Here is a 231,255-nt window from a genome sequence, read left to right as displayed (position 1 = left end):
GAATAGGAAACCTGGATTTTAAAAAGAAAATATGAGTTAAAAGCAACTGGGGTCTATTCAATTAATCTAAATGGCGGCGGATCTAAATACTGCCATTGTTTAAATCATTAAAATAAGGGACTGCTAGTTTACTTCTGTCTTTAAAGTAAAATGTCTGAATTGTTAATAATACTTAAACAGTTTAAACCCACTGTTAATAGACCCAACTGTGTACAAATATATACGTAGTATAGCACATATAAAACAGAGCAGTGGATTAAACCAGATCATGTAAACACTGCATCACACAAAAATAAGAACAATATCAAGTCTTGCTCTTGAAAAGTATTTATTTTCCAGGTTCCAACAAGAGACATGCTGTCGTGAAATTATACTGATACACTCATATTACTAAATTGTTCATCCAGCTAAATATAAACATTATGAATTATGTACAGCTTTTTCAATGCAAAGATTGAACAGTATAAACAGGAGAGTATAAACTTTATGGGGGGGGGGGGGAAGAAAAACAAAGAAAGAAATGACAAAGAAAACAATAAATTAACATTTTCATTTACAGTATTTCTTAAATATACTTGATTTGAAAGTAACATGTATATGTGTCTCAGAATGCAGCCCCTTGTGTAAATACAGGTTTGAAACTTTCTGTTGCATTTTAGTGAACAGAAATACTGGGGTTAAGGCAGCAGCGCTGAAGCGTTTGGAGCATGAAAAGTATGTACGCACATAATAAAGCTATAGTTAGAAATGGCTAACAGTGTGTAACGAGTATTTACAATCAGTATGTTGAACTCGTCAAACTTTCTGTCGCTATTTTATGGCAGATAATAATTATGAATCCATATCAGTTACGGGCCCCTACAGGCCAGGTGCCGAGTGAGCTTGGGGGCGTGGTTTTGCTGGTCTGGTCTTTGTCCTCCAGAGGCCGGTAGTCTGCAGATATCCGCTCTCGAGTTCCTAGGTGTAAAAAGACTCCGATTGGCCACTGAGCCTCGGGTCCCTGAGCTGTGTGGGCAATCGCCGCGGTGAGGGAGAAACAATAATAATAATTGGGCATTCCAAATTGGGAGAAAATTGGGGGTAAAAATAATTGGAGATTCTAAAATGTCAGTACATTAGTGAAATTGCTGCATAAGAATTACAAATTAGTCTAAGGAATAGATGTTTAATTAATTTATCTCATGCCTTCTGAAAAAAGATGCTAAACTAGAATCAAGAAATAATATTAAAAAAAAACAACACTCAACAGACCCCGATTACCACTAATCTTGGACTACCTTACCCAAAGTAACATTAGGTAGCCCAAGATAAGTGCCGATCAGGGGTCTGTGTATACAGCAGAATGACAAGAAAAATGTTTAAGAAAAATATTCATATTTGGTATATGAAGGACAGACCTGCAAATAAATGACCTAAAAACGTAAGGTCATTTCATAACCATGGTTTTCCGAGATGGGGGAAAATAGCCATTACTCATGGATTTAGCTTTGTGTGGTCCCTCTCACTGAGCTGTATACCAAAGCTGCTCGAATGAGCCTCCTGGGCCACCATTGCCACTCCGCCTGTGCATGCCCTTAATAAGATGACGTGCGTCAAGGAGAATCTGCATGATTTTTACCTCAGGTTCGCTGGGAGTACAGAAACACAGCAACCTGAAATAGTAATGGCTATTTTCCTCTATTAACGAGGACCACGGTTATGATAAATAAAGTACAGGGAAAATAGCCATTACTCACAGGAATGTATACCCCAAGCTGTCGCATGTGAATAACTCACAGCACTGGCATGATAGCCCTACAAAGCCAGGGTTTGCAAGGTCTACGACATTGAGTCAATATAACCTAGTAATATTGTGAGGTGTTGATCATACAGAAGCATTACAGATATCAACTACTGGAACAAGGCCCATGATGTTACAAGGCCTCTGGTTGAGTAACCGGTCAGTTTCTCTGGTGGGGGCATACCAGTCAGGTCATAAGCGTGGATAGGCACAGCTTCAAGAGGGGCTGTCCCAGGCTCTTGGCGTCCTAGCATACAAACAATTGATCAGACTGCCTCCACTGTTTGGACTTATTCAGGTAAAATGCTAGGGCCCTGACCGGTCACAGCATTTGGAGTTTCCTCTACAAATCAGTCTTGAAGGGTGGGGGCTGAAAAGCTTTTTGCTTTACCACTTGATTGACGTGAAAGGCAGATACCATTCTGGGAATAAAGGCCAGGTTAGGGCTGATCGTAACCTTTGATCTGCCCTCTGCAAAGAAAAGGCAAGCCTTACCTGCAGAGAAAGTCTGTAACTCACTCATGCTTAGTGGAGGAAATTGCCATGAGAAAGGCCGTTTTGAGGGACAGAGATTTCAGTTCTGCACTAAGCATAGGTTCGAACGGCGGCTTAGTGAGGGCTTCTAACACCACATTTATTATTTGTTTATTTAGCAGACGCCTGTAGAAACTGCAGGATTACTGGCATGGGGCAGAAGGTTGGGTCTTGCCCTTGTGACAGACACCAGGTCTGGCAAATACCCCAGCTGTAGTCATACTGGGCATGCGTGAAAGCTGCTTTAGTATCCTGCAACATTGCTATAATGTTCGAAAGCAGCACTAACTGGTCAATTGAGCAATGCCTTGGTCTTCTGCTATTGACCTGTTCATGATGGTATCCACGGCCCTTGTGCGAAGAAGCACATGCTGACGCTCTAGAGGCCAAGTGTCCTGTGAGAACACAGCACAGTAAGGGCACGAAGACGGGTCACACTTGAATTGCCAAGCGTGCTCTGCACCCAAGCAAACGACACAAGGGTCGTGCTTGTCCTCTAGTGGGACAGCTATTTTGCAGCGCCGGCAAGGGTGAAAACCCAGCATAGCTGACCTAAGCAGTGAACTGTGTGAAGGCAGAGAGTCATCATTTAAAAAAGGGTGTTATTCCTCTAAAGGGTGGATGTTCACCTTTGGAAGTTGTTGGTCACCACTATACACAGTGTTGCCACTATTGTGAATGCTGCTTTCACTGCTGAAAACAGAAAGCACTGTGCTGAGCGGAGCTAGACCTGCTCAGTATACTTGACAGTTCAACCACCCTGGATAACCTGAGGTCTGCAGCACTGTGTTGCCACCACTATGAACGGTTTGTTACCATTACAATTATGAGTGTTGTGTTCTTTGCTCAGTCTTGATCTCCCTGTAGCCCGGAGCCTATAACTTCGACCATTTAAAGTTATTATTTTCTGAGCTATACAAATAAACATATATTTGACTTGAATATTATTGTTTATCAGTTTTATTTTCCCTACAACACGTTGCTGAACGGAGCAGAATGCTGAACGGTGCTATATGCATACCGATAGCCGTGTATGCAGTGCAGACATTAACACAATGACCTGTTCCCGTATCGGGTCACAGACTCAGCATGAACAGCGCAAGACTTGTCCGTGTAGTGCTGTAGTGAGCGGAGTGAGTCCTTCTCAATGCAGGGGAGAGTTCAACACCACGGGGTAACCAGAGGTCTACTGTGCCTGAGTGACAGATAACCACAAGGCTTGGTTTCAGAGCAGAAGAGCAAGGTTGTGATTGTGGTAGATGTGTAATATGCTTTACAAATGTATTGTGGTTTGATTTTCTATTAGGTACTGTACAGTGCTTTGAGATACGACTGTATAAAAAGCGCTATAAAAATGCAAATAAAAAGGCAAAATCTGTGAGTAATGGCTATTTTCCCCACACCTGAAGGAGAACAGCTGTTGTTTTTTTATCTATGATCTTAACAGCGGCAGATGTTAAGATGTTTAGCTACAATGTAGTTTCTCCAGTGCCACTGTGTGAATTTGATTTTGTTTTGAGTTCTGTTGAAGCCTGGGCTTTGTTCCTATTTTTAAGGTTGGAAATACTGACCTTTTAAACTACCAATATTATCTTGATTAAAAATATAATACATCCAAATCTAGTATGGCAGCCATGGACAACAGTGTATGCTGTATTGTATTCAGCACATGTGAATTATTTATAGAAGATACATACATTGTAATATTTTAAAAATGGTTCTCGCCTTAAAATACACATTTAAGAAAATGCTGTTTACACGAAAGTAAGCTGTATTTCAAACAAGATTGACACATCAATAAAATTTATATTTTACCACATTATTAACACACACTAGAGATTTAAGCCTGATTTTAAAAAATCTTTACAAAAATGATTCATTTTTCACACTATACTTTCTTCACAGCATTTTAGTGATCACAGCGACACATTATAAACTCATTCCTCGTCTGTACCAGCCTGCATTGTTGCGCATGATCAGGATACTGCTCCACCCTTTGTTTCACAATGTATATTTGGTACAGAAAAGAACAGATCAGCAGAACGGTAACAATGCAGCACAATACACAACTTAGCAAAAACTATTCAAATATAATTAAAAACTATCTTGAAAAAATTGGAATTACAAATCCAAGATGATCAAATTCAATTCAGCAACATGATGTATAAATCCATAAATAAATCCATTCCATAAATCTTACCATAAATCCACAGGTCTCAATTGTGCAGTTTTCAAAGGAGCGCATGTTACAGTAAACAGATACCTTCACAATATCAGGTACAACATTAGTTTAATTAAACTTCTCAGTTTCCATGCCTTACTCTCAAGAAAGCTTTTACACTTGCACTTTCTAGGTAATTTCACCTCACCAGTGTCTTCTGGGTCAAAGCAGGTTACTGGCTGAAAGCATGTCAGTCAATAGGGACACAGCTCATTGCTTAATGACAGGAAAGAAGCCGTTTAAGGGTGTGTGTGGAGTCTTTAACCTAGTGAAGTACCAGATGATACAGTATGTTTTCAAATAAATATGCTACAGTGTGTTTCTTTCAAAACTGCACATTGGAGTCCTTAATAACAGCTCAGATTTATGAGGTTATTTTGTTAATCCCATCACTTTTAAGATAGGGCTAGTTTGTCTTTTCTATATAAAATATTGTCGTGAAAGTAGAAAAAAAATGTCTTCCTTAAAACCTAGCAGAAATTGAACACTGAACAGATATATAACACATGGGGTATAACGTGTGGAACTCCTCAAAGCTATTGAGCACTGAACAGGCAATTTCAGGAAAGTCATTTCATTTGAGAAATCATCCATAACTTTAACCCTCACTTACACAATTTGAGTACACAACGAAAAGGGATGTTTTACAAGACAAAATGACTAATTTTACGTAATACCACTATGCTGTTCAAAATATTCTTTAAAATGGGACGATAAATACAGCAATATTTCCCTTTTTAATCGCCTTTAAAAACATGCTTCTTTAAAACCTGAACCAGACTGATATAGTGGATGGCAATGCAAAACAGGTCAGCTCTATTAAGTTATTATTTTGGCTTTACAAGTTTTGATGTACTCAGTAAGGAAAGACTTGTCATTGAAACAACTCTAATTTTATAACTAACATATTTCTTTTAGTATAGAATATCTTTTTTTAGCATTATTTTTTATTTTATTTTTAACTTTAACTATTTAAAATACCCATTTCAAATGTTACTTCATTGTGGCAACAAACTAACTAGTTAAGAGGAACTGAAGATCAAGGGTCAAGGCCATCCACTATTTTCACTAAACTAAGGCAACAGGTGTTACTAAGCTACTAAAGCCTGGAGGTGAATTTATGGATGACGAACTGTGTCCGAATTCATTAAATCAACAGAGGTTTAAAATATAATCTTCCCAGCCTACAATTATCTGGTATTTGATTAACATTTATTCCCTCAAGCTCATCCCATACATGTAAGACTCATCAAAGCACCTTCACAGAGTACAGGGGTGTGTACAGTATTGTAGTACAGTATCTCATTTAAATGTGCAGTGATGTTATCCCCTTGTACTCTTTATTTAGCAACTAATGCCTGCCAGACGTCAGTAGTTTGTTAATTGAACCAAAATGGCTTCAATCTGAAATTAAATTGCACCAGAACATGGTATCAAATACTGCAATTAAATACAGTTGTGATTCAATGCAGTTTTGTATTATTCTGAGCTGCTTTGATGATGTCATCATATACATTTTCGAGTTTGCTCATGAAAAGCCCTGCATTTAGTTGATTTGATGACTGAAATGCCGTTCCAATGTCAGTAGTACATTACCGCACATCAATAATTCCTGGCCTGATAACATTATACCAATTTAAACTAAGTGTACTAGCAACAATTTTAACATGTTTTTATTATCCTAACTGGGATTCTACAGTTGCTGATAAGTTGATGGAGAAAGAAGCTTCTCATTGAAAAAGATTGGTCTATGTTTATAAACACGCTTTTAGTTTTACTAGAAAGCAGTTATAATCACAGAAATTGCCACATGGTTTCCTTAGCATTGATTATTTGTGCTAATATATACTGTTAATACTTAAATATGTACATACTGTTTAAGTTTATTCTGCATTAAAAAAACAAATAAAAAAAAACATAGGATTAAAAAAACACACACAAAAAACACACACTTACAGTTCAATTGTAGCAGCATTACTATAGCCAAGCAGACATCGATCATCCTCATCAATGCTATGCAGGACAGGTTCTGGGGTGTGTAAACGGTACTCTGTGATGAGGGGGTTTCTTTGACAGGCAGACAGAGGAATGTAAACAGACTGAAGGCACACAGGAGGTCCAGTGCTCCCTTCTCACCTTCTCACAGCTCTGTCATCAGAAGCCTTTTCAGCAACTTCTCTCTCTCCATCTCTCGTCTCAAAGCCTCAGCACTGCCAGTATCAGGGATTCACACAAAAGGGACAGAGAAGTTCTTGTGAAAAATGAATACCACTGTGACAAATTATTTCAGCTGCCAGTTACAGCACCAAATCAAATGTGCAAATGAGTTACATCATGAGGCAACTAAGATATCAGAGTAAAAAAAGGTGTTTATCTCTGCAGTATATATACAGTTAAACTGTGATTTCTATCTATCTATATACACACACATACATACATACATACATAACAAAATTAATTCTTATAATAGGCTCTCTATTGCATAAATCATGTTGATCCTAGTATTTATACTATGTATGGAAGCGTACAGATATTGTGCTCTCTGCTACTTAATAAAGTGATTTTTGAAAAACAGAATCAAAAGTTTAAACAGTACCATGTTATATAAAAAAAAACAAAAACAAAAAAACAACAAAAAAAAAACAATGGCAGATGTCAGGAAGTGTTTAATGCTGTAATTCCATCTCAGAGATCTGATAGGGAGTGTCACTGATGTGCTTTATTCTCTACAGAACCCCCCTACAGCACTGGGTGCCAGGCCGGGAGGAAGCTCTTAAAGCCCACCTCCCACATTCCTTGACAGCCTACACAAGGCTACAGGCCAGAAGGGGTAAGCCATGTGCACTGAAATGAAAATGGGAACACAAATGTATGATACAGTCCACACTTGTTTACACTAAACCAAAAAAACACTGCAGGCATTAATAGACATATTATTACCAATATGAAGGTGAGTGCTAAGGTAAACTGGAGTCTGTGAAACCAGCTTTCAGATTCCTTGTTTAACAGAACCCCATGCAAATGATTACCTGTCCATCAGGGCTGCATTTCTCTGCACTGCCTGCGGGGATGGCAGTGGGTCCGTCTGCAGTCGTCCTGAATGTCCATGGGAACGCAGCTGCAGCTGGACTGGAGATGAGGGACGATTGCAGCATGTCAACCGCTTGTCCAAGACCGGCAAATCTACCTGCAAACAAACACGGTTCCCTGTGAGCTGAGGTATTATTGTGTACTCTGCAGGCGCAGACGTTTATTTTACAGGCCATTCCTCGTAAATGTATTGTTTGTTACATCAGGTATCAATATCAGACTACTGGCAAGCACAAGAATTTCTGAACAACTGTCTGATTTAAGAATACATTTCTATAGGTATGTTTTCTTGCTTTGACTATTAGGCTGTTCTTTCTTTCATGGTTGTTTCCTTCACTATTCATATTCACAGATTCCTAGTTGGATAGATCAGATTCTTCAAGAGATTTTACATTTTGTTTTAAAATCGAGATTCAGCCACTCATGTTCAAAACCTCTTGAATAGCTCAAAACATTTACAAATCATAACGTCAGGAAGACCACTCACTGCAGGTACACATGCCCTTTAAATTAGAATCCAAACTGCAGTTATAAATACCAAAGTGCACCAGTTATTTCCTTCATGCATGCGTTCACCTTTCCCATTTTAATGTAAAGTGCTTTGTTATAAAATGAACAATATATACATTGTTCATAAGAGAACAATACCAGATCCAGGGCTTTCAAAGGCTGCATAGTTTATGGCATATTATATACTCTTGGTATATACTGGCCCCTTTGGTTCTGATTAATGCCTATATAGCAAGGCTGGCGGTATATTGAATTCAGTTTAAAATGTTTTCCCACACATACTACACTATGGATACACTTGGGCTTTCTGACTGTAGGTTTAAAGAGATAAACACTGAAAACACACTGAAACAGAAAAACAATTAAAAAAAGAAAGAAAATGGCTTATGGTTTATTTTGTGTTTCCTGTATTTTGTCCCAATAAAGGTATGGTTCACACAGTGATTCCTATCTGTTATTTGATTTGAGCAGTTCAAGGGACACCACAACACTTGAAAACATCAGAACGGGACTTCTCGGCAATAGCAGAAAGATTTAAAAAAAAAAATATATATATATATATGCAACAATAAAAAAAACACATTTTATATAGATCCTGATATAATATAATATGATATCCTGCTGGGCTGTCCTGCTTCTCGATGTTCAGAATCCAAAGAGTTGTTTGCTGGTTACTTCTACAGTACTGTGTTCAAGTTTTTAAAAACAGGCACCATATAGAGGTTATGTTTTTGAAGTTACTGTCACCAAATCCTTGTTTACAGTAAAAGCAAGCTGATGGCCAAGCAGTTAAATCCAGTGAATGGCATTTTTAAAAATGTAGACAGTTATTTGAGAGCCAGTGTATAAGTATATATAAGTTATAACAATACCTATATAGATGTATTGGTGGTATTGTTTATATTTTTGGCTGCAGTCCCAAAATTAGGGTCTTCATTCTTTGTGGTCAAAGTAAGTAGATGCACCTATCCATTATTCTCACTCATGAGTTCTCCAGAGCTTTTACAGACAGGTTGCTAGGACACGGTCTGCCTGGTATCACATGTAGCAGTGTCAGCTGGGATGAATGAACTCCATGGCCTATCGGGTTTAGATGCATATTATTTTTGTATTTTTAGACACTACCGAAACATAATTTTTTTAATATTTGTAAGTTGGGGAAACAAGACAACGGCGATAAAACAGAAGACACTCTTCAAGGGCTTATTACAGAGCATATGTGCATATTTCATGAAGATCCCAAGTGCCTGGGTGCAAGACAGTCTAAGGAATTCACCACATATTTAGCTTTCGCGAGAAAGGAATAGAAAAAATGTGTCTACTGACTGCCGAGTGACATCAGTGTATTAGCCAATGTCAACCTCTGTATAACGCCTGACATTTTAAATAATATATTTATAATATATGGTGTTGTTTTCGAAAGAAGAACTGGTTTAAGTTTTCATACTCATATTTTAAGTTAAATAGTTTTAATGACATTTGGTAATGGCAGATTAGGGAGCAAGAGCGAAAACGTGTTCAAAGCCATTCTCGAACAGTAGAATAATTGATTTTGAACACATTATAAAGAAATAATATGAGGTGGCTAACATGGGGAATCAGTGGTCAGTAGGTATTATAACCAAAGTCATTTCCTTGAATTGCTACATCTTGAAACCTTTGGCTTGGGAACACTAATCCGTCGCCCCAATCAATTTGGGTTCTATTCCCTTTGATTACTTTTACTGCTAGCACCCAGAAAGAGAGAAACGCTAAGCGGTCACTGAGTATACTCATTACCTTGCTGAATGGGAATTGTGGCACAGATGAAAATGGATCAAAAAAGGATTCTGCTGGGTCAGAAGGTACTGTTTTTATCTATAGGGATTGAAGACAAAAGAATACATCATTCAGTAACCTTCTGGCGTCTTTGCAGTACAAATGCTTTTATGATGTCCTTGGCTGCTGCAAACATATTAAAGCATTATTTGGTAGGGCTGCAAGCTTAAAGAAACAAACAAACAAACAAATAAAAGACAGGTTTCTAAAAGTGGTCCCTTATTCAGATGTATTTCTTTAGGTGTCTGATCTCAATTCTAGGAGCAAAATGTTGTTGATTGGGCCTAGCAGGATACAATAAAACTCATAGGTACTCCCTCATGCTCAATATAAAAACATGAAATAATGGAAACAAAATACATTATGAATGTTTTGAATAGAAGGATTTCTCAATTCTTAAATTAAGAAATACTACAACAAAACATTGATAAATACTTCTGGTTGTTTACTTTGAAATGCTTTATGGAGTATTAGGGCGACAGTCCAGATTTTCAGTTGCCAAGCAGTTAAATGCCTGTAGGCAGTTTTTTGTATCCTGACAGGAGGGTAATCAGAAAACAACATTGTAAGATTTGTGTTTTAACTGAACTTTTTTTTTAAAATACCGTACAGATTTTGTAAAGCTCTGGAGTTCTTCACCACAGACACGTGTAACTAAGGCTAGATAAGCCAAGTGTACCTTTTGTATTGCTGGCTCTTAGAACTGAATATACACTTTGTCGGTTAGTCACAATACATATTCTACTTTATGTTGTAATGGCACATACTGCCAATATATTTAAAATGCTGTACGTGTATATTACACTGAATGAAATTTGAATTGTTTGAATAGAGCTTTGTATCACTGTTTCTTTAAGGTTTAGTGGTAGATTTCTAAACCATCGTTGTGTACTGTACACATTCTAATATATAAAAAAGATACAATAAGACATTTTAGTACTACAGAATATGCAATATATTTACCATTATATTCTCAACAATTTGAGATATATTGAAAATATAAGGATGATATATAATTGTACTTTATTCTGGATGTATCGGAAAGTAATGTGAAATATAATCAATGAAATACATTGTTATATGCTGTGACTTTCATTGTATAGATCAGTATATTTCATTCATGATATTACATATTACATTTTCCAATGTACTGTATTTCACGTATACCTTAAATAACCAGTTAGAATGCATTTTACAATATATTATCTCACTTATTCAACATTTTTTTCCCCCGTAAGGTTAATTAATTACTCTTCTGTCAGCCACTACAGAAGAGACTGATACAAAGACGGTCACACTAACATTTGTGAGTCTGTCTGGAACATTTGTACTGTTCTGTAGCTAATAAATGATAATTAGCTATCTCCTCACTGCTAAAATTACTCTCTCCTATCATCTATCATGAAAAGATTAGGCTATTATCATAACCCTGGTTCCCTGAAATAGAAATGCAGCCATTACCGTATGGGTATTACCTCTTTAAGACCCAAAACCTGAAGATATAACAAAACTGCTCGCATAGCCTGTGATGTAGTCATGTCCCACCCCCGAGGACATAAATGAACTGTACGTATAGATTTCCTAATTTTTCCTTCAAGCCTGCTGCAATCATGGGCACAGTGACCTTGAAGGTTAATGGTTACATTTCTATTTCAGGGAACCAGGGTTATGATAATAACCTAACGTTCCCTTTCAAGTACGAAATGTAACAATTACCGAATGGGTCAGTATACCCAAGCCATTGCAAGGGCATTATTGCTGCACGACCGGAATGCTACAAGGTTAAGATGAGGCTGTGTTACAATTTGGAACCCCAGTAACAAGCAGCTAGGAATAAAAAACCTGTGTTGTAAGGGTCAACTCAGAAGCTGCCCTTAACACTCTAATTCCAAAGCCAGGGTTTTGAGGATCCAAGACATTTAGTCTATAGAACCTAGCGAAGGTGTGGGGAGTAGCCCACACCACTGCATTGTAAATGTCTTTGACAGATACACCCTGGAGTAGAGCCCATGAAGTTGCCATGCCACTGGTGGAATGGGAAGTGAGCCTCTCTGGAGGGGGCAAGTTGGCTCGCTCACAGGCAGTCCTGACTGTGTCTGCTATCCATTTGGACAGCCTCTGTTTAGACAGGGCTTGACCAGAGGACTTTGCCCCATAGGAGACAAAACATAGTTTGGACTGCCTCCAACTTTTCGTCTTGTCAACATAATACGCTAGTGCCCGCACTGGACAGAGTGTATGGAGCTGTCGCTCCCTGTCAGACTGTAAAAGAGATGGATGAAAAGCCTCCAATTCCACAGACTGGTTGACATGAAATGCTGTGAGATTCTTGAGCAAAAAAGCCCTGCCAGGAAATGAGCTCCTGGGGAGACCGATTCAATTTTAACATGGCAAGCTGAAATAGCTGCCAGATAGACCTTCAATGTAGAGGGGGATTTCGCCTCATCAAACAGTTCCTGCATTGCTGTATAACTGCCATGGGACAGGTCATGGGGTATAAAACCCCGAAGCAGGTACCACATGTCTGAAAGACGCCCCACTTGTACCCATACTGGGAACGCGTGGCCGTTGCTCTGGCATTTTGCAGGGTGTCAATTACCCCATTGGACAGACCCAGATGGCTCAAATGCAGCTGTTAAGCTTCCCTGCGCCTGGCTGAGCAGGTAATATGCAGTTGCCTCGGCCACTGGTGTGCCAAGACATCTATCGCCAGCGGGTCTCCGTTTCCTTTTATAGAGAACCAGAGGGGACAGTGGGTTGGTCCCTGGGAGGCAAAGAGATCCATCTCTCCCAAATGATGCTCACCACCTTGGGATGAAGCCTCCATTCTGAGGTACTGGGAACTCCCCTTGAGAGGAGGTCCGCGGCCCAGTTTGTCACTCTGTGTAGTGAGAGGAGGTTCTTGAGTGCCCAGAGCAAAAGCTTGCAGGCCATGTGATGGAGATTGGGAGACCGTCCTGATGGTTTATATAAGCCACTACACTGTTGTGTTGTGTCTCCCTCGAACCTGCAAAAAATTCTGCAAGGCCAGGTAAACTGCCTGTAGTTCCAAAACATTGATGTGGAGACCCTGCCATGGGGGGTTCCACACACCTTGCACACCACAAGTTCAGTGTGAGCGTCTGCCTGAGCTGGAGACTGGGCACAGATGAGGCAGTCGTCCAAATAATTGAGAACTCTGATGCTTTTGAGTCTCAATGAGGCCAGGATAGCTTCCATACACTTCGAAAAGAGAGGCCAAATGGCAAGACCTGGAACTCGTACGCTGTTCCCTGAAAGGCGAACCACAGGTACTTCCTGTGCACTGGTTTTATGGGGATGTGGAAATAGGTGTCTTTGAGGTCCACTGTGGTGAGCTGGTTGTCTGGCCTGATTGACTGCAACAGCTGTTGCATCGGCAACATTTTGAACCTCCTTCGGCTCAGATACAGGTTGACCTGTCTGAGGTTGAGGAAGTACCTGGAGTAGAACCCTTCCTCCACCTGGAGGGGGTGTATCATACGAATAGTGCACTTTTGCAGCAGAGCTGCTACCTCCTGACGTCTTGCAGGTCAGTGACTGATGTTGGAGTCACCACCAGAAAGGGAGGGGGACCGTGCTTGAACTGCAGACAGTAGCTGGTCTGAATGGTATTAAGCACCAAGATGTTAGTGGTGCACTGACACCAATACTCCAGATAGCTCCCTGAGAAGGGGCCCTGGGCCTGTAGCAGCAAACCCCTAGGGCAGATGCTCATCTTGTGGCTTGGCCTGAGGCTTTTGCCTCTGTGCCGGTTGGCAGAACTTATTATAGCCTCCATGGCGAACAGCTGCAGGCCGGTTCTGAATACAACCTCTGGCAGCAGGCACAGCCAGCTGTGCCAGTTCCTGAGGCTGCTGGGGCCAGAGGCACACTGGGTGTGGCCGCTTTTTTGGAAGCAAGCGCACCTGCTCCTTTGTGGATTCCCACACGTGGTGACAGCAGTGCAGCATCTCATCCACCGCGGGACCAAAGGTATGCTCTGGTGTAAAAGGGGCATCCAACAGCAGTGCTTTGTCCCCATCAGACACGCGTGCCTGGGAAAGCCAAAGCTGCCTGCGTGCAGCTACCTGCGCAGCCAGGTTTCTACCCACTGCCACAGACAGAGCAGGTTTTTATTAACCAGGTACAGCTCATCCAGCTGTAGTGGTGATGGCCTGTGGTTGTCAGAAAGGGACCGCAGCAAATGTGACTGGTACCCTACCAGAATGCTGTTAAAATTACCAACGCAGCAATAGCAGCCTCCATTCTGCATTGTGCATCCTATATAGGGTGTCCGTAGACTGAGAAACAGCCAGAGCTGTAGCTGGATGACCCCCCAGGACGATGGGATCTGAAAGAGAAAATCTGGGTACACTGGGGGTGGGGACACGGGAGAGGTGGCAGGCTCATCATCAAAGATTGACTGCCTTACCCCAGCTGCTGTAGACCAGGGCACCTCCAAGACTGTAGTGGCACTCTTGATCAGTGGCATAAGCTCTGCTGACAGGGAGGGCTTAACAGCAACGGAAGTGCTGTCTAACTCCATGTCCTCATCCTGCTGCCAATCTGCATTCGTAGCTCCCTGGGACCCCAAAGGGACAGGTAGGGCAGGCGGTGCCGAACGTTCACACAGCAACTCTGCAAGGACAGTTCCTTGGTGGGAAACTACTGCCCAGAGCTTCTCCATTTTCTCCGAGTCCACCAATCGCTTAGACCAGTGACTCTTCTTCCTCTTCCTCAGAGGAGTAGAAGGAGGGCAGAGGAGGATGAGGAAGACCGTGAGGACAGCTTTCTGCATAGAGCCATGGGGGAGGACGAAACCACCTCTGTAACAGAGAGTGATGGGGAAGAGTGCTGTGCAGGAGTGAGGGATGCAGAGCGCTCTGTATCTCTCTCTGCAGGAGAGACGGTTCTCCAGAGTATGCTTGGAGAAATGTGCACAAAACTCGCAGAAACTGCGGTTCATCAGTGCCTCCTTTGCGTGCTCTGGCCCCAGGCAGGAAGAGCATTGCTTGTCCTCCACAGGCAGGCTGGCCTTGCATGTGTCACAGGGATAAAACCCAGGCCTTATGTAAATAGCAAGTAATGTGCAATAAGATCTGCTTGGTACCAGACTGGGGATGTAAGTCAGTAGCACGTCAGAACCGGGACGGTACGGTACACCGCGGTACAATATGGAACTGGGATTGTACTGGGACAGTACTGTACCGGTTCGGTGCGTGTAGATCCGGGTTGGGTCCCGGTTCGGTATGGCACGGTACCGGGTGGGGAACGGAGCGGGTCGGTAATCTCGGTACCAGAGTATGGGTTCACTCGGTTCGCAGTTACCGTGGGTAGCAATGTACAAGGATGCCTACCTGTGCAAGCTACCGGCAAAACCACTCAGTCAGTAGCCACACTACTTATACTTAAATTATACAAACCGTCTCATAATTTTGGCTGAAACCAAAACTAGAATAAAATAACTCCAGCCGAAGCTACTGCAGCATGGGGGGAGAGCACAAAGTCAACTGACTTACTTTGCTTTATCCCTGGGAATCCCCCAAAGCCACAGCGGGATGTAACAAACAGGCTGTAGTGCACAAATACGTGTAATTAGTAAAAAATAATACTACTAAACATTTGTGTAAAACACAATAACTATGCACATGTATAATAGAAAAACTAACAAGTACTTATCTGAATAGACTCTCCTGTTCAGGTGGTTCTTGAAAAGAAAAATGATGTGGAGATCTGTGTGTTCAGTTCATGTATGTCCTTGGGGGCGAGGCATGACTGCATCACAGGCTCTGCGAGCATCTTTGTTGTATCTTATTCAGGTTTTGGTTCTTAAAGAGGTTAATACCCATTCAGTAATGGTTACATTTTGTACTTGAAAGTTAGGGCAATAATGTGAATAGTAAGCTAAATTTAATGAAGACAATCCTTCACCTAATAATTTCACAACATTTTCCAGTAGTGACACCTGAACAAAATAAATAATTACTGTAATAGTGTGTATATATATATATATATATATATATATATATATATATATATATATATATATATATATATATATATATATCTTGCCACCCCTCTGAAGAGTATATAATACATTTCTATACAAAATACATCTATAAGCTCCGGGGAACGCACAAGAACACACACACACACACACATATATATATATATATATATGAACATTTGGGGGGAGATGTACATAAAAAGGTTTAAATGATTGAAAAAATATATATATTTCAGGATGTTAGTCAAAAGAACTTCTTCAGCTGTGTACTTTCTTTAGACACAGCCGAAGAAGGGCTTTAGTCTATTTGAATTATTTAAACCTTTTGCATACATCCCAAAAATAGTAAATATGGACTGGAGAGGAGGCTTATAGAGGGAAACTGTGGTGCCGAGGGAAGAACTATAGGGCATTGTCAGGCTGAGGGTTTTGTCCCCTGGAGGTAGCTATAATTTTCCCTGAGGGGCCTTTAGTTTCATACTATGAGCCGAGGTCTGCAGTCCATATTTGTTCTATGAAATCAGTCAAGAAAGTATGTGAGGCAAGGCTGTGTACTAAATATGCTTTATATATTTGGTTTAAATACAGCTGTTAAAGAACAAATAAATAAATAACTTTCTCATTGCGGAACAGAATTCTCGGAGGAGTCCGTTGAGTTTGTGAAGGTTGTAGTTATTTACATCATCGAGTTGGATTTGTCTGAATTTTAGGAAGTCAGAAAACACTGAAAGTTGGGATCCCGAGTGGCACATCCAGTAAATGCACTCCGCGTGGAGTGCAGGATATGCCCTTTAGCCTGGAGATTGCAGGTCTGGGTCCAGGCTATTCCACTGCCAGCCTTGGACAGCACAAATTGGCCGATCGCCTCCCGGGGTGGGGAGGGCTTCGGTCGGCCAGGGTGTCCTGCAAGCAGCCCAGAGCTGCGTGGTCCTCCGACGCTGTAGCTCTGAAGGTAGCTGCATGGCGGGCCTGCAGAGTGAAAAGAAGCAGACGGCTGACGGCACACGTTTCGGAGGATGCGTGTGCTCGTCTTCATCTCTCCAGAGTCAGCACAGGGCAAATGCAAATTAAAAAAAAAAAAAAACACACACAAAATTGAGTTTTGTAGTATATTTCGGAATTCATTTTCTGTAACGTCAAAAAATTGCTGTCCAGCATTTTGCTTTGTTGTGTGGAGAGAGGAAGGATGTTCAGTGTGATGACATAATTTGAGTTTGTAAAAAAAACAAACTATTGGTCGAAAGCAACGTCACGGGGGCAATAGCTGGGCAGCAGTGTGGAGTAGTGGTTAGGGCTCTGGACTTTTGACCGGAGGGTCGTGGGTTCAATCCCAGGTGGGGGACACTGCTGCTGTAACCTTGAGCAAGGTACTTTACCTAGATTGCTCCAGTAAAAACCCAACAGTATAAATGGATAATTGTATGTAAAAATAATGTAACTGTATGTAAAAATAATGTGATATCTTGTAACAATTGTAAGTCGCCCTGGATAAGGGCGTCTGCTAAGAAAGAAATAAATAAATAAATAAATAAATAAATAATCTATTTTGGTCATGTGATGAGATTTTAACCAATCACATGCCAGAATTTCTAAGGACTGATTCATATATATATATATATACACACACACACACATACACATATATACACTTTTTATATATTTATACATTAATTAACATACATGTACAAACAATATATGTACTGTATATTTATACATACATTAATAGAAAGAGAGAGGATAAACAATACAGAACATATACAACACACAACTGCATGCTGGTTAATGAAAGTATGAAAGAGTGAAAGAGATGACAAGTTCCGACTGACTATTGAAGCAGATTTCAATTTACCAGAGGTATTGCCTCCGTGAAGTCCATTAACAGATCACCGGGTTCCAAGGCCATTTTACCAGCTCCCTCTGGGGGATTCTTAAAGTATATATATAAAAAAGACAAACATGTATTGATATTCACCCTCTGCTCGGTCTGCTGGGGGTGGGTTACACCTATTGGAAAAAGGCACAACTGTGCCAAGCAGTATTTCTGCACAATATACGTACAATGCCTGCAGATTTCATTAACTTCTATAGGATTGCTTACCAACCGAAGCAGATGAGCCACTTGTGAGTTGTTGTTTTTTCAGAATTAATGTTATGGTAACTGAATGTATCATGAGGATTATATACTGTAATCCTAGAACTACAGAGAATTACCGCACAAAGGAGCCAGAGTGTTACGCATTCCATGATGTGTCATTTTATAGAATATTTGATAGAATATTATTATTATTATCATTATTATTATTATTATTACCCCTGTGGTGGTGGTGACTCATGATATTGATGCAAAAAGAAATACAAATTAAGAAAGTGATGATTAAATTACTGTACTGTATTGAAATAATTAAAATACAAAAAAAAATTTCAACGTTGACATTGACTTTTATTCAAAACTTTTGTCAAATTCAACATTATTGTGTGTTTAACAGTTATGGATGTAATGGAACAACACAGTTAAAAGTGTTACATGTATAGTATTATAAAAGTGTTACATGTATAGCATTAGTGTTCATTGGACTATGTAGCTTGACTATATAGATTATATAAAGAAATATTGTTTATGAGGTACCTGGTCAGACAACTTTTTTAAATCATTGCTATTGAAACCTGCACAAACAGTGTAACAACCTAAAACATGACTAAATAGTATATTTGCTATTTATTATAAATCCTATTATTGTATTGTTCCCAATTGACCCCTTGATTTTCAAGATGCATTATTTTATTATTATTTATTTATCTGGCAGACACCTTCATCCAAGGCGACTTACAAATGTTAATAGAGCTGGACATGAACTAGTACCCTTTCCCAAGACAGCCTGAAAATGAAATCACTTAAAACCTGCCTTTCTCACTTATCGCTGTGATTCTAGAGAACAACAAAGGAGCAGATGTAATCACTGGCAGTTAATCTGTCGCTGGCAAGAAGAGAACAACTACATCGTTAAAACAAGAGCTCAGTACTTTAATAACATTTCGTAATTTGTGAGCTCATTATTTTATTTTTCATAGGCTGTTGATAAGTATCTTCAAAGCAACTTGGAGTGATTTCATTGTTCAAGCAAACTTGCAGTATGATGACAAGGAAAATGGAATTCGCTTTAAGTACTAAAAGCTGTTGCTAATATATTTGCATTTCTTTGAAACAAATAACTCACTTTACTAATCACTGTGTTAGATTGATCTGTGTTAGATTTGTGCTGGAAAGCTTTTGAAAGCAATGTATGTGTTACCAGTACCTCTTTACTGCTGACTACTGTGTATAATGTGCTATAACAGATAGAATATTCACAAATCCAAATTGTGAATCTGCACTGTACAGATGAAGAAGTAGTAGAAGAGTTATTTTAGTAAATGTAATTGTAATTCCATCTGACATATCCCACTGAAATGGAGGAAATGAAAAAACAACAAACAGACAGCAAAATCTGTACTTTTTTCTTTCTATCCCAGATGACACTCCTCACTTCATTCTTTTCATCGTATCTGTCCAGTTTTCAATCGCTAGTGATGTAAAGCGTTACCAAAATAAAACATATACTATAACCCTTCAAATATAACCCTGTAGCTCTTTTAGTTTCCAGCAACGGCCTGTCTTTGAGCAGGCTGCCATTGATTTTCAACAGCAATGAAAAAAGGAAAAGTTCTGAAGAGAATGTTCTAAAGAAGAATTTTGAATTCCACACACCTCCGTACATTCGTGTATCAAAAGAAAAAGCATATCCGAATAAAGCACTTACTGGGACAGGTTGTCATGAATTAAAATCCTTGGACGTGTGCTGTCTGTTATCTGGAAACCTTTAAACCATGGCTTTTCTATCACGATCAAAAAATGACCATGCATACAAACTGCAAAACAGCTTAATAATTCAAGCCCCAGGGTTTTTTTCTTTCTTTCTATGCTACATTTACAGAGATGTTTGATGTGAAGCAGCACAGAAACTCTTTAGACAAAAAGAAACCCTTCTCCATTACCAATTCGGAGGCTCCTTACAGAAAGCACAGCTGCAGCCTCTACTGAGGCAGACATGAACAGTCTCATGCATTCATTTACATGTTATTGCAGCCTTGCTTATCTCAGCCTACATGGGCGCATGTGTAGGTGTGTGCGTTTGGTGGCTGGTGGTTCCAGACTCCTTCACCAAGATGGCCACCCTTTGCACAGCCACATGGCATGGTTTGATTGTTGTGCAAGAAGTATACAAGAAGCACTTTAAACTGCAGTTAGTGCCTCAGACTTTGATAATTTTTGCCTGTTTCCTGAGTCTGTGTCTCGCTCTCTCTCTCTGACTGTGGGAGGAGCCACGTGGTGAGTGGAGTGCGGGAGTTTCAGGAGAGTGTAAGCTTTTGCAATTAAGAACATAAGAAAGTTTACAAACAAGAGGAGGCCATTTGGCCCATCCTGCTCGTTTGGTTATTAGTAGCTTAATGATACCAGAATCTCATTAAGCAGCTTCTTGAAGGATCCAAAGGTGTCAGCTTCAACAACATTACTGGGGAGTTGGTTCCAGACCCCCACAATTCTCTGTGTAAAAAAAAATATTATAATTTTTGTTTTGTGTGTGTATTTTCTGTAAAATTTGTTTGTTCATTTATACTAATAGTGTGTACCTGATATCAGGGTGTCGATGGAAGAATGCCTGGTGGCGGTAGGAGAGGCTGTGGGCTTTAACAAAATAAAATCATCTTCTAGGATGAATAAAGCTCTAGTCATGTTTTTTTAACTGATATGGGTTTGGTAAACAAGCTAGTGGAGGAGGGGTTTAGTGTGCAGGGGTCTTTTATTGAAGTTTCACCTTTAGTGACACCCGTAACCAAAGTAATACTGTACAATGTCTAAGAAAGGGATCGGTCTGAAGCAAAGCAGGATAAGGGAGCTCCTGGAGGGGAGGTTGGGGGTGATCGGGGAGAGCGGGAGGACGAGCAGCCCCGGGAGGAAGAAAGCAGAAGTACAGAACTGCCTCAGTCTCACTACGAGACAGGGAGTAAGACAGGAGGCACCGAGGCTCAAGCTGTGGCTGTGGAGAGAGGTGAGGCCGCTGAAGAGGATGGGGCAGACAGCGAGATGAGGGCAAGTACGAGTCGGATGACGGGGGGCTCTCTGATTCCTCGTTAATCTCAGACGTCCCTGGCAGCCAACCCGTCAGGAAAAAACTATATACAGTGCAGTATATTAACAATTTTCTTGACAATACCAAGGGTAAGAGGGGAGTGGACAATATTTTTTTTTAAAAAAATAATAATAATTTCCCGATTTAAAATTATTTTTACATTCTGCGCATGTAGTCTTCAGGAAGTCATTGCTTGAGGAGCTACTGAGATACTGTTTAAAAAAAGTATTACAGACTGTAAGAAAATGATGATCTGATCAAAAACATTATTTTTAAGATGGATTTATTTAATACAACATTTTTTTTTTTTTGTTTGTTTTAACTTGATGGTCTTAAATATTTTAGCCGCCATGGAAAAGTATTTATATTTCTTTTAACGTTAATGGTTGTAGACAGTCTTTCAAAAGAGCACAGTTATTTGATTTTTTAAAGCAGAAAAGGGCTGGGGTTGTGTTGCTGCAGGAGACGCACATTGAGCAGGAGAATGAGGCGGTCTGGCTGTCAGAGTGGGGAGGTCAGTGTGTGTTCAGTCACGGCTCCAGCACCAGCACGGGAGTAGCGGTGCTTTTTAAATCAGACATGGCTGTCAGTGTAAAGCAAGTAGAAAAAATTGAGAAAGGGCAGCTTTTAAAAGTTCAGATTACTTTTATAAATATTTATGCACCAAATACAGGAAGAGAAAGAACTGTATTGTTTAACAAGTTGAATCAAACCATTTTAAAATGTAGTAATAATGACATATTAGTGGTTGCAGGTGATTTTAATTGCACTATAGATTTTACAAAGGATAGGAATACTGAAGAACCACACCCTCAATCCTCCAGAGAGCTGACTGCAGTTTTACAGTCCAGGTGACCTGGTTGACGTATGGAGGTGTCTGCATCCTCATGCCCGACAGTACACCTGGTCCCAGTCTCGTAATAATTACACATCTAGAGCACGACTGGACCAGTTTTATTCATTCCGTTGTCACCTCAATTTTTTTGTAGGGGCAAGTATCATTCCTAATAGTCTGTCAGACCACCACTGCCTGTTAGTTAATGTACTTATTCCAACCGAAGGGCACAAATCTTCTTACTGGCATTTTAACATTCAATTATTAAAAAACTGCAAATTTGGAAATATTTTCAAAGAGTTTTGGAAAGTCTGGCAAAATCAAAAGAACAATTATCAAGATTTAAGGCAGTGGTGGGACATTGGGGAAAAAACAATTTTTTTTTTTTTGTCAGCAGTACACCCTGGAGGCCTCCAGGTCACTGGACAAAGCAGTCAAGGAGTTAGAAAGAGCCATTCTAAATATAGAAAATAAAGAAGATCACTCTAATGAGCAAACCTTCCAAAAAATAAAAGAAAAAAGATATGTGCTGGGCAGCTTGCTGGAGGAGAAGGTGAAGGGGACGTAGGTGCGTTCTCGCTTCGTGGAGCTGAGGGACGTGGAAGCACCCACTTCCTTCTTCTTTGGCTTGGAGAAAAAGAGAGCATGCAGCCAGCAGCTGAGGTGTGTGCGGACGCCCTGAGGCAGAGAACTACACAGTGGAGAGGAGATCAATGAGGCGGCTGTGCAGTTCTACAAGCAACTATTCACAAAAGAACAGTGTGAACCTGATGACAGAGACCCTGCTCCAGGAGTGAGGAGGAGCCGAGTGGACTGGATAAAGATCAGACCTTCGCAATGACACAGCTCTCCAGTGGGATGCCGCATGGGATAGATGGCCTCCCCGTTGAGTTTTTCAAACATTTCTGGGTGGTGATCGGGGAGGACTTCTTCCAGGTGCTGAAAGAGAGTCTGGAGAGAAAAGAACTGCCTCTCAGCTGCCGCAGGGCAGTGATCACACTGCTGCCCAAGAAAGGGGACCTCTGCCTTTTAAAGAACTGGAGACCTGTTTTGCTTTTATGTGTCGATTCTAAATTAATTTCCAAATAGCTTGCAAATAGGGTTAAAAAATGTGCAAGTACTGTAATACACAAAGATCAAAGTTATTGCATCCCAGGAAGATGTATTTTTGATAACCTGTTTTTAATTAGAGATTTTTTAACTTTGAGTGAAACATGTCATTTTAATATGGGATTGGTCTCCCTTGATCAAGAGAAGGCTTTCGAGAGTCCTTGAAAAGTCCTGAGATCCTTTGGGTTTGGCCCTGTTTTTATTTCTTACATAGAGCTTTTATACTGTTTTTAGAGTTTAAAGATTAATAATGGGCTGAGCAAACCTTTTTCTGGCATGCTGTACTCGTTGTCTATAGAGCCACTGTTGCATCTTCTGAGGGGCAGGTTGCCTGGCTGGGCAGTGCCTGCCTCACCCGTCCATCTCTGTGAAAGTATCGGCCTACGCTGATGATGTGAACGTGTTTGTGTGCAGTGATGGGGACATCCGGGCCCTGAAGGAGAGCTTGGCAGTGTTTCAGAGAGCATCGTCAGCACCGGTAAACTGGGCAAAATGCAACACTCCTGTCAGGTGGTTGGCAGGAGGGGCCCCCCCCACGCTGCCTCAGGCCCTGCAGTTGGATAGGAGTGGGATTAAGGTGCTGGGAGTGTTCTTTGGGACAGAGCTAATACAGAGGAACTGGGAGGGCCTGGTGGATAAGGTGAGGGGACAGCTGCACAGCTGGCAGGGGCTGCTGGCTCAGCTGTCATTCAAGGGGATGGTCCTGGTCATCAATAATTTGGTGGCTTCCATGTTACGGCACAAGCTGGAGTGTCTGGACCCCCTCCACGGGGAATGGTAGAGGAGAAAATATTGCTGGATTTCTTCTGGAGCGGGAGACACTGGCTGAGTCCGGCAGTTCTGTACCTCCCCACTGATAAAGGGGGGCAAGGCCTGGTCAGCATTGCCAGCAGGGTGGCAACCTTCAGACTGCTGGCAGTGAGAAGGTGCTCACTGGAGAGAGATAGCCTTTTATTTTCTAAGAATAGTAGGAGGAATGGGGTTAGATTGGAACTTGTTTGTAATTGATTTTTTCAGGTTAGATAAGACAGATCTCCCCTCTTTTTATGTTAAAGTGTGGCAGACAGTGAGAGTGGAGAGGGAGGAGGGGTCAGTGACAGGGAGGTCTTAACTAGAGGAGCCCCTCTTCTTTAATCCCCTTTTTCTCCATTCAGTTTTTTCAGTCAGGGGTGCTGTGTGCCAGTTTTGTCAGGGCCGGTGTAACCCGACTGGCTCACCTGTTTGAGTCAGGCCACCCGTTGGATCTCAGCGGCTCAGTTGGCCGGGCGGCTGGGCTGGCGCTCGGAGAGGCTGGCTGAGAGAATGATTAATTAGCTGAAGAACTCTCTCTCCCCAAAGCTCAAGGAGGCATGGGGGACTGGAGACTGCCTTGGTGATTTATATCTTTGAAGCCTACCGAGAAAATTCTGCAGGGCCAGGTGAACTTTCTGCAGTTCCAAAAGGTTGGTTTCCACAGTCCCCGCCCGTTCCATATACCGCCCCAGCCCTAGATGGCTATCTGGGAAGGTGTTAAACTTTTTAGGCACTTCACGGAGAGCCCCTGTCGTTGCTGGTGACCAGCTCCACGTATAACGCTGCATGTGAGGGTGACGGCATATATCAGCCAGTTGTGCAGATATTTGAGAATGATCCCTTTGAGTCTCAGTTGGAAAATGTGTGAGGTGCCAGGGACATGGAACTCATAAGAGGCTCCCTGAAAAGTGAACTGCAAGTATTTCCCGTGGCCAGGTCTGTGGAGATGTGGAAATAGGTGTGCTTGAGGTCCAGGGTGTACGATGGAGATGGCCTTTTTGTAACAGAGCTGACACCTCTTGAGACACTAAGATAGCATCCTGTGGATTCATGACCATTGTTGTGGTCATGCCCCGAAAAGGGGAGTGGGCCATATCGGAACCATATTGAGTTACAGGTGTCCGTGGTGCATGATCGCTTCAGTGGCTCTGGGGGCCCAGGTTGTCTGTGGAGGCTTATAAGCTGGGGTCTGATGAGAATGCTGCAGCATCTCATTCACCATTCACAGCGGTCTCGAATGTGTACTCTGGTGTAATTGGGGCATCAAGCAAAGATGCTTTGTCCCCATCGGGGTCTGAGAGAGCTACAGCTGCCTCCAGGCAGCCACCAATGCTGAGATGTTCCTGCCAAAAGCTTGCCCGCTGTACTTTGACAGCTGAAGCAGTTGATCATTAACCAGGCGCAGCTTGTCCAACTACTTGGGTGAGTGCCTGTGGTCCCTTACAATGACTGCAGCAGAACAGACTGGTAAGCTACCAGTATGCAGCTGTAGCTGCCCAGACATGTGTCAAACGCAGTAGCTGCATAGCCTTTCTTAAGCAGCACTTCAGTGACACGACATTGCTTGTTAGGGCAAGAAACATCCTCAGAAAGCAATGCCAGCAAGGAAGCCTCTACAGATGAGAAGTGGGCAAGGCCCAGTTTCTCTGCATTGTGCACCCATTAAAGGTTGTCAATAGCTTGAGAGACAATAGGGCCGGTGGCCGGGATGTCAAGATGTCCTCATAAGCCAGCTCAAACCTGTACCCTCGGGGCCTCTTATAAGAGAGTCTGCTGGTGAGCATAACCATACAGAGCTTATTCATTTGGCTAAGAACTTGGTTTATATCCACAGAGGACTTGGAGTGCCGGCGTTTGCTCCTCTTCCGACACTGAGGAAGAATTGGAGGATTGCGATAAAGACGGGCTCCTAGTTTGGCTACTACCCCATGAGCGTCGCTTCTGCCCTCTTGAAGAGGATCTAGCGGAAGGGTACGCTGCTGCCTGCTTTGCAGGGGGCGATGAGGGGTAGACGAGGCTGCTGTGCCAGTGTAAGGTACGCAGAACGCTCCTTAGACAGGCGGACAAGCCTGCTTTCCAGCGTCCGCATGGAAAACAGGGCACATGAGCCTCAAACCCTCTTGCGTGTTCTGTACCCAGGCATGGAGTAAAGCTGTATACAGAACAGCAGTTCAGTAAATGTGGTAAAATTTGAAGTGCATGTATATTTAGGTATATACAGTAACTAAAATTTGAAGTGAGTGCATATGTAGGTACATACTGTAACTTGCCACACTGTGTGCAGTAAATACAGTACAGCAGAGCTGTCCCCATGCTGAATAATGCACTGAAGTGCACGCAGAGATGCACTAGAATAAAGAGCAATATATGTCTTTTTAATATACTGGTACCAGCTTGGAGACGGTTGCAATTACCCAATGTCCGTGCAGGACTCAGCAGCAACTAGTGGGCTCAACACCGACCAGTATGGAGTTAAAAAGTGAACTACACCTGTTTAATATTTTCCATTTACTCTCAAATTACATTAATCTCTTATGCTGGGATATTTAACATAATAAACATTTTTTTAAAACCACTTAATCAGAGGAGCGGAAACTACAGCCCATCTTGCCGTGGACTTCCTGCATTCTTAAGGGCCACTGACAGCTTAGTGTTAAAGGTTGAGGAAGGTTTTACAGAGTGAAAAAAAAACATCTATAAAAACAGAGGCTGACAATCCTAACGGAGATCTGGATCTAGATCCTCTGGTGTACCTTGGTTCCACTGGCTGCTGGCCCCTCAGAGGAGGGGGATGTCTGGGACACTGTCTGGGATGCTGTCTTCTCTGTGCTGCTCTCACCAGAAATCATAGCCAGGGCAGCAGGGAGGTCGTCCTCATCGCTGTGACTGCTGCACGACACAAGAGACAAGAAACAGCCCCGGAAATGACCTCAAAGGGTTACTGTTACGTTATTAATTTAAATCGTGCAGCTGCACTATTTAACATTGTTGATAAACTCTTAAATCCAAAAACAACTACACCAGTGCATGTAGAGACATTATAAAGAAAATGCACTGATAAAATTGAAGTGATTAGGGCCCAGTTGTCCAGTTGCGATCTCACGTTTTCAGACCATTCCAGTGTTCTTTTTGAAATATTACTACCTGGTTCTATCAAGCACCCAATGCATCAACTCCTGTTCCTGTAATCCATCAACTACTGAAATGTTCTTGGAAGCTGTGTCTGCACCAGCTCTTATTCATTCAGGATCGGTTGAAGAATTTTAGATAATTATAACACCAATCTAATTAATATTAGACTCTCCCCTTGGTTCAATCAGACAACATGTATACTTAAAGGAGCATGTCGTAAACTAGAACGTAGAAATACACCAAACTGCAGGTACATTACCTTGCCTTGAAACAAAATCTTTTAAAATACAGGACTGCACGGTCTTCTGCGAGATCAGTCTACTATTCAAATCATAGAAACAAATAAAGATAATCCTCAATTTCTTTTTTGAGAATATAGCTAAATGACCAAATCTGCACAGGGAGCCTGCTTTAAATCATGGTCGTGGAATTCATATTGCTGGCGCCCGGAAGTTTTTCCATTGGGCAATCTATATCTATATATATATATATATATATATATATATATATACACACACATATATATATATACACACAGTGCCTATATAAAGTCTACACCTCCTTGAACTTTTGTCACATTTTGTTGTGTCAGTGCCTCAGAGTTTCATGCATTTAAATGATGATTTTTTTCCACTTATCTACACACCATACTCCACACTGTTAAAGGGAAAAAAGCTTATATTGAGAAAAAAGATTATATATTAAAAATACAAAACTGAAAGATCATAATTGGATAAGTCTCCACCCCCCTGAGTTAATACTTGGTGGAGGCACCTTTGGCAGCAATTACAGCTGTGAGTCTGTTGGGATAGGGCTCTACCAACTTTGTACACCTAGATTTGGCAATATTTGACCAGTCTTCTTTGCAAAACTGTTCAAGCTCTGTCAAGTTCCTTGGGGAGCGTTGATGGACATCAATCTTCAAGTCATGCCACAAATTTTCGATTGGATTTAGGTCAGGGCTCTGACTGGGCAACTCAAGGACATTCACCTTTTTGTTCCTTAGCCACTCCAGTGTAGCTTTGGCTGTGTGCTTTGGGTCGTTGTCATGCTGAAAGGTGAACTTCCGTCCCAGTTTCAGCTTTCTTGCAGAGGGCAGCAGGTTTTCCTCAAGGACTTCTCTGTACTTTGCTCCATTCATTTTCCCTTCTATCCTGACAAGTGCCCCAGTCCCTGTCTGGGTCGGGATGGTGTTCTTTGGGTGATGCGCTGTGTTGGGTTTGCGGCAAACATAACGCTTTGCATTTAGGCCAAAAAGTTCCATTTTAGTTTTGTCAGACCACAAAACTTTTTGCCACACGGCTACAGAATCTCCTGAGTGTTTTATTGCATACTTCAAAACGGGATTCAAGGTGGGCTTTCTTGAGTAATGACTTCCTTCTTGCCACCCTACCATACAGACCAGATTTGTGGAGTGCTTGGGATATTGTTGTCACATGCACACTTTGACCAGTCTTGGCCATAAAAGCCTGTAGCTCTTGCAAAGTTGCCATTGGCCTCTTGATAGCCTCTCTGATCAGTCTCCTTGCTCGGTCATCCAGGTTGGAGGGACGGCCTGATCTAGGCAGGGTCTTGGTGGTGCCATACACCTTCCACTTCTTAATAATCGTCTTGACCGTGCTCCAAGGGATATTCAAGGCCTTTGATATTTTTTTATACCCATCCCCTGATCTGTGCCTGTCAACAACTTTGTCCCGGAGTTTTTTTGAAAGCGCCTTGGTGCTCATGGTTGAGTCTTTGCTTTGAAATGCACTACCCAGCAGGGGAACCTACAGGAACTGTAGAATTTATTCTGAAATCATGTGAATCACTACAATTTAACACAGGTGGAGGCCACTTAACTTGGTGTGTGATTTTGAAGGCTATTGGTTACACCTCAGCTAATTTAGGATTGCGATTACAAGGGGGGTGGACACTTATCCAATGAATGCAATGATAGTATTACTAATTTACATTGCTTTTGTCTACAGTAAAAGCCCAGTAAAGTTTGACTGCCAGCTTTAGGAAGCACACATAGCATAATTAAAATTACAAAAAGGCGTTGTTTTTATTTTTAAACAAAAATAAATAAAGTTTTAAACAAACCAAAATCACGAACACTAAAACAACACAGACCTAAGGTCAGCCAGGGCAATTGCCTTCACTGATCCTTATTGTTACTTTCGTTTTAGTTTAGTTTTGTTTCGTTTTTTCGTTTTCATTTTCCTCTTTCTCTTTCTGTCTCTCTGTCTGTCTCTATCTCCTCCGAACACCCACACTGAAGGCAGAAAGCTGTAGGCTTTTATATATGTGACCATCTCCAAATTAGCAATACATTAATTAATCTGGAGAAGGTCACATTCTACACGAGTTTAGTATGATGGGGCTTTTAAACCCATCCATGCTGCCAAACAATAACAAAACACAGCTTTTTTGCCGTCACATTTATACATAAACAAATCATAATAATATACTGTATGTAATTAACTAGCTCTAACGAATCTAATTATGAAGATGAAATCCACAACATGTGTTTTAGACCCTATTCTTACTAAATTGTTAAAAGAAGTATTCTCTAGTCTTAAGTATTATCATAGTTCCCTTTCATCTGTTATTGTTCCTGACTCCTTTAAGGTTGCTGTAGTAAAACCACTGCTTAAAAAAACCTACTTTGCATAACCTACTATGGATCCTAAAGTTCGTAACAATTTTTGGCCTATTTCTAATCTCCCCTTTCTATCCAAAATTCTAGAGTCGTAGTAGTTAACAAACATTTCTTGCAGTACACAGAACTTGAAGTATAAGAACTGAAGGTGATCCCATATCAGAAGAAAAAGAAACTGCACATAATTCACTTCTCTGTAGCAAGTGCAGTTTCAGTGCTCTAGACCATATATATAGAATCAACTAAATAATATAAATCTATCATTTCACATTTGGTAGTTTCTCCTCAGAGTTGAAGGCTAAAATGAGAAATGTGGGTGTCATTTTTTAACCAGATCTTTCATTAGAGCCACACATTAGTGATGTTACTAAAGTGCCTTTTTTCATTAAAGAAATATTGCCAAACTAAGACGTTCTTTTTCGCTCCCACATGCTGAGAGACTGAGGCGTGCTTTTATAACATCTAGGATTGATTATTGCAGTGCTCTTTTCTCTGCTGTTTCCAGCCATGTTTTATCTTGATTGCAGCTTGTGCAAAATGCTGCTGCCAGAGTTTTAACAAGAACAAAAAAGCTTTAACACATGACTCCTGTGTTACCATTACATTGGCTTAGTGTACAGTTCAGGATTGATTTTACATTTTTTTTTTCAATTGCTAAAGCAAAATTCCTGAAACTATTAGCACAATTCTCAAAACAGTTCACACAAACACCGAACCTGAGTCCTCATAGGCAAAACTATTCACACATTTCATGTGTTTACTTACAAAATGCAAAATTCCAAATCATGTATACGGTTCCCTTAATGCAATTCAATCACTTTAATACAAGTTTCACACCGGAATGTCTTGTTTGCAAAACACATATATCTTATTGCGGTTGCTAAATCAATGCTCATTATTTTAAATAACATTCATTTACATGGAACTTTTATTAAATGTTAATGTTGTGCATAAAAGATTGTGATCCCCGAAGGAAATAACAAATTGCAATGTGATTGGAGCCATGGAGCAGGCAGAAGAAGGTGGTCGTTGCCTCACTGAGAGCTAAGAGCACAAGACTTAGCAATTGTAGAGATGGTCCTTGCCAAAAATGACATGCGCCTTTGTGAGATAGAGCAAGATTGATGAAGCTGATGATCTAAGCCTACCTTCTGATGAACAACACACCTGAAAGTATCTTTCTACTGATGAAGCAGGCTGCACTTTAGCAAAAAGAAGCAGACGTGGCCGAAACATCATCGGACAGGGTGCCACTGTGGATGTGCCTGGCCATCGTGAAGGGAATATCACTATGTGTGCTGCCATCTCGCATAAACTCAGTTGTTTTCCACAGCCCGATGATTGGCTCATACTTTACAGAATGGCTGCTAGTCTTCCTTGGTGAATTACACGATCGTCTTGTCCAACCCGATGAAGCAATCCTGGAATGCAGGGAAGGAAGAGAGCCCACAACTTTTGCCACTGTTTGGGACAATGTGAGTTTTCATCATGCTGTGGTGGTGCAGGAGTGGTTTGCTGCATATCCCCGCTTCTCTGTGATGTACCTTCTACCCTATTCCTCTTTTCTGAATCTAAATCGAGGACTTTTTCTCCTCTTGGAGGTGGAAGGTGTATGATCACAATCGCCATGAACAAGCCACACTTCTCCAGGCCATGGATGAGGCTTGTAATGACATTACAGCAGAAGAATACCAAGGCTGGATCCGTCACGCCAGGCGATTCTTTCCTCGGTGCATTGCCAGAGAGAATATCCACTGCGATGTGGATGCAAATATGTGGCCAGAAAGGAACGAGAGACTTAGTCTTCCTGAATGAGTATAAATATGTATAATTTAAATTGCTTACTGTAAGTAGCCTACTGTTAAATCACTGCTTATAATTATCTATAGTTCATATTCATTATAGTGTCAATCAAATATGACAAACATCTTAAGTTTAGTATACATTTGTTTAATGTTTGATTTTGTGAGATTTGCGTGAAATATTTGAAAAAGAGAGCAGTATTTCATTTTGGTTGCAAACTTAAATACAACTGTAATAGGGGAGATCTGTACTGACTTCTCTGGTGTATCCATGGTTCTGCAGGAAGAGGGCAGCAGTCTCGCAGGATCCGCCTGACAGTCATGGCGATGACACGGAGAGGTGGGGAAGAGGGTGTGTTGGCTTTCCCTCTATCTGAATGGCTGAGAGGCGGGCCTTGGGGGATTGCTCGACCCATAAGAACTGCGCTTGGCTGTGCATTGGGGTGGCTGTGTTTGGGAATACACCGAGAGGTTTAAAGTGCAGACTGTTTCTGTACAGCGGAGCGTGGAAACTGGATACATTCCGAGCAACCAAAACAGGCAAGACAGCCAGCTTTATATAAACCATTTATTAAAATCAAAAAAGTGTTTAGTGTCAGGGGAACCTTGGCCACCCCAGTGTATAGTGCACAGCGAGGCGTAGGACGGAGACCCGAGCTGACCGGCATAGCGGCAGTGGGGGCACTGTGTAAGCAGCACTTTTGCTTTGTAGTTTTATTACTGTGTTTTATTTCCTTTTTCATTTCATCTTGGTTTTCATTTTGGTTTTCATTATTATTTTTGAGCACCTGTGAGTGCGCCTGCCTATACCTGTGGTCCTGATTACCGTTGCGGGCTAAAATAAATACAAAAGAAAAGAAATAAAACTGGGCACCTGTGCAGTGTTTACAAATACAATCTTCTGTCTCCCGTGTCAGTGAATACCCCCACCCTTCCACAACAACATATCTGTGTATTTCATAATTTGGTGCAAGTATTTGGTTTTGCAAGATATATAATAACATTCGAAATGGGTACTTAATTTTGCAAATTCATGAACAGTTGTTTAAATGAGAGGATGGTTTTGCTTTTTCCGTTAACTGTTTGAGCGACTGTGGTAAAAGTTTCAGTAGTTGTGCTTTAGCAATTAAGAAAAACTCTAAGGTCCTGCTTCTAACTTATAAAGCTTGCTCTCCTATATCTAACAGAGATAACAGGATGACGGTTTGCTCAGTATTCCACAGATACAGAGAAAGAAGGCAGGCGGAAGAGTGTTCAGCTTTAGAGTCCCTAAGTTGTGGAATGACCTGCCACGATTTGTAGGGAATGCACTATGTCTTGCTGCTTTTAAAGTAAGATAAAACATGTATCATCCTATATTACACTATTTCTTTTTATAAATGATGTACATTTTTTTTCACTGCCTTTTAATGTAAGATTCCTCAATTGTTTTGTATATTATACATTTTATTTGTTATTTTTATGTGTAAAGTGCTTTGAGGCTATTTATCGCGAAAGGCACTATATAAGAAATAAAGATTGATTGACTGATTGGTTGATTGATTAAGATAGAATACATTCACTTTCCCCTATATACACATTAGTCTATCTAATATTGTACATAAGATACAAAGTATCTTTTCCCAGTTGTAATTTATAGACGGTTCATAATAGAGATTGTAACTGTTACTTTCATTGGAGTTTCATATGGTACTGACGTCTCCAGATGTCAAATATTTTAAATTGTTGAAAAGAAAAAAACAACAAAAAAAAACAACAACAACAACAGCAACAACATCATCCCCCCCCCCCCCCCCCCCCTGAAATTCCACAATACAGTAGGGTGAATAACTGGTAATACAATTATGTAATTGCAAGCTTTGAAAAAATAAAATAAAGAAAGAAAAAAGATACTGATATCATCAGACAGAACCAAGCTGGTATTCTACTGTTTCTAAACGTGTCATGGCACTAGATGGCAGAGTGGTTTAACTTTAGTGGGAGCTGCAGCTTTCGCAAAGTAAAATCTCACACATGGCTGTTTGCTGCAAGAGTAATTTCACACGCCCCACATTGATCTGCTGTAATAGTAGCAGGCTGCACCTCTGCATACCTGCGTGTTCAAGAGACTAAAGATGGAAAACACCTGGGAGAGGAGGTTCTGGGACCTGCACTGTACACTGGCCAATGCCTATATAACCCTATATATACCATTTACATATACTTTAGTTTTCCATATACTTAACAAAAAACTGACAAAAATGAAACAAATGTGACATTTCAAAATCTAACATGAAATACTATTCTACAATTCTGGCTTTCAGTAGAGATATCATTTTGTAGTTTCTTTGATTACATGATGTTAAATAAAATATCTAAATTATATTTTTTTAAATTATGTCTCAATCCTAAAATTCTAGGTGATGCAAAACTTTTGGCCATAGCTGTACAGCAGCTGAACATATCGACTTAATTAAGTATCACAAACTCTGTATGGCTGTGAGTTTTCTGTAAATCTGTTAGGTTACAAATGTTGCATGCCATAGAGGGTTGCTTTGCAATTCTTGTTTAAATACCCCGTTCTTTTTTACAAAGTGCAAACTGAATGGTGCAGCAGCATTGTGAATTTAGGGGGCTGACCCACTTTCTTGTATCCTGGGAGTTGTAGTGCTGTCCTGTTTCCTGCTATTTCTAGCAACCTGAGCGCACCAGGGCCACATGTGCAGCCCTCAAACTGGACCTTGTTACGAAACGGCTTGAAAACAATCTGGGGGGATTTTGATAGGAACTTTTATATTATAGATGCTGAGCCTATTTTTTTTCTTAATCTTTTCAAGACCAAAATACGTTTAATTATATCAATGTTGTTTTTACACAATCGTTCTGACCTGATTGGCTCACTTTTTCTTTAGAGATTCATAGTATTATGCTATTTAAGGTGTGATTTCAAAGAATCAAACAATTACTGCTTTCTTACACTAATTAACTAATTAAGAATTACTGTATGGTGGGCATATATGCAGTTACAGGTCAGTCATTTTGCAGTTTTCTCATTTTATTCCATGCATTTACCATGCTTTACCATCCCTCTTACAATGCTAACCTATGGTACTCCATGCTTTCACTATGCTTTATTACACTTACTTTGGGAGCATGTTATATGGGAGGTTACACAGCCATGTTCTACAGCGCTACTCTTAAGATCCAGGGTTTTATTTGCTTTTTCTTCCAATGAAGCTGAAGGCTGCGATATCTTTGGGGGAACCCCAGCCATTCATGTCAGTAACTCCTAACAGCACACATTTCTTTTTTACATTCTGGATGAAGAGCAATGAAAAAATGAACTCACAAGCTGTACTGCCTGACCAGCTTCTTGAGACGGGGAGGTTTGGTCTCACGTTTTTCCGGTGCTGCGGATGATGCCCATTTATCCTGCAAAGATGCTGGACCCCTGTCAAAAAAAATTACAAACATGGAAATGCAAATGTTTTCACATTTTTCAATCTCACACAATTTTAATCAAAACGTCTACGTTAAGTGAGCCTGGTACATACCTTTAACTAAGCAAATGTAGGTGGGGTGGGAGAAATAGCACTGATGCCCAAAAAATTCTGGTGGTACTCCGGCATGTAACCATGAACCTGTCCCTGCTGAACATAATAACTACAGCATTCACTATGGGCAGAGCGTTGCAGGAGAACACGTTGATTATACAGATAAGATTCTGAGAGCAATATTTAGGCCACAGGGTGTTTTTAAAAAGTCACCAGTCTGTGATGACTGAAACAGAAAATGATACAAAGTGAATCTGAACAACAAGAATACTTAGGTTAAAGAGTAAGTAGCGAGGGTCTGAAAAATATAGCATTACACGTCCCCACGTGTTGCTACAACTGTTTTAATAATGTAGCTGTCATTTTTTCTTTTCATTATTAACATCCTGACAAGCTTTAATGTCTGTTTCAAAGCTCTTTTCAAAATGATAGTGTAAGGATTATTGCCCACATTGTCAAACGGGTAACACAGCAATAACGATCTGTAACAGGGCGAGGAGTCCTGTACATATTATTTGTTTATTTATCTTTAAAACGGGGTCTCACCCTCCGCCCCTGTGTTATTTTATATTTTTGTTCGGATTTATTATTATATTTATATTTATATGACGGCGAAGCGCCGCAGGTTTTGTTTTTGTTTTGTTATTTATAAATGTGACGACGTAGCCGTGTGTTTTTGTTTTAAAATGTGGGAATTCGTGACTGTCAGCTGGTGATTATTGAATTAGCTGACAGTCACGCATAATAATTCTACCTGTGCAGATTGTGGCCGAGGGGTAATATTATTATTATTATTATTATTATTTATTTCTTAGCAGACGCCCTTATCCAGGGCGACTTACAATTGTTACATTATTTTTACATACAGTTAGGTTTTTACTGGAGCAATCTAGGTAAAGTACCTTGCGCTCAAGGGTACAACAGCTGTGTCCCCCACTGGGGATTGAACCCACAACCCTCCGGTCAAGAGTCCAGAGCCCTAACCACTACTCCACACTGCTGCCCTAGCCCATAATAGAATAATTGCCAGCTAGTTCAACCCCTCGGCCACGGTATAAAAAGCCTGCAGCTCTCCATGTTCTGGGTGGGGTGTTAGGAGCGAGAGCGAGAGCGAGAAACGAAATGAAATGAAATGAAACAAAACTTAAAAAAAACCAAAGGATCAGTGAAGGCTCTTGTCCAGCCTGATCGTGTTGTTTGTGTTCGAGATTTTGTTTTGGTTTGAACTTTTATTTTGCTCTGCGAGCACTGTGTTTTGTGTTTAAACTTTTTATTTATTTTTGTATTATTTAAATAAACGGCATGCAGCGTCTCTTTTGAACTGCAGTACTGTTTGGTGTCAGAGTTTTTTTCCCTTCCTGCTTCTGACCTGACGTCACCGCACAGCCACCCTGTCACATGATCCATGATGTGGTACGGAAAAGAAAAGCCAGCCACTTATGTCATATTATTATTTTTTTTTTTGTTGCTCTTCCTGTAGTGATTTACAGATCTCAAACCCCAGTGCACTAGAGCTGCCATTTTGAAAAGAGCTTTGAAACAGTCTTTAAAGTTATAAGTGTACAAAGTTGACAGGATGTTAACAATGACAAGAAAAATTACAGGTACATTATTTAAACAGTTGATATGTAATAACTAAGTTCCTCTTCTTATGTCAGTGTGGTCTTCCTTTCATTATGCCTTACAGAAATTGCTTTCACTGGCACGCTGAATAATGACAGGGAGGTTCACACGTTTTGATTAACTAGCCCTTGGCTGCTGCAAAGAAATGAAAGCTTCCCTTCACATTTTTACAGCGCATCATTTCTTTAAACATAATTTCTTTGCAGCTCCTGAGTGTAGTGGCTAGACATAATCAAAATATGCTGTGTCCTTTCCAGATCAAAGCTCAGGGTTTGAAATGGCTCCCTTTACACCTAACAGCTGACTAATGACTTTGTTGTAACTTCCAAGGGTATATAATGGAAAGAAGTGTTGTTTCAGAAAAACACACATTCCTCTCTGAAGTTTGGAAAAGTGGATTGAGGTTTATTTTCAATTTATAACAGGTCATTTTTATGTCATTTTTTTCAAACAAGGATTCATGCAATTATATTCAGATATAGCAGCAAATTGGATTTTACAGGCTTCAGCTAAACATGGTTTTGCTTCACTTTGGATAAGTACAAGTACAAACTTTGGTGCCTCCCCAAGATTTGGTTCACTCTTTCTGGAATGACTATAGCCTGACTGAATTTAGCAAAGAAACTACACCTCTTCAGCACACAAAAGAGGGAACAGTGAAAATGAGGTCTACACACTCACGACTTGGGTAGTGTGGGATAATCAGTATAGAGGTATGAATATGCACATGCATGCATACATACATACATGCATTCATAAGAATGCTACACACATGGAGTAGAAAGATTCAAAAGGCCACAAACAGCTGACACCCTTAAAAGCTGTATCCAACTCAATCAGATTCCTCCGCCACTGTCTCCATGGTAACAAATAAGCTAGCTTCCCCAGACATTTGTTAAACCAATTTTTTTAATTGCCAGTACAACACTCAAAAAACACTCAGCCAATATCGAACAAAATTATCGTTTTCTTTTTATTTTAAGCTTTGTAGTAAAACCTTTTTTTGTTCCCCATACCCACTTTCAGATTAAACAATTCTTATTTTGTTTCTTTTTTTTGGCAGATATGTAAGTTCTAATATGAACAGACAAGTTCCCCACCCAGCCATGACATACCTGGGTCCAGAGTGACCACCAAATTTTTAGCCTTTGAGTAGATGCTTCCCAGATTGAATGAGGGTTAGTGGTTTGAACACTGGGAACTGGACTGAAACTGGTGGAGCCCCCAAAAGAATCAGCTCTATAACCAAATTATTAATCAACAATCTAGATGAGCAGTTATTGTTAGCCCATTGTTTAAATGTTTAACTGCATTTGAATAAACTGACAAGCTTTCAAGGCCAGATTCTTTCAATCACATTAACATTTCTTTATAATGAATACAAAATGAAAAGCTTGACAGACCTCCCATCGTGTTCCTGCGCACTGTGGTCCGACATGGCTCCCTCCTCTTTCGGAACCTGTGAAGATTAGAATGCAACCACAGGCATCAGCAGAGCTTTTCAGGGAACATGCTAATGTGTCAAGCTGCTTTCAGAGCCATACTGCTAAACTGAAAACTTGCAAGCAAATTACTTAGTAATTAAGAACATATGCAGGGGGAAGGGGAATCAACATGGAAGTGAGAACTGTGTCAATAAGGAGGCAACAACAGAGGTACCAAAAGAACAGTAACCTCAGTAACTACAGCACATCTTTCATTATTCTGCACCATAGTAAATAATAGGTTCTGGATTGAACTGTGAGGTACCTCCCTAATTATACATTGTGCTACTGGTATTGGTCATCCCTCACTTCACAGTATGCACAAGCAATGCTTTTCCCATATTGTGTGCTGCAGCCATTATAAGTATCTTGCCTCAACATGAATGACTTCACATTATGTGTTTTTTTTTCATATTTTGTCAATTTAAATAATTAATAAACTAACCCACTGTAAAATTAAAATTTTGAAAAAAAAACAAAACAAAACAAAACAAAAAAACCCTCAGTGTCGTGGTAACTTCAACTTCTATCAGTATGAATACAAGCTGTTAACGTATTAGGAACTTCCTGTACTAGAACACTGATTACATCAAACTTTCAGCAATCTCTACGACCCTTTTAGGATCACATGGTCTTTCTCACTAGAGTGGCAGGGCAATTCTGCATCTTCTGATTAAACAAAGACATTTTTTTGTGGGATTGATCATAACAGGGAAATCTTTTCGCTTTTAAAACATGACATCCATGCTCACATTCCTCACTGGCCATCTTAGAAGCTTTTTCAAAAAACATTACACAATGTAGTCTGCTAATACTGAAACTCATCCAAAAAAAGCTTGTCTTGTAAAATGGTCACTTAGTTTACTACATTTTCATATGAGATTACCTGTTCTTTGTTTCATTGATTGACTCCTCTCTTTTACAGTTATCAAAATAATGAGAAATGTCAAGGAAATTACCACATAATTGTCACTCAATTCTAAAGAGCCTCACTGTTCACCCATCACAGTTTAGTGCGTAACCTCCAAAAAAGGCGGTATATCTGTAACTTAGTAATTTCTGTATGGAGGGCGTGCTGTTTTTGTAAATTGATGTGCATAAAGGTAATACAAAAAATGTAATCTACCAAATCCTTTATGACCCCCTTCAGACCCCCAGTTTGAGAACCCCTGGTTTAGATCAATTGAACAGACCCCATTGTGTTTGCCACCCTGCCTCTAAAGAACACACTCATTTCAATCACATTCCCACTTAGCAGAGTTTGTACTGTATTTGCCTACATCTACCATCTTGGTGCTCAAACAGTACAGTGAATCCACTTTTAAACAAACACAGTTCCTCACACTTAAAGGCCCACACTAGTGGACTGCTAGTTATCTGCTTGAATACCAGTCAATCTGTGCAGTATATTTTATTTTCAGTAATGTCCAGCTGTTTTGAATGAGCTTCAGATCAATACAAAAAACTGGGGCAAACAACGAACAAACATCAGATCCGTATTGGAATAATCCAGTGTCGTTGTGCCTAATAGGGCTTTACTGTACCACAAATTCCACACTTCTCAATGTTTACTTTGTCTTGCCTTACAGCTTTGAAGTAAGATTGTTTTAGTAGCACATAAATAACTTTTTAAAGTAGCATCAAATTACAATGTATTACATAAACTTACAAATACTGTGTTTAAAAGAAAACCCTCTAGTGGAATGTGCAGCCCTCTAGTGGAATGTGCAGCTACCCTCCCAGGCGGTGGAAAGTCAGCACCATCATACGCATTCGAGATGTGTCCAAAAATGCTGACGCGGAGAAATTGCTGCTAAAAACACCTTCAATGTGGAAGGTGACCAACCAGCATAAAGCAGTTCTTGTAGGGCAGCAGTGTGGAGTAGTGGTTAGGGCTCTGGACTCTTGACCGGAGGGTCGTGGGTTCAATCCCCGGTGGGGACACTGCTGCTGTACCCTTGAGCAAGGTACTTTACCTGGATTGCTCCAGTAAAAACCCAACTTTATAAATGGGTAATTGTATGTAAAAATAATGTGATATCTTGTAACAATTGTAAGTCGCCCTGGATAAGGGGGTCAGCTAAGAAATAAATAATAATAATAATAGAAACTGTAAGATAACTCGCATGGGGCAAGAGACTGGGTCATGACTCTTAGTCAGACACCAATTCTAGAAATACTTCCACTTGTAGGCGTACAACGACCTAGTGGAATCTGCCCTAGTGTTCTGCAATGTACCCACAACCTGAGGGTGGAGTCGCCACTCTCACGGATGCACCAGTGTAAGTCGACTCTTTGCATCGTTGAATGGCTGCACAGCGAACTCGTAAACGCTCCCCTGAATGGCGAAGCGGAGATACTTCCTGTGCTCTGGACGAATGAGAACGTGAAAATACGCGTCCCGTAAGTCCACAGTGGTGAACAAGTCGCCCGGCCGGACTGACTGGAGAATGTGACGGTGAGTCAGCATCTGGAACCTCCTTTCTTTTAAGAACCCGTTGAGAAGCCTCAGGTCTAGGATGGGGTGAAAGCCGCCATCTTTTTTGGGCACCAGAAAATACCTTGAGTAGTACCCCTCTCCATGGGAGGTGGGGTCTACGAGACGAATGGCTCGCTTGCACAGCAAGGCGGCCACTTCCTTCTGAAGTACCGAGGTCAGGAGGGTCTGTCACGAAAGTATTCGTGATTCCTCGAAAGGGAGGAGGTCCCAAGCGGAACTGAGCCCTTAACCATTGCGCATGGTGACGAGCACCCAGGTGTCCGAGGTGCAAACGCGCCAGTAATGCAGCTGGTGTGCCGAAAACAGGGTCTGAGACCGCAAGCCTTCAGGCACCCTGCTGGGGCTGCTGAGGCTGTGGAGGGTCAGTTTGGGGCGGATGCCTAGGGCGGTGGCCCTGGAACCACTTCCTGGGACGCTGGATTGTGGACTGGCTACTTCCTGCGTTCCCCTCTCCCTTTTGGGAGTGCTCGGTTGCTCGCCGCTGCTGTGCCCTGTAGGCGGTGCCTCAGGTAACCCAGTGGAGTCGTGGGAACCGGAACTGTTCTGGTGATAGTCAGAGTCGGAGGGGTTTGCCAGTGGTTCGACCTACCCCACGCCGGAGTGTGGGGAGGGAGTAACGCGGCCACCTGCCGAGACGCCTCACATTCTCAGTGGGATCGCTGCAGGATCTCCTCCACGCCTGGCCCAAAAGTATGTCCTGGGGATATGGTAGCATCTAGCAGCGCAGCCTTATCTGCATCGGGAATCTTCGGGACCGCACTGCAGCTAATGCACAGCACGGCCCAGTCACCCTGGACCCCTTGGAGTCACCCTGGACCCCTGCCTCTCTTATTCCCAGCACATCTCCACTCTGGCACGCACTTGCCGATTCTTCCTGAGCAACATCCGAAGAATCCGACCCTTCCTCACCAACTACGCTACCCAGCTCCTGGTCCAGGCCCTGGTACTCTCCCGCCTAGACTACTGCAACTCCCTCCTGGCTGGCCTCCCTGTGTCCGCCACCCGTCCGCTCCAGCTCATCCAGAACTCTGCTGCCCGCCTGGTGTTCTCTCTGCCTCGCTTCGCCCATGCTACTCCACTACTCCACTCGCTCCACTGGCTCCCGATCACCGCTCGCATTTGGTTCAAGACTCTTGTACTAGCCTACAGATGCCTTGACCAGACTGCACCCAGCTACCTCCAGACCCTCATCTCTCCCTACACCCCCACTCGACCTCTCCGCTCCGCCTACACTAGAAGACTGGCTCTACCTCCGCTACGCTCCCCTGCCTCCAGAGCCCGCTCCTTCTCCACCCTTGCTCCGCAGTGGTGGAATGACCTTCCTACAGATGTCAGGACTGCCCAGTCCCTGACCACATTCCGGCACCTCCTTAAGACTCACCTCTTCAAACAGCACCTGTAGAGCTCCTCTGTTTTCCTGGGACACTATCACACTTCATTTAAATGTGCTTTATTTTGCTCTTATCTGCCCCCTATTTTACTGCATTTAATCCTGTACTTCAGAATACTGTAATCTGCCAAGTGTTTAACCTGTAGTATTTTGTATTTAATCATATCCTGATGTAACTATCACTATTTAATCATATCCTGATGTAACCATCACTATTATCTGCTGTATTATTGAATTGTGGTTTGTCACACTTGAACAAAAGTTATTGTATTTCTTGCTCTTATTGTATTACTTGTATTGTAACACTTGAAATGTATTTGCTTACGATTGTAAGTCGCCCTGGATAAGGGCATCTGCTATGAAATAAATAATAATAACCTTGCGACAGCCACTGCTGTCTGTGAGCCACAACCAGACTAGCCAGGCTCCGGCCTAGGGTTTGCCCTTGAAGACCGGAGATCTGGAGCAGCGTACTCGACAGAAGGCGCAATTCGGTGGCCATCGGCTCTGGGAGCGGGGTCTCACACAGTACACCGTCCATATAGGTCGTCAGCATACCTGCCGTGTTTGCCAGGCGGGTTACCTGTGCCTCTGTTGTATACGCCCTCTTGAAGTGTGTCTCCGTAACCCTGCACTGCAGGTTCGGGCACACAGGGTCTTTGGCCAATCCTCCCACTAGCAGAGCCTTGACCAAGGCCGCAATGGTGGAGTCTACTGGTGGAAAACCAGTTTCTCCGCACCTTCCAAGGAGGCAAGCTGCGCAGCTTGCTTCAGCACGCTTGGGGCTGAGGCTGGATGATCCCAGGAGGAGTGTACCTCCTCCATGAAGTCTGGGAAGACCGGGAATTTTTGTAGGCGAGAAGCCATCGCATGTGTCCGAAACACGGACTGATGTGTTTCTGCCGCTGGTGTCCAGGGGACTTGCAAAAAAGTTGCAGCGCGTCCCATCAGTGCCGACGTCGAGCTTGATAGCGGTGTCACACTGGCTTCCGAGGATACATGGCTGGTTGGCTGTTGTTGTTAACGACCACACTGCAGCTAATCCACAGCACGACCCAGACAAGCAGGGTTCAGCAGTCTATTATACAGACGGGGGACGCGCAGCGGCAGCCAAACAAACAAGGCCCAATCCAGCTGCCAGACGACGGCTGATGGAATCACTCGACAGCGGGGATGCGGCAAGGCCTAGCCCCGTGGAGGAACTGTATTCTCCCAAGAGTGTAGTTTTTAGAGAGAAAAAACACACACGCACACTTCTTATAATACTGCACAGGCTTACCGTACCGTCTTGAGAAGCTTCCTCAGTATGATGGTTTTAATCCTTCGGTGGGCAGGACCTCGGCAGCTCTGATATAAAGATCTCACCTACCCAACAGGCAGGCATATCCCATAAGTAATGTTGGTGGTCGTCTTCGAATTGAAAGGAAACTTTTATTTATTTGATCGTGTACTCAAAGAAACTACAATTATATTGCAAAAGTGTACCGGAAGCCATAATAGTAGTACAGTATTTCATGTTAGATTTTGAAATGTCACATTTTTCAATTTTTCATTAAGTATATGGAAAACTACAAAGCAGTATGTAATTCAATATGTTAACGTAACATTATTCAGCAGGTTTCATTCGACTTTTTGAAGCAAAATGTGTTAATTCTATAAGGTGATGCAAAACTCTTGGCCATAGCTTTATACTGTATATTATGCAATACATCATACACATTGTATAATAGACAAGATTCTGACTGCCAGCTCTAGGAAGCACATATATGTCTAGATGACACACACAGACACCATTACCAGGCATTATGGGCCGTTTGGTTTACAGCACAATTATTATTTATTTTAACTGTATTTATTTATTTATTTTGTTATTCATCTTTCCATATAAGCACTCTAAAATTAGCATTCTACAAAACATAGTGCTCCATTATAACTACATTGCTTTTGAGCTTCTTTGCTGAGGAGACATTTTTAAAATTAATTTACCTGCAAGTACACCAGATATTTTTCTTGTTGACATTGGTCAGATCTAGTCCAGCTGGTGGATAAAAATAGTACGCTGGCAGATTTTTCAGACATTTCATTATATATATCTCATGTGGGGTAGTTTGGATCCTCAGGGCACATACATTTAAATGACCATATGTTGATATGTTGTAAATAAAACATTACCCTTTCAAATGACCCGTCCTACGTGTTTTATTGCAGTACAGTCTCAGTTGGGCCGCTGCTCAATTTGTTCCTTCCACTTTTGACAGGTGGTTTAAAGTGAGAGATGGTGTTTTTAGAGGCACACATTATACAACCAAGTCAGCAATTTTCTATTTTAACAAAACAATGCAGCACACGTTTGATTTTTTATTTGAATTGTTATGTTATATTAATATAGTCATTTTTTTTTTTTTTATGTATTGAAGTTCAGTGTGCACAGTAAATCCACGATGGACTTCCAGTTAAATAATTTTGTGCATTAAAAGGCTTTTTTTAATTTGTCAAAAAAGTTTTTTTTTTTATTTCAGACATCTTATGTTGGGTTAAAGCTGATTAACAAAATCCATATATATATATATATATATATATATATATATATATATATATATATATATATATATATACACACATACACAGCCAATACTTAATACACATGGACTTCATCTGCTTCTAAAGTGAATATAAAATATGGATAGCTAAAAGTGCAGAAGAAGAATAGAAGAAAGTTGTTATGTCAAGGAAGTAAGAAAAGTGATTTAGCCTGCAGAATTAGGGACACCGTTTACATGAGAACCTGGAAGTGTACAACCCAGATGCCTTGTCATACAATGTGCAGAGAAACATTAATAAAAAGGTGGGGGCTGAGATACTGTATTTGGACTCTCATTTATTTTCGAATTGCTTGAGAAAGAATTTGGAGTTCCTCTGTGATTACATTGCGGTTCATTTTGCACAGCTGGAGCAGCCCTGCGGGGAGAAAGTGAGCCAAACCCAGCCAAACCTCTCTGATCACATTCACAGTGTATACTGTATACAAGCCCTGCATAAAGATCCACTACTGTTGTGTACAATAAGACACATCATTCAAGTAAAAGTTATCAGCTCTCAATGTGCCACTGTCAAGACCCCCTTCGAGGAGCGTCGTTGTCCATTCTTCTGTACTTCCTCAGGAGGTAGTCTCTTGAGTCTGGTTCTAATTAGATCGCATTACATAGTGCAGTTTATCAGATGTGTGGACGCTGTAATATCGTACTATGTTTTTTGTGTATCCTCCAATATCCCAAAATGCTTTGTGGTATGTTTGGCGAAGTACTGGCGCCTGAAGAACTTGCTATCAGTGTACAACCCGCAATGGGTATTCATTTTTATGCTTAAAAACAAAAGTTGTCGGGACATCACTGTTAAACTAGTGGGAGAAAAAACAAATGCACAACGTTAAAATTAGGAGTAATGAAGCATAACACATTATCTTAAAATAAAATACAGTGCATGGTGGGATACTATCGTATTAAATTCCGCTGTTCATTGCGCTGCTAGGAACTGTAACCGAACTATTCTAGTGTGTGACTAAGGTCGTCTCAAATGCCTCTCGTTTAATTGGGATTTTTACTTCTCCTGAGGTGTCCCGATAAATCCACGATGACTGTTTTTCCTTCTTTTAATGTATTATTTTCTTTATGATCTTGAAAAATGATCTGCCAAATGGGCAATATAATCATCTTGGCAGCATGCTATTTATAAGGGTAGTGGCATATGGGGTTTTACTATACTGACTATATTAACTAATAACATAGATATAAAAACATATACCACGGCAGAACAGCAGTCAGCGAACAGTTTACTAATAGCAGCATTTGTGGCACCTCATTTTCCTAAGGCCAGGGAAACATTATCCATTACAGGAATGCTAATCAAGGTTCTAAATCCATTTTCTTACTTACGAACATTATGAGCAACCCGTGGTTCTTTGCTAAACCATAAGCAATAAACACTAAAGATCTTCAACAAAAGAAAAGGAAAGACCAGAAAGAATATTGTTTGAGCAAACAGGAGTTAAGAAAATTGATTTTAAAATCTTGGTTAGCAGTTCTCCTTGCAAGTGTACATTAGATAGTATTAAAAAAAATATAAAAAACCTTACCTTTTTATAGTATTTTGTGATCATTTTGAAATGTCCAACTCCAGCCCTCGAGGGCCGCAGGGTCTTCTGGTTTTCATTCCAATTAAAGATCTCAATTAACTTAATTTAGCTACTTATTTGTTCAATTGGACATGTTTAATATTTTTTCAAGGTCTTTTACAGTTGATGATTTAGAAAATGCACTTGATTTAAGGTACACTACCTATAAAACCTTGTGAGGCCTGGAGAGAAGTGTTAAATTTGTCCAATTAATCAAATAATTAGACCAATTAAGTAACTGAGAGCTTGGGTGGAACGAAAGCCAGAAGACACTGCGGCCCTCCAGGAACTGAGTTTGACACCTCTGTTCTAATTGCAATTAGTGAAATATTTTTTGATCAGCCTGTTTGTGACAGGGCAGAAGCCCTGCATATGTAACTAGTGATTTATTGTGTTACCTATTTTATAACAGAACTTATTTTCACTCACCCCTGTATTCTGTGTGTGTTGACTGGGCCCAGCAAAGGGGTAAGTTTGGGCCTTGATGTACACTTAATCTCCATGTGAAAATGTGGCAGGAATTGAAGAAACTGTGAACCTTGATTGGTAGTCCAATTAATTAATAATTAAATTTGGTTTAAATGATGCAGGTGTATAAAAGACTGCACCTGGCCTATATGTTCAGTCCTGTAGACTGGGGTTTAGACAGGAGCTCCTGTGGTTTGCTCCAAAAGCATCCAATAGCGATGACTGTACACTGTTATTATTTGTTTGAAAATCATTTGTTTTTCTTTATTTATTATTATTATTATTATTATTATTATTATTATTATTATTATTATTTATTTCTTAACAGACGCCCTTATCCAGGGCGACTTACAATTGTTACAAGATATCACATTATTTCACATTATACAGATATCACATTATTTTACATACAATTACCCATTTATACAGTTTTTTTTTTTTTTTTTTTTTTTTTTTTTTACTGGAGCAATCTAGGTAAAGTACCTTGCTCAAGGGTACAACAGCAGTGTCCCCCACTGGGGATTGAACCCACAACCCTCCGGTCAAGAGTCCAGAGCCCTAACCACTACTCCACACTGCTGCCCTATTTCAGTAAATAAATCCTGCACGCCTGCGTGGCGTGTCGATGACAACCTCCAGTCTCTCTCATATCTATCAGCGGATACTAACACCCTATTACACTGTTTTAAGATGCTTTCACCCGAGTTTAGGATTTCTAATCTAATTGCCTGTTATACAGTGCTCATTAAAATCCTTAGCATATTTTTAAAGAGGAGACCATTATCTATTTAGAGGTACCAAGCTATTTATTGAGCAAATAGCAAAGAGTGAAGTTATCTGGCAAGAAGCTCCCCATATCCAGCTGTACTGCTTTCCTAGAAAAATAACATTTCGGGGTACCATTTTATTTGCGAGTCTTATTTATAAAAATATTTAGCACATTTTTAAAGAGGACATGATTATCTATTAAGGGTTACTAAGATATTTTGTAAGTAAAGGGTCCGATTGAGGAAAGATAGGCAATACAATTCCCACCCCTAATCTTACTGTAAATCATTTGTTGCCATAATGTGTGCCGGTACTGTATATAAACTAGGCTAGATGAGCCTAAGTGTCATTATAGACTTAAGAGCCATCTCTTTGAAGCACCTATAACATAGGCTTACAAAAAAATGAATACACAAAGTATTTGGGTAAGTATAATAAGAACCACTAAGAATGAATGTAGGTGCCCTGCTCTGGGTGTGAGAGTCCTAGTGCTTTACCTGTGTCCCCACCCTGAAGGCTGCGTCCATCTGTGCTTTGAGAATGTTACACTTCATGTGGTCAGGGACTGCCGAAGGAGCGGCAGGGGAATGCAGGCTCTTATCAGACAGCCGCTTCTCCTCACCCTGTGGGCGACACAGAGCAAGAACCATTACTACTGGGAGTTGACAAACATTAAGCAATATTATAAACCTCACAGATCATCTCTGTTAATCAGGTTCTCAGTAGAGGGTGTCACTATCCTACAGGCAGGGGTAAAATTCTCCTGGTGCTCACTGGTACTCGGTACCAGGATTTATTTTGATGCCGGTACTGGGTACCGGGGCTTATTTGATCTGCTTTTCATTTAACGCACATGCATTCCATGAACTCTTACTCAGCCCACTAGTTCCGTTGGAACTTGGAAAGCAGTCTCGTCACAGCAACTAAACTCATTAAAATATTCTTGAAATGAACCAATGGATGACCTATTGACATTAGTTCTTGGTAGCAAGATCATGAGAAGTTATTTGTCAGCCTTGGTGCCAATCATTATTAAACCTATCGGGCAGTTTAATTTTGGCATGCGTCACAAATCTCTGCCCATTTTGCTTTGTGTCGTGCTCATTGGTTGATCAAGGAGCGAAGCGACATCAAAATAGCAGTATGGCGTAATATTTTCTTTAGGAGAAACTATCTGTGAACGAACATTGCTGCACATGAATTCTAATTTATAGATATTAGAAATACGTATCACAACATGTTTTTCCTTGCACCGATTTACCACCTTTCCAGAACTTGTGTGTCAGTTTCTAAACTGGCAAGCGATGCATGGGATTAACATAAAACACATCAAACACAAGTGCTACTTCAGATTTGGCAAGCTAATCAGATATCGGGCCCAACTTGCAAGGTAAATGCAGACCTGTCAACTCTCCCTTACTTTCCGGGACTCTGCCGTTTTTTGGACACTTCTGTCCACTCCTGGGACGAATGCAGATTATTATTAGAAGGGCCTGGGAATTAAGAACCAGTATAGAGTTAAGAAGGGGCTGCTGTATGTTTAAATCATAAATACTTTGGTTTTATTTTAAAAAATAAATGCCAAAAAAAGTGCATATATCTATATTTTCTTTATTTTTCTTATGATATACTTAGTATTTTTACTAAATAATTTGCAGTGTGGCTACCAGTACTGGGGGCCTCACTCTGGGGCCACCAAAATGTTTTGTTTGAGAACCAACGGTCAACAGCTATATTAAAAGCATATTTTATTAGATTGAAAACATCTGAAAATAGCATTAAACTGGAACTTTCAGTTTTATAAATAATTTAAGTACTTGCCGTGTTGCCTAGCAAATCTGTTTAAAAAAATTATCCTGAAAAGACTTCTCAAAGCTGATTGCCAGAAAGTGTGCGGGGGAAGATGATCACGCCATGATGAAGAATCAATTGAAGAAGGTGTACAGCATGTGTAACACTTACATAATTCCATCACATTTCCTTTTGTTCAGCTTTGAGAAGTCTTTTCATTAACACATTTTTTTATGTTAATTAAACTAAACAGAAACACAACAGAAAAACAGATATCATTTATTATTGTAGAATAAGTAATAGATAAAAAGGGATATATGTTCTAATCCAAGGCTATCAAAGTGGCATGGCCCTGTCTTGTTATAGGTGAGTATTTAGGGTCTGGAAAGTATGGAGATGATCAGAGAATGCTATGGAAATTAAAATGGCCAAGTCAAGTAGCATTAAAAAATAGAGGGGTATTTCCACTCCTACTGTGCATTGTTGAACTTTGACCTTTTTTTAACAATTATTTTTATTCATTTTCCAATTTTCTCCCAATTTGTAATGTCCAATTATTGTTCAACTTGGCTCACTGCTGCAACCCCCAAACAAACTCGGGAGAGACGAAGACGAGCACTCGCGTCCTCCGAAACGCCAGCCATATCCAGAACTGACAGCGTCGGAGGTCCACGCGTTCTGAATTGCATACAGGCCGGCCTGCAGGTGCCCGGCCAGCCACATGTGTCACTGGTGTGTGGTGAGCCAAGGACTCCCCAGCCGACCTAACTCCTACCCCGTCTGGGCAGTGCTTGGCCAATTGTGCGCTGTCCCCTGGGAATTCCCATCCATGGTCAGCAGTGGCATAGCTTGGATTTGAACCGGTGATCTCCAGGCTATAGGGCGCAACCTTCACTCCATGCGTAGTGCCTTTTACTGGATGCGCTATTCGGGAGCCCAGCTTGGACCTTTTTGTATAATTTGTTCATAGTATAGTTGTTTTTTTAATACCATTTTTAGGACATCGTGAAACAAAACAAAACTCCCTTTCTATATCAGTTACTGCATAGTATAATATTTCTTAATGCTTGTCATTTTAAGGTTTAACTTAAGTGTTATGACAGTTATCACAGTACATGACAGTGATACATGCAGAGGGTACAAAGCTTTCAGTATTGTCAGCTTCTTTGTTTGTGGTGAATTGGTTATAATTTATTATTTTTTAAGGCTTATTTTGTATTAAAAAAATTATCGTGCACTGATATCTATACATTTTAGAAGTATTTATTCATCGGCACTCAAATTGTCTCAATTTTTTTATATGTTTACCTGCAGAAAGAATATAAATAAAACCACAGGTCTACTCCACCCGGCTGCTTATATGAGTACCTGCACTTTTTTGTTGAGAATTTCACCCCTGCCTACAGGTATTGTAGATGTCCTCTAAAGGCTAACAGCTAGAATCCTGAAGCTTGCTTTAAACAGCGACATCAATTTCAAGCAGTCTAAGCGGAGATCCAGTCCACAACTTACCTAAAAACACATTTAAAATATGTTTTATAATAACATTAATACCCTCTGCAGTGGTCTGTAGATTTAGATTGTGACACATAACTATATATACCAAATAATGACCTCTATGTCAGATGTTCATTTTTAAATTATGCCTGTCCTAATATTTGTTTTAAATTTGTACCGTAAATAAAGCATGATTCGCATGGGACTAAAAAGCAGGTGTCCTCAGAGTTGGTCAAAAGCAGAGGACGTCTAGTAACCTCCCAGGCGTTGATTAGTTTTTATCAAGGAACGTTGGTAAATTCAAAATGAAATGCCATGTTGTGGCCCGAGAGGGCGCTTTTGTGCATGATTTGTAAACAGTGAACCAGTGTAAATAACTCATCTTGTTGTACCTTCTTTTCCAAAGGCTAGAATAAGAGGCATGCACTTGCAGTTCAGCGCTGTTGCGCACTTTAAACAACAAACACAAATAACAAAATAATAGATACAAGGGCCAAAACAAAAAGTTCAAACAAAACACAACAAAAACTGTCCAACCTTCCCTGAACTTTGCAAACTAACCAGCAACACACAGATCAAAAACCACTCACCTACTCCCTCTCCCAGACAAAGGATTTCTGGTTGCTTTTTATACAGGTGGCCACTCCCCAATTAGCACTAACTAGAGAATGGCCACACCTGTGATTGCAGGCAGAGATACAAATTAAACCCATCCCTGCCAAATTTATATTCCCAACCCCCACACACTTTGTACATTTAAGGCTTTCGCCCTGCAACCCACCATTAAAAGCATCGTTATGTTATGTTTTGTATTTTCGCCGGTCCCCAATTTGGTTATGCCCAATAGTAGTGCTTTGCTGAAGTGTAGAATCTCAGGACAGATCTTACCAATTTTAATATTATATTATGGTTTATTGTGAAGGCTGGTATTGCTTTGAGGCGAATACCCTGGAAATCCTATATCAATTCTAACATAACATAGACATTTGCGACAGTCGATTTGCACTGGAGTAAAAAGAGACATGGAAACATGAAATGGACGGTTCGCATGGGACTAAATTTCACAGATGTTGGTGATTTATGTGGTGATTTTCAGTCTGTGCAAATCGGGCTAAAGGATCGTTTTAAATACCACTATTCAAATCAGTCAATCTCTTCAATATACATTAGCCTCTGCCACTGCTGTTCCATTATATTTAAAGAAAGTTCACAACTGAATCTAATTGTCAACCTGTATACATGCCATATTTCCTTGGTAACTACCATAAAAAACATTGTTTTTTTAATTGATGCAAGCAGCACTGTTTAAATTTGAATTAATACAACAAATTTGTAAAAGCCAGTACAGCGGGAACTATTGTCTAAATATGGTTTTGGAAAGAAAAAGTTCAGTAAAGCAAAGAAGATATGTTCTTGAACTTGTTTGGGTACTTGATAAGCTAAAATAAAATACTGGCAGGTTAATACAGATGTGATGTGGGATGTAGAACTTGATTTTATGCCCTGTTAATTATTACTTTTTAGAAATTTTGAAAAACTGAATAGTTTCTAGCAGTTTAACTAAAAACAAAAAACAATACTAAAATTATTAATGGAATAAAACAAGGGTTATTTCGGTACTAAACCTGTGTATCTTTCTTTATTTATCGGTGTTGAGCATGTAGGAAAAAAATCAATTGTAAAAAAGTATTTTAAACACAAAAAAAGGTGTTTTCCTAAAACTGAAGTTTCAAAAAGGAGGAGCGACAATTTTTACGGCAATAGCTGGCCATTGATGTTGCAAGTTGTGTTGTAGCTGTGAAGCTTTCAAGCATTAGAGGCACCAAACCCTTGCCTTTAATAACATCCTTCAGATTTGTATTGTTCTGGGTCATTGGTAAACTGGGGTATTGCTCCTGAATGATGAATACCTGCAGCATTAACCCTGCCTCAGTCACTGCTGTTGCTGAAACAGAGGGAACTGCAATGTGGTTGAGAGGGATGGAAGTGTACTGTATGATGTTCAGTAAGCAATATTGAAGTGTTTTATGAAGGTGGTTCATGGGTAGTAAAATTACTTTGGAAGCAGCCCCCATTGGACCCGGATGTGTATAAAAAAATGTGAACACTATGGAAACATTAAGTAGTAAGAATGGCTTCCTCACTGATACATTTCCTTAAAAGGTACTACATTCAGAAAAATCTGTTTAATTGTTTTTAGAATTTTAAACTTCATTGCTATGATGAATGGTAATGTATTCTAGAATGATGATGGGGATCTTGAACTTCAAACATGCTTCAATTAATGCAAATTACGTTTTGATGAGCGAACTGGCCCTGGGAAATAATCAATGCTCATAATTCACTCTACCTCTTAAAAAGTCCTTGACGCCCACTGTGACAGGGAGGACTCTGTCGCTGGTTCAGCTGTGCTGCTGCTTAGTAAACAGGAAAGCTTGCCAAGACCTGAGGTGATCGGGAGGTCCTGATTGGCTGCAGAGGCATGTCAGTGTCTGATTCAGTATTATTCAGTGACAACCCACGTAAGGAACATCTCCGTTACACCCACATTAACCACTACTCAACTTACTGTTCATTAAGGCTGACACAATCCCAATCGATTCATTGTGGATATTGCTATTTAAAAAGGATATGGTTCAAAGACTAACTTGTTTTTTTTCTGATCTGTGTTTGACATTAGTAGCTATACAGTACCCTTCATATTTCTAACTTCTGGAAATGTTTGAGTTATTCTATCTATCTACCTAGCTAGCGCTCAACATATTTACATATCTATTAACCCTATCTATCTAATGTATCAATCGAAACCTTAATTCTGAGTACTATCTACTGTACCTCCAGGTATCTTGGCATAAAAATATCTATTTATAATTGAGTTGTTCTGAGAAAACCTGACAAAATGTAGGGGGAAAGAATTCTCCTCCTGGTTGTCACCAATACCTCCCCATAGTTACTGTACCCAGAACTTTTCCATCATCAATTAAGCTAGGAGTTCCCCAAACCTTCTTGGCTCTAGGCCCCCCATGACATTAGGCAACCTGAGGACCCCCACTCGAAATTTAGATTTTGGTAGCTTTAGCGAAAGAAGTTGCTTGTTTGTATCATTTGTAACTGCTCCCTAATTCCTGTACTCCGTTGTACACTGTCTGACTGCAAACGTAATATAAACCTGCCTGCAAAGGTAAGCCGGAGCGGAATGGTTTATTTTATTTATGTTTATTTTATAAATTATATCAAGAACTTCAGAAAAAACACATATTTGGGAGAAATTTTTGGCTGTATTAGCTACAGCCCCCTGAAACCATCTTGTGGCCCTCAGTATAGTAACCCCTGAATTAAGCAATCAGCTGAAGACCTCCTGACCCAGACTGTTGTCAGATTTCTTATTCTAGGTTGGATTATAACTCCTGCAATGACTCTTTTGTCAATTCAGAGCAGATTTAGCAAGGCCCTGATCTCACATATTGCTGCTGGCACTATAATCCTGGTCACTTTATTAACACCTCAGGAAAATAGTTATTAAATGTCTGAGTTGTTTATTTGTGGTTTGTTAATTTTATTGTATGCCATTTTCCTTTCTGGGAAAAAATGGGCTAATGACGATTTCTTGGCTGGACGCATGAAGGAGCAAGGGTTGTCCCCAATAACCACTAAGAGATCAGATCTCTCCAGGAGAAGCTAAATAATGTAATGCACTTATGGGAGGGGATGGGGTAATCCACTAAATCAACGTGAAGAACTGCAAGTAAAAACAAAAGTTTTATTTAAAGGTGTTATTCAGAAGGCGCAAGACGATCTCAATGCAACTCTGCAAATATGACAGTCAATGAAAACATGAAGGAAATAATACGGTCTCAGTAAAACAGAGTACTGTACTGCTCACTAGCTCTCCTCCTCCTTATCAGCTACTTGGGCGGAGATATGCAAATTAGAATGAACTACAGGTGTATTTGAAGGCTGTACCAGTTGAAAAAGTAAATGGAAATGTTTGCATCTTCATACACTGTAAATCACTGTGACTGAAAACTGTGAAAGTTATTTTTCAAAATGGGTTTTCTACATTTCATTGCATTATTTATAAACGTCATACACTATATGTTGTACAATATACAATCTATGCAAATTTCATTTGAATCGTTGTGTACTGTAACTTAACTGTTAAGACTCTAGTACTCGCCTACAGATGCCTTGACCAGACTGCACCCAGCTACCTCCAGACCCTCATCTCTCCCTACACACCCACTCAGCCTCTCTGCTCCTCCTGCACTAGAAGACTGGCTGTATCTCCTCTATGCTCCCCTGCTTCCAGAGCCCGCTCCTTCTCCACCCTCGCCCCGCAGTGGTGGAATGACCTTCCTACAGATGTCAGGACTGCCCAGTCCCTGACCACCTTCCGGCACCTCCTCAAGACTCACCTCTTCAGACAGCACCTGTAGAACTCATCTTTTCCCTCTGGACACTTTATCACTTTTCCTTAATGCGCTTTACTTGCTCTTATCTGCTCCCTATTTACTGCATTTAATCCTGTACTTTAGAGTACTGTAATCTGTCACAAGTGTTATTTAATCTCTAGTATTTTGTATTTAATTACCTGATGTAACTATCACTGACACTGTTATCTGCTCCGATATTGAATCGTATTTTGTCATATACTTGTACTTACTAGAACTGAAGTCATTTTTTTTTTATCTTGCTCTTAATTGTATTAATACTTGTACTGTGATTCTTGAAATGTATTTTTTGTTTACCACTGTAAGTTGCTCTGGGTAAGGGCGTCTGCTAAGAAATAAATAATAATAAAATAATAACTGTAAATATAAAATTATAAATAATAAATTAATAAAACAAAGGCCTGTATTAGTTGATTATCAAGTTGCTTATTTATTTAGATAATTAATTCAAACTGTATGCTGAATACATTTATATAATTAAAGAAGAGGATTATGAATTCCAGAGAAAATTAAGATAATTATTTAAGGTATTTTATATATTTAATTATGGTTAAAGCTTTATTTTTTTCATGGTTATCATGGATTTCATGCACTCGGATATACGACACTCAGATACACGTCAGTTGTGTTTTACCTCCCTTGTATTAAGAATACAATCAACCCCCATTATATATATATATATATACACTGTATATATATATATATATATATATATATATATATATATATATATATATATATATATATGTAACAAATTAATGAACATACCCGTCACACGTGATTTCCGACTCCGTCACCAGTTTTATGATACAAAGCCCATCTCTTCAATGTTACAATTTATTTGATTATCCATTACAGCCTGCTTTTTTTTTTCTTGCATGCGCAAATCAGTCTGTCTTTAATGTGCAGTTACACAGCACTTCCTCCAGTTTCACCTGACGAAAATGCACAAAAACAAAGCGAACAAGACCAGCTACTGTAATTAAACAGTTTTAGATAATGTGATGTATTTTTTTAAAAAAAATCTGTGATCTTTAGTTGCTTTTGTGCATTTTCATTTGCAAGTGAACTGAGATATTAGGGCCTTATCGTGCACTATATTCTGCAATTTTGAATACTGACTCGGGATACTGTTTTAATTTTGGAAACCGTGTTGTTGTTTTTTTATTTTATTTTTTATCTTTTGCAATATTGCATTACCTTTTACGTTGTACGCAGCATTTTGATTCCATTTTACCTTTTACGTTGCTGTTGGGTCGTTAATGGGGAATTTTACATACTGCTACAATACGTACCGGATTTAAAAGTATGTACTGTATTACAGTCCATGTGTCCAGTTGTCTCTTTTGGCAAGTGATATTTTCAGAATCATATTGTTCTGAATTAAAATACTTCTGTTGAAAATATAGTACTGTACCAACAAAAATCTAAATGGAAGCCTACTTATTTTAAAACACAATCTATTTTTGACATTGTATTGTTCCCTGAAAATCGGACTAGGGTTGGAACAGGCCAAAATGAAATAATCAGACATGTGTCACACTGGTTTAACCATCACTGAAGTCAAAATTGTATAGGGTTGGATATGTGAGTGCCGACTGTATGTAGTTCAAAGTGAAAATTCCCATTTCTGAAAGATAAGTGTACATATACATATTTTTTATCACTTAAATACAGCACTAAATATTGATGCACCATGTAATACACATTTAAGAACCTGGCAGCCGGTTTAGATTGCATAGAGCTGCATGATTTCTTTAAAATGTCTTCAATGAAAAAGTCACCGGCTACATCAAAAATTGGAAATATTTCTGCTAAAGATCACTCTGTTCAGTACAAGAAGGGAACATTTCATGTGTCTTGTTATTTTTACAGTTATTTGTTTTTATTTTGTTTGATAATTCACGGATATCTTTAAAAGGTGGGCATTAAAAACTAGGGGGTAGATGTACTAAAGTGTTGCATCTGTTGCAATCGTTGCAAACCACATGCAAACCAGTCGGAAGTGTAGCGTGAAATGTACTAAACAAACGCAAAGCTGTTAGCATCATTTTAACAAATGCTTTGTAGCCACAGCTCTTATTTGCACTTTAGCCTTAAATGAATATGTAATTCTGTGCGTTCTGCAGAAATTCACAAAAACAGGGTGGAGATCAAAACTATTGTAATGAGATGTACTAAAGCTGCAGGCAATTGTGACACTTACAATTGCATCAATTTGTTCAGAACTTTTGAAAGCATGTTTTAAACAGTTGCAATTGTTGCTGGGATTTCCCAGTCCGCTTTTTCTCATGTTTTGCCAGTTCTGCTTAATGTACCCAAGTACCTAATTTTCACTAAATTCAGGGTGTACTTACAAGCCTTGAAAACAAATTTCTATGATATTTCTGGTTTTCCCAGCGTGTTGCCATCTGTATAGGACCATGATCTATTGTGTGTTAATTGTCTAGGCTACTAAGTAGACCGACTTAAAACTAATAATAATTAAAATAAAATAAAAAACCCTAAAATCATTTAGTTTCAATTTAAAATAATATTTTACTCGCATTGTACACCAATGTGTACAATGTGTGTTACCAGTAGGCTAAAGTACAAAAGAAGTGCTCTAGGTATTAATTTGATTTTACTACTTACTGTACTGTATACTGTATAGGCCTACTGTACAAATTTATATTTTTACATAATGTAATGTGTAGCCTACCCAAAACACGAGTGTTATTTCAGCGCAATGATTTATATTTAAAATACATTGAGAACTGCAAATGTATGTGTGTGCGATTTTATTGTACTGCTTTTAAACCCGACACCTCCTTATGTCAGATAAATATGTCCGGTTTAGCGAGGGGCTACTGCATGATTATGAAATGCTTTTTGGGGGTGAAGGTTGGGGCCCCACTATAGAATCTGATGGATTAAACTGCCTTTCATTTTTTACATATATAACAGTATTAAAATAGGTACAATGAAGACGGAACAGAATGCATTGTATAGATGACGTTTACATTTAACAAAAACAATGTTATTTTGATTCTTGCACCCTTGCATGTATAGACGTTATTCTTCGGGCATCCTCTGCTGCACCAAACCACAACTCAACTGCCGCTATTTTATTTGAAAAAATGTCGCACAACTCTATTTAAATTAGTATATTGCGGCCCTCTTCATTAACATATTTTTTCTTCGTACATACAACAAAATGTGCACTTTGCGGATTGTCGTAACGAAAATGCAAATTGCGGTATGTTTGCACTGCGACTGGCCCATCTTAGTACATCTACCTCTAAATATTCTACAATTTAGCATTTAAATATTTAGGAAAAAATGTTGTATAATAACTCTAGGGAAAATTCTGAATGTGACGTTTACTGGGTTCACATAAAACATTACAATATAATAATACTACTAATAAATACGACTACGACTAATAATAATAATAATAAAAAAAACCCATAAAAAGTGCATCTGTTCACGACTGATGACTAATACATGATTAATTTTATTAATAAAGTCCACGATCACGTAAATGTCTGAATATATTTAAATATGAAGTTTCTATTTAGCAGCAATGCATTGCACTGTTTATTGATACAGAGAGATCCTGCATTAGTGTACCGGTTTAATTTCAGATTGCCATTGAACAAGATGAACAAAAAGCTTGAATGGAGGATAGATTTTCTATTATACACATGATCAGCTCTTGAGGTCTGCAAAGCGAAGCTGAACTCAGCTGTGTAAAATGTTTTGTTATAATAAGAGCCATCCTACACATGACCTATTAACTTACTGTAAATCACAAAAGAATTGCACTCAGGAACTACTATTAAATGCTAAAATGTGTTGCTCTTTTCTTAACTATACAAATATGCTGTATGTTGCATGAAAATGACAGCTATCTGACAAATCCTAAAAGTGATTGATTTCTCATATGTGATTAATAATAATAATAATAATAATAATAATAATAATAATAATAATAATAATAATATATCTAGTAACAATGCCCCATGAATCTAGCATTGTATCTATTTTATTTAAATCATCTCTCATTCAGAATTAATGAACTATGATCAGTCACTGAATGATGGATCGGTGCAGACGGTTAAGGATTTATGAAAGGTATAGCAAAGTGATCCAGCCAGATACTCAGGTGATTAAACAAACTGTCAACACTGGCTGCATAGAAGCAAAGAGACAACATGTAATCCATTATTCAAAGCTGCTGATTCCAGCACGGTTAATGACCTTGTTATTGATATTGATGTGCAGAGCTGGCCAGGGTCCAGACACCTTGTTCGCCTCCACCTCGACCTGCTTCAGACGGGCCGCCGTCTCTTCGTAGCTGCACGCAATCCCACAGTTCAGCTCTGACAGAGAATTAAACAAGAAAATAAATAATGTGTACACTTTGTTGTTTATTTATTTGTTCAAGGGGTTTTGCTGTTGAAATGCTCAAGAACAAACCTGTATCAACCTCTTCGGGTCATTCCGTGGGAAATCACAAGGTTTTGTAATTTTTTTGCCCAGTTGTCTGCATCATTATTAAAATATGTGTTCTTCAGGTGCTACCCATTAAGAGTCAAAGTCAAACAATAACTGTTTAAAAAAGGGGAGGGGGAGTGTTGATTTCATAGACAATATTCCCACTTCTGCAAATTGATTCCAAAATAGCAATGCATATGAATGCGGCTGTCTAATACCCTGTTATGTTTGCATTGAGGGTATATTACATCAGAATTAAACCATCTTGGAAATGCCATTTAGGGATTAGTACACCGCCATCTCGCCAGGGACTGACCTCCCATTATAATAATAATAATAATAATAATAATAATAATCTTTATTTTTATATAGCGCATTTCATAGTGGACCACCATCACAAAGCGCTTTACAAGATACGAGACTAGGGTGTGTGAACTGTGCATCAGCTGCAGAGTCACTTACAACAACGCCTCACCCAAAAGACGGAGCACAAGGAGGTTAAGTGACTTGCTCAGGGTCACACAATGAGTCAGTGGCTGAGCTGGGATTTGAACCGGGGATCTCCTGGTTACAAGCCCTTTTCTTTAACCAGCGGACCACACTGCCTCCTGTTAAATACTGAATCAATTAGACAATGATACACAATAGTCTTGCAATGCACATACTTAAACTGGTCACTACATACTCCGATTCATTATTGATGTATCATCTATATTTAGAAATGATTCGACGATGAAGCCAGAGTTTCAAACCATCAGCCCGTTTCTTTAACCACTGGACCACACAGCCTCCTTATTATCTCATCACATAATGGCTGTAATGTTTTTAAAGTGATTAAAAGAACATTGACTCCAATCGTATGCTTACGGATCTGCCCCCAGCATTAAGAAAATGTGTCCAGGTTCTGTAATTTAAAATCAGTAGATTACACCAGTTACCAAGATTAAGGGAAGAAGCAGTAAATAAAGCTGCAGACGGCGTGACATACTGTACTGACACTGAACCGTCACTATAGAAAAGCCTCCACCCATAGAAAATGAACCGCAAGGCTCTCTGCACCTCATAAAACCCACATTATGTAACATACCTACTTACACCATTAAAGGAAAGCTAAGCATATTTTAAACTTTATTTACATAGTTACTGGACCCTCTTTTATTGTGAAAATAATCTTTTACCTCTTCATTTTAATGTGTTTTACATTAATTCAGGATGTGCAAATATTTCAAATACGAAGGCATGTGATTATTTCAAATGAAAAACGTTACCCTGTGAAGAGCCATATCCAGGGTGTAGGTTACAGCATAGCTTTAGCAATCTATTTTTTTTTTTAAGTTAGGTTAACATTTCCAAATTAAGTTATTTATTTTAGTTTTATTTAAATTGAAATGTTATCCAGAAGATGACAAGTGGATAACTTGTGAACCTCTGTGAAAAGCTAATGGCTCGAATTAACCAGGTCGTCTCTCCCATGCACCAGCGCTACTGTTTCCGAAACGTGAGGATTCAAAAACAAGTACTACTGGAAATGCTGCTGCCGCTACCTCAGATGCACCCCCATTCAAAACTCCAAAAAAAGATGCTACGATGGGAAAAATACGTTTGAGAGGAATGGATTAAAACAGACGGGCTCATCTTTGATGAAGGGAAAAATAAAGTTATTTGTAAAGTCTGTTCTTTGTGTGAGAAGCAGAATATGTTACATTTTCAATGAAGAAAGAAAAAGCCTTAATCTCAGTAGGTTTTGATAACTGGAGAAAGGAAACTGAGCAATTTCAAAAATCACGAAAAAAACATGTGCTACAGGGAAGCAACATAAAAAATGAGCAGCAGCTGTGATGCATAGATAGGGAAAGTTGGAAGAAAGCCATCCAGAAAGGGGGCGGAGTCACAATACCAGAAGTCATCGCCTTAATGCAGTCGGCGATGTGGCAATCGCGGATTGGAGGAAAAGTGATTGCACTCACTACCGAAGGGGGCGTGACTGAGGGTATATCAGGGGAGGTGGAAAAGCAATCTGTTCCTTTGTTATGGTTACGAAAGGACCTGTAAAGGAGAATCGTAAAATAACTGTGAGTGTTTTGTGTTGTCTTGTCTGCCTCGATAACTGTTACGTTTGTAGACAGCTAAAATATCCTGGAAATGTCGCTAAAAGCCAGCACCAACCCTGAACCACACTGCACTACTTTTTTCATCATTGTTGTATAATTCACCACTTTCACTAGGAGCACTCACTTTGGGAACTGTGATCGTGTAGGTGTTTAAAGTGCGTGTTATAATTATAAAGTATTACTTAGAGACTGAACCCCGTGGTTTTTGACAGGGCTTTACACATTGCTGTGTATAGCCAGTCGTATTATTTAAGCCAAACTAAAGCTTCTTTTCAATGTTGAACTGTGTTGGGTCGTTACTCTATTGATTCTGCAAACCACTTTGCCAAAGTAGGCCAGTATACTCAAATATACTAATCTAAACACATTACCCCCACTGTATGCAGGCACAATTTCAATCAATTAATCAACATATTATTTAATGTATTTTATAGTACAGAAATAGGCAGATATAACTAAAAGCAGCTTTCCTAGAGCAGCTTTCCTAAAAGCAGCTTTCCTAGAACTGTGATTCTTGAAATGTATTTTTGTTTACGACTGTAAGTCGCCCTGGATAAGGGTGTCTGCTAAGAAATTAATAATAATAATAATAATAATAATAATAAAAGAAAAATCAATATCACAAATGTAATATAATGGGAAATAGAAGAGTATTTTATTTCAATGAAAACACTATGTAACACAATTTTTGTTCCTGGGTAGTAGTGTTATTTCCTAATTGCTTATGCCTCAAAAGTATAGAAAATGGCTATTATTCCCCACAAACTTTGCTTTTGTGACCAGGACAGTGATATTTTGAAATGTACCTACTTCCAATGAGAAAACGGGCGAATTTGTGTCTTTTCGTTCACATAAAGTCAGAAAAAAACAACATATGAATCCAAATTAACATGTATTTATACTAAAGTAATACAAAAATGACTACAAAAGATTTAGAAGTGAGTAGTTTTTCGAGATTTACAATTATACTGTAAATCACTTTCACGAATCAGCCCCCAAATGTAGTCTCCCATCATGTTCTCGTTATACTGTCCTTGGTAGCGGCGTTCAAAGTCCAGTATATCCTGGTGGAAGCACTCGCCTTGCTCCTCCGAGAACGCTCCCATGTTCTCCTTGAATTTATCAAGATGAGCATCAAGGATATGGACTTTGAGGGACATCCTACAGCCCATTGTGCTGTAGTTCTTCACCAGAGTCTCAACCAGCTCCACATAGTTTTCGGCCTTGTGATTGCCCAGGAAGCCCCGAACCACTGCGACAAAGCTGTTCCAAGCCGCTTTCTCCTTACTAGTGAGCTTCTTGGGGAATTCATTGCACTCCAGGATCTTCTTTATCTGTGGTCCGACGAAGACACCGGCTTTGACCTTTGCCTCAGACAGCTGAGGGAAGAAGTCTTGAAGGTACTTGAAGGCTGCCGACTCCTTAGCAAGAGCTCTGACAAATTGTTTCATAAGGCCCAATTTGATGTGCAGTGGTGGCATCAGCACCTTCCGGGGGTCCACCAGTGGCTTCCACTTGACGTTCCTCCCCACAGAAAATTCGGTCCGCTGTGGCCAGTCCCGCCTGTGGTAGTGCGCCTTGGTGTCCCTGCTGTCCCAAAGGCAAAGATAGCAGGGAAACTTGGTAAAACAGCCTTGGAGACCCATCAGGAATGCCACCATTTTGAAGTCTCCTATGATCTCCCAGCCATACTCATCATACTTCAAGGTGTCCAGCAAGGTCTTGATGCTGTTGTAATCCTCTTTGAGGTGCACCGAGTGAGCCAGGGGAAGAGACGGGTACTTGTTACCATTATGGAGCAGCACGGCTTTGAGGCTCCTGGATGAGCTGTCAATGAAGAGGCACCACTCATTCTGGTTACAGGCGATTCCGATTGCCTCGAACAGACTGGTCACATTGTGGCAGAAGCAGAGCCCATCTTGACGGGTGAAGAAGCTGGAAAAAGGTTGGTGACGCTTCCTCTGATCTGCGACTTGCATACTTTCATCCAACAAGTTCCACTGCTTGAGCCTAGACGTCAAAAGCTCGGCATTGGACTTGGTGAGACCAAGATCTCTAATCAAGTCGTTGAGGTCTTTATGGTTGGGGTAGTATGGGTTTCTCTCCTCAGCTCCACCTCTGAAACTGTCATCTGGATCTACAACGTCTTCCTCGCTCTCTGACTTGCTGCTCTCTTCTAAAGACGGCTGCCCTCTCTCCGGAGGAGTGGGTACGGGGAGCTCATGGCAGTGTGGCACCGGGGCGATGGATGAAGGAAGGTCCGGATACGTGATAGCAGGTGCATTCTTGCCAGTCCGACGTTTGGAAGGGTCCACCATGCAGAAGTAGCAGTTGCTTGAGTGGTCAGTGGGTTCCCGCCAAATTCTTGGGATAGCGAACTTCATGGCTCTCTTTTCCCCTCTGTACCATCCTACAAAATACATTTATTTCACCCATGACTAATGTGTAAGAGATTCTCGCAACATTTTTCATATATGATATATTTTTTCAATAACACTGAAAATTGTAAAACATTTTAAAATTAAAAACTTTTACAATTTTAAAAAGGTTAACAAATTTTATAACATAAAATTCCGAGCAACAATTGTCTATCTTACCTTCCAGAGTTTTTTTGCAGTGCTCGCAGGTGAAATGAGGTGCCCAGGGTTTGTCTTGATCCCCGACAGGCATGCCGAAATATGCCTTGTAGGCCTCACACATCTTAGCAGATGCTTCCACGGAGTACTTTTTCGCTCTTGTCTTGATAAATTGGCCGCAGACATAGCAAAATGCGTCTGCCGGATGCTTGCAGCCTCTTGATGCCATCTCAGAAAAATGCAGATATGTATCCACTTAGGCAGCTGGAACTAAACTGAACTGGTGGGCTTAAGGCCCCTGTATTTATACTACTATTTATATTACTGGAAAGTTCTAGAAGTTACTCCAAGTTTACGCAGCACTGAATCTATCTGGAATGTTCTGGAAAATAGGTAAATTTCAAAATATCACTGTCCTGGTCACAAAAGCAAAGTTTGTGGGGAATAATAGCCATTTTCTATACTTTTGAGGCATAAGCAATTAGGAAATAACACTTACTACCCAGGAAAAAAAAAAAAGTTACACGGTGAAATCTCAAACAGTAAAAAAAAAAAGAAAGTATAAAGTCTCAATATTTAGCTTGTATTACAAAATATAATATTTATTACTTCTGCACTAGCCAGTCCACTCTTTTGTCCAGTCATATGTTGTAATCCAAGTTAGTTTCTTTCAAGGTATATCTGCACTTTCTTTGGCTACTCAAAGTTAAAAAAAGAAAAAAAAGGGATTCGAACCGGATTCTTTTCCGTTCCGGTTCGGCTCTGAACTGAACCAGAATTTTCGGCTCTGGTTCCGAAAGTTCCCAAAGGCTAATTTTGTTCCATTCCGATTCTAACGAAATGAAATACCGGTTAATACCGGTTCAATTTTTTTCTAGCCAAGTAGGTCATACAAAAAAAGCATGAAATACAGTAAACTCAAAAGGAAAACGGTGTGACAAGATATCCGTTTGTATCAAGAAATGCAATTACTTCCTGTCTGTAGAAACAACAATGCCTACGTTGCAGCCTTTAAAAGAAAATGACAGCAGTCCGCTGATTATTTCTTTTTTGTTTCAACTTTCTTTTGCCTGAGTTTGAATTTACAACTTGTTTGTTTTTTTAAACAATTCAAAACAGTGACATTTCCCAAAAACCTCAATGGGTTTGCGCCCTTACATTCAACATAATAACTTAATGCAATGTTTATCTGAAATAAACTCTGCAGCTAATCAAGATCGTGACTCCTTCAAATATGCCACTGCTTTTTTTCTCTGTTCTGTTCCACCTTAGGGAGCTGATATTACATATCTTTCCCACTGCTGATAAGGCAGCGGGGTAGGGGCAGCGTATCTTCCTCAGCTGGGGGCCAACCTAGGTCTCCATGGTGGAGAGGTAAGGTTGCCCATTGGGGGTCTGTGATCTTGGAGGTCTCGGTCCGGTCACGGGTAAGGTGGAGTGGGGAGGGGAGCCAGTCCTCTGCTGCTTCGTGGTGAGGGAGCGGTGAGTAGGCCGGTCTTGGAGGTGATCAGGGAGTCCTCGAAATCCTCCGCCAGTTTCACTGCAGCTTCCAGGGTGTCGGGATTGAGGCGCCGTATCCAGGCCTGGGTTTCGGCACCGACCACATGGCAGAACTGCTTGGATGACGATGGCCTCGCCCATCTGTACTCCCGATTTCTGGGCAGGGCAAAGCCAGTGTACCATGTGGCGCAAAGCCAACACTGCTCATCACCCTGAGAACACCATCCCCACGGTGAAGCATGGTGGTGGCAGCATCATGTCATGGGGATGCTTTTCATCGGCAGGGACTGGGAAACTGGTCAGGATTGAGGGCAAGATGGATGGAGCCAAATCCAGGGAAATTCTAGAGGAAAACCTGTTTCAGTCTGCAAGAGACCTGGGACTGGGGCGGAGGTTCACCTTCCAGCAGGACCATGACCCTAAATGCACAGCCAAAGCTACACTGGAGTGGTTTAAAAACAAGAACCTGAATGTCTTAGAATGGCCCAGTCAAAGCCCAGACCTCAATCCGATTGAGAATCTGTGGCAAGACTTGAAAATTGCTGTTCACCAACGGTCCCCATCCAACTTGACAGAGCTTGAGCAATTTTGCCAAGAAGAATGGGCAAAAATTGCAGGATCCAGATGTGCAAAGCTGGTAGAGACTTACCCAAAAAGACTCACAGCTGTAATTGCTGCCAAGTATTGACTCGGGGGTGAATACTTATGCAACCAACAAATGTCTTTTTTTTTTGTTTAATTAACTTTTGTGTTACAATAAAAAATATTTTGCACCTTCAAAGTGTTAAGTATGTTGTGTAAATCAAATGGTAAAAATCCCAATTAAATCCATTTTAATTCCAGGTTGTAACACTACAAAATGTGGAAAAGTCCAAGGGGGGTGAATACTTATGGAAGGCACTGTACAATAATAAATCACACGGCGTTTCGTCATATAAGCTGCTACAGATTTATATTAGCCAATTCCATGTCTTCTGAAACAAAATTATGTATAAATTAGACAAACAATGCATAATTAAGATTCAGGGTATGTGAAAATGTAAGTGAACCCCTGATTTTATCAGCTCAATTAAGGGGATAATTAGAATCAGGTGTTTAAATAATTAGGTAGATTTTCAGGGGTGAGTTTGGGAGGCCCCACCCTATATAAAGATCAGAAACTCTGTGAGTTTGGTCTTCACCACACAGGTGTGTGGAAACACCTCATGCCATGATCAAAAGAAATCTCTGAGGATCTCAGAAAAAACAGTTTTTGATGCTCATCAGTCTAAAAAGGGTTACAAAACCATTTCTAAGGATTTGGGGCTCCACCAATCCACTGTCAGACAGTTTACAAATGGAGAAAGTTCAAGACCACAGCCACTCTACCCAGGAGTGGTCGTCCACCCAAAATCTCTCCAAGAACAAACCGGAAAATCATCAAGGAAGTCACAAACAACCCCAGAGTAACATCCAAGGATCTGCAGGCCTACTCTCGCCTCTCGAGTGTTCATGACTCAATATCAAAAAAAGACAGAACAAGAATGGTGTTCATGGAAGGAAAGCCAGGGAACCACTGCTCTCTAAAAAGAACATTGCTGCCCGTCTGAAGTTCGCCAAAGAGCACATAGATGATCCACAAGACTTCTGGAACAATGTTCTCTGGACAGACGAGTCAAAAGGTAGAACTTTTTGGCCTCAATGAAAAACGTTATGTCTGACGTAAACCAAACACTGCGTTCGAACAGAAGAACCTCATCCCAACCATCAAGCATGGTGGTGGGAGTGTGATGATTTGGGGCTGCTTTGCTGCCTCAGGACCTTGACGGCTTGCCATCATTGACACAACTATGAATTCTGCATTGTATCAGAAGATTCTAGAGGAGAATGTCAGGCCATCCATCTGTGAGCTGAAGCTGAACCGAAAGTGGGTCATGTAGCAAGACAATGATCCTAAACATACAAGCAGATCTACAAAAGAATGGCTGCAGAAGAAGAAATTTTGCGTTTTAGAATGGCCTAGTCAAAGTCTGGTTCTAAAACCTATTGAAATGTTGTGGCAGGACCTGAAGCGAGCTGTCCATGCAAGGAAGCCCTCAAATGTCACCGAGTTGAAGCAGTTCTGTAAGGAGGAATGTGCCAAAATTCCTCAAAAACGATGTGAGAGACCAACAGTTAGAGGAAATGCTTAGTTGAAATCATTGCTGCTCAAGGGGGTGTCACCAGTTACTGAATCTAAAGGTTCACATACTTTTTCACACATGGATATTGAATGTTGAATAATTTGTGGATAAATAAATGTTGAAAAAATATCATGTTTTTGTGTCATTTGTTTAATCAGGTTATCTTTATCTATTATTAGGACTTAGATTATGATCTAATAACATTTTAGGTTTGAAATATGTGAAATATGTGAAAATCCTAAGGGGTTCACAAACCTTTTCTCGGCACTGTATCTGTTTACAGGTGTAAATGGGTATATGTGCCTACAAAACTGTAAAACCGAAATCATTGTTTCTAATACTACATAGAAAATAAATATAACACTACTTCCGGTATGATGGCTGCATTGTACTCTATGGAGCGTATGTGTCTGCCTACTGGCTCTGTGCCTGCATCCAGGAGCTGTGTTGTAAACACAGACACAGTTCCATTGAACACTATTGTGTAAACTGGTACATACAAACCTGTAAAACTTAAATATTTTTTTTCTAAAAGTAATATAAAAAAAAATAATAATATACAGCACACATTTCATATTAGGCACGTAAGTTGTTATCCTACCTGTCATTTCAGTTTGCTGTGTGCATCTGAGTGCAGCTTGCTGTATTCCAATCAAAGTGACAACTTTCAAGATTAAATATTTCCTTTTGATATATTCCCAGTTGCATTTCTGGAACAAAACGAAGGACTGCTGTCTCCCAGGTACATTGAAAAATAAGCAACTAGGCTTTCACTGAGTTTGCATCTTGACAAATCCACAATCATAGCAATTTCTGTCTCGTAGTCAGTCTACAAACAAAGAAAGGCTTGAAATAAAAAAAAAAAAAACATGTGTGCTAGGATGAGGAGACGTGGCTTGTTTGCTACATTTACAAAAAAAAACAGAATATCTTACATTATATTAAAAAAAAGACATGTATTGCAATGCATGGGTCACATTGACCCACGTGGCGGTTCTACGTAGAACTGTTTATAACTTCATCATCTTTGCGACTCTGGCTATCAAACCGCGTCATGACATTTAATTCATATATTTAGGAAAAGTCAAAAACGGACACACACATACAATTTACAACGGAAAAGTAATTAACATTTTAAATCCAAAATGGGTCAAATTGAACCGCATGGCGGTTTAGTGTTAAAGCCCCCCGTTTCATTCACTTTTTTTTCAAAAGCACAACAATTGCATTTACGAGATACACAAACTAAAGACGTGCATACAATTAACAAGACATGCTCCGAGGTGGAAAATAAATCCAATTTGAACCTGCATACTTTTTAGCTGGTGACTAGTTTTCTACCGCCTAAGAAACTGCTTCCATTATTTCTTAAAACTGTTTACTCCAAATTATACTTAGTTCATATGTTGTCTGATCGTAAAAACTAAACAAAACAAAAAAAACAAACACCAATTACAACTCTTAACTTAATAAGAAACAATTTTCGACTACTCACAAACCGCTATATTAAATGCCTGAGTTGTTTATTTCTGCTTTGGTAACTTGATTGTGTTGTTCTTACTATCTGAAAAAAAAGTACCAATGACAAGTTCAAGTAACCAGCTCTGAGAATCTAGCCCTGTGGATCCTATGCATTTCAACTTTAGAGAATACACATCAGCCATACTCCAATGGTCCAATCACTACAATCAGACCACATGACCTCAAGCACTGGGAGTGAGTATGCATTTTAAACTTGTGTTCTGAAGCTAATGAAAACAGTAGATACATTTTCTGAGTCTGTGAAGAAGAGGCTTTTGTGGTCTTATATTATTCAAATATGTGTGTACCTACATTACCTTTTTCTTTTTGATTTCTATCCTTTTGGTAAACAGTAGTTTTCCTTTTTCACATTTTATATATACATACCATTTTGTTTTAGCTAATCCTATTAAAAAAGGTATCATTGAAAAACCCTTGTTTATAAGCCTTGGTTTAAATAACTGAACTACTTACTGTTCACATTCTGGACGGTTGCTAGGGCATCTCTGCAGTCCATGGTGATGAGTCCGTAGCTGGGGTGGTGGTGATGGTGATGATGTTGGCATCTTCCTAAAACTTTGCTGGTATAGGGAGTTCCTCCGTTCTCCTCTATACTGAACTGATCCAGATGCGTGTTCTTCAGGGCTGGCACTGCTTTCAGGGGGTAGCTGGAATCAGTCAATTGAAATTCGAGTCAAACCAGCTCACAAATCAAGCTCAAGTCTGTATTCTCAGTGCACATGGGGTAGAATGTCTACGTCAGCATGGAAATGATGTAATAAACTCTCGAGAACACCACAGCCTTTTCTCTCTGAAGAAGGAGGCAAAAAAACACACAGCTGTACTTCAGCTGTACAGTGCAAATGAGAGATCCTCCTGGTCTGCAAGTGTAGGGTTGGCTAGATGCTCCCAACATTTTTATGATAGCGGGCCATAGTCAGTAAGCAATAGCACACAGATCAATTCTTTCCTTTTGGATAGAAATATATAAACCCTTAAATAGATCCGTACATCTGCCAGTCAGGAAAGCTTATACTTACCTATATCTCAAGATCAGAACCTGTAGAGCAGGTTCTCAGACTTTTTTCATTAAAAACTAGTCTAGTGTGACTACTGCTTCAGCGTCTTGGAGAGTGACCTTCATTTTAAAACATGATGGCCCATATGCATAAAACTTAGTGTCCTTTATCATGTCAGTAATAGTGTTTAACATGACAGTACTTGATGTGTCTGAACGGTATCATTTCCTAGCATAATTTCTGTGTTTAGGAACATGTATTTAAGCCAATAGTAATAATAAAAAAGTCTATGTTTAATTATCCAATAATTAGGTCATTTAAGTATTTTGTTATTTGTAACGCATACATTAAATTGCATTGTTAACTCGTTTGAACAGGATAGGCAACATACCTGTTGGAAAACATATAAATCAGGTTTGTAGCCTATTCATTGCTCTAACTGGAGAAAATGGCAGGCTGCACACCAAGAGGAGGGAGATACCTTGGAAGATGATTCTGCCAGAACAGTGAGAAGACTCAGCAGATTTGACCCTCTGGATTACTCTGATGATGTGATTCGTAACAGGTATTCCCTAACAGGAGCACAGTTATTCACCCTTGCGGATAACTGAAGTTAGACTGCTAGAAACAAGGCTGTTCCTGTATTAGTGAAAGTTACAAACTCACTGCATGATTTGGATTCTGATGTGAGCGAGTTTTTGCAGGTTAAAAAAAGAAAACCAACTACAGTAATCCATCGTGTATCCGCCCGTCACATATCCACTATTTATTTAGCAGACACCTTTATCCAAGGCAACTTACAGAGACTAGGGTGTGTGAACTATGCATCAGCTGCAGAGTCACTTACAACTACGTCTCACCCGAAAGTTGGAAAAAAATGTAATTAAGTAAAAGTCAAAGTATCCTTCTAGAAAACTACTTGAGTAAAAGTACAAAAAATATCATATCTTAAAAGTATTCAAGTATCAGAAGTAAAAAGTAGCCACCCTTAAATTCTACCCACGGAAATCTGCTGTTACCCTGAGTTACACACCAAGTATATTTATCAGGAGGCACTACTATTTTACACACACCTATACCAATATACATTGAAATCTCAAATCAGGAATTTAAATTTTAGTCACAACATTTATCCATAAACAAAACACAATTCTTGAAACAATTCTTGGATCAAATGTTAAAAATGTGAAATCCTGTTTTGAAACTGCTTGTTACTCTTCTAAACTACTAAATGCATCCTCTGCAGCTAAACAAGCGGGACCACAATAAACACAGATGAGTCAACTTACTCAGAAGCAGTATCTTCTTCTTCGTTAAGGGTTTCGTTGTGTTTGTTGATTGGTTATTTTAAAAATCAAAACGGTCTCTGGTTGGGCATCAACATACTATGTCAGGGAATGGCGAACATTTTTTTTAGCTGGAGTGCCCAAAGTCAGATTTTTCACTAAGTTCCAAAGGTTCCAATGATTAAGGGGATGTAAAACGTTATACAGGGCAAACAGTAACTTTTTAAAACAATATTTACATTCCTGTTTTTTTTTTTTGTAATTAAGTTTTTATTGAGCACATATCAACAAAACAAAAAGTTTTACTATTGCAGTACTGCTACACTACAGTGAAATGCACGAATCACATGTCATCACGTTTGAGAATTTTAATGCTAAACTACATTAAAAGAAACAATCACGTATAAAACGTTGGCTCATTTGGCGCGCTGCATCGGTAACCCTGGCCATAGTGTTAGTTTTTTTGTTTGCAGTTGCACACAACCATTACCCGTGTACCTTCATTTTTTTCAACAGTGACATATTTACTTCCTTAAACATATCTACTGCTTTTACATTTTGTAAAATTAACTGGCAGTAGATAATATACTTTGTGGCATTGTGCTTTTTTTTGGAAAAAGATAGCTGCGGTTGTCTTCATACAGTGGGGGAAAAAGGAGGTTGTAAACAATTCTCAAAAAAAAATGTCTCAAAATAAATTATGCCATTACATTAAAAAAAACAGCATAAAACATCGAGATACAAGCATTGTATGTGACAGTGAATATACTTTCGCTCAGATTTTGTCATTAAGGATTTTTTTACGCTCCCCGACTCTGACAATTTTAAATTGTGTCAGAGAGTGAAGTACGAATAGTACAGGAGATAACGGTAACCACGGTAACCAATATTCTTCCTACCCGGACCCCACGAGTCTCACTGATACATACATAGCTGGCCACAATTAAATATGGACAGATTTGCTATGAAAAATATTTTTCATAGCATTCTATCTGTATTTATTTAAATCTAGCTGTATTTATTTCTTTTAGTTTAAAAAAGCTTTTTGAGGGCTCCCGAGTGGCACATCCAGTAAAGGCGCTCCGTGTGGAGTGCAGGATGCGCCCTATAGCCTGGAGATTGCTGGTTTGAGTTCAGGTTATGCCATCGGCGATCATGGCCGGGATTTTCCAGGGAGCGGGGCACAACTGGCCGAGCGCAGCCTGGGTGGGGAGGGCTCAGGTTGGCAGGGTAATCCGCGGTTCACTGGCAACCAGCGACTCCTGTGGCTGACAGGGCGCCTGCGGGTCTGCTGTAGAAGCCACTCAGATCTGGGTTGTCCTCCGGCACTATGGGTCTGGTGGCTTCGCTGTAGACCTGGAGTGTGAAAAAAGACGGCTTGGTGGAACATGTTTCGGAGGATGCGTGTGTCTGCTGCCGTTTCCCGAGTCGCAGCAGTGAAAAAAAAAAAAAAAAAGCTTTTTGAATGAGAAAAAGATTTTAGATGTATTATTATTATTATTTTTTATTATAAATATTGTATTTGAATTAATTGTGTAGGTATTTGCAAACTGAGGGAATACTGTAACAAACAAAAACATATTTTTGTTCGCCATTTAACAAGTAATTGTATTTTATTATAATCCTGGGCTGGCAATGCAATGTGATTGGTCAAGCAAGTTCCACCTGTCCGTATATTGCACAGATATGGACAGTTGGAGTCACATAAATTCACTGCACTGCCTCACAGAATTTAAAGTAATGGCAGCCATCTTGTTTACAGTTACAGATGTACAGTACAACTATAGAGTGACCAATTAACAGCAAAACAATACCAAAAGTAGTAAGTAGACATGCTGATTTGGATGAAGAACAATTGAATGAACTGGAAGATAACACAACCAAAAAAAAAAAGAACTCAGTGCCGTCTCAACTCCGGCCCTTGGTGCATCTTTTGAATGACAATGTATAAAATAAAGATGTACTTGCAGGCCTTGCTTCTGATAGTCTTGTACTTGTATGGTCCCTTCACCTGGAGAGTCAATTTGGAAGCATACAGCCTTTTCCCATGTGGCCTCCTTGACAAGCTGCATTGCTCTGCAACACACACACCCCTCCCCCCCCCCCAGCTCCTTGAATAAAGTGACTTCTGTGCCACCATGACTTACCTAATATTACTGCTAAACAAGTGTCAATGTTGGAATAATGCAGCTCTGTGCTTAAAAACATTAGGTTATTATCATAACCCTAGTTCCCTGAAATAGAAGTGTAACCATTACTGTATGGGTATTTACCTCTTAAAGGTGCGGAAACCTGAATGAGATATACCAAAGCTGCTCGTAGAGCTTGACGTAGTCATGGCCCGCCCCCAACGGCACAAGAATATAGCGCTCACATTTTTCCTTCAAACCTGCTGCAATCATGGACGCAGCGACCTTGAAGGTTAAAGGTTACATTTCTATTTTAAGTACAAAATGTAACCATTACTGTATGGGTGACTGTACCAAAGCTGTCGCAAGGGCAATATTTCAGAATGACTGGAATACTACAAGGCTAAGCCGAGAGGATGTCTTGTGCATTACCATATGGAATCCCAGTAACAAGTAGCACTGTGCAGAGTGTATGGAGTGGTCACTCTCTGTCAGACTGGAAAGGAGGTGAATGGAAAGCCTCCATTTCCACAGACTGGTTGACACGGAATGCTTAATGGGTATTTATCCTAAAGACCCGGATAACCTGAATAAGATATATCAAAGCTGCACATAAGAGCCTGAGATGCAGTCGAGCTCGCGGCCGCACCCCCCACCTCCTTCAAGGCTGCTGCAATCATGGATTAATGGTTACATTTCTATTTCAGGGAACCACGGTTATGACAATAACCTAACATTCCCTATCAAGTACAAAATGTAACCATTACCTAATGGGTAGAAATACCAAAGCTGTCGCAAGGCAAAATTGCAGACCAACCTGAATGCCACGAGGCTAAGCCAAAGCTATCTTTTGCATTACCATTCGGAATCCCAGTACAAGTAGTTAGGACCAAAAAATTGAGGGAAAACACACCTCTATGTTTATGATGTAAGGGTCGACCCTGAAGCCGCCTTTAACACTCTTGTTCCAAAGCCAGGGTTTGGTGGATCTATGACATTCAGTTGATAGAACCGTGTAAAAGTATGGGGTGTGGCCCACACTGCTGTCCCTTGACAGATGCACCATAGAACAAAGCCCACGAAGTTGCTATGCGCCTGGTGGAATGGGCAGTGAGCTTTTCTGGAGGGGGCAAGTTGGCTCGCTCATAGGCAGTCTTGACTGTGTCTGTTATCCATTTGGACAGCCTCTGCTTAGACAGGGCTTGACCATGAGACTTAGCCCCATAACAGACAAAAAATTGTTCAGACTGCCTCCAACTCTGTGTTCTGTCCACATAATATGCTGGTGCCTGCACAGGGCAGCGTATGGAGCTGTCGCTCCCTGTCAGACTGGAAAGGAGGTGGATGGAAAGCCTCCAATTCCAGTCTGGTTGATGTGGAATGCTGAGATGGATTTTGGCAAAAAAGCAGGATTGTTATGAAGCGTAACCTTTGTCCTGGCTTCTGCAAAAATTAAGCAGGCTTTCACAATTGAAAATGCTTGCATCTCACCCACCCGCTTAGCAGATATGATTGCAAGTAAGAAAGCCGCTTTCAGCAATAAGTATTTCAACTCAGCTAAATGCAAGGGCTCAAAGGAAAAAAAAATCCCATTTAAATGAATCAAGATTTCAGGTTATAACACAACAAACTGTGAAAACGTCCAAGGGGGGGGGGGTGAATACTTACTATAGGCACTGCAGATCAAAACTCTTATCTGCCAGACCACAAGAAAATGTCACTCTCTCCAAGCTTCAAAGGGACTTAATTTATTATACGGGAAAGAGACTTCCTGGAACCAGGAATTTGAAAGGACTGGCATGTTAAGGGTTAATGGGCAACAGCGACATCTAGTGGATAAAATGGACAGTACACTTTCATAACAGTCAATGCCAGAGATGTTACAGATATTGGACAACAGTCATATAAGTGTTTTATACAGTTATTTTACTACAAACACTCAAATGGTTAGTATGTACCTGTGACAGAGATTGAATGATTCTTGGAGTTAGATCTCCCTCCTGACCTGTGAGGGCGCTGTGTAAAGGGTACAGAGTACCCTGGACTAAATGGCATGACATATTTATTCCCAGGGTTAGGTGGAAGTCAGACATCTAGAAAATGGGCGGAGCTACGGTACCCGAACTCAATGACCCGGACGGGAAACGGCGTGGATTGGAGGAGTGGATGGTTCGTTAACCAAGGGGTTATGAGGGAGGGTATAAATTGGGGACGTAGTAAAAGTGATCTGTTCTTTTGTAAATGGTTAGAACAACCTAGAAGGAAAACCTTGTGATAAAAACGTGAGTGTTGTGTTTGTTTGTTTGTCTAGTAAAAACTGTTTGTTTGTTATTTAAGACTACTAACACAATCTGGAGCTGTAGCCGCAGGCCAGGATCAAACCCGGACACCAGCACTTCCCTTGTTGTCACGAAGAAGGGTGTCCTCGGCTCACAGCACACCAGCGACCCCTGTAAACTGGCTGGGCGCCTGAGGGCTTGTCTGTAAGCTGCCCAGAGCTGCGTTGTCCTCCAACGCTGTAGCTCTGTGTTGCCTGCATGGCAGGCCTACAGAATGAAAAGAAGCGGTCGGCTGACGGCACACACTTCGGAGGACAGCATTTGTTCATTTTCGTCACTCCTGAGTCAGCGCGGGGGTGATAGCGGTGAGCTGAGCCTAAATAAAATTGGCAATTTCAAATTGGGAGAAAAACAGGGTAAAATCAATGGGTGACTACTAAATTTTTATTTAAAAAAAAAAAAAAAGGATTGATGGATCTGAACTCAATGGATATTACTCTATAGAATCCATTGTGTGTATATTCCTATTGTGATTATTTCCATTTGGAGGCAATAATTGGACTACAAGTTCCAATTAAGATAACTAAATGAAGGAAACATCCATTACACTTCATAAGTGCTTCAAGCACCACATTAAGCCTCCAACGAGGGACAATGCCCTTCATAGCTGGCCGCAGCCGCCAAGCTCCTTTTAAAAATTACCCTGTCAGGAAATGAGCTCATGGGGAGACTGAATCAATTTTAATATAGCAAGCCGAAATCTATGTTAATGAAACTGTGTTCAAATACATCAGTACCAAAACCTACGCAACCAGAACTGCATTACTTTAAGTCATTTATGGTTCTTGTCACACAAAATGCAAATCTTAAACACGTTTTTGCAAAACACTAAATACAAGTCTCAACATTTGACACAAAATGCATTTGAATGAGTCTTGTTAATCAAAATCAAAGCGTTTGATTGCAGCAGAAAGCAATCAATTCCAATTGCATTAATCTATACCTCACATGTGCAAATGCAAATTGCTCAATTGTTCAATCACCCATCAGACCTTAATCATGAATAAAAGAGGCCAAAGGTGAATTCAGTTGTTGGTGAGAAATGGAGCAGGTCAGAGAGGGAGGATGTGAGAGACAAGGACGACAACCTGGAGCCCTAAGAGGAAGGGGTGTCTGTATGCGTGGCAGTAGGATTAGACACCAAAGGGGAGGGCGCACTTGGAAGCTCTCAAATGAGATACAGGCAAGAATAGTTGACCATGTGATAAATCATGGACTTATGATGAGAGAAGCTGGGCAGAGGGTCCAGCATAATCTTAGCAGATCCACACTGGCATCAATCACTTGAATCTTCAGGAATGAGAATAGGTAAGTGACCATACATCTAATTTCTGTATTCTATTATAGTAAATTTGTAAGTGCAGTTTTGCTGTCATTCAATTCCTGCATTCTTATCTGTCAACATTCAATTCATTTATAGATTTGAAAGAAAACCCCCTTCTGGTGGCTGAGGACGAATATTTGCAGCTCAACAGGAGGCTGCTGTAGTGGATATGGTGGCTATACTAAGTAGCAGCAGTTAAAATAAACAAATCCCCAGGGCCTGATGGAATCTGTCCAGGAGTCCTCAGGGAAACTAGAGAACAGATTTTTAAACCAATCATTCAACAAATCTATAAATAAAGGAGCCATCCCATTGGACTGGAAAATTGGCAATGTTGTTCCTATTTCATATTTAAAAAGTTTAACATCAATCATATGTAAAATCATGGAAACTATATTAAGGACCAAAATGGAGGAATATTTATATAGTAACAACATTACAGGAGACAGCCAACATGGCTTTAGGAATGGTAGACTAGATTTCTTTCAGGAGGTGACTACTAGAGTGGACAAGGATAGGGTGTATGACATAATCTACATTATTTTCGAAAAGCATTTTACAAAGTAACACATGAAAGACTATACCTAAAGATTAAATACGTAGGAATAAATGATAAAGTAGCAGCATGGATTCATAACTGGTTACAAGATAGGTAGCAGAGAGTTATAATTAGAGGCCAGGCATCAAACTGGAGTAATGTAAGAAGTGGGGTACCACAGGGATCAATATTGGGTCCATTCTTAATCTATATAAATGACTTGGACCAACACAATCAGTAAACTATGCAAATTTGCAGAAGACACAAAACTGGGAGGGGTAGCCAACTCCCAATCAGCAACTAATAATACAAAGAGATTTAGACAAGATTCAAGCTTGGGCTGACACAAGGCAGATTAAATTTATTGTGAATAAATGTAAAGTCTTGCACATAGGGCACAAAAACATTAGAGGCAAGTACAACATCAATAGTAATGAAATAGAGGAAGCTATGTACGAAAAGGACTTGGGGGTAGTAGTGGATGAATCTCTTAAGCCAACTAGACAGTAGAGCGTGACATGAAGATGAGACTCCCATGGGACCCACAGGATTCTCGCGGTACGGGAAAAAAATTGTGTTAAATTTTGTGGGATGGGACGGTACAGGAGTGAAGCTCACGGGAACGGGCAAGACCAGGAAATAAAAAAAATAAACCTCTCAGGACAGGCATATTACCCATAATTGTATAGTTATGTCAGTCCCTTAGTTAACAATATTGATACATGAATTATTGATACTAGAAGAATAACCGAACGCTGTGGATTGCTACTGGCATGTATTTAACATATCTCTCTATATATACATATCTACAGTATATTAAGGATTTGTACATTTTCAGTTTTTATGAATATTACCCCTAATCATAATACAGAGATGCCAATGGCTACGATTTTGGCCATAGCAGCTACTATTTTCTGGAGGTACTGCTTCGGCGCTATGTTGAAGCAGTAAGTATAATACTACAATTTTTAATAAATAAATACATGATGGATACTCCCTGAACGTTTATGAAATACTATTTCAATACCATGTTTTTTTGTTGTTTTTTTTTTTTTAATGAATTAATAGTTTGTAATACAGTACTGTATTTCACTGAGTTTATTGTGGCATAGACATACTAAAATCTCTGAGCCGGGTTGCTTAGTAACCGATTTAGAAACTGAAACTGCCGCACAAAACTCTAAACAGTTGTTTTTATATTACTGAATTTATATATTACATCATTATATTGCACATTGTGCTTATAAAGACCCTGTGCTTGCACTGTATTTTTTTCTGAAAAAACAAAAAAATTACTAGTAGTATACCGGTAGTGTTTAATGCAAAACCGTATAAACCATAATTTTATACATGAATACGAAAATATCTATACCTCCAAATAACAGTTGATCTCTGTTTATTATGGGGTGGGATGGGATGGGATGGGATTTTTTTGACAGGACAGGATGGGACAAGAATTAAATAAAAACAAAACAAAAAAAAAACAGGTTACGGGATGGGACGGGACTGGAAAAATTTGGACAGGACCGGATGGGACAGGATTGGAAATGATGACTTTCATGGGATGGGATGGGATGGGACAGGAACATTTTTGACAGTACAGGATGGGACAGGACTAAAGTTTCAGGAGGTAAACACCCATACGGTAATGGTTACATTTTGTACTTGAAAGGGAACTGTTCTATGTTCTGTTAAGATGTCAGAAGCTGTTAACAAGAGGCTTGATCTATAGGTCATCAAAGCTGTTATTATGAGTTATTATCTGGCAAAAAAGTGTTCATTTAAATCTTTAGTTTTTTCATATTTAATAAGTGTGTGAAACTGCAGTCGTCCACTATTCCTGCTGCTGGCCTGCCTTGACCGCAACACTGCCCTACCACATATTTATTCATTTTAATGCTTGTGAAAAGGAGATGGATGATGGCTACAGTCAGGCACCACAAGAGCTTCCTCTCACAGCTCTGCAAGACAGAGAGCGCACCTCAACCCTGACCTGTCATCCCATCCTGGGTCTCTCTAAAGCAGAGAATTAATATTGTACTGAACAGTTGCGTATCAAATACGAAATGTAACCATTACCTCATGGGTATTAATCCTTTGATACTGTCTAACCTGAATAGATATTCCAAAGCTGCACGTAGTGCTTGTGACGTAGTCGTGCCTGCCCCAAGGACATAAATGACCACTGACACAAGTATCGTCATCATTTTTCCTTTCACCGCCTGAGAGAGAGATCTATGAACAAATAAGTGACACAAAGTGTTATATCTTACTTTTCGCTTGTGTTTTAACACTTATTGTGATTGTTTTCACATGTTTTAGTAAAATTTACTTCACGATTGTGCACTCAGATGTGGTTGTTTCGTTAGTCCCTCAGAAGCCTTGTGCCCCGTGCGAAGCCGGCAGCTCCGCTGCCCCTTCCCCAGGATCGAACACCTTAAATCGGCTACTGGTGCTGTAAGCTGCTAGCTTCGGTCGAAGCATAAAATAAAAAAAATGTTTTTTGTTATAAAAATATATTGAAATAATGGTGATTGTTTGGTTACTGTTTTGTGTGAGAAAAAAATTGTTCTCTCTCTTGTAGTTTCTGCCTTTTTCTACAGAAATACTAACGCAGCTGTTGGACTCTGCTGCCCTGCGTTAGACCGAGACGCTTGCCCTGGGTCAATCAGCTTGCAGTTTTTCCCAGTGTCTCGTTGCCACATTAAGATCTGCTTGCAGAATTAGTGTGAAGACTGTTAGGACTCTAGCAGTAGGCTTTCCTCGGGTTTCAAGCTGTTAGGCATAAAGCGTTCTAGGTGGGCATCCCTATTTCGCTCCTGTGGTAACTGTAGGTCCCAGACCTGCTTCCGTTCCCACCGGTACTTTGTACAACAAACAAGGTTACCTTTGCTGATTCACTAGCAGTTGCTTCGGGTCTGACTGCTTGCAGTCCTTCCCGCAGTGTTTCGTTGCCGCTCTGGTATCTGCTTGCAGTGCCATTGTGAAGGCTGTCAGGGCTTGACAGAAGGCTTCCTCCAGTCTTAGGGCTGTGTTGTGTTAAGCCAGAAGCTATTCAGGTGGGCATCCCTGCATATTGCTTCCTCAGTAACTGTAGGTCAGTGATCTACCACTGTTCCTAAGTGAACAAGGTTAGTGCAATGGTAGTGTACCGTGCACTGTACTGTACACCATATTGTACCGTAACGTACACCATACCATACTGTACTATTGCATCATACCGTGTGTACCACGCACTGTGCAATATACTGTACCATACTTGTCCGTTGCACCGTACCGATTGCACAGTACCATGTGTACCGTACATCATATCGTAATGGAAGTAACGTGCCCCGTGCACCGCGCAGTGTCTACCGTGCATTGTGCCCCGCACCGTACCATACCATTGACACTATGGGTACCGTACATTGTACTACAATACAGTGTGGGTGTTGTTTAAGCATTCTAGTCTAGTCAGTACCATCCCTGATCTATCAGTGGATCTTGTTATATAGTAATATATGCTATACTTTTATAGCAATTACAGCTGACGGTTGTTTGCATTGGTGTTGTCTCAGGAAGTGACAGCCCTGATGCAGAAGCAGGCAATTTGCACAGTTCATCCCAGTTCACTTGGAAGAAGGGTTTTACTCCAGGTAATTCCTGGTGCCCAAACAGGATGGTGGCCTCAGACGAATCCTCGACCTCAGACAGGTCAATCCATATCTGCGTCGACGAAGGTTCAAAATGTTAAATGTGCAGCAGCTGTTGAAATAAGGCCGGGCGACTGCTTCACTACGGTGGGCTTAAAAGATGCTTATTTTCACATCCCCATAAAATCAGGGCACAGGAGTTACCTCAGGTTTGCTTTCCGAGGGACAGCATACAAGTTTCAGGTTTTGCCATTCAGTCTCTTTTTAGTCCCCTGTGCCTTTGCAAAGTGCATGGAGGCTATTCTGGCCCCATTGAGACTCAGGGGCATCAGAGCGCTCAATTACCTGGATGATTGGCTCATTTGTGCTCAATCTCCAGCGCAGGCAGGGGCTCACATGGAACTCATCACAGATCATCTGTTCCAGTTAGGTCTGTCAGTGAACTATGCAAAGAGCTAGCTCACACCTTCACAGACAGCCTCCTATTTAGGATTGTGTCTGGATTACAGGACCATGCTCTCCACTCTGTCAGAAGACAGAGTGCAGAGAATAGTCGCTTCTCTGAAGCTTTTTCAGCTCACAATAGTGACATTTCAGTGGACCCTTGGCTTAATGGCAGCAGCTTCCCAGACCCTTCCTTTTTGTCTTCTTCACATACACCCTCTCCAAGGCTGGTTCAACAGCAGGGATTTTTAGCCCGCATTGAACCACGGCCGTCTGCTGACAGTGTCTCAGCACTGTCTGCGGGCGTTATCTTGATAGACACACAACACTACGGTGGTAGCTTACCTAAACACCAGGGTGGCTTCAGGTCCCCCAGTCTCCAGTGAGTAACCATAACCTCCTCTCACTGCGGGCAGTACATCTGCCCGGGGTGACAAACTGGACAATAGATGCCTTGTCACACCAGTGGCCGAGGCAGCTTCTGTATGCTTTTCCACCACTCGCCATGCTCCCGCTGTGCCTGGTAAAGATCAGGCAGGACGGAGCCAGGTTACTATTAGTAGCCCCTTATTGGCCCAGGAGACTGTAGTTTTCAACCCTGATACAGCTCCTAAAGGCCAGCCGTGGAACTTGCCGAAACACCATGACCTGCTCAGTCAGGCACGGGAGACATTGTGGCATCCCGACCCATCGAGCCTGCATGTCTGTGTCTGGCCCCTGAAAGGCACCATTTGAGCCATCTGGGGTTATCTAATAGGGTCATTGACACCTTACAGAATGCCAGAGCGCAATCCACGCATTCCCAGTATGGGTACAAGTGGGGCATTTTTCAAATGTGGTGCCTGCCTAAGGGGTTTGACCCTACAACCTGTCCCCAGATATACTGTAATTTTTACAGGACTAATTTGATGACGGGAAATCCCCCTCTATATTGAAGGTCTATTTGGCAGCCATTTCGGCTTGTCATATTAAAATTGATTCAGTCTCCCAAGAAGCACATTTCCTGGCAGGGAAATTTTGAAAGCAGCTCGGTGGCTTCAGCTGCCTATGAAGGACATTGTCCCTTGCTGGAGGCTTAATGTGGTGCTTGAAGCACTTATGAAGCCTCCCTTTGAGCCCTTGCATTCAACGGAGCTGAAGCATTTATCTATGAAAGTGGTTTCCTTGTTTGTGATTACATCCGCTAAGCAGGTGGGTGAGATGCAAGCTTTTTCAATTGCAAAAGCCTACTTAATTTTTGCAGAGGCCAGGGCAAAAGTCACATTTCGCACTAATTCTGCTTTTTTGTCAAAAACCATGTCTGCATTCCAAATGAACCAGACGGTGGAGCTTGAGGCTTTTCATCCACCTCTTTTCCAGTGATAGAGAGCGACAGCTCCATACGCTTTGCCCGGTGCGGGCACTAGCTTATTATGTGGACAGAACTCAAAGTTGTAGGCAGTTTGAGCAGTTTTTTTTATCTGTTATGGGACTGTCCCACGGGAAAGCTCTGTCTAAACAGAGGCTATCAAGATGGACTACAGATACTGTTAAGACTGCATATGAACAAGCCAACTTGCCCCCTCCAGAGAAGCTCATGGCCCATTTGACCAGAGGCATGGCAGCTTCGTGGGTTTTATTCCAGGGCGCATCCGTCAGGGACATTTGTGATGCAGCAGTGTGGGCTACTCCCCATACTTTTACGTGGTTCTATCGGCTGAATGTTGTGCATCCACAAAACCCTGGGCCTCAAGCTCGACCCTTACGGCATAAACATAGAGGTGAGTCCTCCCTTAATGTTATAGTCCTATCTGCTTGCACTGGGTTCCTCATGGTAACACTCAAGGCGGCCTTTGCTGAGCCTTGTAGCATTCCAGTTGGTCTGCAATAATGCATTGCGACAGCTGTGGTATTTCTACCCGTGAGGAAATGGTTACATTATGATGGTTAGTATTATGAGATGTGATACTGTTTAAAGAAAAAAGTAAAAAAATAGATTGGAGAAGGTTAATAGAGGTTGATTATAATGGTTACCAATAGCAACATGTTAGTACTTAATATCTTTTCTGTAGAAAACGAACATAATTTAGCACAAAAAAGGCATCACCACTCATGTTGTGTAAAGCTGTATATACCTGAGCATGTTAAGTCAAAACAGTAATGAAAATAGAGCAGGCAAGTGCAGACAACGTCCTGAATCTTCTGTGTGTATGTTATACATAATGTATATACGACAGATGTATTAGTTACTGTAAATGTACAGTGTACGTATTAATATCCCCAGAAACACTCCCAATAATGTTGCTGAAATTGTTTTTAAAAAGTATACTCATTGAGATCAAGAGTTTATGGCAAGAAGAAAAAAAAAGCTAATTATTCCAGATGAGGTAAAGGTCACAGTGAAATAACACAGCCTTCTCTCCCTGTCTCTCTTAACACCGCGATGGGATCCAACCCATATGTCAGTGAGGGGATTTTCATCACTTCTCCATAATTAAATTGTCAGGCTGATGGCAGCTGAAAGCAGTTACTTTATCTAGAATAGTTCTTCTGAATACAGCCTTGCTCTTCTATCGGTTACCAGATCTGATGTTCGGCCTCAGTCATCTGACCAGATTAAAAAAAAGCGAGGCTGGAGCAAAAAAAAAGTGGATCAGAGCACTAGCTGGCCCTCTTCTGAAGTAAAAACGGCAACGATCTGTAACAATCCCAGTCAAGTAGCTTAATCCAATTTATTTGTTATCAGGCAACACTTTGACAGATTAAACTGAAAGGGGAAGGTGCAGCAGCAATACCTCAAAATGTGTCCAGCGTTTACAGATTCCCTCAACAGCTTCAAGTACATAACAAATTATAACAAAAAAGATAGACATACTGTTAGGGATAGATTTTATCAACCTATACCCATCCACAGGTGGATTTTATTAGAGCATTCTACTGCACTGAAGAATCCCAGGATTAGCCCTAAAAATAAGTGGTTGATGTAATCCAGGGAGATTTTTAATGAATTCCATAGATCGCTTAATCTGGTAAAAGTACAGGTTGGTCAGATCAATTCCTTAATGCAGGTGGAAACTATTTTGTTTCTCTGATCAACTGGACAAAGATTTATTACAGGAATACACTGCAGCAAAATCCAAAAAATGTATTGGTTGTACTAGCTTTAGGAAAATTAAGTGCCCTTGTTTAGATATCCCTAAGGCTATAACCTCAGTAATTGTTTAATAGATTTAAACCTGTTGTGTAAAAGGTCATACAAATGCTACAAAAAGTCCACTTTAGTATTTAAAGTCATATTTATATTTTACATTTGCTTTCACTTACATTATAACATTAGTGGTTTACAACCTTGAGCTTTGAAAATTATAGATAACTTTGTGATTTTGGATCTCTTTTTAGGGCCCACACAAAATAATCATCATTATTTTGCACATGAAGTTTTTTTCTGTCAGTGTTCACTTTTGATTAGAACTGAGCTCCACATTATAATATCATGCCATTCTACAGTACATTTTATTCCTACAGTGCCATGTATTTAGCTTTATTGCTGTTCAGATTATTATACTATTATTAATAATATTATCTTCAAATGGCCTGGTTCCATGGTTGTCTGATGCATATTAGTGCTAATAAATAGTAATCTGCTGTACGAAAGTATAACTCCTACCTAATCAATAATACATCAAAAATGTAGTTTCTGATGTGTTATAAGCTAACCATACTACACAGACCATGTAGTACGTTACAAAGTCGGATGAATGTAGTACAGTACTGTGCATGTCAGCATTCACAGCAAGTTGCAGCACACCCTATCCGTTAGTCATGACAGGAATGCTTCTATTCCTATTATTGAGAGCAACATAAAATGTTTCACAGTGTAGCACAAAACAACTTCCCAAAAGTGATGGTTCCTTCGGGTAACTTGAGAGGACAGGTGTTCCTCTTCTGAATAACACAGACACAAAACCACGACAACTGCCAAGAAATCTCATCCAATGATGAATAACCACCTGGTTATTGTGTTGGAAGTGTTTAAACCAGTTTTATACAAATCACACTGCACCACAGCTCAGTCAGCATCAGGGAATACATCACTCTGTCTCAGAAGGTAACAGAGTATTCGACCAGCATTCAAAAACAAACATTTATTAATGTGACTGTAGCCAAAATCTGACCGATGAAAAGCTGACAGGATATGTAAGAAATTATATGTGCAGCAGAACTAAGACTACGTTGGGTCAAACTGATTTCCGATCCCACAAGGCCAGGGGTTGACAATAGGGAGCTTCAGGTATCATGTTTAATTATCGGACACACTTTGGTCAAATCAATCTGAGAGGTGGCTTATCCCAACGGGGGCATAAAGCTGATCAAATCTACTTTCTTATAAGTTATACATTACGAAACTGTGGAAGCACTATTTGTTTGTATACGTTGTTAATGGAAATTTTGAAATTAGTAAAGAGAATTTACACAGCCGTGATTCTTATGGGGTACATTTTTGTAAATGTATTTCAAAAAGGACAGAGAATAATCTCCAGAGAGGCTGCAGAAGAACATCCCATGGGCCCAGAGAACAATCTCCAGCCATTAGAAGAGGTTTAGCATTATGACCCTGCTGAAATCCAACGGCAAATGCTCAGTTCTCTCTGCTGGCAGCTTGCTAACCTTGAGTCAGTCGAGCACAGGGGTTACTCATCTCCCTCTACATATTGGAGAGTAATAAGGACTTAACAAGCAGCGAGTCGTGTTGACCACAATGAACAAAGCTGTCTTCTTAGCCTAATCTCTAACGCAGAGCTTTCTTGTGAGATTTCACTCTGTGGTTTTTAAGATGCACACAAGAAGATGAACAGCCAACAATCATGTTAGGAAGCAGCATAATGGAAAGAATAAAAAAAAAATGAAAGAAAATCATACATTTTCAAAGTGCCCCCTCGCATTTTGTGGCCGTTGAATGAACAGAATGATTACTTGCCTACATGCATTTTCACAATCGCACATCAATCACACACTGTCTTTGCACATCGTCATTGTATTTTTTTTTAAGTGCTAGAAATGGTCTTTTAACATAATGTTGACAGATCATTTCAAGTTTTTCTCGTCTCACTCTTTAGTCAGATGGCCAGTTGAAGAACAAGTAACCCACATCTTTATTACTTAACTATGCATTAGTTTGGAATTTATTAGGAGGAACAGAAAGCAGTCCCTTCTCAGCAATGAAGTGTGTTAACATAAACAAGTGACTGAGCCAAACTATTACTGGCACACCATCAGCTCTCCAATAACATGGTATTACACAGTCGGTGAGTTTCAAAGGTGAAAAAAGAACTGGATGAAACCTATTAAAAAAAAGTATCAATTTTGTTTTCAATTGGTCCAAGCTGTAAGTCAAGTTTGTATCACGGCAATCCCTGTTGTAAAAGCACCAAACCCATCCCAACATTTTTTTTAATATTTTTTTTTTATTATAGATAAATGTTATTTTATCAATTATGAACTCTTTAACAGCCATAACTGTTATCTTTCAGCACTAACATATCTGCTGCAGCCCATTGACATAACATTTGAGTAACTGCATTAGGAACTCCTCAACATGATTCAAACCGTTTGTGTACAATTACAGTAGGGTGAATGGGTGCATTATCGTCTTGAAAGTAACCATCCCCACCAGGGTACACGTACAGAATTGTTGGGTTGACTTGAACTGCAATGATGCTTAAGGCAGTCATCCAGAGTAATCAAGGGCCCCATGGTATACCAGGAGAACACGCCCTACCAGGGCGATACCAAATCGGGTAGACAAGTCCTAATTAAGCAACCAGACAGTATACGCACCACTTTTCATCTAAAACTCTGTTGAAGAAATGTCATTTCAAGTTTTTTTTTTTTTTTTTTTTTTTTTTTTAAGCATAGCCACTAAGGGCTTAAGCGCATATCTAAATCATACACACATTTTAAAATATTAATTTGTAATTAATTAGTCTGACACACAGTTTATGTCTGATTTCTAAAGGCACTTCAGTTACCGGTAACAGACAAATATAAATATATGGTCAGCTGTCTATTAGTAATGACGATACATTTAATCCTAAAAGCATGTGAAAGCAAAGCTGACTAAGCAGGCAATACAGTGCAGATCATTAAGCTTCAAATGGACACCACACCAGCTATACTTCATTTTGTAATAATAATGATAATACAATCGTGGGACAAGTTATGCAGCATTTGTACTGTTGAGCGGGCCGGGCTCCATCCCAGCACTACCCTACACAGTAAAAGAAATACAGGATTCTGAGCAGCTATGACTCCATTCGTGTTTGCAATGCACAATAAAAAGATGGATGGAATGAAGTTTGAGAGGACAACAATTGTTAAATGAGACAAATAAACCAAATCCAGAGTGTACAGATCAATATCTGCTCGATGTCTTTAATTTTTTTTTTTTTTTTTTTTTTTTTACTGTAGTAGACTTCCATTAAGAATCAAATTTTCCTCAAGTTTAAAATATAGATACATTCATTTTATTTTACCCACAAAAGGGGTGCAAAACGGCATAAACAAATGATCTATCAAGGCTCATTCGACAAGACACAAGAGCAAATTAAAGAATTGTCACTACTGACAGAAGATACCAAACAATTCGATACACTACAACTCCTCAACGCAATACACATCTTACACAGATACTAAAAGGTACAAATGGAGAGGAATTCAATATTTTTACTTTTCTTCTTCTACAAAACATACAGTATAACCCTGAAATAAAGCATGCTTCATGAAGGCACGTAACACTTAACTTAAACCGAATGTCCTTTAAAAGAATCCCAATCTTCTACAACCAAGAAAGTAAAAGTAAGAAAACCACATAGTCCGTTTTACAGAAACCTGTATGGGCACTGCAGATTTGATTATACGTGTAGCAGTATATAACTCATTGCAGGTACAAAATCAGTTATCTGAACAAAAAGTAAGGACATTTCTCTATACTGGTTTGGGAACACCACCAGTCTACAGGGTTTGAAAGCTGCATACTGTTTATGTTAATTACATTTTGTGCAAAAACAAATTGCATATTTTGAGAATACACAATATTTCCAATTAAGACATACATAGGTTAGGAACAAAGGCACAACACACCGTGGAGAGTGCAATTCTCGCTCTCCTAATAACAGAGAACTTGTGTGAGCTGAACCAGTGGCACCTCTTAAATCATATTGATGTAAAGCATCAGGTAATTGAATGATGTAGCCTGCACCAATTCACGTTCATACACTATATAACATCTACAATACAACATTAAATCATTAATATAATTTTTTTTTTCCCCTATAAAAATACTGACGAGATCTATTTAATATTGTAAATACAACAAAAATGAACACACTGGGATACTATGTGAAGCCAGTCCATCTTGCATTTCATCTTCAAGTTCCCCCTTCCCCTCCTTTCCAAACAAAAAGAAAAATTGCATAATGTAGAATGGTGTGGGCTGAGTTGCATGCACACAGCAGGTGGTTGGCATTGTCCATGCGGTTTACAGTGTAGTCATGAGATTGTCATGCTGCATCTTGCTTGGTGCCCCTCCCGAATTCTTCCTATTCTGCTCCTGGACATAGCTGTAGTTCTCATCTCTGCTGTTGGACAGCTTTCTCGCAGTCCAGTCATCAGGGGTGGGTTTCCTGTACCGTGTGCACAGTCAGTGGTTAGTGAGATGGGCTAATGCAATGATCTTAGTGCAAGGGTTTTGGATGACCAGAAAGGCATGCAGTGAATGAAGATAGAAAAAGGAGGATTTGTGGGAGAGAGACAGGCAAGTTCCATCGTATTCCATATATTGCCAGGATTATTCCAATGTTTGCATATGAACAAAAGGTGCGCAGTGGAAGATTGTAAAAGTCAGGCGTAGCTTGATGAACATGCAAAATCAAGAACACACACCAATGAAAAACACAGTAAACCCGATTCCTTCCCAAAAAGCCGCACACACACATTTGTGTTTATTAAACACCAGACCTGCTCTGTATTACAGAGCTCTGTTCAGGTGCCTGCTTCGACTCCGGTTGACAGTGCCGGTGTCAAGGGTTCAAATTTAACAAACGCATGCTGGGCAGAACTAACGCATCCGGACAAATACCATCAGTAGCCTAAAGCAAGGGTGAGCAGTTCTTTTGTATACAATGTCAGGGATTTGGCAAGCCGTAAAGAATGAGATAACAAGAAACAAAAACAAGCCGTCAGCTGAACAGAAATACCACCCAAATGTACCATCACCAACCTCATCTGAATCAGATTACAAGTGTATTCATATCACAACCCCCAGAATCCAGATTGCTGTTAATATTCAAGGCATGCTATAAATAGGAGTGTTTGAATGCCATTGTTAAATAGAAGACATTTAGCAGCATTGGCTTGTGTGCTATCGAGTGTGGATTGTTAGTCAGAAGAGAGATTTTGTATCAATAAAACCGCACAAAGGCAGATCGGTCAAAGTCACTTCCATGTCAAAACAATCTTTGGTAACAGTACTGTGTTTTTGCTGGAATGAGAAATGTTTCTTTGACACATCTGTGCTGTAGTAACATCCTTTTAGCGCTTACCTTCCACCCACAGGGTATGCGAGGTGAAGCTGCTGAGCAGGCTGTACAGGATGGGCAGCATGCCAGTGCTCGTGAGCTGAGGGAATGTTTTGTTTATATTGAGCCTAAAACAAGAAAAACAACAATATTGATGAACAATAATTAAAGAAAATCTTTTTTTTTTTTTTTTTTTTTTTTTTTTTTTTTTAAGTGTATAATTTATGCTGTACTACACTTATCTGGTAAGATTCTTCCTTCACGGTTTGATAATTCATGGTTAGGTAATGTTGACAGTCCAGTTTGTTGTCATTGTTTATAACCCTTACTTTACTATATTTATCAAGCGCTCCCTCAATAATTCACCAATTGAGTTAATTCACTGGTCATGTTGACAGTAAATTTTACAAGTAGCATATTTCACTGTATAAGGGCCCTTCATTAATTCAATGTTTTTAATATTTGTGGATGTGTGGACTGTATGTCAGTGTGACACGATGGCTCGTGGTGACGTCACAACAGAAAGGAAATCACAACAGTACTGTGGTACTTTTTATTGAAAATAAAAGATTTAAACACAAAACCATGAACAAAACAAAAGGCACGATGGCCAAAACAGACGGACAAAACACAGCGAACACTAGACACACAAGTATATTTTAGAATGATCTTACTCTCCTCCTCACTCTTCTGTTCTTTTGTCCTGAACACACCAACCCCGAGTGAAAGATGCGTGCCTCTGTCATGATGATGTGCCTGGCTCGATTGCTCGTTAAATCATTCAAATTTGAGCAGGCACAGTCTGCACGTGAACTAATTTGTGCACTCCCCGTGCCCCCATACAAATACCCACTTTAATCTGCATGTGAAGTAATTGTGCAATCCCTGTGCCTAAATACAAACATACATTTTAAAATCACCTGTGCTACATAACCCACCCTCCCTGCACCACTACATACATAATTATAAATATAAAATACGCACAGGGGCGGGGCACCCCTCCAGTCAGACACTGAAACAAAGAAAAAGAGGGGGCACTGCTTTATGAAACACATTCTTACCGGATAAATATTAGCATCTGGGTTGTTCTGAGCACTGTAAAAACAGCAAGAATACAAAAAAAATAAAATAATCAGTTATAAACAAAAGCACTGCCAGAACATGTGTAAACCAATGTGTAAAGAACATTTAAACACAATGGGGTGTATTCAATTGATCTAAACACTTGACAGTTGTTTAAATCAATCAAACAGAATGTGTAGAACACATTTTAACTTGCTTGACTAAGATCTTCAGAACCTTGATACACATAAAAGGTCCTGGCGGTATTTAGATCTGCCAGTATGGTGTCCAACTGAACAGAGACCCCCGTTATGAACCAAGCATAATGCTTCTGTAAATGAACCAGCACAAAATCGACAGAGCTTGAGAAAAACTGGGCAGAACAAGTGGAGTGTAATTTTAAAGCGAGAGGTTTCAATGTCTATTCTAAAAGGAGTGGTGTCCAAGGAGAAAGCTGCAGGTTTATAATGCACTCTGGATATCCCCCCCACCCCCGCCCCTGCCTGAGTGTCTAGATTCAAGTAAAGGGCTGCAGTGTTTCATATTAAACTATTAATCACTGTTCAGTGCCTTATGCTAGCTACACTTCAGAAGACGTGAATAATCATCTCCCTGTCCCTTTTCGCAGGAACAGTCCCTGGCCTCTATCCATGTGTTAAAGTGACCTTCTCCAACTGAGATTTCTGCCAGGGAAAGACAGTCTGTTCTGGTCGTGTCTGGCGGAAGACATGTTGCCTTCGGGTCTTCTGTTGAAAGGCTGCATGTTGGGATTGTTGAGGTTGTTCAGGTGGTTATTTTATAAATCACGTCCAACCACTGCACCTTTAGTTCATTAACTAACCATGAACAGCTAGTTGTTTCAAATAATGGTTCAAATAATGTGTAAACTGTGCTTTTTTAGTATTTCCATCTGCATCTTAACATACTTAAATAACAATAACAATAATAATAATAACAACAACAACAACAACAACAACAACAACAACAACAACAACAACTATTATTATAATAAGGTTGGTATTTAGTGGAAACATGTGTCAAATGGTCTTTTTCCTACTGTGGAAAAGCGTTGTGCCTGGTTTTTAAACCCTGCAGGATCTTACAAACCATTTATATTTCTATCAGGGCAGCTTCAATATGAACAATTAGACAACGATGCACATATCAGACGACTGTAAACATGCTGCCAACTTGCTGATAATTACTAGTTTTATATATGTAACTTAGCTGATATTCTAGTATTTTATCCTTTCCATTTTATATACAGGGTAATTCACAAACCTCAAATAGTTCCTGATATTCATGAGAATCCCACAACATATGAAGTCTGCATCTCAAATGGTTTATGAGATGTTGTTAGTAGTTCCAGTGGTAGAGTGAGTGTTAAACTCTAATTAAGAGGTTATTCCCAGCTCTCTAAATAAAACTGCCACTTTCATTGGCACTATAGGATTGTTCTAACAGAATGCATACACCATCCAACATTAAAAATGTACTCTCTAGCTACTAGGAAGGGAAAACAACTCTATTATCCTGAGGCAGGTAAAACTAAAATGTGCTAAAAGTAGCACCTCATCAAAATTATCAATCCATCTGCAGCTTGCAGGTTTTTAATATTCCTAATGTTGCAATTATTTTAGAGCTGCTCTTTTGTAAATAGAACCTTAAAAAGAACAATGCTTGCTTCTGCAAAGGAGAAAAAAATGCTATGGCTCTGTAATTCAGAAACTCAGCTACAGTAGCAATGGCTTACTACTGATCTGGAATGCATGCTGTGGTTTGCAAACGCCTGTCACCTAAACCCAATTTTAATCTTTGTAATAACAACCGAACATAATATGTTTTTCTGGCAGGGTGGTAATCAAGTCCCTGTCAGCCCTTCTCAGACTAAACATATTTAAATGAGTGCTTTAAAATCCATTTCTTACTTATGTCTTTTTAGCTAGATAATTGGAGTGAGCTTGAACTGCAACACAACATGTCACAAACAAATCACTATGCAAGTTAGCGTATCAGTTTAGCTTCTTGTTAAACACAGAAAATGAGTCAAGCCGATAAAGCCTTTCTGTGGTTTATATTTGATTAATCAGCAGCAACAAAAGACATGCCTTTATATTTTCAGCGTTAGTTTTTTTTGCACTCCTTACAGCCAGCATGAAAGAATGTTTTCTTACTGTGGTGGTGTTGAGCCGTTCGGATATTATTCCAACTTTTTAAAAAGCACTGTTTGTATGTTGTAGCAATTGTTGGTAAATCTTACCTCAGGTGTGCGGCTTTTGCTGGATTGCTTGCTTTTAAATGAGAAAGAGAAAAAACACATTTGTAAACACAGGTATGTCAACACTATCACAGCCAGGTGATTGTCTGCTGTACCAGTATTAACTATAATCCCTACCTGCATTAAAACATGCACTGTATATTCCAGCAGTTTCTGGTATAAGTAATAACGCTAGCTGTACGTAAGGCGATTAAAAAGGATCTAAAATAAATTCTAAACACAAACATCAATTTAAGAATAAAGACGCAAAAGTGCACTGATGTTATCATTTCAACAAATGTTTTAATTGATTGTGTATTGTCACTACTTTAATATTGTATCTGAAAATACATTGAACATTTGAAATACATAACTGAATGAGATATTTGCAGTTGCAGTACAGGCTCTGCTGATGGAGTGACAATAACATACATGCTCCTCTCTCAGGGGTGATTAATTATAAATACTACTACTAATACCAATTTGCACAAGAGGTTTAAGCAATATGGAGCATATTCACACATGTAAACAAGTTTGCGCGGTTTCTTTTTGTACAAGGAAAAAACAGCTGCAAATGCTATTGACACAGCAAGAAACAACAGCGGTCCCTTAGGAGCGCTTCAATTAAGCCTGAGCCCTTCAGGTTTTAAAAATAAAAATCAATTAAACAAAAGTTTAATGCCAGAAATGGATGTCCTCTACCCTGGGGGATTAACAGGGATAACAATTTCTGTGCACATTATCTATAGTTATGAATGGGTTAAAGTTGCAAAAACTCAAACGAGTTTGTCCATGTACTGGTCTTTTTAAACAAGATGCCAGGGGTCAAGCAGCAGAAATATACAGTATCCCTTGCCTTTGTTAACCATTTCCAAACTAGCAATAAAGTCTGGACAAATAGCTGCAGGATTACAATGCATTATTTTAAAAAAAATGGCCCTACTGCAATTAAAATGAGCCCAGGGTAAAGGCCAGGTAGAGCTTTGTAAATGGGGTTGTAACAGGATGGACTGTAAAAGGTTTAAAGCAAATGTTGTGGTCAGCAGTCTGGAGTAATCCAAGAATATTTTAATTTCAACTCTTTCAACACTGTGGACGCATGTGTAGGTCTAGGAAGATAACTACCACAGGAAAACATTCCAAATAAGCAGACCAACAAATTAACCCACTTTACTTTTTTTGTATTTAATGATATTAAATCAGGGGATCAAAGAATGATCCTTGAACAGGAAAAGCTAACTAGTACAATACAGATGAAAGTATTTTATTTAAATCAGATGGAACTCTAGAATGGCATTTTCCAAAGGGACCATGAATGTTTCACTTGCAATCTGGAAAATTATGCATAGATTTATAGTGAAATGCTTTTAAGATTTTATAACTGAAATGTCAAATAATACAATGCTGGCCAAATTCAGCCTTGTAGCAACTTCGCCTTCAGTTGCCCAGACTGGACAGCAATATAACAAGTATGGCAGGCCGCAATGCAAGTAGTAAAGAAGCTGTACCTTTAACAGTGGACTGCCTTCGTGACGGGTACCGTTTACTGGGCCTCCTTTCAAACGTGCTTGTCCGCCGCAGTCTGCCGTGAGTTGCCTGATACTCTGTTCGACCACTGATACAGGGAAGAATACAAAATAGTAGATATTATAGATCAGGGCTCAAAGTTAGCATATATTTGGTAGCATTTTGCTACCCAAAACTCTTAATTTGCTACTAGTTTTTTTTATGCAGTAGCATTTTTCTGATACCTTACGCTGCAGTTTATAGGACTGACCCTGAGTAAACACGTACATGCAGTGCCTATAAAAAGTTTACACCCCCTTGAACTTTTTTCACTTTTTGTTGTGTCAGTGCCTCAGAGTTTCATGCATTTAAATGAGGATTTTTTTTCCATACCATCTACACACCATACTCCACACTGTTAAGGGGAAAAAAGTTTTTATTGAGAAAAAAATGATATATTAAAAATACAAAACTGAAAGATCATAATTGGATAAGTCTCCACCCCCCTGAGTTAATACTTGGTGGAAGCACCTTTGGCAGCAATTACAGCTGTGAGTCTGTTGGGATAGGTCCCTACCAACTTTGCATACCTAGATTTGGCCATATTTGACCATTCTTCTTTACAAAACTGTTCAAGCTCTGTCAAGTTCCTTGGGGAGCGTTGATGATGGACAGCAATCTTCAAGTCATGCCACAAATTTTCGACTGGATTTAGGTCAGGGCTCTGACTGGGCAACTCAAGGACATTCACCTTTTTGTTCCTTAGCCACTCCAGTGCAGCTTTGGCTGTGTGCTTTGGGTCGTTGTCATGCTGAAAGGTGAACTTCCGTCCCAGTTTCAACTTTCTTGCAGAGAGCAGCAGGTTTTCCTCAAGGACTTCTCTCTACTTTGCTCCATTCATTTTCCCTTCTATCCTGACAAGTGCCCCAGTCCCTGCCGATGAGAAACATCCCCATAACATGATGCTGCCACCACCATGCTTCACAGTAGGGATGATGTTCTTTGGGTGATGCGTTGTGTTGGGTTTGCGCCAAACATAACGCTTTGCATTTAGGCCAAAAAGTTTAATTTTAGTTTCGTCAGACCATAAAACTTTTTGCCACATGGCTACAGAATCTCCTGAGCGGTTTTTTGCATACTTCAAAACAGGATTCAAGGTGGGCTTTCTTGAGTAATGGCCTCCTTCTTGCCACCCTACCATACAGGCCAGATTTGTGGAGTGCTTGGGATATTGTTGTCACATGCACACTTTGACCAGTCTTGGCCATAAAAGCCTGTAGCTCTTGCAAAGTTGCCATTGGCCTCTTGGTAGCCTCTCCGATCAATCTCCTTCTTGCTCGGTCATCCAGTTCGGAGAGATGGCCTGATCTAGGCAGGGTCTAGGCAGGGTCTACAAATTTCTAGAATATTTTTTTTCACTTGGAAGTTGTGGGGTAGGATGTGTAGATCAATGACAAAAAACCCAAACTATTTTAATGCATTTTAATTCCAGGCTATAAAGCAACAAAAGGTGAACATTTTGAAAGGGGGTGTAGACTTTCTATAGGCACTGTATATATATCATCTCACATATATCGCACTGAGCTCTTTTTCATTTGCCATTTTTTTAAACTGTCGTGCAAATGTCATCTGTCATTTGTATCGAATACGAACATCTGATTTTTGTATCCGAATGCATGTCAAAAAAAAATATTTTTGACTATTCTGATATTTGTCCCAGCACTATAATAGATTATCACTACGTTGCGAATTTTTGTTTAACTAGTGAAATGTGTGCTTTAACAAACAATGGTATACAAACTAGAACTTAAAACACATAGCTCACTAATGTCACGGTTTAATAAAACGAACCCAGCCTCTCGATTTTTTTTTTTTTTTCTTGGTTGATATCCCTTATTCTGTTGTTACGTCTTAGTTAATTTCTTCAAAATTATACAGCATTTAAAAATCCAGTGAAAAGGCTGGGTACGAACTGACATATTTATGAGCAAACCAGTTAGTGCAACATGTTGCATGAATCTTTTAAATCTAGCAGTACCGTGCTGGAACTAGCTATCATTTTCAAAACAGCTCGGCTGTGATTGTAACCTTATAAATTATAATGCAACGATGATCATACAATGCAACGATCATTATTATTATTATTTAATTGCTGTCTTTATAGGTGTGTATGATTTGTTAGTTACCAAAATCTCAGTCAACAACTGAAGACATTTCATACCACTTAATTTGCACTGATGAAACATAACCTGGTACACCATACTGTTGGCATATCAAATGCTTAGATGACAGACATGGTTGCATTCTTGTAGAACTTAAGGTTAAAACTGAATACATTGACAAAAAATTGCATTAGTTCCATTACTTAGTAGAGTACAAGGTGGTTTCAATAAAAAACTTTCTGGATCTTCAGTCTACTTAAAACAGGAGGTAGGTGTTTATTTTTTGAATTTTTATACAGTGCCGTGAAAAAGTATTTGCCCCCTGTCTGATTTTCTGCATTTTTTTGACACTGAATGTTATCAGATCTTGAACCAAAACCTAATATTAGATAAAAGGGACCCTGAGTGACTAAATAACACAAACATTTGATACATATTTCATTTATTTATTAAAAAAAGTTATGCAACACTCAATGTCCCCGTGTGAAAAAGTAAACGCCCCCTTAGACTCAATAACTGGTTACGCCACCTTTAGCAGCAATAACTGCAACCAAACTCTTCCTGTAGTTATTGATTAGTCTCTCACAGCGCCGTGGAGGAATTTTGGCCCACTCCTCCATGCAGAACTGCTTCAACTCAGTGACATTTGTGGGTTTTTGAGCATGGACTGCTCGTTTCAGGTCCTGCCACCACATCTCAATGGGGTTTAGGTCTGGACTTTGACTAGGCCATTCCAAAACTTCAAATTTCTTGTTCTTCAACCATTCGGATGTAGACTTCCTTGTGTGTTTGGATTATTGTCTTGCTGCATGACCCAGCTGCGCTTCAGTTTCAGATCACGGACGGATGGCCTGACATTCTCCTGTAGAATTCTGATACAGAGCATGGTTCCTTCAATGATGGCAAGGCGTCCAGGTCCTAATGCAGCAAAGCATCCCCAAACCATGACACTACCACCACCATGCTTCACCGTTGGTATGAGGTTCTTACTGTGGAATGCAGTGTTTGGTTTTCGCCAGACATAATGAGGCCCATGTCGGACAAAAAGTTCCTGATAGGAAGACTAATAGGCGTCAATAACTTTTTTCCGGAGGTCTTCAGGAATTTCTTTTGTTCGTGGCGTGATGTGCCTCCAGAACCTGCGTGCTGACAACTTCACTCTGAAGATAAAGGGCCAAAGTTAGTCAGATTTATATTGGGCTGGCCCAAATCAGGCCTGGTTGTTAACCAAAGTACTCAGACAGCTGACCCTAATTATCCCTTTAATTGGGTTGAGTTAACTGGGGGGGGGGGGGGGGCGCGCAATAACTTTTTCACACCTGAAGATTGCATGTTTGATTACCTTGCACACCAAACAAATGAAAGAAGCACCGAACTTTGGTGTCATTTTTTCTCTCAGACTCCCTCTATATACTACTACAATCCACAAAAAAATCTGACTAAATACAATGTGAAAAATGTGCAAAAATGCTGAAAATCAGACAGGGGGCAAATTCTTTCACAGCACTGTATCGAATAAACCGCTACTGAATAAGACCATTTTGCTAACTACTTTCCAGGCAGGCAAATTAGTATTATTACATATACGTTGAATATACGGACACCCCGACAAGTCCATATATTCAACGTATACGGACACCCTAAAGGGCCTTATTGCATTTACAATCCAGGTAAAACAGTGGATTTGAAGAAAAAAAAAAATCCATAAATCAGGTTTATCAAAAAATGTAGTTTTTTTTATTAAATATCCTTACGCCAAATAAAGTGGTCACGTGTATAACTTTGAAATACAGAATTAATTCAATTAAAACATGTAAAAGAAAAGTAAATCATTTTTTTGATAGTGTGCACATTGCCATTGAAAAAAATATACTAGAGGGCAGAGTTGAGGCGGCACAGAGTTCTTTTTTTTCTTCCTGTCAGTGCAGACATGCCGAGTAGAACAGACGTGAGGAATAAAAATAAATTCAACGACGTCTCGGATTTCAGTAATTTGTTCAAGATCTGTGTCATGAGAGGGGTGGATAAGGTGCACAAGTGTATTTTTGTGTTTTTCTTTTGCGTTTACAAACCTGTAAAAATACATTATTTGAAATGACAAAGTCGGGGTGAGTGAGCATAAAGACAGCGATTTTTTTTCTTCTGTTTTGCACTCTCCAGTTCATTTAATTGTTCTTCATCCAAATCGGCATGTCTACGTACTACTTTGGGATTTTTTGCAGGTAATTGGTCACTCCGTTTCATAGATCCAGTTGTACATCTGTAAGTAAGTGAGTGAAAGCAAGATGGCTACTGATACTTAGTTTAAATTCTATGAGGCAGTGCAGTGATTTAGAAAATGTGACAAAGCTCCAACTGTCCGTATCCATCCAATATAAGGACAGCTGGAACCTTGCTCGACCAATCACACTGCTTGCTTCTTGTTCCATTACGAGCCCTGGATTATATAATAATATATATATATATATATATATGCGATGCTTCTAATTCTGCAGCCAGCTCCACTGCTAGTGTAAATTGCTTAATGTAGAGATGTGTGAACCGGTTCCTTTGAAATCGGGTACCCGGTTCCTGTTAATTGTATAAGCTTTGTGAAATTAACATGATTCATATACAAGCACACAATGACTTTTGCTGTTGTAATAAAACTGTGCAAATTGGATATTATTGATTATTTTGTTAACTTTAATTATACAGGGCGACTTCATAGATTGCACAATATTGTTGGAGCACCGCAAAAGCTGCATCATTTATGGATCATATCTTATATGTAGTGTCACATACTTTTCCTTTGCAAAACATCTTTTGGAGCGGGCGTTGGAGTGGGAGCGGTGCCAGAGGCTTTTCATGCTCACACTCCACTCCACGCTCCAGCAAAATGGTCCCGCTCCGCTCACATGCTCTGATATACACACAGTTGTAGTCAAAAATTTACCCCAATGGAAATGTATACTTTCTAGAAATTTCTCGAAAACAAAGAATTTTAGGAAAAATCTTTTGTAGCCAAAGTTTTGCTTTTGTGGATGATGAAAAAAAAACTCCAAAAGCTTGGCGGAGGTAAAAGCAAGCAGTAAAACTGTCTCTAAGTACAGGAATTTCATCTCTGCTGAATGAAGGGGCTTGAATGGTGGTCTTGTAAGTGCGTCCAGAACTACACTGAGCCGCCAGCATAGGACAAGGCCCTTTCTAACCTCCGATTACCCTTCAAAAAACTGTCCCAGCAGGAAGTCAATTTAAATATGGCAAGCCGGAATAGCTGCCAGGTAGACCTTAAGTGTGGAGGGAGAGTTCCCTTCATCAAACAGGTCCAGTGAAAATTGCAGTATATCTGCCATGGGGCAAGTCGTGGGGTCCAGTGCACACGACTGACACCACGCCTGGAAGACACCCCATTTGTGTAGGGGTGTAAATCGTTTAGAGTTTAAACACAATTAAACGTTAGTAAAGTGTCAAAAGTTTTTAATTTTGCTTAATCGTTTGTCAAACTTTGTCAAAAATGTGCAGGTCAACTATTAAGAAGCGGGTGTCTGCTAATAAAGGCTACTCAGTTTTTTTTTTTTTTATTATTATTATTATTACTTCCTACCTGTGTCATGTGGCATCATTGTCATTGGATATTCACCTCCCAATGTCCAGCATGCTTTTGGTCACGTGACTAGTCTGCTTCTACTGAACCTTGATCTAGCTTGGAGGAGGTGGGGCCCAGACATGCAAGCGAAATGTTAGGAAATGCAATAAAATTCAGGCTGAAAACATAACATGGTTGAATATTGAGACGATCGCAAATGGCATGCAACCAATTTAAATTGTGGAGGATACTGGATTCAACTTTAATGTCTTTTGTTGAGCCTGATTTCAGAAAACTGTGTTAATACCTTTTTTATACTGCTGCCAGTCAGATAAGTAGAAACTATTGCTATTAGTAAATTATTTATTTATTAATTTTTTTGCAACAGAATATTGATTCTTTGAATTAACGTGATACTGCAAGTCAGTCTAGTGTGAACATAACTAGTTCTTGTCTCATACAGCAAGTAGGATAGATTAGCGATTTGGATTTTAGCACTGTTTGAATAATTAGACAGCATAACATTTCTGTAATATTGCAATTAATGCTCGCCCTCTTATCAAAACAGAACATTATCGTACCGCCGATGCTATTATTATTTCATGTGTGTAATAAAGCCCATAAATCCAGCGAAGTATGATAATAATATACACACACACACACACACATATAAAAAATAGTATTTACAATTAAAGGAGACTATAACTAGGCTTGCTACTTTTCAATTTTAAAATCGATAAAACTTGTTAAGTGTCGAATTCCCCCAAAATATGAGTTTGACTGAAATAAATTTATATAGGATAAACGTCTAAAACCAAATCGCTATTTTTTTTTATTTTATTACCAAAAGTAATAATTTAGAAATCATCTCTAGTTTGTGTAGTTTTTATGCTTGCCGTCTGTCCCCACTCCATTCCACTCTGAATGGCTAGGGGCCGCTGTCAGTCATCTCAGTGGTCCCTTAGTAGGCTACTGTAGTTTCACGGTCAGTCATTTCATCCTGTTCTGACAGATCTCGTTGACTGAATCAGTGCTAGAATGCTCTCATTTCATTTAAATGACTGTCAAATCACCAGGACCTACACCCTGTGCACTTTCTTTTGCCAGCTACAGCATCTGTCTTTCCAAGCGTCTACTTTGAAATGAGCGGGTTAAGGTGTAGGTAAGCTTTTGCTATTATAGGTATATACGGTGACAGTTACTAGTTTGATTTGAAAATGGGGCGCAAGAGGAAAACACGTAATGAGTATTGTGCACAATACCCTGATCGACGGCTGAAGTCTAAGTGGGCCCATCTGCCTTGCCTTCCAGTCCAGCTGTGCTGAAGCAGGAGAGGGGTGGAGCGCAGTCACAGAAGAATATGTGCAAGTTAGTTGTGTTCAACTATCTAATGTTTTGTTCTCTGCATATTATTTGTACTCGTAAAATGTATGCTATAAAAGTCTGTCCAATACACTTTTATGCTGTTCTATGGTTTATTTGGAGACAATTGTTTAATTTGTGTAGGATCTTTATCTTTACAAGGTATAGCTCCGCTGTGAGCGAACGTTATTTCAATTAGAATGTTGGTAACCAAGGTTTTGTTGCATGTTCAATATGATAAAGGGGTTGCGCTAAATGAGATGTTTCTCAATGGCATAAAAGGTCTGTTTTTTTAAAGCATAAAGGTCGAGTTAACCCATTTTCTGCTTGAATTGGAAAATAAATAAAAATCGAAAACTAGCAAGCCTAAACATAACCATTACTCAATGAATGCTTTGTTATATTTAGACAATTAAGTTATTAATAAAAGAGAACACTTTTTTTTTTAAACAACAATGAAAAACATCAGTAAATGATACCCTTGTAAAAGAAACTGATAAGAAAATATAGTATAATTAGAAATGCATTAAAGTGAGTAATAAACTGACTCCATTATTATTTAGCAGTTGGTTTAAACAATTTAACAGCAAATGCGGGAGATTTTCTGTGTAAGTCTGTGTAAATAAATATAAAACTACAAAGGGGCAACAGTATTAATCCAGAAATAGGACAACAGGTATTTTTATGTTGTGTTGTTTTTTTGATAATAATAATAATAATAATAATAATAATAATAATAATAATAATAATAATAATAATAATAATAATAATAATACGACGACAATACAATACAAATTTCACTTATATAGCGCTCTTCATGCAAGAATTCCAGGGCGCTTTACAAAATAAATATAAAAAAGCCTATATCTAATATCCACCTACATATAAACAGATCCAAACAAATATGTTTTCAAACAGGATTTAAAAGATTCAATTGTGCTAGTATACCTCAAAGCTAAATGCCCTGGCTCTGACAGAGTTCAAGTGAATTTAAGGGACTATCAGAAGATTAACATTTTCCGATCTCAGGGAACGACCAGGGAAATATGGGGCACATCTTGAAGATAAGATGGTCCAAGACCATGTAAGGATTTATAGGTAATAAGAAAACAAATGATAATAATAATAATAATAATAATAATAATAATAATAATAATAATAATAATAATAATAATAATAATAATAATAGCAGAATTAGTAATAAAACAAACTTGAATATGTAATTGTATCAATTAAATATGCGAAACCAAGATTAACTAAGATTACAATTTGTAATCGCGAGATTAAATCGCAATTAATCTTTGTAAATCGCTTGACAGCCCTAATATATATACTCTTTTTTTTCGGCCTTGGTAACTTCCAACACACAAGATGCGATATGAACAAAGTAAAAGGCACGTCTCGGTACCTGAATCTGAACCGGGAGCCGAGGCGCACAAAGTCGTTTTTGCCCGCCCTGCCATGCGTCGGCTGCCTCAACCGGAAGAAAGCATGGTGCTCCACCGCACACTTCCACAAGTGCTTACATGACTTGGCATTATCCAACCGAAAAACAAACGTGTGCTCCTGTTCACGGCCCTTTCCAAAACAAGAGAGAAACATATCACGTTTCAGAAACAGAAACGCTCAGCAGCACAACATTACCCCCCCCCCCCCCCCCCCCTGTATTACACTAACCTGTTCATCATCTTCCACTACAACAAGAGTCAGCTTCCTCTTTCTAAAATCCATCCTGGTAATTTTTGGCCTACAATAACAACAAAAAACATTTGAAAAAGAAGAATTTAAAAAGAAAAAATATATATAATATAGTTAAATTGTTTCAGGACCACCTAGGAGCCTGCTGATATCTCTGGATTGAATTCCCATGGCATTGTATAGATCTTAGAAAGGTTTAGGATTCAAAAAAAATTATAATAAAATACAATGGGATGGTTGTTTTAGTATTAAATTGTATAGGACAAAATAAAATAAATAAATAAATAAATAAATAAAGGCCATTAAAACTTCCTAATACCCACTGCGTGTAGAGTCAACATGATCAAAGCGTCTGCTAAAAGCACATTTTAAAAGCACAGTCTATAACCTGTTAAATCATGTTGCTCCTCATATAGTGATTTTTTTTTTCTATACAGTCAACTAACCATATTTGTCCGGCCCCATACAGTCCTGTACAGACATTTTGTCACTGGACAAATCTCAGTAAAATGGCTCCTTCCATAGTAAATGTACAGAGGCAATGTGCCCACAGTGGGGAAAGCAGGCCTAGAACCACTAGAATCTGAAGATAGAATGCATGCTATTATATTCTGTCATACTATGATTGTATCAGGCACTTATCAATTTTAAAACAAAGTCTGAGCTTTTCATCGCTTATCAAATAATCACAAAGGTATAAAATACAAAAAAAGGACCATTAACTTACTAAGGACTAGATTCTCCAAGCTTCTGCTCCAGTGCAGTGTTTTCAAAATCAGATTTATTTTTTTACCAGCATGGGAAAGCCATCCAGCTCAACTATACTGAAAGCATTGTAACTTTTTTTTCTTGACATACAATAATCCCTATTCCACAGCAATATGACAAATATAGTGAGTGTACATATTTTACAAACATTTATTATTATTAACTAATAATTATATGATCACTACTAAGAATAAGAATACTGTTCTACCACAACCACTACTAATATTATTAAGTCACATTCACCAGAAGAACAAGCCTATTTTGTTGGGCCCTTCAAAGACCAATATCCCTGTTGGCGTGAGTCCCAGTGCATAGTCACAGCCGTCTCGGCCCTAGGAAACAGAGAGAGAGAAAGATATTATTCTCAAGCAGAATACTGTATGAAGCTGTCAAACACACTTTCACAAAAATGTATACTTTATACGCTATGAGTCTGTCTGTTCTTACTCATAATATATTTCTGCTTCTGTAGCTGTGGACATTTGGTATGTTTAATAAGGTCATCAGAATACTCATTTGTGGAATAACTACAGTTCACAAAAGTATGTTCTACCAGTACAGTCTATAGATTTTTTTTTGTAGCAAAAAAATCTATTTTCTTCATCACATTGATTTGTTATTACTTCTTCAAAAGACGACATCATTTCAAACCTGAGCGACAGCATTCACACTTACCATCAATAGATGAATGCTTTTTCAACACGGGTTCAGGCTAACCTCAAATACCCTAGTACACCTGTGCTGTCAATCACGACAGCTGAACACTCGTTACTTAAAACCCAGATGTAACTATCCATGTGTTACCATGGCAACAGGAATAGAATTCAAACACATTTTGTAAAAATCTAATTGGAAGATAATGCAAGCAGGCTCATTGAGAGGGCCACTCTCCAAACATTAACCAATCACTGTTTTAGTGCTGTCTGAGTTCAGGCTGACACACTTCCTTTAGGCAGCATTAGACATTTATGTAATCCAAACCTGGCTGCAATATTAGGAAAAAAAAAAAAATAAGTAAAAGAAAAGAAAAAACCTTCAGGGTATAAAATGAATTCCAACATTTCTCAAATTAGAAATGGCATATTACAGAGTTTATAAGAACTCAGGAACTTAATTACCAGGGTTGGTGTCAATTACTGTTTTTCAATTCCAACTCCCAATTCCAACTGTTATATTTTAGAGACATAATAATTGTTGAGATTGTTCAACTGCTTTCATTCGAAGCCAATTTAACTCACTAACAGTAACATCAATTTAAGTATTTTGTTGCCACTGTGAGAAGCTCATTTATCAGAAAACTGCTAATTGGAATGTTTTCAATGCTGTGTTAGAATTGATTAAAAGGGAACGGGAACTGTGTTGCGATTGGGAATTGATTTTAAAAATGTATTAGAAATGTAATTTTAGGAATTGAAAAACAGGAATTGACCCCAACCCTGTTAAATTACTGTAGTCTTCACATCACCTGGAGGCAAACCACTGAAGGCTTAAATACAACATCTAAGCTTGTTCCCTCCACTATTATCTCATTTTATCTTGGCAAAAGCAGTCCAATATTAGCATGAAGTAAGTAACAGCTACTCTCATATAACAACAATCAAGACCTTTTTACAATTAAAAATCCCACATTGGACATGTATTGCATTTTTTACTGGGGCTATGTTTACAATATAAATAAATAAATAACTGTGGAAGGGTGGAGGGCAATTCACTGAAACACCTCTCAGGCGCACTAATTTATTTTTACCCGCAGAGGGCCCTGTTGTCCGTGGCCTGAATACTGGCAACAGTAAACAGGACCCACGGGTTTACCAATGCTGGTATACAGTCCAGTGCACATACAAGTGCTCAAAAATAATAATGAAAATAAAAGGCAAAAAGAAAAAGGGAAAATAAAACACAGTAATAAAACTACAAAACAAAAGTGCTGCTTACGCAGTGCCCCCACTGCCGCTAAGCCAGTCAGAATGGGCCTCTGACCTACGCTCAGTTAATTCTTATACACTGGGGTGGCCAGAGTTCCCCGTACAACTACCCACGTCCCCTCAGGTACGTAATTATTTCTTTTACTTTTTATTTTCTTTTAAGGCAGGCTATCTTTATGCCGACGTCTTCCGCCAGCGTCACCGGGTATCCCCTCTCCGGCCACCCGAATGCACAGCGCAGTACTTATGGGCCGAGCAATCCCCCAAGGCCCGCCTCTCAGCCACTCAGAGCGAGGGAAAGCCAACACACCATCTTACCCATCTCTCCGTGTCATCGCCATGACTGACAGGCGGATCTTACGAGGCTGCTGCCCTCTTCCTGCAGAACCACGGACACACCAGATCAGCACAGATCTCCTGTTACAATAACCTACATATTTTATAATACACCATATTTTCTACCTACCTTTACCACATGCATATCTACTCCGTACATCTCCAGCCATTTACATTTATTCAGAAAGCTCAGTTCTGCTTGAGCAGGGCTTTTCCCCCTACAAGTGAATGAACAACAGTGTTAGACTGTAGAAAATGCCCCTTGGGAAACCACTGTTTATTGTTCTCACACACAATTAGAGAGATTCACTTAGGCAGTAGCATTATTCTTTTTTACATGAGACACAGACCCATTGCAGGGCTAAAAGCAAAAAAAATGGATGTTAATTATTTGTAGTGTATTTTACAACCTTCAAATCTGAAGCAAGGTATGATGGGACAACATGAAAACAGTTCCTTGTTTGAAAATGCCTGCTACTTACTATTAGTTGAGAGGGGGTATATTGCATGGAAGGCAAGATTAACAAATCTAGTAGCAGCCTTTTTGCCCGATATGGCCAACAAACCGCAAGCAGAATGCAACTGGTCATGCAGTCACATACACAATTTTCTTGTCTTATCTGACATGGGTATCGGAGCTTCGATTGTATTAACCAGCACTGATCTGCAATGTGCAATATCAGCAGGGGCTGGTAAACTTCCGTCCAATGCACTTTTGATCTGCACTAGTGGCGTGAATTTTAACAGCAGAACTGCCATGCAATATTAATAAGAGTACCCCAAAAAACAGCGGTACTGTAGGTGTGTGATATTCACAAGGTTATGCAGCTTCTTCCCTGGACTCCTCAGAGTCCTGACATGACACATGAAGCTTATCGAACATGGGAGCACCTGGAGGACAATGGCCAGCCCTGCAGGTGTCTGCTGTAGCTCACTGGACGCCCGGCTGTTCGGGTCCGCTGTATCATGATAAGGAGAAACAGTTCCTGACTGTTTTGCCTCCCGAACCCGCGGGGGCGCCAGAGCCAATGTGATGCTCCCACCGGAATACCCAGAGAAGACCAGCAACTTTGCACAGCCAGGCGGTGGACCAATGCTCCCCTGGCTGCATGACCCACTCTGCACATCACACAGCCATGCTTTTACTAGGCAAGACACTTTCTGTTTTGTGCTTATGTTGTGTCGCAGTTTGGTATAATAAATGTCACCTCTGTTTCAAGACTGCTTTTTAATATGCTATTGTTGTATAGCTACACCTGATGAAGACACACTATGTGTTGAAACGCAACTCATTCAAATGTTTAAGTAAATCAGTGGTCCTGTCTTTTTCGAGTGTGCGACCAGTCCCATCTCCACAAATATCAACAATTAAGTGAGATATGCATGGTTGGTTTACCATTGCTAATAAAGACAGGCATACTTTAAAATATTTAAGTATATAGAACATGAGCTGCAGTGTCTTTTAGCACATGACATTCTTGGCCAGATTGACTAAGCTTTTGCTCCAGTGCAAAGAGAATGCATCTAAATTATAGTTGGCAGCCACAGTAATGTTACAACAATTTACTGCAGACTTAATTAAATAAATTAGTGTGGTATAATGATCAGTACAAATACACTGACACACAGCGATTGATTCAAATCATTCCCCAGGTTTGAATGACAGCTTGACAGGCATCGTTCCAACAACTTCCTACAGGTGCTACAAGAACTGCTCTACACTGTGCAACTGCTCAGATAAGCCTCCCATCCTATGGTTCATTTCAGATAAGCTCAATAGGTGACAGGTGTGGAGGCTGTAGGGGAGTGCTGTGCATTTCAACACACCAGCCCACTTCTTCCTCTCCAGATGGCCTCTGTAGAGTCTGGAAGATATCAGTGTCCTCCAGCATGCTCAATCCTGAACCAATTGAGAGGAACGGTAGTTCCTTGCGCCAAGTTATCAGCAAGAGATCTGCCAGACTCTCTATACAGTATGGATAGTTTACGTGTTTTCAGGGTATTGGCGCAGCAAAAGTAAATCAGCCAAAAGCACCATCACTTTTAATTTGAAGTTACCAACACTCTTAGGTGAAATGTAGGAAAAAAATCAATACCTGTCATACAGTAAGAGAAATAAGTTGCCAAAGTAAGGTAAAAAAATCATCTTCTGTATTTTTTTGCAGACCCCAGGGAGTTTTATCCATGCATATGTATATTACAGGACATCCGAGTTTAATGACAATTAACTTGTTTTGCCAACATGAAAATATACTAGGGAATGCACTTATTGCGATGTCTATATCATTTATATTAAACGATGTATTTGTTTTAAAATGGAACATGTGCCTGCAAAAAAGAAAATCTTAAAAAAAAAAAAAAAAAAAAAAAAAACACAAGGTCTGGCAGGATTTGAACCCTAACTAGTCATACTTTCACTCCAACTACATAACCGCTATGGTACACAGATTCACAGCTACTAAGAACCAAACAAGCAAGATGGGCCAAATGGCCTCCACTCGTTTGTAAACTTTCTTATGTTCTTATATTAACCCTTTCAACAGACTAGGCTACCATTTACATTTACCCTATCCAAACAGCAATACATTATCTCAATATAGGTTGAACAATTTTGGTATTCCCGTAATGTGTGTGTGTGTGTGTGTGTGTTAAGAGAAAAAAGAAGTGATATCTGATCAAAAACACATTGGAAATGTGAACAAAACGATAAGTTATCAAAATTGCCCAGCCATGAAAAGTGGAGCTATCAAAAACACAAGCCAAGTTTCAAGAAACCAGTGGGACAGCCTTGCCCAGCACAAAGCAGCTAGTCACAACTGTAAAACCGATGGGGGCCAAGGTTGACTCAATTCTTTCTTCTAACTTGCATCAAAAACACAAGTCAAGTTAGTAGAAACAATTGGGGAAACCTTGACCCCCATGTATAACAATTATAGAACTGATTTATAAAATTAACCTTAAATGAATGTTTACCCATTAATTAAATAAACCACCACTTTTTTTTGTATTTATTTTCAAATCAACAAAATGCACAATGTAGCCACAATAGAAAAAGATGACTAAATAATTGACATATTTTGTTATTTAGATCTTCATTAAATGTTCCATAACATTAGGTTAATATCATAACCCTGGTTCCCTGAAATAGGAACGTAACCATTACCTCATGGGTATTAATCCTCTAATACCGTCTAACCTGAACAGATATTCCAAAGATGCACGTAGTGCCAGTGAAGCAGTCGCGCACGCCCCCCGAGGGTATAAAAAGACTGCTGACACTGATATCATTATCATAATTTTTCCTTCAAGATTTGCTGCAATAATGAACGCAGTGACCTTGAAGGTTAATGGTTGCATGTTTATGCTGTAAGGGTCGAGCTTGAGGTCACCTCTAACACTCTTGTTCAAAACAACAGGGTTTTGTGGATCCATGACATTCAGCCAATAGAACCGTGTAAAAGTATGGGGAGTAGCCCACGCTGCTGCATCACTAGATGTCCCTGACAGATGGAACAAAGCCCACAAAGTTGCCATGCCCCTGGTGGAATGGGCAGTGAGCTTTTCTGGAGGGAGCAAGTTGGCTCTCTGATATGCAGTCTTGATTGTGTCTGTGATCCATCTGGATAGCCTCTACATAGACAGGGCTTTGCCATGGGACAGCCCCATAACAGACAAAACTGCTCAGACTGCTTCCAACTCGAAGTTCTATCCAGATAATATGCTAGTGCCCGCACCGGACAAAGCGTATGGAGCTGCCGCTCTCTATCAGACAGGAAAGGAGGCAGATGAAAAGCCTCAAGCTCCACCGTCTGGTTAATGTGGAATGCAGAGATGGTTTTCGGCAAAAAAGCAGGATTGGTGCGAAGTGTAACTTTCGCCCTGGCTTCTGCAAAAATTAAGCAGGCTTTAGCAATTGAAAAAACTTGCATCTCACCCATCCACTTAGCAGATGTGATTGCAAGCAAGAAAGTCACTTTCACTGGTAAATACTTCAGCTCCACTGAATGCAAGGGTTCAAAGGGAGGCTTTGTGAGTGCTTCCAGTTTCATGTTAAGCCTCCAACGAGGTACCACGTCCTTCATTAGGTGGCTGAAGCCGCCGAGCTCCTTTTAAAAATTGCCCCACCAGAAAGCGGAGCTCCTGGGGAGATTGAATCAGTTTTGATAAGACAAGCTGAATAGCTACCAAATAGTCCTTTATCAACAGGTCCTGCAAAAAAAAAATATATAATAATAATAATAATAATAATAATAATAATAATAATTGCAGTACAACTGCCATGGGACAGTCCTTAGGCAAGCACCATGTCTGAAAATGCCCCACTTTAACCCATACAGGGAACGTGTGGATGTTGCTCTGGCATTTTGCAGGGTGTTAATAATCCTGTCGGAAAGCCCCGGAATGCTCAAATGTTTGCCATTCAGGGGCCAGACCCAGAGCCGCAGGCTCGAAGGTTTGGGATGCCACTATGTCCCCCACACCTGAATAAGCAAGTCGCGACGTTCGGGCAGGCTCCACGGCTGGCCGTTCAATAGCGGCATCAGAACTGGAAACCTGTCTTCTGGGCCTGTAAGGAGCTACTAATAGCACCCTGGCCCAGTCCCATCTGATTTTCTCCAGACACAGCGGGAGCAAGGCATCTAATCGCCAGTGGGTCCCCGGCTCCTGTTATGGTGAACCAGAATGGGTCGATTCCTGGGAGGCAAGAGGTCTAACCACCACTGTTGTGTTCTCTGTAGAGACAAGCACATGCTTCCCTCGATCCCTCTGCAAGAATGCTACAAGGCCAGTTTAACTGCCTGCAGTTCCAAACCACTATGTAGAATGCCATTCTACACAGTGTCCCAGCCAATACTGGATGCATTCGTGGTGATGGCCTCCCCTTCTGGTGACACTGTCGAACGCTATGCCGAGGCGCATATGAGCAGGCTGTTTGCACCAAGAGAGTGCCTTTAGACAGTGAAGAACACCGTCAATGGGCAGCCGTGGTTCAATGTGGGCTAAAAAACCCTGATATTGAACCAGGCTTGCACAGGTCGCATGCGAGGCCGCTGTCCTCAAGCCCAAAAGTTCTGGAACAGTTAAGTGTGAGCGAATGTCTAAGCTGGAGACTAGGCAAAATTAACCAGTCGTCCAGTAATAGAGTACTCGAATACATTTGAGTCTCAATGGTGCCAGTATAGCTTCCCTGCGCCTCGAAAAGGCATGGGGAGCAACAGAGAAGCCAAAAAAGCAAAACTTGAACTCTTACGCTGTTCCCTAAAAGTGAACCGCAGGCACTCAAGTGTGCCAGTTTTTATGGGGATATGAAAATAGGCATCTTTGAGGTCCATCTTGGTGAACCAATTGCCTGCAATGTCGCATTTTGAACCTCATTCAGCTCAGAACAAGTTGACCTGCTTGAGGTGTAGGATTGGTCTGAGGCCACTATTCAGCTTGGGCATGGAGTAGAACCCGTACTCCAATTGGAAAGGATGTACCATATGAATAGCATGTTTTTGAAGCAGAGCTGCTACCTCATGAGACACAACAGCACTGTCCTGTGGGTCCGTGACTGATGCTGCAGTCACGCCCCGAAAGGGAGAGGGGACCATGCTTGAACTGCAGTGAGTAGCTGGTCTGAACAGTAGTAAACACCCAGATGTCTGTGGTGCACTGACACCAATACTCCAGATGGCTCTCTGAGATGGGGCCCTGGACCTGTGGCAGCAAACCTCTAGAGCCACTGCTCACCTTGTAGCTTGACCTTGGCTCTTGCCTCTACGCCGGGAGGCGGTCTGGCCGCAGGTGCAGCTGGCTGTGCTGGTCCCTGAAGCTGCTGGCACAGGAATAAAAACCCAGGCATATGCAATAGCAAGCAATATAGAGTAAGAATGTACAGTTGCTGCTTCAGCTGGCAAAGAGTAACAGGACTGTCAACAAGGCCTGTTTGGTACCAGACTGGGATGGGAACACCGGCCGATAGCAGGCCGGAACCAAATGGAACAGAGCACACTTTGTCCCCATCAGGCATGCGTGCCTGCGGGGAAACTGCTGCCCAGAGCTTCTCTATTCCCAGGTGTGTGGCTGGGGTGAGGACACAGCCACCTCTCTATGAGAGGATGATGGGGAACAGCGCTGTACAGGTGTGGGACGCAGAACACTCTGTAGAGCTGCAGAAATGCGGTTTACCAGTGACTGCTTTGCGTGCTGCTGCCTCAGGCAGGAACAGCATCTGCTTGTCCACTTCTAGGCCGGCCTTGCATATGTCACAGAGATAAACCCAGTCATTATACAAATACTGTAAGAATGTACAGTTGCTGCTTCAGCTTACTAAAAACAGCAACTGGACTGTCAACGAGGCCTGCTTGGTACCAGATTGGGGAATATAAAAACCTGGTCGGCAGGAGGTTGGAACCGGGACTGTACCGGAATGGTACCGGGTTGGTTAGGTACCGGTTTTGTGCCTGTAGCACCGGGTTGGTACAGTAATGTACAGTACTGTTGCTGCCCACAAGGGGGCGTCTACTCAAGCAGTAACGCCGCTGTACAGTAATGCAACAGTGCGTACCCTCAGTAGACCAGGGCACCTGCAAGACAGCAGTGACCCTTTTTATCCAAGGCATAAGCTCCGCCGTACAGGGAGACTTAACCGCAGGGTATGCGCTATCTGACCACGTCCTCAGACGGGAATGCCAGCTCCTAGAGATGCAGAGCGCCTTGGAGAAATGCGCACAAAACTCGCAGAAGCAGTTTGATGCAAATAGCAAGCAATGCACAGTAAGAATGTACAGTTGGTGCCTCAGCTTGTTAAAAACAGTAACTGGAATATCAACAAGGCCTGCTTGGTGCTAGACAGGCAGGCTGGCTTTGCATGTGTCACAGGGATAAACCCAGGCAAAATGCAAATAGTAAGCAATGTACAGTAAGAATGAACAGTTGCTGCCTCTGCTTGTTAAATGACATGACAAAGCGACGCAAGAAAAATCAATAAAACTTATGCTTTTCAATAGCACCCTTCACACCAAAGGTGTCACAACAAGAGTCGTCGTCGCGACACAAATTCCAAAACGAGCAAAAAAAACCCCAAAAAAACCTGGTCCTATTTTTGCGATTTCGTCGCGAGACAACTACACTACACGAAGCCCTGTTTCACTTTGTGATGGGTGCCCACCCCTTGTGTGTATTTTTTTATTTATGTAGGTATTAATTTATTATTATTATTATTATTTTTTATTATTATTATTATTATTTTTATTATTATTATTATTACTATTATTATTATTACTACTACTACTACTACTACTACTATTATTACAGTGCCTACAGAAAGTCTACACCCCCTTGAACTTTTTTCACATTTGGTTGTGTCAGTGCCTCGAGTTTCATGCATTTAATGAGGATTTTTTTTCCCACTAATCTACACACTATAGTCCACACTGTTAAGGGGGAAAAAGTTTTTATTGAGAAAAAAAATTATATATTAAAAATACAAAACTGAAACATCATAATTGGATAAGTCTCCACCCCCCTGAGTTAATAGTTGGTGGAAGCACCTTTGGCAGTAATTACAGCTGTGAGTCTGTTGGGACAGGTCTCTACCAACTTTGCACACCAAGATTTGGCAATATTTGACCATTCTTTACAAAACTGTTCAAGCTCTGTCAAGTTCCTTGGGGAGCGTTGATGGACAGCAATCTTCAAGTCATGCCACAAATTTTAGATTGGATTTAGGTCGGGGCTCTGACTGGGTCACTCAAGGACATTTACCTTTTTGTTCCTTAGCCACTCCAGTGTAGCTTTGGCTGTGTGCTTTGGGTGGTTGTCATGCTGAAAGGTGAACTTCCGTCCCAGTTTCAGCTTTCTTGCAGAGGGCAGCAGGTTTTCCTCAAGGACTTCTCTATACTTCGCTCCAATTAATTTTCCCTTCTATCCTGACAAGTGCCCCAGTCCCTGCCGATGAGAAACACCCACATAACATGATGCTGCCACCATCATGCTTCACAGTAGGGATGGTGTTCTTTGGGTGATGCGTTGTGTTGGGTTTGCGCCAAACATAACGTTTTGCATTTAGGCCAAAAAGTTCCATTTTAGTTTCGTCAGACCACAAAACTTTTTGCCACATGGCTACAGAATCTCCTGAGTGTTTATTTGCATACTTGGGATTCAAGGTGGGATTTCTTGAGTAATGGCTTCCTTCTTGCCACCCTACCATACAGACCAGATTTGTGGAGTGCTTGGGATATTGTTGTCATATGCACACTTTGACCAGTCTTGGCCATAAAAGCCTGTAGCTCTTGCAAAGTTGCCATTGGCCTCTTGGTAGCCTCTCTGATCAGTCTCCTTGCTCGGTCATCCAGTTTGGAGGGACGGCCTGATCTAGGCAGGGTCTTGGTGGTGCCATACACCTTCCACTTCTTAATAATCGTCTTGACTGTGCTCCAAGGGATATTCAAGGCCTTTGATATTTTTTTATACCCATCCCCTGATCTGTGCCTTTCAACAACTTTTGAAAGCGTCTTGGTGCTTATGGTTGAGTCTTTGCTTTGAAATGCACTACCCAGCAGAGGGAACCTACAGGAACTGCAGAATTTATCTTGAAATCATGTCAATCACTACAATTTAACACAGGTAGAGGCCACTTAACTTGGTGTGTGATTTTGAAGGCGATTGGTTACACCTGAGCTAATTTATGATTAATTTTACAAGGGGGGTGGACACTTATCCAACCAAGCTATTTCAGTTTCTATTTTCAATTAATTTTCTACAAATTTCTAGGATATTTTTTTAACTTGGAAGTCGTGGGGTAGGATGTGTAGATAAATGAAAAAAACCCACTATTTTACTGCATTTTAATTCCAGGCTATAAGGCAACAAAAGGTGAACATTTTGAAAGACTGTAGACTTTCTATAGGCACTGTATATAAATATATTGTGTTTTTGTGCGGACGGACGAAAGCCGTCCTACATGATTATTTATTATTTAAGATGACGGCAAAAAGTTGTGCGTTTGTGTTTTGTTTATTTATTTAAAAACTTTTTGCAGAAGGCGACTATCTCCCGAATTAATTCATTGAATAAAAACCTGCAGCTTTCTGTGCTCCAGGAGAGAGTGTCAGAGGTGAGTCTAAATGAATAGAGAAACAATTGCTATATCTAAAATATACTTGTTTAGAATTGTTAGTGTTTGTTTTACTTTGGCCAGAGTGCCCTTTGCTTTGTGTGTTCTTTTGTTTAAACTGTTTATTTTGTCAATTATTAAATAACAACGCAGCAGTGCTGTTTTGTCCCTCAACCATTGTTATTGTTTTATTTCCTGGTCTGACTGCACCACCCACACGCACCGCAAATTTCCAGCTGTCACTTCATGTCTGTGATCACTTCTGGTGTGCACAGTGTTTTCGCAGCGAATTTGTCGTGTCGCCCCAGTAAAAATCGTGTCTCGTACAGTGTGTGAAGGCCTTAACAGGGCAGGAGGCTGCAGCTCCTATATACACTACTTACTGTAACAGGGCTAGTGCAGTAAACAGTACTTGTAACAAAAAAACACAGCTGTCAACACAAGCAGCAACACTGTACAGTAGGTTACAGACAAGTACTGTAAAAAGTATAGCTCAAGTCAAACTCAAGCCAGGTTCGCTGCTCTTAAGTATCTGCCTAAGCACTAGTACTGTACACACACACACGGTACGGTGCAAACAGAATGGACGTGCAAGGTACGGTGCAAACAGAATGGTACATGCCCGGTACGGAGCACGATATGGAACAAACAGAATGGTACATGCACGGTACGGTGCAAACAGAATGGTACGTGCACGGTACGGTACAGTGCATGGTACACTGAGCACGGTACAGTGCAAGCGGTACGGTATGGTACGGTGTACGGTGCATGGTACAACGGTACAGAGCACAGTACACTACCATTACAGTAACCTCGTTCACTAAGAACGGTGGTAGATCAGCGGCCTACAGTTACCGAAGTAGTAAAATACAGGGATGCCCACCTGTATAGCTTTTGGCTTAACGCAACACAACCCTAAGACTGGAGGAAGCCTGCTGTCACTGACAGCCTTCGCAATGGTGCTCCAAGCAGAAACCAGTAAGGACTGCAGGCAGGTCAGACCTGAAGCAGAGCTGAGCCCAGCGACTGCTAGCGAATCGGCAAGGTAACCTTGTTCGTTGTACAAAGTACCGACAGGAACGGGAGCAGGTCTGGGATGCCCACCTATAACGCTCTTGGCTGACCAATACTTTGAATACTAAGGAAAGCCTACTGTTAGCTAACAGCCTTCACACTAACTCTGCAAGCAATAAGACACAGAAAAACTGCAAGCAGCCTGACCCAGCGCGTCTCGGTCTAATGCAGGCAGCTGAGCCCAGCAGCCAGGTTAGTGTTTTTGTAGAAAAAACAGAAAATACACAGGAGTAGTAATCAAACACAATTATTTTAATATAGTTTTTATAACAAAAAACACTCTATTTTTACACTTCGACAAAAGCCAGCAGCTTAAGACAGAACACAAGTAGCCAACTTAAGGTGTTCGATCCCAGGGAAGGGGCAACGTTGCTGCCGGCTTCGCACAGAGCACAAGGCCGCTGAGGGACTTAATGAAAAATCACGGCTGAGTGCACAATACGTGAAAGTCATTACTAGAACATGTAAATTAATCACATTACTAGTGTAATACACAAGCACAAAAGCAGATAAAAGTATTTATTAAACATTTATCTGTTCATAGAGCTCTCTCTCAGGCGGTGAAAGGAAAAATAATGACAAAGTATTTGTCATCAGTCTTTTTATAGCCCTTGGCAGCGGGCGTGACTGCATCACTGTCACTGCGTGCAGCTTTGGAATATCTATTCAGGTTAGACGGTATCAAAGGATTAATGCCCACGAGGTAATGGTTATATTTCGTACTTGATAGGGAACTGTAGCATCATCTTTCATCATTGAATAACTACTTTCTGCACTGTATGTTCAAAGAAGGAACAAACCTACCGGCCTCCTTGCTGATCAAATACATCCGTCTTTTTAAAAAATAATAATTCAGGCTAGAAATGTATAAACGTATTCCATTTTTTTAAATATAAATTTCATTAGATAATTAGTTATTGGATGCTTTATTGATGACTAACACAGGAAAGTGGATCTCAACCACAGTCCCATTAAAGCAAACAAAATAAATAATAGTATCGTAGTCTGAATGGGCAATAACAATTTACATGATCATAGTTTCATGTGCACCTGAAAACACAAAATGTAAATTGTAATTTTAGCTGCTGGATGAAAAAAAAGAGAGAGACTAAGGCTGAGAACGATAAGGTTACGAAGTAGCTGCTAATAAGCAATAAGCTGGTCAGGTCGCTTCTCCAACTAGTTAGGAGAGGCAGTTTCAGACTCTGAAGAGCTGTTTGTGGTGATGTCATTTTAATAGGCAGAGGGCAGGAACTTTGAAGACACCATTGACTATAAAGCAATGGGATAGAGCCCTGATAAAAGGAGGGATTCGATAGACAAAAAACAGCAGGTAATAGCTTAAACAGCATATTTCTGAACCCCTATGTTCTGCGCGCGCATCTTTGAAGAGGGACCCCAATATAGCCCATGCTTCTCAGGGCTCAGCCCCCATACACTGTACTGTACCTGAACTCTCTCCATTTCTGGAAGATGTCCAGCTCCATGGCCTCTGTCTGATTGGGGCTGAACCTGAACTCCGACACCAGCTCGGGGGAGTGCTCTTGAGGGTCACAGTCTCCGAGCTCGGCTGAGTTAAGGGAAGAACAGGAGGAGGGTCAGAGGGAAATACAGGGGAGAGAAGAAGAACAATCTTTGTTGGCAAGGCACCAATACTGAACCCAAGATATGTTCTCTACAAAGCATCCAGGAAATAGGCTTTACGGTAACATTAATTACAATGAGTTGGTTTATTACCATCCTCTGACCTTGATGAATGAGAGCATGGATTGTTTTATATCTGACCTAATAAAAAGAGCACAATCAATCAAAGGCACTTTCTTTACAGAGGAGTAATATCTGCTAACTGTATTCATTTCAATATTTCCATGCACAGAGAATGGTTTTATATCACAATTAAAACATATACGGACATTGTATTAGGATCTCCGTACACCCCCACTCGACCTCTCCGCTCCGCCTGCACTAGAAGACTGGCTCTACCTCCGCTACGCTCCCCTGCCTCCACAGCCCGCTCCTTCTCCACCCTTGCTCCGCAGTGGTGGAATGACTTTCCTACAGATGTCAGGACTGCCCAGTCCCTGACCACATTCCGGTGCCTCCTTAAGACTCACCTCTTCAAACAGCACCTGTAGAACTCCTCTGTTTGTATCCTGGGACACTATCACCCTTCATTTAAATGTGCTTTATTTTGCTCTTATCTGCCCCCTATTTTACTGCATTTAACCCTGTACTTCAGAATACTGTAATCTGCCAAGTGTTTAACCTGTAGTATTTTGTACTTAATCATATCCTGATGTAACTATCACTATTTAATCATATCCTGATGTAACTATCACTATTATGTGCTGTATTATTGAATTGTGGTTTGTCACACTTGAACAAAAGTTATTGTATTTCTTGCTCTTATTGTATTACTTGTATTGTAACACTTGAAATGTATTTGCTTGCGATTGTAAGTCGCCCTGGATAAGGGCGTCTGCTAAGAAATAAATAATAATAATAAAAATAATAATAAAAATAATAATAATAATAATAATAATAATAATATTACTCCAGCCCAAACACATGCTGTAGTTTACCTCAGCATCACTACGGATCAAGTCCGCCCAACAGTGCTGCAATTGTACCCTGATGGCGATAGCTAGTTGCAAGACGATTATTTAAAAAAAAAAATAACCATTAACAAAAAACACTACCCCCTAAAACAGTGAGTTTGTTAAAGATGAAAGGTATATACAGTGTATATATAGCGTTCTGATTTACCTTGTAGACAGTAGGCAGCCAGTTCTACAGAAACATCATACAGACATTTTAATCTACAAACAAATACAAATAAAAGACATGATGAGAGGGGAGTCGTGCCAGGTTACTTTAAGATTTTATTTAAATATCCCAATGCGAGTTCCACATGGTTTTACTACACAATAATAATAATAAAAATAATAATTAAAAAAAAAAAACACAGAAAAAAAACACATGATTTATACCCTCATACTGCACAGGATTGGAACAGAAGTGGTCGGTCAACTCAGGTAGGAATAGGGTGCACACTTAAATAATGTAACAGAGACACTGATATCTTACTTTACAATGTAGTATTATTGTTATTGTCATTGACTATCTTGATCAGCTGTGATTTGAAGTGTGACATATTGGGTACAGCTACAAACCATGTGCTTCCTGGCCACAGCCAGGACAAAATCACGGAAGGTCAAACAAACAAATGCTAAAACCGGTCATCAGTATTTACTGCATTTCTACCAGACAATACCTGCATCTCTGCAGTAGATCCTGCTGAACTGTTTGCATATGTATGTGTGGTAAGGAAGTGAGGAATGAAACCCTCAGAACGCTCTGCAGATCTGAAAGGAGAGGTTTCTCATGTGCTTGGCTGAAAGCTTTTGGAATACGTTTAATACTCACTTGCTCGAAAGGATGTCTTGTCTAAGCTGTAACACAAACAGGTACCTGGAAGCAATGACACGACAATAATAAAAAAAAAAGACAACAGAGAAACTAAATCAGTTATTATTTATAAAAGTAAGCAAACAAGTAAATAAAAGCAACATGTTTCAGGTTTAAAAACTCAGTCTAAACATGTTAACTTAATTATGCATGTTCTGCATACAGACGATATACACTGTACTTAATTTGTTAACAGTTGTGATTCAGTAACCCCAACTTAGTCAGAGTCAAAAGTTAATAACCTATAGTACAGTAGTAGCATGTGCATACCTGTTAAGTTCACATATTGAAAGAACAGTCACAGCAGCAAGCACAGTCATGTTGGTAGGCTGTTCAAAGCAATGGCAAAATGAGCCATTGCTGTACCAGCAATGCCAAAATTAAGGAAAAGTAGGTCACCCAAATCACTAATAGGTGTATTATTATTTATTATTATTATTATTATTATTATTTTTATTATTATTATTATTAATTTCTTAGCAGACCCCCTTATCCAGGATGACTTACAATTGTTACAAGATATTATTTTTACATACAATTACATTATTATTTACACATTATTTTCTACATACAATTACCCATTTATACAGTTGTGTTTTTACTGGAGCAATCTAGGTAAAGTACCTTGCTCAAGGGTACAGCAGCAGTGTCCTCCACCTGGGACTGAACCCACGACCCTCCGGTCAAGAGTCCAGAGCCCTAAATACTACTCCACACTGCTGTATGACCTAATAAAGTGACCATGCAGGGTACGTACCAGCACCTTCGCTATAACACAGATCAAAATTAGGAAAATAATCATTTCACAGAAATAACAGTTCTAGTAGTTGGCTAAAATGTACTGGAAGCTGAGACTTCGATCACAGCTACAGCATTCAGGGAGTGCTACAGTATAGTAAAGAGGAGGGTGTTCAGGATCACTTAAACATCAAAACAATCCATTATTTTAGCAATCTTTCTGTAAGTTGTGACTGCCAAACCTAATGTGTTAGAATGCTTAACACAAAGATAGTAATGAATAAGGCAGTACAATTCTGACATGTTCATGGCTAATGAAGCAATGCTTACAGGAAGTTAAAAATACATTTTTGGCTTTCAGCTATAAGCAAGTCATTTTACTGGTTATTACGCACAGCTTTTTCAGTTACACACTGTGCTGTATTCGACACGTTGCCATCTTAAATCTTGTGCCAGCAACAGAGTTAATCATGAATACTTTGCAATCAGCATGCACACCAATTGTATAATAAAACATTTAAAGGAATAAAAACATATCAGAATGTACTTTATGGTGCAATAGAAGTCTATTTGTAGAGAGATCTCTACAAGTAATACAATTCACAAATTCATGTTGTTTAATTGATTTCATTCCTGGATAATGGATGCATTAGTTACATGAGTTGTAACTAACCCATCCACTCCCAAACAGGGTTTTACCCTTATACAGCCAATGTAGTATTGCTAAAGGTGCAGGTGCCCCAATAAAAAGACACACACTGTATACCAGTGAGGTGCTATACTGCAAATGTGCATTGCTAACACTGACTACATCTGGAAGGTTGTGTTTACACCAAGTTACCTTGTAAATTCTTCATGAAGGTTGTTTGGCTCTGAAGAGTAGAACTTTATTCTGAAGTGTAAAGTGTACGGAGGTCCATCTAAAAGAAAGAAAGAAACAAGTGGTTATTATGTCACAGCTTTCAATAAATCTGATCAACCCCAGCTTTTAACCCATAAAAAATGCACAGGTGATATTGCATGTATTTTGCATGCAAGATTGGTTCACTTTTGGTATTACCACTTTAATAGTCGATGCAGTCATGTAGGAATGGAGTTGTATCCTGTATGTACAGCAACACCTAATTGAACTACATATGCTTTTGCTTTTCTCACTGTACATGTCAAAATCAATGTATCATCTGATCAGTTGTTAGTTGTATTTCTGAAGCGAGGTGGTTTTAGTTGTTAGTTCATGTGGTACAAAGTACCACATCGGAGACATCATTGGAATTAATATTACTGTAAAGTCTATTTCCTGGATGCTTTGTAGAGAACATATCTGGGGTGTGTTTTCAGTATTGGTGCCTTGCCAACAACGATTTTTCTTCCTCTTTCTGCTGTATTTCCCAAATCACTCCTATGAATAAAAATGTGTCATGGGTCTTTTGTGTCCTGCAGATAGTGAATTATATTTTTACATGACAGCAATAGCTCTTCTATTCCACATATTGGAGCACTATTGATATTTAGAAGCTAGATATTCATGCTTTTGATATGTGAAGAGAAAACACAGCATTCCAGTATGACTGGGACATGAACAAATATTAAAATAAACACTTTATTTACTGAAATGTATTCAGAGGCAAAAATGATCGCGCTCGCAAAACAGAATGGGAAACCAATGGATAAATGTCTAAAAAAATAACCCAAAGACACACATGCAGCCTGTAACATATGAAGATATGAGGTACAAATACAATACTGTGAAATGGTTCACTTTTTAGGGACAATGGCCATAATCAAAGTTCTCCAGCCTCTGAGCATTAATGATCGTTGTCTCGAATCATATACTTTTAAAATGGTTGTAGCTAGTAACATAATTACATGAATCTCACCGGTTTTGCCCTTTTGTTGGCTACATTAGGTAAAAGTTCTCAGTTTCCATACCATACTCTCAGGAAATCTGTTACACATGCACTTCCTGGGTCATTTCACTTTAGCAGTGTCTTCTGGATAGAAAACAATCAGGTCACTAGGGGAAGCCACTAGTTGGTTAACGGCAGAATCCATTGACGGGGTGTGGCCAATTTCACCCTACAGGTGACCAAGGTAGTGCAACACTATCTGGAAGCATGACTTTCAACAGAGACTTCTTTACCATAGTGTAGCACGAGATATGTTTTAAAATGAAAATAAATGGTTTGCGATGACTTTTAATATATAAACTGCCTGTTTCAGGCCTAAATAACAAATGGATTCCACAACAGGTACGACTGATGGATTTATTCAGCTACAGCTACAATCACATTAAATGTGTGCCTTGTTTATACTGTTAGTTATTGTTAATTCTGCTGGAGTGAACTGCTCTATTTGGCAGAAAGTACATTAGTTCTGTCAGGGAGTTGCTAGGCAGCAGTCTGGTCATGTGATTGCAAGCTTGGTATATGATGTGATGATCAGGTGCATTAATGTGACTTTTGGTTGCTGTATAGATATTGTTCATTTTGAAAATATATCTCTAGAAGGTGTTGAAATAGAAGAGGCTTACCCTTGTGAAAATAAACTGATTGTGTTTTATTAGACAGTGATATTGATGGTAATGAAAAAAATACAGATTTTGATAGACATTCTGGAAAGCAACATAAGCAATACTGGAAATGTTAATGCAATGACATTTTATAAAATTCCCAGATGGGGGCCAGGTTTTTATATTGGAAATTGACTGAGGGAAAATAAATATCTGACAGCTAAAGGGCTAAATAAAATACTTATAATCTGCCTTTTATCTCCTGTTTGAATATAGGAGGCATGTTGGTCCAGTGGTTAAAGAAAGGGGCTTGTTACCAAGAGGTTCCAGGTTCAATCCCAGCCACTGACTCACTGTGTGTGACCCTGAGCAAGTCACTTAACCTCCTTGTGCTCCATCCTTCAAGGGGAGACGCAAAACCGAGGTCCTATTGTAAATGAGTCTGCAGCAGTTGTGATGCATAGTTCACCCCCAAGTCTCTAAGTTTCTTTGGATAAAAGCATCTGCTAAATGACTACATAATAAGCAGGCAGAATTGAAGTAGAATGTAGAAAGGCTGTGGAAGTGAAGCTCTAGAATATCTAGGAGATACTTGGCTGCAGTAACAGTTTGGTGAAGACGAGAACACTTAAAGAAAGACTAGGTCTACAGGTATTGTAATGACAGCTTGACATGTATGTTGCTGTTTAAAGAGAGTTTTAAAAGAGTATATGTTAAGTTTTCTATCAAAAATGAGATTTAGTAATACTTAAATACGCCTGTGTCCATTTATTTTTTCAATATATCAAACCTTTTCCTCAAACATAAGATTTGAAGATGCCCTGGTAACATGCAGCTCATATCAAACTATTATTATAGGACGTGTTCAAACAGCAGCTCTTGAAAATTCACTATTTTTTTCTGTGCTCTGGGAAATTGGGTTGTGTCCATAATGACAATTATGATGACAACTCCAAGAATATAATGACAATTCCAAGAATATATAATTAGATGTGATTTGAACTCCAATACCCCATTTACATTGCCCCTTTTAAGCCGGCTTACTTCTTTTTTTTGTAATGTAAAAAGCAGCTGCCTTAGGTCACGTTTGCCACGTACACTTGTGGGCAACGCCCTCACTGTCAGTGTCAAACAGGTACAGACAACAGGAACAGGAAGTTGGGATTGTTACTCAGACAACAGAACTAAAAAATATCTGACAGGCACACAGAGAGACAAAGGAAAAATACAAAACACACTTTTATATTTGTGCTATAAATGTGAAAAGACATTTAAAACGTGTATAATTAATGTGGGACAAATGTGAAACAAAACTGTCAAATATTTTTTTATCTACAGAAGTATCATTATGAGTTTTCAATTTTGTGGGTATCTATCTTGAATTAAACAAATCATTACAGTAAAGCACTGGACGACCACCTTGAAGTAGAAACACACAAGTAACACAAATAACAGGCTTGTTGTTGATTTAAACAGTACTGCATCTGTGTTTTGGGGAGGGAAAATGTCGTCATGCAATTGGGGGCACACTACAGTTCAGGGGCTATGTGTATGCGTTCAGGACCAAAGCCAGCTTAGGTCTGTGTTCAAGTGTAAATGGGGTGGTTCAAATGATAAAAATCTTTTAAATCTGATCAACCCTAAAGTCAGGTCCGAGTTCTAAGTGTAAACGCACCTTGAGAGAGTCATGCCAGCCTTAAATAAGTTACCATTTTAGTTGACTTCTCCAACCCCCAGCTCTGTGCAATTTTGCAGAAAATATTCCAGTTTACTATTACAGCAGTTCTCATGCTTAGCAGATACTTGGAAATCTTGTGGACATAGGCATAACAACTCCTTATTTATTTATTGATGTATACCCTTTTTGAAGAATGAAAATATAATTTTAGGAATCACTAAAATAGTCAGTAAGGTACTCAAAAGATGTCTGCTGAGCATTTGGTGTTTTAGAAGTTCTGTATGCGAATATAAAAAATGTATGAATAGTAATATCATTGACTTACTTTTTATTTGCTTCTTTATAGGCTTCGTGTAATCTAGCCAGTGCTGAAGAAAGAGAGAAAGAGAAAAATGACAAATCTCAATCAAAATATTCAGTACTACAAGGTTGTATTACATAATATTACACTCTCTGGAAAGTTGAAAAGACAAAATAACAGTGCTAAAAATCTATAATATTTGTGCAGTAAGCGATTATATGGTTTTAGGTTAACTTTCAAAAGTACTTTAGTCTTTAACTCCTATTTGTTTAAAATAATAAAATGCCTGTTCATTTTTAACACAACAAGAACCAATAAAAACCAGGCAACTGCAAAAATACAACCAAACTATAACCAATTAAATAGTGTCTTATATGGATGTAAATACAAAAATGATATAGGGAAATATTCAAGACTGTTTTTCTCCTTTAAAAAAAAAAAAAAAACACAATTAAAGACTGAGGGTAGACCTTTTGAAAATATGCCCTCTTGTGCCTGATAGCCCTTTAAAAAGTTTCCCATAGTAAAAGTATAGCATCCTCTTCTGTAAGCATGCCTCTGGGATATTGTATAACTCAGTCAAAACCCCAGAAGCATGTGTACATCAGCAAGCACCTTTTCTTAGTCCAACACAGCTGAGGCATTTAAGAGAGTCAGAAAACGTTTACGCTTGTTAAAAAAAAAAAAAAAAGGAGAGAGAGAGAGAGAGAGAGAGAGAGAGAGAGAGAGAGAGAGAGAGATCTGTATATAGCTGTTAACCTACTCGCAAATTGACAAGAGTCCTTTCAACCAATTAGGAATGGGTAATTAATGTCAAAAAGCTCAAAATCAGCTTGGAAAGTTTCCATTAACTTTTGATTTAAAAGCACAGTGCTAACTAGACATTCAAGGACATATTAGTAGTGATTAAAATTGAAAAAAAGTTCAAATCAAACTTAGAACTGGTTTTAAGGGATTTAAGGAACATTTATTATTTTAAAATTAGAACTTGAGGTAAATGCTAGTCCGTATCCTCAGCAAATGATAACGCGCATGTGGTTAAACAGGCATCTTGCTCAGATCCTCAAATCTATTTGAATATATTGGGAGCCTTAGGGAAAGGTGTTTCCTCAGTGGCTTTGAACATTGTAGATTTTGTTGATGTGGTGAGGGGTAGAATGCAGGAGGTGGTGCTTATACCCCAAATGGACCCCAGCTAATATTGCAAAATGGTCCTAGGAAACCGTGGCTGGACATGTTAACAATAAAAAAAAATGTTACATAATACCACTAAAGGGGCAACAATATTAATCCAGAAATAGGACAACAGGTTTTTTTATGCTGTTTTTTTTTTTTAACATAATAAATAAAGAAAACAATTATATATCTATCCGATGCTTCCAATTCTGCAGCTAAACTTTACATGTAGAATGTACACAAACTACTCCACATTGATAAAGTTAAAAAATGCATAAATATAAATAAGTAAGATTTACAGATTAAAACAGATTAATCTCAGTTGCAAAAGTATTCAACCCCTTTGCTACCGCAGCTCTAAATCAGCTCAGGTGTAAATGATTTGTTTGAAAGGTCACAAAATTAGTGAATTGGTTTCAGCCTGTGTGTACTCAAAAGTAGTTTAACTTGTAGATAATTTCCCTTTTGAAATAAGTCAGGGATAAAGTGGTAGAGAGGCATAGAGCAGGAGAAGGGTACAAGAATTTCAAAAGGCGCTGATTATCCCTCTCAGCACAGTGAAGTCCATCATTAAGAAGTGGAAGATGCACCATACCACCCTACACTACCCAGATCAGGTCGCCCTCCCAAACTGAGCAGCCAGGCAAGCAGGAAAAACTGGTTCGGGATGTCACTCTGAAGCCAACAATGACCTTGAGAGATCTGCAAAGTTCTGTGTCTGAGATGGGAGTCAGTGTTCACACATCAACAATAAGCTGGTCCCTACATAAAGCTGGCCTGTATGGACGGGTTGCAAGAAAGAAGCCATTACTCAAAAAGCCTCATCTTAAAGCACGTATGGAGTTGAAAAAGCATGTAGACAATACTGCAGACGTGTAAAAAGGTTTTGTGGTCAGACGAGACAAAAAATGAACTTTTCGGTCTAAATTCCAAGCGACAATCCCCAACAAACTTATCAAAACTGGAGCAATTTTCCAGTGAAGAATGGGCACAAATTTCACCATCCTACTGTGCAAGGCTAGTAGAGACCGATCCAAAAAGACTCATAGCAGTAATTGCTGCAAAAGATGCTTCTACCAAGTACTGATTTAAGGGGCTGAATACTTATGCAACCAGTAAATTTCATTTTGTACATTGTCTTTGTAAGTTTTGCTGACATTTAGCCTCCTCCTCATATAACAGTGTTCAGTTTAACCACTATAGCTTTGAATAAAAAAAAAGGTTGTTTGTAAAACTGTGCATACATTGTTTATAATTCAACAAAATGTGACATTATTGGTAGGGGGTGAACACTTCTGCAAACCGCTGTGTGTGTGTGTGTGTGTATATATATATATATATATCTATAGTGTCAAAGCACACGTTTCACTAGTTAAACAGCAGAAGTATGCAAGGTAGTGATAATCTGTTATAAAAAGAACACAGATAAATTAATCCACATCAACATTGTATTTAGTCTATTATTCGTACTGATAAAATAAGGAAGCTGTTACTTGGATCATGGTAATGTTATAGCTACTCCTTTGCTCCTTTTTTTTCGTAGTCAGAATTGATAAAAGTAATAAGATCTACCTATTATGTGTTCATTTTTAGTGTGGGTGAAACCAGGGTTAACATAGGAACAAAATCTACATGACAGATTAAATTAGCATTTTATAGTCACTGAATAAACTTAATATCCTGTTAGGTCATTGCCTGTTATCTTATAAAATCATAATGTATTTAACAGTTATTTAATTTTACTTTTGGTCTATAAAATAAACTTCATACTTTTAAATTGTATCCGTGTTGTTCTGTACTGTAGGTATTTGTACTCCACTGTCCAATACGATCATACTTCCAGTAAAGCAGCTTCTAGTCACAGTTAATTCCGTATTGTTTGTTGCTTACCACTCAATCTTTCTATCTTTTATTTTCGCCAGCGAGTTCAAATTTATCATCAAATATTATAATGGACCTCTTTTATACAAGATGCCTTCAAGACCTTCCGACGTTAACAATAAATGACGTGCACAGGATTGCAAAAGCCTCATGCAATGCTCCATCAAGCAAGTTAGAAAAGGGGTTCAAGTTGTATCTCCAGTTCCCTCTGTGACTGAAGGGGAGTGATTACATTCTTGTTGATGTATTTTTTTTTTTTAATTCAATATTGCTAGACTGAATTTTAAACTGTTCAGTTAGCATCTGTTACTTCTTGTCTGTCGTTATTTTTAGGTGGTGCATAATGTGTTCATAACTAAGCTGGCAATCTGCAGGCCATTGAAAACACTCTCCCACAGGCGATCAAAGACTCTGAAAATGCTGGCATTTTTTAAAAAAAGTTTAAACTTTTTTTTAAATTGACATTCCGGCCTACTTAATTATGCATTTGAACTTGTATGTGTGCGGTGTTTTAATATGCAAAGTCTGCTGTGATTATGTATGAGTGTGTGTTTTGAGATGTGCTACATAAATTGCGCTATATAAAAAAGATTATTATTATTAAAGTAAACTCCAAACTCCAAACTCATCAAATTCCTTTTTCTGTTAGTGTCAAACAAAGATGAGGGGACAGCAGAAATCAGGATAAGGGTTCACTGTTTTAAATCCTTGAAGAATTCCTGGATTTGGCTAATGCATATGGTTCAGTGCCACATGAACTACTTTGAGCAGCATTTGGTTTTTTTCAGTGTACCGATGACAATAACAAATTTAGTGAAAGCCTATTTTGGAGATTTGCAATTCAGTTTTTCAACTTCAGAATTCAGCACTACATGGCAATGCCTAGAGGTTGGAATAATGGCAGGATGCACCATTTCTCCACTGGCTTTTACCATGGCAATGGAAGTAATCATTAGGGCATCAAAATGGGTAGTGGGAGGGGAGCGCTTGGCTTCTGGAATGCGACTACCACCAATTCGAGCATACATGGATGACATGACAACCATGACTACAACAGTAGCCTGCACTAATCGATTATTGGGCAAATTAACCGATAACATTGAATGGGCACGAATGCAATTCAAGCCCACTAAATCAAGGAGCATCTCTATAATTAAAAGGCAAAGTAGTAGATAAAACATTCTTCATTAATGGTGAGACAATACCAACAGTGTCTGAGAAGCCAGTGAAGAGTCTTGGGAGATGGTACGACGGGGATCTAAAGGACACAGTTCGTGTGGGAGAAGTTAGACAACAAGCAGTGGAAGGGTTGAAGAGCATAGACAGCTGCGCTCTACCAGGTAAACTAAAACTCTGGTGCTTTCAGTTTGGTCTACTGCCGAGGTTGCTGTGGCCACTGACTGTGTACGAGGTTTCTTTGACAACAGTAGAGAAGCTGGAAGCTTTAATCAGTTCATACATCAGGAAATGGTTGGGAGTTCCACGCTGCCTCAGCAGAGTGGGACTTTATGGTAAAGGAATACTGCAGCTACCAGTCTCTGCTCTAACCGAGGAGTTTAAGTGCGCCAAGGTCAGACTGGAAATGACATTAGTAGAGTCACGCGATAAATGCGTAAGGGAGGCAGCACCTGTGTTGAAAACTGGAAGAAAGTGGGCGGCAAAGAAAGCTGTGTAAGATGCAAAGGCTGCCCTTCGAATTGGTGATATCATGGGGCAAGTTCAGCATGGAAGAGGGGGTCTTGGTTTCAGTTCAGCTCCTCCTACATGGCACAAGGCAGCCCCAGCTCAAAGGAGGAAGCTGGCAGTCAAACGAGGTGCAAAAGCAGGAGGAGAGGATGAGGTGTATAAAGGCCATTTCCCAGGCCAAGCAGGGAGAATGGATGAGATGGGAGTGTGGGGAACAACGCAAGATTGGCTGGCAAGACCTATGGTCAATGGAACAGAGCAGGATCAGTTTCCTCATCAGGTCAACATATGATGTTCTCCCATCACCACAGAACCTAAACCTCTTGGTAGGAGTTTACTGTAAAGCTACGTCTTAGTTGGTGCTTATCTTGGCGAGAGCCGAGTTCAAATCAGCATGAAGTTTTAACATCTACTGCCAGTGTAATGGAAATCAGAAGCCGCACAGTTTAATAGTAGGGTGTTCAGAGTTTCAGTTCTTGTACAGTAGCTTGCAATTCTGTTTTGTATACTACAAAATTGTACAAAATCACAACATCATTAAAAAAAAAAAAATCTTCTATGAGCATTTGTAAATATTTGCAAGCTATGAATTTAAATTGCCAAATGCCCAGTACACAAATGTGTGCATATAAACATACTTGATCAAGAACGTGCAGTACATTATATAAACATATAAACTCTAAATTAATACAAAATAGTTTTTGCTTACATTAAGTGAATAATACTAACCGTGTGTACAATCAGATGGACTCGGAGCCTGCAAACCTTTGGAGACCAAAACTTTGACTCGGGGCTAGCTCTTCTAGCTTGAGCTTTAAAATCTTGATCTCATTTGACAACTCATTTTTAGAAATGACTGATGGCTCGGGCTTCAATCAATAATCGTGGCACTGCAGAAGTACAGTCCATTTCTTCTGGACTGTACTGGCTTTTCTCTTTGGTCCCACACACCGAGCCTTGGGCTGTCAAGGAGTACTGATTCCAGTCAAGCAGAACTGGAACGGTGCCTTGATGCAGCCTCCCACAGCCTCCTTGTGTTGGTTCAATTAGGTCTTTAACAAAATGCAGACTGCAGTCTTTGGTGTGTTTAGTGACTGTGAATTTCTGTCTTTGAATATCTGTAAGCCACATTTCTCGTCTCTTTGTGCACGGGAAATGCATGAAAACTTACTGATCAATTGTAACATGCTGAAGCGGAGCATAGGGGTACATGGCAGTGATCACTCCCATTTCCTTCTCATCGCTGATAAAAGTTTTCACAGTTGTGCCTGAAGTAAAACTCATCCTCTTTCTAGTAGTTAAAAATATAAAAAAAACTAACGCCGATAAATATGTAGTTGTTCACTCAGGGTCGGTCATATAAACTGCAGCGTAAGGTATCAGAAAAATGCTACTGCATAAAGAAAAAGTCGCAAATTAAGAGTTTTGGGTAGCAAAGGGCTACCAAATATATGTTAACTTCGAGCCTTGATATACAAGTAGCTTTCGAGTTAAGGGTAAGTTAAATAGAAAGCCTTGAATATATCCCACCTTCTTACTAGCCAGTAAATTACAGATTTTATTTATTTCAATAGAAGTGAAAGACAAAAGCACAAATATGGCCAGTTAGTTTAGCTTTCACTGTGTCTGGCTGTCCACCACAATGTCACCTCCAGAGCACAGCATGGGAGACGGGGTTCCAATTAGCAGCAGTAGACGAGTGTCTTGAAACCACACACTGGGTGGCTTTCTTCCCAGTATGAAATAATACGTTCTGAAGAGTTTGAATCTCTAATCAGAGATCTACAACTGCAGTGAGCCATAAGGTTTTTTTTTTTTTTTAGGTTGCTGAGTAACGGCAGGAATATAAAAGCAGCAACTACAATTTTGTACCTGATCAACACTGCAGAGCTGTACAGAGGTTTAGGAAGAACAACTTTCCTGAAAACAACAGGCCACTATTACAGTCAACTCAACATGTCCTTAATGCATATACCAAAATATCAAGACATGACTGACATGCCCTGGGTTGCATCCCTTGTACTACTGTATAACACGCACCTCATCAAAATAAATTGTATAATACTACAGAAAACTATTATTTTGTATGCCGCAAGCTGCAACCTGGATATAACACACAGAGACTATACTGAAACTTGTAAAATGGTGTTTTAAGAATTTTTTTTGCACAGCGAGACTTGACCGTTAGATCTATCAACTACGAGGTAGTACTGATCAGCCAACAGCCTCCTTTTGTTTGTAATGTTCCTTATGTTCTATGTAAACCAATAGTATCAGTAAAAAGGGATAAGAATCATTAAGCCTGGGGTATCTCCATCAATGGTCTGCCTCTTCATCTTTTTTTTTGCTTTCTGTGGCTGAAAGTTCAATGTCATAGAGAGGTCAGAATGTGATTTACCTTAAATATTGATGTGCAGTCCAGAATATAAAAACTGTGTTCCCAGCTTTGCTGGTGATAAAAGAAATCCTAAACCACACAAGGCATTCTGGACCAAATTCATAAAACTTAATCTTAGTCTCCTTTATTGTGCCAGTAATAGTGTTTAACATGACATTTCATGGAGTGATGCATAAACGCCATGTACCATCAAAAAACTTAATTCACTGCAACATTAGAATAATGTGCCCTTAGAGACCAATTTCCTCATTAGCATATTATTAATCTGATTCAAATCTGTGTTGTGCAGTTTATTGACCCCTTACCAGCACCATAATTAACACATGTCTCAGACCAGGCGGAGAATGAGATGAATCTTAACAGTATCATTACCAAGCATAACGTCTGCATTTAGGAACATGCATTTAAGCCAATAATAATAATAATAATAATAATAATAATAATAATAATAATAAAAGTCTTATGTTTAATTATCCAATAATTACATAATAGTTTGTTATGTGTAACACATACATTAAATTGCATCGTCTGAACAGGATAGGCTACTTACTGGTTGGAAAACATAAATCACGTTTGCAGCCTATTCGTTGCTCTAAGAAAATGGCAAGCTTTGGTGTGCTTGTGTAGACTGTACATCAAGAGGAGGGAGGTATCTTGGAACATGATCCAGAAGAGTGAGAAGACCCCGCAGTTGTGTTTGCAATCTGACGCTCATCTTGCCAGCGCTTCTGGCAGTATATGATCTTCCTTTTTACAGTACAAACTGCATTAACCCTCCTGCCACAGAACCTTGTATTTCCAAACAGCTGATCTGCGTTCACAAGTATGTATTCTTTTAATACTGCAAGTTACTCTCACGTCCAGCACATTTCAGTACAGCCCCTTGCTATACAGACACCGTTATGCCATACATTCTGATATGCCCGACATGACCCCGACAAACAGTTGGTCTCGAGTAGGTTTAACCAATAGAAGAGTCAAAAGATCTGTCCCTTGTTATGCAGGTGTCCAATCATGAGTGAGCAGAGGCAGGACATATACCGTTGAAGGTATTCTCCATTTCAGTTGAAGGTCTTGTGAGTTTAACCAATGGGAAAGTCAAAGATCTGCCCTGATTTTGCAGCTGTCCAATCATTAGTGAGCAGAGGCGGGGCAAATATGCTCGGGTGCATGGTGTAAGAATAGCTGAATTTCGCACGATATTGCAAATATTATAGAGACCGTTATTGAGAACTATATAGTAATATTTAGAAAGACAACAGAGACATCGTAGTTGATTTGGTTACGAATCGATTTTCAAGAAGAACTCTCAGAAAAATTGGAGATTGTTAAAAAAAATAAATATGAAACAGCACTGGTTACAGCAATCTAGGATATCTATCAAAGTTAGCACAAAAACATGAGCCACTGTAACACTCAAAACTTTTGGACAAACCCGGATTGATGTTCAACTGGATGAGCAGAAGCATAGGGATACAATACATCACAATGAGCTAGTAAGAAAAATAAATACATACATAAATAAATAAATAAATACAAATAAAAATCAGCTCTTTTTTTTAGATTCTATTGCTTTAAGTATTACTATGCAGGATAGCCGCTATAAGATTGTTACCTTTATTAAAAATGTGCACGGATTAAATCTACCGATTAATCAACTAATGCCCATAAATGAATTTATCGAGTGACAGCCCAGAAGAATGATTAAAGATTATTAAAGAATCATGCCAAAAGCTCATTGACAAATATCCTAATTGTTTAAAAGAGGTTATTATTGCTAAAGGTGTCTCAACTAGCTATTAATTTAATTTTCCTCGTCAGGGTATGAATACTTTTGAATTAGCATTTTTGGAGTTTTGCAAACAAAATTGAAGAAATAAATCATTGTAGACATCTATTTATTGCAAGTGATACAGTACCATACAAATCCAAACTAAATTAAAAACATAAAACAATAAAAATGCAGTTCTGCTCTGTGGTTTGCTTCTGTATTTATTCCTCCACACGCACACATTCAAATTTGTTAGCTTCGGATATTTGTCTCATTTACAGCAACATAGGCAACCCCCCTCAGCATCCTCAATACCTAACAGATTCATCCCGATCTGTCTGTATCAATGTGTCACAGCAGCAGCAGCCGCCGCCATCTACATTTCACAAGCACCATGGACACAAGGCAGCCTAATTCTTACACAACACAATCTTGGCATTTCTGAGATTCAAAGAGACATGTCGACTTCTTCCATTATGTCTATCTTGCTAACTTTGAAAAGCCAGAGTGCCCTAAAGAAATGAAGCAAGGTATTTTTAGACTACTCAAATGTGAATATAAAAAATGGACAGATTCATCCAAAAGACGACATGTGTTGTGCATTACGTCTTTAGGAATCAGCACACAGACTTTGAGGACCCCTATAGGCGTTGTACTGTACATGTAAATCTCTGGTTACAGAGTCATGCATTGGGGAGGGTTAAAGTGATTGTAGATAACTAAAAAACTCCACATATTGCCCACACTAAGCATACTCTACATAAGCATTCATTACATAAGTCTCAAAAGTGTAGTATTAAAAATAGTGCTGGACGAACACAGGATTTTCATTTACTCTCTGTAAGTCGCCTTGGATAAAGATGTCTGCTAAATAAACAAACAATAATGTTCAGATATTGTGGTTGGTATCTGTGTGTGTTAGGGGTGGGAAATTCGAAGATAATCAAATATACCAAGAATAAAAGTTTCGAACAGCTGAATATCCGCCCGCTTCTTTTACACACTGCAGACTCACCATGCAGCCACCCAGAGCTAGAGCGACGGAGGACAATGCAGCCCTGGACAGCTTACAGGCAAGGTGGTGGTTGGTATCTGTGTGTGTTAGGGGTGGGAAATTCGAAGATAATCAAATATACCAAGAATAAAAGTTTCGAACAGCTGAATATCCGCCCGCTTCTTTTACACACTGCAGACTCACCATGCAGCCACCCAGAGCTACAGCGACGGAGGACAATGCAGCCCTGGACAGCTTACAGGCAAGCCCGCAGGCACCCGGCCAGACCACAGGGGTCACTGGTGCGCGGTGAGCCGAGGACACCCTAGCCGACTTAGCCATCCCTGTCGGCCAATTGAGCAGCAGAGGAATTAACTATAAAAACGCAGCACTTAATAAAAAGGACCTTCAAAACTTTCAACTGCATTTTTAACACTTTTTGACAACCCATATAAAACACACAACATGACTGCTTACTAACAAAGCACATCAAAATATGTTTGCTCAATAAAATCTATGCTATAATACAGTATATAACCTAAAAATAGATGTACTGTACCCGTGATTCAATAATATAATAATAATTAAAATAAAAAAGTCTGATCCCGGAATCAAGCAGATATCAGTAGGAGACCAATAACAGCAGAACTCAAACAACAAAGGCTTAACATCGCCCGGGTAGTTTGCAGTCAAATAAAAAAAAATTAACACAAATAACAAACTTTTTTTTTTTATTATTTTGTATTTTGTATTTTTGTTTATTAAAAAACTTTATTTTGAACTTCTAAACTGTCTCCGAGTCTCAAGATGGTGTTATCCCACTTCTTACACCAAATGTGACAGGATTGGCAGAGGTTGAGACTCAGAGACAGTTTAGAAGTTCAAAATAAAGTATTTTAATAAACAAAAATACAAAATAAACAGGCACGAGGGCCAAACAAAAATGTTTCAAACACAAAATAAACACAAAATAAAACTTACAAATAAAGTTTCCAGGCTGGGCGTTGCCTTCACTGGTCAAAAAAACACAGCACACACAAAAACACTTCTTCTCTTCTAGAACTCTCTCTCCAAAATGAGAGGCTGAGGCCTCCTTTTATGCCAGGTGGCTGGGTCCTTAATTGGATGATTAATTAACTGATTGCTCCCACCTGACACAATCAATCTGGGCAGGGAGGAGAATTTAACTCCTTCCCTGCCAGTATTTCTAAGGGCTGAGCCCTGCTCTGCCACAAGCTCTTTTTCATTGGTCATTTTTGAAACTGTCTCGCAATCCAGCGAATACAAACATCTGATTTTTTTATCCGAATACATGTCATAAAATATTTGTTCGAATATTCGGATATTTGTCCCCCCATGAATTAAAAGAAACCTACATACTTTAATTTTAAAACATGATCTCTGGTACTATGCAGATACCATGTAAAATAAATCTTGTTTAAAAATCTTGCTAGTTTCCTTGTCATTTCACCCGGACAGTGACATTTTCTCCAACTGTTAAGTACCTAGTGTAAAAATACACTTTTTACATGCCCCAGGCTTCTGTGATATGAAAACGAGAAAGCTAGGGAAGACCAGTTTGAACATACATTTTTAATACATTTAACAATTCATGATTGAATGTTTGAAGTTATAGAAAAATGCATGGAATTAAAATAGGTTGATTTATTTTTTTTGTAATTTCCCTATGTTGTGATACCAAGTGCACTCAGTAATATCAGTAATTCATGTGCTGGAAAGCATATTAGGGAATAAATGCTCATGACATGAAATGTTCCATGTACAGTACCTTTTGCACAACTTGACAATTTATAAAAAATAAACTGTACTGTATGTAATTGCATCAAATGGTAGAATTCCATGTCGTGTCAGAGACTGTCTGCCATTCCTGAAGCGATCAGGCAGGGAAAATGTTTTGCAGCCTTGCTATGGTTGAGTAAAGTGGTTTGTAATGCAAAAACAAATCATTTGACATATTTTTACTGCTTGATTGAGGCTCTTGCATAAAAGCCATGACAATTAATAATGAATTAATTGATTAATCCTAGTGACAAACCTGAATGGGCAAATGTTGTAAAAATATATGCATCCCCCTTTAAACCAGCAGGTTTTTTTTGTTTTACTTTTCTAGCTTGATTATAAAACTCATTGATGTGATTAAATCAAGCATTGCTTCTGCCTTTGCTCCTCTGTTGCTTCCTCAGCAGCGCTGTTCTGGGCTGCTGCATCTCCATAGAAACGGTATGCGGTGAAGGAGTCACGTCCAGGCTGAATAAACGTGCTTCCACTCCTTGTTTATTTTACAGTACATGCACGTCTGGTTGAGAGCGAGTGGCTGGACTGATACTCAAGCACAGGCACTCCGAGGCTCTGCCAGGGTGGCAATGAGCTGCTCAAAGCACAGCCTGTCTGATCTACCAGGCTGGAGAGAGGAGAGATGTGGGTAGGAGCCTCTTGCTTCTTTGCTCCAGTCCTGTGGTTATTTCTGTTGTCAGACAACCCAGATATGTTCCACCCTCTGGGCATGTGATGACTATCAAACATCCACTCAAAACAATTTTGTCAGTTTATGGCTGAATACCTGACCCACAATCCCACTTTCAAGGACATGTATCTGCTGAAAGAAACTGCTCAGTATTTATTCTGCACCTACCCAAGCATGCCAATTTAATACAAATACTGCAACTAATAATATGATTGATACAAAATAACAAATATATAGCCAAATATTATTATTATTATTTGCTTATTTAGCAGACACCTTTATCCAAGGCGACTTACAAAGGCTAGGGTGTGTGAATTATGCATCAGCTGCAGAGTCACTTACAACTACGTCTCACCCGAAAGACGGAGCGCAAGACTATAGATTTGTTACAATTTTAAAGAAAAAAAGCATACTTACAGAAACCTGTTCTGCATCCATGTATTGTAAGCCAAAATAATCTACTTCCACCAAGTCCAAATGGAACAAAATTTGTTCAAAGAGATCCTGTCCCTCTGCATTTTTCTGAAACAGAAAACAAAAGTCCAGTTAGGAATGTCTGAATCCCAAAAAGATTATACATCAAACTCTACTTTCATCAGGCACTGCACAATGTTTGCATTTCAAAAGTTGTTTATTCATCATGGAGATGCACCTCCCCCACCCCCCCGCCCGCCCGCCCCCTTTATAACTTCTCATCATAACTAGTGACATTCTCACATTGAGCAGTCCAATATCCTTCTTAATGTAACGGAAACACCACTAAACTTATTCCATTGATAGTCATCTTTTTTTTTTTTTTAAGCCGTGGAAGGTTTCATTTAATACCCTATGCCATTTGGGAATGCAACATAAAGATTATGTTAAAAACTGGTTCAGGAGGAGGTTCAGAACACCAAAAAAAATCACGAGATGGCATCATGTTGGTTACAGAAACCACACTTTTTCATTTAATTTCCAAATAGCCAATGAAAATTGAATTCTCTCCCTTCACCCATTGATCAGCATTAATGCACTAGGACCTACTCTAGTACACAAGACCCACTTAGCCATTGAACGTGATCTTTTCATCTCAAACTAATCTCATTGTCATCGGCAGCAGCAGCACACATTCTCGTCGACCACTTCGTCTACACAAGTATGCCGCTCACGCAATTAAATAAAAAAAAAAAAAAAAAAAAAAAGAAGGTTTCCTAAATGCACAGGTCCAAATTAATATTTTAGTAAATCTAAATGCGCACAGTTATTCTGGTGCACAACAGCCCTGCAGTTAATAGGTTCCTGTACTAACATGCATATCCCCAAATCACTGAACCACATTTAATATAAAAGCTTCAAAAATACAAGTAAATGAAAGGGGCTTTGACCATTAACAGCTGTTCAGGGTTTTATTCTGTACTAAAGTTGCTCACATCAAATTTATTTCATCATTTACATTTGGTTTTGGTACCATCAATAACTATATGTATACATATGGTACAATTGTTCAAGGTTTTACTAAAAGATCACATGAAATGCATACCAAATGTAGTCAAAATGTACTGCTGGATACATCTTGAAACGGTAAGGTCTACTCTGTGCAGTATACAGTACTGTACAGTCAAGATGCATTTGTCACAACAATATAATACTGTATATAATAATGGGAATTGGATCCAAAAGCAGATGTCAAGGTCTTCTGGGGGTAAACCCTCATTTGTCCAGCAAGCTCAATGACAGACAATCACAAGTATAGTGCATTCTGGAATTAAATGCTTTATTTGCAAGACCCAAAGGTACAAAACATGTTCAGGGTCTGGTCTACACTCCTGGTGCCTGCCTATTATCTTCCAACTATACGGAGCGCCTATCATCCTTTGGGCCACTGGTCACAAAGGGGCAACAGTTATTTTCCATAGGCATACAGTTAAGTAAATTAAAGAGGTGACAGAAATGTGTCAATTACACCGAGTACTAGTAAAATATACTCCTGTACTCCTTCCTAATTCGACGAAGAAAGCTGTTCAGATGTTTTAATGCTTATTCGCAGAGAACTGATAATAGCAAATTAAATAAAACAAGGTTGAATTCACAAGTTTAATTATACGATAATTAAACTTAAAACTGAACTTTTGCAGACACGCTTGTGATATTATTCTTTCCAAACACATGTACACTTTACACTTCACGAACAATAAAGTTTTAATACAAATTTAGTCCTGAGGCAATGCAATTAACAGACCACTGTGGTGTTAAGCGTGCCACTGGGAAATGGAGTACAGTATGAAAGTGATTAAAACAGTATTACTTTTAGCTTCCAAATATCACAGCTTGTTGTCAATACAGTAATATATGCCTTGTTTATCCCATGGCCCAGTGAGGTTAATGAAAATGCACTTTTCAGCTTTGTACTGTAGGATAGCATGAAAGCTCAGGAAGGATTGAGATTTAAAACAGATAAATACTAAACTGTCAGTAAACAACATGAACCTAGGGATTCAGCAGTGCCTCCTGGCTCATTGCTGTTCGTTCACTGCAGATAACGGTTAAATCTGAATTTAAATTGATCACACACACACACACACACACACACATATACTTAGGAAGTTTACCAAAAAGCAACCCCATCAGTGTTTGGGGAATCTAGTATATACCCAGATAAATATCTAGCTTACATGATCAGGGTGGAGAGCAATCCGTGGTGTAGTGTTAAATGCACTACACAATATGCTTATGAACGAGAAAACAGAGCCAGTGTTGGGTTAATTGACGTACAGAATGTAACAGCTGGTAATGTGACAGTATGCAGTCTGGAAGACCAAGATATGTTTCCTAATGGTTTAAAGCTGGGGGTGGGGGGGGGGGGGGGGGGGCGGGCGGACGCACATTCAGCACAATACTAAAATGTTAATTTTTATTTTATTTTACTTGTAATTTGCATTAGCATCACCAGCACTATCTCCTTTTTTCGCCTGTTGAAGATCTGTTCTTGTGTTTTTTGCCTCACAGTATTCAGACTTCTTTATTTTCTGATAGTGCCTAACAAAGTGGACACACAGTACATATCTGAAGCTATCCATTGTCTTAGCTGCTGTACCATTCTGCTTCTGTAGTTGGTCTCCCATAACACACCTACCGAACTGTTGCAGATTCTAACCTAAGCTTGAGAGAACACCACTCCCCAGCTTGTCTCCAGCAATCAATGGTATGCACTGTACCATTAAGGCGATGAGATATGACCATGCAGGGTTCTCCGAATCCACTGCCGATTCAAGTCCTTCCAATTATCCACCCAGCAGGTGAATCACAAGCAGCCACAAGACAACACTGGCATGATGCTACAGCACAACCCAGCCCTGAAGCTGTGACCTTATAGAAGCACAGCATTTCATTAGGAAACTCCTAGGGTGGATACATCATTGGCAATGAGGTAGAATTGCAGTATTGGCAATTAGGAGGGAGGTTTTTTCACTATGAGTGTTCCAAGGCACTTCTCTAGAGTTACAGTATTCAGCATTAACTGATGCAACTGTAGTATATTGTGCATAACAATGTAAAGTGGCTCCTTGAGTGCATTGAATAGATGATTCACTTTTATTTAATGCCAATTGTTAAGTTGAATGGGCAAGGTCAGTCAGATATTCAACAAGCATAACGTGTGCCTCTTATTCCACTACACCACTGTACTATACTGCATGCATGTAGTCATACACTACTGTCAGATCTCACCAGAGAAGCTAAGAAAAGGCGATTGTTGTCTCAGAAGAGGGCATCCATTTCCCCTGCACAGTTTCAGAAGAAAGCTTTGTCTATCTGTATTACTATTAGTAGTTTTATTTACAGGATGTAAGCAGTTCTATCAAAGCGGGCATCCTAGACTTTGAGAGGTGCTATAATATAGATGAGGCATTAAAAACAAGCTCACGTCTACTCTGTGAGAATTGAAGTGTTGTTTTAAACTATTTACCGTTTCATTTTTTTCTCATTTAATATTCTACAATGTGTGTTCTCGAGCATTATTTAGTGTTATTTCTGTTTCGATCATTATTTACCATACCAACTATTCCAGCAAAAATTGCCCTTTTTAACCACTAAATATTCTCAATTCGCTGAGGTGGTTTTGGAAATGATGCGAAACCGCAATGTTTAGTCCCTCTTAAACTATGGGAACTGAGTTAGTAAATGGAAAATCTCTGTACAAAAAAAGGGACAGAAATTGCAGCTTCAGAATTACTGGTCATTTTAAACCACCTCACTTCAGAAACTCTGCGTTTAGTGGAAAAGAACGTTAGTTCTTACCTAGATTAAATGACAACCAATCACAACAAATATGTGCCAGATGCAGGATCTAGCTGGGTTGGTAAAAGCAATACATGGTGTGTATTATTGTCCTCTATGTACATTAAACAGCATGAACAACAATGCTGGAAAATGCTGCTGGCACACACATTTCAGGACTAACCCAAGGCCATGTCACTAGCTTTGTTCTTTCCCTTTTATTTCTCTAGCTCTGGCTTTGCTAGGTTTTCTTCTGTTGCCTAGTTTAATTGACATCACTTTCATTCTTTGCTGTTTGCTGCCTTTTCTATCCCTCTACACTTAAAAAGGCTTTTCACTTTTTTCTATTTCAGAATTTCTCTTTTCTTACTTTTCTCACCTTATGTACTGTATTATTGTAACACCTTCCTCCATCGCTTCAGTACCTTCTAATATTGTACAATTTATTTTTAACATCAAATTTGCATTTGTTCTTCGGGATTGACATACAGAACCGAATAACATACAGCATATGATAAATCCCTTCCCACCTCCCCTAGCAACCTGTCAACTTCCCTGGACCCATAGATCTAGCAAAAAAAAGAAGGGAAAAAATACAGTATACAACCAACGCACATAGAGCTCATTCAAATTGTTGCAGAGTCCAACAGCAAGGATACTTCAGCTGCTGCTTCCCCCATGTTACCAGCATGGATGATTTGGCTTTATTTATTCGGGTTGTAGAAATAAATCTCTTTAAAATTAAACAGCCATTGTCGCAAAGGTAACTGGTGAGGGGGGAGCCAGTGTTGCACTATAATTTTTTTTTGCTGCCATTTGACCAGCCAGCCGAATTTTACATTCAGACAAATGAAGATCAGAGTCATCATGAAGTATCAAAAAGGTAAATCCCTGCTGATCAGATTAAATAAAATGGAAGCCACCCGATCCCAGAACACAAAAACATCTGGGCACTCCCACAAAACATGTAATAAGGTACCAGGAACACAAAGAGAGCAAAGCCCACAGTGTGAGTTCAGAATAATACCCATAAGGAAGCTTCTACTGGGGGTTAAATAAGATTTATGGCAAATCTTGAAATGAGAGGGATTAGGGTTTTTTGAAACTCCAAATGTGTTGTTCCAAACTGCTTCCCATTCAATTGGTCTATCAACTATAGCCAAATCTCTTTCCCATAAAGCAGTTTAGGACAAAGACTAGTAAGAGGCTTTAAGTAAATGCAAATCAATCTCAGAGACCGTCCCCGTAGAGGAGCCCCCTGTGCAAATCCATTTTAGCATAGGGTGTAGTTGTAGTTTGGACCCCCGGGGAACCCCATAAACTCGTAGGGCAACTCTTAGATAGAAAAAAAAAAGATGAACCAGGAAAATCAAAAATTGAACATAAATCCTGGAAACTGAGAAGAACATCCCCATTAAATATATCACTTAAGGTATTGATACCTTTTTTAGACCATGACATTGAGAAGAAAGGCTGTCTACCAGACAAAATATATTTATTATGTCAAATAGGAGAGTGTAGGTGCCATTTAATTCTGATTCCCATATGCTTTCCAGATGCTTTACAGCTTGCAATCGAGTAAGCTACAATAGGGCCATAAAGTAAAGCGCTTTTTTGGGGCGTAAACCCTGTGAATAAGGGGTTACTAAAGCTTCTTTGACTGCTCACCAGGGCACAGTAGACAGTGGGTCCAGCCAGGTTTTAAGGAAACGTATCTGAAAAGCTAAAATGATAGAATTTAAAATTTGGAACTGCTAAACCTCCATCTGATATGGTTCATTGTAGTGTAGTATATTTAATCTGAGGTCCATTATACCCCCATATGAATTTCTTGATAAGAGAATCAATTTTAACCCAATAACGTGAAGGAGGTGGCAATGGTATCACGGAGCTTACAAAGTTAATACGAGGGAGGATGTTCATTTTAACAGTAGAGATCCGTGCATGTAGAGGTGGGCATGTGTCCATCTGCGTATGTCTTCACAAACTTCTTGTAAAGTTCCCAAATAATTCTCACAATTGTTTGTAGGGAGGGATAAATGTTAATAGCCAAATAAGTAAACTGCTTTTTGACAGGAATGAATGATTGACGACAATTGGACCCTTCCAGCTGCAGGATTAAGGGGTAACAGGGCAGACTTAGACCAAATTAATCTTGTAACCAGACCAGGCACTAAATTCACCAAAAGCTGACAGAATTGAGGGGAAAGAGCGTTGAATATCAGTGACACAGAGCAGAATATCGTCAGCATTAGAGATGTCACAGTGTGGTAACCATAAAAAAATACACCACGGTTATCGTTGTACCATGGTATAATGTCATTTTTTTGTAATCCGTTTTTAAATGGCTATTTAAAGAAATACGCTCAAGTCAAGTCATTTAACAAGAAAAATGACTTTAAATTTGAAGTTTTAAAACAAATGCAACACACTGGTACTACAGTTCTATCAGGCACTAACTGGAAGTAGTGTTCACTCCAGGTAACACAGGCTCAGCAAAATAATGCTGCTTTTTTATTTCAAATTACTTTGGAGAAACACCAAAATATTAACATTTTCTGGGCTCAGTCTGGAACGATAGGGGTAAGGATGTGACCACTGCAACTGAATACCCTCTTCATCTTTATCAGTTTAGACGGCATCCTATTAGTTAAGAGAAGCAAAGTATTACCTAGCAATAGCCAATCAAGTAAGTTTTAAGACATGCAGTGCCTGCCCACTGATCTCTCAGCAGAGTGAAAAACTTAATGATGAGAAGATGGCGCCTGCAAATATATATATATATATATATATATATATATATATATATATATATATATATATATATATATATATATATATATATATTTTTGGACTGTATGTTAAACAGCAACGAACACAAAGGAAAGAAGAAAAGTTAAGGTGGGTATGACACCGTTACAAAGTTAAGTGGCAGCTAGGTGACTTTTCCCCCCCTCCAATGGGAATAAAATTGTATTAACTTTTGAATACTAAAACCAAAATCCCTACAACACTATCAACTCGAGGAGACGGCAACATCTTTACAATACCGTTTAAAATAAAAATTCAAATGCCTGTAGCATTTTAGACTTAGTTATATAGTGGTATACAGACTTTTTGATTCTCTGCATTGGTGTGTTTACTGCGTTTCTCTTGACCGATACGATAGATAATAGCTACTGTTACTTCTTTGGTTTGGTAAATTAATTGGAAGGCAGTGATGAAAAGTTAGAGTGCCTTGTTCTTGCTGATATTTGAGTATTTGTGTTTCATTTACTGTCACTCACATTTGCTAATGATCATTGTTTAGTAGGGCGGTTTATATTAAATATTACTTATTTAATAGCCTACTAGGATAATCTCATGCATGGCAGTTTTCAGAAGTTGAGATGTCAGTGTTCATTAGTTAGTTCTAATGAACACAGTGGCTCACCGATGGACAAACGGTGAAAAAAAAAAAACCACGACCACATCACCTTAAACTGTGTGAACTCGGTAATCCATGGTATAGAAAAATGGTTGCGGTTTCAAAACCGTGGCAGATTATACTGTGGTTTACCGTAAAACCGGTATACTGTGACAACCCTAATCAGCATACAGGGAAATGGCATGCTTTGACGGTTTAAAAATTCAATAGGGGACGTTATTATATTTTGATGAATATTCTGTGCCAAGGGTTCCAGAGAGAGCAAATAAAAGTGGGGAAAGTGGGCAGCCCTGTCTGGTACCTCTATGAAAAGTAAAGGTTTCAGAGTGAGTTTTACCAGTCGATACTATGGCAGAGGGGCTGGCATACATAATATGTATCATATTAATAAAATCTGCTCCTAGACCAAAGCGTTCTAGTACGACCATAAATAGTCCCATTTAAGCCAATCAAATGCTTTCTCCGCGTCCAAAGATAGTACAGCACAGGGAGTGTTCAAGTTTGTAGCTTCATTGATTACATGTAGTAAACGACGCATATTATCCGAAGCAAGACGTCCCTTCATAAAACCAGTCTGATCGGAGTGAATAAGCGACTGCAGTGTTTCAAGTAAAATTGGTCCTAGCAATTCCCAAAATGTTAGTAATTCAGGTGGAATACCATCTATGCCTGGAGCTTTGCCTTTCTTTACACTCTGAAGTGCAGATTTTAATTCAGCAAGAGAAATGGGCTTGCCCAGGTCTGAAGCTTCTTCAGTCGATAATTGTGGGAGGTCTAGATTTTGTAAAAAGCAGGAGCAAGCTGCAGTGTTTAATGAGGAGGCAGAAGTATACAAGTCAGAATGAAACAAACAAAGAGCTGTGTTAATTTCTTTAGGGTCAGACACCTGCGAATAACTTAAGTAGAAGAACTGGCTTTATTTTATTTTAATTGAAGTGCTAACAAAACGACTTGGTCTACTGCCTTGAAAATAATATTTCTGACTGACCCTATGCATAATCAATTCTGCTCTATGTTCTAACAAATCATTAAGTTAAGCCCTAGTTGTTCGCAAATTGTCTTCTCCTGTCTGCGTATAATTGTATTTTAATGCAGACTCCAGTATGTGACAGTGCTTTTCTAAATCATTATTTTTCTAAAGACTTGTTTTGTTTAGGTGAGAAGCAAAAGCTGTACTGTTAACCCGTATAAAACCTTCTGAGTTTTGTAGTAACGTTAAATCGCCATCGTACAGTTCTCTGTGTTGTACTTGAAATTGAAATTCACATTGCAATGAATTGAGATCTGAAAGAACTACAGGAAGTATGCTTACTGTATTGGCATTGCAAACTAATTCAGGACAAACTAAAATATAAATCAATTCTGGAGTGTGTTTTATGTCTAGCTGAGAAGCAAGTATAACCTCTAGCTGTGGGATTTTGTAGTCACCAGAGATCCAGGATATTTAAATTTTGAGCGAAATGTTCCAATGCGCTGGCTGCATTTGTTTGTGAGCTACAAAAGTTGTAACCCGATCTAGCTAACGAAGTGTCAAACACTGCATTCATATCAGCACCGACTACTAGTGCAAGTAATTCTCCGGTTATATAAGGGAATAAATCAGTGTCAAAAGTACCCTGCAAGTATATACTAATCTACCGGTTCCGTCTTTGCCGGTTTTTCCTATTGTTAACTGAAGATTATGTCTGTGCTAAAACAAGCACACCTTTCGATTTTGTTGTAGAACATGAGGCTGCGGCTAGTTTATAGTATTTGTTTTGCATTCTGCGTACATCAGAATCTCGTAAGCGTGTCTCTTGTACTAAGGCAATATCAACCTTTTTTCTATGTAATGTATCCAAACATTTAACACGTTTATTTGGAATGTTTAGTCTGCTCAGATTCCAGGAAACAACCGATATATTAGCCATAATCAAGAATTAGAATTAGATTGGGAAGCGTAAACCAAAAAGAAACAAAACAAAAAACCCTGTGTGTCCGAACACCATTGAGTTATGATTATTTGTGAGTATGAGCTTTGGTGAAGGTTGTACAAAAGTCTAAAGTACTCGTATAGATGTATTAATAAAACAAGCTCTACGGGTCATAAATGCTTTTTGAAATCTAAAACATCCCTGCAGGTTGCCGTCCCTTCTCAAATACACATACCAGTATTGAAAACACAAATCAAATAATAGTATACAATTCCCCCCCTTCCATTCCCACCTCCCAGGACAGGGTTGAGCCTCCTATGCCGCTCCTCCCTCCTTGTCGTTCACCCACACACATAGGATCCGTGGCAAACATGTAGCGGTGTCTATCACTAGACCACAACCCCCGACCTCCCGCCCCAGCCATAGAACAGTAAGTAATTACCTTCCAAATCTTATCAATAATATTCTTATACTAGTAAAACATCCCTTCCTATTTCTAAACGTGCCCCAGATATATACATTATAAAACAACAACAAGAAGTCAGAGCGAAGCTTATTCCAGTAATAAAGCATTTTGAAGACAAATTGCCAATATTGATCATAGTTGCTGCGTCAGATGTGTGTAGCTCCAGTACATCCAAACTTTCATGCTGGTTCTTCCATAGGCCTCTGTACTATCCAAGTCAGCTTGCGGGCTCAGGGTACTAAAAGTAAGCTGTCGTCTGCTGCTAGAGTGCGTAGATGAGCTCACACCGATCTCCAGCAGAAATGTTTTGACCTCTTGGGTTGTAGAAAATGAAAAGGTTTTTCGGATTGTAAAGAATCCACTTTAGAAATTAAACCATGGATTATCGCCATGTGAAAGTCGACATCTACTTTCAGTGACTGCAGCGCACCCTTGGTATCTTGAAGCGTACTGTTTAATTTCTCAACAGCTTGACTCACGATATTATAATTAGAGTCTCGAGCGAGCTTTGCTGCTTGAGTAGCGCTTCAGAAATGGCGTAAGTAACATGGGCCTCAGAAAGTTTGAGAGGAAGATTTAATACGCTTCCCTTTGGCAATGAACCAGGGGAAGCTGCATTTTTGAGAACCAGGCATCTTTGGCGAAGTAAGAGTAAAGGGATCCGGAGCTCTAGCGAACAGCGACCATCAGGGCGACGTCTCTGAAAAAGCTGATATCTGAGTGAGGCGTTAATTCAAGGGCGGCATTAATTCGAAGTAATACGGTATATATCACATATAAGTACAGTGAAATAAAAAACAATGCAGACTTATGTAATTTTGTATTGTATTGTATTTAATGGAATATTTGTTAATAAAGTATATTAAAAAAAATCTGTCTATCTTGTTTGCTTTTAGATGTGTATCCCTTTAAGAAAGACGTTCTTGTTTTTTAATGAGATGCTAGCATTTTTAAAAAATGGATATAGTTTCTGGTAATGAAGTAACCAGGCAGTGGGGAATACACAGTAGTAGGACACACGAAAAAGGGTACACAGGTTGTAGATGTGTTTTTTGTTTTATAGCTGTGGAAAGTTCGAAACACATTTTTGCTAAAACAAACAAACAAACAAACAAACAAAACAAACCAACAAAACACTATAGATGACAAACACAAAACTACAACAGAGCTGGTATTACTTTGTATGTCTCTACCTCTGCTAATGAAGTCTTCATTCCTCAAGCTGTGCTTTTGGTGCTGCTTGTTCTAAATTAAATGTAGACTTACAGCCCTAATTATACTTATAATGTTAATGGTATGATCTACACCTGCAACAAAGCTGGAATTGCATTGCTGTGGTTAGTTGATGGAGATAGATTGGCATGTAAAATATTTGTTAGGGTTTCAATTGACTGTCTATTAAAACGGTATCGGCTTCTCAATTCAGTCTTCAGGTAGAATTGCTTAGGGCAATTCTCATCTGGATGATCAAATAAATCATATACTATCACCTGTCGAGGCAGAAAAAAGTTGTTTCAATAGCAGATCTGGACTTAAGTCTCCTTCAGGGTAGTCAAAGTTAAGACCTTCCTTAAGACCAAAATTCTGTTGAGACTCATTGGTGAATAAGACTTAAGTCCAAATTGACGACTTATGACCAGTCTTAGACTTGTCAGCTTTGTGAATATGGCCCTAGGAGCCCATTTGTGACAGAAGCCACCTTCACTGTGAGACTGGGAGAGTACAGCACCCGAACCCAGCTACAGTCGACTGGGGAGTCTGCCTCCTTCCACACAAGCTTTCTTCTTGAGGAGCTGCAGGATGAGATTGCCATAGCCACTTTCTATTCAAGACTCAACATGTTTCTCTAGAGATCTAACCTGTCATTCAGCTCAACAGGGAATACTGATACTGCTGTGGGATACAGTAAAGCCTATGAAAGCACTAAAAAAAAAAAAAAAAAAAACCACACACACAACACATCTGCGACACAAACAGTGAAAATGATGTGGTGTTTGAAGGGACTAGTGATGCAATAACACAGGGTTGTCAATCCGGAATGCTACACCTGAATGTCTGTTGTTTTTGTTTCTTTTTTCTACCGTACCTTACAATACAACACAGCTTAGTAACATACTATAATACCTCCCAGTCTTGGTATTTCTCCAAGGTTTGACTTCTGGAATTGGTAAACCCTCAGGATGAGCTTTATCTTGGGCGTCAACTTTTCAGATATTGACATTAAGTAATGCACCCTTTTACCTACAGGTCCCATCTCTTTATTAGTTGTGCTATTTTGGATGAATGCAAAGTTACTTCATCTCATAATAAGTCATGCTGTATAAGACACTGAGTAATAATTTAAAAGTTTACAATATGGGCTGTAGGGCTATCAGTTAAGCCTCCAAATCGCAATCGATTAATTGGAACACGCAAAATCGAATCGTTCAAATAAATATCGATGATTATACCGCCCACATACATTTTCGCTCCATTCCTCTCCCCCCGACATGATTATTTTAATATCACTGTCGTTAAGTAATAGCTTGTGAATGAGAAGGGTAATTACGCCTTGGTAGCGTCAGGAGAAACAAGCCTAAAGCAAGTTTATAGGGGTGTTACTAAAATATTTATTCCAAACAGATTACAGTAAACTAGACACAAGTTTACGAAAACTGTCTTTTTTTATTCAGTGACAGCTGCAGCATCACGCATTGCATCTTGTTAATACTGTACCACCTAACTTTCATGATCTGTGAAACACACAATGCAGAAATACCTGCCTAAAACAAGTTGGTTCCAGACTCCCACAATGCTCTGTGTAAAAAAAGTGCCTATTTTCTGTTCTGAATACCCCTTTATCTAATCTCCATTTGTGCCCCCGGGTCCTGGTTTTTTTTTTCAGGTTGAAAAAGTCCCCTGGGTCGACATTGTCTATACCTTTTAGGATTTTGAATGCTTGAATCATATCGCCACGTAGTCTTCTTTGTTCAAGACTGAATAGATTCAATTCTTTAAGACTGTGTGCATGCATTTTAAACCCGGAATAATTGAGGTCGCTTTTCTTTGCACTCTTTCTAGATCAGCAATATCCTTTTTGTAACGAGGTGACCAGAACTGAACTCAATATTCTATATGAGGTCTTACTAATGCATTGTAAAGTTTTAACATTACTCCCCTTGATTTAAATTCAACGCTTTTCACTAGCCAAGCATTTTGTTGCCTAGATGAAGACATTTCTGAGTCAACATATACTCCTAGGTCTTTTTCATAGATTCCTTCTTCAATTTCAGTATCTCCCATATAATGCACATTTTTATAGCCTGCGTGCAGTAACTTACAATTTTCTCTATTACATGTCATTGGCCATGTGTCTTCCCAGTTCTGAATGCTGTTTAGATGATTTTGAATGACCTTTGCTGCTGCAACAGTGTTTGCCACGACTCCTATTTTTATGTTGTCTGCAAATTTAACAAGTTTGCTTACTATATCAGAATCCAAGTCATTAATTTAGACTAGGATGAGCAGAGGACCTAATATTGATCCCTGTGGTACTCCATGGTTACCTCACTCCATTTTGAGGTTTCTTCTCTAAATCAGTACTTTGTTTTCTACAGGTTAATCACTCCCTAATCCATGTGCATGGCAGCAGTGTGGAGTAGTGGTTAGCGCTCTGGACTCTTGACCGGAGGGTTGTGGGTTCAATCCCCAGTGGGGGACACTGCTGTTGTACCCTTGAGCAAGGTACTTTACCTAGATTGCTCCAGTAAAAACCCAACTGTATAAATGGGTAATTGTATGTAAAAATAATGTGATATCTGTATAATGTATAATGTGATATGTTGTAACAATTGTAAGTCGCCCTGGATAAGGGCGTCTGCTAAAAAAATAAATAATAATAATAATAATAATAATTTCCTTGAATCCCTACTGCGTTCAGTTTGAGAATTCATCTTTTATGCAGGACTTTGTCAAAAGCTTTCTGGAAATCTAAATAAACCATCTCGTATGCTTTGCTCTTAGCCATGGACCAGGTGTTGCGATGTTTGGCCTTAGCATTGGAAGACAAGAGTAACATGACCAATAAGTTGCCATCTGTTCCATCAAAACATTACACACAAAAGACAACATTCCTCCACCCAGGAGAGCAACCACCAAGAAAAGGTGTTAAAACCAATCATCGCCTAGGACAACTGGAAGCTGCTAGAGACTGGAAAATGCTGGCAGATGTTGGTCAATGGCTTATTTTTCCACCTAAGATTGCCACCACTAACCTTCGACCAGATATTGTCTTGTTCACCTGGTAGAGTTAACGGTGCCATGAGAGGATGCTGTAGATGAGGCGTATGAGAGGAAGAAACTGCGGTATGCTCAACTAGTCACTAAAGCGGAACAGCGAGGATGGAGAGTCCGGGTTTACCCAGTGGAGCTGGGTTGTTGAGGATTTGTGGCACACTCTACAACCCGGTTTCTCAGAGACATCGGATTCAGTTGCCAAGAGTTGCGTCGCACAGTGAAGAACTTATCTGAAGCAGCAGAGGAGAGCAGCAGCTGGCTGTGGTTGATACGGAAAGATTCTGGCTGGGGATCCCAAGCACAATAGAAAGAAACAAAACGCTGGTGTGCGGGCAAGTAAGCTGGGCTGAGTTGAGTGGGGGATGGAGGGGGGTGATCCCGGGGTGCCAGAATCACCGTCAAGCCCTCTTGAGGTGTCGTAGGCTAGTCGACGAAACACAGAGGATGGAAGGTGCCCACTTGAAGACCCCAGAGATGTACCCTACTTAGCTCAATCCAGATGGTTGTCATGCTGATGCGCTGGGGAGACCGCACTGTGATTGATCCCCGGAGCCAGCATCGCAGCCGTTGTGTGTGCTGATGCGCTAAGGAGGCAATAAGCTGATCCCTGGAGCCAGCATTACACTTCAGCCATCAACACCAGACAGAAGGATATCTACATCATCATATGGAAGGAAGCGCAAATGGATGAAGACACAGATGGATCACATTAGTTTACTGTAAAGCTACGTCTTAGTTGGTGCTTATCTTGGCGAGAGCAGAGTTCAAATCAGCATGAAGTTTTAACATCTACTTTTGTGTAATGGAAATCTCGTCTATGTTGCATCCTCAAAAAAGTCAAGCCCGTTAGTTAGACACAATAGTTAGTTAGACACAAAAGACACAATTGAATATTCTTTTGCTGTTATAATATTGGAAAAAACTTTTGTTATAAAATATTGGAAAAAAAATGTTAATTTCTATCTTGGCCTTTCTAACTTCCTTTTGACTTGTGCTTGCAAAACTACTCTGTGTAGTTTGTTCTTGGTCCCTTTTAAAACGCTCTGAAAAGTAACTTTTCTCTGAATATTTTTTAATGGATCTATAACAATTTTGGCCATTTTGTTTAAGATTTTGATTGGTCTACTTTTGGGGTGTATTTGTTTTTTGCACCTCTAGTACTACATTTTTTAAAAATAACCTTTCTTTCTCTGTTGATGTTTTCTCTATTTTACTCCAATCTACTTCTGTTAGTCTCCGTTTCATTCTTTCATACTTTGCCTTTTTAAAATTGTAAACCTTAGCTCTAGTCGTTACTTTGGGGGGTTTAAAAAGCACTTCAAAATGAGACCATGTTGTGATCTGAGTTTGCCAGTGGTTCTCTGACCTCTGTTTAAGTTATTCTGTCTTCCTTATTTGAAAAGACTAAATCAAGGCATGCCCCCTCTCTTGTCGGTGCCTTGACAAATTGTGTTAGGAAGCCGTCATGTCATTTCTATTCAATTTCGGCTGTCGTGCTCCCCACCGGGTTTTCCCATTTTATATGGGGGGTTGAAATCCTCCATTAGTATGGCTTCTCCTTTGCTACACGCATTTCTAATGTCATTGTATAACAGATTATTTTGCTCAGCGTCTGAATTTGGCGGTCTATAGCATGCCCCTATTATTATGCCCTTTGAATTACTGTCCATTATTCTGACCCATATTGATTCTGCGTTGTTTTTTTCTTCCAGATTTAACACCTGGGCTTCGAGACTATTTTTGATGTACAGCGCTACCCCTCTTCTGTCCTGCCTGTCTTTCCTATACAGTGTATACCCACTAATATTATATTCGTCTCCATCACTCTCGGATAACCACATTTCTGTTACACATCGCATCGTAGATACTTGTTAGTGCAGTAGCTTCAAGTTGTAACATTTTGTTTGAGACTTGTAGCATTTAGATAAATGCATTTAATGGTTGTTGCCCTTGTTTTGATATAGTCTCCCTTCTGTTTTTTTTGTTGATTTCACCCCCCTCCTTTCTAGTTTAAATGCTTCTAAACTTCCTCAAGGATCATTTCTCCGAGAATATAGGAGGGGCTGACACAAACTTTTGTAGTGAAGTAAGAATTTTAAAATCTGTCCGAAATGCTTTGTGGAGTCAATGTATTGAATGCACGATAGGGTTCTTGCTGCAGTATTTTTTAAATGCCACAATCTGGCTAAGAAAGTATATGACTCAAGACCCCTGTGACAGGGAGACCCTGTCGCTGGTTCTTGGGTGCATGTGTGCCTTTATGGAAGCTGCTGGGACTCGCAACAGCAGACACGTTGCTGGCTCGCCCGGCACGGAGCTGTGTGGCGTGTCAGCACCCAATGCTCTGTGTCTGCCTCATTATTATGCAACAAATGCACCAACAATGACAGATTAAACTTTTTGAAGAAACAGAATGGCCTGTACAAATCTACTTCAAAATAATGTCCAGCCAATTCCAGAGTGATGGAAGAATGGGTTAAACAAATCTCCAAGAAGAACACACAAGATTAATTGATTTCCATTACACGAGAGTAGATGTTAAAACTTCATGCTGATTTCAACTCGGCTCTCGCCAAGATAAGCACCAACTAAGATGTAGCTTTACAGTAAACTAATGTGATCCATCTGTGTGATCCATTCGCGCTTCCTTCCATATGATGATGTAGATATCCTTCTGTCTGGTGTTGATGGCTGAAGTGAATGTCAATATCGCAGAAGCAGTGAGAAGGGTTCAAAGACTACAAAAGTATTTTTTAACTTTTTACTTACACTTCAATTACTGTAAAAAAAACTCAACAACAAGCATTAGCCAGTTTTACCAAGTAGAGTCATTCAGCTAGGAATAATTTACAGTATCACTTATTAAAACAAATCTCATATTGTGTGGGAGTACAGAGGAGAAAATACAGTAAAGGGTTTCTGAAGATAACATTTACTGTAGTCAAGCATCCAGTACCAACAATTCAACCACACTGCATAAGCTTTTATTTTGGTGGAAATGGTTTTATAAGCAGGTTTGAACCAATGCATTCTGCTTTTCTGAAGCATTGATGGAATATTATATAAAACTGCTACTTACCCCTTAGACTCTGTGCAAAGTACATGCCACATTGTGCATAAGTCTATGTGTGTTTTTTTTTATATATATTAGGTACAATGGGTAAGAGTCTAGGGTTGTTTTTCCTTTTGGAGCTTGCCAACACTTTCTTTAAAGAAACAATCTTGGTTAACAAAATACAACTTGCACTGCAGTAAGAGAGCTGCATGTGATTTTCTAGACCAGCGGTTCTCAAACATTTTGGGCCGCGCCCCCCTTCCACTTGTCTGTGGTACTTGACGCCTCCCCCCACCCCCCAGAACACAACACAACACAACACAACACAACACAACACAACACACATACTGGTAAAAAAAGAAAAAAATCCAACATGCCTGCAGCTTCTCTATATGTCACTGCTGGTTGTTTGTTTTTTTTCTTACAAACCAGCCACCATTCCATCATAACAAGAGCAAACTTAACACTGTAAATTACCGTTTAATTTGTGACCAACGCTTACTACATAGTAAGCTGATAAACATACATTACTAGATGGCAGCAGACTTCAAACAAAAACATGCAAGCTTAAAAGGCACCAGTCAGATGCACAGTGCCATCTACACACTTTGACATGCCTGGAGGCGTCAGCAGAAAGATTTGTTTTAAGTTAATATATACCATATAACAGAAAATTTTGGCTGGCATTAAATTCGGCAAATTTATAAGCTGGGGGATGTTTTTCACAGCACATTCACACAAAAAGTCACAGTTTTGCATTTATACCTTTTAATTCCAAAAACATTTAAATAAATGTTTACTTAATTAAATATGTCTGCTAAAACAGTATTTGTTCCTGGACTTTGCTATACCTGCACGATGCCTGCATTAATATAGTCACATCTACAACGTATCGACAATAACAAATCAACCATTTTGTTACAGACTTTCAACAAGCCTGACACAAACAATTTGGGCTGTTACTTAAACCCTTCTAAAAAAAGAACGCAAAAATGCTTAACATAAAAAAGAACAGTCCTACTACAGCAGAAGGCAGTTTACACTGCCTCTCAGTTTCTGATCGCATCATCAATTCCACAGTTTTTAAATCAAATTGATGGAAATGTCCAGTCTACTTTTAATGTTTTCAAGCAAATTGGCTTCATCATTGCCATTCTCATATCCACTTTGATATCTGACACATTATTTATCTTGTCCAGAGCTTCTTTAACATGTTCTGTATACCAGTCTGACAGAGGGCGGGATCGCTACAAGTACTGCCTGCAGCCCTCTAATTGGTGGAAGTATTATTGGCGATCCAATCAAAATAGCCAATGAAGCACAAATAAAAGTATCCGCCCGTTATGCGGTATAGCCTAAGTTAAGATGTGCGCTGTAATTAAAAAATAAAACCCTGAACCTTCCAACGCCCCCTCCTCCCCCTCCCCCTCCCCAGGATACAGTCCACACCCCCCTTCGTTGGAGAACCGCTGTTCTAGACATTATGCAGGAAATACATTCCATCAGATAATTGTATTCATTAAGCTACATGAAAGCACAGTTAATATATTCCTTCTCAGTTAGCTAAAATTAGAAATCAGTCATTTAGTTAGTATTGTATTTGTTCAGAATTCACTCTAATTATATAAGGAATCTGCAAAGGAAAATAAATGAACGGATACCCTGCACATGTTCTAAAAATGCCTCCTACACAAAACCACAAGATTAATTTGAAGGAAATTGAATATTATGATATCAGTATATCAGGGCTTGAATTTTCTTTGTGTGCTGGGTGGATTTCCCCCCATGCTGCAGCCAATGGCGGGGGATTCCAAAATTTTAGGGGGGAATGGCAAAAAAAGGGGCACTTCTGCATATAAAAAACTATCTAACTATCAGTATTTTTTTACTGCATAATCATTCATACTGGTGTTGCTTTAAAATAAGCTGCTTTCAGGAGACCTAACAGCTGTTCATCACTGTGAGACAGAGCACTCTCCATTGCATGAAGTTTTTGCATGCAGCAGCAGAAAAAGGTGCTTTTCTTTTTAACCAGCGCTCCATTTCTTTTTTTTTTAATTCTTTACACTCAGCCCTATTTCCGCCTGTTTTTCACTGTTTTCATGTATGTATGTTTAACTACTGGATAGTTTGTACTGCATGTATGTAACCTATCAAATGAAACACCACAAAATTTCCTTTCATATTATGTAAGTTGCAACAGGATCAGGCATACTAACTATACATGTTAGAGATGACAATATATAAAAAAAAAAACGCTTTTCCAAAAATATCATGTTTGGTCACTGCTATACATATTATAATCATAGATGGCTAGAACAAAAAAAACAACACACTGCACCACTGAACCTCAATATGAAATGAACATGATGGTGGGGGGAAGCGGAGCTTCTAAGCTTTCCAACAATACCACACCTTTCAGTCTAGCTGCTTCTATGACAGCAATAGACTCAAAACAAAACCTAAGCTGTGAACTCTGTCGCATGATGAGAGGCTTAACTTCAGGCAGTCGTAGTTCCGGCTAGGAGTACCGCATACACACACTGAATATGTCTTTGGAAAGCCCAGAGTCTGTACTTTTAAACTTTTATGGTGCCTGAATAATATGTGCGTAACCTTCGGTGCGCTGGCGCCCCAAAATGAATGGGGCCGAGTTAAGAGTCAAAGCAAAAGTCACCACTTGCAAAACACCTAGATAGACTTAATATGGTATTTTTTTTCAAAACTGTTTCCTTGTACTGCAGTAGCGGCCAAGAATCACGTACGAGAGAATAAAGTCTCGTGGCACTTAAAATATCCAGCATTCTTTTTTTTTTTTTTTTATTCAGAATGCGGCTCACAGTGCTTTCTTCACTGACACCCACTTTACAGATTGTTGTAGCGTTTCAGGCATTCTAAAATTGGGTGAAAAATACAGTAGCTTGGTGTCTTAAAATATCTCTGCAAGATTTTCCCCGCTCTGAAAGTTGCAGATATGCAGGATCAACTTGGAAAATGCGCGATTCCCACGATCCCGCACTGAAATTCAAGCCCTGATATATAATGTGGAAAGAGTAGAGCCCTGCACAACCTTTTTTCTTAAATAAATTCTATAGTAACATTATTGTTGTTATTTATTTTTTTAAAATCTAACTTCAATGGGAAATGGAAGCAAATCCAGTATACTGGAATTTACATATAATATTCACACTGTAAATGTGCTTCAAATTTCTATCAGTCAGATCTGACTCACTTTTGAAAAAAAATAATAAAAATGCATGCCTTCACACAGCTGTGCCCTGGGGACTTGACTCCCTCTGAACTTATCAAAATCAAACCAGTAAATGACCCATCTTGACAAACACACTGTCTTCTCTGAAGCAGCGCTGGGCAGGTGTCAATGCAGAGTGTCTGGAAATGTGAAAAACAACCACAATTGTACCATATAATTGCACGATTTGAGCCCAGCTGTGTCACCCTCAAAAAAAAGTGCAAACCAAATTGGGAGACAATGCTGCAACACTAAAGCAAGCCGACATTGTGAACAGATTTTTTTTTTCTTTTAGCTTGCGATTCTCTCATCAACCAACAATACTGCATAACCCACAGAATAAAAGTGGTGCCGTGACTACCTGCAGCCAGGCTGACTCACACGAGTTATTAAAATGCATTAAACAATAGACTTGAATTTAATATCCAAATTGCTTTCATGCATAGTCTTGGTAATTAGTTGATTAGGTTTGCTGTACAGTAAGGTTATTGGTAGATATTCTTTTCTTAACCACTGGTTATTTAATGGCATAAATATATTATGATTAGGGCTTCTGATTTTCGGTTTTAACCGATAAAAAAACAGCCCCGCTACAAAAAAAAAGTAAAAATCAGAGGATAGCCAATAAACCGGAATACACAGTAAAAACTGTGCAAATGGTTAATCTAATCTATTCACGTTGACGTTACCCTTTTCACATTTAAAAAAAACCTAAAAAAATAATTATAAATACATTTCCCTGTGCTGCTTCCTGACTTGTATCTATCATTGATTCGTTCTGAATACTTTAAACCTCAGAAGAATGTGCCCGTGACCATAGGGATTTCGTTGTGGAAGACAGCAATGGAAAGAAGGTACAACTTAAGTGTGCAAGTACTGTCGAGTTACTATACATGTTTTGACACACACACACACACACACAAAAAACAAAAAAAAACGCTCAAGCATTTTGAAAAGTAACCGAAAACACTAATTTCATACAGTATATCAAAAACGAAAGCCCCGAAAAAACGATTTACATAAAACTCGAAAATAGCTCAAAATAAGCACTGAAAAATACAATTAATAAAACCCAAAAAACAGAAGCCCTAATTATGGTCCACATCTTGTAATCACTGCTGCAACAATGACAGTACCATACTTTAAATCTTAAAAGGAGCCAACAATTTAAGCACAGCACAGAAACCAGCACCAGAGGATGCACTTGAACGTTAAGTGAAGACAGGGGATAGGAGACACTTCTATACAGAGGTTGGTGAAGGTATTGAATGGGTTACCTATCCATGTTCTTGATGATTAATCATTTGAGACCTGACTTGACAAAGTTTTCAGATCAACCTGCTGCTAGGAACCAGGTAAGCACTGATGGGCTGAATGGCCTTCTCTTGTTCGTAAAGGTTATTTTACGGTCTGTGATATTCCTATTGTTCGAATTAGGCTGCGACAGTCATGTTTGCTGTAGCTTCCACTCGCTGTAGAGAGAACGCCTTAATGCTGCATCAGACCATTAACCATCCTTTTAAATTGCTTTCGCTTTGGGGCCCAAAACACTATCATTTTCTCCATCACGGCAACACAACTGTACTAAGTGTCTTTGAACTATGCAGTTACTCATTTAGCGTGTTTTAAGCATTCCTTGCATCACAAAGTGAATTGTTCACTATGCAACCACACTGGGTATAAAAAGGACACATTTCCATGGGCTTGTGATACAATCAATCCTACACTAAATATTTAGTTTAAATGTAATGTTGTATGATTAGAACAGTGGCAACTTGTTTCAGATTTTCAGAAGCATTTCACAAAGTGCAATGAATCAGGTTTCACAAAGTATATCAGAACCACAACCCACATTACCACCATATGTAATATGTTTTAGTCACTCAACAACGAAGACCAGTTTCCCAGGCTTGCCCCTATAAAGTTCTGGATGACTTATTTCCATAGATGTTTGAGCTTCATTTAGCTGTTGTGTATTTTCCAGCTTCCCTTTTAAGTGGGGATAGTTATGTTAACCGCAGCATTCTTTATTAGTCTTGTTATTTACTATTTCTTGAAGACTGGATGTTTTATACTTCAACAGTTTGTTTTGCTGCTGTACATGAACAAGCCACAGTGTGATTGTAATAAACTGGCTGCTAAGAGTTCCCAGCCCAACAATACAACTCCTTAATGGGAGTATTTAGAGCGTTAGACAGGACCATGTCTCCCCAGGTCTAGGCCGTTTAAAAGCATTTAGCTTTGCCTCGTGCCAAACAACACCTCTAGGTACTGGCCATATTCGAACACTCTGTTGTAGGATATGGCTTTCAAATCCAGGACCAAAAAAAAGGAATGGCTATATAAAAGCTCTAGCGACCCATTCGGCAGCCTAATTTCGCATTCGATTATTGTATAGACATTTAACAATGATAAATCGATGCATTGAAGCTTTATTTCTCAAAATAAAGAATTTGATTTCTTTATTTTTTTTAACAGAAGATCCAATAACTGTGTGACGTGGTACTCCCTGTCCCTGTGCATATTATGTTTTGTTGTATTATTATTTTATTATGGATTATGTTTGGCAGGACAGGCGAGGTGCCGCCCACCGTTATTTGGTATTGTTTTAAATACCTTGTGAAACTAAAAAAACAGTTGGCACAACTTTTATTCAAATTAGAACACTTCCAATTACAAAAAAAAAAGAAAAACAAAAGGACTCGAGTTTTTAACAACTGAAAAGAATATGCGTGCGTTTGCATCAGATGTACCTTTAAACATTGTAATAATAATAAATAACACTATACTTTAACAGAAGTAATTTCTATCTGAACTATGGTTGTTCATTACTGTTAACATTTTATGTCCAAAAGCAAAGCAAAACATTTTAATTCAATCTCACAAGTACTGACTAACTTAACTATCATATGAAATTCAGCTTCTTTTTATATAATATTGCCATATAAATCCAAACACAAGATGCTTTGAAACAAAAGGTAAAAAAAAAAAACACCATATTGCCTTAATTTTCAAATCAAGGAAATGTGAATACAATAGGACTACTTCTGATTTGGCTTGACCAACGAATGCAGAGGACTAAAGTGTGTATCCTAGCAACGCACTAAATCTACCATACTAGGACTAAAAGAAGCACACAAGGTTTTAATACAAACCGGCAACAGGAGATTTCAAACTGGGTTCTAATTTGATGCATCGATTTACCATTAGGACTGATCAATAACAATTAATCGATGCATTGATTAATTGTTGCACCCCTAAAAAGCTGTAATATACAGTAGCTATATCTACAGGTCCCATCTTGTAGAAAATCCCCAACTCTTATCATCTTCTACACTTGGTGTGCTCTGAAATTGATCAAATTGGAAAACATTTTAGGCCAAGGTTCTACTTGTTAGGTTAGATTAAAGAAACAAAAGAAATGTAATAAGCATACCGTGGCAGAAAAAAGGTACACTTTATGCATCTCTTGATGTTGGATTTGATCTTTTTAAGAAACCTGAATAATTCGTGAATGGCTTGCTGTCATTTATATTTGTTTATGTCATGTTTTCTGCTATTAAGAATAACTTGTACTTTCCCTACAGAGCTTCTATACTTCAACCATCAGCTATTGTACCACTGGCATTTAAGAGAACTTGAATCATCTCAACATTAATCCTAATACCATATGTGGAATCCTGTTTCTCATTTACCCAGCTTGGTATTACAGTAAATGTCTAAGCAATGCACTGCGTTCACATGCTGCTGTTACAGGAGATGGTCATTAAGAACATGGTCGTGAGACTGTAAGCTTGGTGTGGTGAAGAGGTGATCCGGCGCATTTGTTATGTAACTTTTGGTGGTTTTGATTTTATTTTTGTTTGTTTTGAGAATGAATGTCACAAAAAGGTGTTAAGCAAGAAGCTTTGCTGAATCTTTGAGGAACACTGGAACAAGCCCACATTTGAGTGTGGACTGCAGTTTGGTAGCTCTACCAACTCTCTAAACTCGCTGCACACTGCTTTCTGCCTTCTGCACAAACAGCTCTGGCCTTGTCCAGCTCACTCAAGTAAAGCAGATTCATATTCAGTAGTTTTCATATTTTGGACATGATCTTTCCAAAAGAGTAAGTACCCTACATATTTTTTTTTTAATCTGAGGCAATTAATAACATTTTGAGCAATTGAATCACTTAGGAAAAGCTATTTTAAAACCATTATGCCATGCACTTCACTTTAATAACATCATTCAAATCATTTAAAGCATTACCAGAGTTCAAATGTTGAGCTCCATTTTATGCTCTTCAAACATCCCAATTTACATCCTATTACTGTAGCTGTACACAGCTTAAAATGCCACTAGTGTAGTTCTGGAAATGTAAAGAAATACACATGCATAACATACACTTAAATTCAACATCAACGTATTTGGCCTGGCCATAAACTGTACACAATCTGTTCTGCTTGCCCCCTCCAGATTATAACTGCTTGATGCTACTTGCCCACCTTGCCAGTGCCAGCGCTAGACTGGGCTAAGCAGCTGCAACCTGACATTCAAAATATCACCCTATGAATAACATTGCGCAAGCAAGCGTGTGAGGTCTTACTAACAGAGGGATCCCAGGGGGACTTTATCCACTCTAAGCTAGTGTATGCATGGGCGGTGCCACAGATATATCGCTCATAACTATTAAAACGCTCTGTAGTGTTGACACTGCGAAAGACTAGTCGAAACATTTGTCATGTAATGTAGTTCTAAAAAGAATGGTGCCACAGTGATGGACACCATCTCTCTGGGGCATCCGTGACCCATGGAGAGACCACATGAATTGCATGTGAACTGCGCATTGTGTTCTGTGGACAGTATACATTTCTAACTATGATAGTCAGGGTAAAACTTTCAAGAAGCTACAGTAAGTCATTTCAGATTACACTGATTAATGCACGAGCAGAAAAATATGATTGACCTTCTGAACTGGCATATTATACAAGAAAGCAAGAAACACGAACATGACGAGGCCATTTGGCTTCAATGCTCATCCCGTTCCTAGAAGAGGATTCATCTCAAAACGTTACCAAGGCAAGGTCTTAAAGGATCCCTATGATTCAGCATCAACAACATGGCTAGGTAATCTTTGGTAACCCATTATTATTATTATTATTATTTATTTCTTAGTAGACGCCCTTATCCAGGGCGACTTACAATTGTTACAAGATATCACATTATACATATTATACAGATATCACATTATTTTATTACATACAATTACCCATTTATACAGTTGGGTTTTTACTGGAGCAATCTAGGTAAAGTACCTTGCTCAAGGGTACAGCAGCAGTGTCCCCCACCAGGGATTGAACCCACGACCCTCCGGTCAAGAGTCCAGAGCCCTAACATGTCTGCTACCCTCTGTCTTAAGTCTATCACCACCTAATTGCAACTGCGTCCTCTGGTCCTTGTTTCTGTATTGTGTAAAGTATTAGTTAGGGTTAACCCTGTCAGCTGTACAGAACAATAGACAGCTATGGCTGCTGAAGCGAACAGATCACAGGCAAGGAAGATCCATCAGATTTTGCAGATCCGCTGAAAACCCCCAGGAATAGAGCAGCTACACAAATGCTCTGTGCTGCACTGTATTGTAATCATTGTTTCGCATTACTGATTTAAAAAGGGACGGACAGTCAGTAGCGATTTAGTTGGTCAAATACAGGATCAGCTTAACTTTCTTTGCCTGGAGTTAGTGGGTTCTGTGGTGAAGTTACAGCAGCTGTTGTCAGATGAGCAGCTCCATTACCTATTTGACTTTTAAACAAAATAGCTTGACATTCATGATCATGCATTAATTTGCCTAAAATTTAGGCTGTAATGGTTTAAAGGGTAAAACATCAATAAAAACCCTAAATGGCATACAGCAATAACTCCAAAACCGCTTTGTATAGAGGTGTGCAGTTTAAACAAGGGGGAATACTGTATGTTCATGGATTACACAGTGATCAATACAGACAGGTCACAGATGATGACTGGTATCAAATGCCATGGGATTACTGTAATTTACTGTACAGTATGTGTGGCATATTGCCATCATTACATTTTATTTTTGTATTTATTTCTAAACTTGACGTTCATTTTCGTGCACAGTATTCCATTACAATGGTTAACACTGGAACAATTTAGGTGGGGCACGTCAAACTGAATTCTTGTACACACATAGTATTGTTCAAAACACATTAAGGGTATTTATTTAGTAAAACTGAGATTTTTAAAAATGTTGTACCATTGTCAATTAAAACAGAACTTGTCTAATTGCTGTGTAGCTGTTAGGAAAGCAAGATTAATTAAATGCAGCTTTAATGCAATAAACAAGCAAGCTGCCTGGTAATAGTATTGATTTAGCAGCTGGATACCCCTCCATACCTCTCTCCCTCTCTAATTTAAATATTGCAATCTCAAAATATAAACAAAACTGTACACTGTTTTTTGCATAGATGTTGCAAGTAAAACACACACTAATGGATCAAATACTGTATTAAAAAAGGTTTCATTTCACTTTTATAATATGAAAAGCAAATTGGGAATGTCGAGATGAAAGCACTGGCTGAGTTTCAATGCAGGCTTAAAAGTCTTGACCACAGGAAGTGCCATAATACAGAGTACACAAACCTTTGAAAGCCTGAATGGAATCTGAAGTATTACATCGAAAGTATTACATATATCACCGTTTTCCAGTTTACAATTATTGTTGCCATGTTTACATTTTCTTTAAATGTGAGAAGTACCTGAAGTAAACTGTACGACAATCCCAAGCTAAAATTTACAATAAAAAATTAACCATTAGCTAACAATTGGGAATTAAAACAGTAGTTCATGTTACTAGTAAGCAGCACATACAGTAATTCACTCTTCCAGTAATAAACAAGCAAGGAGGAACAAAAACCATGGGCACTTAAAACAAATTACTCACACATGTGCTTCTGTGGTAGAGAACAGTGCACTCGGAAAAGCACATGGCTAATTTATTTTACAAATATATGGTTGCAACCTATTGTGCAGTAAAAATCTAACATCGGTGTCCATTTTTACATTGGACAATCATCACTTTTAGACACCATAACTCTCAAACCAACCTTTATTAATATTTTACTAAATTACTTTGTGTGTCTGGTTGTGCCTTGCACAGACAATGCATTCACACACACACACACACACGTAGGTAGGGCACAATAAACATTTACAGAAATCTTTATTGGCCACACAGTACTTTGAACTCTTGTGTGGCATCCTCTCTTGCCACCCATTTGGTAGCACTAGGTCTACCCCCGTCCCCTCCCCATCTCCCCTAAAAAGTCCAGTGCCTTTGTCCATTTTGCTTTTTGTCTGCAGGAATTTGGTTCTTGAATAAGCCACGTAAGAAATACGGCTCCTTTTGACTGCTGCTCCCTGAGCTAATTAGCATGGTATGAAGATCATTTTGTGTCTGTGCAGACTAATGCTGGCTCACCTGGCAGCAGTGCATTAGATTGCTTACTGGCACTGTAGTATTTTCATATTTTAAAAGTACAGTATAGGCAGGTGGAATAAATGAACACTGTTTTGTCTTGGCGTTATAAGCTGCTCTAAAGAAAGACTTAAATGGTGACTCATCCTGAAATAAGTACATTTATGTGAATATATAAATGTGAATACCACTATATAAACATTAGCAATGAAAAATAATTGTTTATTACTGTGTTCAAAATGAAACAGTAGCCTATATATTGTCTTCAAATGTAAGAACGAGACGTTTATGAATGGTTGTTTCCGAGTAGCCTGCTACAGCACTGCCCCTTTAAAAAATAAAATAAAAAAGAGTTGAAAGGTCACAGCACACAGGCACCTTTACTGTGTCCAAGAAACAGGGATCAGAAAGCTCAAAAAAATCCTATAACACAGGATAAACCTCTCTATCTATAAAATATTGTAACGACCCAGACGATGGCATCTTTGCTGGACACTTGTTTGTTTTGTCATTTCTCATTACATGTATTGTAAGGGTACGAGGCACACTGTTAGAGTGAGGGAAGGGGAGAACGTGTGAATGTGTATGTGTGAGTGTGTGTGTGTGCGCGCGCACTCTCATCTACCAATCTAAGTGGGGACTTTGGCGTGGTTACACATCCACCAAGTGGGGACCAAATCCAAGTCCCCACTTGGCAAAGCCTTTAAATCAACTTAAAATGATGCCTAGACCTCCCTAGTGAAGTTTTTTTTTATATGACCAAGTGCGTAACTTTTTTTTCTCAGTGTTGCCCCTGTTGGCTGGTGGTGGTAGCGCAGTGACACACACACACTCCCCCTTTGATGTTGATGGCTGAGAGCCTGAACTAGCTGGGAAACCAGCTCACTGAGTGCCTTAGTGTTGAACAACTTAAGGAAGACTCTTTTCATAGTAAATGTAGTTTAATTATAATATTAATAACGTAATATATTATGGAAGTATTTGTTTAAATTGTTGTGATATTTTTTTTTTTCAGACAGAGAAAGGTCCAAGCAGTAGTTATATCATATGCAATAAACTATAACAATAATACTATGGGTCCAATTTATATAAAAAAAAAATAATCTTGCTATACAGTACAGACCATTGTAAATTGAGGCTACATTTATTGTATTTTGCCAGAATTGCCTGCACAGTTGTAATTTATTATTATTATTATTATTATTATTATTATTATTATTATTATTATTATTATTTGTTTATTTATCAGACGCCTTTATCCAAGGTGACTTACAGAGACTAGGGTGTGTGAACTATGCATCAGCTGCAGAGTCACTTACAATTACGTCTCACCCAAAAGACGGAGCACAAGGAGATTAAGTGACTTACTCAGGGTCACACAATGAGTCAGTGGCGGAGGTGGGATTTGAACCGGGGACCTCCAGGTTACAAGCCCTTTTCTTTAACCACTGGACCACACAGCCTCTATTTGAATAGTGAATTAGCAGTACATCTATGGCCAAAAGAGTCTCTATAAAATTAAATAATTTTGCTTGAGTCCAATCACGCCTGTTGAATAATGTTACGTTAAAATATTGAATGACATACCGCTTTGTAGTTTTTTCATATTACTATTATGGCTTCTGGTAGACTTGCGATATCGTTCTGTAGTTTCTTTGATTGCATGATGTTAAATAAAACATTTCAATTATGTTATTTTTTTTTGTTTTAATGGTCTCAATCCAAAAAATAAATAAATAAATAAATAAATAAATAAATAAATAAATAAAATGTAGGCGATACAAAACTTTTGTCCATAGCTGTACCTGCGGGGCTCCGCCATGTTTCACCGTGTGGAACTCCTCCTCGAGCTGACCAGTCTGTTTGACCGAACAAGCAGAACACGTTCCACAGCAGGAAGGCGGAACAGTTTCACCAAACCAAATTGTCCAGTTCTGTTCGGTCAAGCAATTATGCCTTTAGTATCACATCTCCCAGCAGAGCAATCACATGACCTTAACACTGACCTACTGCCAGAGCACTTGCTCTGCGTCCCACCTCCCAATAGACAATTTGTCAGCTGTGATTTGCAAATTTGTGTTTTGATTGACAGTCCACCAATACTACCTTGCTACGGTTTATTTTTCTAATCCCAGTAGGAGTAGTCGGCACCTAAATAGTTTTTTATGTTTAATCATTAAAGTGGTCTCAGAAAAAAAAAAATATATATATTTACTCGAGGATCCTGCAAAAGGCTGGGCCCGGGTGCAGTTGCGTCCCTTGCACCCCCCCTGACGATGGTTCTGGCACTGCCTCCCTTACCTGATCTAATGAGCCTCCACTGGTATAATCTCAGGTTTTACCAGGAGTTTTTCTCCTTAAAAAAAAGGTAGTATTACTTGACAAAGGTTCATAGTAGTATTATTTCTGCTTTTATTTTGTGCTTGTAGTATTTAATAAGCGCTGTGCAGGACTGCCCCTATGGATCCAATACATACAGACGTGCTCAAATTTGTTGGTACCCTTACAGCTCATTGAAATAATGCTTCATTCCTCCTGAAAAGTGATGAAATTAAAAGCTATTTTATCATGTATACTTGCATGCCTTTGGTATGTCATAGAATAAAGCAAAGAAGCTGTGAAAAGAGATGAATTATTGCTTATTCTATAAAGATATTCTAAAATGGCCTGGGCACATTTGTTGGTACCCCTTAGAAAAGATAATAAATAATTGGATTATAGTGATATTTCAAACTAATTAGTTTCTTTAATTAGTATCACACATGTCTCCAATCTTGTAATCAGTCATTCAGCCTATTTAAATGGAGAAAAGTAGTCACTGTGCTGTTTGGTATCATTGTGTGCACCACACTGAACATGGACCAGAGAAAGCAAAGGAGAGAGTTGTCTGAGGAGATCAGAAGGAAAATAGACAAGCATGGTAAAGGTAAAGGCTACAAGACCATCCCCAAGCAGCTTGATGTTCCTGTGACAACAGTTGCAAATATTAAGAAGTTTAAGGTCCATGAAACTGTAGCCAACCTCCCTGGGCGCGGCCGCAAGAGGAAAATCGACCCCAGATTGAACAGAAGGATAGTGCGAATGGTAGAAAAAGAACCAAGGATAACTGCCAAAGAGATACAAGCTGAACTCCAAGGTGAAGGTACGTCAGTTTCTGATCGCACCATCCGTCGCTTTTTGAGCGAAAGTGGGCTCCATGGAAGAAGACCCAGGAGGACTCCACTTTTGAAGGAAAAACATAAAAAAGCCAGACTGAAATTTGCTAAAATGCATATTGACAAGCCACAATCCTTCTGGGAGAATGTCCTTTGGACAGATGAGTCAAAACTGGAGCTTTTTGGCAAGTCACATCAGCTCTATGTTCACAGACGAAAAAATGAAGCTTTCAAAGAAAAGAACACCATACCTACAGTGAAACATGGAGGAGGCTCGGTTATGTTTTGGGGCTGCTTTGCTGCGCCTGGCACAGGGTGCCTTGAATCTGTGCAGGGCACAATGAAATCTCAAGACTATCAAGACATTCTGGAGTGAAACGTACTGCCCAGTGTCAGAAAGCTCTGTCTCAGTCGCAGGTCATGGGTCCTCCAACAGGATAATGACCCAAAACACACCGCTAAAAGCACCCAAGAATGGATAAGAACAAAACATTGGACTATTCTGAAGTGGCCTTCTAGGAGTCCTGATCTGAATCCTATCGAACATCTATGGAAAGAGCTGAAATTTGCAGTCTGGAGAAGGCACCCATCAAACCTGAGACAGCTGGAGCAGTTTGCTCAGGAAGAGTGGGCCAAACTACCTGTTAACAGGTGCAGAAGTCTCATTGAGAGCTACAGTGATTGCCTCTAAAGGTTGTGCAACAAAATATTAGGTTAGCGGTCCCATCATTTTTGTCCATGCCATTTTCATTTGTTTTATTATTTACAATATTATGTTGAATAAAAAATCAAAAGCAAAGTCTGATTTCTATTAAATATGGAATAAACAATGGTGGATGCCAATTAGTTTTGTCAGTTTCAAGTTATTTCAGAGAAAATTGTGCATTCTTCGTTTTTTGTGGAGGGGTACCAACAAATTTGAGCACGTCTGTAGCAGCACTCAAAACCACTTGGATGTCATCGTTCCAGGAATTTAGGGTTGCTAGATTCCATTTAGACCAACTGAGCTGGAATGATCCGATTGTAGAAAGTGAAAAATAAAAATACTACACACTGTATTTAACTGCATTCTTGCAATTTCCTGCCTTTACAGTAAACGTACGGTACTGTGCTTCTCAGCTCTCCGGCTGGAAATAATTGCACGTTTTAACAGAACTCTTTTGATAAGCCTGGCTTTCCCACTAATCTCTCATACAGTGCAGATTAAAGAAATTCTTTCCAGGATCATTGTTGTTATACAGGTTTTAATGCATTTAAAATAAAAACAGGACTTCATGTTTGTTGCCTGCTTAAAACAAAACAAGTTGTTTGAAAATTTGCAGTGGGAGTATTGGTTTTCTGTTCTAAAGTACAGTACAGCAGCAGAACAGTCCACGTTTGACATAATACTTAACTGCTAACCACAGACATGTTTTACAATGATAACTAATACACGCTGTAGCACTTACATGTTAGTGCAGTACAACAGTAACACCCATATACTTGTGGCACAATTGCTGTTTTTTTGAACTGCAGAGTTTAACAAGAGAATAGTTTCATAAACATAAATTATACACCAAGATGCTATTGTTTTCCTTTGGATCATTCCAGTTGCTTGACCCCGTTAAGAAATGTATTTTGTTACAAAGCCCTTGAAGCCAGCATTAAAATTAAGTTATCCTAGTTCTTTCTCTGGGCCATCAAAATTGACATTTTTACCATCTTCAGACACAATCTCACCACGTGGGACTTGAGCTAAACAGCACTTCCTATACACCACCACCCCCCATGGAGGAGACGCCTCCTCAGAATGTGTTCCATTTGAGCTGGGAGGATCCCTTACCTTATAATGCAATTCGTTTTTAACACATACAGTAGCTCCACTTAGTTATCTAAAAACTGATTCTTCTGCACATCTCTGGCATAAGGCACTGTTTTTAAACTTGTTTAACTGCTCAGAATATAATAATACAGTACATGTCACAAAAATAATATTAAAAGTATTATTGTGGATGGCAATTTATTCACATTTTTCCCACAGAGCAAAAACGTTTATGAATATATTAATGTTGATTTTGTATGATCGCTTTTATGATACTTTCAGTGCACCACTGTTACAGTACAGTATATGTTAAACAGTAGAGAATTACAACTTACTAATGAACCTTTTTTTTTTACAAATAATCCTATCCTTGTGTGTCTACTTAACATTCCACAGCTTTTAATTCCAAAATGTACCAACATTTTCCTCTGAACTGGTTGTTCTGTAATAGCTACAGCATTTTTTAATAATTAGGAAGTGAAAGAAAGGAGCTCTGTGTTTAATACAACAGCATCACACTGTACAGCTACAACAGGACCCCCTAAACCACAAACAAAATATATAAAAATGGACTAAGCACAGCAGATCCTTTCTCCACATTAGGCAATACACCATTTTTTTGCTTGGTTTAAAATACTGTCCATGTTCTTTACTACAGTACACCAGCTGTTTAGAGCATGAGAACTGTGAATTATTCAGAATCAAACACTTTGATGTGTATTGTAATAATCTAAACAGATCCGCTGCTCTTGCATGAAACACCAAAAAACAAGCAACAAACTAACAAAACCTTGTTTGACAAAGTAAATGTCACAATAAACCACTTTTCACAGTACTGCATGCCTTAATTATTTAATAAAAATGGTTTAATTAAATAATTCCAAACCACTGTATGTTCCACCAGCTGCTGAAGACTGAAGACAGACCGAACAGACTAAGAATCATTTTTTTAAATCGTTTTTTTTTGTTTTTCTCTTAAGCAGTTTATAGTATTAGGGGACTACAAAGCTACTCCTAATCTACTGTGTCCCCCACACACATGCTCCATTCAAATCGAAAAACGACGACTCCTGTGTAAATGTTTACTACATTTTTACATAGTTCACTTAAAACAAAAAAATATATATATATTTATTATGGATGCGACATCAGCACAGCTAATGGAAGTGCACGCCAGGTATGATTTACAGAAGTATTTCAGAAACTATCACTTCTTTAAATATGTATAAAACATATACATTTATACCTCAAACCTTAAGGGGCTCCACACTTTTGAGGGGATTGTTTAAAATTCCCATCCAGCAATTCAAATTGTGAATGAATCAGAAGAACACAGTTCACACCAACACATGGTCCGAAAGTTCAGTAATGCGTTTTGCTGCGCAGTATTATAATCTGCCTACTCATCTGTAACTACTGTTACAAGCACCGATTAATATGCAAACCATTTTTCATGAGTCTGAAAGATGATAAACGAGGGAGCTTTGAACTCACAAAGACAACTCTCGTTTTCAATTTAAATGAAAAAAAGCCCTTCTTAAGACAGGAAGAGGAGTTATTTTGACACAGTAATGAATGCTAGAATTTGTCTTGCTGTTAATGTTACTGGAAGTCATTAAAAAGACATTTCGCCCTAATGCGTGTGAGCCTTTTTAAAACTACATTTATCAAAAGTAAAAAAAAAAAACAACATTGTGGTATTCTTTTTGTTCAAAAGAAATGACAAATGATAACAACTGAAACAAACTGCATTATAAAAGAGAAATGTTAGCAATGTAGGGCTCAAGTTATGATATAGTCATTATAAACTTAATGGTGCCCAAGAAAAAACTTACTGTAAATGGCATGGTTCTTTGTCAAAAACATTAAGTTATTCTATTAAAAAATGTGTCACAAAACAGAAGATTGTGGTATAAAAAATACCTTTGCTAGCCTTTGTTTAGGTTTTTTTTTTCTAATAGCGGTACATCTATTTCTTGTCGCACCATAATAGCTACATTATGTTGTATCTATCAATGTATTGTACGGTACAAACAGGTCATCTCATCTGTCTATTGAGACCGATTTATTTATTTTTTTTAATTACATTTAAGCTAGAAAAAGGGATCGGTACTCCAAAGAAAATACCTAATCTGGTTCAGACAGACTTTAAAACGTGAAGTGAGTATTATTGCCTGCACTTTTTGACAGTCAAGTTTCGCTTCAAATGTAAGCTTTTCCACCAGGGAAACTTCTGGAAGAGTCTCGCTCTATCTAAAAAAACATCGGTTTATTTAGGAGTGCATGTCCTGGGAGAGTACGTGTACTGTACACTTCAGGGCGTTGAATTGCTCCACTGAACAGTGACCTTGATATTGCTTCGGTACACAGTGGGGCTGTTTTATGCTATTTTATTACTCCACCTGGACATTAGTGCAAACGTGCTTTCATTTTTTATAACCATTTTTTATAACCATTTTTTATAACCATTTTTTAGCCTTCAGTCATCAGCAGCTGATGGATGTAGTGTAGAATAATGTCAAGGTGTATAGTTCTGTAAAGATTGGGTTCATGTGGCAATTCAGTTCACTTCTCTTATATACATTTCCCATAGGAAAAGTATTGGAACGTGTGTATTTAAAAAAAAAAAAAAAAAAAAAAAAAAAAAAGCTGAACCAGAGCATAATAAAGCATGGTGAAAGCATTCTAAAGGCCAAAGATATATGGTAAAGCATGGTAAACTATAATGAATTCATAGTACAGTAGAACCGTGGGAAAAGCACACACAAAGAAAACATGAAAAATGTAAAAGCGTGACTATATACAGTCTGTATACCTATATATAGATCTTTCTAATAAAGAGGAGAAGTAATTGATAAACTGAAAACTAGCCATTTTAATAATTAGCTGCAACGTTTTGGCTTCCACCTTTTTCAGACAGGATGGTAGAAAATAGCTAGGTAGAGTGATATTCATTTTTAAATATCTGAAAGACAAGAGTTATTATTCGTCTACATATCGACTAAAGATTATTATTGATACATCTGTACTGAGCTTACTGCGTTTAACAACAAATTATTAATAAAACTTAAAAGGCACCCCTAATTAACTTGGTCTGTTTCAAAAGTACAGTCAATTATTTACAAAAACTGTAGAGAATTCTAGAAAGAGCGGTTTTAAATTAAGCACATTAATAATTACAATAACAAAACTGTCACTGCATGTACACTAGCAGATTTAGTGCTCTCAAAGTCACCCCGCTTCGGAGAGCAGGATGGTACAGTAAACACAGTGGGGGTTTTTTCTGCCATTGCCATTCCTTGAACTCCTTCTAACCTCTCTCAGAAATAAGGGCATGAAAACTACCTGGCCAGTGCGAAGTTGGCGTATATATATATATATATATATATATATATATACACACACACACACACACACACACACACACACACACACACACACACACACACACACACACACACACACACACACACACACACACATACATAGAGTAATAAAACTTCACCACTGACGGTTATTTGCCCCTTTAAAAATGGACCCAGGACAAAGAAATTGAGGTTTTTGAGGCGCTCTTGCGCTATTTTAATAATAAACACAAAAACCAAAATAAACAAAACAACACACCTAGCTCTTTTCTTGAGCACTTAACTAACAGAACAGGAACCTAACAATCAAACAGGACAGCTAAGCTGTTTACCTGTAATACAAAACAAACAAACAAAAACACACACAGGTTTACTCTACCTTTTCTTTTCACACAGCAGCCTCAAACAGACTGGCTGCTTTCTTTAAATACCCTGCACCTGGCTCTAATGTACAATGATAGCCAGGTGCAGAGGATCATTACTAATTAAACACATTTACAAATGAAGGCTTTTCAGTCTGTGACCTGGGAGATGTAGTCCTTTTTTTCCCCCAGGACTACACTCATAATATATATTGCTAATTGCTGTCCAATAATCACCTATGAGAAATCAATTACAAGATATTTCAAAATTCTAGTCCATTTTAGAGGACACCCCATGCAATAAACATACAGCACAGTTCTACAGCAAAACAATATTTAAAATAGGCGTTTACAATTACAAGCTTTGATTTTGTGATGAATTAAAATGGAGGTTAATATGTTGTGTGTAGGACGTCTCCAATTATAACATAATTACCTACAGTTTCAGCAACCAGAACCCAAACTGCACAAGATCACCTATCTTATATAAGATCAGAGACATAGAACACACACAATGCATTACTTAAAAAGTCTGAGCATGGAGCAGCAGTGGTGAGCTGCAGTGCTTGGGATTTTGCACCTGGACTTGATCACTTGTCCATTCGCAGCCAGACCCGATCCTACCGAGCTGCTGCCACCACTGTTACTGGAGCTCAAGGTACTCTGCACAATAGAATTGCTGTTATTCCTCTTTACCCATTTAACTGCCATTGCTGCAGAGAGATTAAAAGGACTTCATCCTAAACCGTTTTCAAGAGACATTCTGCAGATGTCTGCTTTCTCTGGAATAATACAGTAGGTTTCTATTCTTTTGCAGGGCACATTTCTTTTGCTCTTCAGAAGCTGACAGCCTCCTTTGGGACACCAAGTTAAATAAGACTGGAAAAGCCTTTTTAGCAAATGCTTAAAAACTAAGACGCAGGCATCCCCAAAGGAAAGCAAATCAAGATGTTCAGTATTCATATAAGAGACTCATTAACACTTCACCTGTTTACATTTTAAAACAATGGGGTAGAAACAAGGACTTTAAAATGTCAGTTTTATTGTACTGGAGCTCTTCTCATCAGTCTGCACTAATTAACGCTAATGAAGTGGGGACCTGCTAACACATCACAAAGAAGATTTTTTTTTGTGGGCAAAAACCGCCTTAGTGAGGAATAGAATAATCATTCATATTCATATTTATTATATCTATCTATCTATCAATATCTATCTAGCTATCTATTGATATTATTATTTGTTTATTTAGCAGATGCCTTTATCCAAGGCGACTTACAGAGACTAGGGTGTGTGAACTATGCATCAGCTGCAGAGTCACTTACAATTACGTCTCACCAGAAAGACGGAGCACAAGGAGGTTAAGTGACTTGCTCAGGGTCACACAATGTGTCAGTGGCTTAGGTGGGATTTGAACTGGGGACCTCCTGGTTACAAGCCCTTTTCTTTAACCACCAGACCACACAGCCTCCGATATCTATCTATCTACCTACCTATCGATATCTATCTACCTATCGATATCTATCTATATATCTATATTTAGATAGATATATAGAGATATATCTATATCTAAAATAAAATAACACACATACAGTTCAGCACCTCTATTTTAAGTTAAAGCCAAAAGGGTTATTCTGTTTCAAGTGAGTGAAATTATTCACACTTATGAATTATAGCATTTTGATCTGCTTTGGCACGGTTGTCAATAAAAAAATGGCATGCCTTATCTTACAACAAACGTATAGATTTTTATTTACAGGTATTTCACAACAGCACGTGAAAACTGAAATGTTCAGAGTTATGATGGAAAACTGTTTCCCAGAGAGCTGAAAAAGCGACAGACAGTGGGCAATATTGAAGGAAACACAAAAATGTGTACTCTTCACAAAATAAAACCAAACATTGTGCATATATACTAAATAGAATATATGCATTGATACCACTATTACAAGATTCTGCCATTTCTCATCACAAAGCAAATACGAATTGGAAGAGCTTTCTTCTTGCACAGAAAACGTATTTCTTAGTAGCTTGCTACTTGAGGCTCCATATTGGGCATCAGGGGAATTTAATGATTAACGGAAAAAAATCCAGGGGGATTAATAAACTGATACATTGATTAACTGTTGCATCCCTACCTTTATGTTGTAGTGATTCACAAAAAAAAAAAAAAAACACATGGCTTTATGAAGGTTTCTCGTGGTGGGTTCCTGATTTTTGATAGTTTAAACATTGCAGAAAACATTGCTCACGCTTTGATCTTTCAATTGATTACTTCTGCCAATTTTCTAACTAAAAAAAGTGTCTGTGTGGCTTTGAAGAGAAGGGGAGTGCAGAGCAGATAGTGTTGATTAATGAATCCACAGATTGTGCTACGAAATCGACAAAAAACTGCCGATTCCTCAACAAAACCACAGTCAGGACAATTCAACAGAAAAGTGAATACGATTTTATTATGCAACAATCCTTTCAACAATTAGTTACATTATTATATTACACATTCCAAACCTAACACTTAGAAAAGGGCTTGCGATTTCAGGTTAGTATTTCACATTTTATATAGTGTAAAGGAGACGCTCGCTACACAGGCTGTCTCAGGCTCTTTTCCCTTTAAATTGACCCAAACACAGGAACTTGAAATTATTTTTTCCAGCGCGGTTGCGCTAATTTTCTTTATTTTTAGACACATACACAAAAAGAAACAAATACAAACAAAAACCTAGCTCCACTCTGGAGTGCTAACTAACTTACAGGAACACCCTGTCTAACCCGGGACAGCTAAGCTGTTTCCCCGACCTTACAAAACCACAGCAAGACTCGTACACACACAGTACCTTTTTCCTTTAACGACTCACAGTCGGGCTCTTCACACAGCAGCAGCCCTGAGCAGACTGACTGCTCTCCTTAAGTACCCTGCACCTGGCTCTAATTTACAATGATAGCCAGGTGCAGGGGATAATTAACAAAAATTAACAATTAAATTAGGGTTTTTCAGCCCATGTCCTTCTGGGAGGTGTAGTCCTGTTTTCACCCCAGACTACACTATCTTACACTTCCTCCCCCATGTGTGAAACACACCGGCCATTCTACGGCCACCTCCCCCCCTAAAACACAACCACCCACCCTCAAGTCCAAAGATTGCCATCTTCTCCCGATCCTTCGGGTGGGCTTGAGGATGGGTTAATTCCTCCGGCGCTTCAGGGTAGGGACGACGACCTGGCGATGAGGGACCCAGACAGGGTGACTGGGGCAAAAGCTGTGCAGGCCGGTGAGCTGTCGGGAGCAGCAGCAGGCAGAGGCTTGAGGCTTGGCCACAGTGCAGCGATGTCTGAGCCGCCAGGGGGAGTACAGCAACAGGCAGGGGGAGCCTAAGTGACGTCTGCCGATTGCGCCACGACGTCTGGGGCTTCAGGGTGAGTGGAGCAGGGGACCAGGTGAGAGACTGTGCCTGGTGGTGCTCTGGACTGATCTTCAGGCCCAACAGCTGGAGGTCCGGGCACTCTGACCAGGTGTCCAGGAGCACAGGTTGCTGGACCGCACTGTTTTGTGGCGGACAAGCTCTCAGGGGTGGAGGTTGAGGCTGTGGTGGCAGTACAGACCTCACCTCCTCCCCCTTGTCTGAAGCCAGTGGTTCTGGAGATGGTAATGGCTCCACTTCCTCTGGCTCCGGGAAGGACTCCTCCTCCTGCTCTGGACATAGCACCAGCTCCTCTGGTGCAGGAGACCGCAGGGCTTCTCTCTCCAACTTCCATCTCTGAAGCAGCAGCTCCAGCTCGTTCGGCTCTCGTTCCGGCAGCCCCCTCTCCAGTCTCCATTTCTTGTTCTGCTCCATTTGAGCAGCAGTGTTTTTATTTATTTGATCGATTAACTCTTTTAAATCCATTTTACTGTGTTTTGAGCCAGAAGGGCACTTCTGACACCATATGTAAAGGAGACGCTCGCTACACAGGCTGTCTCAGGCTCTTTTCCCTTTAAATTGACCCAAACACAGGAACTTGAAATTATTTTTTCCAGCGCGGTTGCGCTAATTTTCTTTATTTTTAGACACATACACAAAAAGAAACAAATACAAACAAAAACCTAGCTCCACTCTGGAGTGCTAACTAACTTACAGGAACACCCTGTCTAACCCGGGACAGCTAAGCTGTTTCCCCGACCTTACAAAACCACAGCAAGACTCGTACACACACAGTACCTTTTTCCTTTAACGACTCACAGTCGGGCTCTTCACACAGCAGCAGCCCTGAGCAGACTGACTGCTCTCCTTAAGTACCCTGCACCTGGCTCTAATTTACAATGATAGCCAGGTGCAGGGGATAATTAACAAAAATTAACAATTAAATTAGGGTTTTTCAGCCCATGTCCTTCTGGGAGGTGTAGTCCTGTTTTCACCCCAGACTACACTATCTTACACTTCCTCCCCCATGTGTGAAACACACCGGCCATTCTACGGCCACCTCCCCCCCTAAAACACAACCACCCACCCTCAAGTCCAAAGATTGCCATCTTCTCCCGATCCTTCGGGTGGGCTTGAGGATGGGTTAATTCCTCCGGCGCTTCAGGGTAGGGACGACGACCTGGCGATGAGGGACCCAGACAGGGTGACTGGGGCAAAAGCTGTGCAGGCCGGTGAGCTGTCGGGAGCAGCAGCAGGCAGAGGCTTGAGGCTTGGCCACAGTGCAGCGATGTCTGAGCCGCCAGGGGGAGTACAGCAACAGGCAGGGGGAGCCTAAGTGACGTCTGCCGATTGCGCCACGACGTCTGGGGCTTCAGGGTGAGTGGAGCAGGGGACCAGGTGAGAGACTGTGCCTGGTGGTGCTCTGGACTGATCTTCAGGCCCAACAGCTGGAGGTCCGGGCACTCTGACCAGGTGTCCAGGAGCACAGGTTGCTGGACCGCACTGTTTTGTGGCGGACAAGCTCTCAGGGGTGGAGGTTGAGGCTGTGGTGGCAGTACAGACCTCACCTCCTCCCCCTTGTCTGAAGCCAGTGGTTCTGGAGATGGTAATGGCTCCACTTCCTCTGGCTCCGGGAAGGACTCCTCCTCCTGCTCTGGACATAGCACCAGCTCCTCTGGTGCAGGAGACCGCAGGGCTTCTCTCTCCAACTTCCATCTCTGAAGCAGCAGCTCCAGCTCGTTCGGCTCTCGTTCCGGCAGCCCCCTCTCCAGTCTCCATTTCTTGTTCTGCTCCATTTGAGCAGCAGTGTTTTTATTTATTTGATCGATTAACTCTTTTAAATCCATTTTACTGTGTTTTGAGCCAGAAGGGCACTTCTGACACCATATGTAAAGGAGACGCTCGCTACACAGGCTGTCTCAGGCTCTTTTCCCTTTAAATTGACCCAAACACAGGAACTTGAAATTATTTTTTCCAGCGCGGTTGCGCTAATTTTCTTTATTTTTAGACACATACACAAAAAGAAACAAATACAAACAAAAACCTAGCTCCACTCTGGAGTGCTAACTAACTTACAGGAACACCCTGTCTAACCCGGGACAGCTAAGCTGTTTCCCCGACCTTACAAAACCACAGCAAGACTCGTACACACACAGTACCTTTTTCCTTTAACGACTCACAGTCGGGCTCTTCACACAGCAGCAGCCCTGAGCAGACTGACTGCTCTCCTTAAGTACCCTGCACCTGGCTCTAATTTACAATGATAGCCAGGTGCAGGGGATAATTAACAAAAATTAACAATTAAATTAGGGTTTTTCAGCCCATGTCCTTCTGGGAGGTGTAGTCCTGTTTTCACCCCAGACTACACTATCTTACAATAGCTTTTGCAATTATTTTGTTTAACCATTGTTCAAACAAGCTTAGTTGCCCGAGTACTTCTCAAAAACCAATCGCTGGCAATGATATTTAGGCCTTCATCAATAACTTTCTTCTCTGTTCCTGGTTCACAACAACACTTTTATATTCTACATCTAAAACATAGTTCTCACAACTATCTTCACTTACAGCAGTAAGTGGGATTTCAAACTCAGAGGAACTCATGACAACATTTCCACAACATGAGAGACAAACATTTGAACTGTTTAAACCATGCGTAACAATAGAGCAAAAAGCAAATCCAATTACCAAATTAACAATGAATTGAATCTCATTATCTAACAAGTATTAATTAGGAAGAAATGTTAAGTGACATAAACAACTCAAACTATTTAATCGGCCTGAAAAAAAATCCAGTTTCTCGTGCTTATGGTACTCGAAATAGTTATTTATAATTATAATTATTTTTACTGATTCAACACGTAGCGTTATTTACCCCTTACAGAAATCACACGCCACTGCAAGTCGTCACACTTTCTTATTCGGTGCAGACCTGATTAGGATTGATTGATTAGGCCTATACATGTATGAAAGATATTCTACATATCTTGGTTGCGATGTTGGCAGTAAGTAAGTTTTTTTTAACACGATAATGATCAATAATCGTAATTAGAATTTGCACAATAAATCAATGTCAACATCAGGGTTCGATTTACAACACTACTCGGTAACCACAAATCGAAAGAGGAGACTAAATTTGCTTTTTGTGCACTTTGAGTAGCTTCTCATTGTTTTATAAAGTCTCAAAAGCCTGAAAACACCCTGAAGAGTTCCGACATCGTGTTTTTTGGGGGTTTTTTTATATAAAAAGAATACTGTATAAATAAATACAAAAATAAATAAATAAATAAATAAATAAATAAATCTATATCCTGTTAAACTATATAGGCCTAGGTATCACAGTGAAAAACAATGTGACAGTCACTCAGAATATCATACTTCTGGACTGGAGAAAACTAGCATATACCTCCAATCACTCCTCCCTAGACACAGGTTTGGTATCTTCTGTAAGCCCCTGTGCCACCCTCAACAACAGGGGTCTCCAACCCTGATCCTGGAGAGCCCCTATCCAGCAGGTTTTATAGGTGTCTTTACACCTATAAAAGCTGGAAGTTCATCCAGCGACATGGATGGAGATGGACATAAGCAGGAAAAATCATTACTTACGGTTCTTCCCCAAAGCTCCGAAGACAGCGTGACTTTACCTACTGCACTTGCAGTCTGCTGGAGTGTCTAGACCAGGGGCGGGCAATTCTGGTCCTGGAGGGCCAGTGTCCCTCCTGGTGTTTGTTCCAACTTCTAATAAGCACTTAATTGGACTAATTCCTCCTGACCGCTTCTCCATTGTTTTTGTCAAATAAAATAATAGCATGACAGGTGAGAGATTCAAAAACTATCATAGGAGTGTTCCATGCTGCTGCTGCTTTCAGAATGCCTTGATATGAAATGCTGAAAGCCTAACAGTATGCAATGAGTTTTAATCTTAATATTTAAAAGTTTAAACAGTATCTAGCACCCGTCGTGCACATCTTATCTTTATAATATATATATATACAGGACATGAATTTTATCGCGGGATCGCGCATTTTCCAAGTTGCTCCCGCATATCTGCAACTTTCAGTGCGAGAAGATCCCGTAGAGATATTTGAAGACACCAAGCTACTGTATTTTTCACCCAATTTAGAATGCCTGAAACGCTACAACAATATCTAAAGAAGTGGGTGTCAGTGACGAAAGCACTATGAGCCACATTCCGCGTAGTTCTGGTTAAAATAAATAAATAAAAAGAAGTGCTGGATATTTTAAGTGCCGCAAGACTATTCTCTCGTACGTGATTCTCAGCCACTATCTTTAAACATTACAGAAACTCTACACTGCAGTAAGTAAACAGTTTTGGAAAAAAAAATACGATAGTAAGTCTATCTAGGTGTTGTTTTGCAAGCGGTGACTTTCGCTTTAACTCTTACAACGCAGCGCAACTAAGGTTATGCACATCTTGCTTTAAAGTACAGACTCAGGGTTTTTCATCTTTTTCACATCAGGCAATGGCAAAAGCAATGGAGAGTGCTCTGTCTCACAGAGATGAACCGCTGTTAGGTCTCCTGAAAGCAGCTTATTTTAAAGCAACACCAGTGTGAATGATGATCGATCTATCTATATCTATGTCTATATCTATATATATAGTGGTTTGCAGAATTACACAATGTATGCAGTTTTTCAAACAACCTTTTTTTTTATTCAAAGCTGTAGTGGTTAAACCGAACACTGGTATGAGGAGGTGGTTAAATGTCAGCAAACCTTGCAATGAAAATGTACAAAATGAAATTTACTGGTTGCTTAAGTATTCAGCCCCTTAAGTCAGTACTTGGCAGAAGCACCTTTTGCAGCAATTACTGTTATGAGTCTTTTTGGATAGGTCTCTACTAGCTTTGCACAGTAGGATAGTGACATTTTTGCCCATTCTTCACGGGAAAATTGCTCCAGTTTGTTGGGGATCATCGATGGACTGCAATCTTTACGTCTCGTCATAAATTTGAGATTGGATTCAAGTCAGGACTTTGACTGGGCCACTCAAGAACATTAATTCTCTTCTTGTTCAACCACTCTAGTGTGGCTTTGGCTTTGTGCTTCGGGTCATTGTCCTGCTGAAATGTGAATTTCCTCCCCAGTCTTGGCTAACTCAGAACAGATCTTCCTCAAGGATTCCTGTACTTTGCACCATCCATTCCCTCCTCTATCCTGACAAGCTTCCAATTCCCTGCTGAAGAGAAGCATCCCCATAACATGATGCTGCCACCACCATGCTTGACAGTTGGGATAGTGATGACTGGGTGATGTGCAGTGTTGGGCTTGCGCCAGACGTAACGCTTGGAATTTTGACCGAAAAGTTATATTTTTGTCTCGTCTGACCACAAAACCTTTTTCCACATGTCTACAGTATCATCTACATGCTTTTTCGCAAACTCCATAGTGCTTTAAGATGAGGCTTTTTGAGTAATGGCTTTTTTCTTGCCAACCGTCCATACAGGCCAGCTTTGTGTAGGGACCGGCTTATTGTTGATGTGTGAACACTGACTCCCATCTCAGACATCTCAGACGTCGTGGAGTATGCTCAGGTGCCAACAAAATGTGAAAACTTTGCAGGGGGGTGAATACTTCTGCATACCACTGTATATACATAGTTTTTTTATATGCATGTGTGCCTTTTTTGCCATTCCCCCTAAAATTTTTTAATCCCCCCATTGGCTGCACACACACAGTGTGTGTATATATATATATATATATATATGTATTTATATATATAATATATATACAGATTATGATTACACTATGTAACACAATTTTTGTTCCTGGGTAGTAAGTGTTATTTCCTAATTGCTTATGCCTCAAAAGTATAGAAAATGGCTATTATTCCCCACAAACTTTGCTTTTGTGATCAGCACAGTGATATTTTGAAATTCACCTATTTCCAATGAGAAAACGGGCGAATTTGTGTCTTTTCGTTCACATAGTCAGAAAAAAACAACATATGAATCCAAATTAACATGTATTTATACTAAAGTAATACAAAAATGACTACAAAAGATTTAGAAGTGAGTAGTTTTTCGAGATTTACGATTATACTGTAAATCACTTTCACGAATCAGCCCCCAAATGTAGTCTCCCATCATGTTCTCGTTATACTGTCCTTCACTGACAGCTCATCCAGGAGCCTCAAAGCCGTGCTGCTCTATAATGGTAACAAGTACCCGTCTCTTCCCCTGGCTCACTCGGTGCACCTCAAAGAGGATTACAACAGCATCAAGACCTTGCTGGACGCCTTGAAGTATGATGAGTACGGCTGGGACCCCCGGAAGGTGCTGATGCCACAACTGCACATCAAATTGGGCCTTATGAAACAATTTGTCAGAGCTCTAGATAAGGAGTCGGCAGCCTTCAAGTACCTTCAAGACTTCTTCCCTAAGCTGTCTGAGGCAAAGGTCAAAGCCGGTGTCTTCGTCGGACCACAGATAAAGAAGATCCTGGAGTACAATGAATTCCCCAAGAAGCTCACTAGTAAGGAGAAAGCGGCTTGGAACAGCTTTGTCGCAGTGGTTCGGGGCCTCCTGGGCAATCACAAGACCGAAAACTATGTGGAGCTGGTTGAGACTCTGGTGAAGAACTACGGCACAATGGGCTGTAGGATGTCCCTCAAAGTCCATATCCTTGATGCTCATCTTGATAAATTCAAGGAGAACATGGGAGCGTACTCGGAGGAGCAAGGCGAGGACTTCCACCAGGATATACTGGACTTTGAACGCCGCTACCAAGGACAGTATAACGAGAACATGATGGGAGACTACATTTGGGGGCTGATTTGTGAAAGTGATTTACAGTATAATCGTAAATCTCGAAAAACTACTCACTTCTAAATCTTTTGTAGTCATTTTTGTATTACTTTAGTATAAATACATGTTAATTTGTATTCATATGTTGTTTTTTTCTGACTTTATGTGAACGAAAAGACACAAATTCGCCCGTTTTCTCATTGAAAATAGGTAAATTTCAAAATATCACTGTCCCGGTCACAAAAGCAAAGTTTAGCCATTTTCTATACTTTTGAGGCATAAGCAATTAGGAAATAACACTTACTGCCCAGGAACAAAAAAAAAAAAAAAAAAAAATGTGTTACACGGTGTTATATATATATATATTATATATATATATATATATATATATATATATATATATATATATATATATATATATATATATATATACACACACACACACACACATATATATACACTGTATATATATGTATTTATATATATGTATTAATATATATATATATATATAATTACATATACATATATTACACATATACATACACACACATACCAGTACAACAGGTAAAATATTACAGTAACCGATTCAGTTAATTTTTCATGCCTCTACAGGAATTCATTGCTGTAAACTATCAGGGATGAGACAAGGGAAATGTTGGCATAGAAAATGAGCTTTAAAACTAAACTATGGCTAGTTTACCGTTTATCATAGTCGAAGAATGAAAAGTCACTATGGAGACAGGGTTGGCAGATTTAAATCACTTAAAAAAATCATTGATTTAAATCATTTTCATTTATTACCTATTCTATATAGTTGATCAAGGAAAAGACATGAAAAGTATGTTTTAAAAACCTTTTATTAACACAAACACCTTAAACTCTTACTGTCTATAAACAAAATCTTAGGGCTGTATTCTGATCACAGCGCAGATGCTGTGACGCATAAATGGAGTGAAGATGTAAAAAGAAAACATACTGCACTGAAATGGTATTGTGAAGACATGTCTTGCCCTGTTATAGAGCGCCTGCCCCATCATTAACATATTCGCAGAAGCGATTCTGATGACAGCGCAATGGGGTCCCAAATAGACAAATGAGCACTGCGTTAAGACCCGCTGAAACCAGGTTTATTTAGTGGTGCAATCAGGAACTTTAACAATTGAACACACTATAAAAAGCATAGTAGTCCTAAGTAACAACTGCGTGTGTTTGGACTGACGCAGAAAGAGGAAATCAAAGAAAGAAACGTAAAAGAAAAGAATGACTGGGATGAGTGAGGGGGATTTTTCTCTGGTGTACTCCATCGCTAAATTCTTGTAGTTCACATTTAGAGGATGCCACAATGATAAATAATTTGGAGGTAGTGTGGTCCAGTGGTTAAAGTCCAGGGCTTGTAACCAGAAGGTCACCGGTTCAAATCCCACCTCTACCACTGACTGACTCACTGTGTGACCCTGAGCAAGTCACTTAACCTCCTTGTGCTCCATCCTGTGGATGAGATGTTAAACCAATGTCCTATTGTAAAAGACTCTTTATATAATGCATAGTTCACAGCCTACCTCTGTAAAGCGCTTTGTGGTGGTGGTCAACTATGAAAGGCACTATATAAAAATAAGATAGAAAAGATATTTATGTATTCATTTAAGAGTGTGTAATTTAGTTTGGTATTTAACTATATACAAACCACCATTTCCAACATCCTTAAACTTACAGTTGAGGTACTGTAGAGCTACAACTATGGTACTACAAAACAAATTCTGAATTAAAATAAATAAATTCAAAAAAATCGCCAACCTTGTATAGTGATCTGCTATATGCAGACCTAAACTCCAGTTAAAGTTCTCAATTGTCTCCAGTTTCTTAGCCGATTAGCTCAGTGATAGGTAAAGAATAAGTTTCACTGCATTTCCTATGAGCCCAACATTTTGTTTGCTGGGACCTCTTTCAAGGGACTGTGCACTTTTCTGTGTTGGAAATCTTATAATCTGCAGGTTATATAAGGTTCAGTAGACCTAATGTTTTGAGATACAATTTGGGCTCAAGGTTATTTTGCCCCTTACTCTCAAAATACATGGATCATGAACCATTGCAGCTAAAGAAGTCAAATAACTGAATGAATGAATGAATCCCAAGACAAACTGAGTCAAGCCCCAACTAATTAAAAGTTTTTTCACAGATTTTTTTTTTATAATTGATATTCTATGATTTCTGTTTCTACAAAAACAATCCATAATTTACTTCCTTTGGCAGCAAGGAATGACAGAAATGCAGGTATGGAAGTAAGCCACTGCGTATAGGTAACAAGCCCAGGTGTGTATTATTAACCCCATAGTAAAACCAGAAAAGGGTCAAACTGTCAGTACTGCCTAATAAACATGTTTAAAGAATGCAATATCAATGGCTACATTTTTACAGAGGGAACTGTGGCAGGTATCTCTGGAAAATGTAGTGTGCAAAATCTGCTTGCTGGTACAGTTACTGTAACAGTTGCAAGTCTTTGGCATCTGTGTGACGCATTCCGTGATTGTAGTAAGGGGAAAGTGTTCTAGCATTACTGCTACTTTGTACATTGTCAATCCATGTGCAATATAGCAGGGTTAAGAGACAACCTTACAATTAACGCAGTTGTAGGATCTTGTTGCATGCTCACAGCAATCTACACGCTACATTCGCTCAGACATACAGAGTGAACTGTGAATTGCTGTATTCGTGGTTTACTTGCCGTTTAATTATGATATAATTTCATTATTAAACTCACCATGGACATACCATTTCATTATTATACGTATTTTTCACACTTCTCTCCGTTTGGTTATAACGAATACCGTTTTAATAAAACGTGTTTATGGTGTTCTCCCTTTATACTGTACAATTCATGCGTAAAGTAATGATTTGTATACACACTGATCGAAACTATAAAACGCTAGGAGTTAACAAATACATGAGATTGACAGGCAGAGTGCCAATAGGTAGTACAACTATCTTCTTACATAGAAATCTCTAGCAGTGACCACATGTATGTGCCCTTGGTTGCTAGGTCATTTTCTATTCAGGTTATCGCGTATCCGTGCACTACAGCGTACGAAATATCCTTAACCTTGGCAACAAAGATTTAACTAGCAGGGAGATCAAAAGGTAGAGGGGAAAGGTAAATATGTAATCACTACGCACAAAGTCTAGTAAAAACTTACGTGCAGGCATTACGGTTACTATGAGAAAATGTAACTATACACACATCAAAAACTCAATAAAACACGGTTTAAGACAATATACAGTACCTCATGTAAAAATAAATAAGCAGTTGCCGTGCTAATATTAATCACAACAGAACAGGAAAGTGAGGTAAAACAATTTTGCGTAATGGCCTTTTGGCCTTACACGTCACCTAATAGAATTGAAACCAATCACCTTTTGCCAAGTAGCGACAAAAGAAACATTAATAACAATCACTGTGTTTAAAAGTAAGGCATCCAGCAAGTTAACATTCGTGGCTATCATGAAGTAGAACAGTTCATAGAGCAGATTTATAATTTCCACCCTTACATGATGAACATTTCTAAATAATTATTCACTTTGCATGCAAAAGAAAGTTCCTCAGCAGTGTGCATGGGCAATAAAACACTGCAAACGCAAAATTATTTTGTTATATACATGCATAAACTGTACACAACTAATAGCGCTATGAAAACCAGAGACTCACCGGTAGATCGACACTGACATCTGTCCCATCTAACAACAGGACCCGGCAGGTCAGCACCGACTTACTGTTGCCCGCCGCTGGGATGTGAACCACGGCTCCTCCAGTCACCACGGTCGGGACGTGATGCAGCTGCTGCTGGTGCAAGTGCGGGTGTGGGAGCGTCCCAACACCGCCTGTGCTTTTCCCGTCCCGCTCATCTGGTGATTGATACCGCCTCATCGACTGCCGGCCGAAGGTCCGACGCAGAAAGCGCATCATCTTGACTATTTCAATTATCCAAGGTCCGCGTCAGTGTACTGCTAAAATCCCAAACCGAGTTCACCACAGCAATATCGGGTTCCAAACACTAACAGAAATAATAGTTAAACAGACTCTGAGCTTTAGAATAGTTACTCCTTTTGCCAAAGCAAAATTCAACGCACAATTCCGCTCTGCTTTAAAAAAAAAAAAAAAAAAAAACACCAAAAATTATATACAGAATATACAGCTTTGTATTTCCCCTCGATTGTCGGTTGTAAGCAATGCATCACCTGCTGCTGCTGCTACAATTATGAATCCCCAGATCTTCCTCCCCCGCCACCTCTCCGCTCCTCACAGAGAAAGTCCTATTGCGGGGTACACTTGGTTGTCTCCACAGAAACTGACACTCGATTCCCTCTCGCAAGTAACTCGACCAGAGAAACAAGACAAACAGCTCATATTGCGCTTGCGTAAAACAAACAACACAGGCAACTTTTATCGAGACGAAGGACAGAGTGCCTTGAGGCGATCAGCGGCACCTAGCGGAAAAAAAGTTGAACTGGTAGAGGTGTAGTCCAGGAAATGACGCCCTCGTTAAACCTTGGGACAGGTAAGTCCTGTTTGTTGCACGATGATCGAATGAATAAAGAAGCTATGTGTGGTGATGTGTGTTTGGAAACAGTGGTATCCCTACCCTACCAGAACTAGGCAAATAACAACCAGCGGTGCATCATAAAAGTAATCATTGAGTGTAGCTTGTTGCAAAATGTTTCTTGATCATTTATTGATATATAGTTGTTAATTTTTTGTAAAACACCACAATTTTTTTTCTTTTTATTTCTTTTTTTTTTTTAGCGTATATCGTGATTTGTAACATATTCCAATAACTGCCATGTTACATTATTTGTGATTGGATATAGAAAGGGTGTCATATATTTTTTTTAAAAAAAGACCAATCCCTGAATACTATAACTATGTAGCCTATAACCTCTCACTGCTGTACATAGATGCAGGCGCATGCCAGTTTGTTTCACAGAACGACAGCTTGGGGAAAGCAGGGTTTATATAAGAAAGAAGCATGTGTTCTTTTAGCTAAAACTGTCTAATGAAACTGTTTTGTCAACAGTGTACAGATACGTACAGTGAAAGTCTAAGTGGTAAAAAACATGTACTGAACAGACACAAATTAATTTATATATATATATATATATATATATATATATATATGTGTGTGTGTGTGTGTGTGTGTGTGTGTGTGTTATATTGCACACTCTTACCTATAGCTACTGACTATACACTCATTGTGATTTGTATGTAGTTTCTTATTGCAGACATTGTGCCAATGTGTCAGATATATTATAAATCACAGCAAACAGTAAACACAAAGAATTTGATGACTGATTTATTTCATTTTCATCCATACTTTTTTTTAATACATATGTTGATTCTGTACTTGTACTATTTTTATCTTCCATGAAACAAAAAAAGAATCAGATTTTTCTGGTTGATCTAGCCTATGTTACATATATATGGTAGACGCAGCTCCCTAACTCAGGTGAAAGTATAATTGCAGAGTAATTTCAATACAAACCCCTCCGAATGAGTGCAAGCCTCATAAAAAGAATACAATGAAATCTGAAGCTACCTGCTCTCCAAGTTTTATAATGAATTCACTAGATTTACTGTACTATGTGGGAGTGTTCTGATAATAGTTTGTGATTATAGAATTCCATATCTCACCTTGTCACCATCCTGTATTTTAAGTCTAGTTCATTTTAATGTAACCAGTAGACATTAAATCAAATAAGTGGTCCGTGACTGTGCCCCAGATCCTCTTATGATCTGTTTCTGATAATTACAAGGACATAATGTTCCCCTGCCTGTGTGGCTATGTGTCTGCTTTATTTAAAAACACATCAGACATCCATCACCATCGGATTACTACTGGTTAATTATTTCTCTGCCTCTACCGATTTTGCGATGTTGATTCTTCCTCTGGGACACAGTGACAGGGTGACAGCAGATCCACACTAATGATTGATTACCCCACATAACTGTGAGCAACAACACACACACAGCCGCTTGATGTAAATAAGAAACACCATTTGGCATTTAGGATTGTGTGTGCTGGATTTCTGCTGTGCAAGAGGAGCTGCGCCCACAGTGCAGTGACTCAGCAGGATCTGCATTTCTGCTCTCAAGGGAACCTTTACGTAACCCTTCAGTCAACTGGATGATAATGAGTTTTTAACTGCGGTACGTATGTACCAATAACGTCAAAGAGAGTGATTTCATACACAGCCAGATTGCCTTCATCAGCTTCAGTTTAATGGCCACCAAGACCCTACTTAAAGATGAACTCGTTAAGTTATGAAGCCCCACTAATTTGGGCACTAGTTTCTGGTATAGTCTATAGAGGAATCACTGGCCATCTGGGGGAGTTCTTTAGACTTACATAATTATGGGGCCTTGCTAAATTAATCCCTATGGTTTCACTTTCATCTCCGCACATGCAGGAATGGAAATAAGCTTCCCATTACATAAGACTTTGATCCGTTTCTGGTTTCGCTATGAGTTTAGTAAGATACAATGGAGCATGTTACTTATACACAGTGAATGATCAGTTGTACTAAAACATGAAATGGGTGAAACTGCTATGCAATGGGAGCCTTATTTCCATCCCTGACGTGTGGGGAAGGTCAGGACTGGGCTGAGACGCAAGTCATTAAGGGGGTGGGATAGAAGAGGATACTTTTAGGCCTTTGCCTCTTAACCCTGTTTCAGTTTTACATAGCTTCCAAATCTTTTTTTAAACATTACATGTAATGTGTGAAAAAAATGCATTCTTCATGTTTACATTTTCTTTGCTCTTTTGGAATAAGCAGTGATTTCCATTACATGAGAGTAGGTGTTAAAACTTCATGCTGATATTGGACTCAGCTCTCGCTAAGATAAGCACCAACTAAGACATAGCTTCTTTTACTGTAAACTAAAGTGATCCATCTGTGTTTCCTTCCATCTGATGATGTAGATATCCTTCTGCCTGGTGTTGATGGCTGAAGTGTAATGCTGGCTCCAGGGATCAGCCTATTTTGCCTCCCTGGCCCATCAGCACACACAACGGCTTCCAATGCTGGCTCCAGAGATCAACCACAGTGCAGCCTCCCTAGCCCATCAGCATGACAACCATCTGGACTGAGCTGAGTAGGGTACTTCTCTGGGGTCTCATTTAGTCCAACTTACTTACCTTCCTTTACATCAAGGTTGCTTTTTTTCTATTGTGCTTGAAATACCCAACCAGAATCTTTTCGTCTCAACCAGAGCCAGTTGCTGCTCCAGATAAGTTCTTCACTATGTGTTGCAACTCTTGACCACTGAATCCGATGTCTCTGAGAAACCGGGTTGTGGAGTGTGCCACAAATCCTCGACAACCCACCTCCACTGGGTAAACCTGGACTCTCCATCATCGCTGTTCCGCTTCAGCAGCAAGTTGAGTGTACTGAAGTTTCCTCCTTTCATACGCCTCATCCACAGCATCCTCCCATGGCACTGTTAACTCTACCAGGTGAACAAAGCATGCTGATCCAGACCACGACAATATCAGGTTGAAGGTTAGTGGAGGCAATCTCTGGTGGGAAAATAAGCCATTGTACAACATCTGCCAGCATTTTCCAGTCTCTAGCAGCTTCCAGTTGTCCTAGACAAGAGTTTTGGTTTTAACATTTTCTTGGTGGTTGCTCCCCTGGACAGAGGAATGTTGTTCTTATTGTGTCATATATTGCCGAAATTGGTGGCAACCGGTTGGTCATGCTGCGCGCATTCCAATGTTAAGGCCAAACATTGCAGCACTTGGTCATGACGCCAAGTAAACTGTCCTTGGCTAAGACCCACCTTCCATCCTGTCAAAATGTGTCTTAATGTAGCTGGCGATGAACACAAAGGACCACGGACCCTCGTCTACCCATAGATTAAGGTTCTGTGGTAATGGGAGAACAGTACATCCTAGAGCAAAAGGGCCATCAAACAGATTGCTATCACTTTTGTGTTTGTTGTGTGTAACTCTCGCTTGTATAAACTTAGGGTTGGATATTTGCTTGTACACTCAACCAGCCCTAAAGGCATTGCTTAAATATTTCTATAAAGCTGCACAAAACTAATACTTTTGAAATAGCAACGTATTACCATGACAAAACCCTGGCACACCCACTAGCACACCACAGCATTACCAGCAGTATGACACAACGGCACTGGTACTGCTGTATTTGTTAACATTGCCATTTATTACAGGATCCTTGCAAGGTAATTGTACAAGGTGGGCTAAAAGACGGCCTTGTGTTTGTAAAGTCTGAGTGCACCTGAGGATATTGATATTTGATAACATAGTAGGTGTTCCAAATTATCCTTTGACATGAGTACTACCTACAAATAAAAATAGAGGAAATTCATATGTTGCCCAATTGAAGATCATTTGAGGACTGTTCAGCATCATTAACACTTGTACAGGTTACACAAGGAAGTTTTTTCCACTATTCTTGGCCTGTACTCTGCAGCTGCACTTACACTGTTTGTATCCCAACAACACTGAATTCCATGATATAGCACTTGCTAAGCTGGTGGAGCTCAAGGATCATTAATCTTTGAATCCTATTATGCAGAATGAATATCACAGGTCAGCTCATAAGAGAGTTTTTTGTGTACTTTCTTAGAAAATGTAATGACAAAACTATGGAAGCAAGGAGTCAACATATTGGAAATTCACAGATTTTTATTAAACTGAAATTGAATCTTTTGGTAAACAGACCCAATGCACATCAACCCTTTAAAAACAAACCTTGTTCATGTATGTGTGGATGGATCTTTGGTGTTGACTTTCTACATCACCAAGCAGGCATACAGTGCCTCTCAAAAATATTCACCCCCTTTGGACTTTTCCGCATTTTATTGTGTTACAACATGGAATCAAAATGGATTTAATTAGGAGCTTTTGCCACTGATCAACACAAAAAAGTCCATAATGTCAAAGTGAAAAATAAAATCTACAAATTGTTCTAAATTAATTACAAATACAAAACAGAAAATAATCCACCCCCTTGAGTCAATATTTGGTAGAGGCACCTTTGGCAGCAATTACAGCCATGAGTCTATTTGGATAAGTCTCTACCAGCTTTGCACATCTGGACACTGCAATTTTTGCCCATTCTTCTTTGCAAAATTGCTCAAGCTCCGTCAAGTTATTATTATTATTATTATTATTATTATTATTATTATTTTATCCAGGGTGACTTACAGTCATAAACAAATACAGTTCAAGAATCACAGTACAAGTAATAATACAATTAAGAGCAAGATAAATACAATGATGAATACAATGACTTTGGTTCAAGCAAGTACAAGTGTGACAAAATACAATTCAATAATACAGCAGATAAGTGTCAGTGATAGTTACATCAGGATATAATTAAATACAAAATACTAGAGATTAAACACTTGACAGATTATAGTACTCTGAAGTACAGGATTAAATGCAGTAAAATAGGGGACAGATAAGAGCAAGTAAAGCGCATTTAAGGAAGGGTGATATGTGTCCCAGGGGAAAAACAGAGGAGTTCTACAGGTGCTGTCTGAAGAGGTGAGTCTTGAGGAGGCGCCGGAATGTGGTCAGGGACTGGGCAGTCCTGACATCTGTAGGAAGGTCATTCCACCACTGCGGGGCGAGGGTGGAGAAGGAGCGGGCTCTGGAGGCAGGGGAGCGTAGAGGAGGTAGAGCCAGTCTTCTAGTGCAGGCGGAGCAGAGAGGTCAAGTGGGGGTGTAGGGAGAGATGAGGGTCTGAAGGTAGCTGGGTGCAGTCTGGTCAAGGCATCTGTAGGCTAGTACAAGAGTCTTGAACTGGATGCGAGCGGTGATCGGGAGCCAGTGGAGTGAGCGGAGTAGTGGAGTTGTGTGGGAGAAGCAAGGCAGAGAGAACACCAGGCAAGCAGCGGAGTTCTGGATGAGCTGGAGCAGATGGGTGGCGGACGCAGGGAGGCCAGCGAGGAGGGAGTTGCAGGAGTCTAGTCGGGAGAGTACCAAGGCCTGGACCAGGATCTGGGTGGCGTAGTTGGTGAGGAAGGGTCGGAGTGGAGATGGTGGTGCTGGCAGTGTCAATGCTGATAGCAGCGCGGGGCACTCCGATAGTGGCGGCAGTGCTGGCCACTCCGGCAGTGGTGGCGCTCGCTGGCCACTCCTCCCCTTCTTCCTCTTTTGGAGATAGAAGCTCCCTTTCACCCTGAAAGGGACACCACCCAGTATAGTGCCCGGGCTCTGTACAGCCGAGGCACCATGGAAGTGGGTTCTCCTTCCAGCTTTTTTGGGCAGGTGGCTGGGGTTGGACCTCCAGAAGGGGCCACTCCTCCATCGTGCTCACCTCACCCCGATCATAGGCATCCCACCAGAGGGGGTCTCTCCATCGGCACCCCTTGTAGATGTGCCTGAAGTCCCCACATTCCTCACATCTCGGAGCCCCTTCTGCCTCCCAACTGGCGCCAGTGCTTAAGCCAGGATTTACTGGGCCCTGGTACAAGACTGTGAAGTAGACCCCCTCCCTGAGAAGAAAAAAAAAAAAAAAAGTGCAGAGCTGCTGCAGCACAACCTAAACCTCTTGAAAATAAATACATCAGCAGCAAAATCTGAAATCAGTCAGAAACGTGTTTTTTTTTCCCAACAAAACATATTGTAACAACCTCTGGTCTTGAGACTCAAAACAAGAGACAGAAACGGGATTCAGGGGCTAACAAACTAATTTATTAATTAAACAGGGTCTGTGTTTGGGTCAGGACCACACCACAAAAACAATAAATCTTTTCTCCTGTCTCTATCCTGCAAACTTGCACACTCTCTCCCTCTATACACCACACACCCCCGCAGGCTCCGGCTGTCTTTTAGTCCCCTCCCACACACAGAGAAGAGAGCCAACCACTACTCTCATGGTGGCAGAGCAAGGGCTCTAGATGACATGTCCACACAAGTGTTCGCCCTTCTTCAGGAGGCTGTGCAGGGGGGGCAGAGATGGTGGGAAAACCCGCACAAACCTCCTTTAGTAAGAGGCAAGTCCCAGAAAGCCTGTCACCTGAGGGGGTTGATGGGGGTGGGCCAGTTCCGGACTGCTTCGACCTTGTCTGCCTCCGTGCTGATCCCCTTCACCCACCCGGTGGCCCAGGAACAAGACCTCCCGCTGCATCAAGTGGCACTTCTCGGGGTGCAGCTTCAGTCCTGCCTCCGTCACTCGTCTCAGCACCTCTCGCAGGGAGGCCAGGGCGGTTGTGAAGGTCCCCCCATGAACCAACAGATACACCAGGCACTCCATGGGGCGCACCCCAGTTAGGACTCTCCCCATTAGCCCAAACGGCATTACAGTCAACTGCCACAGACCGAGGCCAGTGGAGAAGGCAGTCCTGGGGAGTGCAGCGAGGGGAAGAGCCACCTGCCAGTATCCACTTCGGAGGTCTAGGGAAGAGAACAGCTTGGAACCAGCCACCAGGTCCAGAGACTCATCGATGCGACTGAGGGGGTAGGAATCTTTCACCGTCACATCGTTGAGGCGCCTGCAATCCACACAGAAGCGCCACGTGCCATCTTTCTTGGGCACCATGACCACAGGGGACGTACAGGGGTTGTCCGAGGCCTCAACGATGCCAGATTCCTTCATCTCTCGCAGCACCTGTTCCGCAGCCTCCTGACGTGCCAGTGGTAAGCGGCGAGGGTGCTGCTTGATGGGGCGGGTCTCTCCAGTCTCGATATGGTGCTGGACTAGGTGCGTCCTCATATCCGCTGACGAAGTGGAAAAGCTGTGACAGAATTCGAACAACATCTCCCGCAGCCGGCTCTGTTGCTTCCAGGCAGAGCCCCTCATGGTTCTGGAGCCAGACCATGGTCACCGTGGCCACAGTGGGATCTTCCAAGGGGGTCCCATCAGGGTGTGGTGGGGCTGATCGCTGGGGCCGCGGTGGAGCCTGTGGGGTCTGGACTTGTTGCGCAGGGAGGTCCTTCCCTCAGCTTGGCCAGTCCAGCCCCGAGGGTGGGGGAGGGCCAGCACGCCCAGCTTCTCCCCTGGCCTGTGGAAGCGGGTGGCCAAATCCCAGTCTGGAGGTCCAGCTGCCCCCCTGTGTAATGCAAGTAGTCCAGGCCCAAGATGCAGGAATCCTGGACAGCTGCTATCCAGACAGGGTGGTAGACTGTCTGACCCGCTACCTCAATGGCCAGCCTATTTTTTCCCAAGGGTCGGGGTGTGTAAGTGGGTAGTGTAAATGGTGTGGTTGTGTGTGCATACAGGGGTTGCATGGTGCATGTGGGGGGGGTGGGGGGGTGGAACTGGGTTGCAAGAATGGAGCAAAAGAGTGGGGGGCATGGGTCTGGCTTAAGAGGCAGGGGAGTGAGGGGATATAAAGGGGTGCGTTGAAATGACCATTGGGGAAGACAAGAGTGGACAGGGAGAGTGGATGGAGAGATAGAGAGGGAGAGCAGGAAAGATTGGGTGTGTAGAGAGATAAAAAGGTATAGAAATTATCATTTTATTTTCATTTTCAACTCCCAGTTCCCTTCCCTCAATGTATGCTTTTATTTCCATGATCACTGCTGTAAATAAATAAACAGCTTGAGCCTTTCCATTCTATTCAGCCTCTGTCTTATTTCTTAACATATTGAATTACATAATGCTTTAGTAATACTGTGGCAATGTGCCCCACCCCTGTGTGCATTTGTGTGTTATATGTTGCATGTAGTGTGTAAATGCTGGTGTATTGTAGTTGGTACACAGGATATAATGTTGGTAATGAGCATGAGTGTTTAAAATGTATGATTGTATTTAGGCACGGGGATTGCACTTCACTTCACGTGCATTTAAAGTACTTTAATATGCGAGCACAGGGTTGCAGAGAATTAATTCACGTGCTGGGATTCAAGTGAATAATTAATTAGTAATTGAATCCCAGCACAACAGTATATATAGATGCACAAAGCACTCACTCAGGGTTGTGTGTTTCGGTGAGTGGAAAACGGGTGTGGAGAAGGAGTAAATAATAGTAAAATAAAGTAAATATAAGTTGTTTAGACTCACCGTGTTTGTTTGTCTGTTCATCGACCATTTGTTTAAGTGTTAGTCCGTTTTATTTGTCTATTTATTTTGGAGTAAAGTGCCGTGTGCTGTTTTTGTTTAAATCTTATTTGTTTCATTAAAACACTGAGCGCAGCAATTGCGTCTCAGTTTCAACTGCAAGTACTGCCTGTTTGTGTGATTCTTTCTGGCCTGACGTCATCCCTATAGCTAGCCTGTCACAAATACACATATTACTTTGAATTACCGCCACCCTTGAATAAGCGCCGCACTCAGTTATCAGATTTGTAATAGATGCCATCCTTGAATAAACGCTGCTCTCAATAATGAAACATGTACATTTTTCCCTACCCCATCTCAAATGAGTGCAGCACTTAAAAGAAACACATACAAACACAATACGGCAAAACATTTCAAATAGAAACAAAATTACTTAATAAAATAATACAATTACACACTGGAGCATACCGGTATTTTACTGTAGATCTATGTTCTTATACTGGACACAGCAGCACTAAAATAAATACATATATTTAGGAATTAGCAAGAAAAGTAATACATTTTAGTTGTCATGCAGGAGCTGTATGATTATTATTTAAGTTTCATAAAAGCATTTCTGTTCTGGTTGTATGCACGGTATTTTAGCTAATAAGAGATGCTGGGGATATAGCCACAGATTCAACTCCTCTTCCTCACTGAAGCCCTTTCAGTTTAAAGACTTCTTCGTCATCCTGATCAAGTTATATCAGCAGAAATAAACTTCAATATAAGCCTCCCTCAAATACTGCAATAAAACGTAATAAAAAATTGCGCCTTTCGAAAACCATAGTACCAGTATTTCTAATTACCATCGCCCTTGAATAAGTGCAGCAGTTGTTTTTAGCAATTTAAAATAAACACCATGGCGTTATTTAATTAAAGTTATACGGTACTTAACAAAAAACTGACAACAAATTTAAAAAGTGACATTTCGAAATCCAACATGAAATACTACTGTGCAACTATTATGGCTTCTGGTAGACTTGCGATCTCGTTCTGTAGTTTCTTTATGTCTCAATCCAAAAAAAATAAAAAAAATGTAGTTGATGCAAAACTTTTGCCCACAGCAGTACCTGCAGGGCTCCGACATGTTTCACTGCGTGGAACTCCTATGGTCCTTAGGCTACGCATGCATAAGGCTAAAAACACCCACTGCTAAATTCTAGAACATTCAATATATATCACTCTCTTAAGACTTAAATATACTTTATATACCTTATATCAATGCATCAATATAAAAGAGATATTAAATTCAAATATATGCTTACCTTCCAGTATATGGAAGTGTAGTGTAGGATATATTGAAAACATCAGGAGTCCCAAGTAAATCTGATCATCACTCAGCCTTGACATTTCTTATCTTTAAGTTAATCATGCATTCTAGAAGGATCTGGTCAACTCCTTTTTCAAAACTGATTGGATATATTTTCTTGCCAAAAAATATTGGAACATGATTTTGTCGCTCTCTTTTTCCAACTCATCCTTTTTCTAAAAAGTCAGGTGGACAAAAGTTCACAGAATCCTTGCTATAATATAGTACAAGTGTATGTGTATATATGAGAGATGTTTTTAATATGTAAAACAGCTCTATTTGATTATATTTAGTTGAGTCAAAAATATATGTCCCTCCTAGCCACATATTATGTTACCTTTTCAGTGTGTTGTCAATAGGTCAGTTTAACTTCATATACAAATATGTGTTAACAAAGTTTTTGACAGTGTAGGGGTTTATTATAAGCTTTTGAATAAGACCACTAAGTATACAATGGCAAGTCCAGTTATTTTCATTTAAATTCAAGATATAATAAAACATGTTCAATATAATAGCCTTGTATTAAGTGGTACCATGCTTGGACCAAGCCTGACCTCTCTTTCTGTTTCTAAAATTTGCTTACACAAGCAGGTTTCAGACATCCTTTTTACTTGCCAAGGCTAGTGTTTTAATTAATATGAAACTCCGCTGTAGCACTTTCCAAATTCACCACATGAAGTCATTTTTTGGCCGATTCAAGAGACACCTGGACTGGTATCTTTTCAGATGATACAAAAAACGCTTACATCCTAATTTTTATAACTCAGCTCTCATTATTTTCTTATAATATAATGAGATACATACTCCTATCTTTCTTAAAGCACCTTCTATTGTTATCATTCAAGGTTGGCAAATCCCGCTTTCAAGAGCCAACACCAAATCCTGCTTTGAGGTGCCAAAAACTAAGCTTTATTTTTTGAAGGTCTAATGCCCTTCCAGAATTATATTGTGTGTCTGAGACAAACATCTAAATATTTCACTTTACAGTTTCCCTGTAAATAAATACCTTTGTTTCATACTGCAGTAAAATCTTTATATAAAAGAAACATGTATATTCTTTGGTTTAATTGATATAGTAATGTCTAGACTTTTTGTTTAGCTGGAGAAACTGAACTAATTCATAAATCGATTAAATGAAATGAACAGTATCGCAAATGTGTCAACAATATGGTTGCAATATTATCAACGCCGTGCTTCTGTTATAATAAACTTTTACTATGTTCTTTCAACAGTTTATCTTTAAATGGCATTATACGATGTATTTCTAATTAAGTTACTTCAGTATAACAGTTGCTCCCAGAAATTGTAATATTATTTTACTCCATTGATAAATCTTTCAAGATTGTAATGGAAGGTCCAGTTATTTATATCTAAATACAGGCTAGCATTAATATACCAGAGTGCCATAGTGCTACAGTGACTGAACTAAGTCTGACCTTCTTCACTGTTCATACAAAATCAAGTCAAAGCAGGTTTTAAGACAACCTTTGCTTTTTACCAATTTTAGAGTTGATTAATATGAAACACTATCATAAGCATTTTTTCAATACTCATTATTTCAAACCAATATCTAACTTATCGTATTAACACTTCCTATGCTTTCCATTCCCATCTCTTCCTGCCAGGTTCTAATTCATTTCTGTTATATATAGAAAATGATTATTGTAAGATAAACTCCTATCTTCTGTTATCCGAAAGGTATTTCCGTTCGTTAATATTAACGAGATCTCTCATTATAGAGATGATATTGGCTTTTTAAATCGCTGACCATCAAAAATCTCTGCTTCATCAGCCAACACCAATGAGTTGTCTTCAACACTGCCTGTACTACAAGCAGGTGAGAAGGAGGTTACAGCATCACTTGTATTCCTTCAGCAAGTTTACTGTGAGAGTTACAGTTCATACTTTAAATGATTTTATAACATGTAGTTCTAATTCAGATATGTCAATATTTAAACTTAGGACTGCTCATACATTTACTTAATGTTATTATATTAGGTTTCTTATTTATTCAAATACTTTTGTTTTTTCTTACTATAATAAAACCTAGTTCGATTGCTTGTAGCATATTAACTGTGCTCCATAGATTCTACCATTCTGCTTTTGCTGGATCAGAATGTTTTGAGACTCTGAGTCTAATTAAAAAAAGATGCTTTTGCCTGATAAGGTTTGGAACTTTCAGCAGGTCAGTCTGACCTTCAGTGCAATGAACTCCTTCACACAGGACTTACACAGATCTGTTAATAATATTTTCTAATGGTTGTATATTCTTTAAAACACATTACAGTCATTACAATATTTGTTGCAGTTTCACAAATGTTCAATTTGTATCCCAAAGATCGTCCTGCTTCCAGTTTCTGCTCTCAGTGAGTCAGTTTCTGCTCACAGGTGTGGATGACAGTCTTTTAAAAGCCTGATGCCTGCAAAAACTTAGTTGGGCTCCCATTTCTACATTCTCATTCCCATCGTCTATGGTCAAACACATTTTAAATGAATCTGGGTCCATCAAAGAACCACACACCCTTGCAACCAAGGCCTTCCATGCAAAATGATCTAATCACTTATAGCACAAAAGGGACGTGCCAGAACCGTCTGTGACAAGTCAAATTAATTTATTTAACTGCAGTTCCTGGTCTGAGTCTCTAGGGGAGCTATCCCGCTACTGACATCATATGTCCAGATGATATAGCCGGGACAGAGACAGACACAGAACGCTGCAAGTTCAATTGCGTTAACACACTTTTTAATAAACAAATACACAGAAACAAAAAACTAAGAAAACACATTTAACAAAATAAAAGGCACAACGTCCAAAACAAAAGGTCTTTCAAAAACTCACAATAATAAACAAACAGCAAAGCATGGGACACAGAACATACAACAACCCCGTGTCTGTCTGAGTGTTTGTATTGTCACTGTGTAGCCAAAGCCTACACTTTGCAAAATCTCAGACCTTACAATCCAACCTTACCAAATCCCCACTCTGGGTAGCGAAGCTGCAATTACATGATTACTTCCCCTCCCTTATCCCCCAGGGGTTACCCCTGATATAGAACTACCATGACACCACATACCTTTCCTCCTGTATGTAGTACTCTGGAGAAGACACTGGCAAAATGTTTGCTTAATTTTGTTTCTTCTAGTTTTACCTTAGAATACTGATTGAGCATTTTGAGGTTTTGGGTGTTTTTCCTCCATTTACATAACGTTCTGGGGTAGTGGATCGCCAATGAATGTGGTACACTGTACTGCCACCTGCTGTTTCCACATCTCTATGCCGGGTCTTTCCATCTCAGTGACCAACTGTTGCTTTATAGATGATTCACATTCTTTCAGTGCCTCCACAATTAATGGGTATGCTGCTTCATATAATTTTATTTTGTGAATGGAATGCTCAGTTTTACTTCAATAATTGATACAGAAAAAATCTCATCAAATACCCATCTACCATAATGTTGCTTTTGGAGTCTTCCCCCTCTCTTTTGCTCTTCTTTGACCTCTTACTGCTCCATTTCATTTGTTAAATTCTGATTCATACATTATTATTTGATAATCAATTGTTGTTTGGTTTGAATTGATTTTGTTGTAAATGTTAATTTGTCTGTACCACAAAATCCATATCAAATCCACCACAATTACATTTCAATTGCACACATTTATACTAAATATATCCAACCCTTTCAAGCAATCTTAAAAAAAGCTGTGAATCAATTTTCCTATGATGTATTTACACTAGTAGCATACAAACTGGTTCCCCTTTTCTTGTTGTGAAGATTTTTTCTTTCATTTCTTCTTTTTATACTTCAGTTGGGAATAAGCAAATATTTCAAAAGGCCACACTTTAGAGGAAAAATATCTGCTGCTTCCTTGTACCTAATCATTTGATGTATTTTTGTTCAAGCACACTCTGATGGTGTAGCTGCACTCAAGCTAACAACAGTTACCAGGATTTAGCAGTTTATCTATAGTTACTGCACAAGTTTAATACAGACTATGAATCTGTAGACCTGTGGTGGCTGACAAACACTCAAATGCTGTGCAGTTTCCTTTGTATTACTCCAACGTCCCCACACACTCACACACGCTCTTACACTGAGCTCAATCAATCAAAAAACAATTTTGGCAGGTGCTGTTTTCTAAACTGGATTCAGCTTTTATCTATTTTTAAACAAAAGTAAATTATTACAAAATAATGTATTTTTATTATATAAAAAAAGTATAAATCGGTACGATAAATGTTGTATATTGCACTAGTAATAAATTAAACTAAAATATATAATTGTTATAATTTTAATAAACAAATTGCTAAAATTTAATAAACTAAAATAGTGCCCCTTAAAATAAAGAATAAAGTGCTACTCATGACTACAAATGATTTTCCATCTTTAGAAATGCTAAAAGAAATGTAATTAATTCAATGACATAAATAGCAGCTATGCATTCATCATATTATACCATGTAATTCAACATAGGTTAATATTACTTGATACTCAATTTAAACAGAATTAATCATACAATTGATTTATGCAACATAGAAATTCATAAGTTGTTTTTCCTACCAGTCCTTATATGTGAAGTTGAAACAGTCTTGCAATGAAGAATTACTGTATATAGCTTTCTCCTCGTGGTTAAAACGTGAGAAGCCTGAGATCTGAAGTGTAGTCCTCTCCATTCAAGGTTGTTAAAGAAAAAATAAGATGTTTTTTTTCTTCAGGACTCCATGTCCCACAATGCAAGAAGCCACACTCCAAATGGTTTCCTCTTCCTGTGTGCTTCAATGCTGTTTGTTCCCAGTGATGCAGCGCCAAAGCAAACAGTTTTAAAAAGCACTTTGGTATTAAGTAACATCAGTATTCTTCTGTTAAATTTTTTTGTGGATTTTAGCATACTTTCAGATTTAGTAGCAATAGTCTTTTTTATTCATTGTTTGAATTAAGATATTTTCTTCAGGAAGTCGTTTTCTTGTTGTCCAGTAGCTGTGTTTTAGTTCCATCAAGTTGAAATGTTAGTGATGTTGCTGAGTCTTCAGCAATTCAGTCCAGTTGTACACAGTTAGATGTTTCTGTGTAGCTTTTCCAAGAGACAGATTTCTTTCTTTTAGAGAGATTGATTTATTTGCATTGAGAGTTTCCTTTGAGAATAATATTTCCATGCTACAAGCATTTTTATAACATTTGAGAATAGGTGTGTCCTCTGATTATTGTCATTCAATTGGTCGACTCTCCTAGTCATTCCTGGTAAACTCTCAATCAGGTAATTTTATAGGCTGTTTTGAATGTAAGCAGATTACAAAATAATTACAAAATGCATTCAGTTACAAATACTCTTTTGTGAAATAACTTTTGTTCCATGGGCAATGAAAGCTGCTAATTCCTCCAAGGGCATTGACCAGGGATCATGTTGGTGTCCAGTCTGCTTCAGAGCCAGATTGTCATTGTCCATCTTTGCTGCCACAGAATCGATGTTTGGTAAAATGTGCAGTAATTCCAAACACTGGAAGGACTTTGCTGTCCTGCGTCTTAGCGATCCATTTGCAATGTCTATTGGTGTAACAATGAATTTCTTAGAAAAATGTGTGACTTATAATAACCAGTGCAGACAGACAGCCTGGCACCGTGAGCTGTCAAGGATGATTGATGGGTGGTTCATTGAAACAATGGAAATGTCAACAGACTGTTCACTTGAAGAATGCAGACTGATATAATCAAACTTCAATACATGTCTGGAAGTCCTGACTGATACATATAAAACATACTATTATTTGTATTTATCGATCAATTTGACCGCTCCTGGTCAGAATAGATTTTTTTTTTTTGCAGCTGCACGATTCTTTCTTTGTCAGGGTAATTAGTACATATATTTAGGAAAAAAGTCAGGACAGCACAGCTCCTTATCTTAAACACACGCACAACAATTTAAATTTAAATTCCAAAAATGACCGCCTTGGTCGTTCTAGTGTTTTGAAAATACATTGGAAATATTAATGTAACACGAATAGAGTCTGGGATCTTCACACTGCAGCCCTATGCACAAAGCTATAACTTGTGAGTTATTTAAATAAGCCTGCTTTAAAAATGAATTAAATAAAAACTTGAATTCATATTATGGGCCCTGTTCAACATGAGGAACGTACTGGCTCAGCAAAATTTTCGTTCTTCGCAGGGTTTCTACAGTAAGCATCACATTGGTTATGGTGATCCTGCGGGTTAGAGAGGCAAAATTGTTTCTCTTCCCTGAACTACATTACAGTACACTTAGGAAATAATATAACACACTAAAAAAATAAAATAATAAAATAAAAAATCATTTAATTAATCCAAACAGAATTTTAAAAACATTCTTAAAATACCTTGCAGGTTAAAGCTTTGTGAACAGGGATGAGGAGATGTGGTGTACACATAAGAACATAAGAAAGTTTACAAACGAAAGGAGGCCATTCAGCCCATCTTGTGCGTTTGGCTGTTAGTAGCTTATTGATCCCAGAATCTCATCAAGCAGCTTCTTGAAGGATCCCAGGGTTTCAGCTTCAACAACTTTACTGGGGAGTTGGTTCCAGACCCTCACAATTCTCTGTGTAAAAATGTGCCTCCTATTTTCTGTTCTGAATGCCCCTTTATCTAATCTCCATTTGTGACCCCTGGTCCTTGTTTCTTTTTTCAGGTCAAAGAAGTCCCCTGGGTCGACATTGTCTATACCTTTTAGGATTTTGAATGTTCGAATCAGATTGCCGCATAGTCTTCTTTGTTCAAGACTGAATAGATTCAATTCTTTTAGCCTGTCTGCATACGACATGCCTTTTAAACCCGGGATAATTCTGGTTGCTCTTCTTTGCACTCTTTCTAGAGCAGCAATATCCTTTTTGTAATGAGGTGACCAGAACTGAACACAATATTCTAGGTGAGGTCTTACTAATGCATTGTAAAGTTTTAACATTACTTCCCTTGATTTAAATTCAACACTTCTCACAATATATCCGAGCATCTTGTTGGCCTTTTTTATAGCTTCCCCACATTGTCTAGATGAAGACATTTCTGAGTCAACATAAACTCCTAAGTCTTTTTCATAGATTCCTTCTTCAATTTCAGTATCTCCCATATGATATTTATAATGCACATTTTTATTGCCTGCGTGCATTACTTTACACTTTTCTCTATTAAATGTCATTTGCCATGTGTCTGCCCAGTTCTGAATGCTGTCTAGATCATTTTGAATGACCTTTGCTGCTGCAACAGTGTTTGCCACTCCTCCTATTTTTGTGTCGTCTGCAAATTTAACGAGTTTGCTTACCAGAATCTAAATCATTAATGTAGATTAGGAATAGCAGAGGACCTAATACTGATCCCTGTGGTACACCACTGGTTACCTCGCTCCATTTTGAGGTTTCTCCTCTAATCAGTACTTTCTGTTTTCTACATGTTAACCACTCCCTAATAACTTCTTTCATTTCTTTGAGTACTACTGGGAGGATCTCATCCGGCCCAGGGGATTTGTTTATTTTAAGAGCTCCTAGTCCCTTTAACACTTCTGCCTCTGTTATGCTAAAGTTATTTATACACAGATCTACTCATGGTAAAACAAACCTCTCCAGATGCTTCTTCTCTTGTTAGCTGCAAATTAAGGAGACAGGTTTTTTGTTCCATGTCTGATTACATAAGACAGTTTCAATCAAACTTTTTCTACAAATAGAGGAACCACGGAGGTAAAGGCTTATTGACCATGCTGAGCCTCATATTTATTATGCTGTTGCTCATTTCTAACCTGCTGTAGGATTTATTTTGTTTTCATTGTTTTATTGTACATAATTTAAAGAGTTCTTAGTGTTTGTGTGTTTAGTTTGTTCTTTAATTTAAAACAATGTCTTGACTTTGCACCAATCCCTTTGGTTCCTGCTTGCTTTCCTGCACTAACACCACACGCCGCTGGTCACCACTACCACAGAGGCGTACAGTACAGATGCTATATAGTTGATGGCTTCTTTGCTTACTAAGTGCTTAAATTGACCAGATGCTGATTTTCCAAAGACTTTTTTTGTATTTGTGTTCAGTGTCAGACATTGAACAATACTTTATTCTGGTTTGGACCCCCGTCTCAAAAGCCAAGCAAGGTTGGACCTGGTTGGTCCAGTACTTGGATGGGGAACCTCCTTTTCAAAAGAGGTAGATGATCAATCAGCAACCAACAATATAGGTAACACTCAAGAATAATCAATGCATTGAGAACACTTAGTTATTCAAAACCAGAAAGCAAGCAACTCTGGAAACATGCATATACTATCTAGCTCTGCAGTTTTAGATTGAACAAGATGCTGGAGACACCCGCTTGAGGCTTCTAATAATGTACGAAGGAAAATACCCCTAGAGCAGTGGTGGGCAAACTAAACTAATCAGAGGGCTGCAGGTCCAGTGTACCACAATTACAATCAAAATTATACATTTTAATTTAAAAAGAGCTATATATTACATTATAAACATTAAGAATGTAATAAAGGATTGAAGACATCAATACAAAAGAAAAAGCATTTAAAGGTTTTTTAAACTACTTACTTAATGCGACTTCTGGGTGATCATATTTTCCACCAGCATGAATATCCTCACGCTGTAGCATGAATTTCCTAATGCTGGCAATTAGGGTAAGTAGGAGGTGATTTTTCCCCTGCATAGCCAATTTTAGCGTGTTGAGATGACCGGTGATATCAGTGAGAAATGTCAAAATCAGCCTGTGCATGGGAACACTGAATAAGAAACTGCAGTGTAAATGGAAGTAGTGCAGTGAAATGTTCCAGTATCTTCTCCCGGCTTAGCCAAAGTACTTCAGCATGTAAGATGAGGTCCCCATATTCAGTATCCAGATGATTCACAAGTTCGATAAACTGCCGGTAGTGTAATGGTCACGCTCGTATAAAATTAATAATATGCACCACTTAGTCCATCACAGCCTTTAGCCTACCTTCATTGTCTAGCTTTGCACAGAGAGCCTCTTACTGGATTATGCAATGCATTATGCAATGTTAGGTACATGAGATCTCAACAATATCACAAATCGTTAGGTTACTTACCATAACCCTGTTTCCCTGAAAGAGAAGACGACCACCAAAACATTACGTATGGGATATGCCTGCCTATTGGCAGGTATTTTCTGAGCTCTCTATACCAGAGCTGCCGATAGGCCCCTTCCTGTGATGACACCCTCTGTCCTGCCTACAGAGGGGTTAAAACCATCATTCCACGGAAGCCATGTCTCTTTTTACATCGAAGCCGTGAGAGTGACTGATGCGACCTCGCTGGTTGGTGGTCATCATCTCTTTCAGGGAACCAGGGTTATGGTAAGTAAGCTAACGTTCCCTTTCAATTCGATGATGACCACCAAAACATTACATATGGGAAATGTATACCTGAGCCATCGTAAGGGAGAAGGAATGGCAGCTTACGAGGGATGTATCAGAACCGCTTAACCCTGGGTTAGAGGTGCGAGCGTGCAACTTCAAAGACCCTCGTGCCTATTGAAGGCAAAGAAGGAGCTACCACATTTAAGCGGTAGAACCTAGAAAATGTATACAGCGTAACCTAGCTAGCCGTCATACATATATCAGATAGTGAGGCCCCTCTGAAGAGGGCCCAAGATGTAGCCAACCCTCTAGTCGAGTGCGCAGCTACTCTCCCAGATGGGGGTAATCCAGTACTGTCATACACCGCAGAGACTGTATCCACAATCTAGTGCGACAGTTGTTGTTTTGAGAGGGACTGTCCTAGGGTCTGTAAACCGTGACAAACAAGAGCTGGTCAGAATGACGCAGAGCTCTTGTTCTATCCACGTAACATTTCAACACCCGCACTGGGCAAAGGAAGTTCCTATTTTCTCCTATCCTCTTCTGAAGCAAATGGAGGTGGATGGAAAAACTCCAGTTCCACAGACTGATTAATGTGGAATGCTGTGATCACCTTGTGGAGGAAAGCAAGGTTTATACGCAGTGACACCCTGCTGCCATTGTCCCAGATCCGCGTACAGGAGCTGTGCACCGACAGCGCCTGTAGCTCACTGACCCGCTTTGCGGAGGTGATAGCCAAGAGGAAAGCTGTCTTCATAGACAAATGCTTCAACTCTATGGAGTGTATGCGCTCAAACAGGGCCTTCGTGAGAGCCTCCAGTACAACATCAAGGCTCCATTCGGGGAGAACGGCCCTCCTGGGAGGGTGTAACCACCGAGCGAGCACTCTTCAAAAAACGGGTCGCTAGTATATGAGCGCCCAGGACACTGAGTCAATGGGGACATGGCATGCAGATATGGCTGCTAGGTACACTTTCAATGTACAGGTGGATCGACCTGCCTCTAACAGATCTTGCAGAAACTGCAAAATAGTTGCTATAGGGCAATAATTGTGGTCATGACCGCTGGCCATGCACCAATTTTGAAAATACATCCACTCATGGTGTGTAACGGCCCTGTGGAGGAGGCCCTAGCATTATGCAGTGTACTGACAACTGCGTCTGTGAGCCCAAAGGCGGACAGACGGTCCCGTTCAGGGGCCAGACTCATAGTTGGAGTCTGCCCGGTTCTGGGTGCCAGAGGATGCCTTGTGCCTGACTGAGGAGATCCATGTGCACCAGGATCTCCCAGGGCTGGCCTTGCAGCACCTGGCAGCGGTTTGAAAAACAGAATTTCCTGGGCCATCTAGGGGCCACCAGGAGAACTGTAGCAGAGATACTGCCTGTGCGCTGGAAGAATAGGGATGTGGAATACGTCTCCTTTTGGTCCACTGTGATAAACCATTTGCCCGGCTGGACAGCCTGGCGAGTACGGCGGATTCCAGTGTCTCGTTCTCTCCCATACCAGAGTACAGGAGGAGAGCATTGAGGCTACCTGCTGAGACGCCTTGTGTTCTCGGTAAGAACGCTGCAGCAATTCCTCAACCACTGGTTCAAAGGAATGGCCAGGGAAGGGTAGGGCCTGTTTATGAAAGAAAGAGCCACCTTCCCACGAGGCCGCGATCAAAAATCGCATCATGGTCCTCCTCAGCAATGCTGACATCCGGTTCTGTAACATCCCAACGGCGCGTATGGCTCAGCTGTGCTAGCAGGGGACATTGTGCAGGAAGTGTAAGAGTGGACTTCAGCCATGCTTGATGTCTGCACAGCCCCAAGGGTGTTGTTTAAACATTGTAGGGTGTAGACCTGTGTATTTTAGCACGCAGGCACCAAGGGTGCAGAAGCACCAGGGACACTGAGTGAGGTAGAATACAGTACTGGTGCACTGAGGTTAGAGAAGGAGCGGGCTCTGGAGGCAGGGGAGCGTAGCGGAGATATAGCCAGTCTTCTACTGCAGACGGAGCGTAGAGGTCTGGTGGGGATGTAGGGAGAGATGAGGGTCTGGAAATAGCTGGGTGCAGTCTGGTCAAGGCATCGGTAGGCGAGTACAAGAGTTTTGAACTGGATGCGAGCGGTGATCATGAGAATGTGGAGTGAGCGGAACAGTGGAGTAGCATGGGAGAAGTGAGGCAGAGAGAATACGAGGCGAGCAGCGGAGTTCTGGATGAGCTGGAGCAGACGGGTGGTGGATGCAGGGAGGCTGGCCAGGAGGGAGTTGCAGTAGTCTAGGCGGGAGAGTACCAGGGCCTGGACGAGGAGTTACGTGGAATAGTTGGTGAGGAAGGGTCAGATTCTTCGTATGTTGCTCAGGAAGAAACGTGCGTGCTAGAGTGGAGATGTGCTGGGAGTAGGAGAGGCAGGGGTCCAGGGTTACTCCAAGGTTCTTGCTTGGCTGAGGAGGAGGGAGAGAGCATGGTAGATTCCAGAGCAATGGAGCTAGAGAGATCAGAGGAGGGGGAAGATGAGGAGGGGAAGAAAAGGAGGTCAGATTTAGAGAGATTGTTTGAGATGATGCAAGTGCATCCAGGAGAAGATAGCAGACAGACAGGTAGAAATACGGGAGGGGATGGTAGTGTCAGAGGGAGGGAAGGAGAGGAAGATTGGTGCATCATCAGCATAGAAATGGTATGAGAAATCATAGGATGAGATGAGAGGGCCCAGGGAGCGGGTGTAGAGAGAGAACAGGAAAGTACCCAAGACTGATCCTTCGGGGACTCCTGTTGAGAGAGGGTGAGGTGTGGAGGTTGAGCCGCGCTAGGTTACCTGATAGGTGTGGTCGGAGAGGAGGAGGAGAACCAGGCCAGAGCAGTGCCTGAGATTCCCAGGTCAGCGAGAGAGGACAGGAGAATAGAGTGATTGACAGTGTCAAAGGCAGCAGAGAGATCAAGGAAAATTACAATTAAAATTAGGAGAGAAAGGCAGCACGGGCAGAGTTTAGCAAGTTAGTGACAGACAGGAGAGCAGTTTCAGTGGAGTGAGCAGAGCGGAAACCAGATTGGAGAAGGTCGAGCAGAGAGTGGTTAGACAGGAAAACAGAAAGCTGGTGGTGTACCCGCTCGAGGGTTTTAGAGAGGAAGGGTAAGAGGGAGACAGGATGGTAGTTCTGGAGAGAGGTGGGGTCGAGGGTAGGTTTTTTGAGGTTTTCTTCCTCCACTCAGCAAGTTTGGTTCTTGCTGAGTGGAGCACAGAGGAGAGCCAGGGTTGGGGAGGGGAGGGGAGGAGAGCCAGGGTTGGGGAGGGGAGGGGAAGGGCGGGCTGGTCGGGAGATGAGGGGACAGAGGGAGTCGAGGGAGGAGGTGAGGGAGGAGAAGAGGGTGGAGGTAGCAGAGTCTACAGAGAGTTGGGAGAAGGAGTTGATAGGAGGGAGGTAAGAGAGAGTGGTGGAGGCAAGGACAGAGGGGGAGAGAGAGCAGTTATGGCGGGAGGTGACAGTGGGGGTAGGTGGAGTAGGGAGAAAGGGGAGAGACAGAGAAAAAGAGATGAAATAGTGATCAGAGAGGTCCAGAGGGGTGACAGAGAGGGTGGATGGGCAGCAGGCCCTGGAGAAGGTGAGGTCCAGTTGATGACCAGCTTTGTGGGTAGGAGGGGATGGAGAGAGAGAAGTTGAAGGAGTGAAGGAGAGGAAGGAATCCGGCAGAGTGGGTGGGGTTGGAGAGATGGATATTGAAATCACCTAACAGGACAATTGGGTTAGACAGAGAGGAGAGGAGCTTTTTTTGTTGTTTTAACTGCAAGGCAGTAAAGGAAAAACACACACACACCACAGCAAGCTGTGAGGGTAAAAATAACAGTCACCACGGCAACACAGGTGTGAAAGTGTGGTGGACAATTTACTGACACACAGGAGACAGAATTTTATTTGTAACGCCGCAGAGGGCGCTGTTGTCTGTGGCCTGAATACCGGCAACAGTAATCAGGTCCACGGGAATACCAACACAGGTAAACAGTTCACAATGCTGTTGCACTTACAGGTGCTCTGAAAATAATAATAATAAATAACAAAAGGTGAAAGAAAAAGGGAAAATAAAACACAGTAATAAAACTACAAAATAAAGGTGCTGCATTTTGCAGCTTCACCCTGACCGTCGCTATCCGCATGGCCCGGGTCTCCGTCCTGCGCTCACTTGTTCCCTCAGTAACTAGGCGGATACTCTCAGGGGTTCTGCCCAAGTCTTTTCCCCGCTACTAAAAATAATCTTTCTTTCATTTTATTTTGTTTTGTTTTGTTTTGGTCCTCTCTGGCTGTGCTTGATCCGGCAGCAGCGCTTCCGCTGGCTCGTTTCTCGTCTTAGAGGGGCAGATCTGAGGGAACAACAGAGTGTTATTTAAAGGTTCAGCAATCCCCCAAGGCCCGCCTCTCAGCCAGTCAGAGAGAGGGAAATCCAACACACCCTCTTCCCCACCTCTCTGTGTCATTGCCATGACTGACAGGCGGATCTGCAGCACCATACATACATACGCCAGACAGTCAGTACAGATCTCCCCTGTTACATATCTTTCTCCTCAGAATGGCACCACTGGTCCATTCGAAAATCCTACAATCCCATACCTTCCCGAGAGAAAAAATCTGCATTTTGATGCAGCTTTCCTGCTCAGTGGATAACCCTGAAGGCATAGGGCTGCAGGGCCAAGTACCACCGGTTGATTCTGGCATTATCTTTCATCCGGTGAAGCCATGCTAAGGGGACATGATCTGTAACCAGGGTGAAGTGTCGCCCCAGGATGTAGTACCGGAGTGACTCGACCACCCATTTTACCACGAGACACTCCTTCTTGATGGTACTACTTCTCGATGGAAGGAACTTCCTGCTGATGTACAGGCCTGGGTGCTCACTTCCCCGCACCTCCTGAGACAACACTGCCCAAGACCTGTCTCTGACACATCCGTCTGTAAGGTGAACCTCTTACTGAAATCAGGACTGCACTGTACTGGCTTGCTACACAGCCTTCGTTCAGAGTGAGAAAAGCCCTCTGGCACGACTCCATCCACTGAACCTTATTTGGGGCAGCCTTCCGGGTGAGGTCTGTCAAAGGAGTAGCAAGTGTGGCGAAGCTTCCTATAATAGCCCGCTAGTCCCAAGAAAGAGTGCACCTGGGTTTTGGTCGTAGGGACCGACCAGTCAGCCAAGGCTTTCACCTTAGCAATCAGCGGTCTGATCTGGTCACTCCCTACTCGATACCCCAAATACTCGGACTCACTCTTCCCAATGGCACATTTCTTTGGGTTAGCCGTGAGCCCAGCCTCCCGCAAGGATTGCAGCACTGCCACCTTCTTACCCAGATGACTCAGACAATCCTCACTGTGGATAATCACGTCATCTTTGTAAGCAGCGGCATACTGCTGAATGGGCCGCAAAATGTGATCCATCATCCGCTGGAAAGTGGCTGGTGCTCCATGCAACCCAAAGGGCATGGTGCTAAATTGGTATAAACCAAAGGGAGTCGAAAATGCTGTCCTCTCTCTGGATTCCGGGGTCAGTGGTATCTGCCAGTACCCCTTTGTTAAATCCAGCGTCGCCATAAAATGAGCAACTCATCTACCCGGGGCATGGGATAAGTGTCAAACTTCGATTTTTCATTAACTCGCCTGAAGCCAATGCAAAACCGAGTTGACCCATATGGCTTATCTACTAAAACAATAGGACTGTTCCAGTCACTTTGGGACTCTTCTATTACCCCCAGTCTAAGCATTTCATCAATTTCCATTTTTTGCACTCAGGTATACGGTATGGCCTCTGGCAAATTGGCGCCCCCGGCTCAACCTCAATGTGATGTTGAGCTACTCGAGTCTGCCCCAGGACGAGAGAAAACACATCAGGAAATTCAGTCACCAGAGCCCGAGCTTGACATTTCTGTGTTGGTGTCAGGGCCCATGTCGGCCAAAAAGTTCCACTTTTGACTCATCTGTCCATAGAACATTGTTCCAGAACTCTTGAGGATCATCCAGGTGCTTTTTGGCAAACTTGAGATGAGCATTCATGTTCTTCTTAGTGAGCAATGGTTTCCACCGCGCTACTCTGCCATGAATCCCATTTTTGCCCAGTGTCTTTCTGATGGTGGAGCACTGATCTTAGCCGAGGCGAGAGAGGCCTGCAGATCCCTGGATTTTGTTCTAGGGTTCTTTGTGACTTCCTGGACGATTTTACACCTTGCTCTTGGAGAGATTTTGGCAGGATGGCCACTCCTGAGAAGATTCACTACTGCCCCAAACTTTCTCCATTTGGACAATATAGCTCTGACTGTGGTTCGGTGGAGCTCCAGAGCCTTAGAAATGGCTTTGAAACCCTTTCAGACCGTCAGGCATCAACAACTTTTTTCCAGAGGTCTTCAGGAATTTCTTTTGTTCGTGGCATGATGGCAAGGGCCAAAGTTAGTCAGATTTATATTGGGCAGGGCTGGCTCAAATCAGGCCTGGTTGTTAAACAAAGTACTCAAACAGCTGACCCTAATTATCCCTTTAATTGGGTTGATAAGGGAGGTAAACTCCCCTGACAGGGAGGGGCTTACCGTGGGAGCCAAGACATCTGATTCCGCATCCTCGGATGGGAAGATTAATTCTTGGATGTCCATGCCCTCAGATACATTTAGGGACATGATGTCATCCTGCTCAGTTGTGTGTCAGGCAATGGTGACTGATCCCTGGGGATGGAGACAAAGGGGGCCTTCGCAGCAGCTCTGTCAAATGGGACTGCTGCTGGTTCACACCTTCAAAAAGCTTTTCCATTTGCCCAGCAACCCAGTCAGTATCGGAATGCCTACTATGGTGGCTTCTGTTCCTCTTCCTTGGTGAAGGAGAGGGGGAGCTCTCCAAACCAGATGATGAAGAGGAGGATTCAGAGGAGCACAGGCTCTTAGTCCAGCTCCTACCCCTAGAGGATCGTTTCCTAGCTCCCGGTGTGACAGGGAGTGGGGACTCTCTTGACCGCACTGCAGGGGATGAATGGGGCAAGTCATGCTGTGCCAGTGTCAGAGATGCAGATCGGTCCCTGGAACAGTGAGCCAGTCTGCTTTCCAGTGTCCTCTTAGAGAAATGAACACATATCATGTAAGAGCTGGTTTGTGTTCATCTGCATGCTCCCTTGCCAAAACAGCAGGACAACTACTACAAAACCCTTCCATTTCAAGACGGTGCTCGTGAAGGCATTGCCCAGCCAAGCGGGTTTGAAGAGACAAGAGTTTCCGTGAGGAAGCCGGGACTCCGGGAGCCCAGAAGTAGGTCAGTTTAGGGGATGTTGATCCCACCACAGTATAGAGAGAGGGTTATGTAGAGTAGCAGGTTCCTGGAGTGGAACGTTTCTTGTAGTGGGACTAGCGCTCGCCATTTTTTTGGCAAACTTATTTTTAGCTTTGTTTTGTTTTCGTTTCTTTAGTAAATGTGACAATTGGGCATTTGTATTGTAAATAAATCTGCGTGCTTGTGCGGTGTGTCAATACCAATGCTCTGTGTCTGTCTCAGTATTATTCAACAATGACCCACAAATGTAACACAGGTACCAATAACTAAGCTGTGATCTTTCGGGGACAGAGCCTTTTCATGTCTAGCCCCAAGGCTGTGGAATGACCTCCCGAAGGTCATAAGGGATAGTGACTCTGTAACCACTTTTAAATCTAAATTGAAAACACATTTTTATTCAATGGCTTTTATTATATGAACAAATTGTTATGTTTTATTGTTTTTTTTATTGTTCAGTGCTTTGAGATGCACAAGAAAGGCACTAAATAAAATAAAGATTAATTTTTATATTATAAAACACAGGGGTCTGCCAGCAGGTGGAGAAACCGAGTACTCCTAGTCAAGTCTACACACTGTCCAGATTAGTCAGTCCAGCCCGATGGAAGTAAATGATGTAATAATGGAACTATTATATGTGTTTTGGGACCCAGGATTGCAGGAAACCTAACCCATGGCTGAAGGGAGGTGTTGGGGTGGTGTGTTACATAAGGACATAAGAAAGTTTACAAACGAGAGGAGGCCATTCCCAGAATCAAGCACCCTCCTATATCAGCAGGTAGACAGGGTCTACTCCATATGCTGTCAATATCTGCAGCGTTATTTCTTATCTTATCCCATACATCCAATTGGAATACTTATTTAATTCAAGACACTGTTGAAAAAGCTAAACCTGGAATAGAAAATGTTAAGATTCCTTGTAAAGGTGTTCACATTTCTGTGAGACACAATTATTAAGGAATGTTACACACTATTCCCCTTGGAGAACAAACACATTACTTTTCCCTGGATTGCGGTTGTGTAGCTTATTATTTTATTTCTAAGAAAGCGTAATACATTGTGCTTTTCTGATATGTTCTGTGTCTTTTTAATTATGCACAGAGGTGTCTGTCTACCCCCCTCCCCCCCTTCACAATCTTGCATCCCTCTAAACATGTGTAAAGGGCAGTTCCTTAACCCTAAAAACACACATAATATACATTCTGCATAATAAGGAAGAGGGGCAATGTTCCCTATGCACAAGGTGAGCTACTGCATGAGCGAGACTCCGATCCTAGGGAGGAACAGTGATCCCAGGGGAGTCCAGAAAGGCATGAAATAGATGAATCGCAGAGTCGTGGTGAATCTTGACAACCGCCGGGTAAAAAAGGAACACCTGCAGACCTCGGGAGTGAGTGAAGCCAATGGGGTCGGAAAAGGCCTTGCGACGTTGTGCCTTGAGGTTGCTGAAGTTGGGAAAGAACCTGATATTACCTGCAACAGAGCGAGAGGAGTCCTTCCTGGCAGCATGCAATATGGCCTGACGATCAGAATACTTTAGGAGATTGAAGATAAGCGTGCAGAGATTCTCTCTTGTTTTATCTTGATTGGAGTATATGCGATGTGCACGCATTATCTCAATAGCCCTGCCAGAGAGAGACGGGAACCACAGAGGTAGAGATTTCATCAGAAATTCAATGGGATCAGAGCCTTCGTCTCCCTCTTTCAGTCCAACCAGGTGAAGATTGTTCCGTCGGGCTCTGTCCTCGAGGTCCGCCATCTTAGCTTCACAAGATGTAATAGCATTCTTATTGTGGTTTATAGCTATTAATATTGAAAAAGACGAGGGGAGGTGAGGAGAGAAAATCCTAAGCCACCATTGTTCTCGCAGGTCACGTGTCATCAAGATAATGTTTTCTGTGTTTTTGGGACAGACTAGGTCCTAACACATCCTTCAAGGCTGGATATGTAATTGGCAATGTCGTAAAATAAAAAAAATAAAATACATGGCTTTCATGTAACTTACCTGAAATGAATATTTTAAAAAGTAATGAGTTAAGACAAATGACCGTGATTAGAGTTTTACACTTTGGAGTAACACAAAAGTGGTATAAAGTGCATTGAACAAGACATGTGCTTTTATTTAATATGGGTAAAAAGTTTAAGAAGGTTCATAATATTCCTCAGATTGTCAGATTTTTACCAAAAAGATGTGATCTATACCTTACCGTTGGCAGGTTGTCGAAAATGTTTAAGGTTTTTGGACATTCTGTGAAAATGTCAACCTGCAGTGCAGAATTCTGATTGTCTCAAACCCATGCAAGTTATACATCTATGGAAACCCTTCTAGCTTAGGTGGAATACATTCTTCAGCCAAAAAAAAAAGCTCAAAACATAACTCTTTGTGACGTTTGACCTCTGGTAATGTCACATGATCATATTACCCCAACCTGTGACATATTAAATAAAAACACAGGTCTTGTTCAATGCAGGGATACCATTTGTGCTACTCCAAAATGTAAAATTTGTCTTACCACCACACCTAACTTTTTAAAACATTAATTTCAGGCAAGTTACATGAAAAACATACCCAGCCTAGAAGGATGTATTAGGACCCTGTCTGTCCCAAAAACACAGAAAACATTATTTCTACTAGGGTTGAGATTTTTGAAGATTTAAAGCTTTTTTAATTTAGATGATAGATTACAACATCAAAACTGAATTAATCCACCAACAGCTAGGCTGCTACAACGCAATTTCTGTGAGCGCCTGTACATTAGAGCAAAACATCAAAACATTTTGGTTTGGTTTACTAGTAAACAAATGTTTTGGCTAGTGCCTCAGTATCTTCACTGAAGACATTAACTGAAACGTTTGCCTATGTGCCTAAGTGACTGATTTTATCAACCTTTACTCTGTTTTTCCCTTTTATTTTAAAATGTATGATCTGATTGTTTTGAAATTATGAAAGAATATTCATATAGAAAATATTATGTTTACAATACTTCAAAAAGATACAAAAAAAACCCGAATGTGTTTAGAATATCCAGAAATCCCCCTTGTAACCTGCACTTTTGTGTGTGGTGTTCTTCTGCCCTGTGTACATAGAAAATGCACTAACCAGCACTCTGTCTCTGTTATATACAGTACAGTGAGGTATTACGTTAAGTATTGCCATCTGCTTTAGGAGGTTTCTTGATCTGGGAAGTCATATACGCCATTTCTCAGTTGTAAATTGATTATCTGAACAACATTTAGTACCAGCTTGTTCAAATAGAGATTTTACTGTATTGAAATATTTCAGATGGAATATGCATTGAGCAGCTTTCTTTAATGCAGGTTACAGGCTGCATTCTTTTGGGAATGTTATTGGCTTGATGAAAACGAAATGGCACAGATGTTCTGAAGAGGAGCTGTGATTGAACTCAGATGGTCCCGTGTTAACCTTTATTAGTGTCGAATCAATGTGATAATTATAGACCACACCTCTGCAATATCATTTTAATACATGAGTGCTGCGCTGTCTCAGGCTGTTCACAATAAATTCACATTTATAAGCAACAGTTTTTTTATTTCAATTAAACCATTTTAATATATGTTGCAATCAATTTGAATGTTCCATTTCCATTTTTTTTATCCCCAAGGATGTATCTCAGTCTTGAATATAGAATTGAAGCAAACAGAATAATCTACACTAATATTACATTTTAACCTTGAGGATTGAATTCCCCCAATTTAAAAATAAATACATACAAAAAATGATACCATATTCAAAAAGATTACACACTAAATCGTATAACATAATGGTTTCTGGAATCTGTTTGAAGGTGGTTTTAGATTCTGAAAGCCACTTTACATGAAGCTGCATGCTCAGCATACATATTGTACACCTTTAGATTGATTGTGTGTCTTGAAAAGCTCTGAAATTCAGCCAGAACGATGGGCAGGAATAGTATGCGTTTGCATTCAAAGTGCTGCAGCTTTTGGTTTTGAAGGTATTTTAAAAATATATATCTTAAGATGCATGCAAACAGGGGTGTGCACAATGGGGGGCAAGCGGGGGCATTGGCCAATAATCATCTCCAAAATATTGATTTCTGCTTATTAATGTATTGTGTTTGCCCTATCTGACACTCACAAACTGAATGTATTTCCTCATAATGTGCAGTTATGGACGTGCGTGTCCCCCCCCCCCCCCCCCCATAATTTGGGAATTTATAAGTCCCTCTACCAAACGCCAAGTTGCAATTAAATGTGAAATTATAGGACCAAAGTGCAATTTAAACTGTCTAAGGGGGACACCGAAGTAAATTAAATGTTGGAGTCTAAGGGGAGATTAGTGGTAAGATTTATGGCAAAATAAAGCTGCTGTTCCTTATAGTGCCTGTTTGGATTAACTCCAAACCTTTGTATATTCATAAATCATGAGCAGAGCTGAGCAGAACCAGGTTTGGATCGACAGGCCTACAGCACTGGATCCATGAGAGCTTAGGCAGGGGAGAGGCAAATTAAACATTGTGTCCAGTGACTTTACATTAGCCAGGGTAAAGGAACTCATGCAGGACATTGGACATATTGCCATGCTTGTTCTTGTTCATTATTGTCATGAAGTAGATAAGACCTTGGTTTAACATGTTCAACAGCATACTATAGTATCCTTTAACTAACAACATGGTGGGCAAGGTTGTGTATAGCACCCCTTACTCTGCCACCAGCACCGAATGTCTCCCACCCAAGTACTGTAGTGCCCAGACCTAGAATAACTTAGCTTTTTACATGTCTCTTTGAAAATGTACCAGGCAGTGATGTGCAGTGCAATGAAAACCTCACAATAAACATTGAACTAGCACCTCAAACATGACCTGCCCTTGTGAGCCTGCATTGATTCAGGAGGGACTTACCAATAGTAGGTGGCATCCCTTATAAATGTGCATCATAGTAAAAGCATAGCAAAGCATGGTGAATCACGGTAAATTCATAGTATAACCATGGGAAACACAGGGAAAACTGCAGGGAAAATTGACTGTGATAAACTTGTATAATGGATGGTCCACAAGCTTCAGGATGAGGGAGTTTGAACTTTATGGTACCATCGCTAATACATAACTGATACAAGGTCTGGTATCATAGTCTCAAAGCTGGCCTTCACACAGGTCTGTTGATTTGTCACTCTTTCTTTATTTGGTCTATGCTGCTGTCTGTTGCTTTGGACAAAGACCGGTTATGCCCTGATCATGTGATAACACTGCAGAATCTTGATTGGACAGCAGCAGATGAGCATTGAGAAAAAAAAAAGTCACTTGGAACAGATTAATGACAAACAATATGTTAGTTTTGATGGGAATCACAAAGCATTTGTCCATAAAAAACCTGATTGCAGATATCCCACAGTATGAGGTCAATAATCCTGTCAACCCTGTCAAGACAGACTCTTACCCCAGAATGGTAAAGCCACTGTTAAATACAGTGAGGAACTATTATAAAAATAATTTAGCCTATATGTAAAATGTATACATTTTTGTAGTGCTTTTAAATCTTCAGTGTCCTAAATCAAAGTAAAAATGTTGATTCCTGAGTGTCTGTTTGCAATGTTGAAGCCTTCTTACCAGTTCACGGTGTGAACTAAACAGACCTGCCCATGCCATGACCTGCAGCAGCAGGAGGTTATGGATGTGACCTACTATATGTCATATTAAAATAATAAATTGCAAGAGAGACTGCCAGGATAGTTTTGATGAGGTTTAAATAATCTATTTCCAGCTAATGTAATTAGGAGATGTGACCTATTCATGGTGCTTGAGCATTACCAGAGAGATAATAAAACACTGTCCTACATATGAAATGACAATAAACTGTAAGAGACAGCAGTGCTGCATGCTGGGTCAAAAGCTAGATAAATGTAGTTTTTTTTCAACTGTTTTCAAATCTTCTTCTAATTTCTATGCATATTGATATGACAGTAACAGCACTGACCTAAAGAGGTATATGGGATAATGACTAACTATCAAACTATGTAACACCATTATGCCTTCCAGTATCAATTATGGACATCTAATTTACCAACTTGCAGCGATTAATTAAAGATCACTTGAGATAAATTGTTTTGTTGTTTAAATAAACATATAGTTTTGGTTGCTATATGATACAAGCTGATAGAAACAGTATAGATATATTTTGATGCGCTCTGAATTATTATTATTTACAGTGCCGTGAAAAAGTATTTGCCCCGTCTGATTTTCTGCATTTTTGCATATTTTTGACACTGAATGTTATCAGATCTTCAACCAAAACCTAATATTAGATAAAAGGGACCCTGAGTGAACAAATAACACAAAAATTTGATACATATTTCATTTATTTATTAAAGAAAGTTATGAAACACCCAATGCCCCCGTGTGAAAAAGTAATCTTCCCCCTTAGACTCAATAACTGGTTACGCCACCTTTTGCAGCAATAACTGCAACCAAACGTTTCCTGTAGTTATTGATTAGTCTCTCACAGCACCGTGGTTGACCGTTGGTATGAGGTTCATACTGTGGAATGCAGTGTTTGGTTTTCGCCAGACATAACAGGGCCCATGTCGGCCAAAAAGTTCCACTTTTGACTCATCTGTCCATAGAACATTGTTCCAGAACTCTTGAGGATCATCCAGGTGCTTTTTGGCAAACTTGAGACGAGCATTCATGTTCTTCTTAGTGAGCAATGGTTTCCGCCTTGCTACTCTGCCATGAATCCCATTTTTGCCCAGTGTCTTTCTGATAGTGGAGTCATGAACACTGACCTTAGCCGAGGTGAGAGAGGCCTGCAGATCCCTGGATGTTGTTCTAGGGTTCTTTGTGACTTCCTGGACGATTTTACGCCTTGCTCTTGGAGAGATTTTGGCAGGACGGCCACTCCTGGGAAGATTCACTACTGTCCCAAACTTTCTCCATTTGGACAATATGGCTCTGACTGTGGTTTGGTGGAGCCCCAGAGCCTAAGAAATGGCTTTGTAACCCTTTCCAGACTTATAGGCATTAACAACTTTTTTCCGGAGGTCTTCAGGAATTTCTTTTGTTCGTGGCATGATGTGCCTCTAGAACCTGTGTGCTGACAACTTCACTCTGCCGGTAAGGGCCAAAGTTAATATTACTTTCAGTTCGAAGGTATTCGATAGACCTTGGAGAACAAACAAAATGTGCAAAACATACTGATCTTTTGCATTTGTAGACTTGTCAGTAACTACAGATACACTATCAGACATATTTACCAGTTGTACAATTTCATCTTGTGCAACTCAACAATTTGGGGTAGAAATTCCCTTCTCAGTTGACCTGCTGTAGGAATTGCTCCCGGGGAATATTAGCACAAACAAATGCCTCTGTCATAGTCTCATCCATCACAATGGAATAAAACTTAGAGGCCTTTATCTTTTGCACAATTTTTTCATAGCACTGACATTGCCATCATTTCGATTAGCTCGTTAACAACATCATGTGACAGCCACTTTTGTGCGACTAAACCAAGACTAAGCCAGTCTTAATTCCTCAGAATCTGTACTGTGTAGCAGCAAGAGTTGCATACTGTCATTATGTCCACACAACACTATTCCTTGCTTAGTTAGGTGATAAACACTGGTAAAAATTTTGTACAGGGCATTCCTAGCTGATTGGGATTCTTTTTTGTAACTTGCCGACATTAATGCAGAAATATTTACCTGAGATTGCAGAGAAGCATACTTCATTCCAGATTCCTTGTGACATGATGATTTTTCATGTGATGTAAAACCATGAGATACATGTCTCCAATCTTGAAATCTGAAATAAGTTGGTTCAGCCTTTGTAGAAAATGTTAAGAGCTTCTTTTTTGAAGTTTTTGCACACCGAACAAAAAGCTTAAATTCAGCCAAGTAAATTCTGATAACCACGACTGCTGAAAACTCCTTTTCTTATCTTGTACATTCACTGCATCTTTCTTTTGTATTACTTCAGTTTGCAAGGTGGGTGTCGAACTCTGACTGTCACTTGATGAATGACCTTTTTCCACTTCTTTTTTTCGGTAACTTTATTAACTATTTATCAATATGTTTTTATTATCGGTCTCATGAATTGAGAATTAGCATGGATAAAACAACGCAGCTAGAGTGCGCCACAAGATTACAGGGCCAGTTAAAAAAACAAGGGGGGGGGGGGGGGGGGTGAAAAGCAGTGCCTGCCTGTTTTAGTACATCATATTTATTTGTAGTGTTGTACATATTTTATATTACCCTCTATTTTTAAAGACTAGAAAATAATCAAGAGCAGTCTGAAGTGTTAAACATAAATCACACCTCAAACTACCCGCTAAATTGAGGGTGCATGATTTTTTATATCAGGCACTCATATGGATGCCTTTCAAACAAGGCTGGATCAGGGCCTCATTTTTAAGAGATGCAACAGCACAGAGTGATTTTTTCAGGCTTTTTTTTCACACGCATCGCATCTCCTTTAAAAATGAGGCCCTCAGTCACAAGCAACAGCTCCCAAAAGTTAAGCGTGCCCCCCAAGCTGACACTTAGTGGACATCTGTGAATAGAAATATGGTTCTCATCAAAATGCATGTAAAATATAAGCTCAAACATTGGTGGAACGGTGGAGTTGTTGTTGTGCTGGTTGCCATGGTTGTTGTGTTCCTGTATGTGAATCCTGTGTTGCTGTCATGAGTTGTGGTCTCTGGTCTGGGTGCTGGAAGAGCGTCCAGATAAATAAAGACAAAAGGATTTGAACAAGCAACCAGCGTCTCTCCCTGTTTTCTGTCACCTGCAAAACGCTACATTGGGGTCAGCAGCGGGATTCAATCGAATCCACGAGCATCAAGCAGGAGCAGTTTGGAGACATGTGAGATGGACCAGTGGATCTGCTATTATTATTATTATTATTATTATTATTATTATTATTTATTTATTAGCAGACGCCCTTATCCAGGGTCGACTTACAATTGTTACAAGTTATCACATTATTTTTACATACAATTACCCATTTATACAGTTGGGTTTTTACTGGAGCAATCTAGGTAAAGTACCTTGCTCAAGGGTACAGCAGCAGTGTCCCCCACTGGGGATTGAACCCATGACCCTCCGGTCAAGAGTCCAGAGCCCTAACCACTACTCCACACCCATTCCAGACCCGGTGGGATGGCAGACTGGAGGACCTCCTAGATGGCCTTGAGGATCAAGGGTGGTGCTTTGCCTGTGGGGAGTTCGGGCACAAGGTGGTATTTGTGTTTATCTACTGTTTTGTGTTTTCATACTGTGTGTGTTATTCCCTCCCCGCTGTATTCCGCCATTGTTTGTTTACCTTTTGTTTATGTATTTCTGTACCATGTGACACACTGTTTGTTTGTCTGCCCTGGTTTGTTCTCATTGCTTGTTGTTTGTCTGTCAGTGCCCATGGTCCTGGTGTCGGCCAATGGGATGTGTCCTAAGCCTAGCAGACTTAGCCAAGGACGGTTTACTTGGCATCATGACCAGGTGCTGTGATGTTTGGCCTTAGCATTGGAAGACAAGCGTAACATGACCAATAAGTTGCCACCAGGTCCATCAAAACATTACACACAAAAGACAACATTCCTCCGCCCAGGAGAGCAACCAACAAGAAAAGGTGTTAAAACCAATCCTCGCCCAGGACAACTGGAAGCTGCTAGAGACTGGAAAATGCTGGCAGATGTTGGTCAACGGTTTATTTTTCCACCTGAGATTGCCACCACTAACCTTCGACCAGATATTGTCTTGTGGTCTGGATCAGCACGCCTTGTTTTCCTGGTAGAGTTAACAGTGCCATGAGAGGATGCTGTAGATGAGGCGTATGAGAGGAAGAAACTGCGGTATGCTCAACTAGCCTCTGAAGTGAAACAGCGAGGATTCACATTATATCACATTATTTTTACATACAATTACCCATTTATACAGTCGTGTTTTTACTGGAGCAATCTAGGTAAAGTACCTTGCTCAATGGTACAGCAGCAGTGTCCCCCACCTGGGATTGAACCCTTGACCCTCCGGTCAAGAGTCCAGAGCCTTAACCACTACTCCACACTGATGCCCCTGTTGATCAATGTTGATACAACTTTGCACCCGCCCGCCCCAGAATTTTTCTGAAATGATGCCCCTGCCATGAAGCATTGTAGATAAACATTAAAACATGCAAATAAGAGCTCACATGAAAGACCACTGATGGCGTTAGACTGTGCAATCTGTTACATAACCTAAGAACCAAGTTATTATTGCAGGTCCACCTCCTAGTGAAGCCAATTATTCTAGAAAGCTTTGTAAAGTCCACCAACATCACTTGCCTTTGAAAGACCTAGGAGTCACAGACTTCTTCCTTAGCAATAATAACGTGTTGTGTTAATTGTGCATGTTTGGTCTTCATGCCCCTAAACAGATTTCAAAAGCAAGAGTGTGTTAAGCAAAGTGCCTTGCAAGAAGGACAGATGGAACTGAATTAACTGTAAGCTATTTTATATTGAAAGCGACTCGTCACCTTGTGGGGATTATCAAACAGCTGGGCATCACTTCAATGACTTCATTTACATGACTACTCATCAGCTGTTTCTACAATTATTTCAGTTCTTAAGTTCAGGGAGTCTGAATATCTAATCTAATAGCTAGTCTTGGTTTTGGTTTCATGGATGTGGGGTGCCTAGATAACACACACTGCAGATACTTTTCATACATTCATCTTGTATATATAGAAGAAAGTGCCCATTTTAAAATGCTAAATACAACAAAATTAGTATTGAAATGAAGAATGTTTAGTTTATGATACACTTTTTCTGGTTTAAAAAAGGAAAGCGAAAAAGTATTGTAGTTATTAGGGTATATGCAACAGAATTTGAAATAAGACGTATTACACTAAGCCCACACCAAGACAATTTGACTCGACTTGGATACCCTTAAATGTAACTTAATTAAGCATCAGAAACATATCGATAATTGTCTGGTTCCTAGAAGCTGACTGATCCTCCAACTTCTAGTTGGCTCTTAAAGAATCACAATGATTCAGTGTCAACAATGTGTCCGCCTAACTCATTCCATACACACCCCATTCTTTGTGTAAATCTCTACTCAGTTTCCACCCATGTTCCCTAATCCTGGTTAAAATTCCACACACCTTACAGATCAATCATGCTGTATGAATGCAACCCATTGTTTTTAAACAAGACAGGGCATATCTGATACATTCTCCCTAGTCGGGGCATAAGAATAATTAAAGGGCCTGAATCAGGGGAAACTGGAACACATGGATAATTTGAAAGATTGGTGCAGGACCAAGGCCGTTCACGACTTCATAAGCAAAAAGTAAAACTGTTAACATCCTTCACATGTAAAGGGTCTATAAAAATGGTAAGTTTGCCTACAGGTAAATGTCTATTGCCACATTCTTATTTTTTCACCCATTTGTATCAAATCCTATGCAGGCCCACAAGCAACTTTGCTCATTTATGAGCTCCATCTTTAATCAATGTAATCTTGTAATATTTAATCAAAATGTCATAATGCTAAACACAGGGAACACTGAAATTGAGTCATGAGTTGTTTAAACCTGAGCTGTTCTTATTGCAATTTTAAACAATTACTCAAAATACCATCTTTGGTCCCATTTTGATGGAGTCTGTGTTAAGGTGCACTGACCAGGACTGCTGCAGTTTTTGTTTACTGGATGGGAGGTGTGATGAAGAGACTACAACAGAGAGGGCTCCATATGAACACGCAGAGCTAAAGACGCAATCAACTATTCCCATGACATTAGTATCCTACCTGTGGCTCCTCTGGTGCAGACCAGACTAGGACCTTGTTCCAACCCATTCCTTCAGTATTTAATTGATGCTAGGAATGTTCAGTCAAACAAACCAAGACTGGAACACAGTCCTGAACTGGAATAGCTACACATTGTCGACCCGCTATGGTACACTGGGGAAGTAAAAAGGTCATTAGCACCACATTAAGACAAATCATTTCCAATGAGATGAAAACAAAACAATGCTTTATTTCGACCACTTATTAACTAAATCAGGATATTAAGAACTCATTTATGTCAAGAAATGCAATTGCCTAAGCAGGCTTTGCCTGAAGACTTCACAGAACAATTCCATAACCCAAGAAATTATAATATAAAAGGTCAATATTATCAACATTATAATTCTTTAGAATAATTATTATTCTTATTTTTAAACCAATATAAAAATCTATAGAAATTGTGTTACATTCATCCAGGGGAAAAAAATTAATAAATAAAAAAAAAAAAAAAGTGTGATAACATTGTCAAACAATAATTTACCTTTTCGTAATATTAACATTAATTATTATTTGGGACAGGTTAGCTAGTATTTTTCAATATACAAAATCAGTACAAACTAATCTTCTCTCAATGTATCATTATCATCAGTTATTAGCATTCTTATTCTTCCTATTTGCATATACATCTTTACAGTGGCATTGAACAATGTTCAAAGGAAAAACAACAGAGATAAAACTGTTTTTTTTTGCTTAAAAACCGTAATGATCCAGAAAGGCACAGCAACTAAATGTTTTGCTGTGTTCTCCACCTGTGTGGGCCAGGCAATAAACAATTCAGACAGTAGGTACTATAAAATATATTACACAAATGTTTTTTGTGTTCAGACCTCCAAGACAAAAAGGATGTCTGGAAGGAGGCATTTTCCATCCCAAACCCTTTTAAACTATATAGGAAGCACCCCTCCATGCAACCAGCTAGCCGTCCATTCACTGAGTTCAACTGAAGTATCTTACCAGGGTAAAGGTTCATCAAAACAACTTCTTAGTAAAACAATTAAAAGGACATTGTTAATATGGCATATCACATGTATACTTTATTAGCTCATTTCATACTATTTTGGCACATATCTTGTAGGGAAAAAAATGTTTTCTTAAACATTTAAAAGTAATTACAGTTAATAATGTAAAATACACAGCAAAGTCAGCTCCCCAATCAAAAGGGTTTTGTTGAATGTCTTAAAGCTTTAGTATAAATGCATGCTACCGTTACTGTCAGTATTGTATGTAAATCATTCTTCAAGCAGATTTATCTTCCTTGTGGACCCCTCAATGGGTCTTTTAATATCATAACACATGAATGACTGCGTAACGAATACAAAGTTAGTGACAATAATTAGCTAATCATACTATAGTTTGAGCAATGTTATCTTTGAGTCCATCATATTGCCAACTGTTAACTATGCTTTTTTGTAAGCGATATGGATTTATACTTTCTTTCTGGTTCTTTGAAGGGGGTGGGGGCTTTGTCTAAGCAAAACCTTCTTCTCTGTCCCTACACATGTATGAATCTATGTCGCAGCACTTCTGCTAGTCCTTGGTACTTGTAATGCAGTTAAAAAAGAGATTGAAGACTGAAATGTCTGACAGCTCTACCAACTACCCCAAAGTATCAGCATTTTTTTCCATTTTGTTAAATACTGAAAACAAACAACAAAAACAAATATCTGAAATGCAGTATGTAAATACAGTAAGTCATCTGTTTGCGGATTTTGCTAGTAATCATTTAGATGGACTATTGTAAGCTAACATGGTGTCTAACTATACCCTCTCCAAGCACAGGGTAATTATACAGTATACAAATAAACCACTATCATTCAAATCAGTCCACACTGCCACACCAAATCTAAAGCACTCCCACTCTCTGGTATGCACACGGATAGGAATTAATCCTTTAAATGAAGGGAAGAATAACACCTTATCTGCAGTCATAATGTAATCTCTGCATATGGTACGGCAATCTGGCCCAATAGTGCAACATGACTGCAGACACTTCTTAATCTACAGCACGTGTTTGAACCAACTGCATTGCCAGGACACCAACGTTATTGAGTCTTCCCCTCAGAACCAAGGCATTCCTTAAACACTCATCTACTATCATAAGACCTTGGTTGTGAATGGGTTTAGGAAAAAGCTTGAACTTTCACAATATTACATTTTTTATTCATTTTTTCTTTGGGATGGGAGGTATAATTTGCTGTATTTGAATTTTATGGTACATTTAAGGCTGATTTTACAGACCCCCGAATAGCATGAATCTAGGACTGCCTAATGTTACAAGGCAGTCCAAGATTAGTCCCATTCGTAGACTGTTCCTGAGCAAACAATCATCCTATTTAATAAAACAAACGACTACTCAAAATGCCCAAACAGGTTGCATAGTTAATGAGGAGCACCTTTCAAAATTAACTGCATAATCCTCCAATTATAATGAAGCGTATTGCTAAATAAAAATCACAAACCTTTCAATGAGGTACAAGTTACAGATCTATTAATATGGACACAGTAACAGTTTTTATTCCTATTAAAAAAATAAATAAAAAAAAAACCACGCAGCAAGCAACATGTTACAATTAAATTGTGGCTTGACAGCGTAAATACAAGAATATAATTTAGCAAACACCGTTTTTTGGCTTAAGTTCACAGAAATGTCTAGCAAAATACATCATTGAACAGCCGTATGTACTTTTTGAAATCTTTCAATATTCACTGTTAAACCTAGACTAAAGGCAACAGGACTATATTGGTAAATGCACAGCTATGGCAGTCATATAGAACTGCAGCATAAGTTCGGTCTCTAACTATAAGCAGAAAAAAAATGGACATAGACAGTGGCTTGTATGAGGAAAAAGGGCTGTATGTATCCTTTCTGTGCTGAGCTATGAGCTTTTGGAC

The 231,255-nt window shown here is 39.8% G+C and overlaps 1 protein-coding gene across 5 annotated transcripts; it reads right to left on the bottom strand.

Annotated features, from left to right (window-relative positions):
- Positions 1-319: 319 nt before the first annotated feature.
- On the bottom strand, positions 320-190,084 carry LOC117394422 (band 4.1-like protein 4B). 5 transcript variants are annotated; one of them, XM_059012940.1, is made up of 26 exons: positions 189,296-190,084; positions 139,055-139,159; positions 126,271-126,313; positions 122,600-122,678; positions 120,979-121,023; positions 120,319-120,371; positions 119,002-119,122; positions 107,509-107,596; positions 105,361-105,449; positions 104,329-104,398; positions 104,060-104,229; positions 95,562-95,668; positions 94,057-94,087; positions 91,796-91,829; positions 90,759-90,862; positions 69,943-70,136; positions 59,362-59,483; positions 47,878-48,003; positions 38,003-38,058; positions 34,772-34,873; positions 26,619-26,754; positions 17,810-17,887; positions 9,915-9,992; positions 7,565-7,722; positions 6,672-6,745; positions 320-1,005 (listed from the first exon to the last, which is right to left on the bottom strand). In XM_059012940.1, the coding sequence occupies exons 1-25, from the start codon at positions 189,551-189,553 to the stop codon at positions 6,676-6,678; spliced, it is 2,517 nt and encodes an 838-aa protein (XP_058868923.1). In that variant the 5' UTR covers positions 189,554-190,084; the 3' UTR covers positions 320-1,005; positions 6,672-6,675. The 5 variants fall into 5 exon arrangements, with proteins under 5 accessions (XP_058868923.1, XP_058868922.1, XP_058868924.1 ...); XM_059012939.1 differs by lacking the exon at positions 320-1,005 and having other exon boundaries at positions 6,492-6,745; XM_059012941.1 differs by lacking the exons at positions 320-1,005; positions 17,810-17,887 and having other exon boundaries at positions 6,492-6,745; positions 189,296-190,082.
- Between the last annotated feature and the right edge of the window lie 41,171 nt (positions 190,085-231,255).

This window comes from Acipenser ruthenus, chromosome 3, assembly GCF_902713425.1.
Source record: "Acipenser ruthenus chromosome 3, fAciRut3.2 maternal haplotype, whole genome shotgun sequence".
Lineage (NCBI taxonomy): Eukaryota > Metazoa > Chordata > Actinopteri > Acipenseriformes > Acipenseridae > Acipenser > Acipenser ruthenus.
Note: the sequence above shows the minus strand (reverse complement) of the source record. Positions and strands in the feature narration are given on the sequence as shown.

Coding starts and splice junctions, on each gene's coding strand:
- LOC117394422 (XM_059012940.1), bottom strand. CDS start 189,553: ATGATGCGCTTTCTGCGTCGGACCTTCGGCCGGCAGTCGATGAGGCGG. Junction 104,399..105,360: donor AAAATAGGCTTGTTCTTCTG/GTGAATGTGACT, acceptor TTGTTATTGTAG/GCCAAAAATTACCAGGATGG. Junction 17,888..26,618: donor CAGCAGCCAGTGGAACCAAG/GTACACCAGAGG, acceptor ATATACTTTAAG/AATCCCCCAGAGGGAGCTGG.